Source organism: Filicampus tigris, chromosome 5 (assembly GCF_054856515.1).
Source record: "Filicampus tigris isolate MCC_2025a chromosome 5, RoL_Ftig_1.0, whole genome shotgun sequence".
Classification (NCBI taxonomy): Eukaryota; Metazoa; Chordata; class Actinopteri; order Syngnathiformes; family Syngnathidae; genus Filicampus; species Filicampus tigris.
In genome coordinates, this window is record NC_141221.1 from 8,579,458 (window position 1) to 8,867,815 (window position 288,358).

At 41.1% G+C, this 288,358-nt stretch overlaps 12 protein-coding genes and 4 long non-coding RNA genes across 29 annotated transcripts in view; 10 read left to right on the plus strand and 6 right to left on the minus strand.

Annotated features, from left to right (window-relative positions):
- The first annotated feature begins 3,379 nt into the window (after window positions 1-3,379).
- LOC147147144 (betaine--homocysteine S-methyltransferase 1-like) lies at window positions 3,380-8,260 on the plus strand. Its single transcript, XM_086030214.1, has 8 exons — window positions 3,380-3,644; window positions 4,479-4,611; window positions 4,694-4,806; window positions 5,628-5,819; window positions 6,672-6,819; window positions 6,961-7,143; window positions 7,216-7,444; window positions 8,068-8,260. Exons 1-8 carry the CDS (start codon window positions 3,627-3,629, stop codon window positions 8,258-8,260), a joined length of 1,209 nt encoding a protein of 402 aa, XP_085886340.1. The 5' UTR covers window positions 3,380-3,626.
- A 1,160-nt stretch (window positions 8,261-9,420) lies between these two features.
- Window positions 9,421-15,339, plus strand: LOC147147145 (betaine--homocysteine S-methyltransferase 1-like). The gene is made up of 8 exons (XM_086030324.1): window positions 9,421-9,588; window positions 10,191-10,323; window positions 11,127-11,239; window positions 11,344-11,535; window positions 11,613-11,760; window positions 13,124-13,306; window positions 14,223-14,451; window positions 14,873-15,339. Exons 1-8 carry the CDS (start codon window positions 9,574-9,576, stop codon window positions 15,048-15,050), a joined length of 1,191 nt encoding a protein of 396 aa, XP_085886450.1. The 5' UTR covers window positions 9,421-9,573; the 3' UTR covers window positions 15,051-15,339.
- A 2,315-nt stretch (window positions 15,340-17,654) lies between these two features.
- kgd4 (alpha-ketoglutarate dehydrogenase subunit 4) lies at window positions 17,655-19,889 on the plus strand. Of its 3 annotated transcripts, none has more exons than XM_086030228.1 (5): window positions 17,655-17,929; window positions 18,041-18,207; window positions 18,808-18,871; window positions 19,198-19,403; window positions 19,477-19,889. In XM_086030228.1, exons 2-5 carry the CDS (start codon window positions 18,154-18,156, stop codon window positions 19,492-19,494), a joined length of 342 nt encoding a protein of 113 aa, XP_085886354.1. In that variant the 5' UTR covers window positions 17,655-17,929; window positions 18,041-18,153; the 3' UTR covers window positions 19,495-19,889. The 3 variants fall into 3 exon arrangements, with proteins under 3 accessions (XP_085886354.1, XP_085886355.1, XP_085886356.1); XM_086030229.1 differs by having other exon boundaries at window positions 18,052-18,207; XM_086030230.1 differs by having other exon boundaries at window positions 17,773-17,789.
- Window positions 19,890-19,935: 46 nt separating this feature from the next.
- On the minus strand, window positions 19,936-23,007 carry pdxp (pyridoxal (pyridoxine, vitamin B6) phosphatase). Its single transcript, XM_086030227.1, has 2 exons — window positions 22,203-23,007; window positions 19,936-21,026 (listed from the first exon to the last, which is right to left on the minus strand). Exons 1-2 carry the CDS (start codon window positions 22,798-22,800, stop codon window positions 20,686-20,688), a joined length of 939 nt encoding a protein of 312 aa, XP_085886353.1. The 5' UTR covers window positions 22,801-23,007; the 3' UTR covers window positions 19,936-20,685.
- On the plus strand, window positions 21,993-32,612 carry LOC147147148 (uncharacterized). 4 transcript variants are annotated; one of them, XR_015086757.1, is made up of 9 exons: window positions 21,993-23,009; window positions 26,981-27,064; window positions 27,991-28,088; window positions 28,419-28,529; window positions 28,614-28,694; window positions 28,815-28,961; window positions 29,678-29,825; window positions 30,762-30,929; window positions 32,395-32,612. It is a non-coding gene; the product is annotated as an uncharacterized LOC147147148 (long non-coding RNA). The 4 variants fall into 4 exon arrangements; XR_015086756.1 differs by lacking the exon at window positions 21,993-23,009 and adding an exon at window positions 24,024-24,423; XR_015086758.1 differs by lacking the exon at window positions 21,993-23,009 and adding an exon at window positions 24,024-24,423 and having other exon boundaries at window positions 27,994-28,088.
- On the minus strand, window positions 27,661-33,638 carry LOC147147149 (UDP-glycosyltransferase 3A1-like). 3 transcript variants are annotated; one of them, XM_086030226.1, is made up of 11 exons: window positions 32,859-33,638; window positions 32,451-32,552; window positions 31,463-31,564; window positions 31,262-31,382; window positions 30,998-31,161; window positions 30,756-30,920; window positions 29,669-29,877; window positions 28,809-28,954; window positions 28,637-28,722; window positions 28,291-28,510; window positions 27,661-28,203 (listed from the first exon to the last, which is right to left on the minus strand). In XM_086030226.1, the coding sequence occupies exons 2-11, from the start codon at window positions 32,530-32,532 to the stop codon at window positions 27,936-27,938; spliced, it is 1,563 nt and encodes a 520-aa protein (XP_085886352.1). In that variant the 5' UTR covers window positions 32,533-32,552; window positions 32,859-33,638; the 3' UTR covers window positions 27,661-27,935. The 3 variants fall into 3 exon arrangements, with proteins under 3 accessions (XP_085886352.1, XP_085886351.1, XP_085886349.1); XM_086030225.1 differs by having other exon boundaries at window positions 32,644-33,637; XM_086030223.1 differs by having other exon boundaries at window positions 32,451-33,635.
- On the minus strand, window positions 33,610-52,174 carry spef2 (sperm flagellar and cilia associated 2). Of its 3 annotated transcripts, XM_086030222.1 has the most exons (38): window positions 51,767-52,174; window positions 51,623-51,662; window positions 49,763-49,865; window positions 49,434-49,662; window positions 49,173-49,328; window positions 48,954-49,094; window positions 47,738-47,814; window positions 46,596-46,788; window positions 46,269-46,457; window positions 45,981-46,168; window positions 45,501-45,648; window positions 44,960-45,176; window positions 44,806-44,879; window positions 44,675-44,729; window positions 44,525-44,559; window positions 44,322-44,425; window positions 43,989-44,231; window positions 42,906-42,980; window positions 42,669-42,829; window positions 42,378-42,551; window positions 41,216-41,346; window positions 40,986-41,113; window positions 40,155-40,293; window positions 39,944-40,081; window positions 39,601-39,723; window positions 39,338-39,397; window positions 39,043-39,235; window positions 38,828-38,959; window positions 38,377-38,515; window positions 38,179-38,251; window positions 37,696-37,852; window positions 37,512-37,606; window positions 37,115-37,297; window positions 35,992-36,081; window positions 35,737-35,907; window positions 35,422-35,622; window positions 34,341-34,463; window positions 33,610-33,756 (listed from the first exon to the last, which is right to left on the minus strand). In XM_086030222.1, exons 3-38 carry the CDS (start codon window positions 49,795-49,797, stop codon window positions 33,694-33,696), a joined length of 4,833 nt encoding a protein of 1,610 aa, XP_085886348.1. In that variant the 5' UTR covers window positions 49,798-49,865; window positions 51,623-51,662; window positions 51,767-52,174; the 3' UTR covers window positions 33,610-33,693. The 3 variants fall into 3 exon arrangements, with proteins under 3 accessions (XP_085886348.1, XP_085886346.1, XP_085886347.1); XM_086030220.1 differs by lacking the exon at window positions 51,623-51,662 and having other exon boundaries at window positions 42,906-42,978; window positions 43,990-44,231; XM_086030221.1 differs by lacking the exon at window positions 51,623-51,662 and having other exon boundaries at window positions 41,216-41,340.
- Window positions 52,175-52,495: 321 nt separating this feature from the next.
- On the minus strand, window positions 52,496-70,502 carry LOC147147151 (leukemia inhibitory factor receptor-like). Its single transcript, XM_086031386.1, has 18 exons — window positions 70,363-70,502; window positions 63,667-63,808; window positions 63,391-63,527; window positions 62,012-62,165; window positions 61,630-61,908; window positions 60,567-60,693; window positions 60,278-60,414; window positions 60,017-60,159; window positions 59,769-59,922; window positions 59,533-59,597; window positions 58,734-58,971; window positions 58,199-58,384; window positions 56,752-56,844; window positions 56,510-56,659; window positions 56,261-56,398; window positions 56,084-56,177; window positions 55,885-55,951; window positions 52,496-55,496 (listed from the first exon to the last, which is right to left on the minus strand). The coding sequence occupies exons 2-18, from the start codon at window positions 63,746-63,748 to the stop codon at window positions 54,831-54,833; spliced, it is 2,910 nt and encodes a 969-aa protein (XP_085887512.1). The 5' UTR covers window positions 63,749-63,808; window positions 70,363-70,502; the 3' UTR covers window positions 52,496-54,830.
- A 1,224-nt stretch (window positions 70,503-71,726) lies between these two features.
- Window positions 71,727-85,702, plus strand: cep78 (centrosomal protein 78). The gene is made up of 16 exons (XM_086032015.1): window positions 71,727-71,965; window positions 73,007-73,270; window positions 73,349-73,524; window positions 74,123-74,195; window positions 74,321-74,424; window positions 75,113-75,287; window positions 75,390-75,503; window positions 76,004-76,068; window positions 76,146-76,236; window positions 77,466-77,583; window positions 77,793-77,856; window positions 77,935-78,090; window positions 78,154-78,231; window positions 78,699-78,874; window positions 82,866-83,007; window positions 83,549-85,702. The coding sequence occupies exons 2-16, from the start codon at window positions 73,009-73,011 to the stop codon at window positions 84,083-84,085; spliced, it is 2,331 nt and encodes a 776-aa protein (XP_085888141.1). The 5' UTR covers window positions 71,727-71,965; window positions 73,007-73,008; the 3' UTR covers window positions 84,086-85,702.
- A 2,842-nt stretch (window positions 85,703-88,544) lies between these two features.
- cdo1 (cysteine dioxygenase, type I) lies at window positions 88,545-93,659 on the minus strand. The gene is made up of 5 exons (XM_086031478.1): window positions 93,420-93,659; window positions 92,219-92,296; window positions 91,341-91,492; window positions 89,933-90,102; window positions 88,545-89,167 (listed from the first exon to the last, which is right to left on the minus strand). Exons 1-5 carry the CDS (start codon window positions 93,566-93,568, stop codon window positions 89,138-89,140), a joined length of 579 nt encoding a protein of 192 aa, XP_085887604.1. The 5' UTR covers window positions 93,569-93,659; the 3' UTR covers window positions 88,545-89,137.
- Window positions 93,660-99,010: 5,351 nt separating this feature from the next.
- On the plus strand, window positions 99,011-110,183 carry ap3s1 (adaptor related protein complex 3 subunit sigma 1). 2 transcript variants are annotated; one of them, XM_086031430.1, is made up of 7 exons: window positions 99,011-99,353; window positions 101,921-102,012; window positions 102,094-102,205; window positions 102,295-102,366; window positions 104,589-104,696; window positions 106,423-106,464; window positions 109,410-109,552. In XM_086031430.1, exons 1-6 carry the CDS (start codon window positions 99,285-99,287, stop codon window positions 106,456-106,458), a joined length of 489 nt encoding a protein of 162 aa, XP_085887556.1. In that variant the 5' UTR covers window positions 99,011-99,284; the 3' UTR covers window positions 106,459-106,464; window positions 109,410-109,552. The 2 variants fall into 2 exon arrangements, with proteins under 2 accessions (XP_085887556.1, XP_085887555.1); XM_086031429.1 differs by lacking the exon at window positions 106,423-106,464 and having other exon boundaries at window positions 99,019-99,353; window positions 109,410-110,183.
- Window positions 110,184-111,137: 954 nt separating this feature from the next.
- commd10 (COMM domain containing 10) lies at window positions 111,138-157,686 on the plus strand. The gene is made up of 7 exons (XM_086031016.1): window positions 111,138-111,281; window positions 111,864-111,954; window positions 112,369-112,479; window positions 112,774-112,929; window positions 117,827-117,937; window positions 157,261-157,320; window positions 157,407-157,686. The coding sequence occupies exons 1-7, from the start codon at window positions 111,253-111,255 to the stop codon at window positions 157,443-157,445; spliced, it is 597 nt and encodes a 198-aa protein (XP_085887142.1). The 5' UTR covers window positions 111,138-111,252; the 3' UTR covers window positions 157,446-157,686.
- A 2,042-nt stretch (window positions 157,687-159,728) lies between these two features.
- Window positions 159,729-177,396, plus strand: LOC147147156 (uncharacterized). Its single transcript, XR_015086938.1, has 3 exons — window positions 159,729-159,906; window positions 176,224-176,353; window positions 177,007-177,396. It is a non-coding gene; the product is annotated as an uncharacterized LOC147147156 (long non-coding RNA).
- Window positions 177,397-193,287: 15,891 nt separating this feature from the next.
- sema6a (sema domain, transmembrane domain (TM), and cytoplasmic domain, (semaphorin) 6A) overlaps window positions 193,288-288,358 on the minus strand; it is a 138,671-nt gene continuing 43,600 nt past the window's right edge. For 2 of the 4 annotated variants that reach the window (XM_086030173.1, XM_086030172.1), the window contains 19 exons: window positions 271,391-271,552; window positions 270,154-270,271; window positions 256,496-256,556; window positions 253,399-253,461; window positions 252,906-253,007; window positions 243,730-243,820; window positions 241,947-242,066; window positions 240,730-240,818; window positions 238,743-238,960; window positions 235,168-235,299; window positions 231,605-231,760; window positions 227,696-227,869; window positions 225,135-225,275; window positions 224,951-225,025; window positions 218,738-218,796; window positions 216,960-216,980; window positions 216,733-216,753; window positions 212,397-212,594; window positions 193,288-195,403 (listed from right to left, as the gene is read on the minus strand). In XM_086030173.1, coding sequence (XP_085886299.1) covers window positions 194,259-195,403; window positions 212,397-212,594; window positions 216,733-216,753; window positions 216,960-216,980; window positions 218,738-218,796; window positions 224,951-225,025; window positions 225,135-225,275; window positions 227,696-227,869; window positions 231,605-231,760; window positions 235,168-235,299; window positions 238,743-238,960; window positions 240,730-240,818; window positions 241,947-242,066; window positions 243,730-243,820; window positions 252,906-253,007; window positions 253,399-253,461; window positions 256,496-256,556; window positions 270,154-270,271; window positions 271,391-271,490 — 3,084 coding nt within the window. In that variant the 5' untranslated portion in view covers window positions 271,491-271,552 and the 3' untranslated portion in view covers window positions 193,288-194,258. The remainder of the gene's footprint in view (window positions 195,404-212,396; window positions 212,595-216,732; window positions 216,754-216,959; window positions 216,981-218,737; window positions 218,797-224,950; window positions 225,026-225,134; window positions 225,276-227,695; window positions 227,870-231,604; window positions 231,761-235,167; window positions 235,300-238,742; window positions 238,961-240,729; window positions 240,819-241,946; window positions 242,067-243,729; window positions 243,821-252,905; window positions 253,008-253,398; window positions 253,462-256,495; window positions 256,557-270,153; window positions 270,272-271,390; window positions 271,553-288,358) is intronic. The other 2 variants (XM_086030174.1, XM_086030176.1) reach the window with 2 other exon arrangements.
- Window positions 279,129-281,046, plus strand: LOC147147158 (uncharacterized). The gene is made up of 3 exons (XR_015086904.1): window positions 279,129-279,359; window positions 279,478-279,794; window positions 280,588-281,046. It is a non-coding gene; the product is annotated as an uncharacterized LOC147147158 (long non-coding RNA).
- LOC147147159 (uncharacterized) lies at window positions 281,296-284,404 on the plus strand. Its single transcript, XR_015086905.1, has 3 exons — window positions 281,296-281,594; window positions 283,853-283,973; window positions 284,342-284,404. It is a non-coding gene; the product is annotated as an uncharacterized LOC147147159 (long non-coding RNA).

Genomic DNA, 288,358 nt, shown 5'->3' on the forward strand with positions numbered 1-288,358 from the left:
ATATGTCTTTTCACAGACCAGCCATTCAATCCCAGGAATTTATTTATATTTCTTTCAATTTTTTTCAAACGTTAGGTTAAAAGAGGGTCTAAAAATATCAATTATTGAATGAGTTAAGTGACGCATCAATAGATTTTTATATTCATGTGTTTGAGTTATTTTAAGTGGACAGTAAATGTATATTGTTACACTTGCTGTACATTGACAGCTGCAACATTGTAGCAAAACGTCAGTTCTTCAGTGGTGTCCTGTGAAAGAAGTGAGAGGAGTGTACTCACTTTTGTGAGATGCAGCCAGACCCATCCATCCATTATCTACACCGCTTATCCTCACAAGGTTCGCGGGAGTGCTGGAGCTTAGCCCAGCTGTCAACGGGCAGTAGGCGGGGCACACCCTGAACCGGTCGCCAGCCAATCGCAGGGGACACAGGCACAAACAAACATGCACACTTGCTGCCAGACCCATTTTTTTGTATTTGGTCTTTGGCTTTAAGCAAGGAGCGCCACTGGATACTGAATCGTGCATGAATGGCAATAGATGAACACACAGGATAATTGTTCCCTCTGCCATCTAGTGGAAGAGCATTTAATTGTTTTGCCTGTCGCTATATGCCGCTGGTATGGACAGAAGAATAAGGATCCTTATTTGTAGTAAACGAATAATTTTTGGACTAATTAATGCAAAGTGTACAATTTCCAATGCCGCGGCACACCTTGTGATCTCTCACAGCACGGTGGTTTAGAATCACTGTATTACACATTGTGCCTAATCTGTTTTTACAACAGCCGCGGTCTATTTGTTACAAGTATCACTTTTATGGTTTTACAGAAGACAATAGCGATAAGAAAGTTGCAAAATAATACGTTCATTTGTCCACAGAGAGCGGGGGGCTCTCTCTCTCTCTCTCTCTCTCTCTCTCTCTCTCTCTCTCTCTCAGTCTCTCTCTCTCTCTCTCTCTCTCTCTCTCTCTCTCACCCGCCCACAAACTCAATCCCTCTTTCCCAGTTTGACCTTCTGTGGTCAACAAATCCACAATGTATGCGCAGTTCCTTGTGCAACTTGAGTTGTGATTGGACCAGATGAGGGCGTGGCGGTTAAGTAGTGGCACACTGAGTGAAGCAAGACTTCCAAATCCAATAGAACACCACAAAGAATAATCAAGACCCGCTGTGAAATACACAGGAGAATTATGCGGACGCAGAGAGAGATGTGACATTTTTTATTTTTTTTTGCAGGACTAGTGCATGTATTTTGCTAGCAAGAGAGCATGTGACAAGCCAGAAGGCTGAAACTTATCGCTAGGAAGTAAAAAGTTAACCGCAACTTTATCAGCTTGTCAAATGTGTTTCCACGCAGTCTTTAACTCTTGTTTGCACACATCCACATTACCTGGCTGCCTTAAACTCTGTATTTTCTGTTTTGTTTGGTCGTTTTTTTTTTGTCCTCAACTTCAACCCTAACTCCTCCCCCTCCTCTGTAGTGGTCACCTGGTTCAGCAAACAAACCACCCTTCCGAAACCTTGTTTCAACTTTAATCTTTTGCTCCTTTCTAACTGCTCCGTTCCAGTCACAGCCAGTAAAATCTAGTTGTGGTTACTAATGAAAGAAAATGTCATTCAAAATAGGTCATGCATGAAGAGCCAAGCAAAGATTAAAAAAAAAATCTTCAAAAATAAAAGACAACGAATAATTAAAATACAGTTGTATAGTATTTAGAATATTCCCTCATTTACGAGCATACATTTGGAATGGTCCAAAGGGGGAATAAGTCATTTAAAAAAAGGCATTATTTTTCGACTGTAGCCAGCTAGCTATAGCTAGCTCGTAAAGCTGTCATACAGCACGGCCAACAGAGGTGAGGGTAGATGTATGTTTCATGATAATGTTAATAAAAGTGTCACACACTCATAATGGTAGGCCATCGTAATCACTTTGTATCAAGTTTTATGAGGCCAAAGAGAATAAAAATGAAGAAGATTTGGACAAAAAGCCTCAGGCGGAGCCATAAACGGAGACCGGAGTATTGACGATCCTCTGGGTCAGTCCATGTGATGTAATATAGGCCACAGTAGAACTTTGGAGCCTCATGGGAAGCTTCTCTCCAAACAGAGTGGCTATTGACCCCCTTCAGGGTGAGATCAATGCCGCTGTGACATATACATGCACGGAAATATGGTGGCACGCCGCTCTATGTGCCCAAGAGGGATTCACATCCCAAATATCAAAAAAAGCACGAAAGATGAATGGCTCTAATTTTATTCTCAGCGTAGTCTAACTGTGTGCATGGGTGAAGTTTTCTCTCTTTTGTTATTCTGCTAGACTTTGCACAGGTCGTTTGGGTAACGGGGCGTTTGCGCCGTTGTGGGATGGAAGTAGTCTTTTCAGGCGAATCCTAGCGGCATAGTATTAAAAATCAGGGCACTCAGAGCGTAGTAGGTCTGAGTACTCCGTGCTTGACATTGCGGAAAAAGAAAGAGACTAGCTGGGGTACGTGCATGACATTGGCTGGTAAACTGCAAGATCTCCCCTTGCGGATGATGGAGTCGGCTATGAATGTGACGTGTGCAATTGGTCCCTGTGTGGCCCCCGCCCCAATAGTGACGTACGTGGGTGCTATTAAAATATTTTTAAGATGAGAATGATTAGAATTTGTGAATTTGTTCTACAATGATTTAGAGGGCTTGTCCCAAACTGGTGTCACATAGATAGTATATACACACACACACACACACACACACACACACACACACACACACACACACATTCTGTTGATTTATAATAAATCAATATTGATTTCTGTGGCTTGTTTGTATTTCTCAACAGAAAAACATCAATAAATTCAATTTCAAGGTGGTTTAGAGATACATTGTAGTCCAATCAGGTCATTTGTGTGATGTATTTAAACCTCACTGATGAAATCCACCAGTAAACTGTAGATTGGTGGTGTTTTTCTCTGCACTTCGACCTTGTTGATAAACTCGGTGGAGAAGGTGCACTGCTAATCTTCCTAAAACTGGACTGACCCAGAACCGACAGCTCTCTGCTGAAGGCCAATAAACCATAGCTGGTGTTTGTGTGTGTGTGTGTGGGGGGGGAAGGTGTTATGAGTTAACCACAAAATAATGATCTACAGCAGTAGTGTTAAAGTGTCGCCGAGCCTGACCTCAGTTAACTTTTGAAACCTTTTAAGTCCATTTTTGAGCAGGTTGGTTATCATCGTGCTACAGTATTATGGGAATTGTCAGAAGGCAGAAGGGCCCTTGCTGCGACTTCACTTGGCTAAGCACTTATGGTCCGACTGTAAAATACTGGCGGCTCCTTTACCATTTCTAACTATTGCAGGAAAACACATTGAAGCATTGAAAAAGTAGTTGCAGTTAATGTTTAAAAGAAGAATTATTGATGTGATAATGAGTGAACTGAAAGATCTCTGTTAACGTCCTTGTGGGTGTCAGCATTTTTACATTGATATATTAAATGCCGTGCCAGACTGCAATAACACGCTGGCATGGATACAAAATCCTCCCATTATCCGTCGCAGGTATAAGAAGTGGGAAACAATTGCGCTGCAGTGGGATTTGGGAGAAACGATTCAAGGTTTGTTATCGCTGCAACTGGATGACGACATGGCACCTGTCAAGAAGGTCAGCATAGATTTTGTTAAGTGAATGTTCTTTCTTTACACTCGCGCTACCTATTTCGAAAAAGCCAATCCAAGAGCTGAGTCAAAAAATTGAGTCGAGAAGCGCAATGTAACACACTGAGCGGTGTGCCTGATATTTCGATCACCGGTAGCGAAATAAGGTAGACGTCTACGCCACGCTAAAAGTCAACGGCTTGTTAACCGCTATAGTGAAGCATAAATATTGAATCCAGCTCTTGTATCTTGATCAATTTCATAAGTGCACCTGTCCTAACAAGGGAGTTCAATTTTGTTGACCGATCTTCCAGTCTAACTGAGTAGCGCGCTGACTGCACTGTTGCAACAGCTCTCGATGTAAGAGTGCCTTTTTTATCATCGCACCTTTGGACCCGGTGCCTCAGCCGTTTTCTGTCATAAAAGCACTCATAAACACGGAATCTTCATCGCATGGATAGAATTGTTCAGTCTTGTTTACAAAAGCGCATGACACGTGCGTAATTTCCCTGCTAAAACCTCCACAATCGGGCACTAAGCCATTACAAGCCATGCTTCCATCCATGTTCTATATTCTATTTGTCCTCATTGGGGTCTGGGTTGGGGGAGGGGCGGGATTTGTGTCGGGGGCTGCCCCAGCAGGCTTTGGGCTAGAGGCGAGGTACACGCTAGCTAGACTGGTTGCTAGCGAATCGTGGGGAGCTTATAGGCAAACAACGCTCGCGTTCACACCTACTGACAATTTTCATTGTTCAATGAACCCAACATGCGTGAAGACCCCGCAAACCCCCTTATACCGCGTGTTGCTCATTGATATTCGAGGACTTTTGTGTTCACACAGGGTATCATTGAGCGTCTGAACGCAGGCGAGGTGGTGATCGGCGATGGGGGCTTTGTGGTGGCCCTGGAGAAGCGGGGCTACGTCAAGGCCGGGCCGTGGACCCCCGAAGCCACCGTTACCCATCCGGAGGCCGGTAAGGCTCGGCCGAGGCGCACTTCCAAAGTTACGCAGAGGCATAAAAGCGACAAATTGACAAAGGCGAATGATGCTCTCAGTCAGGCAGCTCCACAAGGAGTTCCTGAGAGCCGGATCCAACGTCATGCAGACCTTCTCCTTCTACTCCAGTGACGACAAACTGGAGAACAGGGGCCAGAAACTACAACTGACAGTCGGCATCCAAACGAGAACAATTCTAAACTTAAAATTCTTAAAATTGCTGGGTCGAAATGAACCTCAATTGGGAGGAATTGTAAACCTATAGCGCTGGCTCCAAAAGGGACCGAACCCGTACTGGGTTAAAGTAAAACTATAAATGGATTATCAGTATGGCTGTGATTAAAAATGGCCGTTCAGAAGCTACCAACATTAGAATGTTACATTTGATTGACATCGGATCTGTCCAAAGTGATGACCAGCTTTAGCTTTTCAAACCGCCCAAATCCACTCTTCAACCCAATCTGCTGGGTCAAAAAGTGGATAGTCAACCCCCCCCAAAATCTTTGCAATAATATGTTCAATGCGCATTCACTAGTCTAAAAATGGCGTTCTGATCAATTAAAGTTGCGTTTGTGGAATTAAGTTTGTGGTTAAGCAGCAAAATCCACCTGTTTTTAGCCATCTCAGGGGGCGGCCATTTTGTCACTTTTTTTTGTCACACGACCAATCACGGCTGACCGGTTTTCTGAAGCTTAGCCATGATTGGTTATTACTTGAGCCCTGCGCAACTCTGATATCATATTCAGTCGACAGAAAGGGGCAAAATGGCTAAAAAGCAAGTGGCTTTTGCTGTTTAACTCGTGTTCCACAAATGCAACATTACTCAGAATGTTTTGACTAGTGGAGGGTCATAGGAAATATTTTTAAAGATTTTTCATGGGTTGACTTCCGCTTTAAGTAAAAGCTATCCAATCTTTTCAAAATCCACAGTGACACAGGGATTGGGTTAAGAAGACCATTTTTCAGTGATGGTCTGGTTCTCGAAATTTTCAGTCCGTCCAAATCAATGAGGCCGCGTGCGACCTGGCCCGCGAGGTGGCCGGTGACGGTGACGCCTTGGTGGCGGGAGGCGTGTCTCAGACGCCCTCCTACATGAGCTGCAAGCGTGAGGCTGACGTGAAGGCCATCTTCAAGAAGCAACTGGAAGTGTTCATCAAGAAGAACGTGGACTTCCTGATCGTTGAGGTAGACATCTACGGAGCCACTGAGAACTAGATTGGGATCACTCCATTTGAATGGAGAAAAGGCATGGCTTGGAGAAAAATACCGTTCGAAATCAAGGTTTAGCTCCAATTTTGACAGATAGTGTGGGCGGTCGTTAAAGCGCATACATCAAATCCAAGCAAGCTTTCCCACAAAAAAATCCCAGAAAGTAAGATTCAGTGAATAATCGAAGAATCACAAAGTAAGCCGTGCTTGGCGCGTCTGCATATTTGTGTACATGCATGTTATTTGTCATCTTTCAGAAAATGTTGCTACATTTAACAGATGTTTGCTCTTAAACCACGATTGCGTTCAACTTGTCCTTTAATCTCAGTTTGTTTCATCTCTTCGGGTAACCTAGGTGATACCCGATCAAGATCCAACCTATGAAACTGAAGATGCTGACAGTACCTCAGCTGGAGATAAAAGTGCAAGCAAAATGACCCAATATTCCATTTTGATCCGAGCTCAAAATCATATTCAGCAAAAAAACTAAGATATAAAATCCCCCACGTTTCACTGTCCTGATAAAAAACGTAAATCAATCCCCTGCAAAATGACAAAATTGGAATTAGCCCACTCTAGTCCTCAGTGGCTCAATTGACACATTTTACGGCAGTATGTCACATTCAAAACAGAATGGGAGTCAGGAAGGGAAATTTTCAATTAAGAACAGACGGAAATGTTCTTTTCTTTTGACCAAGTCTTATTTGTAAGCCTGAAACATGGTGTGCTACTGTTTTTTCAACCCATGTGGGTCACATATGAATCGGCCTCATTTTTTGTTGTTTATACCAAGCTGAGGCCGAGTGATGACTCCTGTGTCACGCGCAGTACTTCGAGCACGTCGAGGAGGCCGTGTGGGCCGTGGAGGTGCTGAAGACCAGCGGGAAGCCGGTGGCGGCCACGCTGTGCATGGGACCCGAGGGCGACATGCACGGAGTTTCGCCCGGCGAGTGCGCCGTCGCGCTGGTGAAGGCCGGTACGCTCGAATAAACTCATGGAATGTACACCATGGAGACACTCATAATTGAAGACCCCCCCAAAAAAATTACGCTGACACACGCCAATATACTATTCTATAGTGTCAAGTATATGACTAGACATTGGTGTTATTCCATAGGTGCCCAAATTGTGGGTGTCAACTGCCATTTCGACCCACTGACCTGTGTGAAGACTGTCAAGATGATGAAGGAGGGTGTGGAGAAGGCTGGATTGAAGGCTCACTACATGGTGCAGCCTTTGGCGTACCACACCCCCGATTGCAACTGCAAGGGATTCGTGGACCTTCCAGAATTCCCCTTCGGTATGATCGAATAATGTACGTTCCAAGGCACTCACTTGCGTTGCAACTTCAGTGATTCTCGGCTGCTTTAAGCTATGGAGCCCAGGGTCCTGACCCGCTGGGATATGCACAAGTACGCCAGGGAGGCCTACGACGCCGGCATCCGTTTTATCGGCGGCTGCTGCGGATTTGAGCCGTACCACATCAGGGCCGTGGCGGAGGAACTGGCGGTCGAGCGGGGGATATTGCCACCGGCGTCGGACAAACACGGCATGTGGGGCGCCGGTCTGGAAATGCACACAAAACCCTGGGTTAGAGCCAGGTAAAGCATCCTTATAGACCGTTTTGGTCACACTTTTAAATGTATACCAATGGGATACGTGGGATGTATAGTCCAAAAAAAAAATGATGGTTGAATTGACTCAATTATTATTTCGTCAGGTGTTTGCACAAAATAAAATCATCTGGATCCAGATACATTTTTTGAGTAGATGTAGAGTCTATTTACCAGTATGGCTGTGAAGTAAGTAGATGTAGAGTCTATTTTAAAAATGTATCTGGATTCAGATGATTATATTTCATATAACCACTTGAAGAAATAAAATTGAGTTAATGATGCACAACATTTTTTTTCAGTGTACACAGGTACCCTAAATGCCTTTCTTCTTTCATGAAAATGATTAATCAAAGGATTTTTGTTGTTGTTGTTGTTGTCATAATTCGGCTACATCTTGATCATCATCAGGTTAAAGTGTGCTTTCTTTTGGCTATTTTAGGATGTGTGAGGGGATAGGGGTGCGGTATATACCACGATGTTGAACATTTGAGAACATTTGCTCACGCAACTACAGCCTCAATGTGCTTTCCACCAGTTCAGAAAAAAACAGAAGATGACTGATTTCCATCTAATAAGTCCGGTTAATGTGTTATAAATATTTCTTTCAGGGCTCATCGTGACTACTGGGAAAATCTCTTACCTGCGTCTGGCCGCCCCAAATGTCCTTCCATGTCCACTCCAGACTGCTGGGCTATGTCGAGGGGCCATGCTGAACTCATGCAGCACAAAGAGGCCACCAGCGACCAGGAAATGAAGCGTGTGATGGAACTGCGAGACAAAGTGGGGAAATCAAAGCAATGAGATGAAACAAACAACGACGGGAGGCATAGCTTGAAGATAAATACGCTGTAAACATCAGAGCAATAAACTCAAACCTGAAAGTTTACATGTGTCAAATTACTATATATATATATATATATATATATATATATATATATATATATATATATATATATATATATATATATATTGTATGTATACATATTAAAATGATGAATGATGAACTTTTGAAGGACCAAATTCATCTTCATCATCATCATCATCATCCTCATCAACATCCTCATCATCATTCTTGGTACGGGGACACAATTGGTCTAAAGTGGTAACTGGACTTGAAATGAAACGTGCGGCTTTAATATGTCAAACGGATTTAAAAAGGCAGATCTGTCAAAACTAAAGCAGGAGTTGTAACTAAAAGATGTAAATGTGATTTGGATGCAATTTGGAGGGAGTAAAGTTTTCATATCTAGTAGGGTAAAAAAAAGAAAGGTCATGGTCCTTCGCAATGGCAATCACTAATTGGTTGGACTAGTTTTAATCGACAACCAAAAATAAATGCTCTGTTTGAAAAACGGACTTTTGATCAGCTGCAAGAGTGAAAGACCAAAATCCAGATCATTATGATAAAACCGACATTCAGGCTGAACCGACATTCAGTTACTCAATATGGTCATGAAAAGATTTCAATTACGTCTTGTGTAGATTGGTGTAACATTTGGAGAGACAAAATATTTTTTCGATGAGTACCCACAACACAACAGTACACAAATAGCTTTTTGCGAAACCTTAGATAATGTTTTTCACTGAAAAAAACGAACTTTTGATCATGATCAAGATCAGCTCGTGCAGCAGTGCAACGTTACATAACACATAAAAGTCAATGCAAACACTCCGGGTTTAATGATTCCGCCCCCCCCGAGTTTAAAGTTCTACACTTACAGTTCTGTATCACCTTACTTTTGCTCCTTGTACAGCACTTTTTGTACACCGGTGGTTGTCTTAAAGTGCTTTATAAATTACAGTCGAGTTGAGCATGTGCATCTTATCAATGTGTCCACTCAGCAACACTCACACTTCAATCGAGACACACAAACAAACCAGCAAGTGCAATTCATCCGGACTCAACTAGTAAATGTGCACTGACAACACACTCATTCACTCGAAAGGTGAGGGGGGCAGGTGTTGTGTAACTTGTGCTTTGCCAATCACAGCGTCTCGGCCTTAGACCCCTCCCCTGGTTGCAATAGATTTAAAGAAGTGCTCTGTCCCATTTTAATGTCTGTTTCAACCTGTCAAAGTCTGAGCAGTCAGGTGGTCCGCACAGCTCTGGGAATATGGCACCAGCAAAGGTAAGCAAGAGGAACTATGGCACTGGAATTAAATGGGGACTAACTGTTCCTTAAAGCGCCTAAATACAGAAAACATGCACAAAAAGTATAAATCCTTTAATTGACTGCGTTTTGAGTTTTAGATTACAAATGAAAACGTTGAGCCAAACTTTGATGGTATTGCATTTTGTGTATCAAGGAAACAGCTTCCCGTGTGATAAAAAAAAAAAAAAAACATTTAAATTAAGGCAAATAAATGAATAAATAAATGAATATGACAAAGCGATAACAATTAGTTGCAGTATTTCGCAGGTTGGTTTTGCAGTGCAGTTAAGGTCAAACGTTACTTTTGATGATTCAGGCCTCCACAGAGAAGTGTGTGGCTTCTCAATAATATTCTACCATTTTGATTTTGGCTCTAGTGCACAGGAATCTATCAGTAATCATTCCAAGTATCACTTTTGTGGTCAAATACTGCTGGAAGGAAAAACTTTCACTTTAGTGGCTCAACCCCCGACTCCACTAACCCGGTGGGAGTATTTTGAAGTGTAAAAAATGGGTCTTGTGTGTGTGTGTGTTTATTATCATTCCTAAATTGACATCCATCTGTTTCGGTCTCTCAGGGAATCTTGGAGCGTCTCAACGCTGGAGAGGTGGTGATTGGCGATGGCGGATTCGTGTTTGCCCTGGAAAAGAGAGGCTACGTGAAGGCCGGACCCTGGACCCCCGAGGCCGCCGCCGAGCACCCCGAAGCAGGTGAGGACCAGTCATCATCTTCCTTTTTTTTAGTTTAAAAAAAAAAAAAATTGACTTTTTTTAGTTTTTAAATACAGCTCTTGTTTTGGATCTCGTTAGATCGGGGATTTGGAAACCTCTGCATTGGATGTCTCTTTCTCTGGTTCTCTATAGATAAAATGGTCTTTATTAGTGTTTGTCTTCCAATCAGCTAGTTTTGGATTGATTTTATTTCGGTTTGCCTTTTGTCTTTTAAATACGGTTAGTTTTAATTAGTTTTTAGAGCAGATTCGAAATTGTATTAGTTTTATATTCTCTCTCTCTCTCTCTCTCTCTCTCGCTCTCTCTCTCTCTCTCTATATATATATATATATATATATTTATATATATATATATATATATATATATTATGATTTCTAATATAACATTTTTTTTTATTAATTAATATAGGCGAAAGCAACTTTTAAATAGCTGTCCACTGTAGTGACCACTGTGCTTGAAGGGGTTAATATATATATATATATATATATATATATATATATATATATGTGGAGTATTTATTGTGTTTAAGATTTTTAAAAAAAGTTCACTAAGTATTGTATAATAGTAACGCCAAAGCAAATAGAATAAAATAAACCCTTAAAACTCATGTATGAAATGAATTGAGATGAAAATGAAGGACATTTTCACTAGAGTAACAATTAGTTTTATTTAGTTTTATAGATGCAACTTTTCAGTTAGTTTTTAGTTTACTTTATTTCATTCGTTTTAGTTCCAGTTATTTCGTTAGTTTTCATGAACTATGATAACCTTGCTTGTTCCAGTGCGCCAGTTGCACAGGGAGTTCTTGAGGGCAGGGGCCAATGTCATGCAGACCTTCACCTTCTACGCCAGTGACGACAAGCTGGAGAACAGGGGCAATAAGCAGGCCTACACCGTACGTTCAATAAAACCAGTGTAGTATTTTTACTCTCTAGCTGCACAAGGAGCAGCCAGATTTGAGCATGGCATTATTAAAAGCTAGTCGGTTTCTTTGCATAGGGCGCCCAAATCAATGAGGCCGCCTGCAATCTGGCCCGCGAGGTGGCCAACGAGGGCGACGCCTTGGTGGCGGGAGGCGTGTCTCAGACGCCATCTTACCTGAGCTGCAAGAGTGAAGTCGAAGTGAAGTCCATCTTCAAGAGGCAACTGGACGTTTTCATCAAGAAGAACGTGGACTTCCTGATTGCTGAGGTAGATGTGAATCCTCAGTTCCGCACCCGCATTGGCGATTTCCCGTTGTCACGCATTGAGTTTTGCCCCTCCCGCAGTACTTCGAACACGTTGAGGAGGCCGTGTGGGCGGTGGAGGTGCTGAAGGGGACAGGAAAGCCCGTGGCCGCCTCTCTGTGCATCGGACCAGAAGGCGACATGCACGGCGTCTCACCTGGAGAGTGTGCCGTCAGGCTGGTCAAAGCTGGTTGGTGAACGGTTAATTTGCACACAAACACAACCTAGTCCATATTAACTACAGTGGTGCCTTGACTTGCAGGGTAATTTTTTTTTCCATATCGTTCCCCATTTAAAGAGAAAATGCTATCAATCGCTTCCAGACCTTGTGCTCCTTTTATTTTGCATGCCTTGGCCACCAGGGGGCAGTAGAATACAGACATAGAAACAAATAAGAAAATGAGTTTCACAACAGCGTAAATAATATTAGCCAATTTCACAGCGGGTAAAGAATATACGTCTGTGAGAGTTATATTGTCTGTCCACGCATGTTGCGTTACTGTTTGCTTTAAAATATCTGTTGCTGAACACCACGACATTCACTGCTGTTTCTTAGCCTGTCTTTGGTCTTTTGCGCTTTGTGTTAGCATTAAGCTAGTGGGCGATTCCTAAGCAAAAGTGGTGTGGTTGTTTTAAATAAACAACATTGAATTGTCTTTGTTTTATTTGTAGTTTGATAGTTAACTTGAGAGTGGAATTAAACAGCTTAAAGCCTCATTTTAGTAGAATTGTTGCTAAACTGCTGCTTGTCGTGAAGTGAGCTGAGTAGAGTTCACTGTCACTATGCAGCACTTTTTTGCTTGCAAGTATCATCCAAAAGCTTGTATCCCCCAAAACTCTTAAGTTGGATCACTTGTATCTCAAGGTACAACTGTATATCAAACGTATGCCTTTTTCTTATTTATAATGCTGTTTCCTTGTTGAAGGTGACACAATCTGAAGATCTTTTTAAGTCTAAAAAAGGGGGTTTGGTCCCACTGTGACTCAAATGCTAAAAAGAAAAATCTCTGAAAACAAAAGTCAAGAAAAAAAAAAAATCATCGGGCCCCATATTTGTGTTTTCCGGTAGCATTCCTAATTAGCAGGCTACATCCTGCTGGTTCAAGGCTACAAGATCGAACCATTTTTGATGTGAGCAAAGGGGCGGATAAATCCATTGTGACTCAGATAGCCAAAACAGAGAATTCTTCGCAAAATAGCGATAAAAAAAAATCACAAGGCTCCATATTTTTGTTTGGACATACATTTCTTAATTTACATTCTGGCAGCTGACAAAATACATTAGGAATAGATAGATGGGAATAAACCATTTGTATATTGAGGCATACGGACGACAGTGACTCCAATGACAACACAATCAATTCTACATTTTTATCCAGATATGCATCTTCCTAGCCTTTATGCTTAAATACAAACAGTTCCATCTTCACCTATAAATCGCAATAGTAGCTTTATTTGTGGTGGGTTCATGAACATGAACTACAAGTCGCAGCTACAAGTTGCTTTCTTGTGGATTTTGTGAGCTCACACCAGTGTGCCATCTTCTTGTGTAGGTGCCCAGATTGTGGGTGTCAACTGCCACTTTGACCCACTGACCTGTGTGGAAGCTGTCAAGATGATGAAGGCGGCTGTGGAGAAGGCCGGCTTGAAGGCTCACTACATGGTGCAGCCTCTTGCCTACCACACTCCCGACTGCAACTGCCAGGGATTCATCGACCTGCCAGAATTCCCCTTCGGTAATCACACACACACACAACACACACATTTGTCAGGGGTTGGTCCACACAAGCATAGAAAGACAAGCACACACAAACACAAATACACACACAAAAAAAGGTATACTTTTAACCCTTAATTAAGTGTTAATTTTCCATGACAAGGTACAGCAATTGCTCTTATCAAATGATGAATTATTAATGATTTTTTAAAATTTTCTCAGCCTAAAGTGAATCCTAAATCAATGTTTCAGAGAAAAGGGAAAGTGTTTAACACTACTCGTTTTGGATAAAAGCATCAATAATGTAATGTCCAATTTTATGTATGGTCGTTTTTCTACTGTTTTACTGTATCATTGTTACATGATTCCCAGGTGACCCTTCGTACTCAACTCAACTCAATTTTATTTATTTACCGGGCAGAAGAGTAGGGATGGAGCAGCAAGAAATGAACTTTTATACACATAAAAATGTATTGCATTGTCCCATTTATGTGTTACGGTTATGCAGTGGGTGGCAGCATTTATGAACACAGTAGACCTTCGTAGAATTTATACATCAACAGGTGCATGTTACTAAGGGAATCTGTGCAAATGCGGTGGAAATTCAGACAGTTCTCTGGACTGTTTCGATCTTATTCTTGGACACTGTTACCAGTGGAATTTCACAGCTTCAAGATTTTTACCACTACGAACATTTTCCTTAACATCGGTCAAATTTGAACCACAACAGCCTCAGCGTACGCAAATTTTGTAGCATTTCCACAACAAGATGACAGGTTAAAATATTTTAATGTTTTTGTATTTTTGTTCACTTTAGGAAAAGTTATAAAATTCCAGGGTGAAAGAATGACATTTAGGGCATTTTTATAGCTGTTAAATTAAAAAAAAATCACTACAAATATAGACACTTTGCAATTTATGAAATCCTTGTGTAGGTCTGGAGCCCAGGATTCTGACCCGCTGGGACATGCACAAGTACGCCAGGGAGGCCTACAACGCCGGCATCCGCTTCATCGGCGGCTGCTGCGGATTTGAGCCTTACCACATCAGGGCAGTGGCAGAGGAGCTGGCGGCCGAGAGGGGAATCGTGCCCCCTGGGTCAGAGAAACACGGCGTGTGGGGTGCCGGTCTGGAGATGCACACCAAACCCTGGGTCAGAGCCAGGTAATCCATAATAAAACACTTTTACGCCTCTGCAAGGGACACATTTGCATGATTGGAGTGCACATAGGATTTGGTGTTCTTCTAGTGGTAAGGTGTGTTGTCAAAAAAAATACTTTTTGGAATTTCAGCAGCTCTGTAGACATTAAAGGCAGGATCACAGATGACTGAGAGATTTAATTATATCTTTCGATTCTCTTCATCAAAAATGAGGCGGACTTCCTGAAACTGATTCTCTTCTTCAGTCAAATTTGCATAGTGTTAAACAGTTATGTGCCACCACCTAGTGGCCAAAAGTGGAATTGAATCCCAAAATAATAGACGAAACTGAGTCATGACAGGGCCCCAAAAATCTGTGAAATACCGTGAGTGTACATATATCTGCAAATGGATCTCTTATATGTGATTTCTGTTTGTGACTTAGAGCTCGTCGTGATTACTGGGAGAACCTGAAGCCAGCCTCCGGCCGTCCACTGTGCTCTTCCATGTCCAAGCCGGACAGCTGGGGTGTGACCAAAGGCCACGCCGAGCTCATGCAGCAGAAAGAAGCCACCACGAAGCAACAACTCAAGGAGCTGTTTGACCGCTCAAAGAGCCACTGATAGTGCTGCCCGCCTCAGACCTGACAGCAGAGATTCACAAAAACAGGCCTGGACAAACACACACATATGCAAATGTCAACATTTTCACCATGTTTACCACTCAGGGAGCCAGACCTTCACTTCAAACTGCCACTGTTGTGTGCATCTGCTGATTGTAAAGTGCCGTAGGGTTCATGTGAAGCCACAGTGGCAGCTCAAATTTGGAGCTCCCCCTTTAAGATTGGGACCTTTTATTTTCCATGACACAGGACCACTTTGTAAAATAAAAAGAGACCTAATACAACATGAATCTTGTCTTGACTGTTGCTATGTACATGTATAATAGCTCGTCTAATACTGAGCTAGTGAAGTGTTGCTGCTTTGGCTTGGTCTGACGCGATGGTGGCTTGTTTGCTTGATATCTGATTGTGTCCGTCAATAGAGAGTCCATAAGCCATTTGCTAAAATACGTAGTTTATTTGTCACTTTCCAAAAATTAAAATCTCCATAAAACACATAGCGTCTATAAACATAAATTCTGCCGCATGAAGCAGTCAAAATTGGTCACTCAAGAAAGGTCTGCTGCCAAGTCCCCCTCCGGTTGACTGCTGGTTGTGATCAGCATGATTCATCTCTATGGTCTAGCGCACAAGGCCAACAGGTGAGTTTGAGCGGCTGGCCCCTCCCCACAATTGGTCTTTTTTTTAAGCTTAGCAAGAACCAAGAGGCAAAACAGTGCAGTAGCCTCCATTCTTGGACCACATTTTTTTTGGCCAGATGTATTGTGGAAGTGTGATTTCGAACATTTTCTGGGGCCTCCGTTCCACCTCCACGGCACCAACTTAATCATAGGCGCCGACGCAGCTCGCTCACCGCCTTACAAATGCTCTTCTGCTAAGAATATTTTGTTGCGTATTCTCTTGATTGTATTGTGATATTGTCAATTGTGTTTGTTAAAAAGGACCTTGGTCTTCATGGGCTTTTCTGATTAAAGGTTGAAAGAAATGGCAAGTGAACATGTGAATTTGCAGCGTTAAGTTGTCATTGAAAGTGACTTAATGACGTTCAATTCCAGATAGCAGCCTCACAAATCTTGCATGCATTCAATGTGACACTTTGTGCAGTGTTTCTTGAATTTCTTTGCACAATGTCAGAATAGCCTTGAATGACAAGCCGTTGAATTTGCAGTTTTTTCTATACAGTATTTTCCTCTTGTTCACAAATTTTTCAATTACACAAGGTTGTAAGGCGGTGTACCCAATTTGAGGTTTTGGATTGTAATTGGCTCTATGAATTATGAAATAAAGTATTTGACCCAATGGTCTGTGTGCATTAACAACCGTCATTTAATTCCTAAGGGTGGGATGTAGAATTTGACCAATCTGCAATTCATGGGAATAACGTGACCTCGCTTTTGTAGCTCTGGAGAGTTCAAATTGTTTGAAATGAGCCCAAACTTTTTACACTTTAAGTAGCAGCTCAAAACATTTGGCTCTCCCAACTACCACAACAATGTAAAGAACATGACGATGAAAATAACATGTTCCAAAAAGGTATTTGAATTTTTTTTAAAACAATGTAATGCGCTTAAATGTAAGAAAAACTGATTCGATTCAAATGTTTTTCACATAAAAGAAAACAATACAAATAAACTATAAACGCAACTCGAAAACTCTAAGCCACAGCAATACTATGCACAGTTTGAACATTCCAATGAGCCTGCATACCACTTGTAGCACTCGTTCCATGAGAATCACTGTCATCGGCAAATTAAATGATTGGTCAAATATAAACATTCAAACGTATATTGTATTACCAATATGATATCACAAAGCACTAGCAACGCATGTGGCAGCGCACTTGGATTTGTTTTGTATGTTTCAATGTGCTTAACCGTTGATTTCCCAGAAATTGACATATTCAATTCGGTTAAGTTGGTAATATCCACTATCTTATACCTCGGATGGAGAATGCCGGACTTTTGAGAGAGATAATTATAATTAAACCGACATGCAGCGTGGCCATTATCTTGAACCGGGAGTCACACATCCGTTCCGCCGCTCGACATCATTGATTTCTGAGAGTTTACGGCATGAGCACACTTGAAAAAAATGTTTCTTTGGGTGAACACGACAGATGTGACTACAATACAAAAACATCTGCATCCGTTGAAAATACTCAAATTGTATTTCAGATTGAAAAACAGACACTAATGCATGAGACGTACATGTATACACACTCAAACACACACGCACGATTCATGTTTTTCTGAATATTTTTTTACGGATGTTTTTTTTTGTTTTCCTGTTTTTTAACATCTTTTTCTGCTTGATTAAAAAAACATAAAACACGACACTTCCGTAAGTGCCTCGTTGACTGCATTTACAAAGACTACAGTTACTAAACACGGTCGTGTTTGGAGAAAACAGTACTACTACTTTAAAATGGTAAAACTAACGTGCGATTACAAGGCAGTTTCGTTGACAAATGAACATTAACTGCGCTGGTAACTTGGTAAGCGTTTTTGAACCATCGATATTTTGAAATTACGCTTATCTCCCTCTGTAGACAAGCTCTGCTATTTACCTCGTTGAGTATTGGACGATGTGTATCACGTGACGGGCGTATTATTTCCTAGGGAATGAAAAAATAAGATAGGTCTTTGATTTGTGTCATTCAGACAGCTAAACCAGGCACTGATATCTGACACTAGCATTTCCTACAAATTCCGAACATGTTTGCCATTTAACATATTTACGTGTATCCTCTTGGAGTACAAGGTGACTGGCGGATTTAGGTCTTTAATTTGGCTGTTCGTGAGCCTAGGTGGGAAGCTAACTCACAAGCCTGCTTTATAGTCTACATTTTTACTGACGCGGAGAAGGGTGCTTGCCTGATAGGTAATGTAATTGGGGGCAGGGGTAGATAATTGTGTCGGGTTGTTTCAAACAGCCAAGTGACGCTAATGTAATTTACGCTGTGCTGTGTGGGATCCTCAACTCACTTTCCAGGACCTTTGCAGACATCACCTGTGTGTTGTGGGCGGCGCCATCTTGTGGCGGGTAAAGGGAAGCGCCATTGTTGTTGTTTTTTCCAACCCGGAAGTAAAAGTGTGGAGGTCGTCATGGGGAGCAAAGTCAGCTCCAAAATGGCTGCTCCCGCCGCTAGAGTTATTCAGGTATCGTTTCTCTTTGACAACTTCACGTTCGGTATACTTTACATGTTATGCTCGTGAAAGGTTATAAGCGATAATGTGACTTTTTGGTTGACGGGAATGCTTGATGAATTAACACAGGGAGGAAGGCCTACTTGGATGACAAAAGATGGTCGTACCCTTGTTGTTGTCCTTGTTTTTTTAGACTTCAAACATGTCGTTTCCCCACGTTGAAACAGCAACAAGTAAGCCATTTGGCCATTTCACGTAAAATTCAAGTTCCTTGTCATGCAGGTGACTTTTCGGCATGCCCAAGAGGCTGCTTGCAGGCTCAACGTTTGAATTTGGGCAGAGCTTACTGCCAACTAACGCCGTATGTCCTCAAATGTTGGGTTGGGGCGTTTATTTATTCGACTGCAAAAAGTACATTTCGTTTAACGGCGGAATGTAGTAGTAAATCTTTTGTATTTATTTTGGACCAATGACCAACGGAACACTTTTGAAATCGGAAAAAGTCAGTAAATGCCCTTAAATTTCATAAATAGTACGACTCTATGCTTTAAACGTTAGTATCATTTGAACAACGTAGTTTGTCATGACATCTGATGTTTTTGCTTTCTTAAGGCTGTGCGGCCTCATGCGCCCATGATTAAGTTTCCCAGCAGACAAGGCATCCCTAAGCCCAATGGTGAGTGGCGTTGTGTCTTTTACCAAAATATGACATTAAATGAAAATCCAAAACATGACTTATTTGTAAAAATGTAGCTTTTTGTATGCAGGTCTTGAATTAGATCAGTGAGTCTCAGTGTGGTTACTAGTACAGATTTTGGTTTCCTGGCTCCCTCTAGTGGTATGACGAGAATTACTGTCCATGTATACTGTAGTTCAATTTGTACAAAGCGTGTAACTACACACAGTTAATTGGAGTAAAGTTTGAGAGACACTATATTAGACTTAAAGGCGAGAAACAGACTTCATTGATTTCCTGTATATTTTGTTTTGTTTCTCCTCCAGCCCAAGAAGCACTGAAAACTTTATTAGTCGATGTCCCACAACCCAACAGCCCCAATTCGGTGTCGGCTTCAGCTCCGCCACAAATATCAAGTCGCGTAACTTTGCCACCCATTCCGGGCACGCCCGACACCTTGGCGTCCATTCAGCTGCTCCCTGCAAGATACCGCCGAAGACCGCTGGTGGTAGAAGAGATGGATTACATTCAGGTAAACTAGCCAATTGCTAATATGAGCACTTATGACTACACAGTGTACTTTTAGTGTTTTCTTGTTGTTCCAGCGTGGTGGACCAGAGTGATGGGACACATTACAATGACTACAACCGAAGTCCTTATCTTTGGAGGTCATCATCCTGATGTCTTTTCTGTTCTTGGCACAACAAAAAAAAAAACAAAGCCACAATGTAGAATAAAATATTACATAAATCCTCTCATAATGTACATATTTGTATTATTGAAGGTGTTTGTGTTTTGATGACCTTTTGAAGGACATTTCTAATGAACACTGGATGTTCTCTTGCATTGGCATCTTGCACCAGACTGCTGGGTTTTTTTTTTTTCTTGCTTCTGTTGACAAACTTGTATGGCATGAGGCCATGGTCTGACTACCATAACCTGTATTTTCCATAACACTGACTTGGTTGGTGTTTGTTCCAATGCTGCATTCAAGTCATTAAAGCAATATTCTATTGTGTTGTGGTCTTCTGGTGTGTATGTTGACGCAAAACAGGCAAACGATATATTAGCATAAATGCAGTTTATTGTTGCCAACATGCTCTCTATGCTAACACTGAATAATCACTAGAGTGATACGATCATTGACATCCATGTGACAAGCTTTAAAACAGGTAAAAAATAATTCCTGAATTAGTGGCCTCACTGCAGCCATTAAATGAGATAATTATATTGGCACATGACTATCAGATTGTCAAATGGAGAAAAGCTGTTGCTATACAATTTGCTGTTGTGATGTTAGTCCTTACAGACCAAAATGAAATGTTCACAAAAAAAAAATACTCATCCAGTATCAAACACGCAAGCTCGTAGAAGGTGCAAGAAACGACGAAAGACGGTTGATCACAAATGGCCACGACACTTAACATTGAGGTATGCTTGAAATACAGTAGTTCTTCAAAAAAATCACAAATGAATTCTTTTCAATCGATCATGTGTCATTTGCTGAAGCTCAGTATTTGTGCTATTTCTGATACATCCTTGGATGCATGGTACTAAAACCCTCTCGATATAGGGAAGTAAAATTATATGACAGTAATTGGTCCAAGCAAGTATGTTATCGTGAAACATCTTGACTGAGAGACAAACTTTGTGTCGGGAGGAGCTCAATATTTTTGATTATTTTATTATTTACACTGATTATTTTAGATCAAACAATTTGAAAGCGATTTATTTTTAAAGATGTGTGAGGGGTGTCAATTACTCGCGGCTTTTCACTATTCACAGCAAGGCTCTGTCCGCATACCCCGCACTGATCAGTTGCTCTGCTCTTCCACCTCCTCAAACGCAGGCAAGAAATCAGCGATGGTGTCCACCACATAGTCCGGCACCAGGCTCTGGTACACCTCGCTATTCCCATACTGGTCGGCCTCCTCCATCTGAGACACCCCGGTGAGGGTTAGCATGGTGTCCAGGCCGCAGTTGGAGCCGAACAACATGTCGGTCTCCAGGCGGTCGCCCACCATTAGGCACTGGGCCGGGTCCATGCCCGGAAACTGGCTGGAGATGCACTCAAACATGTAGCGGCTTGGCTTGCCGATCACTGTGGCCTTCCGGCCCGAGGCCACCTCCAGGGCTGCCATGAGAGACCCGGAACCTACCAGAGAGAACAAAAAAACAAGAGGGGTTCAAATGAAACTTACCAACGTTGGCTTCCCTCGTCAGCTGAGATACAAGAATCTCACGTCCTTATGACACACATGCGCAACTAAACAATTAGGTTCCAATATAAAGTACAAATTGAACTGTTTGCTGTTTTTCTAATCTGCTCATTAAACATAATAAAATTAAACTTAATTGTATGCTGTTTTAATATTGTGTCTTTATAGAGTAGTGGTGACTTAGAATTGTGATGTGATAGTGCTACAGTCAGAGAGGGGCATTCCGTCCCAGGGATGGTTGAACGGTCCCGGACGGACTCCCATTTTCTTGACGGACTGAAGACGATAAGTCTTTTTAAAAAGGATGGACTAAGCAAGGACGGAAGTGGCTAAGTGGATATGCATAGGAAATTAGCCAGCTCGTGATCTTTTAATAATGTTTATGAGTGCACGGATGCTTAAGCACATTTTAAATGCCTTGCAGCAAATCACACCCATCAACACTAGGGTGTACTGAATCTTACAAAAGTTGTAATTTCCACGTACATATCTGTATATAATCTTACACATTACACATTTTCGAAAGGCTGCTGTCACGTGATCGGAAATCAGCTCTACCAGATGGAATCAAGGGAAAGAGAAAGAATGAGAATCTTGCGAGAGTGAGCAGATGACACTTTAAAAATGGCGGTAGCAATGAAACAAGTCCATTAAAAAGAAAATATGGTGGTATTAAAAAAGTGAACATGATAAAATCGACATTGGTCATAAAGATTTGTAATGTACGGCGTATATGTTTGAAAAGGTGTTTCCACCTGTACAAATTATGCCAAGAGCGTACAACTTGACAGGTATGAGCAATTGTGTGGAACCTATAGAAATTACAAACCCCTTTGGTGGTGTTGTGCGTCATTTATTCAGAGCTTTTCACTATTTGTAGCAGGACTCACCAGACCCTAGCCAACGTGAATTGCAGGAGTTCACTAGACCCCAATGGAGACGCAGGTGACAACTGCATTGCACCAGTGGCACTAATTGTGTATCAGTGACTCGTGATGCTGCCAACCTCATGTAACCTCATCTAGTTATCCTAATCAGTTGTGGTCAAGACAGTACAGTAAAAGGCTAGCAATGACACTCGGCAGAGTGACCGGAGCACCACACTTTCATACCTGGCAATATCCTTCCACTTGACAGCGGGTGCCAGGGGTCGTTGTCGGTGGCCAGAAACAAGCAGTTGGGGTCCTTCAAGTAGCACGACGCCTTGGCCAGCTTGAGGAAAGTCAATTTGTCGTCGTGGCCCACCAGCACCGCCTTGACGTCCGCGGCCAGGGCGCAGTCGTAAATGGTAGCGTCCGGCTCGTCCGCCTCCTCCACGCAGGGGATTCCCGCCTCCCGGAGCTCGTCCCGCAGCCCGTCGCAGCCGACGACGAACACCTGACCGCGGAGCTTGGCCACGTCCCGCAGGTAGAGAGCCGAGCAGTAGGAGGAGCTGAAGATGTGCTCCAACGCGACAGCGGTGAAGCCCAGCCGGTAGAACTTGTGCACGTACTTCTCGCGCGGCCTGGTCGAGTTGTTGGTGACGAACACGACGTTTTTGCCCTGCCTCATAAGCGAGTTGACCACCTGGGCCGCGCCCGCCACGGCCTTCTCCCCGTGCCACAGGACCCCGTCGCAGTCGAACAAAAAGAACTCCTTCGCCTCCAGGAGACCTCGTATCTGCGCACCGCCAATTTTCCGGCAGGCTTTGAAGCCAAAGGTGGCCGCCATGGCAGAGATGTCCTCGGCCTCTTCCGTGTTTCACCTCCAAGCGCGTCGCCGTGTTCGGAACTCGACCATAATAATGCGCTTGACGGGGGGTGGAAATACGGCAGCGTGGCCGTCCGATGTTAACTCACATTGCGGAGAGGACCTTGGCGATGTTACGCACCAGTTTACAGTGACAGGAAAGAATCTCAACGTATCGCCACGCCCACCTGGTAAAATTCTGACCAATCGAATTGCAGTGGCGCTTTGACCAATCAGGAACGTACTACGACAACAAGCTGATGATAAGTGATCCATTTGTAAAACTGAATTTGAAATATATTCTAAGTTGTAACTTGTTTAGTTGAAGTCTATCGACATTTTGTTCATGGTGGAATTAAACTGGGATGTCTGATTGATTGTATATATTTTTGGAGCTTGGAGTACCTGGAGAAAACCCACACAACCAGGATTCAAAACCCAACTGTGAGGTTGGCAGATGTGCAAAACAGTAGTTAACCATGCTGCACTATTTTCCATAATTTTATTAAAAACAAATAAAGAATACCCAATTTTTATACACAATTTTGTAAGTAGGACAAGTTAATGCAAATTAACAAATATCCTGCACTTGTTGTAGTTACTTACCAGTGCACACATTATGAACCACTAGATGACGCTATATCCCCATCAGTAGGAATTGGAACTTTGAAGTAAAATTCTGAGTTCGAATCCCGGCCCAAGCAGTCCTGTGTGGAGTTTTCATCTTCTCATATACACTAAATTAACATGTTACCATCATAAGAATTATATCAACTGTACCGACATTGTTTCAAGTTACATTTTAACACACTTATTTGCAGGGGCGGAGCCAGAACGTGGCTAATGGGTAGGCCTGGAAAAATCAGGGTGGGCCTGAATATTTCTCTCACTGAGCACAATCCTGTCCCGACAAAAAAAAAAAAGGGGGAATCAAACATCCCAAGTTGTTTTTACATTGGCTATGCAGTTCCATTTATCAGAAGCAAATGCTGCTTGTTAAAGCTAATCTGTGCATCTACCTTAACTCAATGCAGCTCTACATACCTTTTGATTCAGTACATTTCAGACCAAACAAGTGAAACTGGATCATTTTTTCCTGTAGCACACCTCATGACAGGCTAACACCCCACGGCATAGTTGTTGTGAAAAATTTCTGCTGAGGTCTAAATTATACCACTTTGGGTACGTTCCAGTATAGAAATGTTTCTATTGCATGTATTGGAGTTAGAAACTTGGTGATTTTCAAAAGTAGACATGTTTATTGTGTGACCTTGAAATCTATTTTGGCCGTGGCTAAAACGGGGCTCAGTGACACACTTGAGTGTTAGGCATGAGTCACCTGTCTTCAGCTATATAAGAACTTGAGCTTCTTCGTACGCATCAGTGGTTAGCTCTACAGTGCAAATGAGAATGCACAGTTAGCTACGGTACCTAGCTTGCTGTGCCCACAGTCCGAATAAGGCACAATTTACAGAACAGCTCGGAGTTGTTATTTAAATTCCCAAGCGAGGAGGTAATGCCGTGAACAAGCCCCGCCTGTTAGCTCGCAAGCTCGTTGGTAGCTAGCACTTCTCGTCTCGGCGTGGAAAGCCCCTAACTAGCCCGGTAGGGTATATCCCAGCCACCAGAGGCTTTTAAGTGGATATGTTTTTTTGTGATTCAAACATGTGTATACTGTATGTGTAAGCATCAAGGTTAAAGGTTTAGCATTTTTCATTATAGTTCATTTTATTTCGTTTTGACTTTTGTCTTTTAAATTCAGAAAGTTTTAGAACGGGTAATTAGTCTCAGTATTAGTTTTATGTTATTTTTATTTTTTATGTACCTTATAGCCTATGGTTTGTCTGTTGAGTGCAAGATAATAATTTAAAAAAAATCACAATAAGTAATGTGTAATAAGGTAAAGTAAACTACAATTCCCAAACGATCTTCCTTATTCTGTACGGTTGACAGTAACACCGAAATAAATGCATTTAAATAAAGCCTGAAAGTTCAACTGAAATCAGATGACAAAGACTAAAACGAAGGACATTGAAGCTATACTGGAAAAAAAAGTACTTGCTTTTCGGTTGCATATGATTACAGATGGGCGAATCGATTTCAAAATATTGATATTGCGATCCAGAGTGCTCAATTTTAAGTATCGATCCTCAAGCTAAAGTATCAATATTCCAATTAATTCATATATATAATATATTGTACTTATACTTGTTAATCTAGAATTTACAATGTCGTATTGTCATCCAATCAGAATTTTCGCTATGATTTGCCAAGGCCTTGGCAGAAACAGACTGCTGGCTCTGGTCCCGCCCACCAGAATTTTGTAAACACATTTGACTGGATGATGAATGATCAGGTTGAAGGCCCACGACTCGTAGGCACTGCATGGAGTCCACGCCACTGTTGACAAGATGACATGGAAGTGGTAACCAAATTGATTGGTTCTACTGACGATGTATGCGCTCCCATTGGTGTGAGCGCAGCGGCAGCGGAAATTGATTTTGTTCGCAGCTTTGTGTAAAAAAAAAAAAAAGTCGCTTCTGGTATATCGGATTGGTATCGCGATATTTGGTCCACTATTACTAGGTATCGGATCAAATGCAAAATCCCTTGTATCGCCCCGCCCTAATGTACATGTTCAAAATAAGTAAATCCAAAGGATCTTTTTTTTTTCAGTGTATGACTATAATTTGTTTTAGTTAGTTCCGTAAAACGTAGTTCCAATTAGTTTGTTGTATGTATATACAGTAGTCAGTTGTAATTCATGGACTAAAGAAGTGGCAATTCAACCATTGCATTATAGCTGTGGAGCAATGCAAGCAACGAATCACTGCACATTATCACACTGACTTCAACACATGTGTGAAGCAGCAGATTATAGACGTGTGAACGTGTTGTTTTATTCCGTGAATTGTATTGTTTTTCTTCTTTAACAGTTCGTGCCAACAGCTTGTCAGATTCTTTCCCTCCTCTCGTCTAATTTGTTTGCTTTCATTCCTCTTCTGCTTCATTGCAGTTTCATCTTTTGTTTTTTTTTTTCTCTTTTGCCATTATTATCTGTCCCCCCGCTTGCTGTTATATTATGCTTGGGCCCGTTTTGCCCGGCCCACTTGGGATTGCGTGCGAGGCAGAGGAAGACATACTGGCACCTGCAACTGCCAGACAAATGAAAGGAAGAGATGGCATGAAGGATTGGACAGCTGAATGGGGGGAGAGAGAACATGCCGTTCTAATTGGTCATTCTTTCCTTGCTAATTTATCTTCCCCCCCCCCCCAACACAGATGTAAGGGGTGGGAAGAAGGGCAGAGAAAGGGGAGGGGAGAAGTCCTCCAAGACCTTTTCTGCTCTCCACTGCGGAGTGAGCGCTGACCGTGAACATTGCCGGGCCTTGTGTAGGAGTGGGAAGCAGACTGTGCCAACAAGCAGGGGAGGCCACAGGGGTCGGAGTTGAGGCCTGCAGGTGTGGGTGCCAAAAGAAGAGCCTGGAGGCCACACGGAGACCCTGCCCAGCCACCCCCAAACTCTCATGCACACGCACACAAACAATGGTGCACACTGGTAATGGCGCAAAAAAGCGTGTTTGCATGTGCCCCCCTGCTTGTAGCACAGTCAGGTCAAAGCAGCATGGAGGTGTGGGACAATACAGAAGGCCTATGTCCAGTGGAGGGTAACAAAGTACAAATATTTCACTACCGTATTTAAGTAGATTACTCAGCTTTATGGACTTGGAATATTTTTTTCCAATGACTTTTTACTTTTATTCCCTACGTTTGTGGTGCCTTGAGATGCACGTGTTTTGACTTTTGTGAGATTTTCAGTCCAGAGATACAAGTATGCTTCAGACCACTAGATGGCGCTAGCAAACATCCAGCCACCCTCAATTCGCATTGGTTTTCCTCGCAGTAGAAGGAGAATATAGTTGGAGGCAGTAATGTGTTTACGCTGGTTTGCCAGCTGCCAATAGAGGCTGTAGGAGAGCAAGGAAGAACAATTCATTGTGCACATTAGGTCGTGATGTCATGTCATGCATTTTCTGTTTGCCGGCTATGCGGAGTGCAAATTTTATTATTGTGAGTTTTTATACAGTATAATACTGTTTAGTGCAAAGTTTTCTTTGTTGTTGCTGTTTCAACATTTTGTGCGACTCTCTTTTACTTTTAGAATGCCAGCCTCTCCTTTGGAGCATCTCTCTAAGGCGGCGATCGCTGTCCTCTGCTGGGCGGAGGTAGACATTGTACCCTACTCGTAAGATGTTATTTTTCCCCCGTTGTCTTTTTTCTTCATTTGTTGTAATGTTGAGTAAAATTCTTTTAACGTTTTTCTAGGTTCCTATTTTTTTGCAGTACTATACTTTATATTGGTATAAAATGTTGAAGTACTCTCGACTTTCTTTAGTTTTCAGTACAAATGCTTTTAAAGTGGCAGTTTAAAAACAACATTGTGATGATAATCGAGACTGGACAATATGAAAAAATATATTGTGATATATATATATTTTTTTCATCATATCGCCCAGCCGTAGCTTGAAGTGTTTTTTGTTTGGACTTCAGCCAGCCTGACTGATAATGCCATTGGTGGAGAATGTCGCTGTGGAGGTGGTTATTCTGATAATTAGCTCCAATGTTTTGAAAGAGTGTCAAAGAAGTGCATAATGGTTCGCTCGCAGACACATTTTCAGAACTAGGCCGAGACTAAAGATTCACTTGATTGTCTGATGTGATGGGTGGGCCGCCACTTCACAGAGAGCCAACTAATTGTATGCAAGCCATTTAAGAGTCAATTTTAAAATCACTTAAAATATTCCCAGCAACAGATGATTTCCAAATCCAAACATATCAGACTTGTGTTCAACGTTTGAGGTTCCACTGAGACTTTAAATCATTTTATTAAAAAATGTGGTTTCAAGACTTTTGGTCATGCAAACATCTTTTACATCAACATTACCGGCCTTCTTTGAACACAAATTCTATGCAATGGTTGCAATAACCGTGAAGAAGTGGGCAAGAATGCAACCTGTGATCAAAAGGTCCCAGGTTTGATTCCCTTGAGCAAGGCACCTGACTCAGTTATGAGCGTTATCGATAAAAAGCTTCACCAGGACACCAAACGAGTGCTACTATTGTGTTTTCTTACTGTCAACTTTGCTTATCTTGCTCTTGCAAAAAATCCAGCAGAGAAGGACCGACCCGGCAAGACCCATCAGGACGAGGAAAAGCAGGTCCAGCAGACATCTCTGGTACCACGACTGTTGCAGCGAGGCAGGCCTCAGGTGAGCTCCTCCTCCGCTGTACAGGATGTGCTCCACCCACTGCACAAGTCGAAGTGCGGGGGGCACCGGGTGCGATCTGTGGATGCGGCTGAGGGACAAAGCTGCCGACTTGAAACTAGAGAGAGGGCGAGGAATCATGCAAAGAATACACGGTAGCAAGATATCGCTTGTTTGAATGATTTGGCTGTGCATTTGCACGCACCTGACATTCCGAATGACAGTTTGGATGGTGGAGCTAAGCAGCTTGCCGGTGATCCGCGTGGGGCTGATGGCGAGGCCCAGACCCTTTGCTTCTGCCCTCACCACGTTGTCAAACTGATCTCCAAACAGGGGGATGCCCAGCACGGGAACGGCGTGATATACCGCCTGCAGAAGACTGTTCTGACCTCCGTGGGTGATGAAGAGGCGCACCTTGTCATGTCCTTGGAAGAAATGAGACAGGTTTAATTTGGAAAAACATGACAAATAAAATCAATCTTCAAATAATATTGACGCATATCAAAATCTAATATAATTCCGATGCAGTGAATAATAAAGTGGATAAACACCAAGCAAGTCATTGAGAGGCAGCCAGTCCACGAGTAGAAGATTGGAAGGTTTGCTGAGGTGAGGCGGCCAAAGCTCACGGTCGTACCTGGAAGCAAAAAAAAAAAACGAGCATCGAGATCAAAAATACAGTTTTTATACTGTATGAGTGCACACACCGTGACAAGCTTGTACCTCCAGATCACACCCTGGGGGATCATGGAGAAGCCGTCCACCAGCTCCACCAGAAGCCGCTCCACAGACACAGAAGAGACCATAGATCCCAAGGTGACGATGATGAAACCTGACTCTCTGAAACTGGAGATCCACAAGTCAAGATCCTGCAAGGTACACCAGGTAGACCTCGTTTGACCTTGTTAATAGAGACACATTATGCATTTTTTTTCATTACTGAAAACTGTTCCCAGGCGTCTCATCACCAATGATGGGACATTATGATTTCCTAGGAATGTTGTAGAAGTGATCATATGACGATGTCAACGCTCGCAGAGATTTATAGAAATAAAGTTTTGCATTCATGTAAATCCGTTTTCCTTTATTGTTCATTGGGAGAAATCATTTAAATGATCAGTCTTCACTTAGATGAATAGCATTAATTATTAATCATAATCAAAGGTCCGTGCAGATGCGTACTTTCAGAAGCGCGTATCAAACTCTTAGGCGGTAGCCCTTCACATTAATCATTACCCAAGAAGTAGCGCTCACTTTCAAAAAGGTTGGTGACCCCTGCTATAATGTGTGTAACGTGGCGCATGGACACATCGCCAAACACAACCCCCTCCACATCGCATGAGTCACTTCTCAGTAGCTATCGCTATTAGCTAATGCTATTTTGTGCATATAACAGAACTGAATGGAGCACAACTAGCTGATTTAATTATATTCAATCGATTTTTTTTTGTTGTTTTTTTTTTATTTCACACTTGATGGGCGGGCAGGCACTCCAAAGACCCAACTATTTGTACAAAAATAATAAAGCCACCATTTCCGTGATAAGCTACACATCAGAATGTATTGTTATGAAGAGCACTGACCTGTTCCAGAGGCTCAGCAGGTTTATTGAGGAGCCCCCCCATCAACACGGTGGCAGGCAGAAGAGGCTGCGGGAACTCCAGGGAAAAGTCGGTGTTGAAGGCCCAGAGTTCCGCCTTCTGGTGGAACTCGTCCAGGCCACCAGCGGGGGAGCCCGAGGTGAGGTGGCGCTCGGCTACGTCCTTGAAAATGGACCAGACAATTTTCTGACCTTTCCACGAGAAGCGGGAAATTTTAAGGTGCTGTTAGAACAGTTTGCAGTGTTTTTATGAGAATCTCAAAAAGATGTACAGTGAAACCTCAAAATTACAAAGCCTCGAAAATGTGTATAGTACAGTCGTTATCCACGCACATGAGTGAAGTCCGTGCCACTGCTCATTGCGCCGCCTAAACTGTAGGAACAATGACATAAATTGAAAATACAATTTTCTTAGAATCATTGTCACTTTTCTCCTCCATACCCCGAATATGTAGATTTATGTATCAGCTCAGCTTCAGAAAACACGTCAGCCGTGATTGGTCATTACCTAAGCCCTAAGTGATGTCATTTTCAGTCGACAGAAGTGACAAAATGGCCGCCCCCAATGATGGCTAAAAACGGGTGGATTACCTCTTATTCCACAAACACAATATTTATCAGAAAACCTTGTTTCAACTAGCGGGCCTGCATAGAACATATTCTAGAAATAGAATGGAATGGAATGACTTTATTATCATTGTACAAGTACAACGAAATCGAGGTATGCAGTCGACCGCAAGGTGCCAGCAATGAAAAAATATTATAAAAATTAAAAAAATATATTCGGGTAGACTTCCCCCTTTAATTTAATACTCGTTGAGAGGAAAATCACTCCAGAGACCTAAATATTTGTATACAACCAATCAAAAAGTAAATTGCACTAAACATACCCTCTTTAAATATTATGATAAAGGGTTTATGAGATCAATAGTTTTAGACTGTCATGTATTAATTACATTTTTATTCTTGATGACCGATATTCCGCTATCTATCTGTTTGAATCTTGAGGGTCCACTGTAATATAATGAAGCATTACAGCTTACAGTTTGATATATTTCATGTATGCTTACCTACAGCACCCAGGAGAGAGTAGATAAAGTTCTTCGCACGACCCCAGAGGTCCATGCGGTCCGACAACTGGGAGCTGAAAGCTGGCACTGAGGAGATGGAGGCGGGGATGGCCATGGACAGAGGGCCGTTCAAAGAGCCTGGATAGAAGGCGATGTAGGGGACACCTGGGCGAGGTAAAATGGAAGTGGAATGACATTTTCGGAGTTTTTACAGTAATATTTAATAGATGATCACTGAGTACCAAGTTTGTGTGCTATGATGAAGGAGCAGGGGTTAAACGCATCCAGGATAGCGACGTCGTATTGCTCCTTCTGGAGGAATGTTATTTGATCGCTGTCCCCTAAGAACTTGTCGCACTGATAGGAAAGGTGGCCCATAAAGTTCAAAAAGCCATTAAAGCTGTCCCTGTTGGAAGAAAATTAGTTTAACTCCAAATCAGTAATGTATATGTGGGTCATATCTACCACGCATAAAATAATGTATAAAGGCTCTTAAAGTGTGGTACCGGCCCAGTAAAAACTGTGCTTGTTGTTCCAAGAACCAGCCGTTGTACTGTTTGATGTAATCCTCGCCCAGGGACCAGGTGCTGGTCTGGTAGCTGCCATTGCGACCGGCATATGACAAACCTGACAGATGTGACTTTAGATTAAAAAGGAGAATACAAATGAATGTTGCAGAAAGCGAAATCAACAATGGGAAACAATACCTGTAATGACGGGGTTGCCCAGCTGCAGGAGCATGCGAACCTCGTGGCCGTGCAGGTGGAAGTTATGGGAGATCTCGTCAAATAACAAGTAGTGACTTCCTCCTGCAAGAAAGACGGCATTGACGACTAATAATAATATGTTCTATGTGCCCGCACAGCATACTGATTAATATTGCTTTTGTAGAATGTGAATTAATCAGCAGAATCCATCTCTTTTTATCCATCTCAGGGGGCGGCCATTTTTTCCACTTGCATGTCACAGTTGCTCAGGGCTCCGGTAACGACCATCGCGGCTCACCTGTTTTCTGGATTTATTCAAGTGACATTTGCAAGCTGAGCGCTGCTTAGGCAGCGTGATGTCATTTTCAGTCGACAGCGAGTGTCGAAATGGCCGCCCCCTGAGTTGGATAAAAACAGGTGGATTTTTCTGCTTAACTAATATTGCACAAACACAATTGTAATCACAATGTAATGTTTACACTAGTGGGTGTGCATAGAAATATTGTAAAGAAAATCTTTGACTTGATGTCTTCTTTAAATGAATCTATGCATGTTTTCGGGATGTGGGAGGAAGGCAGTGGTGGAATGTGTGCGTGACTTGTGGCTTGTGCCACAAGAGATGACTGCATAGTGTATAATATTTGGAAAATGAAAAAAAAGTTGTTCTACTTCCGAGTCAATATATTTAACATACTGTGTCACTTGAAAATGAGAATAAAACGAGCCAATTATGAGAAGCCTTGTTCAAATGTTATTTTTTCCCCATTCAATTTTTTTTCTTCAGAATTTTAAACTGTAAAACGTGTCAATCTGACCCGCAACATCACACAAGGGTTCGGTGCCCGGATTATTCATTAAAAATACACCCATTTTAAAAAATATATATTATATAATTTCCTGTGTCGGTTTTCTTCTGTTCTTTTGATGGCTAGTTAAGAAGAAAATGGGAGAAGACAAAAAGCATGACAACGACTGCTCCCCTACTCACCAATTAGGCAGACCGTCAGGATCTTGGCAGACTGGAGCAGTGGGAGAGCCAGCAGCCAGCACATCCAAACCACAAGCCCCATGTCGTTGGCGCCACCCTGATCTGCGGCCAAAGTCCCGTAAATAGTCTTCCAGTTCAAAAATAAACTGTAATGAAAGCGTTCTTGTGCGAGTGTCTGCCTTGTAAAACTCACAGTAAAATTATGATTGTTGACTGTAGCCGGCAGAATGATACTGGCAAAACAATTCCACGCGCGAGAAAGCAAAAGATTCCCAAAAATAAATTGAGTAGAAAAAAAAACGGAGAACATTACATTCAGAGTCAAGCTGGTGATAGGGAGAAAGCACCTACAATGTCTGAGTGTCACTTTGCTTGGCTGTCAGTGTAAATGAATGGAAAAGGTCCGACCTTAAGGCGCTGATCCTTGTCATTCAGGAGTCGGCACGCCAGTCTGTGTGCGTGGTTCTGTCCACATAACACATTAGCCTCTCCGCTTTTCTTCTAAAAGTCAGACACTCACATGTCTACCAGCATTGGACCTGCAGTGTTAATGAAAGGGAGGGACCAGGAGAAGGGGCGGCGGCAAAAGGGGGGCTCAGGGTCCCCCAAAGCACGTCTTTAATCAAATTGGATTAATAGGAATGTTAACTAAGGGCAACACAATTATCATTCGGCATTAACTATCTTCGCCCGCATTTACATTGCCGTTTTTGTCAAAAGGTCATTTGTTGGGTAATATTAGCTTTAAAATAATGCATTAATGAAATGTTTGTTTTGGTGATTACGGGATTGATTGGAAGGGGCGCAGCAGTAGGTAGGACAGCGCATCCCGGCTAAATGAGCTACAATAGGGTTGCGGGTGCTCCGGAAGGTCGCTGCTGGCAAGTGAGGCTTGACATGTAGGTTATCCTGGACAATGCACTCATTGTGGACGCAAACCGATGCTCCTCTGTGTCAGAGAGGTCATTAGAAAAACAAGTGAATCAGAAAAACTACTGGAGTGTTTCAGGAAAAAGAATGCAGAGTCGGAGAGGTCAGTCCCATCATGGCTGATGTTTTCGGTCAGCCTTGCCTTGTCACATAACTCTTAACTCTTAAGTCTACGCGTTGAAACTATAGAATGTTCAACTCATTCCGCGCCGAAGTCACGGAGCAAGAATTTAGATTTGAAAATAGATATTTATTATCTCCTAACAGTTTATTTCGACATAGAAAACAGAAAGTAGATGTTTGTGTTATTCCTTCAATTCGGAGACTGTGGAGCGTCTCCCTGTGGCTGAGGGGCCTGCAGCACATTATGAATGTTCTGAAAGAGAATAAAAGTTTTTTTTTTGAGAAAACAATATTAAGGTTGAAAACTATAATAGCAAAGTGTACTGGCACTGAAGAATTTGGATCAGAGTCCACCTTCAGTGAGATGTGCCTACCTTATGTCTGAAACGTTCGTGCCTCATTAGCATGGGTGGAAATGTGGAAAAATGCTTTTAAAGTAAACAAAGGTGATAAATTCCAGCACCGGCCCCATGGCCTTCGATTGCCCCGTGTGACGCAGTACAATAAAAACAACTCATTGTAACCTCATTAGCCAAGTTAAGAATAAGGCCTTGTACAAATATAAAGACCAATCGGGCTGTTTTTATCCCGATTTTGCTCGTTCTCGACCGAGGATTGTTAACGGCAGATTTATTTGATGCTTTATAAGAAAATCTTGTGGTCTAATCTGTGTTAAGAGTTTAAATATTACGTAATCGCATCCGTAGTGTGTGGTGAAAGCTGACGACTCCCGAGTCATGATTTTGTCTATTGTGATGTGAAACAGAATGTGCGTTTCAGAGTGTTTGTGTGTAGTAAAGTATCTCCAGACCAAAAAAGAGATGAGTCTTGACTTACCACAAAGAGGTGGTTGTCAGTGATCTCAATCAGGTTATGAAAGGAAGGATGCTCAGAGAGGACCGAGAAGGGAACGACATCTTCTGGAGTGTAGCCCAGCTCTGCGAATATCTGCATCAGATGCTACATGGTAGCGAAAGTAGTGATACTGTTAGTTCTATTTAATGTTACATATATAACATTTAGAAAGGGCAGATATTATTCACGGCTTGAACATTCAACTTCATTACATATCACTAATAAAACTAATAAGAAGTCATTGTCAATAAGACTAAAAAGCCAAGGGGCACCAGGGGCTAAAATATTTGTCAAAAGCAAATTAAATAAGATGTCATCATCATTCTCAGGGGAAAAGCTTAGGGCACCAAGTACCATACTTTGGAGGACACCCACATGACCAATGCTTATTAAAATGGGATTTATAAATCCATTGGATGGTAGAAATTTAATATCAAAGGCCCGCAGCAATGTTTCAAAACTTATATTTAAAACGTTGTATTGCTGTTTGCACACATGCAGCAAGTTCATTGCGCCAATTTTAAAGGTTTGAGGCCGTTTTAAAGAAAGACCCTGACCACCTCTACGTGGGTTGACGTTTCAAGATTTTCCTTTACACATAATGACAAAATGCAATATGATTCCACAAAAAAAAAAAGTTTAGATGAGATAGGCCTCAGAGCTTGATAAAAAAAAAAAAAAATAAGAGTCTTCTTTATTACACGATTCGACATTACAGATGCAAATTTGGTTTGTTTTTATTAGAATGGCTCAGAATTTGATGATTCTTTAGTGAAGTTTCCAAATTGTAACGATAAATCCAGTTACAGCCATAAAATAAATAAATAAATAAATAAAAATAAATCTCGGAAATTACACACTGTCCAACAAAGAGGACAAATCCAGAGATGAGAAGATACCCTCTTTGGTGGAGGTAATAATCAGAACCCAACGATCTTTTTTTTCCTTACTGATGTGGCTTTTCCAAACCTTAGTCTCTTTACATATAAAACAGGCCTTGGTCTAACTTTTGCTTTGAACTGGTGCAATGTAAAGCAAACGTATTCCTCTGGTCCCATCATACCTCGACGTTCTCCTCCTGGCTCAAGCAGCCTGAAGGAGGGTTGACGCCGCCTTTCATCTTTCCCACTTCGGGGCCCACAACAGAAAGGAGAGCTGGGATGGACACTGTCTGTCTGCTACTCGCTGCGCACTCTTCCTCCTTGCGATTTTCTTCAAGCTCCAAGGGGGTGAGCACTGTGGTCTCCCATAAACTGGTCTCCGTCTGCGCATGCGACAAGTCTGTGTTACTGAATGGACTGCCGAGAGGTTGGGAATGTTTTGCGGCATGCCGTTTGATGATGATTGACCCGTTTTCCTTGCACACCAATCGACTCACTGTGTCAGCAGGGCTCGAGGTGGGATACTGGAGATGATGTCCCGTCATTACACTTAGTGCTTTAATGAAGCCCTGCTTGGGATCGGGATCTGAGGCGAAGCAGAGTAGCATGGTCATGTAGTCCAGTTGAGGCGGGGTGGTAGAGTGATCGGAAAAGAGCTGGAAAAAGAACTGCGGAGGCAAAACATGGAAATCATTTTGATATTGTCATAATCGTGATAGTTGTCAGGCATTGCGCCCTTGCTGGGGCTTTACCTTGCGCAGGTTAGCTCGACGATTATTCAGAGGCTCGTAGGAGTCCTCGGAGAGGGACTGCTCTCTCTCACTGGAAAACCACAACTCAGTCTGGCGTTAGGGAAGGAAAAGACCAATGACTCCCAACTACATAAGTGTGCCAAATCATTTTAAGATCCTTTTACTTCAATTCATTTTCACACAAATTATTTAGTTTCTACATTCACTACAAATTATGAATGCTTGTTCATCTATCTGTGTTAGCGATGCAGAGTGACAGACAGAACCATTAAATGCTCTTCTACTATTGCCATTTATACTGTAGCTGTGTGTATAAATAACGGGTCCAGATTTCACACTGAGTCGGTACATTTGTGAGTCGTTATTTCAATATACAGTGGTGCATTGCGATACGAGTTTAATTCAATCTGCGACCGAAATTGAAATGACTCAAAATGTATCCTTCAACAACCCAACACAATTTTGCAATGTGTATTTTTTAAATAGTAATGTAACACTCAATAATATTGTCCTTTATAAAAGCATACGGTAATTACAATTAAACACAATGTAAAGGATTAACAGTTTGTGCATCATGATCTGGATCATCTGATGTGCACAACTTGGCCACCAGTAGGTAGTGCCATACAGGCATGCAGACACAAACAAAAGAAGAGTTTTACAACTACTCCAAGTGACTCAGTCAGTTGTAGTAATAGGAGTCATTTTCACAGAGTACAAATCTGTCTACATGTGTTGCTGCACTATTTGTGTTCAAACATACAATTGCTAGAAGTGTGATTGCCACCATGTGGATTAGCCCATCTATGTTAGCATTAAGGTGGTGGACTTAAAGGCAAACGTAATGAGCGTGTTTTAGAGACACAACATGCACTTCTCTTTGATTTCTGTTTGAGAGTAAACTTCAACCGAAAGTGGCAATAAATAGCTTGAATAATTGTTTTACCGTCTACCAAACTGCTTCTTATTGTTTTAAAAAAAAAAGTGCTTTCGTAAAATAAGGGTTGTGAAATACTAGAATAGACAAAAACTCAAGTTGATTGAGGCAGATCCAACAAGGCCACAGAATGGAGACACCACTTCAAGAAGTTAGGGGGGCTCCATTCCCGTTGCTGAGACTAACCTGCAGATACTGCTCTTCACTTATGTAACCTGTGTCATCGGTGTCAGCTGCCTTGAAATGCTTGCGCACGAGCAGCAGCTGTGTTAAGGAGGGAAACGGCCAAGGGATGGCAGCACTGAGAAGGAATCGACGCCAGTCTATCTGTTTGTATCCATCGGTGAGCAGAGAAATGATCTCGTTCAACTACAAACAAGAGAGCAACTGTAATGTTAACGTAATGACACGCATGACCGGTCTCAACCAAATCAAGAGTTGACTCGCCAAATGGTAGAAACTCATCGGCCACAAGATAGGTACATAATCTAATGAGATTCACTTCGAGAGCTTTATGAAACCTTTTGATTGACACTGTCGGAGAGGCATTAATTGTAGTTTGCACACTGGATCAAACTGTTACCTGTGTTTCAGTCATGTTCTCCCAAGGTTCGGGCAGAGTGTTGAAAGGGAGGATGTCCCGGATTAGATGGAAGAACTCAGAACTGGACATGACACCTGAAATTTGAGAGAGGAATGATTAAAAAGGAATATTGGGAGAAAGAAAAGGCAGCTGGACAGACACCAACAATGCTGAGTTGGTTCACCTGTTGGAGCCTCATTGCAAAGACAGTGGTACAGCGAGTCCAGTTGAAGGACATTCAGCATTGAGGTTGTTATTCTCTCCGACGCAGGTGGACTCGGTTGGGTCGGCGGACTTGGAATCAATTGGGAGTCTCCATTCAAATAGAAATCAATACTTTCCTAAAAGCAAGGAAATAGGGAACATATTAAAAAAGCCACGTTTGTTATTCACCACAAAGTACCGGTACCATTAAAGTGTCCTCCTCTTGGACAAGGGTACAAAAATACAAATCCAAAATACAAAAAAAAAAGGGCCGCAAATTCAATTTTCAATCTAAAGATCCATTTATCAGAGTCAGACAGGCCACATGCGATAATACTGATAAATTTATTTTTTTTAAAAAGTAGATTTTCCATTTTCAGTGCCACAACACTGTGTATACATTTTATATATTATGCAAGGATGCCCTTAAAAAGAAATGAAACAAGACAAGGCATTACTTTACCAGCACCAGCTCGTTCTGAAGCTTAGCAGCAGTCTCTATGAAGTGGCGCACCACCTCTGCAAGTTGGTCGATACTAAAAAAAAAAAAAAAAAAAAAAAAAAAAAAAAAAAATGTTAATGGCTCATTCTCAACATGCTCATTTTTATGAACATCACACGTTACATCACCCGTGTAATGGCAGAAAAAGCAGACACTGACCTCTTCATTTGTGCAACATAATGTGCTTCTAAGCTGTCTCGCATGTCGCTAAAGATCTGTTCTGCTCTGCTTTGCAGAGAGTTCGCCAGTACCAGCCCGTGGCCTTTCACCAGCTTAATTCGGACCTTGGATCCACTCTCTGGAAACCACACAAACAAAAACAACCAACAGCAACATGTATGCCGAATGATAGTTTTACAAGACCCCAAAAATTGCTTAGACATTCATTGTGTAGACATGAAATTAACTTTTGTTGAGCATGTTCAGACTGAGTACGTGCTTGACAAGGTACAATTAATGTTTGTAAAAATTTGCATGGCTGGATAAATAGCTTTTTTTTCCCCCCAAAATAATCGCAATGGGTTTCTTGCATTTTGGACAGAATCCTTCACAGATGTTTAAAGAACAACATAAATAAACGCGTGTTCGTTTGAATGTGAGCATGCAGTACCTTCATGCTTCAAGGCGGCTGTGTATTCTCGGATTATCAGTTTCTGTTTGACATTTTTAACGCCTCCAGGGGTCTTCTCCACAGTCTCCACAGCTGGTGGCGGGCTGGGTGCAGGAGGGGGAGACGGAGAACCTGAGCACAAGATGTTGAAAATGTGTATTATAAAATAATGTCAAAAACCTGCTATGAGCGATCATGCTGAAATAATTCACTGCCTTTCTGCTTTTTATCTTTGTCTTTATTCTTTTTGTTTGCATTATCCTTCTCTTTCTCCTTTTCCTTCTCTTTCTCCTTTTCCTTCTCTTTTTCCTTTTCCTTTTCTTTCTCCTTTTCCTTCTCTTTTTCCTTCTCTTGGATTCTCTCTATGTCTTGTGTTTTCAGCTCCACCTGCTGAGGTTCTGTTGACACCTACACATGGACACAAGTCGCCGCTTAAAATACGCCTTCCATATATGCTCCATATATATAATATTCATGTTCCTAAATTCTGTGTTGCACAAGCAGCATTACCAGTTTACTTATGACTGTGAGGGCATCGTCGTGTTTGGCGATCAAGATCTCGCGAAGTACCTGGTCACAAACAACAAGAGAACTGTTATCTTAATAATGAAAATGTGCATTATTATCACAAATGTCCATTTGTATGTTTTGGATTAAATTGCATAGCATTTTGAAAATAAGAATTATTTTTTCCCCCATTTCTGTGCAGAATTCATACAAAGGGAGCAGGTAATGTATATAAAAAAACAACAACAATCGGGAAATAAGATTACCTTTGCGGGACCTATATCTGCAATGTCAAGGAGGGGGATGGAGTCCAGGTGTTCCTGTTGACCCGCATTCAGATAGTAGTCCCGCAAAATATTGCGTGTGTTCTGAAAACGGCTCATTTCCACCTATGTAAGACAAAGATTTTTTTTAAACATTAAAAAAAACAGTTAAGGGTGAGGTAGTGGACTGAATGAGGTCATAACTCGGGATAGGAATTGATAAGATTTAAACGATTGACCCCTGGAATCAAAATACTGGGAACCAGTTCTCAAAATCCATTAAATCTGTAGTCATTACTCACATGGAATAGAAAATATTTGGCCACTTCATAAAAAAAAGCGTTACCTGTATGAGTCTTAAATGATGGTTGACTAGGATCGTGGTGTGGTCCTCCAACCATTTCTCACGTATAAGCCCAGCACGTTGTGTCTCATCGTCCTCCTTGTGTGTGTCGACAATGTCCCACAAATGCTCCCGCAAGTCCTACGCACCAATCGCAACACCTCGGTTTTACACTCTTAAGCCACTTCTACGTTGAGCCTTTTTTTAAACTTACATCCAGGCGATGATTTAACTCTGCTTTGGTCTCCTCGTTTTTCCTCAGGTCATCGGGTATGCTGTTGTAGTCTTTCTGCCACTGAGATACTAACTCCTGCTTCAGGTCCGGTCGCTCCAGGTATTGCTTGAATTCCTCTCTGGAGATGTGCCACGTGGTTCGGAATGAATGGAAAAAAAATCGTCATTCATTTTCTTCAATCTCTTGTCTAGATTTTATTGAAAATTTCTTTTCCCTTACTGAGTGGCTTTACAGCAAAATACTATATTTGTTATAAATATCACTCTTTTTACACCAAGTACCACATGAAAATACTTAGCTCTCCAAGTACCACCATAATGACCAACATTAAAATACAGTTACGTGGTAGGTCTTAGTGATCATAAAAAAATAAAAAAAATCACATAAAAAAGCATATTATTGTGAGCTGCTGTCACATTATGCAGTTTGATTATCAATACTGCAGTTATCGAAAAAGAAATAACATTTACTTAACTTAAATACTGATTCGGTGAAAATGGCTTGCACATGAAAGTGTAACAATCATTTCTTAAAGATTAAATGCAAATGTATTGCACTGCACTTAAGTGAAATACAACTGACCTGTACTTAAAAATATACTGAAATTGAAAAGTAAAACATATACTGTAGCGAATACAAATAACAACAAGTTTGATCTTATTTCAAGTTTTAATTGTTGTAAATTTTCCTGGTACTGGTATTTAATTCAATGGTTCTTTTGTGTACCACTAGAAAGAGCCTGACTGCCAATAGCGGTAAGTCTACCACACTTTGATAATATATGAAAACACACTTTCAAATGTAACTTACCTGATGTCATACAAGTGTTGGTCAATAGCAGTGCGTTCTAAGCGGAGCTCCTGCATCACAGCTTTTACACTGCTCACATAAGAATCACATATTGACTCCCACTGTTGGCACAGATACTCCGCTTTATCCTAAATGTAGACGTGCAGAGAACAAAAGGACAAGTTTAGGCGGCAGGAAGGGAATTCTTCTATGCTACAGTCTTCTGATCACAACATAAGTTTTTTCCCTACGGAGGACAGTGGCTCATCTACGTAGACCCAGCCAGAAGAACCCGGGCAAGGTGAGGTAGAAGTGGGCGGAGCTTCTTGCAAGTCCTCATCGGCCATTGAGTCAGCTGACATCTTGCTTGCTGGATCTGCAGCTTGGGCAGAAAGGTCCATTAAATCCCGCTGACTTGTAAGATAGTCGCCACTCAACTCTACTCTCATTTAACACATAACAGCCTTTACAGCCCCTTTCCAGTCCAATGCAGCTGAGTCCGCTTCATTTTCCATTCTCATCTTCCACATCGGCCTGGACTGGTTAATTTCATACCTCCAATACCGCACTTAGTTAGTTTAGATCAAGAGCCTTACATCCGACCAATACTCCAGGTGTGCCCCAGGGCTCTGTCAGGGGCATTTCATCATCTACTTCCTCCCCCTCTGCACCATTTTCTGTAAATTCAATACACTCTTTCTTTCATTGCTTCAAGGATGACACCGAGCTCTACCTGTCCAGCAAAGCCAACATTTCGCTTCCTCCTTCCTCCCTCACCTATTGCTTATCAGAAATCAATGCCTGTTTCAAATTTAACACGGAAATTAAATACTGACACTATAGAAGTTCTCCTTGTTGGCATCAAATGAACTCAATGGCTTTTTGTTTTTTAAAGATTATTCATGAATTGAATTCAGGTAGTGCTTCTCCTGATCGTTTTGGAGGTAAGCTTTTTGAAAATAGACCTACATGTTTTGCCATATTATATTGTCATTTTGTCAAACTGGTTTCATTCATATTTTCATTACAGGTAGCAGTGTTTCTTACCAAGCGAGCAACTCTGATTTTGTTATCACTGGAGGGGTGCACCCCAGGGTTCTTCTTTTCTAGCTTTATTTCAATGATTTGTCTAAAATTTGTCTGGACTATCACACTCAATTCTATGCAGATGATACATTTCTATACTGTTTCAAACGAAAAAATTTCACAAAAGCGGCGCGCATTGCAGGAAGACTTAAACTCGGTACAAAAATAGTTTAATGGTGATAAAAAAAAAAAGAGAGATGGTTCTTCATAAGAAGAAATCCTGCAACATGATCTGTTTAAGAGCAAGTTTTTTTCTGTGTCCGATTATATTCCTTGATGGTTCCCCCTTGACAAATGTGAGGAATATAAATGATATGACCGTTGTACCTGTTGGGGTGGCTGAGTTGGATTTGTCCTCAGGAAGGCTCAACTGGGATTCTTCATGTTTGACGTCTTCATTTGTGACGGCCGGCGTTTGGGCGGAGCTCACAGCAGTAGGTGGAGACACTGCAGGCATTGGGCTGTCCAACACAACTTCCTCACGATGTAGAAACCTAGGAGCTGGTGCAGCAGATTGAAAAAAATCATTATAGTCAAATTGTTTTTTCTTAAGAAGGTATGTTCCCCGGCACAGAGGTAAACAAAATGTTTATTCCCAATGCATTCGCAGCCTGTTACCTTCCTGTTTTTGAACTATAGCCTTCTGCAGAGTATTTTTCATGGTCATGTAAAGCTCCTCCTTTGGCACGTCTCCATTCACACGCATCAAAATACTTTTCCTCCCGGCGTTTCCAAACCATTCCTCAAGTTTAATCCAGTTATCCTGAAAAGACGTGATCCTAAAAGAGGAGTATGCTTGTTAGACTGGAGATGCGAGGCGACATCCAATCACGGCAGGTCATCCAATTTTACTACCTGTGTGGAATCTGCGCCACAAATAATCGGTTGTTGACACGTGGGGACGGTGTGGCAGCAGGGGAGTTTTTGGCTCCATCATTGCATGAAAGACATTTTCACACAATTGTAATAAATGAAATGAAATCCAGTTGAATGTTTGTTTAAAAAAAAACATCTGCCCATACAGCATTGTGCACAGGCACCATGTGAATTGTTATTTGCTAACCATGTACAATTCTAGAATCCAACTGGAATTCATCGAGCACTTTCAGCAGAGCCAGACTTGTTTAACTGTGAACACGTGAAAAACATTTGTTTAGTGTCACGTTTCTTTGTTACAGCAGACTACTTCCTGATTCATGGAGCACGTTGACGGACAAAGTGTTGCAGCGTTATGATTACGGGTGAGCGTAAAATTGCATTAATGCCTATCTGCACCTTTATCCAGATCTTCTGTAGTAGGTTCCTCCTTGGCCAATCCACCACCTTTGCAAAATTTGGGGAAATTCTTTTTTGTTTTGTGTTTTCTGTCCTCTTGCTTAATGTTTTACTATATCAAAACGATACAATGAAAAAGGTTATTCAAACAACAAAGCTAGAGCTGGTCTAAAACCTGTGCACAGTACTGTCTAACTATTTTGCTGCATGACAAGGCCAAACTATTAAAGTGGAAGTCAACCCGAACATTTTTTTTCCAGAATATGTTCGAAGCAGGCCCGCAAGATGAAACAAGTCATTCTGATTAATATTGTGGAATAAGAATGAATCCTCCTATTTGTAGCCATCTCCATTTTGTCAATTCTGTCGACTGAAAATGACATCGAAGTTGCTCAGGGCTCAGGTAACGACCAATCACGGCTGACCTGTTTTCTGAAGCTGAGCCATGATTGGTCGTTATCTGACCCCCGAGCAACTGTGATGTCATTTTCAGTCGACAGAAGTTACAAAATAGCCTCCCCCAGAGATGACTAAAAACGGGTGGAATTCTCATATTCCACAAACACAATATTAATCAGACTATCTTGTTTCAATTAGTGGGCCTGCATAGAACATATTCTTGAAGAAAATATGCTTGGGTTGACTTCCCCTTGAAAAACCTTACCAGCGTAATTGACCGCCCGCTTGGCAACACACTGATCAGGAATATCCAGCAGTACCGCCAAATCCAGTGCAGGCGGCGGGGGCGGGGGCAGCGGAGGATTCGGATCGATGGCGAGGTCTATCTTTCTGCCCACTACTTCGTACCCGGTGTCGAGAGAGGCGATAGCTGTCTCTAGTAGATAGGCCTGATCTATGTTGACCGGAAAGCCATCCAGGATCCAGCCCGACTCGAATGGAATCTGGCTGCTCACAAGATTGCAATTATTTCTATAGTGTGTGCGCCTACACATTTTTCACGTGAATATTCTATCACCGAGTGCAATGCAGTGACACCTGATAGCCTCCACCACAATGTCCACCAATAGCTCATCGGGGATGACGTTGCCTTTGCTCAGCTCCTCTGCAGCAGCACTACCCAGCATTGCACGGATCGACAACTGGGATCAACAGAAAGGGAGCGTTTGGGATGGCTGTGTATTAAGGGACACACTTGAATCTTGAATCCTGGGAGATTGTTCCGCAATCGCTTGTCTTACATTGATGCGTGATCTTTCCTCTTTACCGTGCAAATCTGAAAAATAAAAGATGTCAATAACAGTGACAAATTGCCGAAGCAGATTCGTGGATTAGGGGTGTAGCTGTATTAGCTGTATTAACTGTATCATCTGTTTGAACAAGTAACCCACCCGTATTCAGAATTGTGGCTAGTTCATTCTCAGTTTCTTCATTTTCTTCTTTGACCTGCACAAGTGTTTTAAATTTGTCACCGGTGAGCTCCTATCCTCTAGTTTGGTCTGACGTGCGATTCTTGACTCACCCTCTCTCTACTTTGGTGAGCGTTAAGCGCCTCCTCTACTACGCTGTCCACCGATAGGACACATATTTTGAGATCTACAAGGAGAAGACAACATGCTTGCTTAGAAAGAAAGAACGCGAGAACCGGCACCGTTTGCCTAACTGACGGGATGTACCTTGGGCAATCTTCTTCAGGCAGGTGGTCTTGCCGGAGCAAAACTTGCCCAGGACGCACGCCTTGAGCCTGTAGCCAGGAATTGCTGATGGGCTCAGAGTCGGGATCAAGCTCCTCATTCTCAAGAACACATGTCGGAGAATCATATTGTGGCTCGGCACAACTGGTGAACTGGCCTCACCGGACTCCTCTGTCCATGTCCATTCTCCCACCATGTTCTGACACACACCACATGGTACCAACACCACAAAGTCAAAACAAAACTAAGGGATCACTTGCCCTACGTACGGCCGCATTTCCACATGCATCTAAGTAGAGATACACTGATCACAAATATTGATGCGACACTTTTGTTTCTGTTCACAATTTACTCGAGCTGAAGAGAAGTGCTCACTCATCCAGATGGTATATGAACCATACTTGAGAGCAATTCGTTTTTTTTTTGGTGTTGATTGAAAGTCTTCGATCTTTGAGTTTGACTCGTGACAAACGGGAGCAAAAATGGAAGTGGGACGTTTATATTTTTGTCCGACGTAACTCACAACATATTCCTCGTAATCCTGACTGTTGAGTAGCTCCTGTTTATGGAGCTCGACTGGGTCGGGCGACGTGGGCCGCTGCTGCTCGTAAAGAGGGAGACCGTTTAGCAGCAATTCCTTCCACTCACGCATCAGCTTTGCTGGAATCAGACTGCAAGTTGGCACAGCCTTAACTTGAATACAATCCAAAATAATAGAAACAAAGTATATCATGCCATTTGCTTGGTTTTCTACTGTGAGGAATGCAATTATGATTGTCATACAACCAACTTGGCATTATTATTTTCATCATTTTACTCCACGCTGTGCTGAAAGCCCAACAAAGGAGAAGTGGTGAAACTTGTGGGTGACAAATTGTCAATTTCGGTCCTTTCATTACTATATGAATTTAATCTTGAGAAGTGCTGTATAAATTGCAGTTATTAATATTGCAATGACTGTTAAAGCCTGATGCAACATGTGTGGTGCGAAAAGATGACTTACTTTGTGGTTAGTAGACGATATTCTCCAACCTTGGTGGCCAAGTCCACAATTTGCTCCAAAATCTCCTTACAGTTCTCGAAATGTTTCTTGGATCTGTTCCGAGCGCACTCAGCAGCCATTTTCTTACAAAATTCCAGCTCCAGTTGGATCTCCTCTGCCCGGTCCAACTGAGCTTGACGGGTCAAGGCCTGAATCGGAAAGATGCCGCATGAGTGCATGTGGCAGGTCAGAAAATGTCAGCTATGACATCTACAAAAGAACAGGACTGTAAAAGTAGTCAACGCTCACCGCTTCCCTTTCTAGAGCTTCTCGGAATTCCTTTTCTCTTTGTTGCTGGAACTGCTGTTCTATCAGCAGGCGGTTCTGCCGGAAGGCATCCTTCTGCTTGCGCATCTGGAGTAGCTGCACCGCCAAACGCTTCTCTTGCTGAGTCTGGCCTGTCAGGGACCTTACCAGCTGCTCTTCTCGCCATCTTTCCTACAAGGGGGGAAGGTCACATTGCCTTAAAGTGTGGTGACTTTAAGACCAACCTAAATTACAGACGATAAATGATGTTTCACCACTGCCCCGTGTCTGTCTCAATAGAATCGTTCAAGCTTAGTGTATGCGACCCACCTCTTGAGCCACATGGGCTTTGAGCTGCTCGACCAGGCATCTGATTCGTCTCTTTTCTCTCTGCTCAGAAGCGGCAACATTTTCCTGCAATCTCTGGCGGATCTCCTGAATATACGCACTGCTGGACTGGAGCATGAGCTCATTTTCACCTCCGCTGCCCTGAGTGCTACCTCCAAGTGGAACATCGAGACCACTAGTGAGAGCGAAGAGGTTCAAAAAACATCCAAGAATAACAAGGAGAGTAATTTTCCCCACATAATCGAGGTTGACTATTCAAAACTGTATTTAACTGATTTGCCTTTTTTTTTCTGTGGAACCTGTCCACAGCTATTTTGTGGAAAACCCACCTAATAGTGTTTTTTGTGGTCTTTCTGAAAAGCCGTAAAAGGCCACAATATGGTGTCAAAAAGTCTTGCCTAACAGGAAATGACTACGTTGGTGTATTGGTGTCAACAAATTATGTGGAGGTTAAACATCTCGACTGTGAGGCAAGAGTGGGAGGAGCAAAGTTTATCTTGGGTTGTTCGTGGAAGAAATTAAAAGCAGCCTTTACCTCATGTGCAACCTTTGGAAATGAAATCATCTATTATGCATTCATTTCCTTTTCTTTCAATGTTTATTATTGTATTTCATTATTACTAATAAAATAAGTACCATTATTATTTTTTCCCTACTATTACCATGATCATCATTTTTTTCTGATGTCATCTTCCTCCAGCGCATCATCTACAACTCATTGATGACTATGTAAATGCACCCCTCCGCCCCCCCCCCAAAAAACACAGTTGTATTCACAAATTTATGCTCGTTTTTTTTGTTTTTTTTTGTCACTGTCATGTTATTTATTCACAATGAACAAATAGAATAATGTGTAAACCATTTTTTTTTTAAGGGTAATGTAAGATTTGGAAATGACACGAAACTGTTTGGGGATATTGTTAGATTTATGGTTTCAACTTTTAATGTAGGCAATGCTCAAAATGTTTAGGTTGCGCGGCAATTGGTCACGTACGACTTGTTCTCTATACACACCGCATAAAACGGATTGCTTATATTTTTGCTACTCGATGAGAACAAATCACAATCTACAATGAGAAATGTAAACATATCACATGAATGCATCATAAAAATGTTTGTCTCACCCTGAAGAGGAAGCCAAGCCTGAAGTGGTCAGCTTCTTCCTGTTTATCTCAAACTCTGCAATTTCAGCCTGGACTATCTGCATGGATAGAAGTATAGAGTAACTGCATATTACTCTTATATCAGTCACAGACTTGTAACTTTGAGCTCAAGGCCATGTCTTTGCAGGGCAATTTAAGGCTAAAGTCTTTGAGCAAGATACCAGGTTATATATATTTGAGCTTGTGAAATAAAAGCTAGAGCATCTAAAATGCGTCAAGCTTGATCAAATCACGTCTTTGTGGGGCAAGCTTATCTCCTTTCTGGGCATTTTAGCTGGAGAGCAAGTGCAGTCTCATCTCAAATCTTCAAACATGAGACCATTGCCAGTCTCGAGTCGTCGCTAGCAGGCACGGGAACAGATTTTATTGAGCCCACCATGGTGCTCCAGCACCAGCCCTTTTTCCCTAGATGAGAAAACTGCCCTTTGATCTAAAGATCTTTTTTTTTTCTTCATTCATCAATATTTAAAAAAAAATACAAATAATACCCCCTTCTGGTATCATTTCCCACTTAAAGTCTTTAAATATCAGAGGGGTATTTATTTGAGTTCTTGAGTGAGAATTGTGTTCTCTCTGTGCAGTCCGTACAAGCCTTTGCCATTCCAACAGGGGCATGTAGACTTTTTATTTCCACTGTAGCTTCCGCTCACTCCTATGTAAATAGATTTATTGAATGTGCTGATTGTGTTAGCAGAAACGAATAAATAAGTTACATTTATCAACTACTGTTTTCTTGATAATGTGAACATTTTTGGCAATGGGTGCCCTTTTTTGGCTTGAGCACCTGCCCCCAAAAATGTCTGGTCTCTAGTATTTACAAGGCCAGTATAAGCCGGGGTTTTTTTTTTTACTGAAATCTACTTATTAGCTTTTTACCTGGACCCCAGGTCTAAAGTCTTATGCCGGGTCCAAGTTTAGTTTTCTCGAGCTTGAGACCAAATCTAGTCTCAAGTTTTTAAGCCAGAGGCAATATCAACTTGAAAGTCTTTATTTACAGTAGGACAAGACAGTACTGTACTTCTGAATCTCACAACTTGCTGCTGGAGTCAAGTTTTATATGAATTTTTTTAACTAAGACCAAGTCTAGCAAGTATTTCTAGGCTCAAATTTGGATGGATGAAATTCAAGTGTGGTGCTAAACTTTTTGAGTTCTGACAAGCTTTCGATTGAGTGTGACCTCTGCTTGCTGATCTTTGCGTTGTTGATGCTTCTGCCGCCTCATGTTGACCAGTGAAGAGTAGGGAGGAGGTTTAGGCACTTGGACATCAGTGGACTGGGTTTGACTCGACATGACATCACTGTATTTTGGACGAGAAAACTGCAAAACATTCAGAATAATGTGTGATTTTTATGATTTATTGTAAAGCCATTAAAGCCGGAGACAATGATACAACACCTTCCTCATGTGTGTGGCTCTCTTCTCATCCTGGTCTTTGAGTTGGCTCTTCTTCTGGGCTGACTTGTCAAACTGAGGGTGTCTCTTCTCTAATTCTTGATTAACTTTCTGCAACTTCAGCTCCGCATCGCGTTTCTTTACCGCAAGATGTAGACGCTACAGGAAACAAATACATTGATAGGATGCATATTCAGATTGCTTATACTTGGTAGAGGTCTCCGCTTAACAGGGTGCTGCACAAATGAAGGTCATCACACTTACATCGGAGAACATTTCGTGACCTTTTTTATGCAGGGCATCAGGTTGCATGATTTCGGTTTTCCTCTTTTTCTGTTTTTCTAGTGAGACGTAGAGCTGATAAAGAAGATGCGTGGCGGCGCCGGGCTTCTCCTGCATCAGTCCTTGAGCCGTGGTCAGGTCGAAGGAGATGCCCAGCCGATGGAGAGTTGGCTCAAGGCGCGTGAAATTGTTCAGTTTGGACGTGGAGGTGCTGTGGGCACATTTTTTTCCAGATTAAAATTTAGAAGGATTCAAGCAAAAGCAAGCATCTTTGAGAGTTTAGTTTAAAGGGAGAAAATAAATGAACTCACTCTGTTTTCATAAAGATATTGACATCATTAATCATTTGATATTTATGTAAAACTTCTCCAATCAGGTAACCATTGGAGAAATCCTTCGCGAAGTTCTTTGGTTCTGAAAGGACAAACATACGTAAAACATTCACGGTAAGTCAAAATGACAAAATATGACATGAGTTGGAAAACTTGAACACAAAACAATAGATTTAGCAAATTTGACGACAAACGACAAAAGACTGAGAAAAGAATACTGTTGCTAAGGCAAAATGTAAATAAAATGAAGTCACTTAGATTACTGTATTAAACATCCATCGTCCCCTTTTCTATCCTTTTTTGTTTGCTAATCCTCACTAGGATCGCAGGTGATCTGGAGCCTATCCCAACTGTTTAGGCAAGAGGCATTCTTGACTGATCGCTAGTCAATCGCAGGGCAAACATAGAAAAATGTCCAATCACACTCACATTTACACCAAATGACATTTTTAGAGTCTTCCATTAACCCCAAGGGGATCTAAAAAGTCTACACACACCTGTTCAAATGGCAGGTATTTGTAACACAAAAAATTAGACCAAGGTAAATCAGACCAGTAAAAATAAACAACTGAAATAATAGGATTGCAAAAGTGTGCACAGCCTCTTATAAATGGGATGTGGTGTGTTAATAATTAACTAATCATAATAAAGCACATTTTAAATGGGAAAAAGCACACACCTGGAACCATTTAAAGTGCCTTTCACTATTTAAACCTCTTTTAATTAACGCTAAATAAAGTTCAGTTGTTCCAGTATATTTTTCATAACTTTTTTTTTTTTTTTTGCTTTCCAACAGAAGCCTGAAGGTTTTGTGCTAGCATTGACTGGTATTTGGAATTGTTCATAATTCCTTCCACTTTGGCTAAGGCACCACTTTCATCTGAAGAAAAACAGTCCGAAAGCACGTTGCCACCACCATTTTAACATGCATATTTTTGGATTGTGGGAGAACATGTAACATAAGTTGCTAATGATCTCACAACATTGATTAATTTATATAAAAATACCAACAATAATACTAGCTTATTGCATCCTCTATGACAGTGATTTTGGTTCTACTTAATGTGTGAAATATTTATGGTTTTATTACTGTGCACAAGACTATTGCTATTTATAAGTAACATTTAAAAACTTAACTACAGCCAACAAAACACTGTTACCACAATATATGTTAATGTATAAAGGTGTATCTAAACAAGTTTGAATATCATGGAAAACAAACTATTCAAATAGTGCAATTCAAGAAGTGAAACTCATACATAGATCATAGTGAAGTATTTCACGATTTTGTGCCATGAAATACCATCAGGTTAGCCGTGAGAAATTTTCCACTTTCACTTAAATGGTCAAAAATTATTTACAGTACTGAATTTGTCTTCGTTTATCCGTCTATGCCAACAACTCATAGGGACCGGCAGACAGTGCTGGCCCATTCAGAATTTGATTTGGGATCACATCCCACCATGTTTAGATGTGCAATATATAAATAAATGCATAAATAAATTAATACTCTCGCTTTTTGGGAGCCCTCTAGTGGCCAGGGGACCTCAAGCTATTAGTTAGCTTGTGCATCAGGCCGGTTGAACAATGAAATGCTCTTCCACTAGATGGCAATTATCCTGTGTACAGTATTCAGTTTTGCTGACAGTTATGTTTGGCGGTGTACGATGAAATTTTACCTTGGCTCAATAAAAGTTGGAAAACATTGAATGAATGAAAGTGATTTGAACTATTGAAATCTAAACTTTCTCCTATGTTTTAGTTTATTGAGTTGCAAGGCCGGCGTCTTAAATGTATAGTTATAGTCAGTCAGACAAATTAGCTTGAACACTCTTTCACCTGTCAGGATGATTCATTCTGGCTCAAGTTGAGCTCAACACTGCAGGTTTAAAGAGAAATTAATTAGCTTCAAGAGAATCACCAACAGTCAGTATTAGCATGAATGAGAAAGCGCACAAGTAACTGTCAATCAGTCATACATACCGACAACCTTTGACAGGCGAAGCTCCTCGTTGAGCCACTTGCACAATATGTCCGACATATCCTTCTATTGTACATGTGTCTCTTTAATTTAGAAAGGTAAACTCCCTACGTTTTTTCTAACGCCCTACTGGGGGTCGTTTCGAACTCTTTCCCCCGAGGAGATTGGACACATTTTCAAGGGCCTTTGCGTCGTCGAATGTCGGTGGACGGCAAGCAAACAAACGCGTCGAAGCGGTGTTGCTACGGTAACCGGAAAAGTTCACTTCGGGGCCCTAAGGGGTCCGCCACTTTCTTTCTTGACAGATTCGTCACGTCGTGGTGCGGTTCGTGTAACTGCACTTTTAAATGTAAAACCTATAATAACGCCTTGAAAAAACGCTTGCGTGGAAATAAATTAAAAAGCGACTGAACACATGACAATTTGAACGCAAACTGAAGGAATCCCAGGTGTCGTCACCATGGTTACGCGACAACAGGTTTGAGTAATGTGCAGATTGAGGGTTCTCGTGGGAAGAGGCGGAACAACTGACCTGTCCCTGGATCTGTTATACACGTCTGCGCTTTAAAACAGAGCTGAGAATGACGTGCCCTACTCACTGATCTAGCATCTGTTCGTATTCGCAAACCAATAGGGTCAACAGGGACATGCCATTTTTAGTTTTTGCAGTCATTTTTAGAGGCTGAAATCAACAAAAATTAATAAAAACGTACGAGAATAACAGACAAGTAGCCAGACAAATTAGATTTTTATTGTTTTTACATGAGTAACATTTCAGCTTGGTGTTAACATTAAGCATTGGTTCAGCAGAAGAGAAAAAAAAAACCCACACATATTCTATGCTCTTATTTTCCCTCCTAATCATCTTCATGAATTACAAACACGATAATAATATTCTCTGCAAGATCATAGAATTGAAAGCATTTCAATAATTTGAGCATTTAGAGATGCACATTTACTGTAGTTATAAAGTCATGCATAGAATGAATCAATATTAGTTTTTCAAGCCCTAGGCGCTCAAACAGAGTAAGGAATCGTGATTGTGTAGTCAGTGTTCGCTTATACAGCATGCATTTACAAATCAGGAAGAGCGGCGGCAGCAAGCTACCCTGATGTCATCTACACAAGCAGTTTTCTGCTGAACTACTCAGCGTCTGGAAATGTGACAATGCTGTGAAAGCACACTAAGCTATCATTGGAAGACAATCACAATATACTATTAATGACAAATATTCAGATTTGTTGGTTAAATCGTATATTTCCTACCTAAGACAGCAAAAGGATATATGTTACTTATATTTCCTACCTAAGAGAGCAAAATGATACATGTTACACCACATGTTTAGTATAAAATGTTATCTGTTGACACAAATAAGATCTAGGAACATACACTGCCTCGGAAATGTAGGCTTGAAAAGAGGGGAAACAATGTGCAGCTATGTTTAAATCCCCCAAACTATATGCTCTGTTTCATATGATCTCATTTTCGGCTTGGACAGTCATTTGACCATCCGTTGTAGCTTTTGGATTGAATCCAGTCAATGGGTATTTTCTTTTATATATAAAAAAAAACAGCATTGCTAAATGAAAACATTTTCCTCAGTAGTCAAACAAGGACCGCCTGAGAAGTAGACCACCAAAGTCATCCAGTTGCACCCACATTATTTTTGCCATCATTCCTGTCACAGTAGTTTTACGTAAAGCTTGTCGACTGTAGGCACTGAAAAACTTGACTTGGAAATTAGCATAAATTTCCTACCATATATATCTACGCAAATGAATATCAACAGGTAATTGAAGCATGACATCATTTGTGGAAAGGTATCATAACATGAGGGGAATATGGAGACGGCAAAGCTCTCCAAAGTGAAATAAAAGCAAATGCTTTATAAAAACAACAATATGCTGTTACTAGGGGTCATTGGTGTCTCAACCATTGTTGATCTGTTCGGAGCTCCTGTCATTTTCCATCATGCATAACATTTGATTGAGTAGCAAGGCAGTCTGTGAAAGGTGGCATGGTAGAAATGACTGGAAGCATTACAATTATACATTAAACTCGAACACTACAACGGACTACCAAAGTTCATTGTCAATATTTGCATGGAAAGTCGCTGACTAGCAGGTAACATACTACATGTGACATAAAAAAAAAACTGGCCTGTAAAATATCTACAAAAAATAGAGATTAAACAAAAGACAAATGTAAACAATTAAAAGTAACATGATAGCATTTGTTCAGTACATGACATCGCATACATATCCTAGCTTATCTTATCAGTGTCATCATCCAGACAATTCCAGAGCGTAAAATTAATCACCTTCTGATTGTGTGTAAAATAATGACTCATTAAAAGTGCATCAAAAGACAATTAACTGACATCTTCCACTCATACTAAAACAAAAAAACTGTTCCTTTTGTAGTGTTTCAACAAATACTAATGGAAATGGTGGGTTTGAAAATTACTTTCATTTTCAAGTGTTTTTAAACTCTCATCCCAATGAGTATAACATAAAAAGTAAAAAAAAAACAAAAACTGAAAGCTGCAACACTGAAACGCATCAGCACCGAATGCCCACAGTCATGAAGGACGCCAATAGATTTACTATATCTCCTCAAATAGTGGCCTCTGCTCCAAAAGATGCCATGCCCCATGTAATCCTCTTAAACATAGCGACTACTCCTTTTTTTTTTTTTTCTATACCGTTAGGGATTTTCCTTTTTTATTTTTTTTTATTTTTATTTTTTACCTTTTCTATGATTGATAAGATTATGCGTCATGGTAGAGGGACATCAACACATCACGCGAGCACCACTGTAAAATAGAACATGCCCCCGGCCACTGTATGAGGAAATCGGGTGGATCACACTTCAACCTCATGTTTTCATTTTGCTTTTCAAACATCATATTTACCTGCTGTCAAACTGCTACATCAAATAGAGATATTGCGTTTTGGCCTGATGGGTGAACGCTTTTTGAAGTTTGATCAATGTCACTGGTAATGCTCATGAATGTAAAAGGGTTAGACCAACCTATTGGCCAAGCAGCTTCTAATGAGAGGATATCATGGTTTTGCAGAGGACAGCAGGTTGGTGAACCAGCCTGCCGCCGAAGTAGAGAGCGGGCGTTTCTGTTCGCCGTGCTCCTCTGACTCGCCGTCAGGGAGGAGGAACTGAGTGGAAGCCACGGAGGTGGGCGAGCCCAAGCATGGTGCCAGGCAGTCCCGCCCCTCGGCCTCCCCGGGCGAGTCCAAATTCCACGAGCTTTGGGGTTTGTAGCCTGCTGAGCAGGAAGCTTGGGGATCTTGTGAAGACCACGGCGGATCTGGGCGGGAGTTGTCACTTGCAGGTTGCCTCTGAGGGCGGTAACCATCTCCGCTAGCAGCCATTTCAACCTCAGAGGAACCCTGTTGATCTGTGTGGAAGACCAGAGATGACGCTGAAGTTTGGATTCCTGTGTAAGTCACATCGGTTTGCCCGGAGTCCATTGAAGACGAAGACGAGTCCAAAGAGTCTGGGTAGCGTGGCCGGATGGGGCGCTCGTCCACCATTTGGTTGTAGTAGCGTAACGACGCTGGCTCATCGGTGTCGACTGGCTCGTCTCCAATCTGATCCTCTTCCTCCTCATCCTCTTCGGGAATGACGACAAGCACTTCTTTAAGGGAGTCCAATTCGGGCTTTTCTACAACATGGACCAGATTGTGGGGCGATGCTCTCACATCCAGTGGACCCTGTCGGGTTCAATCAATGATAAAAGATGCAAATGAGTTACAGTATAGTTACTAAAAGGAAGAAAAAAAAAAGAAGGAAAAAACACATCAAGAAACAGGAAAATATCAAATTTTACCCAATCTGTAAATTATGATTTAATTTATCTATCTATGCTAGCAACTTATAGTGACAATCACAACAATTAAATGCTCTTCCACGAGATGCAAAAGGTCCAATTATCGCATGTATCCACTTGTTGCCATTCAAACTATAAAATAAGACCTATTCTGGTGGTGGTGGCGTGTTGTGAGGTTACTCTAATGTAAAATCAAAAAAACATTGGGAATCTTTGATTTACAATGTATTGGTGTACTCACTATTGCGGTCAGGCATTATACACACACGTACCTGCGTCCTGGCCCAGTCATCGTTCAATTTGGGCTGCGGAATGTCTGGATAGAAAGCCGTCTTTACCCTGACGAGAACAAAATGGAAAGTGTTACTGCGCGGCATAAACTGTCAAAAGAATTTGAATATGTCACTTTACAGGTATTAGCATTATTCAGGTTATATGCTTGAAGCAAGAAAATAAGCTGCACTGACTCACCATTTCCGTTTCTTATAGCAAAGGAAGGTGACAATGGACAGCAATAATGATAAAACTCCCAGAGATGCCAGTATTTCCAGGATGAGCCAATCGGCTTGAAGGAAGAGAACACAGGAGAAATTATTGCACAAGGACATTTACAGGGAGTAATAAACAATATTTAAGGGATGCACATACCTAACTGCTCCACTGTGATAGAGGTGGTGGCGCCAGTGTCTTCGCCTGCTGAAGTGTAGGCTTTGACCGTGAATTTATAGGAGCCCTCGGAGAGATCTTTAACTGTGTAGCTCCTGCTTGCTTCTCCCAATAGATTGGCTGCAAAGGTGAGCAGGGTGGGGAACAAGGTGGAAAGAAAGAGCATAAGTGGTAGCAGTAATGTTGCTGCTCTCAAACACCGCTGGACTGTTAGAAGAGGCCAATATGTACCGAGTAGCACAAGATGGGAGTCATTGCTAAGGTAAATGTTGTAGCCCAAGATGTATCCTCTCCTGCTGGCCTCCGGCATGGCTTCCCACTTCAAGAGAACGTCCGAGTTCTGCTGACTGATGACCAGGTGGGGGAGGGCTCTGGAGGGAGCTTGGGAGGGGAAGGGATTGAAGTGGTTTGAAATTCAAGTACATTTTGAAAAGAAATGCTGCTTCTGTCGCAAAAAGGTTGGTCCTCCTTACCCAGTTCCTGCATGTAGCCCTGCCAGTATTGCAGCAGCTCTGAGGAGCAGCTGAAAAGGGAGATGGTGTACTTCACACCTGGCTGGAAGTTGGCTGACGAAGGGATGAGAGATTCTTGTTAGTTTAAAGTAAACATCCCAAAATGTAACAATGAAAGTAATCCTCAAAAATTGTTAATGAAATGCAAAGGTGTCAACATTTATAATCACATTATTGTCACCTCTAATCTGTATAACTCCATATACACTGTGGGTGTAAAAACGGCGCACACCCTCTTCCTCTTACTCGGATGTGGATGACCACAGTTTAATAATTGTCAGGAAAAGTCTACTAGAACAGCGGAAATGTAATTGCGGTTAATCACGGGCACTTTAAATGGTGGCAGATGTGTGTTGACTCCCACTATTCTACAAAAGAGTGGAATCAGGACAATAAACTTTGCAGAATTTCATGCACCCACCTATAATCTATTCGTACAGTCACATATACTTAAATACTATGATCTGGTGGACTTTAAAATTGCTCGGTTTATGTTTAAAGTAAATAATAATACACTCCCTTATTGTGTTCAAAAGCTCTTTCAACATAGTTAGCTACTATGAACTAAGAGGAACAACAAAATTTAGAAAAGCGAAAACCAGGACTACTGTAATGTTAAACAGAGATTTTTCCTCAGTAAAAGGAGGCAACCTGTGGAATAACTTTGTGAATTGAAAAGGTGTAAATCCATTATGATCTTGAAATATATCTAGAAAAACATGTTAATAAATTGCTATATAAAAGTTGTATAGTTGCATATGCTTAGCAAAATTATGGACAAAAATGATTGGCCTATAAAAGCAAATTTGTGGGTGTATGTAACTGTAAAATATATAGAGAGAAAGAATTATAGCAATCATATATGTTGACATTTGTAAATATTAATCTGTAAAAAAATAGTATGCGAAAAGGGTAGACACTATACGCTTTGGCTTCAGTCTACATCTTTTCCTTGTTTGGTTTATGTGAACATTTTCTATTTTGGATTGCTCATTTGATTTGACCAAATTAACAAACAAACAAAACTTAATGTGAGTTTGAATGTGATGGCTTAATTGTGAACAAAGCCACATCCCAGCTATAAGAGAGGGGTGCACACTTGTGTCCCAGTTGTTTATTTTTTACTTCCCCTCTGTAAATTTTTTTTTTTTATTTTTATTTATTTTTTAGTTAATATAATTTGAGTAACAATGGTCACACTCACACCTCTGGACAATCAGAGTCTGGAGTAGAAGCTGGAGTAGTCCATTGTTGTTTTTTTTAAATACTAAAAGCTGTAACAAGTAATTATGAAGCGTATAGTGATATTGCAATGTGCGCAGTAGAAGTAAATAAATTCACTTGCACAAAATCGGTTTTACGGATTCACACTTGCAGGGTGAGTCCAGGTTCGTTTGGCATCAAGTACCTGACTCAATGGAAGTATTAGTGATTCCCGTTGCCACTTTGACCCACTCCACGTGGCAGTCCTGCTGGCAGAGGGCGTCATGCCACTCTATGACATAACCGCAGCTTGAGTTGGTGTCATCCTGCCAGACCAGGGGGAAACCTCTGTCCATATAGACCACTCTGGATTCAGCAATTGAATTCTTATCTGGGAAGAATAAGGAAAAGTTTTTTTGTTTTTTTTTAAATTGAGTAAGGATATGAGAATATGTTGTTGGAATTTTGAGAACTCTCGTTTCAACGTGGGGCCTTTTGAATTTCATTTGCTTTTGACATGTAGTTACTCAGATATTCAGAATCCAAATTGGGTCAAATGTTTTGGACACTGAATGTCAATTAACACCTGTTAGACAGTGTCACTCTTGCGGGACAGAATCTCTTGTAATTGACTGCGTTAGATTGCTTAAGTGTACCTAATGTTATGGCTATTTATGCATACGAGTTAAGTCTGTACACATACTGTATGAGGACACAGCACCCTCCTAATTCCGACATACCTGCGGCATGTAGAGGTATTATTACACTTGCGGGCAGCGAATCCCCAGCACCGTTCTTGGAAATGATAGCTGCCATGACTTGGTTGTCATTGGTGAAGGCGGAGATTCGGGTGAGGTTGATTGGCAGCATAAAAGTGTCAGGAGGAAGCAATTCAGTGTGCTGCAGGTTCTCTTTGGGGCTCCACAGCGTCACTTCGTAAGACGTGATCTGACCGTAGCTTTCTCGGGCTGTCTGAGGCTAAAGGGGGCATAGTCGGCCAAGAGCAAGAAAGATTTATGTTAATTTCCCATTTCAGGTAATTATGGGATAGAAACGCGGTTACCTGCAGCAAGACTAATTAATACCTGTACACATGTTTGTTACATTAATAAAGAGGTTAGGGACAAGTGAACACATAGCCGAGGAAAAATAAAGACTTCACAATATATCATTTCTAAACCTTTTTTTTTTATAATGATACTGTAAAAGTAAGATCATGTACAATTCAACTACAAAAAAAACAAAAAAAACAGCTGGCTACATACGTGTACAACAAACCATAAAACTAAAACTTCACTCATTATTTTTTGCTATAATTACAGCAATCGTTATATGAGTGAATTGTCCAATTCATATGTTTATTTTTTGGGGGAAGTAGTCCAATTATCAAATCATTCATACATTGCAAAAACTAGAAGCTATTGCACAACACAACTTCATGAGCAAATATGTCTTACTTTGAAGATACAATGAACTCATTCGGTTAAATGATACATAGATTATATATATTTAAAATAAAAATTTTAAAAAAAAAATCACCTTCCAAATGATCTGACCAGAGTTGTCATTGTAGACATGCATCCACACATCAGGCGGATCTGGAACTGTGATGAAAATTTAAATGACAGCAAGTTCACACCTTGGATAGTCAATATTGTTTTAATATAATCAAATAAGCAATACAAAAAAATGTAAATACAATTAAATTACCATTTATTTTAGAAACATGGATCCACAGTAAATAAAAGGTATTCAAACCATAAAGCCATCCTTACCATTCATTTTTGTCTTGATAGAAAAGGGTTGGCTCCAATTTCCCCACTTCCAGAAATTCTGCTGGGCACCGCAGCAGACTTTAATGCTGTACTCCTCATTTGGATAAAGATCCAAAAGCTGCACCGCTGTCAGACCGACGCCTCTGAAAGTGCGCTGGACACGTACAACATTTTTGACAAATGTGAGAACACATTGCTGAACATGAAAAGGAGCGATAGCGCTGTAGCGTGCAAAGGCAGTAACTAACCTTTGTTATGTTGTCATGAGACCTGAGCTCTACCTGGCAGACAAGCGGCAGGGAATCATAGCTGTCGTATCCCCACTTCCACAGCAGGGTAGCATTCCGAGCATTGATGACAGCGCTCAGGTTCGCAGGGGTCACTGGGTGCACTGGGAAGAAAAATGGGAGGAATCCAAAATTTTGATACATTTACATTTTATCTTTGGAATTTTAACAGTTAAAAATTCATTTATGTGTTCCGCAATAAGGTGGGACTGAGTCACTCACCTCTGTGTCGGATTTCAGCTGAATCCATCACGCTGTCCCGGCCGAGAGGATTCATAGCTTCCAGCGTCCAGTTACCCTCCCAATTTGTCGTACTACATGTCCTAAGATTTTCAACCAAGGTGGCCTCCTTACATTTCCTACAAAAAAAAAAAAAAAAATCATATTAGACTGAACTGGCATTTGTTTGAGACAAAATAAATTCCATTTTGGAGGTCAAACTCCAGTGTTCTCTTTCCTAGCTGGATGAACGTTGCTTAGAATTTGACATGTGCAATAGCGCACAAAGTACCTGTTGTTCAGCGAGTAGACTGTTCTCCATTTGCCGTACAGTCGTGTGTCTCGCACTTCTTTCCAATGGCACACAGCCGACATCAAATCTTGAGTCTCGCACTGAAAATCACTGAGCAGAGGAGGATCTGAGGAAATAATAAAGTATGAAGTAGCACTGTGACAAGATTGTCCAAAATGACAGTATGTCAAAATGCTGAGTCTGGTTGGGATTGTCACTTCTACCTGAGTATGATGCACAAAGAGTTTAGAAAATCGGGCGATGGGTTGAATTTGAGTTTTTGTGTTGGAAAAAAATGTCCCTTTTTGGGGAATGTTTTTGTGCGATATTGCCTTTAGAAAATCTGTCCAAAAAACACATTTAATTAGAGTAAAACTGTATAACTTCATTATTTCTCAATGTTTTCCTCGACCCCTTTGTTGCGTCTTCCACTTGGCCAACACGTTACATTTAAAATATCCACCAATTGCTTGTATAGGCCAAAATTGTTTCAAGACTACAATTACAGTTAGACTTCACTTTGATGGTTAATGCAGTTATTGCAATTTTGTTGTTTGATCACAATAGATTGGTTTATTTACATCAAAAGTTTGGTTTATTTACATTTCAAAAACCAGAAGCGATTCATTTACGAATGTGATTGCACTTTAGTTTACATATTTTAAGATTTGAATGAGGCAAAATAACATGCTTTTTCTCTCAAATATATTGTTATTATCATTTGTTTCAGATGTACTGTAATTATTTTCTGTATGAAAATTACTTTGGTGTTCAAAAAAAACTTTTTTCAAACTTGAGTCTTGAAAAAGAGGGGGTCGTCTTATAATCAGGGCCGTCTTATATTCGGGCCAATTCGGTAATTTAGCTAATTTGAGTTTACTCCTTGTCTGCTGGTATATTTGATCTGAAAGGAATAGATTTTAAAGGGCCAGAAAAGTAGTTTGCATTAAATGTGAATCACTATTTTATTACGCTCTTACTGATTAAAATGGTACGAATATGCTGCCATTATTTTTAAAGTTGTGTTCAGTAACCCAAATTTAAGCATTAACTCTCAACTTACATCCAACAAAGATCACGGCTCCCATCAGTTTGGTCTTTTCGAATCTGTCCTTGCAGATGACATTGGTCCCCGTCCTGATTGACGGAGCCTGGTGAGTTACCGTGATGATGTAACTCCGCCGACTCAGCCGCGTGGCGTTCATGGCCGTGTTGCCGTACTGCATTGAACCGAAGTGCCCCCGTTCCGCAACAATGCAGCAGAACGTGGTGCTGTCCCCCGTATGCACAATTCTATCCTGGGGGTACATCTGGAACTTCGCATTGGTGGGCAGATCGTTTCCTGAAGAAGGAGAAATACCGTAATCAGAGGAAGAGGATCATTCACGGGCAGAAAGATATAAATAGACATGTTTGGTGTATTCGGAATATTAAAGCAGTTTCACCTTGGAGGATCTGGGTGCCGCTCCATTCACTCGTCACTGTCCCCTCTCTGGAGCGGATTTGGACAGACAATGAGGTACATTCGAGAGGTTCGTCCGAGGTCCAATTCCACTCGTGCCGACCAGTCGTCTGGTTTAGAGTCGCATGTAGCGAGTCCTAAAACATTATGGGAACAACGGCACATTACTGATGTTAATCAATCACATTGAAAGAGGAAGTCAACCCAAAATTGTTATTTAAAATAATATGTTCTATGCAGCCCAACTAGTCTAAACACAGCATTCCGGTTTATATTGTGATTGTGGAATATGAGTTAAGGAGCAAAATCCACCCATTTTTGTCCATCTCATGGGGTGGCCATTTTGTCACTTGCTGCCAACTGAAAATGACATCACAGTTACTTATGGCTAAGGAAACAACCAATCACGGCTCACCTTTTTTCTGAAGCTGAGCCATGATTGGTTGTTAGCTGAGCCTTGAGCAACTGTGATGTCATTTTCAGTCTAAAGCAAGTAACAAAATGGTCGCCGCCTGAGATGGTTAAAAACGGGTGGATTTTGCTGCTTAAAGCGGAAATCAACCCAAACATATTTTTTTCAAGAATATGTTCCCAGCAGGCCCACTAGTTGAAACACGGCATTCAGATTAATATAGCGTTTGTGGAATATGAGTTAAGCAACAAAATCCACCCCTTTTTTGCCATCTCAGGGTCACTTCTGTTGACTGAAAATGACATCACAACTGCTCAGGGCTCAGGTCACGACCAATCATGGCTCAGCTTCAGAAAACAGGTCAGCCGTGATTGGTCATTACCTGAGACCTGAGCAGTTGCGATGTCATTTTCAGTCGACAGAAGTGACAAAATGGCCGCCCCCAGGGATGGCTAAAAACGGGTGGATTAACTCTTATTCCACAAACGCAATATTTATCAGAATGCCTTGTTTCGACTAGTGGGCATGCATAGAACATATTCTTGAAAAAAAAAAACATGTTTGGGTTGACTTCACTTTAACTCATATTCCACAAATGCAATAATAATCAGAATGCAATATTTAGACTAGTGGAGGAGCATAGAACATATTGTAAAGAAAACATTTTGGGTTGACTTCCTCTCTAACACTATTAGGGTATCATTTTCAATACAGTATGCGCAGTAAGTGTTATTACAGTTTCCTTGCAACTTAAAAGCTGTCGCAAACAAAATACGAGAGGCAGGGTACATCTTGAATTCGCAACTATTAACACTCACAGTCAAAATTTTGATACTTCAACTTTTACAAACGCCACTTTGGAATGACACTCTGGCAACATAATTCAAAATAAGAAGCAAAAAAAAAAAAAAAAAAAAAAAAAAAAAAAAAAAAAAGAGAATGTCCCTCACATAGAAGACCGTTTCATTGAATTCCGTCCTGAGGATAATGACGTCAAACATTGTGGCGCTGCCTCCCAACCAGGAAATGGAGATTTGCTGCGTGCGCATGTTGGGTGTCAGTTTTACCTGCTGGGGTATAGTCAGGTCTGAGGGGAAACATAAGCAAACACACACAAAAAATGAATCTTTTGCTTCTATAGCACCAGTTCAGCCCAATGCCGGTGTTGTGTACAGACAGAGGTGATATTTAACAGGAATGTTGAAATAAGGATGGAAGATTCCCACCATTTTGAGCATGAGCGTGTACCACTGAGAGCAGACAACTGATGAGCCAGACAAGCCAGCAGCTGGCTTGAAACAGAGGCATGGTGAGTGACTGTTTGTGATCCGTTCCACTATGGCAGCACCATGCTGTTGGCAGAGTACCCTGGGAGAGCATAAAAAACACAAATACAGACATTTAATCCAGTGAAGTCACTTATAGTATATACTGTATACACTAAATAGTTTGTTTTGAATAAACTGCAAGTTTGAGAAACGACCACCTGTTCTTCCCGCACGTCAACTCTTAATCTTGTCCTAACTGGAAGAGCCATTCCTCAACAGCACATGTACCGACCTGAAGGAACAACCAAGCCAAAGCACAAACATACACTGGCCACAACATTTGCACACCTGTGCAATAAGCTCTCTATCTAAAATTATTCAGCACAGACCTCCACCAAGGCCAAACAATCCTTAGCATGTCTATGTCCTTTTACTAATAAGAAAAGAAAAAAAAAACAAAAAAAAAACTATGTGCCAAGTGATACTGTTGCGCTCCAGTGTAGAAGGTGGCAGCATTTTACAGTACGTTCTTTTCATCGTAGTTCCATCTACTGGATATGGTGCTGCCCCACGTGGCCCCAATGCAAGCAACAGAACGCCAAAGAGTGAAAATATGTTCTTGGGTATGCACCTTTAACTCATCTGTCCCAAAATTGAACGGGTATAAGGCCAGTTGCACCATCCCTGTACAAAGTTTAGTGGAAACCGCAATATTGTTTTGCGAAAGGCTGCAAAACTATTATAGAACTGCCATAAAGCCGTGTTCTCAGACCAAGTGACACTATCAGAGAGGTATTACGTTAACAATATGTAGCGGTACTGTGAGGAGTTACTTAAATAACTTAAATTAGGCTATCAGTTCCATCCCCTCCAAAAACACATTTAAAATAAACAAGTACTGTAAAAAAAAAAAAAAAAAACTTTTTTTTTTTTTTTTTAAATAAAACAATGGAACAGAATATAAAGAAAGCAAATTGTTTTATACAATGTAATTATCATACATAGACTTACCATAGTATTTGTGTGTTGGATGTGCATTTTTAAGGGGCGTGGCCTTGTAAAGTGAAGTCACGAGCAAAATTCGGAATCCCTCCTTGTGAGTGTTCTCATTTTTTACTTGTGTTTGACTGTATGTTCATTGAATGGCTGAAAGTGCATTGGCAACTGTGGCTCTCCTTACACCATAGCAGCGTATTAGTGTATAAAGCTCACAAGTAGCTCAAATTTTGGTTCGCAACTAGGGATGGGAATTTCGTCTAATTTGCCCGCCGTCTAGTCTCAAATTTTATTTGCGACTAGTCGACTAGTCTATAAGCAAGAAAACTTGAAAATGAATACATTTTGAATTCAAAGTTTAAAATGCTCTCTCCAGCAATTCTCTCTCTTGGTGCTCAGCTTGTTGACAGAGGCAGAGGCGTGAGGAACAAGATGCGTGATTCTTAATGCAGCGTTTAACCGACTGGTAAAATACTAAACGTTTAATAAATCGTAGACGGTTAAACAACAACGTTTTGGGTTAAGGCACTTGTAAGTCAAGGCAAAACTGTATTGTACCATAATATTTTGCTTCCAGAGAGCAGCATCATTTTGAAAACACATTACTTTTCTGACAGTGGGACTCAAAACTGAGTACCGTATGTTAAGGCAGAATGTTCAACATTTGTCTTAAAATAAAGAAACCTTTTCTTGCTTGGGAAAATGTCATGCATGATGGGCTTATGGAAAGTCACAGAGTAGTCGTCTTTCCAAAATTCCATTGGCATTTTCAGCAAACGTATAACATGGTCCAAAGAAGACAAAATGTTTTGCAGCGTTAAAGCATGAAATAATACTCCAAAGCGCATAAAAAGGGCACAACGCATTTTTCCGAAGACTCCATAATACTGGAAATCAAGTTGATCAACACCGCATGCCAGTTTGTCTTAAGACATGTCAACAATTGCTTAAAAATGCACTAAAACAACAAACACAGTCTTGCTGGAAAAGGGAGTATAACCAAGTCGGGGCTAAAGTCAACATTACGGATAGCAAGAAGCACTTGCGAGGATGACACATTTAAAGCCATGAACTCGACGAACCTGCGTGTTTGTGTAACCTATTCTCGGATTTGCTGTGTTCAACTGTCAGACAGGTGCTGTATTCCCCTAATTGGACAAGCTTGGACATGCACCACAAAAAAGAAAAAAAAAAAACAAGGCATGGGTAGTACTCAACCCATTATTGCAACCCACACCATGCCTGTACCTGGATTTAAAATTATAGGCTTGTGATTTATTCCATTTGAAATGGTTCCAGTATGTTTCCAGCACCTTCAGATAGAATTCAAAGTCATAGCTCGGCATACTGTCTGGACTAAATTGTTTCCCACACACGTGTCAGCACCAGGATGGTTTCTGAACTGGTTTCAAGCTTGGTGGGCCCCCCCCCCCCCCCCCCCCACATAAAAAGATCCTGAAGCAGAATACGCCCTACAGTCCCCGCCATATCCAAAGTCCAGTGATTGGAAGCTGGACAATGAGCAGATTCCGGGAAACGAACCAAAGAAACTGATAGCTCCAAAAGCTTGCCACACACGTACAAATCAATACTTGTTTGCAGGGCTGCAGCGATAAATGCGACCACAGATGAGGCAAACAACAAGAACGTGGTCAGCACTTAAAAACTCAGACAGGAGATCATTCTGTATGCCAGCAGTGTGCCCGTTTTAGACAAGACTTTTCCCTCGACTCACCACCTCGGACTTTGTTTACTTTTTTTGTCCTACACCATTTAGAGCTACGGGAAAATATGTCGAAATGCTGTGTAAAGTGCAGCTGCAAACATTTCTCAGAATCCAAATGTGTTTAAAAGACATTTTGTCCTGTCTTTTTCTAAGAAAAACAGGACAACAGTAAGTCCACCTAAAAGAGTTGCCGGCATTTTCATTCCAGTCCAGTAGAACTTCAACTCATTTAGTCATATTTATTTATTTATATTAAAAATTACTCAACATATGACAGTGAAATGATAGAAAGTTGACTTTTTAAAGTGGAAGTCAACCCAATTTTTTTTTTTGCAATAATATACTAGTGTAAACATGGCATTCTGATTAATATTGTGTTTGCGGAATACAAATTAAGCAGCAAAATGTACCCGTTTTTATCCGTCTCAGGGGGCGGCCCTTTTATCACTTCTGTCGACTGAAAATGCAATCACAGTTGCTCAGGGCTCAAGTAATGACCAATCACGGCTCATCTGTTTTCTGAAACTGAGCCATGATTGGTCGTTATCTGAGCCCTGAGCTACTATGATGTCATTGTCAGTGACAGGAAGTGGAAAAATTGCCGCCACCTGAGATGGACAAAAACGGGTGGAATTTCCTTACCAATCATCCTTACCATTCAAACTTAAAAACAAGTTGCTGTAGTTTCCAATTTCCCATTCGGACAAACCAACAAAACACGCCAAAAAATCTTGTGTCACAACGCTTGTTGAGCTGGAGTTAACAACTAGGTGTTGTATCCGCATAAACATGCCGTGTGAAATGATCACAAACTTTGGACAAACTCTCTGTCTTTTAGATGATTTCTTGACCTTTGCCATCACGCTAACCTTCTTCCACCAAGCAGAAAAGGAGTAAAATCTTTGAGTCCGTTTGAGATTGAGATTAGCCCCCCCACCCCCTTGTAATCATGTTTTGAGCAGCTTTAGAGGCAAAATTATGAATTTGAAAAGGGGTCGTTTAACTTCAGCAGTTGGAACGTTTTGTGAATCTTACATGTAACAGCACATGTAAATGAAACTGGAATACATGGGAGTGAAAAAGAAATCACTTGTTTGAGCTATGTGTTGATATTCTGAAACATGAGTCACAATCCTGATCCTGACCTTTGAATGGGAACCAGAGGACAACCGGATGCTTTAGGAACAAAATAAGTTAACAGATGTGTGTCTGCGTGCGTGCGTGTGTGCGCATGTGTGCGTGGGTGTGTGTGTGTGTGTGTGAAAATGCCAGTGCTCTGACATCACTAGTGAAAGGACATTCAGTCCAGTGTGTGAAGCTGTTCGACTCAATCTGTCCTTCCTTCCTTCCTTCCTGTTCTCCGTAGATTCTTTATGCTTTTAACCCTACAAGATGTACGCAGGCAAAAGGAAGCCGGTAAAAGAGTCATTTGCTAATTATTTTAAGGAATACACGACTTGTTCATTGGACAAAAATATTAGATATTGAAGGATTCCCTTTGCGCTGGCACTTATGACTATTGTTGTAAGAGTAGCAGAAGGTGGCTTGAAAATTGACTATGTTTACATTGCAGTCAATATACAGATTAAGGTCAACTTTCCAATTTCGGAGTCATTTGGAATAACCCGTTTACATGCCTTGAGCGGAGAGAGTTACCCCCCACATTTAAATAACCCGACTGAAACTGCGACGCACGGACAGCATGACGCAAGTTACGACCAATCACGGCTGAGCTGTTTTCTGAAGCTGACCCATGATTGGTCGTTATCTGAGCCCTGAGCAACTGTGATGTTTTTTTTAGTCGATAGTAAATGGCAAAATGGACGCCCCCTGAGACGGACAAAAATGGGTGGATTTTACTGCTTCACTCATATTCCACAAACGCAATATTAATCAGAATGCCATGTTTACACTAGTGGTCCTGCTTAGAACATATTCTTGTAAAGAACATTGACTTCCCCTTTAAAACTTTTTTTTGAGGGAATCAGATGCCATTGATATTTGCACTTTTATTCTTTACACATACTGACTAATCAAATGCTGGCAAATTAATTTTGGCCGTTATTTTCCTTTAATTCGACAGACTTGCGGTGGTCAGCGCAAGCTACGAAATAAGTCTATAAAATTAGTGACGGTATCACTGTACACCCCGGTACAATCAGCAGACGGTAAAACAGTGTTAAAATGTAAATACCGCCCAACCCTAATATACACAGTGCTTAATCTAATGAGTGGTGTGTTCCTTTAAGATTTAACAAGCACCCTCCTCATCAACCTACCATGTCATCCGATATGAACATTGTGAGTGAGTGGGGAGAAAGAAACCACGAGCTGATGTAACAGGAGCTCCCGTCTGTAATGGTCATTACCTTCTCCAAGTTTCCATTACAGAGACACACCAGAGTGCAGTATACGAAAACCTTACTGACTGATTCAGTGCAAAAGGTGTGTACTGTGCATATTATAACGGCAAAGGTACTATAGTTACAATGCTATGATGATTAAAGAGGCGATTTTTGTACCTGAAGAAGGGATCAGGAACCATTTTGCTACAAGAGGCCACGTTAGTCCTCCGAGAACCATATTGACACACGTTGTGTGGAGGAGAATTAATAAGATTCCTAACTGCGCAACATCAGCTAGTGGAAAACAAAAACTTGATGCACTCACATTTAAATCAGCACAATGATGAAATTAGATGATCAAGCCTGAATGTGCCAGCATCATCACTGTTGCTGTCATCGTGTTTTCAATGTATTTATCATAGTCATCATAGTCCCTTAAGGGAAAATTCAGCTCACACTCTGATGTACACTTGTATACTACAGACCACACGTAGAATTAGATCACACACATACAAAATGAGATTCAGAGTGAATGAGGTGCACAAAGACTGCTGCACCACTTGAGCTGGGGTGGTGGCTACGATGCTTGCTCAAGGGCACCTCGAAAGTAGCCAGCAAGCAGTCTAGCATCTCTCCAACAACAACTTTTTTTTTCACACCTCTGTCCTCCAATTCCAAAGCTGCTACCGCTGCCCCATGGTGCTATTACGGTTGTTAATAAGGCTGTTATTGTGCCCATTGTTCTCTTATCCCTCCCATGGTCACTCAATGCCACTATCCTGTTTTTCCTATCTACCCTCTGTCATTCCATCTCAACCCAACTGGCCCAGGCAGAGTTTTGCCTCACAGAGTCTGGAATGGGGAGGAAGGAATTGAGGGTTTTTTTGGTATATGAATTGTATGAGTAGTGTGGTTCTTGACCTGCTCAGTGTGAAAACTTCTGTTGTGAATTGATGCTAAATATATATATATTTTTTAATTACTTGATTTGAGTGGTTTGAATCTTAAGAAAAACAAGTTTTCAACATTTGGAGTTTGATGTGCACAAATTTACAAATACATAAGTATATGTACTGAGGCTGTGTGTGTGTAGAATTTATGATTTTATATATACATACATACATTCATTCATACACATATATATATATATATATATATATATATACATATATACATACATATATATGTGTGTGTCTTTGCGTATGTGTGCAAACATAAATTCTTATTTTTGATCCTTCAGAACAGGTCACAGAAAAGCCAGACCGTCCGCATTGCATCGTTTCATAAGGTTAGCGTTAGCAATAGCAAATGGTCAGCAGCAGAGGCAGAGATGTTGTGACGTCCTCCATGACATTTGAGTGCCATCAATTTTCTGGATTGATATTATCGTGAAATATTATCAAAACGTATCAGAGTTGTTCAAGCGATTTAAATATTGGCCTTCTCCTTATGCTGCACACATGTACAGGTATAGGGAAGCCACTGATGTTTGGTGGGAAAAAAACGCAGCAGGCCAACAACAAGCGTACACCCGATTCGGTTATCGTTTAACGGTTACTATGAGCTCACCAGTGACACGAAAATTACCTTCTACGTGGCCACAAATCCTTTATGATGTCTTGAATCACGTAATCCAGTGAGTAAACGATTGGCGTGGTGATTTCTATGGATTTTATATGTTACGGTCGTGGGCCCCGTGCTGTCTGTCATACCCAATCCCAATGGATAGAGACAGTGTGGGTTGGGATTACTGGAAACGAGTGTATTTGATTGGCGCTTGAACGGACCAATGGGATTCGACAAAGACGACCGGGACCGCGAGAAAGGGCGTTGTCGCGGTGCATTCAAATACAACTGGAAAACGAAGACGTTCCTTGGAAACAATTAATTGTGAGTGTGTCAATTAGACAGCAGGTGCTCCCACACTTTTGGAGTCCAGGCCGGGGAGATTTTTTTTTCTAAGGAGTCGTATTTATAATCCCAACCACAAATTAATTATCACGTGTACCCCAAAATGCCACAGTAACAAATTACAGCAATTTTTTCGCATATTTTCGAGTCCACCTCCATACCTGTCAAGTTGTGCACTTTCGGCGTAATTTGTACAGGTGGAAACACCTTTACAAACATGTACGGCGCACATCGCGGATTTCTGTTCACGTGACCGCAGCCATTCTAAAATAATGTGTAAAGTGTAAGATTATATACAGATATGTAAAGGCAAATTACAAATTTCAGTACACCCCGGGGTTGACAGGTATGCTTCTCTGGTTTTCGAGAGAAACCTTAATAGAGCCCAAAATAACAAAACAGACATCCTGGTCATTTATGACAGGCTTGATTTTATTTCATGTGTTAAATGCTGTGCATGCAACGTGTGGCACTCGTACCACACTTGGTGAATTACTCCTCTCTAAATGCTATGATAATAAACTTTTTTTTTTTTTTTTTTTTTTAGAAAAAAGACCTTAAAGTTATGAAAATTAAGTAGTGTTAAAGTTTTCTCAATTTAAAAAGTGATATTCTTAAAAAAAAGTGTTTTGATGGTATAAAAAATTTTAATCTTGTGATAATAAAGTTTTATTTGTCCAAGGTAAAGTCATAATATTATGGTGATAAATTTAAAATTTTACAGCGAAAACAATTTGAAATATTCAATTAAATATAATAAATACAACCTTATTCTTGGAAAATCCACATTTTCATTTGGAAAAAGACACCTTTATTATGCTGCCCTTGGAAGAAGAAATTTGGGCACCCGTGTACTAAACAGACATTTTCCCAAGAGGAGGCACACACTTCCTTATTCTCTGCAAAGGGGGGGAAAATGTGATTAAGAAAAATAAACTTGCTGGGCGGGGAGCAACACGTGTTGTGTGTTTACGTCATTGTCATTTCCTTTATCTATAAGAGAAGGGGGAAAATTCAAATCCGAATTCGTCATTCATGTGACACAATGTCTGCCAGTTGTGAGCTACGGTTGTATATCCACTAAAGACTGTGTATTACGTATAGGGGGCGGTAAAGTGTTTAGCTCCAAGGGGATGCCGTAACATCTTACAACGAAGAAATTGTCGTCACTTTTTTGAAAGATTACTCCTGTCGTTTGTGCACAACAATAAATCTTTGAAGTTGCCAAGCACTTCAGCAACGAGACTTAAACAGCCGAAGTTATTTCCTGAACGTTCAGGTATGTCACGGTTAAAAATGCTGTCAAACATTTGATTGTTTACCTGAAACATTACCGTTTCCCATTAGCAGAGCGTTGCTAACAACAATGCTTTTTATCACGACAGTTGCCAAGAGGCTAGCGTTCAAGCTAAACCATTACTTAATAGTTACTAAGTCTTCCCAAACTTTATGGATCAACAGACATTTTTTCAAGAACCCCTCTCATACCGACCCCGTTAATGCAATCAAAAGAAATTTCTTGAATGTTTCGTTGAACCAAGTTCATTAGAATAAATTCATTATTTGTGAATCGTCACACGCTGACGCGTATTGCTTGCACTAATAAAAGGGCTGTAAACAGAGAGGACTTGGTTTGTAAAAGCATAGCGGGTCCAGTGTTGCCATTTTAGCAACTTATCCAACCTCCCTCCCAAGGGACTTAAAAAAAAGCAACTTGTCGGTTTAATTCATGCTAATAAACAGACCACATGAGTGTAGCCATTTGTCTTCAATGAAGGAGCGCGGTGGAAAGCAATCGCAGAGTCTGCTACACTGATTGAAATCAGTGTGATTTACTGAATATTGTCGAAATGTTGCAAACTTTTGAGCCGAGGTATGTGCTTCTGAGTCGCAAGTATATTGTAGAGATCCCCTTGCTTCACTTATTTAACTACATGCAGAAAAGTGGGATTTATATGATGTGTCACAATCACATAAAGAGCTTTGAATGTAAGGAGTGAGTACTTGGCTTAGTATGTAAGGTAAGCCGTATAAAATTAAAAATAAAAAAACTTTATGTAGTTAGGAGCATAAGTTTTGAATCCAACTCGAACTCCTTTCACTGCCGTCAACCTGATTAGGCAACAGAGATTTTGAATGTTAGTCTGAGCTCGATTGTTCTTGGTCTTGGTTTTTATCAAATAAATTTCCCCTCAAGAAGTGACATATTCAGGAGCAATTTATACATGTTTTCTTTACTTCTTCATAATACATTTATGACTGGTGCAACCTACAGTCCATAAAATACAGTATTATGTTCTGATTCTTCTTCTACCCTAAGCAATGGTTCAGGCGAGTGTTCAGATCAAGAGGCGGGGTGCCCATGACTTCATGGACTACTACACCTATGCCTGCACCCGACAGCAAACCATCCCCCTCACTGCTGTGAAAATGCATCTCGGCAAAGGCATTCTGGACTTCAATGGAGACAGGGTCAAGTTAGCCGATTGGCCTCCCATCCTGGACTCTATCTCGATCAATAAGCACCTTCACCACATTGCAATTACTAGCACGTACCAGATAAGCCACGGGTGTGGAGATGCAGGTAAGGCTTAAAAATGCCTTAACGTTGAGCTCCATTGAGTCTAGCTTTGCATCTGAACCACTGTCTTTAATGTCACAGATAGAAGGTACTACAAGCCAGTGTTCAGGAAGAAAATCCCATCTATCCGCTCTAAGGACATGACATTCAAGTTGTGTAAAGCTCTGAAGGAGTGTCTTTCACTTTCTCCCAACCTGAAGACTTTAAAGCTTAACGGGCTTCCTCTGAGGGAAAGAGACCTTGTCAACTTGACAAAGGTAAGAATGGACCATAAAATTGCAGCTTACGTTCTACAGTACAGCGGAATGACCCTGACCACTGATGTGAATGTAATTAGGATTTCATTTGGATAACGCTTATTCAACACTTATTTAGGTCAGATTTATTTATCCAAGTCAGATTTGCTTAATGCTAACAAACAAAATGCACAACACGGCTAATGAATAGCATCGGTGTTGCAGTATTACAACCCTTTTGGCAACGGATGTTTGAACACAAACAGCCAAGCAACTCATGCAGTTAGATAATATTGCAATACTCTCAAACATATTCTTTATCCTCTGCAAAGAATGACTAATATTACAGGAGCTAACAGAGGAGTTGTGACTGTCTCCATGTATATTCATATGGATGTATTATACTGGCCCCAGGTGGCCACGGTGCGCAAACCCAAGGTAGCAACACAATGTTCCTTGAATTGAAGGGAAATGTTTAATTCTCTACATTCTATTTGATAATGTAATTACTGTGTGTTTTCATAAAGTGCAATATTATAGAGTGCGATTAAGAACACGTTACAAAAAGTTTGTTTTTTTGAGGGATGTTGGAATGCATAAAAATGGTGTTCCATTTCAGGGTATAGCAAAAAGTGTTTCTTTGGAAGCGCTCTCCTTGGCAAACTGTCCTTTCGCAGATGACGGTTTGGAGGGTAAGTGGTTACTTATTTGTGATGTACATAATCCATAGTTATTTTTCAGTAATGTTACACAATCTTATATTGGGTTACATTTTTGACATTTGAGCAAGCATGTTTTTCCCCAATATATCTTTCAGTCATTTGCCAAAGTGTGAAGTACTCTACCAGAATCAGAGAAATAGATTTCACAGGATGCAATATCACATGGAGAGGAGCTGAGCATCTCGCCAACATCATCCAGGTGAAATTTGATGTTTACTGTAATGCTGTGTTTGCCCAAAAAATTTAAAGCCATACTCCAAAAAGTCAAAACACACAAGTGTTAGCCAGAACCTATGGATAGTTGCAAGGAATTACCACAAGTCTGGCTTGTATAGCTACTTTGAGTGTATTTTGAGCAGACATTTTTTGCTACTGTTTTTTCTTTTTTTCAAAAGAAAGTTTCATTACAACCCTTTCTTATTTAGTGAAAAAAAATGAATATACATATAAATATAAATTTGTAGTTATTATCATGCCACTATTAGAGAATCCTTCCACTACTGGCACGATGTTGTGAGTAATACTTTGTCTCCATCTAGTGTCTTACAAAAATTACAGAAATTAGCTAAATTACAAGGAAAGTGGTGTTTTCATGGGTGCATGTCAACATTTCAACACAAGCATGAGCGGTAGTTACGTAAAATTTTCATCAAATTTCATTCTTATTAACATCTTGACCGTTTGCTTGGTAATATTATAGCCCATGTTGTTCACATTCTACAATTTCATTCAGGCTTCTGTCCTTATACGTATTACAGTAGTCCCCTCCCCTGATGGGGGAATTTCCAAATAGTTTGACCTCTAATGTAAACACATTTAAACACAATAGAAAAGATATTGTTAAATTCATGTCTACGATGGCACAATCAACCTGTATTGTGTTTCAGCATCAGGGAATGCAGCGGCATGGCTCCGCCTGGGCACAATCTTTGAGGTATCAACAGCCAAAACTCGAGGGCATGGGAGGTCTCCGCCGCCTCACCCTGAACTGTAACACGTTGATTGGGGACCTGGGTGCTGCTCGTCTTGCACGTGAGCTGGCAGAAGACCTCTGGCTTAAAGGTTAGGAAGGTGGCGCTATAATGACGGCAAAGAAGAGTCCACATATTTATATCATGGTGTTTGTCAATATCTTTCTTTGTATGTTTGGGGTGTTTTGAGCAGCTGTGGACCTGCAGAAATGCGGCCTCTCCAATCGAGGAGCTTGTCATCTGCTGGAGGTCTTGAAGACTAATTCTACTCTCTGCATACTGGATATCCGTAATAACCCTTTAGTTGGTAGGAAGCTGTCACAAGTTAACTACTTTAATCTTTTTTTTTTTTCTTTCTTTTTTTTACATTGCATTACATTCACTGTACTGTTTTAGTTAATATACTTGAAATCTCAGGATGAGGTAAAATGTTACCCCCTCCCACAATTTTAATGAAGTTATCAACAACTCCGTCTAACACACTCCTAATTATTTTTTTTAATCCACTTTCATTATGCAATACCATGCATGAGAAAATCTCCCCGATATCAGGTGAGATACTTTGGTTATCTCTGACCATGCATTTCTAGTTGCATACTTGCATTCTTTTGTTCACGTAAAAAAAAAAAAGAAGAAAGCACTGCACTGTGTACCAGTAGACAAATCACCACGTTTTTAACCGATGATGCAGCAGAAACATTTAAAATAAATATAACAAAACTTATGAAACAAAAATATGAATTTTCATGACAATCGTTACATTTTTACATTGCAGTGCTAATACCTTTATCCCTCTCTCTGTTTTAGACAATGCCCTAATTAAGACTTTAATAGAGAAAGTACTAATGAAAGTTGAAGCACCGGCACATGAGGTGAGTGATTTTGGCTAGTGTCCTACATTAGTCAGGTAAGAAAAAAATGTCTGACGTTATATTTGTGTTCACTTCAGTACTATTGGATCACACCTGCCACCAAAGAGCAACAGAAAGCATCCGCATCAAAGCGGCGAGTGCTGTCCAGGGCATCCACAGAGAAAATAGGTACAATAGGACACTTTCTCGACTCAGTCAACACACACAAATGCTGATCACGCCTTTCATAAGTAACATGATAAAATGCTTTGCTCATACTTGTGAAAAGTTTAAGCAACAAATGTGTAAGTCGTCTAACAGGTCAATTTGCTTTGCTTACGAGTCAAATTGTTTCAAGATGGTGGTGGTTGTTTTTATATCCTTGCAAACCTCTGGCTGGCAAAGCGGTGGCCATTTTCTGTCAAATTTTTGACCTTTTCCGTGTTTTGTCACTTTTCTGGCTTTTCAATCATGCCAATACACTTGTTAAGCTCTGATGGGCTACACAAAATGATGTGAGGGGCTGGATTCGGGCATTGAGTTTGACATTTGAACTGGGGCAGTGATTGTCTCAAAGTGTGATACATTGGTACTTGGGGTCCCTCTAGTGGTATGCGAAAAAAAATCACTGAATTCAATTTCAAACAGTTAGGTTATATTTAATTTTTAAGTACAATACCTTTACATGTAACCTTTAAATATTTATTTAGGTACAATTTCTACGTAACTTTTCTGTGCAATACACTTTATATTTAAATACAGTTGTTTTCTTGTATTTCGGCATATTGTTAATGTTCAACCTGTGTAATTCTGCAGAGGCTTACAATAATATCATATTTTTTTCAAGAATATGTGCTATGCAGGCCCACTAGTTGAAGCAAGGCATTCTAATTAATATTGCTTTGTGGAATATGACAAATCCACCCGTTTTTAGCCATCTCTGGGGGAGGCCATTTTGTCACTTGTCGACTGAAAATGACATCACAGTTGCTCAGGGCTCAGATAACGACCAATCATGGCTCAGCTTCAGAAAACAGGTGAGCTGTGATCGGTCGTTACCTGAGCCCTGAGCAACTTGTAATGTCATTTTCAGTCGACAGAAGTGACACAATGGCCGCCCCCTGGCATGGCTAAAAGCGGGCGCATTTTGCTTCTTAACTCATATTCCACAAACGCAATATTAATCAGAATGCCTTGTCTCAACTAATGGGCCTGCATAGAACATATTCCGGAAAAAAATATGTTTGGGTTGACTTCCTCTAAGGAATAAAATCGGCTTTGTTTTTGATGAACACTTCCTGCTATTCTGGAGTCTTGAACGTGTCAGATTACTGACCCAAGTGTAATCAAAACATGTTGTGCGACTCTACATTGGTGACGACCACATCATTCACCGATGTCGCTCTCTTGTGCCGCAGCTCCTCAAAAAATGACCTCTCCTGGAGATGAAGGCTCAGTTGCTGCTCCGCGTCAACAGCCGGCTTCCCACTGCAGACACATGCCTCATCATTCCGCTGCACGTGCTGGACGCCAGCGGTGAGGAGACTGTTGAGCGAGTTGCTTGCAAATTAAAAAACAAAACGCACACAGTAGTTGAAGATGACAAGGCAGCAGGTTCCACAATCCGAGTGAGAATTTACAACAATTAACAGGGGATAGCGGAAAATAACGATCCTTTGTCATTCCAAATGTGACAATTAGTACCTGCGGCCTCAAAGCTCAAGAGTTGCATTCTTATTTTACAGCGGTTTTCCTCCTGCAGATGCCAAGGACCACCGTTTCCAGTCAACGCAGCATCTTCGAGGTCAAGTACGGATTTATATGAATAGCTTCATGACTTCTTTTACATTTGCTACATTTTAATTCACTCTTCTGACTCCATCAAAGGCTGCGTCCGCTGTGAGGGTTACATTTGCGTCCGAATCGGAGGAAGAGGAGGATGGCGATGAGGAAGAGGGTGAGGCAATGGTGGCGGGGGATCAGAGATCATCTAATGGAAGCCAGCAGGACAGCGTCGTTGCACGGCGGTTGGATCGTATGCAGGTTAGCCACATCTAGCCCTGGCGTTATTGCTAGAACTTTGTTTGACTTATGTTTGTCCTGCAGATGGCGCTACAGGAATGTCGTTTGAGATTGGGAGAGGAGCGCAGAGCCAGACTCAAAGCGGAATCTTTACTCAGAGAGGTACTGTACTGTAATACCAGCATGGTTTATCTTGACTATTTGTATGAAATATTGTGTTGAGAGGAGCTCAACATGGCAGCAGAATGGGCGCGTGCTTCGCATGTCTGCCTTCCAATTCTGAGGTTTGGAGTTCGAATTTTGGCTCGGGCCTTGCTGTTTTGATTTTACATGCCTGCGTGGGTTTTCCACAGGTTCCTCTCACATTCCCAAAACATTCATCGAAGACTCCAAATCGTCCATTGGTGTAAACGTGATTATGAATGGTTGTTTGACTTTATTTGCTCTACGACTAGGCGGTGAACTGCATTATTTACACAAAGAAAAGTACCACAAAGTTTTATTTGCCTTCCAGATAATATTTTGCCATTGTGGAAAAAAAGGTTGATAATAGCACAGTTACTCTTGTTAGCTAAACAACAACACTCTCTAATAACGTTCTATTCTGCCGTTGTCTTGTTTTGCTCCAGTTAGAGCTGGAGAACGCTCGTCTTCGTGATCATAACATCTCCCTGTCCAAGGCGCTCAGGGCCGTGGGCTCCGCGCCGCCAGACCGCAGCGCTTTCGAAGACGAAGACGTCCTGGAGAGTATCGAACGCTCGTTCGCCAAGTTCCACGCTTTCCTGGATCTTGTCAACGATGCTGGGTGGGTAACACAAATACCCGCCATTTCTGTTCCCACAGTGCTCTGGCGCTCCAATATAACACTTACCAGCCACATTGTGATTAATTCTTCCAGCAAGTTGTTTAAAGAATGGCAAAAATACATTTAAGAATACACATAAAAGGTCAATTATGACCACTTGCACAGTCAAATAAAACAAAAAAAAATCTGCTTTTACTAAGAAGTTGCGCAATTTCGATGACCTCGGTTAGTTGGATACATAAGGTGACATATTAGAAGCAGCTAACAGCAGTGCAGTCCTCGTGGCCACGTGGTTTAAAATAACTCCACTTGATTCTCAGCTGCCATCGATGGACTCAAAATGAAACTCGAGGCACCTAATCTGGGCGGGGATGCTGATCGTTCACTTCCTTCCTCGTGTGATTGTTAGTGTGAGACCACAGCATACGGTATTTCTTTTCATCCTGCGTTACTTTTCCACATTCATTCTGAAAGTGAAACATGAAGCTAAAAGTTTCTTTTTCATTCTGATGCCTCTTGAATATGGTGCTAATATTATGATTATTATTATAAATACTAAATATTTTTACTATTATTATTATTATTATTATAAATATATTTTACTAGCAAGCACGTTTCAAAACAGCCAAGGGCACCTTACAGCAAGACCCGATTCCGATTAGATGCAGTAGATGTGGGCAAACATTTGATTTTTACAGTAAATCAGACAGATTTTTATTAATGAAACAAAAAGAGTTGTTTTTTTTTTATTTCAAAAAAGTGTTTGTAAAATGTTTAATACAAAAATGTAATGATCAATAATAGTCACATTTTTAAATTGTACCATTCATAATTAGTTTACTTAACCACTGTTTTAATACAACTACGGTAATGAAAATGTGTTAAATGTACACAACAAGGCAAAAGTTTTCAAACACCCCAATTTTTCCATTTACGTTCATTGAAAGTTAAGCAGCTCAAGTCCTTCAAATAGTCCTGGCCACTCCCAGCCCATTTTCGATGCTTAAGTTTTGTTTTGACACAACTAACTACTACTTCTGTTAACCCTGTTACCTTCATTGAGCGCCTTTTAATCTGTAGGTGATCAGAAAGTCATTCAAATGCAGTAAATCCCCGCCAGTGTTTTTGTTGATCATTTTGTCAGGTTCACACCAAGTGAGACATTCATAAACAATGCACACAATGAGGAGAGAAGACATTCTACAACAATATTGTCTTTTTACTTGCAAGGAGAGCGCAGGGAAGTGTACGATTACTTTTCCTAAAACGCTCTGCCCGGCTCCTGCGCCCCCTTTCTTTTTATTATTCTTCGGTGTCCCTGATAACAAAGGTGTTCCAGCTCTAAGGGAAAGGGGAGCGAAAGCAGCTGGAACACTATGAACTTGTATTGTCTATGTCTATGTGTGTGTGTGTGCGTGTGTGTGTGTGTGTGTGTGTGTGTGTGTAATTAACATACATATGTGAAAGCAAAGCACACTAAGCAAGTTGGCCTAATGATAAAAATCAAACACATGAATACTAAAATGCATTATTATTCTTACATTATTCTTACACATTTATTCGTTGATGACATGATAACGCCATCTTGATTTAACAGAACCGTGAACCTCGGTTTATCGCGAGGGTTACATTCCAGAACCATCCGCGATCTAGAGATGGCAATTGAGAAGAACACAACACACATTTAAACATATTAAAACCTACTTTTCTTGTTAAAAAAAAAAAAAAAAATATATATATATATATATATATATATATATATATATATGTGTGTGTGTATATATATATATATTGTATGTATACATATTAAAATGATCTCTGCAAACACCACATATTGGATGTTTGTATCATTTAGTTTCTGTGACCTAAATGATTGACTTTTGAGTTGTATCTGGATCATCTTTGGAACATGTATGTTCGATGTTGAATATACTAGATACATTCGGTGTGAAACTTTTGAAGGACCAAATTCATCACCACCATCATCATCATCATCATTTTTGGTACAGGGACACAATTGGTCTAAAGTGGTAACTGGACTTGAAATGAAACGTGCGGCTTTAATATGTCAAACGGATTTAAAAAGGCAGATCTGTCAAAACTAAAGCAGGAGTTGTAACTAAAAGATGTAAATGTGATTGGGATGCAATTTGGAGGGAGTAAAGTTTTCATATCTAGTAGAGTAAAAAAATAAAGGTCATGGTCCTTCGTAATGGCAATCACTAATTGATTGGAGTAGTTTTAATCAACAACCAAAAATAAATGAGCTGTATATGTGATTTAGACTGATTAACTTTGGATTATGATCAGGAATCTGCAATTAAAGCGTGGAAGTTCGGGAAAAAAAAAAAAAAAAAAAAAAAAAAGCCTACGTTCTGTAGTAGTTTTTTGTAACTGTTTTCTGGCACGAAATGAAAAGCTTAAAAATCCATCATCAAGTAAGTCTACTATCAAAATGCTTAGATGATTAGAATGCTTAAAATTGCACTTTATCACGGAAGCGCAAGCATTGAATGTGATCTAGTGGGGCAAGAGATGCTCTTTTACCACAATTTGCCATTGGTTGTTGACTGCTTGCTTCCTGTGCTGTAACACTGCACTTAATTTAGTTTCATTTTTAGCAAGTCGGTTTATTTGACAGTGTAGTTCATTCCTTATCTGGGTTTGTGCTGTTTTTTTCTGCTCCACTGCATCATGACAGTGCGATGACTTATAAGGAAAGAGAATGACTTTCATTCTTTTCTTATTTTTGTACTCCTTTATCTTGCGTCACAGTGTCATATCCTGAAGTTGTTGGGTTTTTTTGTTTTTGTTTTTTTACTTGAATGAGAGACAGTTTGCCCCTCAAGTAATACAATTCGAAGGTCGACAAAAAATTCTGGAAAAACATGCCTCAAAGGTGCAAAAAAACCCGTATATTTCAAACTATTGTCTTACAAGAGTTGTGTGAGACTTCACCAAGTATTAGCTCCACAAATGCGTTTTACCTTTTATTTTGGCTGTATTATGTTTTTATTTGACATCACCACAGAAGGCAAGGCTGAAAATATTTTACTAGTGATATATTTTGAGGAGCAATCTTAGGTTAATACCAGGGACCTGTAGCAAGGGTTTTATTAAACAATAAAAGCATGACAATATAACAATATTTCAGTATTTGAATATCATACTGAAAGTTGTATCGAATAATTGTGTTTTTGGATAAGCTTGATACATTTTCACTTAATATTGGACGGCCAATTGGTTTCCCTTTCATATAATAATAAAGTGTAAATAAAGTGTGTATTTTATAATAGTTTGTATTTATAATTGTGTAATAAAGTTTTTATTTTTTAAATTCATTCATACATTGGCCATAGCAGTGAACTGTATTTTCTTGTCGAGAAACAATTGAGGTAATTTCAAACGCAAATATGCAAATTGTCAGTTTAAAATTAGCATTGCTTGTTTCAAAAACATAAGGCAATTTCATTTGGGCAGCTTGCATTTTAGGTCACCAACACATTGACCATCGTCATTGCATACGTACATGATGGTAATATAAAATGGAAGTATTTTACGATGCAGAGAGAAAACGAAAGCCCTCTGTAGCAGTGACCACTCTGATTATTATATTTTTTTTAAATATCCGGAACAATCAGTTTTACTGGCTTATTAACAAGTTAGCATTTGCTGATTTCCGTAACATATGCTGGCTCTGCCTGGTGTTACTTTTTTTTTTTTTCTCCTTTTTACAAATACCGGTAATCAACAGACAGTTATTTAAAAAAAAAAAAAAAAAAAAAATCACCTGTGCAGTTATTACGTGTTTTATGATGTTGAAAGTTTGAGCCTGGAACAAAAATAATTGGCAAATACTGTTTTTAATATACAGTAGAAGAACTTGGGAGTCAACAGCCACGTGTTTGACGTTACATTTTTGTGTCACACATTTGCTCGCGTGTAAGGTATTGGCACTTTACTTTCATTTCACTAACGTGTTCTCGCTCAGTCTAGGTCAGCTAGCATCGATGGCTGGCATTGACACGTCGGATTTCTCACCTATGGGAAGACCACAGCTCTCTTCCACACTGGGACATGTGACCCAAGTGGATGGAGCAGCATCCTGTGGACATCATTCTCATGAGATTCAGGTGCACAATTTGAAAAGGGATTTGTCATGCTTGTCTTTTGAAACTTACCTTGACCTCTGAAAACAGAGCCAATTACACATTAAGGTATGTGTAAAAGCAAAGCATGGAATGGAATCCTGATGCAAATAGTGAAAACTTAAGTAATTGAGAACACCATAAATTTTGTATAGCCATTAGTCATCATTTAAACTGTAAATATACCACCAAACACTTCTTGTGACAATAATCTTATAACATTGCACTTAAAAATAAACAGCTTACATATTATTCGATTTAGAAAAAAATGCACCCCAACTTTGTGGTGAAGACTTTAAAACTTCTAGGCTAAACTGAAAGGGGGTGGGCGGGGTTGATCTTAACTGTTTATCGTAATTGGGACCTTTGGCCTGCAATGTCCAGTAAATCTAGCCTAAGTGTATTTGACACATTTTTGCTCCAACCTCGTGAGGATAATCAATTTGGATGGATGGATGGAGGTATGCTGCCAGGCTGGCATTACAAATTAGAATTCATATAAATAAATCCTTCACTTTCTTTTTAGGCTGCCAGTGCTCATCCCGCTGACGTAGCAGACATCAGCACTCCTAAATCTCCGCCCACCTACAGAAAGCCTCTGCATCGAGAGGGGTCGATCGACGTGACCGTCCAACAGGCTGCTGGAGCACAGCTGGACTTAAGTGTCATCAGAGAACAGGAGCCAGATCAGTTTTCTAAACCCGAAACCCAGTACGACTCGGGTTCGGAGCGCAGTTTTGCTAGCCAGAGATCCCACCGTGAAAGTTGTCAGACTCCGAGAAGTCGCCCGAGCGGCGGCCTCGGCGCTTCCCATCATAGTAACGGCTTGAATTCCAGTCACAGCAATTCATCCCATAACTGCGGCTCCGATGGCAGATGGAGTGCAGGGGACATCATGAGGGACATTGTAAGTAACAAGGCGCAGTCAGCAGGATCTCAGAGGGCGGCGGTCATACAAATGTCGGGGTCAGAAGGGTCAGAGCCGAAAACAAGTCCTAACATTCTGGAGGAGATCAAATCTTTGGTGGGTCCGGAAGGATACTCGGATGGTGAATGTTTATAACACGAGAGACTCTTCAGCAGTACTTTTTCATCTCTTTCATTTGAAGGGATTACAATTGACATTTTAATTGGGCAATCATTGGCAGTTGTGGAAGGTTCTCAGGTCTCTAAGATAACCTTTTCATCAACTGTTGATCACAAATGCACACAAATAAGAGTCAGACCACAGTTCATTCCATTAAAAATGGCAGCAAAAGCAAGTGTTGCAGTTTTATTTTTGTTCAGTTGAAGCAGTTGAGAAGAATATTTGAGATCAAATTGAAATGAAAAAAGTTGTGTGGGTGGGGGCGCTTATCAATCAATCTATCACATTTTATTTACATAGCACTTTTCATACATAAAAATGCAACTCAAAGTGCTGTAAAACATCCAAAGGAAAACAAAACAAAAACACAAAAATCCGTTCACGCCCTCCCTCCCAACTAATCTAGTCACAGCGTCATGTGATAGTCCAGCATATTTAACTTCTCCATGAATGAATGGTTTTCGTTATCAATGTACACCGGCCAATTTCATAAAGATATTGCACTTGTTTGGGTGCAAGAAGAGTCATCAAACTCACTGTTATCACGCGGAAGCACAGTGCCACACTCTACTTTGCACTTTCAGTCTCCGTAAGAAAACTACTCCTGCTTTATGATCTCTTCTTGACCTCAGCTGATATGTTGTTGCATTATGGAGTGTGAACAGTCTGTAAACAGTGATACCAAACAAAACAAAAAAAGACAGTGAGAGGACCTGTGCCTGACCTGGCACATTTAGACAAATTTATATCTGGGACAAAAATATGGCAGTCAATAGCTACATAAATGACAACAGTGTTTTTTCAAAATGGTCTGAATAAGTTGCGAGCAGCAAACAATACAAAGCAAATGAATAGTTTATTTTCAGAATTTGAAAGCACGTAAGCTTCGAGTGGGTGAGTTGACATGCTTCCTCTCTCTGTTTGCTCTTCAAAGATATGGGTGACTAATTAGTAAACATAATTGTGATATTTATAATGTTGCTCCAAACACTGAAATCACAACAAATTGAAATGAGTCCAAGTGCAGCGTAGTGTACCGTTAGGACATTTGTGTCACAAATCTAAAGTTTTGGGCTCTAATCACAAAATGACAGTTGTGCAATCGTGCTACGAGAAAGTAGAATTTGTTGCATTTTCCAGCTATTTTTAATTGAAATCAGTGGGACATTTGTCTTGTTGAAATAATATACCTGGTGGCTCCAGGACAGATCTTTGAGGAGCACCCTGGTTAAATGGGAAGTAGAACAGGCCAAGTGTTTGGGAGAAATTACATGAACGAGTAAATGAGTGTTTAAAAAAAATGTCAAATCGTTTTGTACCGCAGTTTCAGAATGATGTGTGACATGAGAAAACCGTAGCTTCATTTCTGGTTTTGTGAAGGATCACCACCCTATTTCTTTTGGGAGTTTTGTTTGTCATGTACTACGGGATAAAACATCATCGGTGTTTATTGTTAAATTATATTGCATCCTGTCTGTATCTTAACCTAAATTGTTACATTTATTGTCTGTGTTTATAGGTTGGCAGCAACAACATAGAGATATCAACTAGTGAAATAAGTCCCTGCTCCATGGCCCGCACTAACTACATTGTTATGCAATTAAAAAAAAAAAAAAAAAAAAATATGGCAAGCCGTCCTTCAGTAAGTTCTTATCGCTGTCTGGTGATAAGACATTCTGTTTCATAAGCCTCTGTCCAGTGTGTCGCAAAGTATACAAAAAAAAATGGCATGGTAAAAATACATGTTGTCACTTTGACCTTTTATAATACTGTACAGTCTGTCAGCCATCCCATGCTTCCCCTGAGATTCATTGAACAAATACCCCAATGACATGCTGTGTACGTTTAGCAAACAGTGATGAAATGAGATGACCATAAGGTTCCTTTTTCAGGGCCCAACATTGACCTGTGAGCTTGTACAGACTGTTGGCGTTCAATACACGGTCTGCCTGTAAAGGGATAGCTGTCTTTGAATTCCTTCTCCGTAGACTGCGCAGTTGTTTAGTTTCTTTAAAATTAATTAATTAACAATGTCTGCTGATCCAATAATTATCAATATTAGCCAATTTTAGGATTATTAGAGCACTGAAATAAAACAAAAGTAAAATTACAGCAAACGGAATCTCAAAGTAATGAGGATAAGGCTTTAGATTATAATGTATGAGAAAAAGTTACAAGAATAAAGTTGTAGTGTTATGAGAAAAGGTTGCAACATTGTGGGGAAAAAAAGTACTGTTACAAGAACAAAGTAGTAATAATACATGTCAATGTAATGTTATAAGAATCATCATAATATTACAATTTAAAAATATATAATAATTTTAAGGAGTGGATGTCAAAATTCCAGTCCGGCTGTGAAAGATTACAGTTGTCAGCACACATTTTGGTGCCAACGTGGTTTCAACGCATTTAGGATATTTTGACGGCACTGATTCCGAAAATAATTTTGTTTTTTTGCAAATTACCATATTTTGGTCTTAAAATAATAATAATAATAATAATACCCAAGTTACGACATTGATATTCTCTTTATTCTACAACTTTGATGAGGCTGTATCTGTCTTTTCAAGCATGTCCATACAGTGTTCTTTCATTGTTGATGCAATATCATGAAAAACGACAACCGTTACCGCCGAGAGCCTTCTATTGGCACGTTTCATGTGAAAATCAAGCAAGAAATCTGACAATTAGCCATTATTAACAGTAAAAACAAATGCAAAAGCAGGTGACTTAAGCACAAACCTTACTTTTAGTCACGATCACATTTCGTAAACTGTCAAAGTACATGAATTAACAATCAATTGTCAAAAACGTCGGTGTCTCAAATACGAGAGCCAATTCAAAGAAACTGATTTAGTCTTCTGACTCAGCAGCCCAAATGACCGACAAATCATTTCAATATCTTTAGCACTCCAAAAAAATGTTTTGTTTGCTTTGTTGGCGTGACACCGAACAGAAAAATAAATTGTGAACATTTTGATAATTTGCGATTGGCTGGCAACCAGTCCATGGTGAACACCGCCTCTCGCCCTTGTCCTGCTCCGATAGGCTCTAGCTGACCCACAACCCTAATAAGGATAAGAGGTACAGAAAGTGGATGGATGGAAATTTACAAAATGCCAACTAGATGCTCCATGAAAAAAAGGGCATACTATATAGCAAGAAAAAACATGTCAAGCTTTCTGCTCCTTGAAGTCTCCTCCCATACGAACTACGCAAATGACAGCATGACACACTGCCATCTTTTAATCAGTCAAAAATAGTCAATTCATAATTCGCCACATTGTGGACATTTGCCAGACAGAAACAGCTTATCTTTTAACTCTCCAGCTACTGTTCATTTTACGACTATCAATTGAGTATTAACAGACTCATTCACTCACACTCACATCTATGGACAACTTCGTCTTGAATGAACGTAACACATGTTTGTGGAATGTCGGAGCAAGACAGGGTGACCCCTCCTTAAAGCCCCTATCCCACTGAGGGGCGAACATTTGCGACATTGAACGAAACCCTGACGTGAATGTGCTTTTTTTTTTTTTTTTTTTTTTTTAACCTTCGTCAACAGTGGGAAATGTTCCCCAAATGACAAGAAAAATCACTAAAACTGTAGGTGAACTGTTGCCGAACGTTTTGTGACATTGAATGAACCCTGACGAACTGTGATGTGAACACAACATTCGCTGCCTTCAAAAACACTCCCAAGCGTTTGCCGCTCAGTGGGATAGGGGCTAAAAGAGGAAGTAATCCCAAACTTGTTTTTTATAAAGAATATGTTCTATGCAAGCCCACTAGTTGAAACAAGGCATTCTGATAAATATTGCGTTTGTGGAATAAGAGTTAATCCACCCATTTTCAAGACATCTCTGGGGGTGGCCATTTTGTCACCTCTGTCAACTGAAAATGACATCACAACTGCTCAGGGCTCAGTTAACGTCCGATCTGACCTGTTTTCTGAAGCTGAGCCGTGATTGGTCGTTACCTGAGCCCTGAGCTCGGCGTTGTCAACATATCATAACTAATGGTCCCAGGAGAGATCCTTGTGGAACACCATAATTAAGTAGGAAATACTAGTACCTGCTTTTGCAGATTTCTTTCTGGAAAACCATTGTCGAGGCAGCACAGTTGCCTGGCGATTTTTCCCGACACATTTGCCTCCCAGTTCTGATGTTCTGAGTTTGAATCCTTTCCCGGGCCCTGCTGTGTGGACTTAGTCTGTACTTCCCGTGCTTGTGCGGGTTTTCTGTAGGTGCTCGGTTTCTTCCCACATTCCAAAAAATGCATGTTAGAGTCACTGAAGAATATGAGCGCCAATGGGTGTGTGTGTGAGTCCTGCGATTGGCTGGCCACCAGTCCAGGGTGTACCCTCCCTCACTAGTAAGTTATGTTTTTCTTTTGTAAAAATGCTCCAAACAAAAAAAAAAGAAGAAAATTTTTTTGTTGTTCCAGTTGATCTTTTATTGTATCACAGAAATCAAAACAATCAAAAAAACAACAAAAAAACAACAACAAAAAAACTACACAATATGACTTCACTAGCTACAAATATAAAATGTCAAATAGTGACAATATGAACTAAATTAAGGTACACACTTTACTGTCCGCTAATTATAATCACTGGAATTGTTTGTGTTAACAATTGGTTTTGCCTCTATAGACAAACATTTCATTTTACCCACCCACAAATAAAATCTAACAGAACCTTTGCTTTGATCAGGCCATACATACAAGGCTAAAACCTATTCAATTTTCAGCAGACATTAAGCCAACATTATATTACAGACAGAAAAATGCTCAACTGCGAGAGAAATTTGTTACCCCTCCATCCATTTTGTGATTCATCATTTCACAAAAAAGTTTTTTCTGTAAAGTGCGTTCCCAAAAGTCTATTCATGTCATTTGGTGCTCATCTGTATTTGCCAAGCAGTGAGTGATAAAGCTACAATAATGCCTTTTAAACAAGCTTGCAGCTGTATTTCAGCAGAAAAAAAGGGCCATTTTAAAGCCAACATGATCCGGAGTCTCCTAGTTGTTCTCCTTTGATGCTGCGGCCACCTACAATACAAAAAGGGAAACAAACAACAGTTAGGCTTCTCCATAACCTATGACTATAATCAAATAATAATCATATTTTTTTAAGTATGTTAATTTTTATCATACTTTATAATTCCATATAGTCTTCTTTTCTGAATTGACTTTAATATATTTTTTACAATACTTGATCCTACGAAAAACACTTTTGAACGCAAAGGGTGTGGCCTAGTTTATTGTGCACTAACTCCCATGGATTGCCGCTATCTTCTCATCTTGTCTATTTAGTGTCTCAAACTAAAGTACTAAAACTCCACAGTGTTGTGGTCTTGGTATACTTTAACAGCTTGTGGGCCATTCCACCGAATCGGTACCATTTGCATCCCCAGGAAATAAAATGCACGATAAAATTAACTGTAAAATACAGTTGTTGTTTTTGTTTTCTTTTGTGACGCAAAGTGACCTGCACATTGATGTGATTGCATATTTAATAAATACAATTCAAACCATTAACCTTGGAAATTTGCAATAGGCAAAAGTCGAATAAGCAGGAGTTCAATGTGTAACATTTAAGTTTTACTTATATTTAATTACTTGTTTGATCATTATCAATATTTTTATTTGCTCATAAAATATTTTTAAATAGCAATTGGGAGAAATTACGTTATTTCTTACTCTGGCAGTGTAGGGTCACCGACTGTGAGTGACCAAAGCTGGTTTCTTGCCTGGTAGGACTGCTATTTTTTAAACAGTAGATTAGCAAATGCATAATGAAACAAAGTTGCTTACTGATGGAGTCTTCTCTCCATATTTGCTCCAGAAGGTCATCGGAGCGACGCTCTTGTGGCCGGTGCGCTCGTCAAATACTTGGCACGTCTGGAAGGGTGGGCTGTACAGGTGCAAACTGACGGAACGCTCTGCGTGACTCACATTTTCCACACGGTGAAGGCCTATGGCGTCTGAAAGACACGCGCACACAAACACAGAGGAAATGTTCAGTCAGGGGATGCCACTGGAATGTTGTGATATGTGGTTCATGGCAGACACTCTCTCCCGGTGTTGGAAGCAACAAGTAGATCAGCGGTGACAAAACGTTTTTCCTATCATGGCAGGTTAAACAAAGTTCTCCGTGGGGCATGGGCCAAAGTAAAGAAAAATATTATTCAGCGACGAGTCTTTCCTATTACATAATATGGCCATCCATCTATTTGGTGGCGTGACCTCATTAGGGTTGCGGGTGAACTGCTGCCTATCCCGGCTGACTTTGAGTAAGAGGTGACACCTAGCACAGTTTGTCTGCTGATCTCAGAGCGCATTGAAATTGTACTATACAAACAAACATTTTTTTAGTAACTAAAACCAGTGGGTTAATAAAATCTGCATTGTCAACATGCAATAACAAATGGCTCTAGGACAGATCCTTGTGGAACACTACACACACCTTCTCAACAGAGGTAGCAGCGTCCATTCATTCATTTTCCACAATATACCACTTATTCTCATAAGTGTTGCATGTGAGCTGGAGCCTATCCCAGCTGAATTTGGGCGAGTGGCGGAGTATTTCCCTGGACTGGTCGCCATGCATTCGCAGGGAACATACAGACAAACAACCATTCACACTGTTTTCACAGCTACGGCCAATTCAGAGTCTTAGAAACATTTTTGAAATGTGGGAGGTTGCCGCAGTGCCTGGAGAAATCCCACTCAAGCAGAACATACCAACTGGAGATTTGAACCCCGAACCTCTTAATCGTGAGACACATGCTAACCCCTACTACACCGTGTGGTCGTAACATAAACCTTTGTGGGTCAAACACTTTTGGGCTATTTATACCTTTTCCTCTACGGTTTTATGTTTACTTTTAAAGAGGAACGTGGCATTCACTAATCTACTGCCTGTTTCACGCATTACATCACAGGGGTTAAAATAGCAGTGTGCCTCCGTCATTAATGACGTGCTTTGTCTTTTCACTCGTAACTGAATTTAAAACAGTTTATGTTTGATTAAGAAAGAAATGACACTTGATATGAGTCATGTGGGCACACTGAGCTTATGGGATGTATCACATAGCTACATAAGAGAGTTATTATCTCAGGGGGAGAGCATGCAAAAGACGTTTGGGTTTTTTCCACACACGCCATGATAACACCCTGTTTAAGAATGCAGACGCCTGCCAAAAAATGTTTTTCTTCTTACCTTTTATGTAGGCCACGGAGTTGGTCTCCAGGATCTTGTGTGACCTCTCGGTCATCTTGTCTTCACCCTTGGGCCAGTCGTAGAGTGTCTCCTTAAGCTGTCCCTTAAGCATCTTCATGAAGCAGTGTGAGTTGGAGTGGTCGTGTATGCTACTGCAAGGTGGTCACAAGCACAAATGCGTGCGCAGCAGTGTTGGTAGGTAGCAATATCATCACAAAGGTACAAGCTCAACATATTATGTGTTGCCACCTTTGGTCCGACATAAGTACTCCAAAAAAATAATTTTTTTTGGTATCATATTTATATTATATTATTATATAATTACCTTGAAATAAATAAATACATATACACACACACATACACATATATATATATATATATATATATATATATATATATATATATATATATATATATATATATATATATATACATATATGCAGCATGACAGCATGTGAGTTAAATGTAAAGATCGCTGCAAAGGGACTGAATATGACCATATGATGTTTGTTTCTTTTTTCATAACTTTGCAAAAATTTCCACATTTTTTTCTGTCAAGATGGGGTGCTGAGTGTACATTTAGAAATAAAACTAGAATATATATATATATATATATATATATATATATATATATATATATATATATATATATATATATATATATATATATATATATATATATATATATATATATATATATATATTCCGGACCAATTAAGTGAATTGAGATAATTTCCCACGGCAAACTTGATGATCTGTTAGAGTTAGAGTCATATTACTGTTAGTTAATATGTCACAGCTCAGTGGTTGGATATCACTGCTATTAAAGGCTACTAAAGGTTTACAAAACGTGCTGTGTCCATATCAACGTTTCTTACCTTCCATGGCCTTCTCCCCAACACAAGATGATCAGGTTGAACTTTCCGTTGCCTTCATCCACCAAGTTCCTTGTGTATCTGCAAATAAAAAGGCCATCAATGTTGTGTATGGCAAAATGCCAAAGCTGAAATGGCGTATTGGAGAGTGTGGTTTGGAAGTGATGTGAATGCCAAATTTCTGTGATAGAAGACCAAGATTAATCATTTCAAAAAACGTTTTCCCTACACCACTGATGACCGATAACCAGTGCACCGTATTTAAAACAAATGAAACATTTTCGACAGGGGAAGTAAAAATATGCAGCTGTAAGGAAGTCTCCCAAACATGTTGGAAAATGTGTAATGGTCGCAAACACAACACCTCTCATCACCAAAAGAACACCATACAGTACCTATATATTGCAGTCATTTCATTTCCACTCTACATAGCTGTAGAGGAAAGTTATAGTGATGCCATCCCTTAAATAATTTTACAGACTCAGTGAAAGGGAGGGGTTAGGATAGCCCTCCTGCCCGCTCCCCTCATATTCCGTCAGTCGCCAAATATTTTGGAGCCAGCTGTGGTGGCTCCCTGGATATCTTCACGCCACCGGAGCCCAAACCTCTGCACACACACACACCAGAGGGTGTGTGTTCTTTGCTTACTGTTGACTGGTTAACCGCACAGCCTTCACTGCCTCCTCCCCCTTTCATTGGCTATCACAACACTGGCAGTAGAACACTATTGCAATATGCTGTAGGTCACTGTTGTCAATAGAGTATAGGACAGGTAAACACGTGACGTCACCATCTCGTATATAATCGAGGTGCGACAAAAGGTAATGGTTGACATGGGGATACTTAAAAAAAATAATTCACATATATTAATAAACAAAGCAAAATTGATTGTTCTTAAAAACAATCGGTCAACCCAACGTGATTACTTTTTTGTGCTTAACCAATGAAATTTCTCCTGTGATAATAGGCTAATGTGGTTTTAATAATATTTTTTAACTTAAATTCTATCACAACTGTTTGTATACCTATCAAAACTAACACAAAAAAAAAGCTGAATTTAAAAAAGCACCTTCTACGAAATCTATTCAAATTTGAACCAAATGCAAAGGCATTGACGTCACAACAAGCGTGCAGAGTGCATCAGTGCCCTTTAAATGATTCATCATAAACCATTTCTAATAGTAGATAAAAGGAAGCGTTTTACCTGGCTTGGTCAAAAATGGCGTATTTCTTCCAGTCCTCCTCGTTGCTACTGTATGACTCCAGGAGTTCTTGCACCTCCTCCACATTGACACGGTCCTCCTTAAAGATTTCATGCAGCTTCTGGATCAGCTCCTGCAAATTTTTTGGCATGTTTTCCTGTTTGTGTCTGTGCGTCAGCAACACAATTTGTTTGGCTGTGCCGTCTACAACTTCTTGTCGAGAAGAAGCGCAACTACTAACTTGGCGCCTCAGTAGACCGTATTTATACTTTGGACGTACCATCTTCGACAGAAGGGGGGACGCACCCAGAAGTGATGGCCGTATGAATTACACAGAGGGGAGGGGGTGGTCTGCGCCATGACTAAGATCGAAAATGGATGCCCGTTTCACTTTTGATATGACTGACCCACCTGTATTGGACACTTGGATTATTTGAAATTAGTCACGTTTCAACGAAACCCTAAATCCATCTCACGCATCAAAAACAAAATTGGACTGGTCCTCTTCGAGTGCTTTTCTACCACGTTGTCACAATCGCGACCTCCCCCTGTCTCCCCGGTCTCGCTCATTGAACTCTTCTTTGGACAATAGCCGTGCAGCCTGTTGGTGGCCCCCACCCTGCAGCCACAACACCCCCATTCAGTGCACTGTCCAAAACAAAATCAAAAACAAGCGCATTTTGTGAAGAATAATCAAGAGAAAAGACCAATCATGTATCATGTATCAAATAAAACCGTGCATCATCAGATCATCTTATGTGGAATGACGATTAATTAGACTGTAAAACTGCTGAAAAAGAAAGTGATAATTTGTTGAAACATTTGAACATGTTTTGAATAAGTATGACTTCTAATTATTTCTTTATCCTGTTACATTACATTATATAAATTCTGTTCACTACTTTTATTATGATTATTATTATTATTTATGCAAATAAATTATCATTTTTATTATTGAACATACATGTTCATGTTTATGCAGTGGACCGCCACTATTCATGGAGGTGGGAACCGTGAATAAAATAAAATTAGAAAAAATATAAATCAAAAAATATTTTTAAACGTGGATTTTCTTTTTTTTAATCGGTGAATATGCGAGGGGCGGCACGGTGGTCGACTGGTTAGCACGTCCGCCTCACAGTTCAGAGGTCGTGGGTTCGATCCCGGCTCCGGCCTCCCTGTGTGGAGTTTGCATGTTCTCCCCGTGCCTGCGTGGGTTTCCTCCGGGTACTCCGGTTTCCTCCCACATTCCAAAAACATGCATGGTAAGTTGATTGGATACTCTAAATTGCCCCTAGGTGTGATTGTGAGTGCGGATGTTTGTCTCTGTGTGCCCTGCGATTGGCTGGCAACCAGTTCAGGGTGTCCCCCGCCTACTGCCCAAAGACAGCTGGGATAGGCTCCAGCACGCCCCGCGACCCTTGTGAGGAGAAGCGGTACAGATAATGGATGGATGGATGGATGAATATGCGAGTTCTTGGGTACCGAACTGAGAATATGCTGTATATACGTGGTACGGAAAGTATTCAGATCCCATGAAATTGTCTTCCAGTAGAAACCTCCCAAATACGTCTGTTTATTTTACTCATTTGCTAGTTTAATCGTGCATTTAATATTACCGTTACGCGACGGAGACAACTTGACATGCGTTAAGAATCAGTCGTAGATGGATGTAACAGAGAGAATCCGGTCACTTTTCAAAATAAAATATTTTTCAGCCTCGGATGACAAATAAACTGGAAGTACTGTACTGTATTTTTTTCTTTCTTGCAATCCGCCGCGGACCGGTACCGGGCCGCGGCATGGTGGTTGGGGACAACTGATATAGACTTTTCCTAATCAAGTCCAATCAGTTAAATTAAACACACTCCAATAAAGGAGCAGAACCATCCCAAGGAGGATCAGAAGAAATGGACAGCATGTGAGTTAAATGTAAAGATCGCTGCAAAGGGACTGAATATGACCATATGATGTTTAATTGTTTCTTTTTTCATAACTTTGCAAAAATTTCCACATTTCATTTTTTTCTGTCAAGATGGGGTGCTGAGTGTACATTTAGAAATAAAACTAGAATACATTTTATATATATATATATATGTATATATATATATATATATATATATATATATATATATATATATATATATATATATATATATATATATATATATATATATATATATGTGTGTATATGTATATGTGTGTATATGTGTGAGGCAAGCCAAGCCCTCCTTTCTCCCTTGCATACAGTAGTGAAAGCAAAACTACTTTCCGTTTCGTTCTGACAGGCAATTCTGATGGGGTGTGTGATGGAGTTGGGGGAAAAATCAAACAAACTTAGATGAATGTTTTATCGTGGACAATTAGTTGAAAAAGAGACTCAGCATATCATGCAAATCAACTCTCTTGCTGTGCTGCATTTTATCATGATGTCCTGAGGAGTTGACTGATGCCACACACAAACCAGCTGTTCCACACAAATCATGCATCACATGTTAAAATGCCAAAAAGACATTTTTCTTTTTAAGAAACAGGCCATTCTTCCGTGTTGCTATTCCCCCCATAGGCCTACATAATCTGAATTTTGTTGTTTGGTAGTCAAATGGTGTGGTGTTGATTGTAAAACATAACACATCAATCAATGCAACAATGTCCGGTTGTAGCTTTAAATCAAGTGTTGGCCAATACTAACCATTGAAAAAAAATGTAAACGTGCAGAAATGTGCTCTTTGTGTTTTTTCCCTTCCAGTTTTACACAGAGGTGCCACATCATCAGACATCAACCGTTATACTCCACCTTGTGGCCGACTACATCACTCGGTTTACACCAGAACATCTCGCCTCGATTGATTATTTAACTGGAATTTAGTTTCCCTCAAAATAACTGGAAAAATAAATTTTGTGTCATTTACTGAATAAAATTGTGCGTATAGTGGTTAATCATGGGACTGAAATTGGTTGTAATAATATTTAGGATATCAAGCTAGCAAAGAAAATGAAAACAAAAAAAAGTGACGGAAAAGTCATCAGTAAAAATGCCCGTGCAGATAATGCATACAGTGTATATATTTTAGATATGACTGACTGAATATTAATATATTTTTATATTGATTATTATATTACTTTGTTTTTATTTGTTTAAAATGTTTTGCTTCTAACTCCTATAACACTTACATACACCAGTTTCTAGGTACATTTGTTTGTTGACTATTAAAAAAAAAGAGGTGGCATTATAACTTACTGCATATGTTTTATTGCACTTGTTTTTATTGGTTTGGTATACATCTTTTTGGGGGCATGTACTGAGCCCAGATTTCCACATCCTCCAAAAGTGAAAGCAAAACAGGTTTCAGTTTCTTTCTGACCCAGTATGTAAGTAAGTAACAGCTCTTATAGGAAATTATATAAACACTCCAAAAGCAATAGTACAATATGCTCGATTCCTTTGACCTTAAATATAAGACAAGAAATCAACATTTTAGCTTAAAATTGCTTGTACTTACATCTGGATGGGATACATGACTTACAATATAGCATCATTTATAATGAGACACCACCTTTTTAGGTTCATACAACAGATCAAGTAATGGCTTCCCTGCAAGTATGTCTTATTTGTGTTGAATTAAAGAGGCCCAGATTTCACACTGAGTCCATTTGGGAGTAACCGGTTATGAGATCCTCATTAGTTCAGTATTCATACGTTTTGTGACATCTTTATGTGATGGTTTGCCGTGTGATTTTTCTAATGAAAACAGGTGCCTTGGCTCAATAAGGGTTGGTAAACATTCTTCTAAATTGTGTACCCAATCCATGAATAAAACAATCCTTGGATGTCAATATCATCTCATATTCATCATTTGAGGCCAAACCCAAACCTTTTGACTTTTGACTCATGTGCTGTCAAACTAAGACCACAGCAGGAAACTCCAATGTTAATGCACTATTTGTATTTTGTTTCCTTTTCACATCTGATGTGACACATCATCAAACATCAGTTGTACTTGACCTCCACCTAGCGGCCGACTCCGTCATTTAGCTTTACATAACAGGGGTGCACATAATTTTTTTTCATGGGTTAGTCCCATGGGTACCAGGGGATTGTTCTATGTTACTCACTAGTGGTTCAACGGATCACGTAAGTCACGGTTCGGGTAGGTCACGGATTTTGAGTCACGGATCGGATGGTTTTTAGGATCAGCAGAAAGAAATATATAAATGAACTTTGCCTTCATTTACTTATGAAACGCTTTTACCCATTAAAAAAACAACTTCCAATGTCTAATATGGCCGTTTGGGATTTAAGAACGCAATTTAACGCAATATAAGGCAGCATACATTCTTATTTTATATGAGGTACTGTGTATAAAAGAACAAGGTATCCTGCCAGACATTTTGATCTTAATGTTTTCTTACATTTATTTAATGAGCAAAATTGTTTTTATAAAATAAATGAAGACAGCGTTTTATTTTTTCTTTGGGTTTTTTTTTCATAATGAAAAAGACATTGAAGTGCAATTTAGACAGTGCATTACAATGTAGGTCCACAATATTGGAAAAAGAAGTATTAAAAAAAAATAATAATGATCACAGCTGCTAGCCACTAACGCCAGATACTTGTGCTGTATCATACAATGACAGCGTGATTAACGAGGGCTTTGTTCGCGCCCTAAATTAGCTACTGAATATGATTTCAGGATGGCGTCGTGTTGATGTATCGTAGGTGGAAGCCGTAACGTTGAAAACGGAAGTCAAGTTAGCCCTTAGGCCATCACGTGGGTCAACTTCAAAATAAATGTATTCTAAGGCTATTGCATTGGCAACAATGACTCAATGTATTATTTGCTAAGCTTTGTTTTTAAGTTAGCCTTGGCGGAGGTGTTGTGCTCGTTGAGTATGTTTGCAAAACGCAACCATACATGCGACTTACGTGATCCATGGGGGTGTTCAACTTTCTATACTGCTATTACAGTGAATGGTCTTTTTATTGTACTGTATGTAAAGTGCTTTGTTACAGCTCTAGCTGTTATGAAATGCGCTGTATAAATAAAATTGTATTGTATTGTATTGTATTGTATTGTATAAAGTCTGGACTTCTTCCCATTGAACATGGAGAGGACGAGTAATGCGTTTCAGACTCGATGTCGATTGATGATACTTATTTTTTTTAATGTGTTCATATTCAAAATAAATAATTGAAATTGTGTTCCTATTCAAAATAAATATTGAAATGTATCCAAATCTCAATAAAAAAATTAAATAGAGTATGCCACTTAATGTGGATGCGGATGAGGCATCACCGAGCGCTCGAGTTTGCCACATACATGATGGCGTCTATGTAAACGTACGTGTTGGAGCACAAGACGTTATCTATTTAAATGGTTGATTTGATGCTTATGATTTTGTTACCTCACGCGAATCATTCATGCCCAAACCAATACAGCCTCTTTTTGTAATTGTCATTTCACGTTTGTATGTTAACCCTTTACAAATATAGTTTGAAAACAAAAGCTATTTCTACCAAATAAAACGATTGTTAAGCCTGGTCAATTCCATTGTATCTGGACATTTTGCTGTCGTGTTTTGACACTTATTGGTTGCCGTACTGAGCAGGTAGTGGGGCGCGAAGGAGGGGGGGAGAGCGGTTTCCTTGACGTGGACGGTCATTTCCGTAAAGAGACGATGGAGCAGTAGTAGCGTGTCGAGCCCAAACGATCCCCGCATTAACCTTAAATCGAGACGGGATTTGACCGTCAATCCCTCGGTCGCATTTGGGTTTACGGTAGTCACACACTGACTGATCCCTCTTTCTGCTCCCGCCCCGCCCGGCCCGCCGCCTCTTCCTCCTCCCCCCCAGCTCACCAACAATCATGATAAAAGCGATTTTAATATTCAATAACCACGGCAAGCCAAGGCTGTCCAAATTCTACGAACATTACGTGAGTAAGCGTTTGCATTTTTAATAGAATGACTTTACATATATTTATTTACACTTGTCGATGGGATGCCTGACGATTTGCATTTCTCGCTGTACGGCAGCCGAGCCAAGCGGGAAAATAGTTTGGTACCAACTGGTTCGACGAAACGTGAATTACTGAACGCGTGCAACCTCAACGGATGTGTGTAAATTTATTTAAGTTTGTGTGGGTGTGTTTGCGCGGCGCGCTGACTGTTTGTGTCACATGACCTGAATGACGCCCTTGTGAGGCACTCGTGCCTTCAGTATGCAAACCTCCATTTTTCTTCTCTTTTCCTTTTTTTATTTTAAGTGACATTGACGAGACAGGAAAGGGACAGAGATAATAGTAATGTTAGTAAACAAATAGATATGTTTTGTTATACTGTGTGAAACTCACTCCCGTCTGTCTGCATGCATGCATGTATGTGTGTATGTATTATCGTGGTTAAAAAGCACAGCTTGGAGAGTCTGTCAACAAAACCAAAACTTATGTTTGTAACTATGTGGGTGAAAAAGTGACGCATAGAGATGCTCTGTTGCCTAAATGCACGAGGGCAGTCAGTGAATGGAGGCCAAAACATTTCAGATACTGTATTTGCACTTTCTCCTTTTTATTTCTCTGATTTTCTCTCCATCTGTTTTTCGGCCAACTGCCTCACATGAGTTCTATTTGTGTGTTCTTTTATTCTTGGTTCCTATCAATAATGCAGTGCAACTGGATCCGGAGCGTTGCTTAGAAACGTCGCACAATATGTCGAAGAAGAGCACAAGTAGTCTGGCCAAGTTACGGCTATTGACCATGCTGATGTGTATTTTGTTTATCGTGTCTTTTATTACAATTTTTTTGGTTTCTTTTCAATCCCATTCCCATGGCTCATTTTTTTTAAAGATGATGACACATCCAGCCAATTAATTCACTCAGGTGCTATATTTTTGGGGAAAACGAAAATGGGCATGGTGGTGCGGTCCCCGTGTCCTCTTGACTCAGCGCATACAGTGATACTAGAGCTGAATAATTAATCAAATTCAAATCAACATTGCACCCTTGTGAGGATGAGCGGTATGGATAATGAATGAATGAAATCAACATTGCAATGTAATAAAATGCATTTTTCAAGTTTCAAACAGTGTATATTAGGGCTGTTCGATTTTGCATAATAAGAAAATCCTGATTATTTTCTCTCAAACCCAATTTTCCGATTACGATTTCTTTGTAAAATAATGAAAAATGAAGTATTTTGAATATCTTTTATTTATACTTAATTTTTCTTTCTTTGAACTCAAAATGCCAGTCAATTTATCTTAATAAACACAGAACAATCCATTGGGATTAACAGCATTTTACTTACACAATAGATTTGAGATCTGTTCTCAATTAAACCAATAATGAAAGAAAAACGTGCATATACCATCTGAAACGAACTCATCAACATGAGAGAAGGTAGGCAGTCAAGTCTGTAAACCAAACAGTCTGTCAGCAAGTCATTTTGCCAACCAGCTAGTGACTAGCCTTTCACCTTTCTCCCTGGTCTTACTTAAACATAAATCAATGATTAGTGCAAAACTGTCACTCAATAATACAATGCACTGTCAAGCTTAAGTACGAATGCATAGTCCAGCTGGACCAGAGGTCCGTTGTAGAGGAGAAAAAAAAGGGACGACTTTCAGACGTTGAGCTACTTGCTCACGGGTTGTATTGTACATGCGGGGCACACACACTACACTGCGGATCTATATTTGCCCGATTTATTAACTAAACGCTCATTTGCCTGAGCAAATAGCAGAATCGCCGGTAGCCGTAGATAGTTGTCGTTGTTTCGGACTGCGCGCTCGTGGGAGGAAGCGGAAATGCAGGGGAAACTAACGGTGGCTTAGATACACCAAAAATAACAAAATCGTTTTTAACGTCGTTTCATCCAGAAAATTCGGTTACGGTTCAAAATCGCTTAATCGAGCGGCCCTAGTGTATAGCATATTAACACTTCTTCTGTTGATATTGTTTATTGTAATACAGATGAATTTATTGCCTGTGTTTATTAAAGAAGTACATGGGAAGAGGACCTTGAAAAAATAAACACATTAAATCGCAATTGGAATATTGAGGAAAAGAAAAATCGCAATTACCGGTAGGTTATTTTTCGAAATCATTCAGCTCTAGCAATAATACATTTGAGTTCAGCCTGTGGAGCCGGTCTTAGTCGCATGCTTCAAGTTTTACGATCGGTTGGAAGGCCTCTTATATTTCACTGTGAACCTGGGCCGGAACTCTCACTTCTGTTAAGGATCCTCAAGTGAAGATAACAGAGCTTTCATTTGCGGCGCAGCAAGCTGCAATCCTGGCCGTTTTGGCCTCGGGGCGGGCGTGTTTGATTTAATATGACAAAAGCAAACAGCAGCGGAGGGCTACGGCTTTGTCGCTCGGTTTGTTTTAAATGACATAAGGAAGACCAAATGAAATTGCCTGCTTGCCCTCTAGTAATAAAAAGTACCTCAGAGAGCTGGTGCGTAATGTGATATTCACTTTTTGTTCCCCCGTCGCTCGTGCAGAGTGAAGACACAGAGCAACAAATTATCAGGGAAACCTTCCACTTAGTGTCCAAACGAGATGAGAACGTCTGCAATTTTCTGGAAGGTGGAATGTAAGTGGCATGCAGATCTCACAGTGGCGACCATGTTGAAGTTTGTTTGGTATCAAATCAGCGATGTTCACCATGTGCCAGGTTGATCGGGGGATCCGACTACAAGCTGATCTACAGACACTACGCCACGTTGTACTTTGTGTTCTGCGTGGACTCCTCAGAGAGCGAACTAGGAATTTTAGACTTAATACAGGTAAAACAAACAAAAAAAACCCCACAACAACCAAATTTTATATTTACTTTTTCATGTTGCTCTGAATTGCATTTCATTTTCCCGTTCAGGTATTTGTGGAAACGTTGGACAAATGCTTTGAGAATGTCTGCGAACTTGACCTCATTTTCCACGTAGACAAGGTAGGAAATGCCACGCGTTTGTCGCGCAACAATTTCCAACATCAACTCTATCAAATTCCGTCTCGTATGCAAGGCCATTATGATCAATTCATTGATTGTTAAATTAGTAAACATGACTGCAACCAGCAGAGGTGCTGTTGATACTGTCTGGTGCAGCGGAAAATACGCTTGTGACCTTTTGCATGTAAAAGTGGTATTTACGTGTGGTGAGGCGTTTATTTACCGGGCACTTCGTTGTGACACAGTGCTCATGACAAATGAGGAAATACCATGGGTTCATTTTCTTTTCATTTACCCGCGCCTGGTGGATTGAGGAGCAGCGTATATTATAACGGAGGTCACTAAATGAGGAAATATTGTAGTTTCCTTGTATTTCAGGTTGCTGTTTACTGTGCAGGATGCACTGTTTATTTACCTGCACCTGGCGATTAATTCGGGCAAAGTGTTTGCTATAGCAGGGCTTCTAATTGAGGAAATGGAATGTTTTTTTTTGTTTTTTTGTTTTTTTTTTACAAGGGTGTTTAATTGAAGTGCGGCATTTATTTAGATGCACCTGGCACTTAATGCCAGGTGCATCAAAAAATCTTAATGAGAACTTAATGAGTTCATATGATTTTTCCAGCGGAGGCCAGTAATTTAGGGAGTTGAGTAGTTTCTTTTTATTTGAAAATCGGGTATTTACATATTGGCCCGAGTATAAGACAGTGCTTTTTGCATTGAAATAAGACTGAAAAAGTGGGGTCGCTTTATATTCGGGGTCTAGACATTATACCCATTCATGACGCTTGATGGCGCCAGATATCATTGAAGCGAATGCTGAACTTGACTCCCCAGGCCCACCCCTGTCACGTGAGGATGACGTGCGCACAGCGAGGCAGATGGTTTGTGAAGAGTAATGTTCTGTTATGACAGATCTCAGCTACTCTCAAGTTAAACCAGTTTGCATTATTTTATTGCAACGTTTGTCCTTATTCCGATTTGTTTCAAGACTACAGTTACAGTTAGACTTCACTTTGATGGTTAATGCAGTTTTGTTGTTTGATCACAGTAGATTGGTTTCATTTACATTTCAAAAACCAGAAGCCATTCATTTACGAATGTGATTGCACTTTAGTTTACATATTTAAATGTTCACATATTAAGATTTGAATGAGGCAAAATAACATGCTTTTCCCCTCAGATATATTGTTATAATCATTTGTTTCGGATGCACTGTAATTATTTTCTGTATAAAAATAAATTTGGTGTTCAAAAAACTTTTTTCAAACTTGAGTCTTGAAAAAGAGGGGGTCGTCTTTTTCAAACTTGAGTCTTGAAAAAGAGGGGGTCGTCTTATAATCAGGGCCGTCTTATATTCGGGCCAATACGGTACTTGAGGTGAGGCAATTATATACAGTACTTGCACGTGGTGATTAATTGGGGCACAGGTCATTATTTTTTTTTTTGGGGAGTCACTCATTTAGAGAATGTATTGCCTTCATTCTGTTTTAAAAGGGGATACTTCCTAAATGAATTGGGGCATGATGTCTTTTACAGTGGAGGATACTAATTGAGGAAACATGGTAGTTTGATTTTGTTTGAAAAAAGGCAGTTTACTTGAGTTGAGGTGTCGATAAACCTCTAGCTGATGATTTAATGCGGCACAACATTTATTTCAATGGGGGCCACTTATTTGGGAAAATACAGTAGTTCATCTTTTGTTTGGAAAGAGGGTGTTTACTTGTAGTAAAGTATTTGTTTTCCTGGATCTGTGAGCAGTTGTGATGTCATTTTCAGTCGACAGAAGACAAAATGGCCGCCTCCAGTCATGGCTAAAAATGAGTGCATTTTGCTGCTGAACTCATAGTCCACAAACGTAAAATTAATCGGAAAGCCGTATTTCTGACTAGTAACTAGTAACTCGTGGGCCTGCTGAGAACATATTCTTGAAAAAAATATGTTTGGGTTGACTTACGCTTTAAGTATCGGTTGCTGGTGTCACCAGCCTAGAGGAAATACACAGTAATTACCTTTTGTTTGAAAATGGTGTGTTTTCTTGTGGTGAGGCGTTTATTTACCAGCATCTGATTATTAATTGGGGCACAATGTTATTACAGTACAGGCACCATTTGAGGACCTAGTTTCAATTGGTCTAAAAAGAGGGTGCTTACTTGAGGCATGGCATCTATCGGTGCACAAATCCCTACGCGGAGAAATGCTTTATTGGACTGTCGCCCATTCAGGTTCACAACATTCTGGCAGAGATGGTGATGGGCGGGATGGTGCTGGAGACCAACATGAACGAGATCATCACCCAGGTGGACGCCCAGAACAAGATGGAGAAGTCTGAGGTAAGCCCGCCCCAGCCCGCCCGTCCGTCTTGCTCATCTACGAGGGATGGTAGCGAGTATGCAGGCATGCGTGTATGCTGCACCCTGCATGCGACTCTCAAGTGACCTTGTGATGCTCCCGACATGATCCTGGGTGTTTGCACTCTCTCTCTCTCTCTTTCTCGTACGTTTTTCTCGCTGCCGCACTGCTTTGAACACAGATCAACACTCTGCCATTCATGCGGACTTAACTGTTCCATCTCTCCAGATGATCATTGAGTCTCTAAATCATCCACTTTTTTTTTTTTTTTCTTTCTTTTTTAAGAGGAGCACACAAATGAAATAGGGCGGTGAGCAAAAAAGTCTCTGTGTGGGTTCTGTCATCCAATATCATCCACGCTCAGGTGATAGCGCAGATAGATGGACGGACAATGAAATGTAGCGTCTGTGATGCAGCTAATATTTTTCATTTAATGTTTTTCTTTGTTATAACTGTAAACTGAGATATCCGCTGCTTCGCTTTTCATGGAACCTCTGCTAATGTCTACAAAGGAGTATTATGGTCAAAGAAAAAAAAAGAAAAGAAAGCGCCGGAACCAAGCAAGTCTTAACCTTATTAGAATTTGCACATTTTAGTCACATTTTCAAGATTTTAGTTGTAATATCACGAGCATGAAATTGTATAGTGCCCAAAAAAGTTGTACGCTATAAGTATTACAATCTTATTTTTATTTTCAAGATTAAAATTCAATGTTTTCACGAAATGTTGTATATTTTTTACATTAATATCATAATACAAGAGCCAAGCCAAAAAAATATTTGAGACATGAAACATTAAAGTTGTAACCCTAACCCAAAGACAATAATGTTAAATATTTGAGATTTTAGCCATATGTATATATGTATGTATGTATGTATGTATGTGTGTGTGTCTATATATTTATTTATTTCAAAGTATAACCCAATAATACAAGACTTTATTTATTATATATTTATTTTTTATCACAAAAATATATGTATTCTTGTGAAATGCCACAGTTTCATATTTTTTCTTCTTTTCTGTATGACCATAATAGTCCTTCGTAAACATCAATGGAGAATGAAAATTACAGTCAGACAAACAGCCAGAGACAATTTCATGAAGTCTTTTCCGAGTTTCCTCTTGCAGTAAGAAATGCTAACCGGACGTAATTATCAAGCGGCGTATTGCCGAGTAGCTCGCTTCTCTAATTGGCTGACATTTGCTGTGTGCTCCTATTTACTCGTGATAATACAATTGACATTATTTTAACCCGAGCTGCAGTTTCTGTTTTTAATCTGACGGATTTTTAAAATGTTTTTAAATGTTTTTTTTTTTGTTTTTTTCTCGATTGCTGACCTATAAGCAGAATTTCATCAGAGCTGCTCTCGTCCCTCCCCTCTGGGACCTACCCTAGACCACACTGTCTCTCTCACTCGCACGCTAATTTAAAACGACACCGTCCGTCTAGGCAGCTATCAGGCGATTCAGTAATGTACTATTTAATGTGCCTGACGACTAATGTCTTTGCACAGGTCCTCCATAAGCCGGTGTGTGTTTAGTTGGGCCATTTTTGATCAAACTCGGTGGTCTACGATAGGTCCTCTCACTTTTTTTTTTTTCCCTGTGCAGATAAACTGTAATTACTTTAACCTGCTTTAACATTCCTCATTCCTCTTTTACCCCCTGACCCTGTCTAGTTCTTTCCATTCTTCTCTCTCTTTACAGACGTTTATCTTTCAGTCTACCAGGCAGGACAGGTAGATGCAGGTACTGCTAAAATCTACAACCAAGTACTGTAACCCTAACTGAAGTTTACTCTCCCCTTCCCGCCTCCTCCTCTTTCTCCTTGAGTTTCTCCATACGGACCCACCTCATAAAAATGTCAAATAACTTCACTAACATGCACCAGAAATCTTTCAGGACAGACCCAAAAATGTCTACGTCTAGGGCCGAAAAACAAAATGAAATCTTTTCTTTGAAGTTAGGGTTAGGCTAATTATTTTTTCCACGAATGTCACTGTAGACTTAAACCACTCTGTGCAGAAATAAGTTGGCTCTCTGGTGGTGAGTCAGGAGGTAAGAGTATGTAAAAGACAAATGTCCAACATTTGGGATCATTTCACACTTGAAAAAGAATGCCAAGTATGATGCAGAACTACCGAACATACAGTAACACATGTCAACGAATTGCCAACGCAAGCTACCGATGTTAGCTTAGCCGACCACTGCTAGTTAATATGTATTGTATTGTAATGCCCTCCTCATCGGTCAAGCATAGACACAGACAACGGTGCATTAAAAATAAATAAGTAAACTCGTAATAAGTGTATTCAATACATACACGAGCAGCCACTGATGTCCAGGCACTTTAAATGCAGACTGGTTAAGGGGTTAGCTAGTTAACAGCCAGATGCTAACATGAGATCGCAATAGCCAATGCCACATTCTTATTCGCCGACGCCCGCATCCCTCAAAACATTCCAAATAATCAATATAGAGTCATTCTACAATTCCGTCCCCTGTGGTAAAGAATTTGCGCAGTTGTACCATGATACCAAACATCGTTGACTGGGCCTGTGTGTTGAGCGCATGCATGACCAAGGCTCCATGGGAAAGTCAGCCGAGTGGAGGAATGTACATTCCTAACATCCCGAGCAATGAATGTACAGCTTTGTTCACTAGTGAGCTGTCATTTTTGGGTCTGTCTTGCGTAAAAGATTCACATGGGGGGGGGGGGTGTCTCTAAACAGTGATTCTCAAATTTGGATAAAGATGAATTCATTGTTCCATAAATAAACCTTGAAATCAGTGCTTCCCAATCACTGTGCCACAGCACATTGGTGTCTTGTGGGCGACTGTAAGGTCTGTCGTGGAATTTGATTTATTAGAAATACCACCATTGTCTATGCCAGCGACGTATGGCAAAAGACAGGCAGGCAGAAGAATTCAATTGTTTTCAAAGTGGAAGTTTTGTCAAAACATTTCTTTGCAATATATTCTATGTGCTCCCACTAGTCTAAACATGGTGTTTTGATTAATCTTGCATTATGTGGAATAAGAATTAAACAAATTCATCCATTATGCGGACGTCATTTTGGACGAAATCGCCCCCTGCTGTTGACTTAAATTGATGTCAAAGTGCCCACAGGCTCTCCTTGCCAACGTCACATGACCAAACCCAGAAAACAGCTGTGCTGTGATACTTTGATGTCAGTAGCGACATGAGAATTGTAACATTTAGAATTTTTTTTTTAACATTTTCAAAACATTTAAATTTTGAGTTAAATTTGTTTTCAAACTATATATATTTTTTGTAATTTAACTGTTAGTATGCAATGTATTCATTAAATTAAACAAATTAGATACAAATTATTTTGGTATAGTTTCATTTTCCTATTTTTAAGCACTGTGTTAATGTTTCAAAGGCTTACAGTAATCTTAACCAGAGTCCATGACGACACCAGTTTTGCTGACGAATGATGGAAATGAGTATTCACCCATCAATGTAATCGTGACGGACTGAAAGACCAACACAGGCTGTCTACGTTTTTTTTGGACGACCGACTGACGGACCAACGGTCTTCTGACAGACTAACTGATGGACTGACTGACTGACTGACTGACTGACGATTACAATTCAGTTTCGTCACGAAAAATGACGAAATGATGAATGACGGACACTAGTTACCCTGACGTACCGGCAAAATTGAGTAAAATTTGCCCACCTCTGATATTAACTATACTTTTTAGGAATAAAACCATTTTGAGGTGGTACTTAATTTTGTATTTATTTATTTATTTTTTTCATTTTAAGAACCATTGTAATACACGGAAAAAGGTCCAGTTAAGCTATGTAGCTGCCTGTTGCTTTTCATAAAGCATATTAGCTTTGTGTTCAACTAAACAGCCCCAGTTTTCACTTTGAGAAAGTCAATTTGTAAGTACATTGAGACAAGATCACCACTTTTTTTGGCATGGTGGTGTGCCGTGAGATTTTTCCTTATGTGAAATATGAATCTTGGCGCAATGCTTGGGAAACACTGCTCTAAATTGTCCCCGTTGAGACTTGCTGTGTTAGAGTGATTTGCCTCCTCTGTCCACAGAGCAGATATTCCAGTTTAGTTGAGTGCTAGCTTTACAAATCCCCCCCATGTCATCAGTACCTACCTGTTATATACTGCAGTCTTTTTGTTCCTGCATCCGCAAAAAAATGCAGGTAGCCGGCAAATAAGCGCTGTATAACATCCAATGTAGTACTGTCTTGTGTTTTTACCCCCCTCCATTTCATTCAAAACACTGTACCTTTTCAGTCTTCATTTCCAAATCCGTAACCCAATTCTCTCTTTGGGCCCCTCAAGAGTCCGGTGGTTTCACTCTGAGCAATGCTTGACCAACGCCCCACTCCAGTTCATCCAAAATAGTGAATGACCTCACAGTGGATTCAGAATTGGCTCTGGTTGTGTCGTACCAATGTAGCACCGCAAACTGCATGTGCATCTGACGCTATGACGGCATCTGAATGTACATAACACACACGTGTGTCATGGTAGTCGTCGGTGCTTTGGCATCGTGTCAACAGTCTTGTCGAGTAACGTGTAGTGGTTATGTTTGTCCCTCGTGTCCACCGTTGAATGTGACTGTTTGGTGATGCGCTGCGTAACCTTAATATTGTGTGTTTGTGGATGTGTGTGTGTGTGTGTATGTATGTGCAGGCTGGTATTGCAGGGGCGCCCGCTCGTGCCGTATCAGCGGTAAAGAACATGAACCTCCCTGAAATCCCCAGAAACATCAACATTGGCGACATCAGCATCAAAGTGCCAAATTTGCCGTCCTTCAAATAGCGGCACGCAGACAACCCGCTGCTTGGAGATGTCGCCCAATGTTTAAACGTGATGCAATCTGTTTACCAAAATCTCTTACTAACTCGTTTTATCCAATCATGGATGTACTGTGTGATTTAAAACCAATCTTGGTCTGCTTTGTTTTTCTTCGAAAAAAAAAAGTTTTATGCATTTTGTGTTCTGTTGCGCAAAAAAAAGTTTTATGCATTTTCTGTTCGGTTGCAAAATCACAAAGTATTTATTTGTCCACGGTACATTCCTACTCCCCTCGTGACGTTCAGCTGCTAAAGCCATCTCAGTCCAACGGAAGTCATTTCATCAACTCAAGTGTTTACTTACTTTCCGAGAAGATATGAAGATTGATTGAAGTGTTGTAAGTTGCACATTCCAGAAAAACGTAAACGAATGGGAGCAGTCGGGGATCAATACAGTGTTGGAAAATTCATACTTTGCAGTGTGTGTGAAACCAAATGAAAATTTGAAGGATATAATGAAATTGCTGATATGCCGTCTTGCATAATTATGATCATATATCCTGAATTTATATTTTGTATTTGTTGAAATGATTAGTTTTCTGTTAATTTTATTCTGCGCATGAATTGTGCCCGCCTCTCCTTTTACTACACAATAAACAGTTGAAACTGACAGTCTATTTTCTTTCTTTAAATTGCCCTTATGCTGATAATGCACCAGAGAAGCTTAAACAGTGTACCTGTACATATGGTGCTGATGACAGACATGCTAAAAGGATTTGATTAGATATTAACAGACATCAGAACAGCACACGCCTCCATGAGCCCTAAGCAAAATTTCATTTTCTTTCTTCTGAAAAAATGCCAATATTTTTTTATTGATCATCCGTACACTTACTACAAATGTAAGCATTACTACACGACAAAGAAAGGAGTGGGTGATAAGCACCAAGTAGGGAAGTGAATAGTAGGCCCACTAAAAGGAATAAAAAAATACTGTAAACAATGCATTTAGTACTTCAAATGTGTCATATGGTAAACTGTTTGGTTTAAAAAAAAGCTGCAACAACAATGTGAAAAATATATTTGTTGTGCAAGAACAACAACGTGCTACAAAACAAGTAAAATCAAATACATCAACATAACTTAAAATGAAGATCAATTCATTTATTGATGCGACTGATAAGAAGTACCAAAACAATGAGTTGAAGTTTTTTTTGTTTGTTTTTTTAAAATAAGGCGTTAAGTACAGTGTTTGTAAGAATACACTGATAATGGCAATGTATCACCATAGAAAGTCGTGGAAAAGTCCTTAAAAGCCGAAAAACGGTCACAGGAACGCTAGCGAAATAAATTATGGGCCAAACAGATTTATCAGTCTGTTTAGGTGTTACGCTCTGTTTGTCCTTTCGCACTTTCCGTAGGATACCTTTTCAGAGAGTCATATTGCGCGATTTTACGCAATAAACTATTTTAAATAAATTGATATGTTACTATACCCCTGTATATTCAGTGTATTTTTATTTCGTAAAATGATTACTAACACAATTTTTAATATGAATTATTGCTTCTGTCGTATTTTTTCAGCGTAGTACACTTCCATGTCCCGAAGCACCCTTGCGCAGCGTTGACAGTAGCGCGAGGCGTCTTGTGACACCAGGAAGCTAGAAGTGACTACAAATTCAGGATGCTGTGACTGCTTTGACACTTTGGTTCTCATCCCTTCATTTACCGGAAGTACAATGGCTTCAATTATAAAAGAAACACAGAGGTTTGTAGTCTCTCCCCCACCCCCAAGTACAGAATCGGAATTGTTAAGTAACGCCACTCGTAGTTAGCCGTCAAGCTATCAAACATCCGTGGCTTTACCATTTCAACAGGTCATGAAACATGATATGTAAACATGTGGACTGCACTTACCACTGACCTTAAGGACAAAGAGATAAATCAATAAAAGCCTGCACGGTATAGTGCGGCAGTCCTGAGTCTCCGTGCCTGTTCTCCTCATTTGCGGAAAATGTGTTGTATTATATCGTAAGATGATCTCAAATGCAATGAACCGTTCAGTCCCATTGGTGAAGCTGCATCTTTATTCTGGTTTCCAAAAGGGGGTTACTGAAATCCCTCGTATACTTATTAATGTTCATAAATGCAAACATTCATGTTTTTTCCCCGTTGAACCTATTCCAAGCTATTAGTTGAAAATCTGCACCTATCTGCAGGTTTGTTTTTGTTTTATATTTTACTATTTTTAAAATGCTCTAAAAAGACACAGAAGGCTACAGAAGATCCCAGCACTGTGCATACCACTCCCGATTAACATCCATGCTGGTTTGTTCCTTTTTCTTGACAGCATCAAGGAAGCAGTGACTCTCATCAATGGTATAGATGTGAACAAGTGCTCCAGATTGATCTCTCGCATCATCCAAAAGCTTCATTTGAAGGTACGGTCAATATGGAATTCATGTCAAAAGTCAAGCGACTTTTGGCACTACCTTTAATAGTAATGCAGGCAATGATTGAAGCAGTGGCCTAAACACTATCAGAGGGACTGGCCTACATTTACAACTTAAATTCTAATATTTGTTCCATACAATTGTGTTTTTTATTCCCGGCAATGTATCCTCATCATTTTGTAGTGTTTTTCTTAGCTGCACTCCTTCCGCTACGTGTATGTGGGTGTTAGCACATTTTTGATCATGATCCAAGAATTATGAACTTTAATGCGTTCAAGATTTAAGGTACCAAAATAGATGTAGTCAAACCCACATTTTGTCATTCTTTGAAATATTTCACTGTTAAAATGACTTTTTTTGATTTGCTGGACATTAATCGTCCATTTTGGCTTTTCTTTGCAGGGAGAACGAACCTTTAGCGACGAGGAGGAGCAAAAACTTGAAACGGCTCTTTCGCTGGACAAGCAGGCTCTCAACTTAGTCCTGGAAACGTCCGCTTTCATTCTCGAGCAGGTGAGGGGTGCTCATGTGACATCTGTTTCACCACAATGGTGATGATAATTGTTGTAATAATGTTATGAATCGTCCTCGGGTTTGAATGTGCGTGTCAATTCTTATTATAATTATTTTTAAGTGAAAAATTAAGCTTGAAGAAAAAATTCAAATGAAGCTCAGTTACTGACAAATGCTGGAGAGTTTCAATTAGTTTTGGCCACACATGTAATGTTCACATTTGCCCAGCTGGGTTCACTGTTGCACTGTCGGTGTGACTTGAGTCTTTCTCACCCATCTTTGTTTCCCATTTAGGCAGTGTACCATAATGTGAAGCCATCCTCCCTGCAGCAGCAGCTTCAGGGGATCAGCATGAACCCCGACAAGGCCGAAGCGTTCTCACAAGCGTGGTCCACCTCTGGCCCAGAACTGGTGGACCGACTAAAGCGTAATATCTTTGCCCCCAAGAAGGTAAGATCCATAACAACTTGAGTTTTCGACCCGAGAAAAGAACAGCTGTGTTAGGAACTGTATCAGAGATTTTAGACACATTTTTGGGGGGAAACCAGAGACAATCTAAATCTAAATACCTGAAGCGTTTATCGATTCAACTGTGAAGAGCACCAGAGCATTCATGGCATTCTTTGCATTTCTTCCGAAATCTTCCTCTCAATAAATAATACTAATGAATTAAAAATGATAAGGCTGACTCTCAGTTTTGATTACTTTTTACCAAGAGATGACATATATTTGTCCATTTACATCATCACAAGTACACAACATATGCGTACTCATTGCATTATATGTTATAGTAAAAAATATTAATTGGTGCACATCTATCATCTACACTATTTGAGGTATAGGCTTGCCTTTCCACTAACATATTGAGAATATTAAGTCGTATCCAAAAGTTGTCACTTTGATTAGCACGTTTTCCTATTAATGTTACCTAATATAATTTCTCTTTTGGTTATTGGTCACCTCATTTCTTTTCAATATGTCTTTGATTTTATTTTAAGGCTGCAACTAACCATTATTCTAATAATCGGTGAAGCTGTCGATTATTTTGGCAATTAATCAACAAATCCGATTTTTTAAAAAAGTTTAAAATCCATCCCCTTTATTCAGAAACTTAGACATTATTTCATTGACACTAGGGTAGAAATTGCTCAAACAACGATTAATTATGATTAATTACTGGTTTGACCTGTAACATGTCAGAAAGTAGACAAAAATGTTGGTCATTGTTTTCCAATGTAAGAGCAAATGTTTTGTTTAGATTCAACACAAAGATGGTCAGTTTGCTTTCATGTAAAACTACAGAAATCAGAGAATATTTACTGTTGAGAAGCTGAAATTTCAAGCAATTGGACAGTTTTAAATTAAAAAAGGTATCCAAGCGATTAATCAATTACCAAAATAATTGTCCTTGCATTTAGCTCTCGATTAATTGTTGCACCTCTATTTTATTTACGTATTTGTTTCGTTAGTTTTTTTTTTTTCCAGATTAAAAAAAAAAAAAGTAAAACGTGAAAAGTTCCTTGAAGGGACACTATACCATCTATCAATAGTCCAGTGATATTTATTTACATTATTTTAGCTGTGCACCTTATCGACACTGTGCTGTTTATAATAACAGTGAGTATTCTCAGCATATGAAAGCTGTCACATACATTTTTTTAAAAGCCACTCATGCGCTACCCTGCCACTTCCAACAAGTGCCGGTGAGTCAAGATCTAAGTGGAACTAAAGTGGCAGAGTGTAGGCAGCAGACAGCGTTGTTGCCATTCAGACGTCTCACCTGCTTATGTTTTTGCACGTCATCTACTTCCTGATGGATTTGATTCATCAGCCAGTCGAGGCGCTTCTGTGCCGTTGCTGACACGACGACCAGTCGAGTCACACCGGAGGTGACAGATTTTGTTGAAATAAATTTCCACTTTAACTATAAATTTTAAATTTTCATTTTGTCAGTTTTGTTAGAATTTTACAACAAAGATGTATGTTGGCAAACAATAATAATGAAAAAAAAAAAAAACCATTATGCAAATCTGAAAAACTGTTCAATAAACATAGGCCTAAAGACGTTTCAACTAAGTTGAGAGTTGAAATTTTTTTTTTTAGATTTTGACGGCAGTATTTTCCTTTTTGCTAAAATTGAATAACGGCTCCAAATATCGGTCATCGGCCTCCTTGACCACTAATAATCGGGAAAAAAACATATCGGTCTATCTCTAGTACCACGACATTTGCACAGGTTCCCGCCAAAACTCTTACCTGCTGGTTTTTGAAGAGTTATGGGGGAATTTTGAAGTGGAAAAGAGTAAAACGGCATAAAACATAAAAAACAGAAGTCATAGTCAGAGGGCGCATCGACACAGATGGGAGATCAACACCGGCAAAACAAGTACGTACCTGGAGTGCAGCAAAGTAAAATACAATTTGCCTTTTCTCAGAATCATTCATTCTGGATTAATCAGATAGTTGTTTTTGTCACAGCTTCTTTTCTAATGACTTGTAGCAGTTTATTAAGCTTTAAGGGAAGCATATTATGGAAAATGGATTTTTTACTTACTTACTAATTGCTTGTGTACTACAAAGTAATAGTTTGGTCTTTGGAGCACCTGCCCACCCATCAAGTGTGAAATTCCAAAGAGTAAATGTTTTTTGTTAGCTGCCTATTTGAGAAAATGTGTGTATATGCAAGCCATTAAATTACCCAGTGGTGTCTTTAGTTTGCAATTAGTGATTCATTTGCAGTGTGGATGCAGAGGGGATCATCTCCAATTCTGGAGGCAGTCTCAGAATCTCCAGAACTTTATAAAGTCGCTTGACTTGTAGCAATTCATTTTTTGTTGTTGTTGGTAACGCAGGATAGCCACTTGCTTCGTCACATTGACGCTGGCCCGATTACGAGTTTTTACGAGGCGCGAGCCGTCGCTCGGATGATTTGTACGTTTTGACAATTTTTTTTTTTTTTTAATTATTGCCACGCCCAGTTTATGTTTGCTGTTAAAATCAACATGAAACAAAGAAACTACACGTCGTGTATTTAAAATGATCGCAGAACTGTGTTATGTGAAAGTTTGCTAGCATAATGCTAACACCCAATGCAAAGCGACATAGACAGGCTTACAAAGCTAGCATATTTAAATAGTTCTAACCCATTCACTTTTTTTTTTAACACAAATGGTACAGCAACATATATAGACAGACAATATAGCAATACTCGCAGGCAATGTCTTGTTTACCTTTTGCGAAAAAAGACTAACATGACTGCAACTGACTGAGCCAATTGTGAAACTGCTTCGTGGATGTCTATTATTCTGCCACTCGGTGGTCAAGACAAGCACACCGACAATTATCATGCTGTGGGGCTGGAATTCAAAGGGGAAAGATGATTTGAGATATGAGTGTTTTGAGTTACGAATTTGGTTACGTGCCAGCTATGTTCTAAACCACTGCCAAGTACAACAACAATAATAAATGAATAGTGATATTGTAGTGCTGCTCGATTCAGGAAAAAAAAAATATTAATCACGATTATTGTGGTAATAATTGAAATCACGATTACTCAAACGATCTTTTATTTTTTGGTACGAAACAAGAAAATGTTTAAGCGTTAAAAATATAAAGACAAATAGCTAATAATAAATAAATGTAAGTAAGTTCCTTTTGGACCAAACAAAATGTCGAAAATTTGTTATTACAAAATAAAAAAAATAAAAAAAGGTGCAGATAGATAAATTCAAATATGATTTCCTTGTGTAAACAAACGCGTTGGATATAAATGCATATTAATAATCGTTTTTCACGATTATGCCAATTTTGTAATCGTGGAGTGTAATAATCGTAACTGTAATTGAATTTCAATTAACTGCACAGCCCTACGATATTGCAAATAATTGCCTCTCTGACAGTTACTAATTATAAAATGCTGAATCTTTCCACACAGCTTTTGTTTTGGCGAGATGGCATGTGCAAATACTGTATATGATATGACCTTGCACTCCATGCACTTGCCTGTCTGTTGTTTATTCATGTCCCGTCGTTTGGAATTCAAATCCTTCTCCCGTTTCAATTAATTACATTTATTTTGAAATGGACCTAAGGATCTACATAGTTAAAAGTCCTCAAAGTTCCGACGATCTCTCACGCTGATGCGGCTCTCGTTCCCGGCGTGAATAATGTGCCGACCGACCGCAGCTCTTTCCCACCCGCGATGCTGCACAAGCACCCAGAACCAATAAGTCACGCTCAGTTTATCATGAGGACCTCTCACTGCATCATAAACTGCTTAAGTGTGACGCCTTGACTCAATCCTGCGGATCCATCGTGGCGCTGCGCGAGGAGTCAGGAGAAGGGAGCGATTGGGAACATTGAATTTTAGCCCACGAGGCCCAACTCGAATTCTAATTCATAGTCGGAGCAGAAGCAACATTTTACGCTCGTATATTCACGAGTGGCCGGTTGGTCGAAGAAGTGCGAGGAATCGAAAAGTAGTCAGCCTTGAAATGATTGTTCTACAATGGCGTTATTTAAGGCAGCACGGCGAACTAGCGGTTTGTACGTCAGCGTCGCAGGTTGCGCAAATGTTGGCAGTTTGAGTGCTCCCCCCCCCTGCTTTTGTCCATTTCTTCAGCTCTTTTGGCTTCTTCCCACATTGCGAAACATACACGGACAAGGAAGTCTGTCATTCCAGTCGCCACGAACACAATTTGATGCATTTCGAAACAGTTTGGACCTCTTTACACAAAAAAATACTGTATGCTGTAAATTCTTCTACTATTACCGCTTCACGTCCCCAAAATGCCCCTTGTCTTTTTTTTTATCGGTTTCGTGGCAGCCCGGGGGAATTCCAAAAATCACTTCCTTAGTCGCTTATTCCGTCAGTGTTTTTAAATTACCGTTAGTCGTCTGTCTGCCAACGCAAACGAAATTAGATTACCGTATTTTCCGGACTATAAACGGCGACGTAGATAGGTGCGGCTTATATAAAGGTGCGGCTTATTTAAGTTTTTTTCAAAACGTTCTAAAAAAAAAAAATAGAGTGGGCGCGGCTTATATAGCGGTGCGGCTTATAGCCCGGAAAATACGGTATTTTTCATAATGATTCAGCCCTACTCTAAATTGTCCGTCGGTGAACGGTTGTTTGTCGATATGTGCCCCGCGATTGGTGGTAGTTTACGGTCTAAAGCACAGCACGATGCCCTTTCAATACAACATTTGCACGGAAGCAAATCAGTTCAGAACATTTGTCGAGAGAGAGGGAAAGAGTCATAATGTTCTTCCGGCTGACATTTTTGAAAAGCGTGTGTTTTATTTTTCAATCTGAAAACAAGTGCACCCTTTGTTTTTGTGTTTCCAGCTGGATTTTGTCAGCTGGCAGTTGAACCTGCAGATGGCCAAGTCCAGCCAGGCCAGACTCAAGTCCCCCAGTGCCGTGCTCCAACTGGGCCTCCACAATGAAGACTCTCAGGTGGGAAAGCAGGCCAAGTGCCGCGCAATTAGACTACATCATCCATCACTTTCCATTATCCCTCCGCTTTTCCCATCCGACCCGCCTACTTGGCTAATAGATGTTAATCCCACTGGTGTTTGTTTTGACCCAGAGGTAGATAGACATCTGGTTCCAGAGTAACCGTGTGTCGAGTTCAGAGGTCGGGGAGCTTGTTATCTGAAACCGCCACGGTCATGTGTGTCAAATATTACTGAAAATAGAGGCTTGTAATTTACCTTTTAGAGCTGTCAATGGTTTTTCTGGTTTTTTTTGTTTGTTTTTGCTATAGTGTGTAATTGCTAATGCATTTTTATTTATATATCTGATATGCTACTACACAGTATATTAGAAAAGCTCCTTTTTAAATAATAGGCTCATATCTCAGACTTCAATCCATTCAGAACTGTGAGTCCGCTGAGCAAAGCACTTGTCCACCGCGCTGCTCAAACTTAAACTCGATCAAAATGTTTTTCTACTCTATAGCAGGACTTCATTTTGACTGTTTATTTTTTTCGCAACGTGCCACGAGTCTTTATTTACTCCATTTTTTTTGTTTTATTTTATTATAATATTATGTATTATTATTATTATTATTTATTATTTATTAAAATATTCCCCCCACCCCACAAAAACAATGATGACCCAATTAGGCTTACCACATTCAACACAGTGCAAACAATAATCTTATATTCCATAACGCCTCCAAAGTTTAGTTTAGAGGGAAAGTAGTGTCATTGTAACCGTTTTTAGTGACATAAATATATATGACCTTTTTATATCTATATATATATATATCATTATTTTTATTTTTTTTTATTATGTTGATATTTGAAATTTTATCAGTCCCTTTAAGGCATTTAGTGTCTTTTTCTAAAGCCATTTAGTTTCCCTGGGCTATCTTGTTTCAGTTTACTAGTCAAGTGTTTCTTCCTCCCTTATCTTCCCATAGAGAATGCCGGCTCGGATTAACCATGGAATTAAGTAGGCTATCTTCAAATATGGGCCTATAGGCGCACGATACGGGGGGGCGGGGGGGGGGGGGAATGTAGGTTTTTCAGTGTCTTTGTGGATGCCAGAGAAGCAAGATTTTACATTTAGTAGGCCTCCTTTTTTTTTTTTCTTTCCAATGTTTACTCGAAGATAGTAAGGGAAGCAATAATTTATTTAAATCCACTTACACAACTCCCCTTGTGGGAGGAGATAGCTGGGGGCTCAAAACTGCTCGCTTAAAGTGAAGAGGGATCGACAAAAGAAAAACAAAAAACACCGGGGAGATTTTCCTTCTTACTTCTGCAGAGGGCGCTGTTGTCTCACAGTTGCTAAAGCATGCTGAGATTAAGAACTATTAGATTGCCTGTGTTTTTTTTTGTGTGTTTTTTTTTTTTTTATAAGTCTTTCTTCAGGAGCCATTTAAAATTCACTGTGTTTTGTGTAGTATACACTAATTGAACTCTCTGCTATCTGCAATAAAGCGAAGACTGCAAAACAAGAGGAAGTGGATATAAAATGGAACTTTAATGAGAGCTTTAACCCTGGCAGAGGTTGGAGAACATTGAGGAACAGCGCAGGGAAGACAAATAGGACAAGAGGGAGTAAAATAATGTCGGCCTGTGTGGTATCGATTGCTTGGTGCGGAGAAAGTTTGGAGGCTCTGCCATCTGACCAGTCTCTTGCTTCATTAGCGCTCTCCCTGAGGAGAACGAGGAGGCGGAGGGAGGAAGACAAATGCCAGGTGCTTTACTTCTCCTTCGGCAAACAGTACGAGACATCCAGTACAGCTGCAGATGTCGCGCAGAGTATTTGGAGGGAGGATTCAATGGACTCCTTTTCCTTACATGGGGGAAACCATTTTCATCCCGTAAGAAATAATGCTAATTAAGTCATCATGAAAACAATATTCTTGTAGTAACATGTGAATATTCCTAACTTCCATTCAACTATAAAAGTTAGTCTCAAAAGGGGATAAGACAACCACTGTCAGTATTAATAATAAACAGGAGCCTGTAAAAAGACTAAACGTGCAATAGAAAAATAAAAAATACTTGCGCTCAATACTTGAGCGCAGCATCCCTGTCAGTACATGGCACCTGTTGCATTGAAGCTTGAATTGTGATTTTGACGTAGTAGAAGCAGCTTTTTCATAAAGAAAAAAAAAAAAAAAGCCAGTCAAGTTGCCTGGAGTTGGTGAAGAATAAGAAAACCACACGGAGACGCCGGGAAAGATCACCGTGCGGTGGAAAAAACTTGACAAGAGGATGGAAAGGAAAGTGAAATATGGTGGAGGTTTTGTGTGGGCTTCTTTTGCATTTCCCTGTGGACGTGGTGTAGTGAGTCGAGGCGGCAGTGAATTTTAATATGAACCCTTGCTAACAATGGCTGTGGGGGACTTTTTCCATTTGTCAAAACAAATCCATCAACCGTCTGTCTCTGTATGTGCCTTGCAACACAAATCTGCAATCGAGATGTGCTGCGTGCAGTGCTTTAGAAGAAGTGAGAAGAACCGAACACACACATTAAGTACCCGCTAGTGTGTGTCGCATTTGACAAACATGCGTACTTTTCCCCTTTATTTCACTTCAATGCGTTTGAATGCTGCTTGCATTCTCTGGCTAAGAAGAAGAAAAAAAAAAACACACAAAAGCAATGTGATGCAAGGATTAAGACAGAGAAACACGTCAACAAAATGATTGTTTTTCTATGTGTAGGTGTTTGCTTTGTGTTTTACTGTGATATCCTAAATTACATTTTTGGCACAATTGTTATGCAAAAAAAAAAAAAAAAAAAAAAGCACAGATTTTTGATGCAGAGTCCTCGAAAAGCTCAACGGACTTTGACGCCATTCTCCCGCCACATTAAATGCCATAGGTCAAAATGCGTGACAATTTAGCCCCGCCCATCTACGGAGGATAGCCGCTTGCAATTCCCCCCCCACCCCCCCCCCCCCCGTCGGAGTTCGTCAGCCTTGGAATCCGTCCAAACTAGCTACTTCAAATTCAGTCGTAGCTCCCTGACACTTTTTAGTGGGTTCTGTTATGATGGGCGTCCACCCAATTCCGGGTAAATTGGTGCAGCTGGTGTCAGGGTCTACTTTTTTCCAACTTTCCAGTTGGCGCTATTGAGTGAGTTTCGGGGTGTCATGTTCGCGATCCCCGGAAGGGACACACACGTTGGCAAAAACTGCGGCGTTTTTGGGCAGCCCGAAAGGCAATTAATTTGTCAGACCAATAATGACAAATTCCCCAAGTCCTCTTTGCGACGTGAGCAATATACTCAGTCTGTTGAGTTGGCGTCTCTAATGAGTACTTGACTTTCATGTTTGTATTTCGGCGCATGCAGTCGTAGCCGTGCAGGGACCCGAACAGTAGTTCATGACACACAATGAAACTTTCGGCGTGTGCAAAAAGTCAAGACAAGTGTCTCATTACTTCATTTTTCAAATGGTCCATTTAAAACGATGCCATGCCACCTGGCCTTCGGAGGTAACGGGAAATGTGTTAGTTCAATTCGTGCTCAACACACACATATTAATTTAATGCCTCAAGTGCCCCTGCGGCTTCGCTTAATGGCTCTCTCCCTTTTCACCCTCCCCTTATCACGTTAGCGCGAGTCAGCGCTTCATCGAATGACTAATCGAAGCTACCGCGCTAACGTAGCGGTCTCGTGCTACCTTAGACTTCAAATCATGTCTTTGGTTTTGGTGGGAGATCAAATAACGAATTAAGAAACGTATTTGCCTTCATATTTGTAACGTTTCAACATTTCCTCGTTTTGTACCCCAAAAAATAAATGATCTGTTTGAGTCATCGAGATTTCAATCATTACCAAAATTATCGTGATCAACACTTTTTTTTCATAATCGAGCAGCCCTACAGTGGATCAGAAAGAAAATAAATAAAAGACAAAGAATGCCGGGTGTGGTGAATAGATATAAGTAGGACCATGTAACCTCTGTGTGTTAACTACAAAAGAAAAGAAAATTTAGAAAAATACAAGACTGCTTCCCTAGACCACAAGTTATAAAAATAAAACAGTGACGGGACAACAGAAGTGATACTTCATCACACAATCGTTTGCTTGGCTTCACTTGACGCGCCACGCCGAGTGGGTGACTGCCTGAACGGAGCTCATCTGTTTTGCACAGCGTAATTTGCGGTCGGCTAGCAAAGTGTTGTCGTCGGTGTTATCGCTGTCTTAGTATCAGAGCCTTTTTGGGCGTCTGCAGTACGAGTACAGACGTACGTTACATTATTCCTTCTCGGTGGCGTTCATGACCATTTATTGTCCGATACCGCCAAGACGTTGTCGAGGCCATTACGACAAACGCACCTGGCACGCGCAGCAAATTTGCCAACTTTAAAGCCGTACTTTACAGCGGCGTTTAAAGGGAGTAAAAGCGCAGCCGTGCTTAACATTAGAACACACTCCATGCAAATCAGGCCGTTATAGAACTGAAGGCAATTGCAATAATATTATTTCAAATGTGTTTCTTACACAGTATTTGTAGGTGTCAAATGTCGCTTGTTCATGAAAAGACTGGATGTGTACTTTTTAATGGTTGTGCTCCAGCTGAATTCTTGAAATGAGTGCAAGTGTGCAGTTATAATTGTGCTCATTCATGCACTCGGCGCTTTTGAATGGATTCTCTTTCTTGCAGATCGGAATTGAGTGGCCTCTGTTGACTTGTTCACGTTCGCATTATTCTAACCTTCCACTTCTTTTTATTTAAAAAAAAAATTTTTTTTTTATTCAAGACTCAAAATAAATCATAGAACAAGCCTTCTTCCGTTCCTGTGTTTCTGGTTTAGTCATGAGTGAACGTTCCCTTTAATCCTTCTTTTTTGGTATTTCTCATTTCACAGTTGTGTGTCAAGTTGTCTCCAGTTGATGTCTGAAGTATAAGCCCACCAATTTGAGTTGGAAGAACACTTCTGTTTTTTTTTTGTTTTGGTTGTTTTTTTTTTGCTCTCAAAGCATCAGGCATGAAAGACTCTCTTTTCTCTTTGTGGTTCAAATGATTATTTTTTTTCCGTTCTGTCTTACTGCAATCAGGAATGGATGCTTTTTGTTTGAGATTCCACAAAAAAAAAAAAAAAAAAAAAAAAAAACGTGCGTCATGCACTCGTAGTGAGTTTGAGGCTTATTAGCACTTTTGTCACGAGGGCTGCAATTAAACATCTCGTTTTGACTTGAGCGAGAGGGGTGATGTCATCGCAGCCCCCCCCCCCCCCCCGCCCTCCCCCCAAAGCGCTGCCTCGCGTCTCTCTCACGAGGGTGGCGCTTTGAACGCAACTGGAAGCTTACGTAAAGACCAGCTTCTGCCTCCCACACGCACTTGCCACGTAGTCCCGCTAAACAAGGCTTCCCGAGGAGATCCAGGCTTTACGCTCTTATTCGCGGGATTACGCGGCCCCGATCAATATATCGGAGCGCTGCGATGCAATGCTACCGCTTTCAAAATCCACGCCGCCCACCAGCCAGGAGGGACAAAGGCTGCTTTGTTTTAACTTCTACTTGCCTTGCTCTACATGTCCCAAAATGCTTTGTGCGCTCATTTTTTTTTTTTCTCCCCCCCCCCCTTGAAGGTCTCTCCCCTCTCTGTCTGTTTCTCCATCGGGTTCCCACTGGTGATTTGTTTTCCCTCCTGTGGGATTTGGGATCCCATTCACCGGCAGCTCATTGTTGGCCTCTTATCCTCTCCAACCGACGGGCCCCGAGAGCAGAATGGGAGACTGCGGACTCCCTCTCGCCGCGCTCCTTGTCACCCAAGTCCTCGCTCTTTGCCATGCGATGATGTCATGGCTTTCTCTTTACATGGGCGGGGGCACCCATTGACTCTCTCTAACTAATACATACCCTGTACATCTCTCCCCTTGCATTCAGGCCCCTCTAACCTCCTCTCCTGTTTTCTCCAGCCAGTTCCCTTTTCAGATTCCTTGGCCTCTCGAAAGGCGCCTCGGGGATTTGGGGGTGTTTGGATGTCGTTGAGTCCGTCCACCGCACAACGCTTGACACCCACGTAGGAACGCCGTCAACCTGCAAAGGCAGCTCCATTTAAATCCCATTGATTTAACGTCTCTCTTAAATTTTCACTGCAGAGGTTTTATATCCAGCCTGTTTTGTCTACACCCACTTTGTCAAGTAATCATTAATCCCCCGAAAACGGGGGGGGGGGGGTGGGTCGTTTTTGGCGTAGCCGGTAGCGATGATAAGAGAGTGCTTAAGACTCCATTTTTCTAACGCGAACGTGTCCTCCTCCCCGTCTCTTCAACGGCGTTTTATTTTAGAGCTCTCGGCTGAAACTATGCGGGGTTGAGAAATCGGGTGCAGCTGAAACAAGGCGCAGTGATTGCCGAAGCGCGGAGCCAAATCACAAATCAAATCCATTCATCCCACTGAAAGGCTGATCGGCATATGCTGCCGCAGGAAATAAAGGCTGCCCTCTTTTACCCTCTAATGGCACACGTCATAATAATATTGAAAATAAGGAAAGCCAGATACATCTTAAGCTTAAGTTGACTTTATTGATATAGTTCACTTGAGTCTTTTTATTGACCAGATTGGGGAGTATTCCTTCTTGTGAAAGACTCTGCACGACATATTGATCCAATCAGTTTGTCGTGGTAAACTTTGTGTTGGGACTAGATCAAGAAATTGAAATCACGGTCATTGAAGGGTGAAGCCGTCAAATATGCAGTTTTGGATGACAAGAGTCTCTCTCTGTGAATCAACGCAATTTGCCAGAAGTGCCTTCTCGAACTTGTTTACAACCCTTTGATACTTGTTTGGATTTTACATCAAAATGTGTCAGACTCGACAACTTGTTTTGGCTCGCTTCACAACTTGGTGGCCCTGATGGCCCATGCCGCTTATTTTTATCCGGGTCATAGGTGAGCTGGAGCTTTCTTTGTACGAGAGGAGGGGAACATTCACCTTCATATTCACACCTACATTATGGTAAATACACTTAACCAAAGAAGCATGTTTTGGGGGATGTGGGAGGGGTACTGTACCTGGAGAAAATCATCAAGATGAGATTTGATTTGCCTGCACTTTGTTTGTAGATTATTCCCTACACATGACATGGCAGGTTTATTTTAGTTTCATCCAAAAAAAACAAAAAAAAACTGTATAAAAGACAAAGACACCATGTACTTTTATTAACACTGGAAATGTCAGCAAAATTAAAAAATTCATGACCTCTTTACGAATGTTGCCTGATTTAAAAAAAAAAAAAAAAAGAAGAAAAATCTGTCTTTTTTTTTGTCAAGGAACGGTGATAAAATATGACGACAGTTCTAAAGACGAAAATGGTGAAGAAATTAGAATGTGATGAAATGTCGCCATGTCCCCGGAGAGTGCCCCTCCTCCTCTTCCTCCTCCTCCTGCATGTACCCTCAAATTCTTCCCACTCCTTCCTTATGTATGGGAGCGCCAGTGTCTACATACCTTGGGGGCATAGGCCGGCTGCCTTGGCGATGTTCTAGCTTTGCCTCGTACTGGGAAAGAAAACCGCTCTTAGTTTTGAATAGCAGCCGTTACTGGTGTCGGCCAGCGACAATGTCTTTGCATGCACTCACATCGCAGTTGCCCGTGACACCCTCCGGCCCGGCCCACTCCATCCGTGTGCCAAGCCAATATATCTCAAATGCTTACTGTTTCAAGATGCGAGCCTCGACTGGCGGTCTGGAGTGCCACTTACGTGAGAATCTGGCACGCCGATTTGCTTGTTTGGGCTGGCGCTGCAAGTTGTTGGCCTTCTTGAAGACACTTGACTTACATTAATAAAATGAATGTTTGACACAACTTTTTCAGACTTCTTCAAAGTCACATTGTACAAAAGAGATGTGGTGTTTTTAGGGACTTAGGAAGTTTTGGCAGATCTTGTCTGTTTCATCCGGCGCTGTGTCGGAGAAAGAGAATTTGGATAGCGCAATAATTGTGGCCCGACAGGATCCATTGGAGTTAGTTGTAAATTTATAACTTATTTCGATCATGTGGTCCAGTTTACTTTTATTTTTGTCCTTGTATTTTGTCCTTTCCATTGTGAAGGGTACCAAAATATCCAAAATCCTTTCTTTGGGGTGCCTGTTGTAATGGTATGCTTCGGTCCGTTCTTGAAGGTTGGAGCAAAAGTTGCTGCTCTCTGTTGACTGGCCAACAGAGAATGACCAGTTGAGTGTTACGATGGCGTCTGATGAATGGAGTGGGCAAGGAATGCTGTACACGTTTACATTGTATTGACATATTTGTTTACACTTCTCTGCTGCCTTGTCCTGATAAAAGAAAACAAAGATCACTTTCCCCCGTGTTGCTTCTCTCTTCTTCGTTTAATTTGGTGACAATGACTCTCTTCCGATACGCTCCGTGTAGTGGAAACAACACCGATTGGCATTTTCTGATTTGTACAGAGATGAGTCGAACCGTTGGTGGAAAACACAGCATTGCGGAATTGTGGTGCCTCGACTCACGAGTGACCAAACTTACAATTGTTTTTAGATTTTTGTTTGTTCCTCGCTATCGTCCTGCTTTTGTTTCGCTGCAAAATAATGAGCCGTTCTTCTTCAAATGTAATTTTACTCGCCAATTCCAGTTTTGTGTTACGTGGCCAATTGGTTGCCTGTATTTGCAATACAGCCCCCGATTGGCTGCTGACAATCGTGGTCATTTGTCACGTCTGAAGAAATGCACTGATGTTTGTCTGACTAGCGCACGTGGCATTTTTCCCGCGGAGCTATGGAAACAAAAGCCTGCAGCGTACGCTCGGAGACACAGTACATTATCTTCCGAAAACAAGATTAGTGGATCGGTCCAATTTTGCCCCCAAATTGTGTTATTTTTAACCCAACTGTTTTTGGGATGTGTGAGCTTTCACACAATATTGCAATAAATCTCATACTGTCACATCAATACCGTGATATAACCAAACCATCAGCTCTTGATATAGTTACAGCAAGTTTGTCTGATGAGAATGTAATTTCGGCCCGCGTTAGGATTGTGAGGAAAAATGTCAGTTTTACACAAAGTGAGAAACACGGCGTGTGCGTAGGGCTCGTTTGATGGTGGTGATGGAACGGGTTACATTCGACAATCAAGGTATCAAGTGTGTGTGTCTGTTGTGGCTCTCATGCCTTTGAGTGGTTGGCCACCCCTGGTTTATTGTGTTATTATTTTCTGCTCTTTGTCAGCACTGACACTTTTGAAACATCACATTACCACTTTTGTGAGAGATTTCTGAGTGTGATAGTTTACAATCTTGCCTCAGCCTCCATTTACGGCACCGAAGTCTGCGGGGCATCGGACTTGCCGTTGGTGTTGCTGCGGTGACGCTTGAAAGCTGAATTGTCCATTCGTGATGCCTCCCTTGGCCTTTTGAGCACTTGATTTCGATGATTACAGTACTACTTTAGCGGGAAAGGTAGCGGAAAAGGATGAATGAGAAATACAAGTACATGCTCACGTCATATGAATACTGTATTTTGTACGCTCATCATGTGAATAGTGAAACTGAAAGGATTCGCCAACCTTTCATTAACTTGCAATCTCCCCAAAAGCAATTATTGGGATGGGATTTTTTTTTTTAAATAATACATTACATCATAATAATGTCAAAATGGATTCTGATCACCTGAATGGAGAGGTACCTCTGCCAACCTCTGATTTTGTTCATATTTGACAGCAAATTTTCCCATGAAAAAGAATGGAAGCTTAATGAATCAGAGTCAAAGTGCCATCTCATTTAATTTAAACTATACTGAAAACGTTTTAACATTTTAGAATTATTTATTGTAACACGTGTGAAAATAAATTTCGCACTGTAAGACCCATCAATCCATTTTTTATACCACTTGTCATCACAGAGAAAACCCATGCATGCGTTGGAGGGCCTCAAATGAGATTTCAGCCTCTCAGTGTTAGGAAGGCGTGCCAACCAATGAACCACTGTGCTGCCTCACTGTCGAAAAGTATTCAACAATAACCTTTCACTTAAAATTCTCTCAAGAATTGGCGCAGCCAGAAATTCTGACTTTGAATTCTTGAGTGAGGTGGCCTTTGTGAGCACGAGTGTACCTTTAGCCTTCCAACTCAGAGGTTGTCAGGTCAAAAGGCTTTATCTAGTAAATGAAGCTCATCTAAACCTTGATTTTTACTTCGATTTTTTTTTTTTTTACCCTGCTTGTATTATGAGTGTGTTATGCAAGGTGGGTATATGTGTGCTTTTCGTTTCATGAAAACCTGACTGTGGATGGTATGATAAACAATGACTTCTCAGCCATGGTGACTGTGTGCTAAGATGTGAAAGGTCAACCATAGTTAAGAAAACGACATTTTGTCATTGTTATGAAAGGTTATGTATAGATAAAGTGTCTGCAGTTCACAGAGACTTTTCTTTTCATTTGACGACATACCGTTGGTCCAACTGAAAAAAACGTTTGAATCAAGTCTCAAGTGATGCCATTAACCACGCAACGTGGGCGAATGTTAGCAGTCAACCTCGCTTGAAAAAACATTTCTCAAGTGAGCAACTAGTTGGAAAAGTCACATAGGCAACATGTAGTATTGTTTATTAATGTATGCAATTGACATTTTAATGATCTAAAACTGGGTAAACAAAAGCAGTAGATGCTAGAACCTCATTTTCAGCGTGACAATTGCCGCCGGCGTCGCGCTGAGGCATAAAGCCCATGACAATCGTTGTTTATGTCACATTGCCATTTTCCATTAACTATGAATGGTTTTTTAATCAGGACACACTCATTAATAGGAATAATATTGAAACGGAGGCCCCAACGAGCCTTTTGACAGCACATCGAGCCCTGTGAGACAATCATAACGTCTCAATGTGCATGTCTCCCACTGCAATCCAATACCCCTAAATGCACATTTTACGCATCACATTTTCATTGCAGGTGCACAATGCACGAGGAGTCATTTAGTTTCCCTTTGTGGATGTCGCAGGATGACGAAACGCAACAGGTCTACGTGTAGAGTTCTTTTCAAGCCTGTTTACATGTCAGCCCTTCTGTTTCCTGATAATGTGGGTCAGAGGAAACCCATCAAGACGGAGAAGGGAATCTTGCTTGTTCTTCATGTAGTTGTCAGCCCGCCTGTCAGTCCGTTTTCTCGTTTGTAGCATCAAAGTCTCTCATAACTCTCAGTAGCTCGCGCTACGGCTATATTTTGTCTGAAGCTTTGGGACCTCTATCAGTTCCTTTGTGTTAGGTAGGAACCGAACACGCCAATGTTCTTTGTCTATGGTCTGCGCAAACAATTACGGATACAGGAAGCTTCTCCAATATGACACTTCCTAGCCGGGCATCCACACAGAAAGATGTACTGTATGAAAAGACAACGCACACTTAAAGGGACTTTATCTTGACTGTAATATGTTATATGCAGCCCCACTTGTCCAAACACGGCATTCTGATTGATATTGTGCTTGTGGAATGTGGAGTTAAGTAGTCAAATCCACCCGTTGTGTCCATCTCAGGGGGCAGCCGTTTTGTCACTTGCTGTCGACTGAAAAATGACATCACAACTGCTCACAACGACCAATCGCGGTTGACCTGTTTTCTGAATCCGAGCCATGAGAGAAGACAAAATGGCCGCCCCCAGAGATGGCTAAAAACGAGTGGTTTAACACTTATTCCACAAACGGAATATTTATCAGAATGCCCTGTTACAACTAGTGGGCTTGCATAGAACATATTCTTGAAAACAAAATGTTTGCATTAACTTCCACTTTAAGCAACTCAGGACAGAGCACCTTTTGTTTAAACCCACCCACTTTCAAGTGAGAAAAAACATTGGAATGTGACTGATGGGTTTTAGATAGATTGATTGATTTATTGATTACATATTTTATCGTGCTTGTTTTAGGCTTTGGGTTTCACCTGTGAAAACTGCTTTTACTGTTAAACAAACATGAAGACCAGAGAGCTTTCAATGGGGGGGGGGGGGGAGCAAACTACTTTGAAGTTGAGAGAAGAGGGAAAATCTATCAGTGCTATTGCACAATCATTGGGCATAGCCAATATAACAATTTGGAATGTCCTCAAAAAGACAGAAATCACTTTTTAAAAATTATTATCATGGTGTCATCGTCTGTGCAGGTTGAAAAAAGTAACCATCCTGTTTTGACAAATAGAGGAGTAGAAAGTACAGCTACCTGTTTTGTAATGTAGGGAGTACAAGTAAAAATACCTCAGTAAAAATCAAGTACAATAACAAAATATTGGTACTGTTCTTCATTACTTTCCAGCACTGCACAATTCTTTGCCCGGCCTTGTAACGTGTCAACAGTACTACTGCAGTTAAACACAGCATCATATAAATGACATCTTAAAGAGGCCTGTAGGTTGCACCTCCATCCCATAATGTCCCCCAGGTGTTAAATCTGGAGCCTGTTCAAAGATAATGGTTCAGAGGTGATGAGGATAAGGCAAGCAGCAAAATCGCCCCGCTGCCTTTTCTGATAGTGCACGCCATCCGTTTTTGCTTTCCATCTGCCCAAACCGCGATAGAAGCGACTCCAGAATAGCATCTGCTAATCGATAACAGAAGATTCACTCTCGGGCCACCTCTCGTATTGGAGATGGGTTGAGCAGTGACATCGTAGGTTCTTTCTTAAATGTAATGATGCTCCTTTTAATGTCTGTACAAATTGAGTAACGCTGGGTGCTGCACACCACGGCACAAGTAATATTCCGAGCCCATTAGCCGGAGCCCCCGACCGGCTCCTGCACGCCGACTGATTCCTTAATGATAAAGGAACGGCGGAATAAGCACTTTTGTGATTATCTCCATTGTCACATCCCCGCGACCACGGCCTTCTATTGCAGCGCTAATAATAGACATGGTCCTTATCGCTTCCATCACCGTCAGGGTAGTATAGTGACAGAAAGGAAATCAGGTAGCTGTGCAGTGCTGGCAAAACTCTTAATATAAATGTTTGAAGTAACAGATGATGAGCAAAAATATGTTAACGTAGGAAGATTGATAGACCTTTCTGGTATGTTAATGCATGTCATAACAAAAGAGTGGTGATCCCTTTAAAGGGGAAGTCAACCCAAACATATTTTTCCCAGAATATGTTCTATGCAGGCCCAATAGTTGAAACGAGGCATTCTGGTTAATATTGCGTTTGTGGAATATGAGGAAATCCACCTGTTTTTAGCTAGCACAGGGGCCGGCCATTTTGTCACTTCTGGCGACTGAAGATGACTTCAAAGTTGCTCAGGGCTCAGAAAACGACCAATCATGGCACAGCTTCAGAAAACAGGTGAGCCTCGATTGGTCGTTATCTGAGCCCTGAGGATTTGTGATGTCCTTTTCAGTCGAGAGAAGTGACAAAATGGCCGCCCCCTGAGATGGCTAAAAGTGGGTGCATTTTGCTGCTTAACTTATATTACACAAATGCAATATTAATTAGAATGCTGTATTTCAACTAGTGGGCCTGCATAGAACATATTCTGGAAAAAAAAATGTTTGGGTTGACTTCCCCCTTTAAATTTGAATGCATCTCAGGTTATACAAAATTCATGCGTAATTTGACTAACATTTTCGGTCTGTAAAGGCTCACAAAACGCCTCAAAACATCCAAGAATTAAATCAGTATGTTTTGCATTTTCTTTGGCTTTCTTCTGGCACTTCATCCCAAAAATGAACCGCTGTCTTGCCAGTCAAGGATTAAGTCCCGCTTGTCTGTTGCTCTGCCTTTTACTTTTTGCTGCTGTTTTGTGATCCTAAATCAGCCTCAACAACAAGTGGCGAGAAGAGGATTGTGAGAACAGTAGCAGAAGAGTGTGTATTTGGTTCATTTAAAGCAGTACCGCTCTGGTGTCGATATGCAGGCTCTCTCTTCGTCCTGAAAGACAAGGTGCAGAGTTGTAATTTTTGACCATATTAAACACTAAACTCTCATTAGGTGCGTAGCCAAATATGACAACTAAAAGTAGACACGAGCTTCATGTGAAGGTGGTTTGTTTGTGGTGAATAATTAAGATTTTGATTATAGTCATTTATGGAACATGAGCCCATGGTGTTAACATCCTAGATGCATGGTGTTGATGCTTTGTTGATTATTCTTTGTGTGCCGTGACAGACCACTATAAAAAAAAAGTGTCTGTTGTTCTTTTAAGATCGTCTCAGTTTTAAGTGTTTTGCTGAAAATGTTGAAAATGGAAATTTTCTTACATGGTAATCATAAATCTCTTGTCAAATATTTGAGTATTTGTACTATTCGTAGCAGGGCTCGGTCACTCTCCAACGCGAATAGAGGTAGTTCACCTTAATTTTATTTTCTTTATTGCCTTTTTGGAACCAAAGGTAGAGCGGTAAGATGGAACATTATATACTGTAAAACAAGTAGAATACATTTTACAAACAAAGAGTAAAAAAGCCCCAAAGTCATGTCTTGTAAATATTTGATGGGCACCACACAGGGAACAGAAAGTATGCGCGTCAATGCTAGGTCTCTGCGCGGGTGCAGTTTGGTTTCTTAACCCGAGTTTCTGCTAGGGGTTCCTGGTAAAGACGGAGCTCTGACAAACGAGAAGAAAGTAGACATTGGAGGAGCACAGAGTGTTTCCACATCAAAGCTCCCAGTTTCAAAGCCAGAATCAATGTTTCCTCCTAGCAGGTGCGGCAGCCTTGATGGCGAGGGAGGCCAGTTGGAGATTATCTGAGCCGTTGATGTGTTTGGCCAAAACAGCACGCAGGGGATGAGAGATGGCTTCACACGCATGCACGGGAGGGAGGAAAGGAGCCGTCTTACTTGTACTTTATTCATAGTTTGACAAGGAACATGACATCTTTGGCAACGTAAGGAATTCCTCAAATGAATTGCAGTTGTCGTTTTGGCCTTGCATGTAAATGCTTTTGAATAGTTGGTCCTCATATGTGATTTCATTGACTAAAAATATTTCATTGGGTTACTCCACCACTTTAAGCTGTCTGTATTTCCACACTGTCAAAATAGCTCTGCCAAATGTGACGACTTTGAACATGCACACGCACGCGTCTTCCTGACTTTTTGAAAGATGGAAGCTCGCGAGCTCACACCGGCCTCCCTCTTTCCATCACATCCACAAGTACACACAGATCTTTGGTCATGTATTCTCTTTGCAGGCTGACTTGCTGCTATTTGGATGATGGACTCTGTGTGCTTTTCTGTACATTCATGCGTCTATATACAGCTTGTAAGGAAAAACTGCACGTATGATCAAGTCCTTTACTTGGATAGTGTGTGGCAAAAACATTTAGTGTCATTAATCAGTGATTAATAATCACTTAATTTTTAGTCCTTAATGGAAAATGTCTACCCCCAAAGATTCTTTGCAATAATATGTTCTATGTACCTTCACTAGTCTAAACACGGCATTCTGATTAATATGTTTGTGGAATATGAGTCAAGCAGCATAATTCACCCATTTTTCTGTCGACTGAAAATGACATCACAGTTGTTCGGGAGCCGGCTAACGACCAATCACGGCTCGACAGTTTACTGAAGCCGAGCCATGATTAGTTGTTAACCTGGGCCCTGAAGAACTGTGATGTCATTTTCAGTCGACAGCAAGTGGCAAAATAGCCGCCCCCTGAAATGGACAAAAATGCGTGTATTTTTCTGCTTAACTCATATTCCACAAACGTGATATTAATCATAATGCCATGTTTCAGCTGGTGGGCCTGCATAGAACATATTCTTGTTAAGAAAATTTGGGGGCTGACTTCCCCTTTAGTTAATATACATATTTTATCACATCAAATTTGGGTATTGTACATTTTTTGTTAATATGCCAATATATTTATAGGATACATGTGATTATTATTTATATGTATATATTCTTACTCTACAAAATGTTTCTGTTGGAGTAAATATAACCCTAACCATGAAAAATTAAAACAGAATGAACTTTAAAAAGATATAAAAACTTCACATTTGTGTTAGGTATTATTTTGACTTTGTAGTCCTAACAAGTCGTCCTTTTTGTAGTCCTAAAAAAACCATTCATTTGTTAAGGGCCTAACCCTCCGATATTGGCTTTGTAGCATCCCTCGGAATTTGAAATTCTACCTCAGTCCGAACCCAGTTCCACTTAGCATGATAAAATTATGTAACAGCCATTTTAGTTGAGTTAGCCATTTCCTGGGATCCTCTAAAAGTTTGTCTATTTGCTTCTGTTGGAAAAATTTGTTTGTTTGCACTTAAAATATTGTGTAAATACTAAAATATTTTCTACATTAAATATAACTTGCATGAGGCAAATGATAACTGAATACACTCATATTCACACCAATGGACAATTTAGTCTTTAGTTTACATACCATGCTGCAATTCTGACCCAGGATCTCTGAAATGTCAAACAGACATGCTAACCGCTACCCCCCCCGGTTCTGGCTCATAGGGGCCTACTGGCAGAAAGGTATTCATGACACGGAGTAACTCTGTACCACGCTGCTCAACTTGAAAGGAGTAGGATGAAGGGCCCCTTCAACTCTTTTATCAGCTGTAATTATTGATATTGTAACAACACAGAAAACTGCACAAGTGTGCTTCATTGCCTTCCTAAAAATATCATGGCAGTTGTTTCCTATGTCACATATTCATATGAATTCCCTGAACATATTCATTTTCCATCATCATAAATCCCACCGTCACACTGTCAGGAAAATAGATTTTTTTTTTTTGGTCTGTAATCTTTTGAAAAAGTTTTCTTGTCTGCTATGAATAATAGAGTGAGAGTGCTAAACCACAAGGTGAGAGCTCGTCAAAGTGACAGTCAATCTTTTGATGATTTGGCCTTTTAAACTACGAAACACTGAATAGGTGGGTCATGGGTCCTGGGAGCTTGACAGAGGGGGAACCAGTGCCACTATTCTGTCATAACCAGCTTCAATCAACGCTCAGGGATGGCTGACGTACACGTGAGCTGCTTGTGTGCATATGCGCATATTGCAAGGGCTTTATTTCTTTCTGAATGATGCCCATTTAGCTGTCCATTCAATGTTTGGAAGGACATTTTTGGTCAAACAATCAGCTCCCTAATGTCCCAATGGATCTTTGCACTTAGTGATTAGATCATTCACTGCCATTGACGAATTTACTTGTCTTTTCACAGTCTAGCCATTCAATCCCAGGAACTTATTTATATTTTTTGTCAATTTTTTTTTTCAAACGTTAGGGTAAAAGAGGATCTGGTGATGTCTGGCAGTGAATGAGTTAAAAAAAAAAATCGGTTCAGACCTTATTCTGGCATACAAAATGAGCAGAATAGTCTCTTGCTTGTGGAATTAGTGTGGTCATACTTTTCAGAGTTATGCTACACCTTCAAAAATCAAAATCAAAAAGTCTCCCTTTACAAAAATAGTACAGGTAATGCCGAGTGGTGGTTGAACCTACCTCACAGATGTTTTCATTTAAAAATATTTGTATTATTGTGTTGGTCATTTGTAGTTGTGTCGTGCTGTGAGTTAATATTATCCCTAACCCTTTAGTGCCAACCACTGCCATGTTCTTGTCATGTTCTTGATATCAACATTCAGTTTCAAAATCATCTTTTAACCCCCCCTCACACACACACTTTGCCAACATTTTTGGGTGGCGGCGTTGGTGCGTAATCATGCACTCTCCCCAAAGCATCCACTGTGCTTTGCATGCCACTGGAGATTCTGAATCAGCTGTGCTCTGAGTTGCTGAGATAGCATTGCCTTTAAACCCCCTCAACTCTTTCCTGGGGCTGTGTCATTTCAGCCATTTAGACAGCCGATTGTGCCATCCTCATCAAGGTGCTCAGGCTTTGCCCTTTTCAATAATTCATCACCAAATTTGCAGGGTGGAGTAAAGGTTTGGCCGTAGCAGCTTCCTCTACAAAGGCGCGTTTCTTCTAATTGGAGTGACACTCAGGTCTCTCTTGGTGATGCCGAAATGTCATTAGCGGAGGGGCCAAATGCCACGTGCTGTTTGAGGTTCTGCCATTGATTGGCAACAGCAGTGCGACACGTGACTCGTGTGACACGGAGGAAGAGTTGCAACGGCTGTTTGGTGTCAGGCACGCAAACATGAGCCTCAGTATATGCACGCACAAGTGCATTCTTGATCTCTTCTGTTCTTTCTTTTGTACTGTAGATAGTATTCACGTGATGTCACAGAACCTCGCCAATTGATCGCAGCGGCCATACCTTGGGGCTAACTTCGGGGCTAGTGGGCAAACACGAACGCCGAGGAGATTGCGCGTTTGTAGAAAGTTACTTTCATTCGATCGTTCATTTCCCGAACCGCTTCACAATGGTAAACGCATGCACCATTCACGGGTGAACAAGGATGTGAAAAGAAGTTTCTCCGGAGCACATGTTGTCGGACACCACAGGTGTGAACGAGCAAAGAGATGATGAAGATGCGTATTGGTACAGTGATATAATATGTTGATTTATATCTTACGAGTCTGTTCAACGTTATGACGAAATCCGCTTCACACGCTCACTTTTCTACGACATGAACGTCATTTGTATTTTCACTAAGCTTTTAAAGCGTTTCTTCGGCCGGTTGTGTATTATGACGTATAATGATTTACCATCAATGATCAATTTATAAGGAAGGATTATATTGCGCACTCACTAGATTTAAAAAGTATAAGCGTTAATAAATGACTTACAATCCACACCAAGTCAAGCAATAAATGGCATGATTTGATGAAGTCATGCACATCACACATAGCCGTATGTCAACCTAGTTAGTATTAGTTTTGATATATCATGTTCCAGACTCACCTTCGCAATGACGAGAATTCGATCACCGACGGAGAGATGACGATGATCATGATTTTTCACTCACCCACACATGAAATAGTTGGAGGACTCATGTGAGTTGTACGTTTTCATGTCTCGTAATGTGTACGCACTTACAGCGTTCGCAAAATAATTCACGGTGTCGAGATACGCGCTAGTCAGCAATTTTTCATAGCCGGTCGAGAAGTCCTCGAGAAACCAAGCTTCAAGTTGTGCCACTCCCACAACTGTTGACGTTCTTCATACGTCTTCTCTACAGAAGTAACGTTAGAGGAAGGTGAGTCTATCATTATCAATAACAAAATAAAATGCGATGTGAACAGAAGATAAGAGGCATGACTGAGACACATGGACGCCGGACCCACAGAATGGCACGGTCATGTTAACCGTGACATCAGCGACTACAATCTTTTCTGCGCTTCCTCTTCCCCGGCATTTGTTTTGGTTGCTGCCTTCGCAGTCCACACGTCACCATCCAAAGTAACCCCGGCGTGTTTGAGCCCCTTGCTGCCTTACGCCGTCCCCGGCTCTGCATAATGTAACACTGCAATAGCCGCAGCTCTACTTTTGGTGCTAATTAGAGATTATACAAATGCTCATGCTTGTAGACACACAAGCGCGTGACGCACACAGGTACAAACACGCAAATACACCCACAGCTCCACGGAGCGATTTAATTACAAAGTCTAATTCCTGTGTAGTTGTAAATTATTTATGAAGGTGTGTTGATAAAGTCACATTGACCTTCCTCTAATGATGCTCCTCGCATACACACATGCACTGTTGTCAAAAGTGCATCTCGCCGCCCTCTAAATTGCCCCCCAGCTGTGGCTTAGCACCGTCTTGACTCCTTGAAGGTTGTATTCATTTTCATTTTAAATGGTGTGTTGTTGATAACCAAATAAATGTGATGCCTCTGCATACAAGCAGGCTATTGCTTTAGCATTTTTTTTGGGGGGGAGGGGGGGGTGTTTTCTGACATGAAAAGACTGTTGACGATGCTTGCCCGAGTCTCTCAGATCATTCGCGCATCCAATTCAAATGGTTTTGTTCAAATGATGGCCACTGGCAGCGATTAAGCTCGCATGGATCTTTGCAGTTCCACACAAACCAATGCGTGTTTTCCCGTTTGGGAGCAGTACACACGGTACAATGGCATCAAATGACAGCTTGTCAGATTGGACAGAATGCGCCAGTGGTGGTGGGTGTGGAGAAATTATCCTTATTGTTCTGTGGTAGAAGCGTCAGATCCCACTTGTTCAAGTAGGCGTCGATTTCCTTCATGTTTCTGAGGCTTTAGTGTCTTGTAAGATAGTGTAATTGTCTGAAGCGCCTAAGCCAGTATGTATGAACATGGATCCTTGCAGGTCATTTCAAACCTCTCCTTTCATTAGCGCTCTGCAAAGAAATTGGAGAACTTAACGGTCTTTGCATTTCATGTGGCGTATTGCCAAGTTTTTGTCAGAAGAACTAGTAAAGACTAGAGAGACTCTTGGCGATGGAGGAAAAGAAATATAATGTTTTCTGAATCTGAATATGAATAAAAACATTAAGAACAGCGGAAGCAGCCGCAACGAGAATGTGAAAAGAATAATATGCTTTTAATTCCGTGAAGTTCAAAGAGGCCAGGAGCGAGTCAAAGCAGAAAGACTCAAGCTTCATCATGCGTGTTGATATTCGCATTTTATGATAGCAAAAGACGGGCTGATCTCTCTCCATTCTGCACTCTACTACTCCATTCTGCACTCTACTATTCCTACAAAATGTGTAAAAAAAAAAAAAATAAAAATCTCCCATATCATTTGTTTGTGTATAGTTGCCCGGGTGACCGAGGTAAAACGATACTGGTGCTGCAGATAGCCAATCTGACCATCACACATACAGAGCCTCAAGTTGTCAACAGCCCGCAAGTCTTTGGATGTTTTGTCTCCCTCGCTTCGTCCCTCCCTCTGTCTGTGTCTGGCCCGTATTTTTTTCCTCCTGATGTGACTCATTGCACAATGTAGATTATAAACTGCCCTAAAGTGATAAGCACAATCGCAATTTTTTCAGGGAACCTTTGTCTGAGGTGATTAATGCCACAGCAAAAGAAAAACAACAACTGGAAACATGCGTCATGCTTCATTTATTCCTTAAAGTGGAAATCAAGCCAAAGATGTTTTTTTCAAGAATATTTTCTATGCAAGCCCACTAGTTACAACAAGGCATTCTGATAAATATTGCGTTTCTGGAATAAGAGTTAATCCACCCGTTTTTAGCCATCTCAGGGGGCGGCCATTTTGTCACTTTGTCATTTTGTCGACTGAAAATGACATCACAACCTGACCTGTTTTCTGAAGCTGAGCTATGATAAGTTATTATGAGCCCTGACCTGTTTTCTGAAGCTGAGCTATAAGTTATTATGAGCCCTGAGTAGTTGTGATGTCATTTTCAGTCGACAGAAGTGACAAAATGGCCGCCCCCGGGGGTTGGCTAAAAACTGGTGGATTTTGCTTCTTAACTCATATTCCACAAACGCAATATTAATCAGAATGCCGTGTTTCAACTCGTGGGCCTGCTGGGAAAAATATTCTTGAAAAGAATATGTTTGGGTTGATTTCCACTTTAAAATCACTTTGTCAGAAGGACTTTCAGCATAAGCTAACAACATGGATTTAAATTAAATGTGTGCAACCCTTATTTGAAAAACTGTCACTTTGTAAATTGGAACCAATCTCAATGTATTAACCTGATTCTTTGTGACAATTTTGCAGAAGTATTTCACCGTTATGTTTGTTCAGCAGTTTATATACCAGCAGAAGCTTTGTAGGAAAACGACTCCACTCTAAAGCAGACTTTTGCGCCAGGCTTATAAACTTGAGCGTGTTTGATTCTGTAGGCTTGAATATGCGTGTCGGCCTCATTGTGACTGCCACAGGGCTGATAGCAGGGATCGGGGTTTACGGTGTACCGTTTCCACAGCCTTGCCGTAGAACTGGGAAGCCTCGATAAGACACCCAGGCTCTGAAGCCGCTAAAAAGACACATGGAGAGGGGAACAAAGAGAGGGGTTGGGGGGCGGGAAGACTGGAGGAAGGTAGAGTTGGGCTGATGAGAAGGTTAAAAATAAAACTCATCCGCCAGTTGGGCGTTGCTCCAAACTAGACACTTTCTTTTTCTGCCATTACATTAAAAATCATCACAATCCTTTTAGTCACAGCTGGGATGGGGGAAGCCCTCAAAGGGAAGACAATTAAGCACATACACAAGCTGGTTTTAAGGGTTAATCTTTGTCGGTGGGATTGAAATTCAGTTAAACCTGTCCAAAGGCTCATTTCAGTCTTGCCAATGGCTGTTTTGCTCACTAAAAACTCTGGAATATCTCGAATTAGATGGCTCCAACATGAAGTGGTATTTTGTCCCATAAACCTGTCACATTGGATATCATTTATGCCTTTGCCTTGCAACACTGTATGCCTTAAAGCAATGGCGCCTCACTTAATTCCTCAAGTTGATGTCAAAGTTCAACATGGAATTGCATCTCCACTGAGGCACTTAAGTCGACAGAAGTCATCAATTTTTGAGAGACACGGCACACAACCTTGACTCAAAACACGGGAAAGCCTTTCACAGACATTTCCCTATTCTGAGCCTCAATAAGCTTCCTTGTGCCTTAGATGGCGAGTAGGGGTTAATCTTGGTAGCCATTATGGTGTTGGAAGAAACGCAAAGGGTTCAAGGAGATACGAACGCGTAGTTGCATATTCACAAAGATACCGAGAACTTTGTGATTTAATCTGATCTTGCCCAACCTTGTTTATATGCTGGAAAATTCTTTTTGAGTTGGAACTGCCATTTCTAGAAAGCAGCAAATTAGTCATCCAATCAGATATGCTCCAAACCTGTCCCAAATTTCCGGAAACCTTTGTAAGCATTACCCTGGATCAGGTTCTCTTTGGTTCGCTTCTGTTCTCAAGACAAACATGAAATGGTCTTCTGAACATTTGTAGTGTTTGGGGAAAGTTCAAAGTGCACCTTGTTTGTCAGAGATAATACTATTTCGAACAAAATAATTCCGGTTTAGTGTTGCCACTGTGTAATGAGTGTTTAAATGTGGATACCGGGTATGACAGATGGGTACTGGTATGTTTATGTGTTGAGAAGGGTGTGCATGTTCTAAAAACAAGGGTTGATGGATGACTGAAAGCCCTGGGTGAGAAACATTTCAGAGGCCGGCAGTGAAGACGTGACACTCTGGGTTTGTTTTTGTTTCGGTCATGAAAGATTACAGGATAGCAGTGGAACATGGATGACACCTGAAGCTTCTTCTATACTGCACCCACCCACCCCCTCTCACTTTGTTTACTTTTTCACACATCAAGGATGAAGTACAATCAAAGCTCTCACATCTGTTTTTTTTCCCCTCAGTAAGATGTTGAAAGAGGGAAACGGAATCTAGGCTACTGCACTGGGCTGGATTTTGTCTATGATGTTACGTAGCACGGCCGGGTGTTATTTCAGGAATGTATTGCTTTTTAGCATGCAGCTAGCATGTCTATTGCTCTAGCGTAAAGCTAACACCGATTTCTAATGTGACTTTGTTTTGATGGATCTAAATGAATGTTTAGTCATACGTTGTTGCGAAATAAAAGTGCCGGCTATCGCATTTCATAATGACCAATCATCTTGGTCTGCTGTAGTTGAATTTGAGAATGGTGGAAAAAAACCTTTTTGTTTTTTTTCTTGCTCTGCTTTTGTCTGGACACCTCCACCTCCAGTCTGCATCACCTACTCCGTCATTCTTTTATCAATGCACATAAACATTTGTCAAAGTTTTAATGGGCTGAAACAAAGCGAAAATATGATATAATTACACTTTATTACTATGAAAAGTGTGGTTCTTCATTGTTTTCATCTGAATTTTCAGCTCCAGGGCTGACACCTAAGACATTCGGCAGGCTAAGCGGAGGTGATGCTTTCACATGTAATGAAACTTCACAGCACAGTTGGAGCTCATTATTCCGCGACTCGGTGTTCAGTGTTCTGTTCTCCCTGCAAGCAATGGACCTTCCTGTATGGGTCATTTGTTATTGAAGCCCATCTGTAGCTTTACTTCAGTACAGCGCTGCTGCTTAGCAAGCGTTCCTCTTGTCTCTGTCGCGTGTGTTCATTTGCAAATCTGGGGTGCGATGAGGTGAATCCTTGTTAGTAAAATTAGGGCAAACAGCCCCTCAATGAGGTTGGGCCTATTACTCACTATTTGTATCCATCGCCCAATTCCAAGTTGGACCTGGCCTCTTCCTTCAGATCAAAGGCTTGAGTACTCCGAGGTGCGCAAACTGGAGTTTAAAAAGACTCCCAACTTCATGTGGCATCATTAAGCTTCACTTCACACGGATATTCGGTTCTATGAAGTTTGAGTATTTGTCATTGCTTTGTAGAGCCAGAGAGACGCACCGTGGAGTTAATGACCCAGCCAACCTTTATGTAACCATCCCTCATCTAGATGGCGTAGTGTGAATCCTCCTTGTTACTGTTAGACGGTGGCATAAAGAATGATTTAATGTGATCGGTTTTGTAACTATAGGAGATAATAGCGGGAGTAGAACAAAGTGAAGAGATTCCGTTTATAACGAGGCATCCTATAGAATTTTGATTGTCTCATTTTAATGGGTTGTCATTTCATGAAGCGGGCGAGATTCGTTTTTATTTCATTTATAGTCAAGTATAGACCCCCTTCCTGCCATGGCCTTAATGAAATACCGTTGTTTACATTTCAATTAAGACAGCATTGTGTGGAAGCCTTTGAGAAAAATCTGAGGTGAGAGGAAGGTAGATTTCCCAATTAGGCACTTGATAAGATGATGTCAAGAGTTTATTTATTAGGCCTCATGACTCCAAATTATTGAAAGTAAATTTATTTCAAATCCGGAAATATGACGGTACTGTTGAAGCTTGACACTTCCGACCACAGTTTTCCTTATTATGCTATGTCCTACAAGTTTGATTTAAAATGCAGTGTTCCAGAGACAAGTGTATTTAATTTTTCCTCCCAACTTTTGATTGAATTCTGACATGTGGATTGGATCAGCAGCATATCCTAGCATAAGTCTTTCCATTCAAAATCTAACTGTGGTTTTCCTCTACCCTGCTGGGCCTCTTTGTCCTGGTGAACTGGGAGTTGGGCAGTCTCATTTTGCCTTTGCAAAAGAGAAACTATCGCAGGCCAGTCTATAGTTAATATTGCAACACGTCATGGTGTAGCTCATGGAACCAATGAAAATGTAGAGCTGGACACAGGAGCGAGCACACAAAATGAGGACAGACAGAGGTGGAAATATGTCCAGCATATTTATGATGTGAACCAATCACAATGAATTACTTGCCAATTTTACACTGCACATTGTTTTTTTTTAATCTTCTCTGAGAATGGGTCCATCACTCCCCCACCACTTATCTGTAACTCTTGTCTGTGCCAGCTTTTTAGACTGTGAAATGGAGAGCGGTTATTTTCCCCTCTTCCCCCTGTATGTTAATGACACGCTAATCTGTTCCTGAGCGAGTGCCTTAATGAGGGCGGCGCGCCCCTCTCTCCGCTGGCTAGCGTCTGTTAAGCTACCATTATGGAAATAGCTCGGTATCATGGGGCGTTCTGGGACCCGCCTGAAATGTATGCCTTATTTCCACTTTTAAAGTTTTCCTCTGCCTTTTTAACAAGGCCGTGTAAGTTCCTTTGAGGGATGAAGCGCCGATAAACAAACATGGTAATGACGAGTATGGGGAGAGGCTTTGCACATTTGGAGGTCTGGTCGTTTTAAGATTCTGAATGGTGCTTGTGCTAATAAATAGGCACATTTTGGGCCATAGAGAGGGCACGCGACTTAAGCCAAGCATCTCATATATACTACGAAGCAGAGCTGGGCATTTTACTCAAAATTGAGCGTCTGTTATTCATCATCCGCCAGCGTGGGTACCCTGTCCTCGTCCGTCATTCGCCGCTAGCTCTTAGTTAGGTCCCTGTCAGCAATACTGTGGGAATTCCCCCTCCAAAAAGCAAATAAACCAAACCAAACTAAGGACAAAATTTTCCTGTGGTAGTTTTGCCCAATGAGAACAAAATAATGCAATAACTATTAATGGGAACACAACCTATTAGGAGTGTGTTCAGATTCATACTTTCAAAAGGAAGTCTGAGATCACGTGCTGGTACGTCTGTGAATTTCCTCATGACAATTCCTCCACTCTAAAACCAGTTGGGTTAAAAATAACACCATTTTCAGTCAAAAATGGGACCGATCCATTACTTGGGTCAATTTGTTTTTGTAGAAAACAGCACAAAATATTTGTCGTTTTGTACAAAACAACCCATAAAAGTGGGCTGTTTTGTACAAAACAATGCAAAAGGTGGGTCCAATCGACCCAATTAGTGGATCGGTCCATTTTCGACACCAAATTTGTGTTATTTCTAACCCAACTGTTTTTAGAGTGTAATTTGGCTCAGTAGTGTGTGAATAGCCTCCACGTGCTTGCATGCACTCCCGACATCATCTTTCACTCATGTTTAACCTTAAAGTGAGAAATGGATGACGCAAGACTGACAACACCCTCCCAAGATTTATATGGAAAGACAATCATTTTATTGATTTGTGTGCGTCGAGGTCAGCCCGGCCTCAATATGAAGCGGTGGTGCTGGGTAGCGGTTGACTGGGTTCACTCTTGAAATTTAATTACTTATGGTTTGGCTTTTCCATGTCCCCCATCACTTGATTTGCACTCATCGTCATCTGCAAGCGAATGTACCGTACGTGTAAAGGATCCCTCCTTGGGGGACAGGGTTTGTACACAAACATCAGGCGGTTGAGGAGGGAGGGCAGATTGCAACCCGGTGAAGCCGATGCTGAAGAGTCAACTAATTGAAAATCAGGATTTGCACGTAGTCGTCAATACACTTGAGTGAGGGACCAAAATGCGCTTCTCGAAGTTTAAAAGGGTACGTTTTTGGATTAAACAAGTGTGACTGCAGTTTAAAGGCGTGTAATACGAGTGGGAGTCGTGTAGCCTGATGGGGGAGAGCGAGAGCGAGAGGGAGGTAGCTCAAAGTTTTTCTTGCAATTTGCAGCTCACATTAAATGTACTGGCGGGGCTGAAACCTCATGATTCCTCTTAAGATGATGAAAACATGCCTGAGTCTTGTCTGACACCGTCTTAAAGGTTCTGCTTGGATTTAAAGACTTAGGGGAGGCTTTTGTTACACATTTTCTAGCCCGTCCGTCAGTACAACAGTCGTTGAACAAAGCAATTTGCCAGATATTGTATAATATCTTATATAATAATATTGTCAAGCTTAGGTGGATGTGGGTGCTTGTTCAGTCCCGGCAACGCTTAATGGGTCTTACCTTCTTCTGTCTGTAATCTGTGTGGGTATGCAGGGACACCAGCCGAGATCCTGCATTTATTCTTTTCAATATTTTGATTACGTCTGATTATAAATCCTGTGGTTGGCTGTCAATCAATCCTGTGTGTACCCTGACTCTTGTTCAAAGTCAGCTGAGAAAGGCTCCAGCTCACCTGTGACGCGATTAAGCACAACCGCTGTCGGCAAATGCATGGATGGATGATTATAAATCAAGCATCGTGATCAAGACGTAAACATTCAGATTTCTACTCAAGCATCTGTTGGCTGTGTCAGGCACAAAATCGTAACTGCGTCAGAAAGTGCTGAATATATACTACACCGTAGTTCGCTGTCTCCAAGGGTCCTATAAAAGATTAAGAAATTGCCAAGCATTACATTATTAAACTACTTGAATGAGAACGTTCATATTTCCAGAGTTTCTAGAGGCAAATTATGTCATAAGAAGATCCTCGATGGTTTTACAAGTTAGCAGCGGAGACTTGTTGCCTGTTAAGCCACTTGCAAACGTTCACCCACAGCGTTCGTCAAATGACGCATTGCGGACATGCTGGCTGGATGCGTGATAAGCCTGGGATGCTGTTTCTATTCAACTTTGACCACAGGAAGGAGGAAAGAACTTGGAGGAGCTGTTATATATCCCTCGAGAAGGAGGGAAATTTCCCATTTGGGAGATTGTAGGTTCAAGTGGAAGTCAACCAAAAAATATTTTTTTCCAGAATATGTTCTATGCAGGCCCACTAGTTGAAATACGGCCTTCTGATTAATATTGTGTTTGTGCAATATGAGAAATCCACCCGTTTTTAGCTATCTCAGGGGGCGGCCATTTTGTCACTTCTGTCGACTGAAAATGACATCACAGTTGCTCAGGGCTCAGGTAACGTCCAATCATGGCTCGGCTTCAGGAAACAGGTGAGATGGGCCCCTGAGATGGCTTAAAACGGGTGGATTTTGCTTCTTAACTCATATTCCACGAACGCAATATTAATCAGAATGCCTTGTTTCAACTAGTGGGCCTCCATAGAACATATTCTGGAAAAAAAAGGTTGGGTTGACTTTCCCTTTAAACAGAGTGAGGATTAAAAAAGTTATAGATAGGGATACACTCCAGTTCCATCCCCGTTATAAATCCACGATAGAAATACCTTATATAAATACTGCCTAGGCATGTTTTTATAGTATTGACCACACTTTTTTTATGACTTTAAACACACTTCTAAAATAGCACACACACATGCAAAGAAATATTTAGTGAGCGCAAGAACACTGGATTACACAAAAATATTTAACAGTGTACCCATCCCTCTGCGTGCTCACAATTGAATAAACAAATGTGGTTTTTCCAAACTAACAAAATTCACTCATCCTCTCACAATATACATCAATAATCATGCCCATAAGTGAAGCTAAAGTCATCGCTTTCTGTAGGCGTAAAAAGCAGGATTGAAGGAGATTGATATTACTTAGATAGTACTTATTTTTACACCTCTTTAGCTGTTTATAAACTTTAAACGGGTCTGTTTGACCCCTGAACAAATAATTTCTATTTCCTTTTGGGGGGGGGGACAAATCCAAACAATTTGGACGTTGATTACAATCCTTGACAAATGTTTAACCTCCACTTCTCGCTAATAGATTCATCTTCACATGCCCACTGGTGCGGGATTTCCATATAATGCAGCATCACATAATGCATTACATTATACCAGATATAATGGACTAATGGTGATTTATTCGCCGTCTGTAATTCTTTATGCATACTCACATTATCAGCTGTCAAAAGAACAAATTTATAAGAACCGACTGCATAAATTTCATGAAATTATTCCAACTGTGATAATCCCATTCTTTTCATAATAGAACATTTGGTGGCTTTCACGAGCCTGATTAGTGTCCTCGGTGGCTGTTAATGAATAACTCCTCCAAATGTCACAAAAATACCTTCAAAACACCTCAGAAGTCATCTCGTTTGTAAGTTAAGTTGTTAGTTGGCTAAGTAGTGACTTTGTGTTTGTTCTAGTCGTGGGTCCCAAGAGGACAAAGCGTTAGCCATGTGGCCACTGCTCTCCATCAGGAAAAGAAAAAAAAAAATCTCTGAATGTTGTTCAGGCATGCCTGGAGGCAGCCTGTGCATGTATCTGCATCCTTGGCTTTTTATGTCTTTTTGCCATTCTTGTTCCGAGTGGCCCACGGAGTGCAGACAATTCCTGTCTTTGTGTGCGTGCATGTGTGTGTGTGTGTGTCTTGCTGTCATGCTGTGTACTGTACTAAATGCATTCAGGGGAACGAGGCGTGTGAAAATCCCACCCTTGCCTACCTATTGACAGTCAGCTCTGTGTGTAAGATGGAGAGTGAAGACTCCGTACTGAAAGAACCACTCTTTGTTGGGCAATAGGATTCCTTATTGTTCTTTTATTTTATTAACTGGGAAACCTAATGATCTGACAAACGGTTCCAGGCGAGATCACTGATACGCAGCATTACTACTGCCATCTGACAAGTACATACTGATGTGGTTACTTCTTTAAATGTGATTGCGATGCAAGAGGCACATTTTGGGTCGAGACACGCGAGCATCATTATACGGTATGCACAAATATAATGAGCTCCATAAGAGATGTTAAATCGACTCACTCTCACTAGCAGTATCGCAACTTTCTTTCAAATTAGCTTTGTAGTCCTTCCTCATACACAATATGGACACATTGCCTAATAGCGTAATTGTCTGAGTCATTTTTAACTTACTGACAGAATATCAATAAAAAAAAAAACAATTTGCTTTTTCTTTGTCAGTGCAGATTCAGGTTACAGACTCTTCTTGTTTGTTGAATTTGTTTTTTTTATTTATTTCACCATAACTTTAAACAGGAAATCAACCCAAACATATTTTTTTCAAAAATATGTTCTATGCAGGCCCATTAGTTTAAACAAGGCATTGCGATTAATATTGCTTTTGTGGAATATGAGTTAAGCAGCAAAATCCACCCCTTTTATAGCTATTTCAGGGGGCGACTCAACTTCAGAAAACAGGTGAGCCGTGAGCAAATGCGATGTCATTTTCAGTCGAGAGAAGTGACAAAATGGCCGCCCCCAGAGATGGCTAAAAACGGGTGTATTTTGCTGGTTAACTCAGATTCCACAAACGCAATATTCATCACAATGCCTTGTTTCAACTAGTGGGCCTGCATAGAACATATTCTTGAAAAAAAAATATGCTTGGGTTGACTTTAAAAAATGACTTGGGCAATTATGCTATTAGGCTAACGTTATGGGACCCTGCACAACCTTCCATTCTAAATTTGCTTAATCTCCCTGGAGGGATTCATAAAGTATCCATCCACACTTTTTCAGCATGTTTCCTTATTTGGGTTGTGGGTGAGCTTCAGCCCATCCCATCTGACTTTGGACATGAGGTGAGGTACACAGAGGAAGGAACTGAGCCATGACCTCAGAACTATGAGGCAGACATGTTTCTAATCTATCTACCGGTAATCTAAAGCAGCCCAGTCATCCCCAAACTATTGTCCAAAAATGACTCTGTAACATTCAGGTACAACCAACCGCTCTAGTCACCGACCTGATTGAGCCACTAAGACGTGCGTCCCCAATGCATTGTATCTGTGGTTAGCGTGTAAACCGATCCTTTTGATGTCAGTCATGTGAGATGCCGGATGGATGTGGCAGCAGTTAACATCACGGGAAAGACGAGTCATCGCGCCTTTGTTCCTAACCTCCGCACAGGATGTGGTGGATTTTAATTTGGGAGGTGATTCGATAGGGCGCGCGCGCAAGCAAATGACCGCTGACCATGGACACGCTCCGACTGGGCAGACGGCGCACAGGTGACCTCATCCCCGCGTGACAAAACCAATAGACAAATAAGAGGATGTGATTTGTTTAGGTCTTGGTTGCTACCTCCTGAGCCTCAGAAATCATCCCTGTGGAGAAAAGCTTGCTGATTGATCTGCTGATGTGTTTAATGACTGTTCAGTAAAGATGTCATTTGTTTTTTTAAAATCAGTTCCTTTAAAAAAAAAAAACCAAAAAAAAAAAACGGAATATTGTGCTCTTACTCTACATCATCCAGTAAGTGCTTATCTTCTATCCACCTGCTGTCTCGGTTTTGGGTTTGTTGTTGTGTTCTGTGCTCTTGCCTCCCCCTGCATGTAGACATATGCCCTGTTTTTCCACTAATTGGTTCGCTGTATTCATGCGGGAATACGCAGCGAGGCAAGGGGCTGCTTGCAGCCAAAGCTGATGCCTAACTAAGTGCCGTGCGCAGCTGGGTTATGGTTGGACAACTCAATGATGCCCCGTTAAAGCAACCTGTCACTTAACGCATGAGCCGAAGCAACGCTTTAGCGATGAAGGAACACAATGAAAGCGAGGGTGCGTTCACTGTGATTGTGGCGAGAAGGTACAGCGAGCCAGTGCCACCTTGAAGTAAAGGAAGACCTCCCATCACGTTTAGTGCAGCCCGCAGGCGGTTATTGTGAAGAAGCGTGGAGTGCGTGGCAGGGAGGAGGTCACGGGCAGTCAGTCGTTGCAGTTGCGAGTGGGTGTGCCTGATCGTGAGCTTAATTGCGGGTATGGAGGTGTAATGGCAGCGCACGGTTGCTTTTGAATCTTAACAACCAAAATCCAAGCATGAGTTATGACACAATAAGTTATAGGTTGGGAATCCAAGTCAAGGGGTGGTTATGTTGATTTGCTCACGTTTTGTCAATGGGCTTTCAACAACCTGCCACGGAAAGCAAATGGTAGCCCTGCGGGAATCTTAATGAGACAAATTCAAGTATAAGATGTTGTTGGATTTCCGTGATGGTGCACAATTTTGTGCTGGTCTTTTTCCCACAATGGATGCAAAATAGGTTGTTTGGCCTTGGTGGTTAAACTAATGATCTGCCACCAGTGGATACAGTGAGTACATAACATGACATTTGTTCATGGTCATCCGTGATTTTTTTTTTGTTGCTTTTTTTTTGCTTGTTAGTAGAACACAAGTCACAGTCTTATTTAGATTTTAGATATTAGATTTTGATTATTTAGTAGCACATCTTTCCAAGCTGCCCGTAAATGCTTCAAGAATAGTTGCAACATACTATGTATTTGGGAAGTGTGAATCCTATTATGTTGATTAAAGTTGTGATTTAAAATTTTTGGTGAGCCTCAGAGGATTTTCAGAGATCAAACTGGGCTGCAGAGCTCTTTACATTTGGAAAATGACTTGGTTAGTGTTTCATTCGTAACTTGTCAAAATGTAGGCAACAATTTGGATTAGTTTTCCAAGTCCAAGTTGATGTCCACGAATGTTTTGCTTGAAGCACAAAGATAACTTGTCTGCTTTCAAATTACCGGTATTCACATCTGAGATCCTGAAATCAAAGCCTTTGGACTTAAACAAAAAAACAAAAAAAAAAACAAACAAAAAAAAAAAGTTTAAAAACAACAACTAATAAATAGTTCAAAACTGTTTGCTCGCAAGGATGATGGTTTACAGTTTTTTTTGGGGGGGGTGTTCTGTGTTGCCATTGAGCATTTATTTATCTGACTTTACTGTCATTATGTTATAAGTCAACAAAAGTTTGGCAGTTTAATTCTTTGGACAGTCTACGGAGAGGATCAGTTGAATGCAAGAGATTGAGATCTGGGCTGCAACAAACAGTTATTTTTATAATCCATTAACCGGTTGATTATATTGTCGATTAATTGATGGATCGGATAAATAAAAAATGTTTTCATTACAATCCCTTAATTAAAAAAAACAGGCCATCGGTTCAAATTTACAGTGCAGAAAATGCACAAACATAAATGAATTGTAATTCAGTCAGTGGTTTTGTCTGTAACATGTTGGAAAATTGGCACAAATGGTTATTATTGTTTTCCAAAGTAAAAGCAAGTGTTTGATTTTGATTCGACACAGATGACCAGTCTGCTTTCATGGATCACTACAGAAATGGTAGAATATTTACTGTTGAAAAGATAAAATTCCAAAGATTTGGACAATTTTAAATTTAAAAAATGTATCTAAATGATGAATCTTGTCAAAAAGAATTATTGATTAATTTGACAATCAATTGTTTTTCGATTAATTAATTCATCGTTTGGACCTATCGTTGGCTTACTCCTGAAGAATTTGTCCCTCCCCCACTTTTAAAATGATTTCTACATCCCAGTTTCCAGTTTCCTTTCTAATTTGCATATGAGGTTATGCGGCTGCCTATATTCTTGTGTTGAAACGTAGGAGGTTATAGTACCCAGGCAGCCTTTTTTTGTTTTAAAGTGTGAAACACAGTTATGGATGTGTCGTCTGTTCTCAGGAATGTATTCATGTCAGGCGGAGAAGCTGTCTGCCTTGACCCAGCTTGTCCCATCTCTCATGCAACAAATCCAAGCAAACCTTTGAGTAATGTTTTGTCCTCCTTGTTTTCTCATTCTGTTGTTGCCAAAATTCTCCGTCTCTCCCCTTATGCACAGCGGCTTAGACTCCTCTCTTCTAAGCTCCTCAACTTTAGTTTGCCTCCTGTTGTGTTTGAGTTTAGACAGGCATCAAAGGGGCTGTCAAAAAAGAAAATGAAAAATCTTAAGCGGGATGAAGAATTTTCAGAGATGGAATGTTCAAAACCAATTTATTCCCAGATGTTTTTCTCAAATGAGGATATTTGAGAGATGTGCTGGCCTTTGCGCCTGGTTTCATCAAGTAATGTCACACGTCTTTACAGTAAGGCGAAGTTTGGCAAAATCGTCGCTCTGTATTGGTTTTCAAACTCGAATCCGGTTCATGTAAGTTTTGCATCCGTGCTGGCTGGTTCTGGTTTTAAATACGGAGGCTGATTGACACTTGGCTGTGTTAGGCTTTGACAGCCCTCATTTGTTCCCGTCGACAGGCTTTCAGAGAACGGCTGACGTTTTGAGGTTCGGTGTCTGTCACTTTGTGATGGCTCCAACACAACGCTGAGGATGAGGACGGCATTGTTTTGTGGCGGGGTCCTTTCAGCATGAACCCCTCCAGGCGTTTTTTTTCAGGCTAGCTCAGACTCAGAAGGTCATGGGAAGACTAAGCATACCGCCAAACAATCACAAAATATAGCTGCAGCTTGCAGCTTGCTGCTATCTCATATTGCGGGCCGCTATCGTTATAGGGAAAGTCAAGTAAAAAATGTTCTTTACAATGATATGTTCTAAGCGCCCGCACTAGTCTAAACAAAGTATTTTGATTAATTTTATATTTGTGGATTATGAATTAAGGGGCAAAATCCAGCCGTTTTTATCCATCTCAGGGGGGGCGGCCATTTTGCCACTTGCTGTCGACTGAAAATGACATCACAGTTGCCAAAAGGGCTTAGCTTGCCAACGTCACATATGCGAACCCAGAAAACAGGGAAGCCGTGATTGGTCGTTATCTGAGACCTTTTGCCAATATAGCGGATTGTCATTTATGGACTAGGATGGACAAAGCCAGAAGAACCAGGAACCTAGTTGCTCATGGCACAGAGGAGATTTTATTTATAGCTGCATTACGGTATCTCAAAAATGTTTTTTTCTCCTTTTTTTTTTTTTTTTTTTATGGTGGTTTTGTATAGTTTGGGTTACACGTGGATGAAGAAAAGTGGAATTATTTACTTATGTTATTGTCGTTGCAAAGTGTAGAACGGCGAGGGGAGGTGGCGTTCATTTTGCATGCCTTGCTGCGACTTTTTAAAACCTTGAAACCATCAGTTGGTTCATACCTAAATAGATCTTATTAAAAATATACAGGTGGTCTCAACTAAAGTGTCCTGTGAGTGTGTCATGGTCATAGACGGATGAACGTGTCCTGGTTCAAAGCTGTCAGGAAAGAGAAACGGCTGACTTCGGGTGTTAATGTGTTGTCAGTAGAAAGTATGAAAGATTGCTCACCTTCCTGTCCTTTCATCTCTTTCACTGTTAAAATGCCTCTTCCAGGCAAACGTCAACACCGTCCAATATTTTGTCCACGACATATGACGTAAGATGTTCGACGCAGCCAACCACTTCAAAAACGTGCATTTTAAAACTGTGTTCCAAAAACCAAACCGAGACGTTGTCAGCAGCTCCTGCTAAGCCAAATGAATGCGCAGTGTGTCCAATGTGCCTGTTTTTACATTTAACGTAGTGACCTGACAGCCCTTCCTTTACTCCCTACTGAGTTAATGCACGGCTACCAACACGCGCCGACTCATCCAGGGAATAGCTCCGGAAACTTTGCTATAAAACATTGATTCTGTTTGTGCTGTGAACGACAACAGACTATGTTGTCACGTGTTGCGACGGAATGATGAAATTGTCGAAACGCCTTCTTTCTGTTTTGAAAGTTTGTTTTTCCTTCAGTTAGTTTATGCTCTCTAATGTGTTGGGATTCCCTCAGCATGTAACCTACATACAAATGATATTCCCTGACTTTGCGGCGGGTTCGGAACACCGGATCAGAGTGAATGAATGATGATCGTGCTGGCATCTTTCAGCTTTTTGTTTCTTCATCCTTCCGATTGTCAGGGATCAGTTGGTGCCCACAATTTAACTTTAGCAAAGGATGGTATTAATTTTGATGCACTACAAATTGGTGATCATTTGTTTTGACATTGAATTTGCGTAATGCCGCATTTATACGGAAAGATTGCAGCGATTTGCTACTCATTGTTGAGTATTTATCAAACGTTGATAAGTGTTAAAGCGGAAGTCAACCCAAACATATATTTTTTTCAAGAATATGTTCTATGCAAGCCCACTAGTTGAAACAAAACATTCTGATAAATATTGCCTTTGTGGAATAAGAGATAATCCACCCATTTTTAGCCATCACTGGGGGCGGCCATTTTGTCACTTCTGTCGACTGAAAATGACATCACAGTGGCTCAGGGCTCAGGTAACGACCAATCACGGCTCGCCTGTTTTCTGAAACTGAGCCGTGATTGGTCGTTATCTGAGCCCTGAGGAGTTGTGATGTCATTTTTCAGTCGACAGAAGTGACAAAATGGCCGTCCCCTGAGATGGCCAAAAAGGCTGGATTTTGCTGCTTAGCTCATATTCCACAAACGCGTGGGTAAGGGTAATTACAGTGAAACCTCCATGATCGATCACAATCGGTTTTGGGACGCTGGTCTACCTTTTTCCCATAAGAAACAATTGGAATGTAAGAGTAGAACGTAAAAAGTTAGACACTGTTAATAGTAAAACATAAAACCAATAAATTGCATATTCAGACTGAGTTTCCTGCATGTCTTTGCGTGGGAGGTGAGTCTCTTCACATTACGACCAAATTGAGCTCACTTTCCTGAGCTAATGGTTGAACCAATTGCTCAATTAGTCGACGCATGGACCTTATCACGCCTGAGTGACAATTTTGGCATTAGCAGCACGAACGCCTAAAAATGAAACCAGTCACTTGCAAAATATGCTAGTCTATCCTCAAGTAAAACAAAAGCACATGTGCTAATCAAAAATCACACCCAGACAGTGTGATTAGTGATCTTCACTGCCTCACAAACAGGCAGAATTTATAGAACACTAGCAAGAATCCTAGTAACAAGGTTGGAAGCAGGATCGCTACAATACGTTATTGCAAAGCAATTTCTCCGGTCATTTTTTTTTTTTTTTTTTTTTAATAATAGTTTTGTCCTGAGTGGCAACCATGTAGTTGTGTGCTCTGAATTAGAGCTGCACAATTTCCGACCGTCTGCGAGGCGGTGAAGATGTTCATGTGATTTAATGAGTGAGTTGGGGGTGCGGCGACTGCAAACAGGTGCGTGAATAGCGAGTTGACATTTTTAAAAAAATATACAAACGAACAACATCGATTGGTCGGCCCGACTATCTTCACCTTGGTATCAACTACAAGAATGTTGAAGTTGTTCAAACACGAGCTCCGATCCACTCTGCTGCCCTCATTACATCCTAAAACGGGAAGTCAACCCAAACATATTTTTTGAAGAGTATGTTCGATGCAGGCCCGCTAGTTGAAACAAGGCATTCTGGTAAATATTGCGAAATACAGCTCACCTGTTTTCTGAAGCTGAGCCCTGATTGGTCGTTATCAGAGCCCTGAGCAACTTCGATGTCATCTTCAGCCGACAGAAGCTGTTTTCTGAAGCTGAGCCCTGATTGGTCGTTATCAGAGCCCTGAGCAGCTTCGATGTCATCTTCAGCCGACAGAAGCGACAAAATGGCTGCCCGCTTCGCTCGCTAAGAACCGGTGGATTTCTCATATTCCACAAAGGCGATCAGAATGCCGTTTTTAGACTAGAGGGCCTGCTTAGAACATATTCTGGACTTTGGGTTGACTTCCCGCTTCAAATATTTAAAATTGGAACGCGGTGAGCGAACGAACGAGACGTTCCACTCTATAATCGTATAGCAAGGGTCTCCAAAAATGGATGCGAGCCAGTGTGGTGCTGTGCGACGTGTGCGTGTGTGTAACTGCTAGTCAAGGGCTGCAGTGATGAGCGTGATGCGTCCCATCCCCATTAGTGTTAGCCTCGATCTGTCAGCGCCTTGTTGCGCTCCTCCCTGGCAAAATCCCAGCCCTTGAGGAACAACGGGACGAGCCAAACACACACTCGTGTGTGTGTGTGTGTGTGTGCTCTATCTGCCAAAGACAACCCCCGTTTGTACGCACAACCCGCCAGCGCCTGGGTTGTCTAGCCAGACTCTTCTCCTCAAACTCCTCACATTTAAGTGCGTTGGATGTTTTTTTTTTTTTTTTAAAGATCCTATTTGTGTCATGATATGCAGACTACGTTTGTGATGAGCCACGCGTCACCTTTTTCACACCATGAACCCAAATAGGTGGCTGTCTCTTCATCGCGTCAAAAAAAAAGTCAATAGCAGCGGTCGCGCAGCCTCACCGATGTCATTCTGCCGAGATGAGTCACACACAACGGCACAACAAATGAATAAGTAGCGTTACGGAGGCCGTCCTTGCGGCGCTCCCTTAATTCAACCATGTCCTACATTCTCCCTCTGCTGTGCAGCCAAGAGTGGGTTGGGAGGGGGGGGCTTTTGATAAAGAGATAGCATTTTCTCCCCCACGCACACTCATTTTTGAACTTTTGACATTGCCTCTAATTAATATCGCTGCCATTTATTTGCTGTGACACGCCATCTCCCAGCACCCAACCACCCACCTAACCAGTCAGTTAGTTTCAAGCCTGGAAGTCACGTTTGGTCTCCAAGCTTGCAAACTACAACTACTGACAACTGACGTGTGCGCTCCCTTTGTGACTTTAAGCAATTTTTCCTTTCTTTTTTTCCCCCCAGTCTTGGTGTCTTGCCACCATTTTGTTGCTTTTATCGAAAGTACTTAGGGTGACACAGGGTGCACTTTGGCTTCAAGACAGCCACTCACAATCTGTACTATACTATTCACATTTTTCAAACTCCTTTGACAAGAATGATAAAGAGCGTGTCACATTTATGATGTTCCCGGTGGTGGATTTTTTTTTTTTTTTTTTGTTCAGCCTTCAATTCTGATGGTGTGATGATTACACTTCACCGATGGTCGCCCCTTTTTTTGTGTGTGTGACTGTCTGCAGTATAATAATAACAACTCATTTCTGAGAAAAATCACTTTTGAACATAGCCGTGTCCTTAGTCATAACTGGGTACGCACACGCATTATGCAATCACATTATCTCAGTTGTTTATTTTAACGTAACCTCTCTAAAATAGTTCATCCTTCAATTGGATTGAGCAGGTTGTGGGTCACCTTAATGCTGGCACATGTTTTTGAAATGATTCATCCCTCAATTTTGATGTAACACCTTGTGTTCGAACAGGGGTGTGTACACTTTTTATATCCATGTTAAGGGTTAAAAAAAAAACAACAACATACTTTTTCCCATGCGCTACTCTAAGTGCCTCTGATATTTTTAAACCGCCAGCAGAAACGATGCGCAAACGCAACGGCTTTGGCTCTGCCGTCCGTGTATTTTTAATCACACTGATAGATGACGGGTTGGAGGCAAGCACATGTTGACCAGAGTGCAGTAATAATAAATGAGGGGTTTTATGGAAAGCGCCAGAAGACCGCCGAAGATCGTCCAAACGTATGACTTATTACTTATAATATCTTTTAGTTGAGTGTCCGCTCTGTGTCCTTCCTCTCTCCCAAGGCTGGGGAAAACGTCTTTGTTGAGTTTAACCACCAGGAGTTGCTTGAGTTCTACAACAAGGTCAGTGTATATACTGTTTATGTGTGTGTGCGCGTGTGTGAGACGCATGTGAGCGCCCCGCTTACTCAACCTCGCCTTTCTTCCAGCTTGAAATTGTGCAAGGCCAACTGGATTCACTGACCTGATCATTGTAAACCTCAGCCGCAAACACACACACACACACACACACACACACACACACACACACACTTTAGTTAGTGTCTTGCTGACAGCTTAAAAGAGATTTGTATGGAAAACAAGAAAGGCCTTGAATGCAACACACCTTTTCTTCTTCGTTGAAGATATGATAAATGTGATTGTGTGCCATATTTTCATAGCTGAAATGTAAATTCAGATGTTTTGTCAATAAAACAATTCTTCAACGTGTTCCCTTGTGCTCGTCATTTGTGTGTTTCACTGTATTTGCGCCGTCACTAGTCATCTGGGAAAAAGGATATTCAAATATTAAAAGGAAATCAATGTCATAGTATAATTTGAAAGGCAAATAAAGTCATTTTGCAACAAAGAGAGTAAAATCAGATGTGGAGGTGATGCTGTTGTTTTATGAAGGTTGGTTATTTCCCATTAACCAACTGGAAGTTCTGGAAGGTTGCGCGCATGTGTTCGCGAATGAGTACATTTAAATTTTTACAAACAATTTAACATCCAACCAGGGTTAATATAGCTTTGGAATTTTAATTATAGTTTGTTTTTATTTTGTTTTGAGTTTAAAAAAAAAAAAATTATTTAGTTAGTTTTAATTAGTTTTTCAATGCGGCTTTGTTAGTTTTTAGTAGTTTTAGTTTTTTCAAAAAGTTTTAGTTTGGTTTTAGTATTAGTTTTTTTTTTAATTGCTTTACTTGTGCGCAGGGTTTAAAAAACACCATGGTAAGTATATTGTGTAGAATAAATTTAACAAAAGTATTATTTTTAAAACATTTTGATAATACAGGGTACAGTTTAACAGTCCACAGACTTTGAATTACAATAAGTGCAATGAAAAACAGCTTCTAAAATTAGATGCGTGCATGCACCCTAATTAAATAAATCTAGGATGCCTTGTTTGCTAAGTTGCCAACTTCTAAAGTGGATTTGTGGCTTCAATTCCTGTTGAGAAGTATAAAACCTTGGTGTGGGTGTACAGTGTACAATTTTTTTTTTCATATACTGTATATATTTTTTTCATGTATGAAGCAAAACAAAAAACAAAAAAAAAACGAAAGCACTTTTACTTGGTGTTGTGTTTCGGTCTGAGTTAAAAGGTAGGGAGCCATTCGAGCAAAAACCACACGCAATCTCATCTCATCTTGAGAAAATGGCTTCTGTGCGACACATATCAAGAGGACTACAACTCTCAGACGAATGTTCCACCTTTTCTTCTTCCAGCTAACGGCCATCCATTAATATTGAAATTAGTAACATCAACCCCAAAGGCTTGTGTATAAAATTAATTGCCAAAGACGAAAACAAAGTACATTTTCGCTATAATTATAGTTTTAATTAGTTTTATAAACGTAAAATGTCGTTTCAGTTTTTTTTTTTTTTTAAAAAGCATTTTCGTTTTTATTTTATTTTGTTAACGAAAATGTTTTTTCAATTTTCGTTTTGAATATTTTTTTCATGAACTAAAATAACCTTGCTTCCCACACCATCATGCCAATTTCCAGTTCCCTACTCACTCACGAACTCATTAATTCCACTTTCCTGACCTTCAGCTCCTGCAGACAGGTGAGTGTCTCAACTCACATTAGGATCAATAAGACATTCCAAATACAGTGGTGCCTGACTTATGAGGTTTTGAAAAAAAAAATGTTGTTGGGCCATTTTTTTTTTTTTTTTTTTTGCTTCTGTGGTGAGCAAAAATTTCAGATACGAGCACAACTAAACAATTCTTTCAAAAAGAGGCTTTAAGCTGTTTAATGCCACAACTATTTGAGGTTTACTAAACATAAAACATGGAGAATTACACATTGTGATTTCATAACAACCACATTTTTGTCTTGGTAAAGTCTGAAAATATTAAAGTTTTGAAAATGTGGTTTAGAACCAAAAGTGTTGCAATGACTGTTTGAACACAAATGGTGGAGGTATGGTATACATGATATGAACAGATGATATAACAATACTCACAGGCATATATTCTTTATCCCCTACAAATAATGACCAATATTACTGTTTCTGTACATTCTATTTAATTATATCATCACTGTATGTAGTTTATTTCTTTTCACACAAAGTACAATATTATATAGTGCTATTAGTTTTATTTAAAAATACTGCAAACTTTTTGGTTGTTTTTTGGGGGGTGTGGCTGGAACATATTAATGGCATTTCTATTCATTTCATGTAGAAAGATGATTTGAGATGTGCATTTTAAGTAATTATGAAACAAACTAAACTTGTATCTCGAGGCACCACTGTAGTCAGTATCTGCATGTCCTCATTCACTTGTACCCTGAATGTGCCCACCAAGCGCAAATTGCCACTTTCTGTCTCCGAACACCTGCAGTAGTCAGTTGGAGCATCGCAGCTCGGCAGCGTGGCGAACAGATGGACGGGCAGAGACAACAGCGAGCCTCGCTCACATAATCACATGGAGATGAAACGGTGAGACAATGTCGGGTGAGTTCTGCTTGTCAGAGCTGTGATGATGAGGAGGCAAACTAAAGTACTTGCATTCTGTTACTGACGGAGCAGCTAATTGGGAATATTGTGTCTCTTTAGTGTTTGATATAGAATAAAAAGTACTAAAGGGGCTTCAGGCAGACGAAAGTCTGATCGGTTAGTTGATGATTATGCTCGTCTTTAGGTTGGATGAGTCTTGGTGTAATGGCCATCTTTTCCGATATTTTTGTCCCATGTAGTGCTGGAACGTTTGTAATCCACCATGCGAGAAGCGTCTTTTTTTGTGTTCCTGGCTAAAAGGATACAAATGAGAAAGCAATACTAGCGCGGCCTCCATTTTGACAGCGCAGAGTGTGAGAAAATAGGACGCCTCCTCCAATTTGAAGTCCTCCTCCGTTCCTTCAGAGTGCCGTGCTTGTTGAGTGCTGCTTGAACGCGGTCATGGGCGCCGCATTTGCATTTCAAAGTAAGCCCAAGTCCACAAGGTGAAAACGCTGCACAATTTGAGTGTCTGTATGGAAGCTGAGTGTCGTGGTGTGGGGTTGGGGGGGGGGGGGGGGCTGGGGGTAGATTCGGTGAAATGGTTCAATTTTGTGGTCGAAATTGCGCTGTAAAAACTGCTGCTATGTTAGTGTACATGACCTATGGGCGCCATGTACTTGTTGGGAAGCACTTTGCCATTAAGACTTGGGATGTTCAATTGTTAGGGAATCTGCAATGTTGTACTTGTCCACAGATTGAAGCCATGATGCCTCTTTTGGTAGAGGCCGCCACGTTAGCTGTACTTGCACCAATTAATGAGATACACAGGAGCTTTATCCAAAATTCTGTCATTGATAATAATGCTCTGTTTGATTTGATTGTGGTTGCAATTTGCAGTGGTCAAGACCTGCAATTTGAGTGTGTGTGTGTTTTGCCCTTTAGTGTGAAAGCGGATAACCAAAACATGACTTGTGGGGACCAAAAAAAAAAAAAAAAATCACAATAATAAATATATCATTACATGGATACCACTCTGAGTGTCAGTCAAAACTGAGCATTATTATTTATCGTTATAAGGTCAGTATTTATTTATGCAACATTATTGCCTGTTATTAAGGCCTCTACACATCAATCCGCCGTCGGCCGTCGTGGCCAACTGTCGCGTCGGCCTAGGAGTCGGCACGTCGGAACGCATTGCAAAAGCTGACGGAGACTCCAACCACTCCGGACCGTTTGCGCATGCGTGAGAAGTAGTCCACCCCTCCCCCCTTCATGCTATCGGAGTTAGTATTATTACCAAACCATTACAAATGGTTTCTGTATGAAAATAAGTATGAAAATAAACCCCAACTGGTATAACCAGCGATGTCTCAATAGGTTTCCATAGCTTGCCTCAATGTCGGCGGTCTTTTTATTATTTTTTTTCAGCTCTTCTGTCCAAAGAGGAGATGTGAAAAATGAGCAAAGTTGATCTAGTTCTTGACCTTACGACGTTGCGGGACACACCAAACAGACGCTTGTACCAATGGCCGACGCCGCATTTGTTTTTTTATACTTACCTTCTCCTCCGAAAAAGTTGAACCAGTTATAGGTCACATTAATCGTGCAAATCTTGGTCTCGCATTATAAAACAAAAACTGGACATTTGAACAGCTGTTTGTAGTTTATTTTATATCCACTGTGGATATACAGGCGGCAAAGCTCGATTCCTATCACCAGCAAATAACCATATACTCAGTATATGGTTATTTGCTGGTATATTATATAGTATATTATACTGCGTACTACAAACTTCAATTCCAAAACAGTTTAATACCATTTCAAACTATTCTTACAAATAAATGCCACTGTGCATGTACATTCATGTGGTGACGACTCTCTGTAACTTCCGCTAACAACACGGGCTAAAATTAGCTCCTCCCCAACATGCAAAGCATCATTTCAACATACTTCCCTGACATGTTTGTATTTAGACAGAAAAAAGCACAGAGGTGAATTTGTGATTTATAAACCACAAGTATGCAGGGGATTCCTCTATGTAATTTAGAAGGCTTCATCCTATTTAAACGGACTATAACTTATCTCGTTGGAAAATGTAAACCACACACATTGCGTGACTGCATTTTAATGGCATCGCGTTTATTACTGATTTGATTGCTTATATTGCTCACATGCTCACATATCATTCTTAAACCAACATTTGTTTCCAGCAGCCACTTCAAATATCCCTTTTTTGTCTTCTAACAAAAATGACAAGTCAGCTTTTATTCTTTGTGGTTTTCCATCTTAAACGGAGCCCTTTGACACATGACTTTCAATCATGGTGTTTGCGGTGACGGCTTTTGCTGCAAAACACAGAGCGAAAAAAAAAAAAAGAAAAAAGTTTAAATTAGAGTCTTCCCTGTGTGTTTCTGACATTTACTCGCGTCAATGGAGTCGCACGCAACTGAAACGAAGTGAGCCACCTGGTTCGCCGCTGAAACTTTCCCCCTCTTTTATCCCTTTCCCAAACGTCCCTATCTGCTCGTCCCAGCCATGAGCGCCGCTTGACCCCGCCGCTAACAGATGAGGACGCTTTCCCTCAGCCCCCATAAAGCTGCTTGCCGGCCTTCTCCAGCTCCAGGATCACAGCCTCCCTCCGGGTGGGAGTTATTATAACTCCTCTTTGCGCTCTCCAGTGAGTTTACTTTTCTGTCTGCCCTGAAATGTAAACGGTCTCCTCGCTCCCTTCGTTTGCTGGACCCACCAGATACAGTGCTTAACATACATGAGCACACCCCAACAGATTTGTTAGCGAGCCTTGCCTTCCGTTTTTTGGAATCAATATTTCATGTCAAAATGATGTTAATTATTCAAACTCGAGTGAGTCCGATAATCATCGAAAATTCTCAGGGAAATGGATTCAACGCATACTTTTCACTGTACTCGTTGATGTTGAACATTGTATGTGACTAAATGAGTGGGTACATGCACGCAGACGTGCACAAACGCACAGCGCAGTGAAGCAAGGGTTGATTCTAATCCGTCCTGGCATTACGCTTCCTATTGCGGATCAGCCGCAGTAATAAAATAAGCAGCATAAGCAGACTAGCCTTTAAAAATCACAAGAGCACAGGCCAATAAAGTGCGTTAGCCACATAAACAGCCTTTGATTCTGGCGTAAGAGTACAGTGGTGCCTTGGGATTCAACTTGAGAATTTGTTCCTTATTGCCAATCATCTTTCCGCATTGAAATGAATGGAAATGCCCATTTTTCTGTTCTAGTCACCCCCCCCCCCCAAAAACAACAACAACAAAATGAGATAGCCTTGGCCACCTCAAGATACTGATTCCACAAAGGTCTCATTAGCGGGGCAATTGTTTGGGGAAAGTGAGCATGTTGTCATTTTTTTAATTGGATTTAAGATTTAAATACCATGTAGATGAGCAGGTTTCAAATCCAGTAAATCTAAAAAAAAAATCAGGAAAAGGTGGTAAAATTAGCATTGTGGTCAATGGAGCTGTTTTGTGACTTTGGCTCACTTCAAGTCAAATGAAATGTACAAATAACATTTTTGCAACCCGGAAAGAAAGAAGACACTTGTGACTACAAAATGTCCAAATATGATGCGAATTGAGGAAACATTGCGGCCATGGTGACAAATTAATCTGAGATTTTTTTAGAAAGAATTTTCTGACATGCAGCTAGCGCTTTACAAGCGTCACCTTGTTTACCTGATTTTCTGGTAATTCTGAAATTTAAAAATTCCGAGTTGGGTCGAGACGCAGCTTTTGATACCTCGTGCGTGGATACGTTAAACGGTGTATACCAAAATTCTTGCTGGAAAAAACGTCAGAACAGTAATACTCAACTCAACTCATTATAATTCAAATTTAAAGGAATATAAAGATTACATCAGACCGGGAGCTGTAATGTATTTGTTGTAATGTTTGGTACAGTTTATGCCAGGAGTTTTGGGTCCGCACAGACCCTCACGCACAGGTGACAATATTTACCTCAAATGGACCATATTGCGCATATTGACACATTAATTGGCTAAAGCGGGCACAAAATGTCTAGCGTTGAACTTTGTCCTTGTTTAAGATGTAGAATACACAAACACACACACACACACGCGCGCACTTCTCTCGCATTGTCTTGCCGTTCCACTTGATTTATGGTGACCCGTTTCAACAGTGACTGTTCCACTCTTCTTTTATACTTCTGGTCTGTGCTCCTCCTCAACTTTCCAACCATCTCAAGCGTCATTTTTGTCGTCCTGCCCTCCCATGTTGCGCATCCGCGCCCTGCCTAGTTGGCACAAACAAGTCAAAATAGAGAGTGACTGTCAACGAGTGGCTCCCCATTGCACGGGTGGCAGAGCTGGGCACCCAGCCTGTTTTGCTCTGGTTTTCCACTGCGGTGCCGGTTGGAAGCTGCCAGACCCGATGCATGATTTGCATAGTTCGCTTCATTCCCATCCCCGACATTTTCTCTGTGTGTCATCTTTTCATCTCTTTGCCAGCCGTCTTGTTTGGCCAATTTGGCTGATTGCGGGATAAACAAGTAGTGCCGCGGTTTTGATCTCGCGTCACAATTGAGGCGACCTTGGTTCAGCTAAAGCCTGAAGTGCCCTATTAAAATAGATTGGATTTTTTTTTTTTTTTTTTTTTTTGGGTGCAAGTCACTCGCGATGTAGTGGTTCACTCGCTTGACTTTCCTGCAGGCAGTATGAGTTCAGTTCTCACTCGGTGATGGTGTGGATGGGAGCGTGAATGGCTATGCGATTGATTGGCGGGAGATGGGAATTGATCAAAATGAGTTGACTTCTCAGACTAAAAATGTGTGATGCAGTTTTTGCGAAACTTACAAGATATCAGAGTGCCTCAGGAAATTGTTCTGCTCCGTTGGTATTGGTCCAGGCCAAATAAAATATTTGGGTTCAAAAGCTCAACTTGATGCAACAACTTCCAACACTGAGACCGAGAACAGTCGAATAAGAGCTTCTAACTTTCGTTATTCGTGTCAGGATATCTGCTGACTTTTAATCCACCAGGTATCGATTTTAGTTTCCTAATAAATGACACTTTGGCAACTAACATTTTGGGAATATTTACGGTTCTGTATTGGTCTGTAAAAAAGAACATATTTGTCCTGATTTTGCAAAATACCTTCCACTCGGTAGTCGAAGCTCTCTTTTTAAGGGAGCCTCTGGTAACGGCCATTTTGCAACAGTTAGATTTTTCTTTTTCCTCCTCGATCTTCCATCATTCTCACCGTGACCCGAGCCCAATCACGGCCAAGAAGGAGGCGCTTTAAACGGTTGAGAAATGGCCTCACCAGCGGCCAAGGCCCAGTCAAAGCACTGATTGGTTTGTTGTTTTGATTTCTTTGGGGGGGAATACCTGGAATCATTAGGCAATCAAACAAATGATTCCTAGGAATCAAATTACTGGGAGTCATTTCTCAAAGAGAATTCCCTGTATGTACTAATTTTAATGGTTATTTTCCCCAATCCTTTATTGAGCCAAGGGACATTCAGTATTTCACATCAGAACAATTTCAAGACACATCACCAGATTTTTGCAAAAAGTATACAGTGTGTGCGATAATAGCTCATCTAATTTTATTCATAAATTTGAACACAAAGTTATATTTTGTTGTATGAATGGCAACAGTTTCATTGGCCCTTTTACTGTCTAATGGAAGAACATTTCATTTTTCTGTCTGACCGTATACGTCACTGGCATGAATATATTAACAAAGATACTTGAAATCATGTGAAAAAAATGCAGTAATTTGGGAAAAATAAAATGAAAGAAAGTAGTTATAATTATATATTTAATTATATAATTCACATGATGGATTTTCATTGCCGTCAGACAACCATCATAGTTTGAGTTCAATTCATTTTTCATCTCAAAAACTGTCTTTCTTGCAACTTTGGTGGTAGAAATATTTTGACGCGGCCACCAGCGCGCCTCTCTGCGGACGCTCTCTCTTTTCTGTGCTGCTTGTGAGGAGAGTCTGTGTCTGCGGAAGACGTCTCCGGAGTGGAGCTGGCACTGCCAAGACACGACAGCCCTGTCAGCCCGCACTAATATCTGTCTCTGTGGCCACTCTCCCTCTGGCTCTGCCTCGCTCGCTCATCGTCCTCCCTCCTCGTTCACGAGCCTCGCTATGTGTGACAGCACTTCACTTTCTTCTGTCGTGTCTCTCCTTTTCTTTTGTCTCAGCTGCCGGGTGTACTTTTGTGCTCGGTTGTTTACTTTTTAATTGAGATGAATTCAGATTGGTGGTGGTTAGGATCCGTATGGGATCCCGAGGACGAAACATATAGATGTGCAGTTTTTCACGAATAGATATTGTTTTCAGGTGTCCTGATGGGGAAGTCAACCCAAACATATTTTTTTCATGAATATGTTCTATGCAAGCCCAATAGTTGAAACGAGGCATTCTGATAAGTTTTGCGTTTGAGTTAATTTTTTAGCCATCTCCGGGGGCGGCCATTTTGTCAATTGTGTCGCCTGAAAATGACATCACAACTGCTCAGGGCTCAGGTAACGACCAATCACAGCTGACCTGTTTTCTGAAGCTGAACCGTGATCGGTCAATCCCTGAGCAATTGGAAGGTCATTTTCAGTCGACAGAAATGACAAAATGGCCGCCCCTAGGATAGCTAAAAAGGGGTGGATTTTGCTGCTTAATTCATATCATCACATATATTAATCAGAATGCCATGTTTCAACTAGTGGGCCTGCTGGGAACATATTGTTGAAAAAAATATGTTTGGGTTGATTTTCCCTTTAAGTAACATGACTGTGACATCTATTGTATGTATCAATCGGACATTAATTAAAAGGCACGATATAACTTTTTTTTAGGAGAAGAATTGCTAATCATTGACTTTTTTGAGGAGCAGTTAAGTAATTTTGAGGAGCATTTTTCTTGCAGGTAAATCCCAGGGACAGGGTTGTATTAAACCAGGGGTGTCACACTTTTTTTTTTTTTTTTTTCGCAAGCCACTATGTAGTTACGGCTTCTCTCATTGGGCCAATGGCTAGCTAGTGTTGAAATCAGAAGCCCACGATAATAGTTTGTTGAATTCTTGTTTAAGTTACTGTACTGTAACAAAACAAAACAAATATCTTGCAAAATCTCAACGTTACACATCACGATGTAAAATTTTGGAGCAGATTTCGGCAAGGGTTTTGTGTTTACTTTGGGCCCCAAATGACTAGCTACAGCCCTGCGCTTAGCCGATGTCGTCACAAGCCGGCCGACACACCCTCAGTGCGATTAGCGGCTCGCGCCATGTTGCAGATGGCAGCTAGTAGCCATGATGTCTAATGTGAGTCGACCATCAACACTTAATGCATACGTCGCAAAGTCTGCTGGCTCCAGCTCACCAGTGACTCTGAATAGGATAGGAGCTATGAGAAAATGGCTGTAGCAATGGGCATCCATCTGTGTTTTTCCACCATCTCTCCTTGCAGATGTTATGTCTTGGGCCTCCTCCGCAAGGTGTTGTTGTTTTGAGCAGCGGCTTGTTGCGTAAACAGTCTCAACACAGCTGGCACGGCTACCACAAATCACCTTCCTCCTCCGTCCCGTCATCCTTTCATGCTTTGCTCCCTCCTCTGTGCTACTTTCCACCCTCTGTCCTTGATGGCTTGTCTATATGCTCATGCATTTTCCCGACTTCATCCCCGTCTGTTACTCGAGGTTCGGTGTGTTCAGATGTTGGAGATTGGGAGAGGATTCCAAAATGAAGCGTGTTGTCATTGTTTTGGGTTTTGACAAATCCAAATCTTTTTTTACCCAAGGCTAGGAGCATGTCCAAAACTAAAGGAGGAAATCACACTGCAGGTCCAAGTGCCCAATTCTAATTAGACAATACCTGAGGTTTTAATCTTTACTACAAATGAATGATCCATAACAGTTAAGACCCTGCCACGCCGCCCAGCTTCAGAAATATAGGCCTACAACTGGCCATTTACTGCTTAGCATACCACATTGAGGCTAATTGCTTAGACACAAATTATCAACAGAACAAATAAGTGACGCAGAACAGCTGGTAGAGGTGCGTCGAGTAGCCAAAAATTGTACTCCAGTAAAATTACTGTTACTTCACAATAATATGACTCAAGTAGAAGTAAAAAGTAGTCATCCAAATAATTACTTGAGTAAAAGTAAAAACGTACTTGGTGAAAAAACTACCCAAGTACCGAGTAACTGTAGCAACGTCTCATTTATTTTTTCGACTAAAAACAACCATTCAATCAGACGAAAATACAAAATAATCTTCAGGCAAATTAAAGTCCATCCAATCAATAAAATGAATTACATTTAACGAAAGAATAGAAATATGCTTTCGATGTGAGGCCAGGGGTGTCCCTCCTCTTCTGCGTCTGCATAGTCGGCTTTGCTGCGTGACATTTTCGATCCCTTTCATCCGAAAACAACTCTTTCCCGCAGCTGAAGTTGAATATGATCACGTGACGAGACTGCCATTCGGCTACGTTTGATTGGCGAAACACAGTCACATGGTACAGCCTGGCGCAGGTCTCTGACAAAATAAATGCGCCTTTTCACTGAGAGAGAGAGAGAGAGAGAGAGAGAGAGAGAGAGACAGAGAGAGAGAGAGAGAGAGAGAGAGAGAGAGAGAGAGAGAGAGAGAGAGAGAGAGAGAGAGAGAGAGAGAGAGAGAGAGAGAGAGAGAGAGAGAGAGAGAGAGAGAGAGAGACGCGTACGTACGCGGAGGGGATTTAAGTAACGGGTTCAATGTAGCCTAATGTAGCGAAGTAAGAGTACAGTTTCGTATAGTGATTCAAAACTACTCCTAGAAGTACAAAATTTCCCAAAACGTACTCGAGTAAATGTAACGGAGTAAATGTAACTCTTTACTACCCATCTCTGACAGCTGATCATTATACTTCTGTATTTTTACCTCTTTATTTCACAGATTTTTCCTCCTCTTCTTTTTTCCTTCCCTGTGCTTTGGACAATTTAGGTCATTTTGACACATTTACAAAGTTGTCTGGTGTCATATGAGCAGAGAGTGAGAGGGCAGCCGGAGGAGGGAGAGGGAGTGGGGGGGACTTATTTGGTATTATCATTTGAATTGATATGAATGGTGAACTGATTTACATTTGAATCTACATTATATTTTCCATTTTAAGAATGACTAATTTTAATCTAAAAAAAAAAAGAACTTATCATAACATCTTGTCGCTTCGCAGCTGATTGGCCGTAAGCGGTCACATGATTCCCCGGGCGCCATCTTGCAGCTCTTCGCTCATTGTTGCTGGTGTAGAATTCAATGTCTTTTCATGAATCTTTCAACATTTTTTTTGAACAAATACTGTGAAAAATAGGCACATGCGGGACGTCGCATGTGAAGTGGCAAAGGTGTGAAGCTCCGCAGATTTCCCTGGACGCTTTGCGATGGAAAGTATGGGTAGGAAGCATGGTTGGAAAGCGAATGACAACTCCCATCTTTGTGATGTAAATTTATTTTCCCTTATTCTGAATAAATGAATAAACATCAATCGATAAGGCATAGGAGCCACAACAAATTCGATTGTCCCTCGGGCACCACATAACCCCCTCGTGTAATGCTTTCCAGCAGTCTTTTTTCAAGTTTGTCCACCTATCAAGGAAAACGACTATTATTTCAGCCATTTCATAAAGAGTGTGTTGTGGTTCTTCCAGGCTCAACGTTCAGTTTTAGTAGACAAAGCTGTCGAAGGACTGGAGCGTCCGGCACTACAGCCTTTTTTTCTTCAAAGTCATTTTGAGATCAGCGCTTGAAAAGCCTAATTTAATTTGGATTATTTTTTAAATGTTTGCACCGGTAATTTACTAATTTTGAGGTCACTCATCCTCTCAAGACCCACTATTTGTTCTCGGTCTTCCCGAACGAAAAAAACACCTGTGTGGGCGTCGATCTTCTGCTTGTATGACGCAGTCCATGGCGCTGTATGACTCCCATCCCCTTTTGTTCTAATCGGAAAAATAAGTAAAGACTGGATAAGGTGTGTGTGTGTGTGTACTGTCATACGGACTGGGCTGCAAAATGGCGCCTGTCGAGCAAGTCTGTTTATACACGGCGCAGGGTTTCCCGAGTTTGTGGCGCCCCCTGGAGGCTCTTAACATTTTGCCTTTATTGCCTAGAGCAGGTGTGTCAAACTCATTTTTGGCGCGGGCCGCATCGTAGTTCTGATGTCAGTCGGAGGGCCGTTACGACTGTTAACCCGTGTAAATGTATGAATGTATGATCGCCTTATGCACAATTAATTGACGGATCACTATTTTTGAAATCAGACGCCAGTAAATAGTTTGTTCAACTATTTTTCGATGTATTTTAAAGGAAGGATTGGTTAGAAATACTTGAAATATTGAATATGTTGTGTTCACAGTGAAGATCATTTAAAAAAACTCGTCAAGTCAACACACCTAATTTATCTTGGCGGGCCACATAAAATGATGTCGCGGGCCGGATCTGGCCCCCGGGCCTTGAGTTTGACACCTGTGGCCTAGAGGGCCAATCATGATCTGATTTGCTCTAGTGAAAGTATAATGAACAATATTTTAACTAATCCTGTTTTAATTCGGACTAGTGGAAGTATTATGAACAATAGTTTAACCAACATGCCAGTCTGTTTGTATGTCCAAATATTTCTAATCCCACCTAATTAACGTTGGATAGTAGGGTAGCGCCTCTAATTGCGGTAAATTACCGTCACTCTTATACTTCTCATTTTTCTGGAAATCTTACAGACTCGAAACAGTAGATTAAAAATAATTCCCTCCGCAAATGATGAACACATGCCACCCGTTGTCAGAGATGACCCAGAGTAGCAAGACCTTCATCCGCGTGTCATTTCAGGTTTATTTCACGGGCAATAATACTGAAGTTCGAGCGCGTCCCGGAGGAGCGTGCGGCAGGTGTCGGCTGAGAGCGACTCATTTCGGGCTGATTAAGAAAACAGACGAGGCCCATTAGAAGCGCCGGCCACTTTCGCGCCGATACGGACGCGATGCACGCACATCAGTAGGCCCTCGTTACGTTTCTGATTTAGCTTGTCTCTCCTTATTTCGCCACCTCGCCGATATCCTGCAGCGGGATTGCCCACAAGCTCGTTAACATTACTACCATCGTTATGGGCTCAGCGCCGTACGTTCGTTGCTCTCTTGAAAGATAAACACTCCAGTCTTCTTGTGGCACCAAAAGTAGTGACCGAAAGTAGGCCATTTTACTCCGGTCTGCAATACACACATACGTGTTTTGAGTTACCCGTTTTCTTTGGTGCAAAACACTCAAAGTAGTCAACCAGGCAAGATGTTCTGTGCTGTGCTTGCAAAAATGTGGTGGAAAGGAGCAAGCTAAAATATAGTAGTCACCCGTTTAATAGCTTTCAGGCCAAACGTTCACTCTCCGTTGATTGTTATAACATGGGGGAGGTAAAGTGAAAAGCTGAGATCTTTTGCGGCTCTCCTTTCCCACTTGCAAGGGCATGATAGTAAGTATACTTGAAAAACTACCGGTAATTGAAAAATATCACGATAAACCGGCAGTTTCTCGCCCCCCCCAAAAAATTTGGATCAAAATGGCAGAAAACAAAAAATCTCAAATTCTGCCTGATTATCGGCATGTGTGTACTCTGCTTGATTTTAAGAAGCTTTACTGTAAGAAAAAAAAAAGAAAACAAAAAAAGAAGAAAACATGGCCCTAATTCTATTTCTGGGATCGTAAATATTGAACACTTTTTAACATTTGCGACTGTGGGCCCTGATCGATTTTCGAGCAGAGTGGAGAGAAAAAAAAAAATCACTCGTAACACACCCCAAACCTCAGGATAATATTTTACAGACATCTAATAGTCAGGCCTCTGCTGACTTTAGTCAGAAAAGAGGACACATTCTCAAATCAGGCCAGATTATCAGTATATATGTAACAGACAAGGTCTAGTCCACAAATTACAAAGATTTATTTGTCAAATCAAGATTCAAGTGATACATCTTGTGTCTTCATTATTTATTTGAACACCACAGGCAGTTCCCGTACGGGCAGAATTTGGGTCGAAGTGACTGATTGAAAGACACTGACTATATTATTATCCCAGTTTTCAATGGCTTTCTGCAACACACAACTCCATTCACACACTCCAGTCGTGAATGTATCATTAATAAAAGAGTGTACTTATTCTCTGAATTGATATTCCAAGTGTCCAGTGTTCTTTGAGTGCACCTACTGTTAAAGTGCTTCTTATCAGCAAAGAACACAATTTTCCCTAATGTCTGTAATTGGCTTTAAGTGCACTTACTCTCAAAGAAAAACAGTGTTCGTTTCTGTTATAATTCAGCATATCTTTTTTTTTTTTTTTTTTTTTTTTTTTACATTCATTTCTAGTACGTGGCAACCGGCTGCGGGGTTTTATGCCTGGCAGCCTTGGAAAATGATTTTTTTCTTCCTTTTGAAAACACGAGCACACAGCTTTTCCTAACCTGGCAAAAGTTAGATGATAAAACCATTTGGATAGATGAGACGCTCACTTTTTAATGGGTCAAGAGGGATAAAAGTATTACTTTATGCTTTTGAGCAGCACACTGGCTCGACTTAGAAGTTACTATTGAATTGAAGGCGGAGAAGGTTTTTTTTTTTTTAATCGTTTTCATTTTTTCATTGCTCGTCGGGTCGCCATGCTTTGCTGAGCAATAATTTACTTTATGTTATTAGGAACTCGGTTTTATACAGGAGGTTATGTTTTTATTGGCTGTATTTATTAATTTATTTGAACCTGCTTGCATAGTTCAGTTATGTCCATCCATCCATTGTCTTCCGGTTATCCAGAGTCTCTAGCGTGTTTAAAGAAGAAACTATGCCCTCAGAACAACTATTTTAACAGAGGAAAAATGTTCGATATCTGTCAAATTTACAATCGGAATTTAACGTGTGGATTCTCGCTAAAGCTTAATGGGAACATCCTGGGATGAATATCCAATTTGAGGTCAATAAACAAAAAAACAAACAAAAGAATCAGCGCCATGGTGGAAATAATGTATCATTTTGCCACTGAATGTTTGTGTGCTTAAAATGAAAACAAGAATGCATGTAGGCGATCATACAGTATATGTTTTAAAATATTTACCATTAATCAGTGTCTCCTTTGCACAAACTACATAATACAACCCTTTTTATTTTTTTTTCCCCCCAAATCGACTTTTTGACTAGAGACGGTGCATAAAAAAATACTGCTCCAGCAGTTTTTTCTTTCGTCTCATCCTGCTAACGGATGGATGGATCACGGATAAATTGATCATCAAGAAACCATCCATCCATTATCTATACCGCTTCTCCTTAAAAGGGTCGAGGGCGTGCTGGAGCCTATACCAGCTGTCTTCGAGCGGTAGGCGGGGGACACCCTGATTTGGTTGCCAGCCAATCGCAGGGCACACAAAGACAAACATCGGCACTCACAATCACACCTAGGGGCAATTTAGAGAGTCCAATCAACCTACCATGCATGTTTTTGGAATGTGGGAGGAAACCGGGGAAAACCCACGCAGGCACGCGGAGAACATTCAAAACTCCACACAGGGAGGCCAGATTGAACCCATGACCTCTGAACTGTGAGTCGGACGCGCTCACCAGTCGACCACCGTGCCGCTCAAAGAAACCAAATGCTAGGAAAACAAAAGCCTCATCCTAAGAAAAAAAATTTGGAAAAAGGTTACTCATTAAAATTGTATTCCTGTCCTCATTCCTAAAATTAGAACATTTGTCTTAGGCAAGCCATTCCCTGCTGTATTTACCCCCCCCCCCATACCCCCCCAAAACACACACACAGGCACACCACCCATCACACCTACGTCATTATACCGCAGCTAATCCGTTCGCCTCAAATACGAACTCCTTCAGCAAAATCCTATTAGTGCTGCACATTTCTCGAAAATAGTACAGCGTACCACTCATCTACTTGACAACAATTTTAAGTTTTTGGTGACCCCCCCCTTCCCCCCAACCCCTACCACCAATATGTCTGTAATCCATCCCGAGTAAACTGTTTCCACAACTGTTTGTGGTGGCGTGGTAAAAAGCACTACCAGTGGAGGGGCCCGCAACCTCGCCTCCTCTCCTGATTGTTTATTTAACGCTCTTTTTGTTTATTGATGGATTTTCAGTTAAGGATTCATGAGGATGAGGTCTTTGCTGCTACGCTTGAGCGTTTGTCACAAGATAGTCAGCTCAAATTGTACATTTACTTCAGCGTTAGCTGTCTGACTTTTTGGTTCTCTCTTATAGAGCTCCGTACCAAATGGCTTGTGGCCCGGTACCGGTCCTTGACCCGGCGGTTGGCGACTCTTATATGCCAACTGGATCAACTGGATAAGATGCCCCAAATTTTCTAGAATTGGCAAAAAGCCATCATGCAAACCTTTGGGAGGTTTGGAATAAAGTCCTTCCAGCGCTTCATCCCAAATGGCGTCACGCAGTCACGCATGTAGCGAAGAATTTTTCATCCCGGTGAAGTATCACTTGCACGACAGGCATCTGCTCAGCCCGAGGGAACAAAGAAGTTGCCGCCCGCGTCATTGGATGTGACGCAGCAGCGCGCAGATGCGCGAACTTCACAGTGACTCTCACTTGTGTTTACTAACCGGTGACAAGCTCATTTACAACTCCCGCACGGCAGCTTTCGCCTCCCTCGCGAATGTCCAAATATTGTGACAAGTATGCGCGCGTGTACGGTAGGAGTGCGCATCCGAGAATCCATCTTACGTATATTTGATTGAGAAAAAGAGGGAACTTTTCCAACTGGCACGTGTGGCCAAGTCACACAGAGACGAAGTGCAAATTTGATGAAAGTGGTCGCCTTGAGCTAATCAAAGACTTTAGCTGGGTTGGATGTACTTCAAAGGGCCATTCATCTTCCTCAATTTAAGAGCGTTCATCATTGAGGAGTTAAACACCTCATATCCCAGCTGGCCAGCACTCAGTTAATTAACCGATTAATTGAGCATGCCGAGGTCAGTGATGCGTGGCGGCTTTGCTAAAGTTACAATGCACAACTTATGTTCGCACTAAACTACAGGCCACTCGAATGATGTCTGATGGGTATTCAGTCACAGCGGATCCCAATGTAGCCGTTCAATTTCATATGTTTGTGTATCAACTCACTCTGCGTACTCATACTTCTACCACCATTAACTCAACATGATTTGTTTTTTTTCTTTGGCATTTCATGGCCCTTAGAACCAGAGATAGTCAGACAAAAACGTGAGAATGTTTTTAATGAAAAAAAAAAAAAGAAAAAGCAAAACACTATTTGGAAAACAAAATGAACAAAAAGTCATGGCTCCAAATTTTATCAAGACAAACAAACTCGGTCAAGGTTAGCGCTGAACTTTATCTCATCTCTCTTGTTTGGGCACGCGGCATCTTTGCATACAATTCTCTCCTAACCTGACATCTCCCCAAAAATGTCACGTTCCCTCTTGTCTCCTAAAAACCACAGCTTCAGTTTCAATTTTACTTTCATGTTACAGTTTCACGAGGCCACGGTGTTCAAGTTAGGGCTTTAGTGCAATTTGTCTCTTCAACGGATCGAAATAGCTAAGAAAACCATACCTGGAAAAAAAAAAAAAAAAAAAGAGGAAATAAAGAACATATGAACTTTATTTGGGGACAATCAGAGCCAGTCGAAATACTGACTGGTGTGTGCTTACTCCCATTGAGATGGATGAGTGCGATTGGTTAATTCTGAACACAGTCACATCCCACTTACAAGAGATCAAAAGGTAAAAAATTCATGAATGAGATGAAGTCATTTATCTTGGCCTCATTTTTTTGGTATATGTATAAAATCACAAAAACCTGGCATTCAAACGGTTGCATAGACATTTCTCCATCGAAGGTATTCACGGATAAAAAGGACTTTTGCAACGTTGGAGAACTATTATTAGAATAGAACGTCATCCTGCTGTTGCGCTGGCGCAACATCAACATCTCTCATGTGTGGCTGCGGGTTTCGCCGCGGTGTCAAAGCAGCCGTCTCGAAATAGACTTTCTTCTTGTCTTGCCACATAAGATCACAGCAACGCATCCACTGAACGTAAACCTGATAGTGTGTCGGCTCTGATTGTTGCGTCGAAAAACAACATCGTGTTGCTTTTATCGATAGATAGAGGAAAAAAAAAAAAAAACCAACAAAAAAAAAAACACAATGAGACCATCACGGAGGAGTCAAATAGGAGTCACAGCTCCATGTTTTATTCATGGCTGCGCTGCTTTTGCTGCTATGTTTTTACTTAGGGTATGCTTGTTTTCACAGAGACACCCCCATGACGCTCAGTCCGAAGTCTTTCACCATCTGTTGGCTGGGATCACGGCACCCTCAAGGACCAAGGGACCAACCCCCCCCCCCCGCCCACAAACCCCTGCCCACCCGGGCCTGCTGCGAGGTATCCCTCAGCACACACACTCCTAAACCAGCAAACACCTCAGACCGCGGCATTCGTAAGGATAAACACGTGCAAATGAATCGGTAGACATTCTCAACATGCAGCCAATCTCAAATGTATTTTTTATCAATCTAAATTAAGTCATCATGGAACAATTTGTGCTCCCCTAATTTCCTCCAAACTGTGCTCAGTTGCTGATGGGCAAGGGCCTGTACCCATGGCAACATACATAATATTGTTTTTACAAAGGCAAGCGTGGCAACAATAGATTCGTCAGGGAAGGGCGCTGGAAATTAAGTTTGGGGTATTTATAGATACAGTGGTGCCGTGACGTACGCGTTTGATTTGTTCTGTGACCACGCTTATGACGCAACTCGCCAGTATCTGGAATAATCTTTCCCCATTAAAATAAACGGACATGTCCAAATCTTACTTGATTATAATCACACTAAAAATGATTGTAAATGTACTATTACATGTTGTCACGTGCTCCTAACAACATTCGCAAATTGTTTTGAAAATGTGATATATTGCCCACCTGTAGTTATTTCACAGTGCAGGCTGATGATGTGATACTACATTTTATCAAGGCACACAGTTGGGGAAAAAAAATCTAAGAGTGCTAAAGGTTTTTCGCTTTCTTGTCTGTGAAGCTATCAACATCCCACTGTCTGCTCGTGACCACCCAGCTACGAGAAGGTCCCCGAGAGAGAAAGTCATCAATGGAGGAGCCATTCTGGCTTATCATCAGCTTCAAAAAATATTTAGCTGCAGTCTACCAGAATGAAGAAGCGCCCAGGAGCCAAATTGAGAAAAAAGACTGTTGCCGTCGTATTTGATTCAACTTCGGATGCTAAGCGATGTGTGCTAAATATCTATCCATCCATTATCCAATTTGTTTATCCTCACAAGGGTCGCGGGGCGCGCTGGAGCCCATCCCAGCTGTCTTCAGGCATTAGGCGGGGGACACCCTGAATTGGTTGGTAGCCAATCGCAGGTGCTAAATATTCTTTTTCAATAAAGAATACACACACGTGTAAGTATCTGTTGCTTTTTGAAACGTCTTTTGTAAAAATCCGCTTAACATTTCGTCGCTGTGAAAAACATTTTTCTCCAATTTTGGAAACTTTTTTTTTTTTTAATTTTCACATTAACGCGGAAACACCATTCATGTGAAAATAAGAAAATGAAAAAAAAAATGGAGATAAGTGTTTTTCACATGACAGTGACGATTTGGAAGTTTGCTTGATTGTAAACAAATAAGATTTTGAGCAAAAAAAAAAAAAAATGGCAAGTTTTATCGCATCTTTTATTGCACCTTTAGGAAAATTGCCCACAAAATCAGGCATTTTAGACTGCAACAATCATGAAAAAATGCGCGCGATGGCAGGCAGTTAATAAAGGCAATTGTGGTATCGCAGAAGAGAACAGTGGTCCTGCCTTTTAAAATAACCCAACACAACACGTCAGTCGGTACTTGACCTGGTTAAGGGACAATTACAAGGAAAACCCACTTCTGTCCTTGCTTAGTCCGTCCTGCTTAAAAAACGTCTCATCCTCACTCCCAAAATGGGCATCCTGGCGTCTGGGATGGACTGACGGACGGTTCCGTCCCTGGGACGGAATGCCCATCTCTGGTCCACGCTTCCCATCTCCTTGATGGGATTGTCGGCCCTGACAACGCGGCCGCCACACGGGCACAACTAGCTTGTTCTAGTCGGCACAACCTGGAAGTACTGTTGATTGTGCCACACCAAATTGTGGCCAACTCTGGAAGCAGCAGACTTCGACAGCAACTGTACAAAGGGGCATTTTGAGTGGACTGGACACTATTTCCTCTCCGTTGGTTCCGGGACCTTTAAATTGAGCTTCCACTGTAAATACTTAAAGAAGTGCTGAAGCCTTAATGTAACACACACGCTTTTTTTTCAGCCTCAGATGGGCTCTCGATGGCGAGATTTATTCATTATGAATGAATCATGAATAGTAAAGCCCATAAAATATGCGTATTAAGAATATTTCAGAAAGAGGTTGGGTGTGATGAATGGAGTTGCGCCGGTAAGTGCATTATGTCAACTGAAATGCATTACCTGCACTCTATGGTGCAATATAATAATAAAAGCACAAGGTGAGCACCGAGGTCTGATGTGAATATTAGAGTGTTCTCTCAGTAGGCTGGCTTTTCTTCTAAATCGAGTGCGTGTGCCCCGGCTATCTCCTCCAGGCATAAAAGACACTTCGCATCTGGAAAGGGACGCTGCTGGTACAGCGGGCTAAAACCCTTCTAGCCACCGCTCGCCCCTAACTACAAGCGCCGTATGTCCTCAATGTGAGGAAGGGGGATTTTATATACAGATGATACAGACAGAGACACATAAGGCGGACAAACAGACAGAAGGGTCACCGGGTCTGCGGTTTGCATTGCTGGAATCAAACTTGTGACATCCGTCCAGAGTGGAGCAGGGACCTTAAAATGGAGAGGTACCGTGGCGCATGTAAATGAGTGGTTGAAATGAAAGGCGGGGAGGAGAGGAAAGGAAAAAAGGTGAGCAGGAGATGGCCGAGAACAGCTGGGGAAAATAGGAGGGTCCCCCCAGGGAGCCTTATCTACTGCATCAATTATGGAGAAGGGGCTGTGTGTGTGTGTGTGTGTGTGTGTGCGAAAGGTAGAGGAAGAGAGGATGAGTGAGAAACAAGAGAGGGTCGACACAGTTGCTAAGCACTTCAATATTTTCAGGCCGTCTTTGTCGCAAATATTGCAGATTCAACCCCCCTATATGGTGAAACTACAATGGAGTTTCTCAAGTTAAACGCAATGTTCATAAAAGGCATGGCATCTTATTTATATGGCACATTTTATTCACAAGGTAGCTCAATGTGCTTGGCATAGTTAAAAATGCAACATTCAGAGGTATTTAGACAAGGGAAAGGAAAGGGAAACACATACAAAAAAAAAAACCTTAAGAATTTTAAGACATTTAAAAAAGTAAAGTGAATTAGTAAACATTTATTTATTTATTTATTTGTTTACTAAAATTACCAAAAGAACGTACAGCACAAGAACAAGATTTTGCAAAAAAAAAAAAAATGACTAAAGAAATGTTTCAAATGACCTTAATCCTATAAGGAAATCCCCCTTTTAAGCGCATCTAAAAGCATTTACGCTTAGGACTGACTTGGCATCTTATTCCATTTGCTTGCAGCACAACAGCTAAATGCAGCTTCACCATGTTTGCTTTGAACTCTGGGATCCACCGCTTGACCTGAGTCTGCTGACCTGAGAACCCTGCTGGGTTTATATTCAATTCACATTCCTTTAATGTATTCAGGGCCTAAGCCATTCAGTGATTTAGAGACCAGTCGCATCATTTTAAAGTCTATTCTACAGCTGGCTGGCAGCCAGAGGAAAGCCTTTAACGCTGGAGTAATATGTTCTGACCTCTTTGTTCGGGTCGGAACCCGCTCTAGCGTTCTGAATGAGCAGCAGCTGTTTGATGCTCTCTTGACGCAGTCTGGTCAGAAAACCATTACAATAATCAAGGCTACCTCGGATAAGAGCATGGATAAGCTTCTCATTGGGCATGTGCAATGAACAAGCCTTAATGCCCCCCCCCCCCAATCTACAGTCATTTACAAGGCAACAGCGAAACGCCTTTGTGTGGTGTGTGCGTGTCTGAATGTGTCATATATGCTGTATCCATCGCTGTTGTATTACCTTAGGGCGGTGGTTATTTTGGAGCCTATCCCAGCTGGCTTTGGGTGAGAGGGTGCCAGTCAATCGCAGGCCGCATATAGACAAACAACTATTCACACTCTGATTCACTCCTATGGTCAATTTAGAGACTTAAAGTGGAAGTCAACCCTAACATTTTTATTTCAAGATTATGTTCCATGCAAGCCCACTAGTTGAATCAAGGCATTTCTGATAAATATTGCGTTTGTGGAATAAGGGTAAATCCACCCGTTTTGAGCCAACTCCGGGGGTGGCCATTTTGTCACTTCTGTTGACTGACCTGTTTTCTGAAGCTCAGCCGTGATTGGTCGTTATGGGAGCCCTGAGCAGTTGCGATGTCATTTTCAGTCGATGGAAGTGACAAAATGGCCGCCCCCAGGAGATGGCTAAAAACGGGAGAATTTACTCTTATTCCATAAACGCAATATTCATCAGAATGCCGTGTTCCAACTAGTGGGCCTGCTGGGAACATATTCTTGAAAGAAATGTGTTTGGGTTGATTTCCCCGTTAAGTGAACCTTACATTATGATTTTGGAATGTGTAACTGTGTACATTTACTGTCCTCTAAAAAATAACTCCACACATAACACATAATATCCAAAATGGCAACAAAAGTGAGTAGACCCCAAAGTGAAACTGTCCAAGTGTCAAATCGACATCACTGAGACGCTAGATATTTCGGACCTTGTGTTCCTCCATCTTCGGTTTGAGGATGCCTCAAAGATGCTCAATAGGGTTTAGGTCTGGAGACATGGTTGGCCAGTCCATCACCTTGTTGGATCAAAATCTTGACCTCATGTGCTGGGTATAAATAATCCAACATTGGCTCAGTCCCTTTTGGATCTAATGCTGGGTTAGACGAAGTGTCAGCTTGTCCTCCGCTCTCCCGCACTTTCACAACGCACACGGAGGTCAGAGTTCGACACTCCACGTCAAGTGTGACGGATGCTCCCCTATCACAAGTCGTGCGACCCCGCGCCCCCGCGCCCCCGCCACGTGCAACAAGGCCAGGTCAAGCACAGGGAACCAAATAGCATCCAAATAGTCATTTCTGAGGGGGAGGAAATGCTGGTCATTGTGGAACAATCGGCTTGCGCTGGTCCAATAATGGCGCGGATTGGAGCAATTCATCACGGCTCTCATGCATATTGAGGCCCTATCAGACGCAGGCTGGTGCATCGTTCATATTCATGTGGGCAATCTTGGAATTTTAACGCAGGCACAGAAAATAAAAAACACAGCATTTTTTTTTCCTCCCCCTTTTTTCGTCTGTATGTTTATATATGGTTCATTTTGGCTTTTTTTTTTTTTAGCTGGAGCCTTTCCCCCATTGACCTCACTGACTTTCCAGTCTGCAATCCCACAGAAAGAATTAAGAACCATCAGAACCACCACTAAATGAGGGCTCATTGAGGACGTGTTTCTCCAATTTGGCAAATGAATTGATCACCACAGCGACCGGTCCAAGGGTGACGCCCGCCTTTCGCCCAAACTTAGTTGGGATTGGCTCCCGTTCACCCTTGACCCTAATGACGAGCGTGATAGAAAATGGATGGATGGATTTATCACCCATGCCCCCACCCATTTTCCACTTGAAATTCTCACTTTCTGGACTTGTTGACATTTGGGAAATACACACGCACACAAACGAATACACACTGTGTCACGACTGTCGAGGCTTTCAGTCTTTCAGAGAGGAGACCAGCAGCTGAGACCCCTCTGATTATACGTCGTGCAGAGAGCAGCAAGGCTCCATGTGTGTGTGCGTACATACGCCCGTGTGCGTGCGTGCGGGTGTGTGTCATAGCTGGGGGGTGTAAGTGACGGGTTGGTAGCTGAGCCGATGGGCTTGGAGGAGGATAAAAGATGGACGGATTAGAGTTGGGCGGTATTGGTGGGGTCTAAAAGATGGAAGAGATGCAGTGGTGGTGTGACGAAGGTCAGGAGGGAGGAAGAGGAGATAATGGATGCACATCCTCTTCCAGTGTGAAGGACAGGAGAGGAAATTTGACAGATGCTCACATGTCGAGAATGTTGCCATCTTTTTACAGGAGCAATATAAACTTGCTGGACACTTCATTAGGCACAGCTGCATCATATCATGAGAGTCATAAATGCTGCCTTCACAGAGATTAGTATTGATTACGGCGATTGTAGTATGCAGCGCTGGAGAGATGTGCTACATTGTTCTGAGCTGCTAACAATTATCATTTTATGGGACAGAGGGTCCAAAATATATCAAAAAGCTCTCAGTATGATGGCCACAATAATGAACACATTGTAATATTAAATTAAGTGGTATAAATTAAATCAAATCAATCTAATGCCATTTGTATCTTATCTATCTATCTATCTATCTATCTATCTATCTATCTATCTATCTATCTATCTATCTATCTATCTATCTATCTATCTATCTATCTATCTATCTATCTATCTATCTATCTATCTATCTATCTAGCCAGCTATATAGCTAGCTAGCTAGCTGGCTAGCTATATAGCTAGCTAGCTTTCTGTGTTTCTGTCTGTTTGTCTCTCTACCTGGCTATCTATTCATCCCTCCATCCATACATCCAATATTGAAATGTGACAAAAACAGACCCACCTAACATAAAATGATCAAATGAAGAGCTCTTTTTCAAAATGTTATTAATCCTGACAATAATTGACAGCACATACTAATTGCCAGAGCCGGGCATTTTACTAAAATTGAGCGTCCGTTATTCATCATCTGTCTGCAGTGTGGGTACCCTTCCGTCGTCGTCATTCGCCTATTTTTACGGGGGTAAAACCTGTCTATAGGCCGGTCCGCCTCTAATTTTAAATGGCTGTTTGTCATCGAGTCCAACTAAACTTTCACTCACAACTTCAGGTATAATTAGTTTATTGTGTTTAGAACATCAAACATTATAGCCTACTCATTGGGCCTTTTCTTCTTCAGAAATCCATTTCAAATTTCTAAATCCAAATCTTCTTTCAGGGGTCTGTTTTTTTCGGTTTCACTCTGTATTAGTGTTGACTACAAAACTGTGTAATCCCAAATTCACAGATGGTATCGTTCATGTGCTGCTGAGCCCTTTTGAACTCGGTTGCTAAACAAAACAGCAACACTGAAGCATGTAATGTTTGGACATTACAACATTTTGTAGGAGTTCCCTGTGAGATGATTGAGTGATTTTCTGTTTTGTGCAGACAATCACAATTAGCATTTCAGTCGATTCTGACTTGACTGCGCCACATGTTTGTGTGTGCCCCTGTTTATGTGTCAGGGAGCGACCCCACTTATTTGTTCCAGCCAATCTTAATCCTTCTTGCTATTTCCCTACATTTCTCATACTCCTATGTGGTTTTAAACCCCAGTTTCCATTTACATCGGTTGTTATGTACAGTACTAGCAACACTATCTATCCATGCTTCCCCTCTAATGAATCGCCCGCCACCACTATTTGCGGTAATATGAATTGTCAGTATTTCAAGTGTGAATTCAATATAGAGGCAAAGCGTCATGGCAACACCAGATACGCATGAGTTGTCCTACTAAAGACCCAAACGGACATGCACACAGGCGTACACGTGATGCACAATACTGTAGTTTTATTTTTGGAACTTTCCACATTGTGACCCAAACTATTCAAATGTGGTTCAGTCTGTTTGAGCAGCCCACCAAAAATAATAAGTCTTTCAATCCGACCATTTTGTCCTGGAGGACGTTTCAGCCAAAGTCTCCACAAAGACTTGGCTAATGACGCCATACTTAATGGACACATCAGAGGAATCACTTTGGCTCATTTCTTCATGTTTTTTTTTTCTCCATGTCACTATTGCTATGTCAACTTCAGTTACTTTCATGAATTTGGTGAACACGCAACACATTTAAGCAGGAGAACAGATGGATCCTAGCAGCTCAAGAGCTTCCAACTTACAGTATAAAGTGTCATTAGATTCCAAAGCATTATTGTTTACATTAATAGAAGTGAAGTAACATAAACATGCTATGTGCAAAGATGGTGTTCTGTTTTGTGTAACCCATCTGTGTACTTGAAACATCAGTGAAAATGACACATTTCAGAAATGTTTAACTTCCCTCTCCATCATTTTTAACTGGAACTTTTTAAATTATTGTCATTTTTTTCCCATTGTTTTTTTTAAATTTCGTTTGAGACATACCGTAGTGCTTTAAGATATGAATTAGTTCTGTTTGGTGACCATGCTTGTAACTCAAAGCACTCATGTCAAATAATCTTTCCCCACTGAAATGATGGTAAATGCCATTGATCTGTTCCAGCATACCCACAATTTTTTTTTTAGAGGAAGAAAATAGTACTCTAAAATACTTTACAAAATCAACAAGTAATAACAGAAATAAATAGAATGCAAAGAATTAAACAGTTTGTGTGGCATTATTTAATTCTGCAATTGATTCCATTGTACTTCTCCTTCTAGTGTATCGGCCTTGGCCTCCGGGAGGGAGTATAATACAATCATGCAGACACAAATGAAGAACTACTACAAGTGAATCAGTAAGATGCTGTAATATTAGTTATTTTGGTGGAGGATAAAGAATATATGCCTGTGAGTATTTTTATACTATCGAACTGTATGTATTGCACCACTGTTTGTGTTTAAATATCCGTTGCTCTTAAATGCGCAACTATCTATGCTAACCGTTAGCGCGCCAAACAACTATGTGTCGCTTATGAGAAGCTAATGCTAATCTGCTTTTCCCCAAAACTGCATTGCAACTCTGCTTGCCTTTTGGTTTTGAAACGATAGCGGGGTCCTTGCATCTGTTGGGGGGGTCGGTTTGTCCAGCCTATGTAAGGCTGCAAAAGTGAAACTATGACTGTACGTGCTTAACCTTTACCATGAAAACTGTCCTGGCTGATCCACAGTCATATTGTCACAGCCAACAAACATGAACAATCTCTACTCTTTCCATTCAAATGAGTACCTATTGTTGCTTTAATCATCTCATCAAGTGCCTTACGAGACTCTCACTGTGAAGTTGTTATTCAAAATGAGGCGATCTTCTACAAAGTGTAGTATTAGGCCCCTAATAATGTGGTCGGCATGGCAACGACAGCGACATTCTTTGTATGACAAGCCGGTGCATCAAAATGAGTTGGAAGTTATTTCAAGCGAATGTCTGATTTTGCTTTACCTGGCTGCGATCAAGCTGAAGGCAGAAAAGTTGTTGTTATGAGGACTCAAGGCCGTGTGCGTGTGTGTGTGTGTGTGTGACCCTGACCAACAGGCAGGCAGTGAATCACAGTGTTGATGAATTTTACTCACCCTCTCAAGGACAGGTATACACACATGCACAACACACAATGCATTCAACAGCGTCCTGACTAGGCATATACATATTAAAATGTAATACTCTCGGCACACTGCATAATTTTCACATTAAGTGAGCAGTAAACCGCCAGAATGGAGCTGTACCGTAAATAAAAATCCTTGGCTGCAAATTTAGTGAGAGGAAATATATAATTGACCACCGTTTTACATGCACACACAGTCAGGCCGGTTGCAAGGCACATATACAGACAAACAAGCATTCATGTTTGCCTTCCCACCTACGGACAATTTAAAGTCTTCATTGCATGTTTTTGGAATGGGTACGTGGGGAAAAAGTGACATAAACTAAATAAATTGATTTATCAGAATGTATGGAATGAGTTCTTCATTCCACTCACCCAGCATCCATCGTCCCGTATTTTTGTGTAGTATTGTCCTTCTGCAAAATCCTTTTTTTTTTTTTTTTTTCCAATTTCCACACCACTGAGTTGCCATTTAGTCTTTGTTTGTAGCAACACTTTGTGGGGGGGAAAAAAACCTTTATTTTTTATTCATGTCATGTTGAAAAGCTTGGTAATTTATTCACAAATGAGGCAGTGCGACGGTCTGGATGTTGAGCACGCATCTTGTGACATTTCTTATCGCCTCTATTTTTCTGTCTGAAACGTTAATTTCAAAGAAATGACTGTTTTGTGAAGCTGGTGGACCGGTTTTAAGTGGCCACACCACATCGTTAGGTACACCTGGACAATCTGACGAGAGCCAACGCAAAACATGTAAAGCCTTCAGTTTTGAGTGACACTGTCAGGAGAGTGTTCATTTAAAAAAAAAAAAAAGAAGATGAATGAAAAGATGATTATTGTGGTTGTAGTTTGCAGTGCATTTTACTACCAGTTCTTCCTAATGTTTTGTCGCCTTGAGTCAGGGGTGTCAAACTTTTTTTTTTTTTTTCCATCAGACTGTCAAGATCATATTCAGCAAATACACAATTGCATTTCATTGTTATTATTCATATCTTAACGATAAATCTAATTTGAAACACAAAGCCATACACTCTTAAACTTGCTGGGTCAAAAGTAACCCAAATCGGGTGAAGTAGCTAACCCAGCGCTGGGTCCAAAAGGGACAAAGCCAATGTTGGGTTTTTTAAATGCCCGGCACATTGCGTTGAGGATTTGACCCCGAAAGTTGGGTCAAGAGTTTGATACACAACCCATACTGATGAGTTAAAGATCCCAAGAAATGGGTTTCCAGTTGCCGTTTCTCCTCGTCTGTTTTCAGTCTTCTGCCCTCCGACCAGATGGTCCTTAAGAACATCAGAGGAACCGAGAGCATGCGGCTCCCGTGCTCACAGCCCTCCCCCTCATAGAACTTTGTGTGATTGTGTGCGCATTTACTGTGGCGCGGCTCTCTGCTAACATGTGCGCCGCCCGCGAAATGTGTTCTTTTGCTCTTGGCTCAGTCCATCGGATTTACTGTTCTAGTTTACCAGAGTAGCTGTGGTTAAAAAGAATACTAATTTCATAGAAAAAAAAAAAAAAGAAAAAAAAAGCCTCCTGTCAGTGGTTGCCAGAGCAAGTTTGACTCAGAGGCCCTTCCTGACGCATATGGGTGGATTGTCCACCCTGACAAGGATTTGAACCACAATCCCTCTGTCCAACATCAGCGGGGTTACCCAGGGAGCCATCCCGCTGCCGCCAACATTTTCTAATACTATTACATCCAGTTGATTTCAATTTCGGCATACAAATCCAATCTTCAACCCAATCCACTGGGTCAAAGTAATGAGCCCAATCTGCTCCAAATCACCGCTACGCAGCGAGTGGGTTAGGGAAAGGACGCAGCAGTTTTTTTTGGGTTTCTAAAAAAGTGACAACAAAATATAAATGCTGTAAATACTGCAGTTACATTTTTGTTCAGAAGGGATTTGATGAAAGAAAAAATGCTCTGTACAAAGTGAAGAGAAGGTCCAATTTGGTACAGATGTTTCTGCCTAAAGAAGAACAAATCTATTTAGTAAAAAAGATGTTACTTCCGGTCCGAATCTGGCGTTGTGATCTGAAGTTGTGTTGACCTATCAGCTGTCAGGATCCAAACAAGGTAAGATGTTGTTGATGTTTAAAGCGTGAGACAAAATCCAGGTGTGATCGCACTCATATGAGACATGTTGCTGCTTCATCGGCCCTGAACGAGCCCATGCGCGATGTCTGTGACAACCTTTATCAGACGGTGTGTCTTTCCTCATTAAATGTGCTACAACAGGCAGCATGTCACATGGTGGCGGGAAACTTGTTTTGAAAAATAGAGACGTATGTGGTTCTTGGACAAATCTGTGGACATTCTTTCAAAATAAGCAGTAGAACGAACCTCTCCCGTCGTCTGCTGTCTCCGTCGCCATAAATTTCTCGTGCCGTGTGCAAAATGACCGGCATGATGGTGCGTGTCTTAAGGCCAGATAGACCAATCCGACATCGGACGTCGATAAGCGTCGGGGCGTCGTATTGCGCCGCCCGATTGATGTAGCGAAAACCGTCGTAACGCCGCATCCCGTCGGGAAGCGTCTGGTGGCCGTTGTTGGCGACAGGTGTAAAAGTCTTTATTTGTATCTAACATGCACTTTATGTCTATGATAATTTTCTACATTCCAATCGAAGTCCAAATCCAAAAAGGTTTCTTTAAATGACACTAATCAGCAATTGAAGTCATGTCACTGATTAGTTTGATGAATTTTGATTCAATGCCGGTAAGTGAGGCCAGCAAAAGGGCAACTTTAAATAAAAATAAATATGCAACGGAAGATCATGTTTAAATAATCGTTCCCAAAAGGTGGCGTGACTAAAATAGCAATGTTTGAAGCATCAGGACGTTGTCAACGGATTAGCGAGAAAGCGACGCCTTTCGCGGGACATAAGTGTCCCCTAGGGTGGCACCGCTTTGAACGTATTACTTAGGGTAGCCTCCTCTCACACTCTGTGCGACTCCACTACTTAATACTTCTCTTATTACAACAATGTCTACTTGGGAGAGCTATTAAGTGCATGTGATGTGTATGCAGTTAAATACAAAAATCTGTTGATGTACCACGTGCAGCCCTTGTATGAAATCAACCGACGAAACAAAAAATAACAATTTCGCCACTACTGCAGTTCAAGGGGGAAGTCAACCCAAATTTTTTCTAGAATATTTTTTAAGCAGGCCAACTATTTGAAATACGGCATTCTGATTTATATTGCTTTTGTGTAATATAAGTTAAGCAGCAACTCAGGGGGTGGCCATTTTGTCACTTTTGTTGACTGAAGTTAACTCAGAGCTCAGATAACGACCAATCATGGCTCACCTGTTTTCTGAAGCTGAGCCAGCTCTGTTGACTAGTCAGTTCAAACCATCCCAAAAATTGTCTGTGTCTTTGGACACCTCCTTCGATAAATCAATCTGAAATTCATGTTTTTGGAACGTGGGAGGAAGCCAAAGTACAGAAACGTAAACGTAAAGACCTAAACTGAGATTCAAACTCCGAACCCCACAACTCGCATTTGACCAAAAATGCTCTACTGTAGATGAAAATAATTGGACGTGTTGTTATTTTTCAGCAAAGCCCGCATGGAGAAAGCAGGTCACACATCATTATGGCATGAACTTGACTGACATTTTGGTGTTCTCACACACACACACACACACACACACACACACACACACACACACGGGTGCAAACGCACAATTTGACAGGATTATCAGCTTCACTCATGACCTCTTACAGCCTTACGCACTTTTTGGGGGGCATGTAGGAAATGATTGCATGTGAGCTTAAAAGTAATCCCCCCTGGGTTGGGGCACGCCCCGCAGGTATTATATGCCCGTGCACATGTTCCGTAATGCACTAAATGCTTGCGCAGGTCCACTTTTGCATGCAAACGCGTGATGAAGAGCAGGCCTCCATCTCATGTGTCTGAGCTGCCCTCAAACATCACCCATGGCTCTTGTTTTGATCCCTTTTGCCAAGGCCTTGCTGTTTCTTAAGCCCCATGCATACTTTAGCCCGTGTCTAACTGTTTGTGTGTGCGTGCGGTGTTGTGTGGATTGCAACCACACAACAAGGCTTGGCTGTAGTCATTCTTCTTCCCCACTCCGCCGTCACAAGTCTCTGAGGTACACTTCTCTTCTTGCCACTTTTTCCACAGCTGAAAGTTTTTTTTTCATTCCGTTTTTTTTCCCCCCAACAGTCTCAGAATCTTGCTGACTATAAGTTGTGCTGAACAGTGCAGCTGAATGATGCATATCTGCGAATATAATATAATATAATATAATATAATATAATATAATATAATGGATAATTAAATGCTATTTTTCTTCCTTAAAAAAACAAAAACTTTTTGGGGGGGAGGCTAGAACGGATTATTGGCATTTACATTCATTTCAATGGGGAATGACGATTTGAGCTACAAAGAAGGACAAATTAAACTTGTATCCCAAGGTATTTCTGCACTGCCATTTAACACATTTATTTTGCGGAAAATGAAACATGGTAAACATTTTACAAAAAAAAATAAACTCCAGTGCTATTTGTTCACATGGATTTTTCAAAAGCAGTATATGAACATGATTGTAAAACAGATGTACAATCCAGTCACGCTGACTTGCACACATTAATGACAAAATAGCCAAAATGGCCTATAAGAGGCCCATTGACCTCCATTAATGACTCAAAGAGAGCCATGGTAATGTGTGTGTGTGTGTGTGTGTGTGTGTGCATTTTGAGTAGACACTACCCTATGTCTGGCATATCAGATAATGATATAATACTATTATTTATCTGTCTTTTCATGACTTTTCATTTATTTCTGCCTTTGTTCATCGCATCAGCCATATTCAGATTTTTTTTTTTTTTTTTTAAATGAATTTGAGCTTTGTGCCATTTGAGCGCTGGTGGCTCCAGACAGTATCAGTGCTGGGATAATAACACACGTCCGGGAAAAGCGAGGATTAGCACACGGCTAAACTCGTTGTTAGCACAGATTGCGGTGCCAGGCCAAGCAGTGAACGAGGCCCGGCCGCGTGGATTCCGGTTCGTCGGCTGAGTGGACGTGCCGGCGGACCGCGGGGGATTGTCGGCCATCTGGCAGACAGCCCCGTGTGATGCACACGGGTTCGGATTGACGGGTTGTAATGTCGGGTCGTATTATCTTTGTGGGTTTACACGAGAAAGACCAAAACCGGTGCTAATCAATGACAATTTTTTTTTTTTTTTTTTTTTTTTTGCTAGGATATGCAGCACGTTGCTCCCTCTGTTGATAAAATGTACGCGTTTCTACTCTGGGTGAGTGATAATACCCAAAGATGCTTTCAGAGTTGGGGTTCATTTTTTTTTCTCAAACTTGGAAACTTCTTGTCAAGTTGTGATTAAAATCTTGATCTCAAGATCCATTTCCGTCCCTGTGGAGACCGCACCGAGCAACAAAACAAGGATAGTGACAGGCAGGCCTCATTAGCTGCGCCATCTGATCGGTGTGTGTTGTGTGTTACCGCTGTGACTCACCTCCACGGTGTCAAACTACCTGACAAAACACAACACCGCGCACTTCTTGTCAAAGCGACAGAACAGGAGCGTGCCTCTGTTTTTAACCGGAGCTGCTATTCTCACGTTTGCTCGCGCAAAGCAACGTCATTATTGGATAGCGACTACATTATACATATAACGTACTGTATGTGCAACATGTAAATGTTTCACATTTAAATGCAAATCTGCTTTGCGTGAAGTTGTTTAGTCTCTTTTATAAATATTCCTCTCCAATTTGCACACTCCATTTAGCCTTCTAATATGTAGCTCTGTGCCCTGACTAATTACACTGTTATGTAGAGGGATTGTAGATCGTGAGTGTTCGTCATGGAAACACAACCCCGCTAACAAGGTTAACTCAATACATTTGTGTCTTTGACTTGTTGGCTATGAGACAATTTATAGATATATATATATATACATATATATTCTAAATTCTAATTCAGTTCAGATTGCCAACGTCAACATTAAAAAGCATATAACTTGACAAACTGTAAAATTATGAAAGTAACTAAAATGATTCAATAAAAAAATAAGATAAAAGATTACAAAACAATAAAGAAATAAATCTATTAAACTATGTACTGAAGTAAAATAACTTGAATGATAAAAATCAAATTTAGTATTATTTTACAATTTGGATGAGATACATACTGAATTCGTACGTTAATTATGTTTCCAATTTACAACTCTAATGTGATGACTCTTCTTTCAGAACAAGATTTCAATCCTTAGCTTGTCAAGCAAAAGGCTGCCCAATTGTCCCAATTATTCCCATTGCATAAATCCCCTTCCAAAAAAATTCTATCCTTAAGTGGTATTTCTTTTCATGGATTCCTCTGATCTGAAAAGAAAGCAAGTGTACAGTAAGTTAAAGGGCAAGTCTTTTTCTGGGTTCAAACTTGCAATACTCACTTTGAGATCATCACTAGCTCTCAATCAATAGAAAGCCAGCTATCTTCAACAAAATAAATGTGAACATATGAGCACAAAAAAAAAGCATCTTGTTCAGGGATAGAGAAAAAGACACAACAACTTCATGACAAGAATTTTATTTTGTTTTGTTTTTTTTCTCTTTTTAAATTACATTTCGCATTAAATTAAAGTGTTTTTTTTTTTTTTTTTTAATTCCTTTACAACATACATTAAGCTGTGAATCAGAGGTTAAGGAGGTGGCGAGAACAGGGCAAAAAACGTGTGACGTCACAATATTTTACAAGCTTACAAAGGTCACGTCAGCGTCTGGTCGCTTCACGCGTCGAGTGTTATCGAGGGGTTGGGTGAGAGACGACAAGGCACACACGCACACACCAGAGAACCTCAGTGGCCACTGCAGCTTTACACATTTGCACCAATTGGATCTCAAACGAGATTCAACCATTTACACGGAATGTGCACATTAGAACATATCGTCTTGTTGTCACATTCTGCATGTGACCACTATACATTTTGGACTTGGTTTGTGTCAGGGGGGGCTGCACAGAAACCTGGAAAGATGTTGCATGCTGCATTCAGGAAAACAGGGATGTTGGCCATTTCAGATCAGACCCCAAACTGTCCTGATTAGGGGCAGTAGGTGAGCTGGAACTTAGCTTATCCCAGCAGCCAATCGCAACTCAGTTCGTTGGTCGAATGCATTTTTAAATGATCCAAAAACAAACAAACCATTGATTAGCTAAGCCCAGACGTGGGCCATGCTTCAATCCAAATTCCTGACTGCCTTGAATGCATCATTACTAGTCCCAAGTCCTGTCTTTGTCAAGTGTGCTGTGGTTTGAGACAAAGTTGGCTTGCCTCCACTGAGAAATGAAAAAACAAATGTTCCATAAAACGTTCGCCTATCTACACATATAACACTAAAGGAGTGCTTTGTTGATTAAAATGCGGGGGGATGTGTCCTCAGAAACGAAAGTTAACATTCGTTAACGCGAGACTACAAACTCGCCTTACAAAATGGGGCGCTTTATTATTATTAGTTGATGTTTATTCATCCATGTCTTCACAGGAGCCAGCCTGTTTAATGTGACGCAAGAAGCACCTTTCGGTGTCACTTCCAGGTTAGCTCGTGTCGCTAACGCTATGCTAACCGCTAGCGGCGCACTCGCCTAGCAAAAGTTTCAGTCAATCGGTCGTGCCACCGCCTTCCTTTGTGGTATGGCGTACCGCAAGAAAAAGTACAATTGTAGAACACACGAAGATGGGGGGAAAACACTCGACAACAATGAAAACCGTCTCAGTGGACACACGACAGATAAGATCAGTCATGGCACAGTCGACAACATAAACGTGTGGTTGCGTGTGTGCGTGTACATGTGGAGGGGAGCAGAATTACAACGATTACACCTACATTCTTTAATTGCATTTTTATCAAATCAGGGCAACATGATGTAAGAAAACACAAGAAGTAAAAACACAACAAGTTAACAGCTATCGAAGAAAACATTGTCACTACTTTAGGGTGTAAGGCACAAATTTACATGTGGGGAGGGGTTTAAAAAAAGATTTGTTTGTTTTTTTTCTCACGCCAATCAGGAGCGACGTTACTGACTCACACACACACAAAAAACAAACAAAAAAACACAGTGCTGATTGGAGGAGTGAAAAGGGGAAAGATTCCTTTTGAATTAGAATGCTATGTGACAGTTAAAGTCCGTTGTGGCACACTGTAAATAAATATCTTCTCATCCTCTCCTAAGTCATTATAAAAAAAAAAATCTACTGGCTCCAGTTTAATGACTTTAAATATGTGTTGTTGTTGTTTTTTTTTAAAATCACACTTGATTAATTCATATTAAAAAGATCCTCTGCCCTCTCTCTTTGTTGCGCCTAAAAAGTCTTTTTGTTTCTCTTCAAAAGCACTTCATAAAAAATAAATACAACAAGCTATTAGTATTAACAGTCAAATGTTGTTCAGTGAAACGGGAGGATTCTTCCGGTCCAGGCGGCGACTTGATTGCGGTAACACTTGAAGGCTTTTCACAGTATTCCGACAGGCAGCTGACTCGTCTTTTCAGTTTCCGGGTCAGCCGGACCTCAACGTACTGTACACCCAAACCAACCCCCGGCCCCTCCTTGCCCACCTGAATCCATTTTTGTCCTTGTAGAGATCAAGAAAGCCCCCACTTCTCCATGCTACACAGATCAAATCATCGGGGTCTTCTTTTGTCCCAGTAGCAAGGCAAGCGTCCCCCCCGCTTGGATGTTATTTACACGTTTGTATAAAAGAAAGTGTCTTCTTAAAAAAAACGGTGTTGCATTACCAACTGTACTGTACACCCAACAAAGAACTGATCGCGTAGTCCAAATGGCCTCCATCAGACTATGTGCAGCCGTCGCTGGACTTCACCTTTGTGGAGAGCGACACAATGGACGGTTTTGGGGGGACGTCGGGCTTGAGGTGCTTGACGCCCCCACGGGGCAGCGAACCGTAGGAGCTCACGGCTGACTGCCGCGACAGAGATACGCCCTGTGCTGTCATTTGTATGGAGTCCACCCGCTGAGGCGCGGGGGGCGGCGTCTCCACGCGGCTGAAGCTCTGGTGCCTCGCCAAGTGGGAGGAGTTGGACGAGTTGGTGTTGTGCTTCTTGAGGCCGGACGAGCCCGAGGCGGAGGACGACGAGCCTTTCCGGAGGCCGTAGACGGACGAGTGCACCTCCAGCCGTTTGCCCATCTGCGGGACCGCCGGGGGGACGGTGAGCGAAGCCTCTCGTTGGGGCACGCGAGGCGGCAGCGCCCCGTCCGGATCCACCATGGTGAGATTGTGGTGCGGGTTCTTGACCGTCTTGTACTCCAGAGTGGCGCCCTGGTCGTCCATGAGGCCCATGCCGAGGTCGCTGGGGTGCGGCTGCTCGACGTACTCGTGCTGGTAGGACTGCTGCAGGTGAGGAGGGAGCTGATGCTGGTGCTGCGGCAGAGGCAACACCACCACGCTGGGGATGTGTCCCGGGGACGCCCTCAGCGGCAGGTCCGAGATGACGGGGGAGCCTATGGGCGGCATGTCCTTGGTGCAAGCGTTGATGAGGTTCTGGTTGCGCTCCCACTCGCGGCTCCCCCGGCTGGGCTTGCGGCGCGGCTGCATGGGGGTGGACTCAGGCGTGGGCAGAGCCGTAAGGTCTAGGTGGTGCTGGTCGGCTTTGATCAGCATCTTGCCGTTGGACGTCAGTCGCCCGTTGTGCATCAACGGCGTGAGTATGGCCTCGGGTCGGCCATCTTTGGCCTGTGTCTCGAACAGACCCGTCAGTTTGGTCACGCTGTTCATGGAGCCCCGGCGCGAGTGGAGGTGGTGGTTGTCCTTGTCCTTGCGGCCGGGAAGGTCCAAGTCTCGCCGCCGGTGGTCGCAAACGCAGTAAACGATAATGCCGGAAAAGATGGCACCCATGGCGAACGCCAGGATGACGGCGATAGCCAACAGGGTGATGGGAACCAGCTGGTCACGACCCTTTTGGTAGCTCTCGCGGATCACGCCTGCAGACAGAGGATATTCATACTTTGAAATATAATTGGAATACAAGAAACAAAAACTACAGTAGTCCCTGATACATCACCGGCCTCCCTTTGTCAGTACAGTTGCTTGAAATTCACAAACGAGCCAGGCCACCCCTCCCTGATGAAAAATGTAATTGACGTGTCTCAATGTCAATGGCAGTGAAGGTTTGGATTCCAGTTTGGAGTTAGGGTTAGGCTAGTTTAGTCGCACAGGAAAGGGTCAGCGGCGCTTCATCTTGCTTCAGAAAGAAGCTCTTTTATTTGAGCAAGTCATAGCTATCGATAAATGACTACTACAGGGATAGGAGGAGACTAAACAACTAGTAATGCTAACGTTGAACATACGTTTTGTTTTGAACTATTATATAACTATTACAAAAAAATTCCCATCCCATTAAAAACAGCTGGGTCAAAAGTAACCCAAATTGGGTAAAAAGGGACCCAAATTGATAACCTACAAAGCAACTCCAAATTAGGATGTTTTGTACAATTAAAAGAAAAAAGTCTTTTTGTGGATTATTAATTTGACCCAACTAGTTGGTTTGAATAAAAAAGTTGTGTCAGTCTCCTTTGGACGCATTTTTGGTTACTTATGCCTATAAGATAAAATAAAATAAAATATGGAAGCAGCAACCCGTGCGACCTAAAAATATAACAGTGATTTATTCCTTGTGCATTCATTTTCCTCATTGTCAATCAAAGAAATTGAAAGAAATGGCAACTGCAGCTTTCCAAGGAAAAAAAAGGGACGCGGGTCATTATGTGTATGATTGGACCAACCCCAGGAAAGCACAGAAAATGATACTGAATTAAAAAACTAAAAAGATTATCCGGTCTCATAACGAACATGCAAAATGAAAAATGCTTTATCCTATCATGAGTAAACACCTTCTCAAATTGCTTTCAGCAGCCACATTCAATATTCCCCCTCAAATCCAATCTCACTGCGTTTTGTTGTGCCCGATTCACATTTAGAATCCCTGATAAAAAAATAAATAAAAAAAAAACAAAAAAAAAAAAAACATCTGCCGAAATGAAAAAGGGAATAAAGAAGGCTGAAGCCTTTTTTCTTCTTGGATGCCAATTGCTGACATTTCATAAAACTGCCATCCAATCTGATCAATCTGAGAGAATTCATTAAGAAAAAAAGCTGATTGCACGCCAAAGCCAACGAGCTGCGTCATCACGCACAAAAGGGCCCAGTGGAAAGACGAGAGGAACTCGTCCAAAAGGTTGTGTCAACACAGGCACACATGGACGGACGCACGCACACACAGCGGTGGGAAGTAATGAAGTACAAATACTTCGTTACTGTAGTTGTTTGTGCTTGAGTATTTTTCTGACAAATGTTTACTTTTACTTCCTACTAATCTGTACTTTCTATGTCTTCCTTTGCCTCTGTCTCCGTGGATGCTGACACAATGTATATAGAGAGTGGTAAAGTCAATCGTGGTGAAGATTTTGAATTGAATTGAATTCAATTGAAATTTTGTGGCCTTTTTTTTTTTTAAAAGGCAGATAAAAAAACTGTTGACAGCATTATGTGCTGTGCCAGTCTAGCCAAGCTTCTGGACTTCAAAAATTCCTGTCCAGTTTGAAAAAAAACACAATACTAGCTAGCTCTTGGTTGAACCAAACAAAAAATGTTTCTTCCATTTCTATTTAGTTTTTATTTTTTTAAATAAAAGTACATGACAGAGTCTGTACTTTTGCTTTATACTTATATTTACTTATGCGTTATATGATGAGTTCAAACACCAATGTGGTCAAGCACCACTGAGACAAAGTTCACCACTCAGACTGCCTAGCATGGCAGCGTTCGTTGTTGCATTTCTGAAGAGGAATTTTTTTTTTGAGTTGTCTGCTTTTGCACTGAAATGACATCAAAGACATCTTTCAAATACGTTTTCAATAAAAGTTAGATTGCCCCCAAATTTGCCTCTTTATTGCTTAATTTATATTAACATTGAATAGTCTAAATAAAAATTAGCAGTGTTAATGTAGAAACCAGAAATAAAAAAAAAAAACATTTTGCTAAATTCACAAAAAAATGTCGATACAGGTGCAACTCACTAATTTATGTATATGATAGAAAAGTTTCTCTTCTGCTTTCCAATAAACCAACTCTAATTTTTTAGAATATAAGTTAAGCAGCAAAACGCACTCCTTTTTAGTCATCTCTGGGGGCGGCCATTTTGTCTTCTGTCGACTGAAAATGACATCACAACTGCTCACAACGACAAATCACGTCTGACCTGTTTTCTGAATCTGAGCCGTGATTGGTCACTGGTAGCAGGTGTGATGTCATTTTCAGTTGACAGAAGACAAAATGGCCACCAACCAGAGATGGCCAAAAACGAGTGCATTTTGCTGCTTAACTTATATTCCACAAACGCAAAATCAAACAGAATGCCGTGTTTCAACTAGTGGGCCTGCTGGGAACATATTCTTGAAAAAAAATATGTTTGGGTTGACTTCCGCTTTAAGCAATTATTCTAATTTTGTCTTTTTGTTACCCGTAAGCTATAATCATCGGAATCATTAAAAAAAAAAAAAAGTGAATCTGCAATGTACTGTATATGAGTTTAGCTTTATGAATGAAACTACAGCAGTAGGTCATCTCCCGCTGCATTCAGCCGGTCCGCTTAAACACACCAGGCCTCAACGCTCACATTTATGGTGCATTCACACATGACCTGTGCTGCACACGTGTCATTTAGCACCGACACAACATCAAGCAGGTGGGTTTTATCACACACACACACACACACTCCCGATGTGCACTGCTTGCCTCAATGTTTCAGCATAGCGTGACTCTGTTATGTGAGTGTCCCTTTCCATCGTAAAATGGCTTTTACAAGATAAAAAAGGTACTTGAAAGTGACATGTAGAAATATAAAGAGAGGCTGATCTTGTGACGCTGAACTTAATTAGAAAGAAATGAATTTAAAGGTCAGACAACAAATATGGACAAAATAATGTGCAAAACACGCGCTCCTAATATCATTTGTTTTTCATAATACATTTTTCAAGGCATGTATAAAAGCTCCACTATCCTAATCAAATAACAAAGGGTTTGAAGCAAATAACAATTTAACCTCAATTTTTAATCCAGTCCAGTCATTTTCACTCTTGCATAAAAATGACCCTTCAAGGACAGCACAAAACTGCTGAACAAGAAACCAACATTCAGTGCAAGAGTTCATCTTGTACTTTTTTTTGTTCCGACACAAAAATCAACTCACTTAAAATTTTATTATTATTATATTATTTTATTATTAATTTTGTCCTGCATACCATATCAATATAGCCCTACCCAAATTGTAGTATAGGTAAGTGCAACTAAGCCATGTCTGCCATATTATAATGCCATATATTGTAATATATTATATTACAACTTAAAACTACAGTTGATGCATATTTGCAGTTATGCACCCACAAATTTGCATATTTGTGTTTTTTTTTCCCCCTCTTTCAATACTAATTCACATTTAGTTTTTTCCCTGTTTGTTTTCCAGTGTTTAGAGTGGAAATGTATATTGAGTGTTTTGGGTTTGTAAAAAAAAAAAAAAAAAAAGAAAAAAGAAAAAAAAGAAACTGACTTCCCCCCCAAAATTTGGGGGCACTCAGACTGTTGTCGCAGGCCGTATGCCTGATCTACATTACTATGCTTCATTTCACTGTAGAAGAACTTTCGGAAACCGAACCCAGCAGGGCCCCCGACAAATGGCGTAGCTGGGATTTGTCATCAAACACATTTGAAGAATATCTCCAGTGTCTTGAGCAAAACACCACACAAACATCCAGACGGCAAGATAATCTCTTCTCGTGGAACTGAAATCCAGGCTCTGCTTGACCAACATGCGTAATCCTCCCCTCGCTGCCCCCAGTCCAGAAACGGGACCCCAAGCCTGCTTTGTGAAGTGAAATAAAGTGTTGGCCAGCATTACACTGGAAGATCTATGAGGATGCGAGGGTAAACACATTCTTGACTTGTCTTTTTAACGGGGTGCCGGTGACGTGCAGCTCGGTCATACTTCACCGGGAGCTTAACTAAACATCTCTGCCAGACAAAACGTGGACCCGCCCGGCTGAGGAGATAGCGTGCGCGGCGTTATCTAAGGTGCAGAACAAAGCCGAGCGTTGTCCCCGACGACCAACATCTGCTTCCCATCTCGGCGCCTGACGGCCGAAGATACTTTGCGTACCGAGCTTTCGTTTTGTCGACTTGGATCTTTTTCCAGGTTCTCGTAATTGCGTACTTTGCGAGCCGTCATCTTTTGCGGAGAATGCGCAGAAGTCGTGCGTCTAACTTCAAACCGATGTGGTTTCAGTCAGCATTCTGTGTGGAGTTTGGCAGCTGCGAGGGGCTTTGTTTATGTGGTGGGCAGCCGGGCGTTGCCAGAGCAGTTGTGTTATCAGAACCTGGCTTCGTGAAAAGAAGACTTTTCTAGATGGATTTTATTTTGTTTGATTTTTAAAAAACTTTTAAAACCATTTGACACTCGTATTTGTCCATTGAATTGTCTCAATGACAAAACAATTGACCAATCATTTTCAGTTTTGTAGCTCATTCAAATTCAGGGCAATGATGACAAATTGAAATGTGTTTTTTGGTAGCTTTCTCAATGTTTTGAATTGTTGTTGTGAAAGCGCTTTGAGTTGAGTTTCGTTAGATTTTTAAATATATTTTATTTGTTTTTATTTCACTATTGATGATTTTTTATTTATTTTGGTTCAGGTTTTAATATTTTTTTTGTCATTATAGCATTTTTTATTTTACTTTTAAAATACGTGTACATTTATTTTAAACAGTACCTATTTGTTTCGTGTCATTTTAAATGCTTTTTTGTTTTTTTTCTTTTACTTGTAATACTTAATAATTTTATTGGTATTTAATGACATATTTTTTCATTTACCGTAATTTGTAATGTTTTTCATTTTTTAATACTTTTATCTCAATACATTTCAGTAGTTTTTTCAAAATTCGATTTTAAATACTTTTTCAAATACTCTTTGCATTCATATCATTTTCATACTCGTTTTTCATTTTATTTGCAATACATTTTTATGATTTTTTTGTCATCTAAATAATTGTCATTTTATGTTTTAATACTTAATCCGTTATTTCATTTTATACCATTTTAACCATTTTATTACAATTTTTAAACACTTGTTTAAATGCTTAAAACTCTTTTCATTTGTTTTCATGTCATTTTGAATATGTAGTTGTTTTTATTTTGTTTGTCATATTTTACATTTTATGTGTAATACTTTTCCTCTCATGTTTCTAAAATGTTTGCTAAATGTAAATGCGTTCATTTCCCGTTCCCATTTTTCCCGACATGGGGACCAACGTTCAATCTCGGCATTTCGGAGGTCAAAGGGCAATGAGTCAATCTGGTCAAACGTTTAATTGAAGAAGTCCGACTGTGGCGCTTTGTTGTGGTCTTGGGAAGGTTAATGCCCTGTCTAACCTCCACCGCATGCACCTTCCTGTCTGACTCTTTTTTTTTTGGGGGGGGGGGGAATCTAAAACGAAATCCTTTCATTCTCTCTTGTGCACTTTCATGGATCGCACGACACTCGCTCGCACACTTCCTGGGAAGGAAAATGTTTGAAGACCTCCAGCTTTCATTTGACAAATTGTTTCCCGTCATCAAAGAGAAACAACAGAGGACACTGGAGCTGTTTTAAATGCGGCTCGTGTTCCTGGCCTCTTTACTGACGACTTTTCAAAACTCAAGTGGGGTAAAGAAACTCACACAGATTTTTGGTAACAGAATTTCAAAACGTGAAACACATGGAAAAAAAGCCACATGTGTTCATTATGGTTTTATGGTGTGTGATGTACCTGAGCTGTACAGTACAACAGAGTACATATAACATAATATCTCCACTGACAATCACGAGTCTCCTCACTCTAAAGCAGAAGTCTGGCGTAGTCATAAAACTGACCTTTGAGAGACAGTGCTACCGTACAACCACAGGGCAGCTAATATGCCAGAAATTGCAGAAGAAGAAGAAAGAGTCCACAGAAAAAAAATTGTGTGGTTTTACTTTGTGCAGCCACTTGATGAAATAAAATGGAGTAAATTCAACACCATTTTTTCCAATGTAGTAATAACCTTTGCTTTGCCTTCATTTGACAGAAAAGGAGGGAAAATGCTTTGTCCTGCCTGTCGGTATGTGTCTACCCTACTTAGCATAACATTGAAAATATCTATCTAAAATTAATAGATGCCCTTCTTCAGTCATGATCTATACCGTATTTTCCGGATTATAAGCCTCTACTTTTTCCCTAGGTTTTGAACCATCCGGCTTATATAAAGGTGCGGCTATTCTGTGGATTTTTCTTCCACCGCTATGGCCGCTCTAACCGGAATTAGAATCGAAAGTAAGAAAAAAATTAATGCAAAAAAGAATACGCTACTTTTTCTTTAGCAGAAACACGGACGACGAATTACAAACGGTAATCAAGTAACAAATCCTCGTCCCTTCATCATGGTACCCACACGGAGATGTTCGTATGATGCAAGTTTTAAGCTGAAGGCCATCGATCCTGCTATCCAGGAAGGAAACCGTGCTGCTGCATGCAAAATTAGCATCACTGAATCTATGGTGAGACGTTGGAGGCGGCAGCGGGAATTGAAATGAAGATAAGTACTGGTTATTGTACTAGTTGCTGCCGTGTTAAAAGGCACTGTTAGGAAAAAATCTGTTCGGATACATACATGTACATTTACGATTTAAAATCATCTGTAAATGCAGTAAATATTAACATTTTCAACATTGATCCGTGCGGCTTATAACCCGGTGCGGCTTATATATTGTTTTCCCAGTATCCATCCAATTTTTTTAAAAAATGGAGTTGATGCGGCTTGTATAAAGGTATCGTCCAGAAAATACGGTAATCTAGTTTGTTGGTGAATGCAACAGCAGGCCTTTTCTGATCGATTTAGATTTCATGCGCCCTCCCGATTCATCATCACCACATTCCACACATATCTCCAGATCCTCAGATATTCCTTGCAGTCAAAACAGCCGTGGCTACTTGTAAAACCGTGTTAGCGGGTGTCAAACACACATTCATGCTGCTATTTTTACCCCGTCAGGCGCAGCTTCGGCTGACTTAAAGCCACAGAGCTGGTCTTTGTGTCGACGATGGGAAAATGCTCAAAGGTGGAGAAGCATCACAGCGGGTTGACAATAAACCTCTGACTTAACACCACAAACTCAGACATTGTCCGGGGAAGAAAAATGAATACAGATCTTTATCAAGCCTTACAACAGTTGACAAGAGTGGAGCTTGACAATCTAAATAAAGAACAGTTTACATAAAAAAATTAATAAATAATGCCCATTATAACTGAAATACTGACAGATGTTGCTATTTAAAGCAACAGTGTCAAAAAAGTATTTGTTTTTTTTTTTTGCTTAAGGGCTTCCCTTACATTTGAACTGGCATGTGTGAGTCGTTGTGAAGGATAAAAATGGACAGTGCATTTGTTAGGTAAAAAAAAAAAAAGGCTATTAAAAAAAGTTAAAAGTTATGACTTTAACGTGACAGTCTTTTATATGGTATAGTCTGTTCAGTCTTCCATCAATTCATAGATTATCCATTTTTAATCCGTTTTTTTAATGCTATTGCTATAAATACAAATGGACAATGGTTAACATGCAACAAGTAAAAAAAGGCTGTATAAATGTACATAAGCGGCATCTGTATTCTGCACTTCTACTTTGCATGTATAATTTTTAAATTGACTTCATTTATATATATTTTAATATACATTTGTACTTCACTTTATTTTTCTGAATATTCAATTATTATTAGCCTAATTCTCATTCTCTAATTCTCTAATTCTGTTTTTGCGGTCTTGTTTTCTTAATGTAAAAGAATGCAGTAGAATACACGGCAATCAAATTTGGATTGACATCGAAAGTGACGTCTTGAATTTTAATGACCCTTCATGCTAACGTAACTTGCTTGTGTAGTTTTTTTTCTTCTTTTTTTTTTGTAGGGCCGAACAACTTGGTTAGCTTGTTATGTAGCCACCTAACCAAGCAATTGCACTATTTTTGGCCCCCCTCTATGTTTTTTAAAAAATAATTACCAAAAGATGAAAACAGCGAGTCAGTTAGCATACTTAGAGATCCACTCGGTAGCTAGACGTAGCAAGTTAGCTTCGTGGCAGAACTAGCGAGCGTTATAGCAGCTAAAAAATACTGTACGCCGTTTGATCATTTTGTGCGCGGCACAACTTGTAACCATAAAAGGTGCATTATTGATTGTTGTCCTGTGTAGTGGACCAGTATTTTAGGCCTACGTAGCGTAGCCATGGCAACTTAGACACTATTCTTCTTCATCAAGCCAGTGTGCCATTCAAACGCTTTTCGCGTTGGTATCTTACTTTGAAATGACAACATATTGTTTCTTAATGACCCAATTAGAGCTTCTGCGCGCATTGAAGGGGCATTTACAGTCGTGTTATTACTCAAAATCAAAGACGGCGCACTGGTGAGACGCTTAGAATGAAAGGCCCGATCTTTTCATTGTGCGGCTCTGCTAGTAACATCAATTCACGAACCCATGCATGTCCGTACATGCATCACGTTGCTCACACTGACGGCCTGCGCTAATTACCACACTTTATATTAGTGTTTTCTTTGTCGATGTCAGATGGTGCTGCACACGTACGTCCATTTATCCAGTCACAACTAACTTCTTAGAAATGTTAAGAGTGAATCGATTTTCCCTCTTTTTACGTGTAGCCAAGTATGTAGCTACTATTTGTCTGCATCATGCTCAACAGATACTGCCTGATGGTGCACATGGCAGCAAGAGTATACAATGGTGACATGAAGGAGTAAAAGAGAGCAAAAAGGCTGTGTTTGAGGCAGAAGGCGAAAGCACAACATACGAACGGTAATGCACGCTGCGAAAATTAGCCAGCGCGAAGAGAACAATGAGCTAATCGGGGGGAGGAAATTGCTGCTTGCGTCAGTGGAGGAAGTGCGCAACGTGAGGAAACATCAAAGCTTGTGTTTTTGCCATGAGTCACAATAAGCCGCCGATTATTCACCTGCTGCTCCACAAACACACACACACACACACACACACACACACACGCACACGCCACTTTCTGAGCTTTTGATCATTACGGAGCACTTCAAATCTACTGGCCAAGATTGGTGTGTAATCATGAATCGATTGGGACTATCTACAGCGGCGGTTCTTTTTCTTATTGTGGCGAACGTCGCGATGACCCATATTCAAAAAACAAGAAAGACGATTGTTTGAAAATAGCATTTGAAAACATACGTACAGTGACTTTTACTGCACAGAATATGTTCCAGACACTCGCATTAGGTTAAAAGCCGCATTATAGAGAGAACGCAGTTGACCCTATTTTTCATTACCCCTCCCACATGCTTTAAACATATTTGAAAAAAAAAAGACAAAAAGACATTTAAAAAAATACTTTTTACATATCAAAGCATAAAATGTAGAGAAAATATTGTAAATATTGTGGTGTCCGTGTACAGAGGTGGGACCTGGTGGCGCGTGAGTGTCAGAGCGTGAGCTGTGGCCAACAGCAGCTCCTCTGTGAGAGTGCTCACTTTTTTTTTCAATTTGAGAATCACTGACACATAAATCGAGGTTGATGTTAAAGTTAGTTCATTTAATAATCTTTTTTAACTTGACTTTTTCTTTTTCTACCAGGTGAAGATGACACGTGCAAGGACTGAAAAGGCATTTTGTGTGTTTGAATATGCTAAAAACCTAGTCAAACAAGAGTGCGGTGTGCATTTTTGAGGACATTTAATTGAAAAGAAAAAAAAAAAGAGACCAACTGGAAAGCCGATTTGGACATGGCACAAAACAATTTTAAGAGGAAGGCAGAAAAGAAATTGTGTCTTGAGCATTTGTGAAGCTTAGTGAACTTGTTTGAATATAAAGTATCTCTGGAATTTTGATGGCTTTTTCTTTCCTTTTTAATATTGTTGCCAGGATATTCATATTTCAAATGATTATTCTTTGATTTAGTGTATTTATTCCTAAAATCCACTTGCAAGAAGAACCACTATTTTTTTAACCACTGCAAATGCGCTCTACTTCGTCTATTGTTGAAATAGACTTGAACGACATTTCGATTTGTTTAAAATGGATTCTTTCTTAGAATCTATTGATCCATTATGAAAGAATCTGTGGTTTGCTGATGGTTAAAGCAAGCAGTCTGGAGTAAGAGTGCATCATAAGAAGGTCTGCCAGCATTCGGGGTCATAGCTGGCTTCTAACCTTCAAGATTGACATCCGCAGCAGCGATGTCGAAATGTTCTCTTGCTCGGCTTTGGCATAAGTGAAAAAATAAATAAGCCATCACATCTCAATGCGAGCAAGGTCGTACTCCGACCAACAGCTGCCAGCAGGCTGCATCTAATGTCAAGTCGTGATGTTTTAATGAATGACTCTATTAGGGCTGTTTGATTTTGCCTAACAAGAAAATCCAGATTATTTTCTCTCAAACACGATTTTTACGATTACGATTTCTTTGTAAAATAAAAAAAAGAATGAAAAATGAAGTATTTTGAATGTCTTTTATTTCATCTTAATTGTTCTTTCTTTGAACTCAAAATGCCAGTTGATTTAATTTAATACGCACAGAACAATCCATTGGGATTAACAGCACTTTACTTACACAATAGATTTCAGATCTGTTCTTAATTAAACCAATAATGAAAGAAGAAAGTGCATATATCATCAAAAACGAACTCATCAACATGAGAGAAGGTAGACAGTCAAGTCTGTAAACTAAACAGTGCATCAGCAAGTACGGATGCATAGTCCGGCTGGACCAGAGGTCCGTTGGAGAGGAGAAAAGAAAGGGACGACTTTCAGATGTTGAGTTACTTGCTCACGGGTTGTATAGTACATGCGGGCCACACACTACACTACAGATCTATATTTGCCTGATTTATTAACTAAATGCTCACTTGCCTGAGCAAATCGCCGGTAGCCGTGGATGTTGTTGTTGTAGTTTGTCCGGACTGCGCGTTCGTGGGAGGAAGCGGAAATGCAGAGGAAACTACGGTGGCTTAGATGCACCAAAAATAACAAAATCGAACTTGCCGATTTGAACGTTTTTAACATCGTTTCATCCAGAAAATTCGGTTACGGTTCAAAATCGCTTAATCGAGCAGCCCTAGACTCGATCGTTGGTCTAATGGCTGAGCAGTATTAGAAAAATGCCGTGTTGTGGTTATGTACAGTGTGTGACATGAAAACAAGGCTGTAGATGAATTTTAAATACTGTCCGTATGAGTCATTTTGATGATGGTGTTGTTGTAGGCAGTGCAGCAACAGATGACAACAGAAAATATAACATTACTCACAGGCATATATTCTTTATCCTCTGCAAAAAAAATTGGCAAATTACTGAGCCACTTACAGTAGTTGAGTGGAAGTTCTTCAGTTGTCAGCACGACTGTTTTACTGTATCCTGTTGCCCGGTGACCAAGTCGCACACACCAGGAGGAGCCGCGAAGAATTCATCATGATATGACATTCTGTTCAATGATGCCATTAATGTATTCTTTTATAAAGTATTATAGAGTGCTATTTTCCTCATCAAAAACACATTTTTGGGGGGTTGGCAGTTGGAATGGATTAATGGCATTTTCATTCATTTCAATAGGGAGAACTTATTTAAAATGTGAGGAAATGTTTTGAGACACAAATTGTCACGGAACAAATTCACCACTGTGTCTGTAAACGCAATGGGTTTCTATTGGCTAGTTATGATGATTATTATTGTTACTGTTGTTATTATTATTGCTTTCACCATCATTCTCATTTTCGCTATCGTCAAACTTTTCTCAGACAGTTGCAGACAAATCTCGTGGCCTCGACTCACTCTTACAAAGAAAGCGTGGACAACTCTTTCCTTTCCGAGTGCTGCGCTACCTTTGCGGACCTCAATTTCCTCTGGTTGCTTCTCATTTGTTGATTTTCCTCTGTTTGCATTACCTCTCGCCTCTGCATGATTGTCCTTCTTGTTGAATAAATCCTTATCATGCATGTTGCTTTTCCTGCACTCTCTTATTTCCCATGTCTCCTGCCCCTGTCGTCTAGCCGCCTCCCTCTTTCACCCTCGTCCGTCTCCCGTGGATAGCTGCTGTAATGAAGCCATAAATTGGAGCAACACAGCGGCGGCTACAGGTCGGGCCGGGGAAGGCGGACGGGGAGGGGGGAGGGAGGCTGACAGGAAGAGAGACGACAGAAAAGGGGGAAGAGAGCCAAAAAGGGGGGGGATTCATTTAGACAAGAGAAGAGATATGAGTCTTGTTGGAGAGGAGACAGTCTACCGGGGGGGGGGGGGGGGAGCAGGAATGAATGAGGACGGGGGCGGGGTGGGGGTTATCCATAAATTGGTTGAGGAATCATTTATAAAAAAAGGTACAGCCTTGGAACATGCCATCCCTGTTGGATGTTGGGAGGGGTCACAGTGGCAGGAGATGGTGAGGTGTTCAGAGCGGGTGGGCGTGGTTTGAGGCACGAGGGTCATCGGGACTTGATGTGACAGACAGACAGACAGACAGAAAGACAAAGTGCAAATGTACTGTGAAAAAAAAAAAAAAGCCACCTAGAGACAGCAAGGCCCCCTCGACTGAAGCGGCAGATAAAGACGCCGCCGGCTCGTTAATACTCCTCACTTTGCGGCGCTTGTTTAATTACTGTGGAGGCTTTGGCCTAATAATAATATTCATTAGGAGATAAGATCCTGCAACGTCTCTGCTGCAAATGGAAAAAGGAGTTGGGGGATTAATTTCTTTTAAAGCTCCAAATTATCTTGAGAACGGCTCCTGATAGGAACTGATACATTTGACTGGAAAACTTTTTACATTTAGAGTATTATGCACTCATATGCCGCAACATTAGGGAGACATTTGCATCCATCCATCCTTTTTCCACAGCGCTTGCTCTCATTTGGGTGGCGGCGATCTGGAGCCGATCACAGCTGACTTTGGGGGGGCGGAAGGGGGGGGATACTACACCCTGGACTGCTTGCCAGCCAACCACGGGGCACATATAGACAAACAGCCAGTCGCATTCAGAACTGTAATCAATTTAGAGTCTTCAATGAAGCTAAAATGCGTGTTTTTGGAACGTGGGAAGAAGCCACAGTACGGAAGGACGGGGCGAGCGTGAAAGGCCTCACAGATTCGAACCCAAAGCCTGACAACGGTGAGGCAGACACAAACGATATTTGTTGTAGCTGTAAATCCTAAAGTGCGGTCTATTCCACATTGATATTTAAGGTCGAGTGATCTTAACAGAGCCGATATTCAAACGCCGAATATGCTGCTCTTGCACAATGTAATGAGATTCATTACAATTCACACACATACACCTCAGCAAATTACCACCACAATAATAAACATGGCAAATTGCTAGAAAGTTTATTGATCCAGAAGGAAAATGTGGTGCATCTATTTGCATCTTTTAAAATGATTGTAGCACATTGCAGTACTTTACTTTAGAACATGCCATTTGTATCATATATATGTATATATATATATATATATATATATATATATATATATATATATATATATATATTAGTGCTGTCAAAAGATTAATCACGATTAATCGCATTTTTCTACTACATTATTTACAAAGCTTTGAACCGTTATTTACTTGAATAAAATCGAGGAATTAATGTGGAAAAAAGTATATTTCAATTCAAAGACTGTTCTAATAGCTGTCTTTGATCCTTGAATACGATTCTTTTGCTGTAAAATACAAGAGTTGAACGATACACCAAAGATGTACAACAAATATGGTATTTGAATTTGGCTGTGCAAGATATGCAAATTATTTTGGATTTCTCCAATGAGCCGTCAAGTAGCTTTTTAAGTAAAACGATGTAAAAGTCTGTATTTGCCATTAATTGCGATTAATCTTTTGACATACCCTAATATACATATATATATGTGGACTAGATGACTAGATGGCCTCGTGAGTGAGTAGCACATCCCACTCATGGTTCTGAGGTTGGGGTTCGAATCCGGGCTGGAGCCTTCCTAAGTGCCCTGCGATAGGCTGGCGAACCAATGCTGGGTGTACCCCGCTCCATCTTATTTGTGACCCAAATGAGGCCAAGCGCTATTATTCATACTTGGCTCATTATTTTACTGATTGGCTGTCACTGACGAATGACGAACGACGGGACACCTTTTATAATGACAGGCCGATGAATGACGGAAGTGGTTTTTCATCCGTCAGTGTAATCGTCACTAACCGCGTCCGTCGGTGACGGTACTTATATGACGGACTGACTGACGATTATAATTCACTTTGTCACGAAAAACGCCGGACTGACGAATGACGGACGGGTACCCTGGCTGCTGACGGATGATGAATGCCGGACCGGCCAGATTTCGTAAAACGCCCACATCTGGAAATTACATGATTCTACTGCCATATATTGAGTCACCTACATGGGTACAAAAGTGTCTGAGCATTATAATTCATCTTTTGCGTTAAATCTCAGATCTCTCAAGTTGTGCAGGTGTACCTAATACAGTGGCCAGGGAGTGGTAATTTTCTTTCCTTTTTCCTCCCGCAGCAGCCTGGTTGATATCTCTTTTTTCAAGCACTTTGAAAAGTTTGATTTCTCGTCTCGAAAGGAGTTTTTGGAGATTGTTGGCTGAAGTTTTTCACAGTACAGCTGTTTGCTGAAGGGCAACAGGAAAGGAGAGAAGACAGGATGGGCAGGGCGGGAAATGAACGCTGTTGACTGCGGCGCTCCATTTGCCATGCTGAGACGCGTTAAGCTGCACTGAGGCAAAACTGTGCGTAATACCATCAAAGCTGGAAAAAAGTCAAATACGTATAAATAGCGGGAAAACTAACAGCAACAAAAGATGTGACTTTGAAGCCATGCAAACATATCCAGCATTGCTCGCAGAGAAGCAACTCAAACAAAGATCACTGCAGCTGAGCCTAACGGAGGAAGAAAATATTCAAGAGCTGGGATAAAACGGAGCAAAAAAAGAGTGCCATATCAAATAAGAATTAAAAAATAAATCATACAAAACGTAACAGCAGGAAGCTTGTTGGAAAGGTGAAAACTGGGTGTTGTTACCTGAGAAGGCTTGACTGGAGCATCCCTATATAATAATAATAATTTTTTTAAAAAGCCATACGTTTTTTTTCCCCAACCGTTTACCTCATTTTGCGCGTGCCTCTTAAAAGCACAGCTCCATCGATACACCTGCTCAGGTAACAACAATGCGATGCTGGCTGAACGCATGCTGTCCGGGGTCCGCTCGCCGCTTCCAGCTGACATCCTGCGACCGCTCTGCTCCACCAATACATATTTGTAGGTGAACCCGTATCTATTTTTCGATTGGGTGAAGAACCGGATGACGCTTGGAAGGACAAATATTATTCATCGTGTGTTCCTACAAGTGCCTTATGAGGGTCCATATTTACCCTTTTAGGTTCAGATTGAGGATTATTATCCATCCATGCGTTTTCTCTGCCATTTTTCCTCACTATGGTCATGGGTGAGCTGCAGCCTATCCCAGCTGACTTTGGGAAGGAGGAACGTTTCTCCTTGGACTAGTCGCCCGCCAACATAAGTCGTATTTGAAATGATTTGGCCAATCACACTCACTTTCACACCAATTTTCAAGGCCAATTTAAGAGTCTTCAATTAACCTACCGTGCATGGTTTTGTAATGTGAGAGGATATAATGTCATTTAATTGAATGAAACCATGCTATTTAAATCCTTGTTCTTGTTTTTATATTGTTTTCAATTTATTGTATTTTTCCTCATTTTTCAGGCATCTGCAGAACACTTTCTGGAGTGTGGAGGACCAGTGTTATAATCATTTTGGATTTTTCATTAGAGGTTTTTTTTTTTTTTTTTTCGGACTTTTTCCTTTAAACTCGGTTAGTTTTAATTCATTTTTCGAGCAGGTTTGTTTCTTTTTACTAGTTTTTAATATTTTAAAAATACTTCCTTTGGGTTTAGATTTTATTAGTTTTAGTATTAGTTTTATTAATTATTTTTTTAAATATACGGATATATTTGTCAAGTGCAAAATAATGGTTAGTAAATATTGTGTTGAATAGTAAAATAAACTACAAATCCCAAAACCTTCCTTCTTCTGTACGGCTGAACAGTGACACCAAAATATAACAAAAATAAATATAAAATAAACCCCGAAAGCTCATAGATGAAATCAATTGACAAATATGAAAACAAAGGACATTTTAATGATAATATAGATAGTTTGATAAGCGTCAAGTATAATTTCAGTTTTAGTAGTTCTTTTTAAAGCACCTCATTTGTGTTTTGTCAACGAAAATATTTTTTCAATGTTGTTATTTGATTCGTTTTTGTTAACTGTAACAACCTTACTAAAGTCAAACACAGATCAACCTCACTGAGGCTTTTCCTCATCCTCTCACTGACTGTCTGCCAACCATCGAGCGAGCCGCCCTTGAGGCGACGCAGCGTCAGATGGCTTGTTAAGGCGGGTGGATAAGGCGTCCAATGTCATGTCACTGTAGGACACAGACGACGCTCCGGCCATCTTGGGCAGGAAATAAATACATCGGCAGCGTAATGGCCTGGATATTACGTCTCTTGTGGGGCACTAAGGGATGATAAATCTGATCCCACGGGGCGTATGCGTGACTGTCTGTGTGTGTGCATCCAAATGAGCGCCGAATGTGTGTTTGTCTTGCTTTTTTTTTTTTTTTTTAAGGGAGAAGTAATTTGTCAGCTAGAGAGAAAGCGATCTGTACACCTCGTCAGCTGGAAGCAGCCACGCAGCCGTAAATCTCAATTACACGAGCCCCCCGCCCGCTCCCCCCCACCCCAGTCCCCCCCCCCGCCCCCTGCCACAGGTGACAAGCGGCCCAAGAGCATCTGTTGCGTTCCAAGGCTTACCATCGGCTTCGGGCTGAGTCTGAGATGGTACGGCCATGTAGGGCTCCTCCCCTGTGTCTGAGCTCATAGGGGGATCCTTGCGCTCCACCATGCGGCCCCGCCCCAGGGGGCCCTCGGCGGCCTCGGGTAGGGCCGGCGTGGGGAGTGAGAGGGTGTGGTGGTGATGGTGGTGATGGTGGTGATGGTGGTGACGGCGGCCTGCCAGATACAACACAGGTTAACAGGGCGCTCGCTTTGTCGAGGGAAGGCCTCGGTACACTACTCGCAAAAAACTGGGGATAGTCGGCTCTCGGGTGAAATTTCGGGGTGAAACTAAAAGGCACGAGAGCACGGGTCACCAACGCGGTGGCCCCAAGGACCACATGACTACGCCGTTCTAAAAATTGTTCACCAGTGATGGGACAATTGTGATTTCCTAGGAAAATTGTAGTATTTTGAAAAATTTGGCCCGCACCTTCACATAAATGAAAATCATTCATTGTTCATAATAACAAAAAGAATTATAAAAACTACGGCCAGACTGATATGGATAATTTTTAGCCTGATAACCGATGAATTGACCAAATAATTAAAAAAAAAAATACAATGAATAAATGAACTTATTTTTGTCTCCCTTGATGATTATAACAATAAAGATGTGAATTACAGACATTTGGCAGTTTTATATATCATATTTTACAAGAGAGAGGAAAACATTTCACACATTTTTTGGGGGGGTGTGAACGTCATCTTATTTGTCTTATTTTGTAACGTGTTAATGTTGGTTTAATGGTTTTAATGAGTAAAAAGTGGCAAAGCAATCATTTTATTGCTTTGGACTGTGCACAAAAACCGTGAAAAGGTGACTTAAGCGGAGGATAGGTTCAGAAAACCCCCCATAAATGTGTACCCGTGAATACGCGAATTTGTGCGACCCATCAATTGACCAACACATTTCCAAGGACGTCCACTTCTGTGTCTTTCTATGCCACTTCCGGTTTCCCTGTATCTCTCTCTTGCAACCGGCTGATGACACTCAAGCTAAGCTCAGTGGCCACTTCCCTCTGAGGACATCCTGCAAAACGTTTAGAGAAGGTCAAGTTCACCTCGGAAAGGAAGTAAAATTTCACCCAAAAGCTGAATATCCGGAACTTTTCGTGAGTACTGCACACACACACGCGCGCGTCGTTCCCATCCTAAAAGCGCACAAGGACAGCTGCTTGCCTACAAGAGGCAACAAAGTCATTCCCCCCCGGAGACCCGGTGAGCAACTCATTAGTAAATGTGTCTCTCCACATTGTCATGTCCTTCTCTTCTCTTCCTCCCTACCAGCCTGACATGACAAAACTCCACTGGGCCTGTCAGAGTATAATCACATTTCTCCAGCATCACCAGAGGGTTCACACCTTTCATAGGAAGGACGGCGGCATGCTGACTTTCCTTCTTTGCGACGCTCCTTGTCGAGCAACTTTTTTACGAAACGCGGAGAAGCGCTTCTAACGCCGTCGGTGCACACTAGGAATCTTTTTTTTTTTTTTTTTTTTCTATCTTAAGTCTAACTTTTGAGTTCATTTTGGAGATGTTGGGGAATGTTCGGTTGAATTCCCTTCCGTCTCACCGCTTCGCTCGAATGCGTTTGTTGATTTTACCATTCCTGCATTTGCCTGTATTCAGCGGTGAATAACGCCTGAATATTCATGTTGAATTCAGCTTTGTTATGCTGAACTAAATTTGGATTGTTTGGCCTTGACTATGGTATGCGCTCCACTTAATGCCATTCTAGTTTGTTTGTTTGTTAGCGAAATAATGCAGAAACTACTAATTACTATACGAGACTTTGTGCTGTTGTGGAGATCTTGGGACAAGGCACTTTTTTTAAAAATTAAATCACACACACATTAAAAAGATAATGCTAGGAGGTTGGGAGCAATGAAAGTGAGTGTACACTTTGGTGCTGATCTAACACAAAATCAAATACGCTTGAATTTATTTGTTTGTTAGTTTGTGAAGAACAATAAAATTAAGGTCAAGACGAACCGACTTTTTGTTCCGTTTGACATTTCATCAGATGGCTGACAAATATATTGAGTAAAAGGCTATTTTTTTTTTGAGGGACGATTTGGTCTTGGTGGAGATCTGTCATCCAGAAAAAAAAAAAATCACTTGAAATGATTTGTGAGCACGCAAGTCTTTTTTGTTAATATTTCAAGATGTCATGTTCTTTTTTTTTTTTTTACATTTATCTCTCTCAGGTTAGACAGGAAGTAGGTATCCGATGATTTATTCCATTCACAAGCATGAATATGTATCAAATGTGAGCTTTCTACTGTTTACTTTCAAAGCAACCCAATCACATTAGCATGTGACGCGCCCCTCTTAAGCCGTCCTCCTCAATTTGCCACCGGCCTCGCACATTCCCCTTAATAGAATGAAGCCTTTGTGGGGCTCATCTCTTTGAGTTTCACCACGAGGGCGACAGCAGTGTGTGCAGGCACCAGCCGATGTGCTCCACTATGTGTTTACGCTTGTGTTTAAAGAAAGGGGGCGAGGGGTGGGCGCGACGACGCTGAAGCTGCTGGTAAACTAGCACACACCCTCTCCACACCGACCAGAGCCTCCTCTCCTCCTTCCTCCGTGTGGCGTGGCAATCATTAAAATGATTTATTTAACTATTGGCCCAAGGCTGAGAGATTAGTGTGACAGGCCTATTTTATAATTCATTCCCTCACCGCCAGGGGAAGTGCAATTCAGGCAGATGACACACATAGAGAGAGAGAAAAAGAGAGCCTGAGAGCTTTCGGTGGACCGGGGGTTGGGGGGGGGGGGGGTGGGGGTGGGGGGGAGCCGTAAACTGCCGAAAGGATGCGCACCCTCTCTCTTTTTCACTCGCTACAGATTAAAAGCGAGGCGACCATGTCTAGTCTGGGGTAAACTCATAGAGAGTGGAGAGGAGGCATTTATTTATCATCAATGCCATATTAAGCTCCCGCGCAGTCACAGAGAGACGGGCTTGTGTGTTTGCGCGCTCTTAAGAGTGTGTTTATGCGCGGGGGCACGTGTTTATGGGCATCGATTTATGTTCCGTGACCCTGGATCTCCAGCAACAGGGAACATCACAGTCGGGGGGGGCTACAGTGACACAATAGGGTGCTAGTTGACCGAAGGCTGCAAGGACTTCAACGTATGCATTCTTGTCATTGGTTTGGATGGATCTGACTGTTTTAATGTGCCAAGAGGGAAAGACACAGACCAGATGCAAATATTTTGAGCATTTATACTAATCGTGCGGTCGAATTAAATACTTTACTCATCGTAAAGTTAGTAACTTAGCAATACAACAAAATGTCTCAAATTGGACCGATGCAAAAATATGGCCTTTAAATGACATAAAATCTCTGCGTATGAAGCATATATCACATAAGAACAAATCCTTGTTTTTGTTTACTGTTGTCGATTTTATTGTTTTAACTTGATATGCAAATAGAGTTTGACTTGTTATTACACTTCTACAGTTAAGAATGTTGAGTGAAAAGGGAGTATAATGAAGATTTCTTGCATTCATCGTTTACTGTTAACTGTGGTTGACTTGTCTTCACAAAGTTAAGAACGTTCAAATGTGACTTAAAAGATTGCCTGTGCCGTTTAAAACGGTTTGTAATGGCAACAGTTGACGCTGGAACAGATGATTTGTATTTCTATTATTTACCAAAATTCTATACGCCAGCGACTTACAGTGACTGGCAGACCAATTAAATGCTCTTTAACCTACAATTAAGCTGTGAGCCCAGCTGTTGTAAAGCAAAAAAGAAAAAAAAGAAAAATAGCATTGTGCTCCACAAAAATTGTATAAATTTGTGAGATAATCTGGACATGATCATCATTATTTCAGTACATGTAACATTTATGTATGGCGGTGCGCCATGATATTTGACGGCGGTACATGGAATATGTTTTTTCCAGTTTGATTCGTTGACTTTTGAATCTAATCAGAGCTAATCCATGCCGTCTTTCCTCCTCTCTTTTGACGCCTGTCGTGTTCCTCAAGCGCGGGGCATTTGTTAACCATCAGAGCCTTTAACCACCAACAACCAGATCCGTCCAATTAGTGCAGCAAAGGTCAGGGCTAATCGATGCAATTGCAGAGGGGATAGAGGGGAGGGATGGGGGTGTTAACATAGAGGATGACAGGGTCCAATAGAGCTAATAACATCAGAATCATGATGAAACAAGTTTCCTATTTCTAATTCCTTTAACGGGGCCACAGGAGGAGGGCTGTCACGGGTTGGGGGGGGGAGGTTGGGGGTGGGGAGGGGGGTTTTGGCTGAAATGGACCGGCAATGATTGAGTGTTTCATTACCTTTATAACTGGAAGGAACGTCTATCAAAAAGAAGGAATGACATAAATTCAGTTAAACACGCGGTCGTTAATAACCCGTCTATACAGGTGGGAGGAGTTTTCATTTCCTTGAGAGGGAACAATTCATCGAGGAGATGAAGAGGCGTGGCCGGACTTAAACAGTGCACGAGATAAAATGTTGCTCTCGTTCATTTGATTGCCTTTTTACGGTAAATGTGGGAACTTACCATTCAGTGCCACAAAGGTATCTGAAAGTAGAAGCAAAGAAAAAAGAAAAGTGTGTTATTGCGGGTCAGAAAGACACTTTCACATTCACTGCACAGATAACGCTTTTAAACATGCAGTCCTGATGGAATTGATGGACAAAATCTGTTATTTCATTTTCACCTGACTTGGAATTGTATTATTGTTAATTGTGTGAAATGGACCAGGCTATATATGCAGAGTGAAGCCTGACTGATTCATATCAGTCCACATTTTGACATTACGTACATTTTTATAGGATTTTATGGGTAAATCGTAGAAAAAAGGCCAGTGCAGTAACTCAATTACTTGGAATCTTGGAATTTCAACCATAGACATAATATTTTTTTTGTGAGATTTTCCGCTTTTCTTCTTTCTACCGTGGTGCCTTGAGATATGATTTTAATTTGGAAATAAAAACATAGAGCAATGACATCATTAAATGGAACATTCAACAGTTTTTGGCTCTTTTATTTATTTTTTGCTTCAATTCTACGGTGTTTCACAACTGACACATTAAATAGCGGTAATCTTGTGTTTTTTGCAGAGGACAAAATACGGTATTGTAATATTGTCTGTCTACATGTGTTGCTACACTGTTGGTGCCCAAATATCCGTTGCTTAAAGCGTAATAAGACTGCAACACCGATGCTATTTGTTAGCCCATGAGCGCTTTGCACAGTTTGTTAGCATTAAGCTAAATTGACTTTCAGAAGGTAAAGCTAGGTGGTTGTTTGAAATACAAAGCGTGTAATTCTGTTTCATGTTTGGTTTGTCAGTTAACGTCTGCTGGAAACCGCTTCCTGCTTTTTTAAAGAATTGTTCGCTATTTGCCTAACTGTTTTTTATAGCGATGTGAGTTGAGTTGAAAAACTTGTATCTTGAAAAAATGGTTTGTCGGGTCACTCGTATCTCAAGACACCAATGAAAAATCAGCGAATACACAATTAGGTAACCAAATACGGGTCCTCGCTCACAGAGGCACTACTGACTGTTAAAAAAACAAGCCCTAAGCTTAACCGCTTTAAAATTATAGCTAAATTCATAGTTTGTTTTTTTTGCCATCGTGTCCACCATGTTTGTGGAGTGTTTTGTGGCAAGACATTATTTTAGGAGTGTGCGCTGTGGCAACACACTTGCTCAAGTCCAGCGAGGCTCATGTTATTGGAAAAATATCCAGCTATGAAGCTAATATAGTGCTTCACTTTGTGGGCGAATTCCTACTGAAGTCTAACGAACACATTGAAGTAGCAAGTGCATAGCGGCTGTCAAGTCAAGCTAATCTGGAAAGGAAAGTCTTGAGTATACAATGTATGATTCTCCCCCTCTTGTATAACGATATTTGGGGCTGGCTAATTGGGTTGAGAGTTCCGTGCCCCGTTTTTGTGTGCATACACAAGCGAAATCCTTTTTCCGACTGTGGCACTGAATGTTTGTGTGACAGCGTGCAAGAAGGAAGACAGTCTTTGCGCCACAGGGCACAGAACTCCACTGACCGAGGGGAGGAAAGATTTGGGGCGGGGGTGGGGGGGGGGGGGGTAGTGGAGTGGAGTGTGGGACGAGAACGAATGGGGCAGATGGATGGAAGATGCTGAAAGAGAGAATTGTGAGGGCGGAACAGATGGGCGGAGGGAAAAAGGTGACGGCAGCGAAGATGGAAACGGAGAATAGAGGGTGAGTTAGCATACAGTGTGCGTATTATGGGACGGCTATGGTAGTGAAAAAGGAAAGATACGAGAGAGCGAAAAAAGGGCCTGCTTACTTTGGCAGTCTCCCAGGCCATCTGTGTTACCATGCTCCACGTCCTGCTCAAAGGCGGATCTGCAGGGAACAGAGACATCATGGTCAGCAGTGGGAAGCGGGCCAAGAGCCGGTGCGATCCGAGTCACATCGCTTCGGGAAAACAACAACAAAAGCATCCCTCCAACGCGGCGGATTTCTAAGAATGCTTCGGCGAAGCCTGCAGGAGGCCTTTAACTGGAACGCCATCAAAGAACACAAAGCAGGCACCCTGAAGGTGTCAAGACAAGGGTTATGACGAAGGAAACATGTAGGCTAAAAAAAAAACAATCATAATTGGCACAGAGCCCCTCTTTCGCATATATAATCATCTTTGTTACTGTACTGGAGAACTTTCACATATCTGTACTGTACTCATTTATACTTCTAGCGACTTTCACTTTTAGCCAACTAAATAAAAGGTATGCAAAAAAAAAAAAAAAATCACAAAGAAAAGCTGCATTGATGAACTACCTCGAAGCACTAAGGGGAAGAATAATCCTACCTGTCTCGAGCAAGGCATTCAAATTACCAGTGCAGAGTATGGGCAAAATGATGCACCTGCTACTCTACTGCTCACACATCTCCATCAGCAGATGGCAACCAAAATGACGAAAACGGTGCACTCTGTGGTGGTGTGATTGGAGATAACGTTATGGACTTTATGGGTGCATTTACAGAAATGATTTTTGTACATTGGATGAAGTGCCTCTAATGCCTACAGTACATTAAGTGACAGAAATATTGGCATTCAAAAACTCTACATAAACCCTGAAGAGGCACATTGAGGGAGCTTAAATGAATGTAGATGTAGTCAAAATTTCAGTGTTCTTGTAGTTATCATGAGACTGGTCAGGAATATGCTAAACGTGATGGCCTGGCTAACGTGTGCAGTTGACTTTGCTTATTAGCCAACACACAGATTTGAAGTCCCAGCAAAATCTAAATTTGACACACTGGTCACAGAGAAGAGTGCTGCCTGACAAATTATATGGTTAAAAAAGACATGGGTATCAAGTGAGGCTTCAAAATTAGGAAAAAATATCTAGTCGCTGTTTCCGCTGAATGCATAAAACTACACCCAGCTGAAAAAGGGAGGCTACTTTGTCCAACAACTTTCCTACACATCCCACAATGTTAGAGCTGCAAAAAGATCTCAGTTTAAAGCCACTGGTAGCTGGAATATATTCCACCAGGTTGTCGCAGGGCTTTCCACGCTCCGACGAGAGGCACTAGCCGCCAGCTAGCTTGTAAGCTAATAGGCCTCCAGGGCTTCTCTTGACCAGCGTAAGGGCGGCGGGCTAGTCCGCAGCATCGCCTGCTCCCTTGGGAGTTTAAATCACAACATACACAATGACAGTTGTGTAAATTGTAGCATCCTGGGAAGATACATATTTGGGGTGTAATAATGGCTAGCTAGCTAACTGCACACTGTAGTAGAAGGAATGGGCTTGGTAATACATTCTAAGTAACTCATAGGAATGGGCTTGGTAATAAATTCTAAGTAACTCATAAATGCACCATAAAACTGATGTGAATGAAGACACTTAAATTGTTTTATAGTAGAGGAGAGGCGACTTAAGCCGGATACCCAAGTGCGTCAACGCTACAGCGCTACAGCACCACAATTAAATAGGCCTACATCGTTTTGTCATGTTTTCAGCAATTGTTTTCACACATGATGTACTTAAAAACAAATCTCTGACTGCACTTTACGGCTCTTTAACTACTGTAAACCACTGTTAACTAAATAAAAAAAATAATTAAAAAGAAGCAAATCAAACTTTTAACTTTTACTCCACAAGGTGACATTTACTTCTACCCAAGTTATTTTCTGCTAAAATACATCTACTTTTACCCAAGTGAAGCTTTGAGCTACTTTAATTTCTCTTCTACGTCTACTATGTGTCCAGATATGAGTCCTAATCACATGGGCCAAGGGCAGTGCGCTGAGGTGTAGCCGAGCCCTGAGAGCCATCACATGACACAGAAGGGGTGAAGTAAAGTTTTTTTTAGAGATGTCATTTTCTGCTACAATCTGCACAGAGACCTGTTTTCAGCCTGAAAGACCACCAAGCAGGCAGGAGATCTGTGAAACAGAGCGGACCAACTGTCAAGCAGGATCACAGTCACGCATGACAGCTTCTCACAATCGCCCTCCCGCCTCTCATCTTCCTCACCCGCCCCTGCTTACAATTACTGCATGAAGATCTGCCTGCTGCCCCCCAATCCCACAACCAATCCAGTCCCGTCTCAGAAAAAGTGAAAAGCTTACAAGGAAAAGTACAAAGAGGTTCATGGGGGATAACAAACAGATTCTCACCATAACTGTCAATTCTTGGAAATTCCTATTCACCCTATCAAACCACAACAATAATTCAGTCAACGGCAGCATTTATCAGCTTGAGAGCCTTGCCAGCACTTTTAAGCACCAGATTTCCTCACAGTTGCCGTAAACACTGACCCCGTCTAAGCATATGTGCCAAATGGTGTTTTCATAAGGGTTTTTTTTATTGGACGGGAGTGCTGGTTTTACATAGGAAGACAAAAAAAAAACATTTTTGAGGCCACTTGTTGCTAGGCAGAATTTATTGGACACATTCATTTAATCGCTGTCCAAAGAAGACAAAAACGGGAATGTCTCAGGTTTTTCTTGAAGCTGAAAACCAAAGAAATTCCATTTTCTTGTGTTTTTGCATAAAAGAAAATTGACACAACTGAAAGATAGTTGTATATTAATGATATTAGCCATCAAGTCTGTGAACAGCTTTTCAAAACGGTCACAGATACTGAAAGGATGTTTGACCCAAAGGCCGATACAAAAACAACCATAACAACTGTCACATATTCCATCAATCTGACATACTTGGACAGGACGACTCCAGTGACATTTTAAGAAAGAAAAAAAAACAACAACAGTTGTACAGCCGCTTGTTGCTATGCAGAATTTAATGTAACACTCACTTTGCTGTTTCCTCACCCACTTGGGACGGAGGAGTTTGCTGCCCCACGCAGCCGTGAAATGAGGCACTGGTGGGAACACAGTCAACTCCAACTTACACTAAATAACTCCCAAAACAGGTATATAAGGATTAGGACATTAATTTTAAACTGGAATCACAACTCAGTCAGAAATTCGATTTTTATTCCTTTCTTTACACCATCCATTCATGTACTACACCACTACCTCAATTGTCCCTAAACCAAAACACTGGAATCTGGAACCCCACTGGAATTCCAATTCAAATCAACATTAGAGACAACATGGTTAATATTACACAACTTTTCCCTAGGAATTAACACTGAGCCTCACTACACTACAGCCTCAGCGTCTATCAGTGACACTTCGCTCGTGAACTATCCATTTGTCCCGTAGAAGCTGCGTCATGGCAACGGCAGGAGCGCTTGAGTTTGACACCAAAGAGAGTTCAGCTGAGGGTTAAGATCATGCATATTTAAATCAAACTTGCACTGTACATTAGAGGAGCCAGCAACTGGGGTTCTTGACTCAGATGAGATTATCATGTGAGATACAGTATGTCATACATGTAGTAGCGGTAGGAAGGAATCTGGTTGTGAAGGGCAGGCATTATATCAGGCATTAGAAATGTTAATTAGTCATACCCGAAGTCGGTTGACATGTTGAGACTTCATTGAAAAAAAATGTGCAAAATAAGCATACAGTTTGGAGTAGCTCATTCATGGCTAAACATTCAGTCACGACTTTGATTTGGCAGTCAATTTACACGCAAAATCTAATGTGCAGATTTGTAGAGGACGAGCAGATCTGAGATCACAAGAATGGACACAGGGGGTGGGGGTGGCTTGGGGCCATATAGCAACGGCGTAGGAGTGTTCAAGCTGCTTCTATTCGAGACATAACTCTGAATGGCAACGTGGTCACACTAACACAAAGACCAGATGAAGGTAGAGAGGAAAGGAAAATGTGAGGATACTGTAAACAGGCAAGTAGGATTTTGCACTAAAGACAATGCATTGTAATTAGCAAGAAAACGGCTGTATTTTGAGGATTACTGCTTTTTAAAAAATGTCATAATTCAATCAAAAGAAATAACCTGTAAGAGTGGAACAAGAGAGTCGAAATCTTATCGGTGTGTGTGCTCTTTCAAGAGTGAAAGCTGGCCAGTGGCGTCATGCGGCAGAAACCTCTCAAGGGTCAAAGACAGAATGTGATGACACCTGTATACAGCAAAGACTGCTTGTTGGTGTTTGTGGGCTCTGTTGTGAGCATCGAACAAACATCGCATTCACAACGGACGCTGGAGCCTTGCGCCCGGCTGACATTTTACAGCGGGGGAGCCGAGAAGTTGGAGCCCTTAAGAAAAGCCGGGACATTGCAACTCTATTTCACATGCTCCGTTTTTTTCCCCCGCAATTGTCCCCATAACGTTTTGAAGACACCAAAAACTGCTGGAGGCAGAACTGCGGCTTTCTTGTGTGAAGCAAAGGGCCCGTCGTCCAGGCATTGGTATATGATGAAGTAGGAAGTATTGCAGCAGCTTTTCTTTGACATTTCATCACCTGCCTGTTTCTATTTCTCCGGCCTTGCCAATAAACAGCAACATTGTCTTTTTACAGCTGACTGGAAACGAGAGACATATTGTGGAGATTCGCCATACCGTATGCGCTATTACTGGACCGATGTCGGCTCCTTCAATCCGAGTTCTCCGCCGGCTTGGCAAAATAATAACAGGATGGGTGTGACTATTTGTGTGTTCGTGCATGCCTTTGGCACAGCAGGCTAATCATTTTGCAGCACAGGGATCACATTCGTTCAACGTCAAATAGCCAACGGAGTGCCGATCCTTTTGTTATGACTTCATGTGTAAAAAGTTTTTCCCACCACAAAGCTTCAGTATGCTGTTTGTTCAGAGAATATAATCGGGCTGTGTCCCAGCTAGCACCACAAAATTACAGTGAGCGTGACCATCTAGCGTTGCTCGGGCCAAGCAGCCAACCCCTGGCCGGGCGGCGTGCGGCGCTTTGCTTCCATTCGGCCCTCCAATAGCCTTTGCAGCTCAGGGAAATTGCACTTACACACCATAAAATTAGAAAGCTCACAGACATGTCAAATCCAGAGATGAAGGCTACCAGGCATTCAAAGAAGGTTGGATTGGAAAACTTGTAAGACACTTGTATGGCCTTTCAATACCGTATAGCAAAGGACCGCATTCAAATTCACTGGAGCAAAATACTTGTTAAATCTAAATTGGAAGAAAAAGGAATGGACGGACGGCCCAAGTATTCATCCCAACTATAACTTTCTATCTCATATTAATTTTAAATGATTTCCATCCATCTATTACATGCACCACTTGCGAGGAGCTGGAGCAAATCCCAGCTGCCACTGGGCAAGAGATGGAGTTAACCCGGGGCAGATCAATTTCCCAAAATCTTCAACCTACTTTCTTTGCAAGTCTACTGAATAATTTATGAATCCAAAACATTTATGATACAACCGTCAATTTTAATAAGGTCAGATTTGTTTCAAGAATTTGAGAATTTACTCATGAGAGTTGAAGTGGACTGCTGATTTAATTCTGCAAAAGTAGCCGTTTCTTTTCCAAACCGTGCCAAAGGCTGCATCAAATTCAAAATGCGGTGTCGATCAAGCAACCTTAACAAGCCACCCATCCATCCATTGTCTATAGCACTTGTCCTCATTAGGGTCGCTGACTTTCAGCGAGTAAGCCGTTTCACACTCACACTCACACTCACAGCTATGGACCATTTACAGTCTTCAATTAACCTAACATGGGCAATTTGGAACGAATCACCTACTTGGTGAAACCCCACGTAAGCATGTGGAGAACATGCACGTCCCACAGAAGTAGCCCAAAGCCGAGATTCTAACTTTCAGATGCTCTGTGCTTATCTTCAGTCAAGGCTTTGAGTGTTTTCACAATGTCACCTTCCCTCACATAATCATTAATGGCAATTTAGAGTCTTCAGTTGACCTAAAGTGCAGTAGATACAATATTATATTACCCACACAAGGACAGCGAGAACTACTGACCCCAGTTGGGGATTCTTGGTTGTACCACCTCTGGAGTGATCAGTCGGAACGAGCCACACAACAACAGCAGCGCCATACGGCATGCAGGCCACGATAAGGAGACGGATGTTATTCGTTTCAAAAATGACATTATTAAATACTGTGATTTCAGTGACTTACTTGGTATCAATCACTTGTCTGCATGCTCCTTCCGACACCCAACCACAGTAAGGGTCCCTGGAGGCGATGCAGGACCTGGGTGACACACAAAAGACATTCATCTCTAGAAATACGAGGACAGCCTTTTTGGGGGGGGATTTCAAATGTAGGTGATTCGTTGGTCTATCGTGGCTATTGAACGCACTTCTTGCATCTTCCGTGCCGTTCGCAGCGAGACAGAGGCACCTTAACCACACAGGAAGTGAACGCCACCCACAGGGCGTGACCCTTTGCGTCAATCTGTATGCTGACGATGCGCTTGTCCTCCACGCCGTCTATACTGCACCTAAAGAAAGGACGACAAACAGCAGATGTACGGATGAGGAAAGCATTTTTGATTTACGGTAAAGGGGCACTCGAAAGCGGCCACGCCGACAGATAATCCGAAGGAAAAAGGCATTTTATGGTGTTGGCATAGCTAGCTAGCTAACTAAACATCGCAATTGCATAACCACTGAGGTGAACAAGAGCGCTCAAGGTCTTCCGTAGCGAGGGAAGGGCGACTTTTCCCTGGGCCCAAAAAATCTCCACAAGGGGGTACCAACAAAGTTCTTTGTCTTAACACATGTTTTCAATAATCTTCAAAATGTGTAATCAACTTCTAAAAAAAAACTCCTCAGAATTCACTTTACAGCGTCTTTAAAGACTAGCGGCCAGTTTGTTGTTAAGAGACAAAACAAGATTTGACTGCTCAATTATGAGAAAAAAAAGTGGGTGCGATTAAGACGAGGCAGAGGTTGATGAGATAACGTTGGAATGAAGACCATGAGGTCAGGGGCAGAATGGGAGATAGATGGAGATCAAGAACAGAGGGATATAGATACGCCAGATGGCTATGGTGAGCAGTCAGCAGTAACACTGCACTTAACGTAAACCCCACTAACAAAATCCACTTCCCCCACTATCCACTTCCTCTGTCCCTGGGCAGTCTTTGTTCGCCCGGCCCCATAGGAGCAACTGTAATCCCTTTGGGTGTGCCCGGCATCTTTCTTTCTATCCCTTCTCTCCATCCTTTCCTCTCCCCATCCTGGGATTAATCCTCCCCCTTTGCAGTGCTTCGGTGCCGCATTAACATTCTCAATTAGAGCTTAGAGTCCATCTACACTGGGTAATGCTCGGCAATCGGGCGCGTGCTGATCCAGCTAACGCCAGCCAGAGGGTAGAATGCGGGCAAAGTCACTTACTGTACTCGAGTGATGCCAGATGGCCGACGGCCGACCGCTGCTCAGCTAGCCGGGGAGCGGCGATGGCGAGAGAACGAGGGCGATACAGGAAGGAGACGCAAGGAGGCAGGGCTATGCCCTTCATCCCCTCCATAAGGCACGTCACATGGCCGCAGTATGTTGGGAAACAAACAGCGGCGACCTTGAAAGCTGCCCCTGTCAAGTCCATGCACCCCCCCCCCCCAGTCTCAGCTGTCTAATACCATGTCTGCACGAACGTGGCTATTTTGAAAAGCATATATTTTTCGATGCAATGTGGCCTTTTGTCTTCATGCAGACTCAGCTTGAGTTCACTGAGAAGTGTCTCGAGAGAGAAAGGGAGAGAGAGCACTTGATCTGCCTTTCACCATACGTCACTGCCATAGAAAGATGAACTATTTTTTTTTGCAGCATAAATCTTCCAGTCGAGCAGTAATAATCGTCCAATTTTACCTGGTGGCACTTGGACCGAGAAAGAACAAGCCAAAATAAAATGATGTTGCAGAGCTGGAAAAATGTTTCGAGTAAGGATTTTTTTTTTTGCCTTTACAGTCTGCTTCATTAGGACCAAGTGGTCCAGTGACCTACCGGATACAGCACAAGGCTGTTTTTCTAATATTGGTCGCTACTACGTAATGCCCATCTACAGGTTCGCTAGCAAGTCATGATTTTCAATCAAAGGAGGCAGATTGATATGTTAGGATGGTTTAGCCTTGGTGGAGGTCTCCGCTCTCCTGTAGTTGTTGTTGTTGCCTTTTCCGGCAATTGCTTTCTTCAGGATGTTGATTGGCTAAAATCTTTTTCACTTGACAACCTACAAATATGTGGACTGTTGAGATTTCTTAAAGTGGTGAAAAATATAAAAACAGCAATGAGCTTTAAAATGCAGCCCAGGACAAAAACATAGGCTATTCTTTCCATGACTTCTCTGATCTTCAAGTCTGTTATTTTTCCCCCACTCTGTCCATACTGCTGCTCATTCACCCTCGTCCATTACCCCACCACTAAACGTTTGCCTTGGCAGGTTTCGAAATGTGGCTGGAATTGATTTTTATACGCCAAATTCACAATGACTCTTCGCTCAACAGCCGTACACAACACGCTGGCAAGCCTTGTCATGTATTAGACGAGCTCACCGGGCTGCCTCTGAAGACAAACACAGACCTCAACGTGAGCATGTGCATATGTGTTTCCTTTAATCAGCCATGAGTTTCGGAGGAGCTCGGCTCTGCTGTGGTCGCCGACCGCAGAACTACGTTATCCAGAACCTCAGGCTTGCTCTCTTTAATTTAGGATCTGCGGTTGGGCAAAGTGTAACCTGATAAAACTCTTTTTCAAATGATAGAGTATAGCCATCTGCTTGGCTGGCCCTACTGCAGAAGTTGGGTCGGGGGCGTCGGATATCACAATAGATACAACAACATCCACGTGTTTGTCTGGTTCCATATTATAAGCATAGTGTTTTAGTATCTCTGCGGTAGAAATACATATGCTGGAAACATACTTGTCAGGATTGTAGACATTGAGTTCCTCCAGGAACAGGCTGTCGTTTAGGAAGCCGTTGTTCATCTTAGCGAGGAACTTGAGGATGATGCCTTTCTCAGATCCCAGGAAGACCACAGTGTGGTTCTTATGGGGGCCCGCTTCGCTGTCCACCACAATGCGGGTCAGGCGATAGCTGAAACGCAAAATACCAACACTTTGTTCACTTTCTCTGGTCCCAATGAGTAAATCCCATCCACTTTCATCTTGATTTGGTTTCAATTTACATGGTGGAAAATCCAAGCAAACCACATCAAATCACTCTCTTGTCCTGTTGGTCACAATCATGTAAGTAGGGAGAAGGTTTAGTGCATGGACTAGCGAGTGAAACTAACTGAATTGTGATTTGTTGATAACTTTAATAAAATTGTACTATTCCATGAATGCCAGAAAGATCGAGACACGGCCATGGAGCCGTATTCTGTCCGATGCGGAAGAAGGTCTAATCTGTCTATTCCTATTCTTTATAGTCCTTAAGAAGCTCCCACACAGGAAGGCGGCTCTGCCTAACCCATGTGTCAATGTGTGACTCCACGGTCTTAACTGGTTTCAACTAAATATGTGGGTCAAGAGTGTCATAGAAATAGGAAAATGCAGAGCCAGGAGAAAGGGTCACAGCGACACAACAGCCGAGATCAAGACCCCTATCTAATTATATGTGCCAAAGAGGCCTAATCTCATAGCTTCTTCACGCCTCTCGCTATTTTTTGTCATTGAATAAAAAAACGATATAATACAGTAGAGAAAATTGTATGTGGAGCCTCAAGACCCAATACAGGGTCGCAGTTTTTCCATTGCTTAAATCAAGGTCATTTTTTGCACCAGCAAAGCTTTATGTTTATTCTGTACAAGTAACAGATGGCAATGAAGAGCGCCAGCAGGTCATAAAAATTGCGAGTTTCCACCTTTCACTTCTTCTGGTCCACTTTCACCGAGATGTGTGCGGTTAATTTATCACTATCAGAATGAAAGCATACAACAGTGCACAAAGATCACAGGATCAATCAGTGTGGCTTTCATCAGGCAGCTCAGAAGTTGAAAGTAGGGTTGGCCACAGCAGGGCCCGAATAATCTGGTCGATTGATTTCACTTAAAAAAAAAAAAAAGCATGTCCACTGACTCTTGCAAGGTGGGAGTTGCACGATAAGCCTCATCCATCCTTCTTTACCGATAACTTATGGCTATACGCAAGGTAATCATAGTAGTACTAATCTAGTAATGTACTCAGTGCTGGGCATTCTGCTTATGTGACCGACTGGTCCGTCTATCCGTCTATGACACCCATGTTGTTGTTTGGGGAGTAGATTTGAGTGAGGGAACGGGAGAGGGGAAGTGACGTTTTCCCTATCTTAAGAGACTGAGACGGCCGGACTAAATGCGTCTCCTTTAAATGTGGCGAGGCACAAGGTTCTCAAAGGTACATAAAGCTACAAAAAGGTGCTAAAAGGAAACGCATTGAGTTCTGCTGCGGTGAGACTTCCATGCCGCAGTGAGTCAGTCTTTCGTTTCAAGTATCACCCGTGGGGGAGCAAGTGGTCGTTTGTCGAAGTTGGTAGTCGGAAACGCTAACGGAAGCCCGTTTAAAATAACAGGTGGACCGGCCTATAGACGATTACTATTTTTTCCATCTGAACAAAGAGGCGAATAGACGGACAGCGGAAGGGTAGCCCGGCTGTAGGCGGTAGGCGATAAACGCACCGCAAATTTTGAGTAAAATGCCCAGCTCTAAATATACTGTATATATTTTTTATCTAATGATGTATGCAAGTGTAGATGTAGTTTGCTGTGGTACACAGCTGCTTTACATGGGAACTGCATTTTGCCCCTTTCCTGTAACTATAAAAGTAACAGCAATATTCTAAGATTTGTAAAATGGCACAACTTTGAAGTGGCTAGTTAGTGTGCTCTCCCATAAGTGTGCACTCAATATACGTTCTGCTATTAATGGGATAATAAGATGGAAAATTCATTTGAGGCAAAATGAATGCTAATCTCACTTAACAATATAGTCTCATAAAAGAAGGTCACATCATCTTAACCTTGTCATCCACGCATTTGATCTAAATGTCTCTTAAACTGCTTGGCGCTCGTAATCAAATCAACAATAACAGCAGTCTGAAGCGTAATTGTGGTTCAGATGTATTCGACAATCTGCGGGGAGCCAAGGCCGGCGTTAGTGGGATTTGATTTGAGAGAAAGAAGACAGTCTCAAGGGCAGATGAAGGATGTTGTGTTGTTTCTATCTCGACAAGACTCCTTGTAGTATCTTCTAATTCTTTGATTCATTGTGCTTAGACAGCTGAGGTTGCAGGACCCAAAAAGTGGATGCCAGGGTGTCTCACATGTTTTCAGGAGACTTCTTGGTCATAAAACCAGTATTCTAAAGAGACACTGACAACTATCATAAAAGACCTCGCTGTGTTCCTCCACATGCCTCAATGATGCTTGTTTTTTCATCTTACATAAGGCTTTTAACCGCTGACTCTAACTCGCATGCGAAGCACTGTTCAGTGTAGTGTTATTTCTAATGAAATAAAACAGTTATTATGTGCAACCAAAGACTTATGTGACTTTTCATCATGGCGTGTTGATGAACAGAGACTGACAGTTCTAACCTTGATGATAAGTGTTCGTGTTCTAAACTGAGCCGTGGCAGTATGTAGGTCAGACCGCTGCGAGATGTGCGATGAGGATGATGATAACTTGCAAAAAGCCAGGAAGAATTCTTTATGCGGCTCATCTGCTCCGTGCTACTACCATCGGTGAGGCTTGTCAAAGGTCTGCCAAGCACTTCAGCAATTCAATTAGAATAACAAAATAAAAAATGTCGGACTGACGGTGTGCTCGGCATAAGTAGTGCTGTTAAAAATAGAGTGTGTTTAAAAAAAAATAATCATCAATCATGCACTGGCTTTGACGAGATTCGAACATACCACAAATTATAGACCATTAGTCTTTGCACTTACTTGGGCAGCAATAACTTAACCTTTGTTCACATGTTTTACGAATATTTCCATTTATAATCCTGTTCAACTGTTACATAGGGTATAGAGGGTAGCAGGAGTATGGAGTCCTGTCCAAAAAATTCAGCATGTTGAAAGGTAAACATTTTCTCCAGAGATTTATCATGGTCACCAAATCTACAACTTTGCTTGTTTTAAGTAATACTGACCTGGGAAATTCTCTTGACAAACACCGTTAAACACATAAACGGAGGGAGTTTTTTGACAAGGACAAACTGCCTAAAAACTTAGGATGTTGAATTGGCTGAATATCACTGGAGATCTCAGCAAATATTGCACATTTAGTGTCTCGTATCTCGAAGGATTTTGAAGCATTTGTTCAAAATCTATTGACTTCAGCTCAGTGAACATCTTAAATACTAATTACGCAAGTATGTTTTGTTTTTTGGGGGCTTTTGAGTATCTATCTATCTATCTATCTATCTATCTATCTATCTATCTATCTATCTATCTATCTATCTATCTATCTATCTATCTATCTATCTATCTATCTATCTATCTATAAGATAGTTAGCTAGCTAGCTAACGACAGTATCTTGCTATCTATCTATTTAGGAGTTACCTGACTCAAAATAATTGTACATTTGAACCTCAATTGATTTATCACAAAGGAAACACAGACCATTGATTTTGTCTTTATTACACTACTCTGAGATCTTGTGGGGGGAACAAGCGAACGGTGCAGCTCATAAGAGTGAAAACAGGTCACCAGCTGGCCTGTGGTGTTAGCGCCGCTGAGTTTTAATGAGCCTGATCTCAGTGTAGCACTTCACCTAATTATTACGCCTCTCCGAAAAGGCTCCGAAGAGGATCAGATGAAAACAGGCTTTGGAGCGTGTAATACTTACCGGACCATGGTTTTGAGGAACCAGGGCCGGTTGGCGATGGAGGGCACCGCCTCATCCATCAGGGGATGCATCTTGATGAAGTTAAGCGTGTCGTCGGGGAACTCATTGGAGACCTTGTACCTCTCCATAGATGGACTGCCGGCACAGCTGCCAGGCCTGAAGATGGGGAGAAAAAAAAGAAATTAAAAAGATTCTTCGATAAAGCTCTAAATTTGTTCCGATATAATCAGATGGCGTGACCATTCATTGTCTAAAAAAAGCAGTTCATTTGATTTTTTTTCAAAGATAATGATCAGTAATTCCCTCTGCCAAGTGCATTTCTTTTTGGTTTGTTTGTAATTTCACAGGATTATCCAAACATTATTTGGTCAATTTCATGAAAGAACCCATTACATTTGGGTGAAAATCCAGATTAAAATTCAGATACAGGCATTAATTCAGATACAGGCATTAAATCTTTCTTTTTAACAATTTGAAACGATACACTCAGCTCCAGAATGTAAATGGTAATCTTCTCCATCTAATTCTAATATCAATCACAAAAAAAAAATTTTTCTCCACTTTTATTAACACCAATTTTTTCCCTCCTTTTGCCATTTGAGTCACGGTTGAACCATTCACCCCAATCCCAGAATCAAAAATCGTACGGTCCAATTCGCTTGTCTCAGACAAATGAGCACAAACACAACACAACGGCGGTCCATAACTTTTAATAATAGTTCAGGCGGTGATCAGAATTCTTGAGCTTGTTTTGTGGTTAGAGTTAGGCACGGTGTAGAACTTCCATCCTTCATCGAGAGAGAGAGAGAATTGTTTGAAACATTTTGCTCAACCGATTTCACTCACCACCAAAACATTAGACACGTGTCGGTATGGTGCCGTGCAGTTCTAAACAATTAAATGAAAGGCAGAATGTCTAATACAGTTCTTGTAATGTATCGAATGTGACTGTGACTGTGTGTGTAGCTAATGTCTAAGAGGCTTTGAGGACAGGTGGTGTCCAATTCTCTTTGGTTACAGGATCAAGTGACATGCTATCTATCTAATATCTTTACAGTGAGAAGTTGAGATGGCTGTAAAAGAGAAGCCGCTCTTGATTGCACTTCCCCTTTGCAGGCATCTCACCTTCGAGAGCGTGTAAAACATTTTTACAGCCCAAGTCTTTGATACGATGCCACGCCATAAAATCCACACCCGCTCTCTGAAGTATCAGCCAGCTGGCTACTGGACGTACGAGGTGGCAAACACGCAAGGACCAGGCACCCACTTTCAGACTTAAACACGTGAAATCAAAGTTGAGATGGTGGTGGCATAGGTCAGATGGTTAAGTTTGCATGTCATGGCCAGTCTAGACAGTCATGTCAAGTTATACTGCTAACTGGAAAACATTTGGAACTCTATTAAAAAAAAAAATGTATTTGAAAGAGGACTTTCATTTCATCACAAAACCAGACAACTCCAAGAAAATCATCAGGCACAGCTCCGGAATTGTTTTCTATCCCGGGACTAAATGAGGGGCTTGACTGATACATAATGGGGCTGGGAAAATAATTTATGAATATATTTTATATTAGTCCACTACATGAACTATAAAAATACCCATTTGAAAGAACGATTACTTAACCACAGCGCTTCATTTGGCGAGCCACTTGTCCTTGTTGGATTGTTGTTACAAAGAGGGCAGCATTTGCATAAGGACGGTGAGTGAAGAAAGTGGCAACAAATGCTCGGGAGCGTCTCTGTGCAGTATAGCTTCGTTTACGTATGCAGACATATGGGGAGCAGATCGGAAACAGACACTTCTTACGTACGAGAAGTGTGTAAATGGTTCGGGAGGGACGCTAACACATGGAGGAGCAGCCTGCTGCAGGGGCAGACCTGTGGGTGCCGATGAACCTGCCGTCTGTTTGCCGCCGCATAAAAGAGGATGAAAATGAAATAAATCACAGCAAAAACAACCGCCTGGCTGTCTGATTTTTATCTGACCAGAGGGGAAGAGAGGGTTAGCTCACACCTACGCTCAATTGCACAATAAGATGCTCGCCGCTGAGGAAGTGCCTTTTCAGTCGTACGGAAGCGCATGCAAACACACACACACACACACACACTGCGTAGAAGCAATTACTTTAGCATTGGTCTTTGTAGTAAATCTGTTCATTTTTGTGAAGAACAGTGGTGTAGTTCTTTGCCGGTTAATTAGCCAGCACTAGATTGATCAGGCTTGAGCGTTTGTGGAATTAGGCAGCCATCTGTAAAACGATCTCATGCTTCATTTGTCGATGCGAGTTCCTTTGATGGGGGTCGCCCGTGTGTGCTATCGTGTAACATAACACTCCGCACGCAAAGACCCACTTAAAATGAGTTAATTGTGCAATCTTAACATAGAACGTTAGTTTATGTGGACACAAATCGATTTGTGCATCAGTATGTTAGCAGGACACTTCCTGGTTTGTGGAGAATGACGTAAGAGAGGACTGTACCCAAAAATATTTGCTAAATATTGTCAAGATGCTGATTTGTTTGTTCCACAATTTGTTAGTTAGCAGACTACTTTGTGGCCCATCAAAAAAATGACGTTATTAGGAAAGGTCGCAAGGTCACAACAATTTGTATTCTCTGCGTCATGGGGAAATGGTTCCATCATGGCTTGATCAGCAAAACAGAAAATATATTTCTTTGGTAGAAATCGGGGAAAATAAGCATTGACAAGAAGACATTTGTAACAGATGGATGGGAGTCAACCATTTGTCCTGTGGTGGGTGGGTGGTTCTATTATGATGTATAAAAGATGACACCATTAGTTTCACCCTTAAAATAGTTTTACTTTTATATTTTTTCCTCAAAAAGTTTAAAAGTGAACAAGCATATTAGCCTGAAATGGAAGGGACTGTACCATATGCATAAAGCAGAAGTCAACCCAAAAAGATTTTTTTCAAGAATATGTTCTATGCAAGCCCACTAGTTGAAACGAGGCATTCTGATAAATATTGCGTTTGTGGAATAAGAGTTAATCCACCCGTTTTCAGCCATCTCCGGAGGCGGCCATTTTGTCACTTCTGTCGACTGAAAATGACATCACAGATGCTCAGGGCTCAGGTAACGACCAATCACAGCTCACATGTTTTCTGTACTGAGTCGTGATTGGTCATTACCTGAACCCTGAGTAGTTGTGATGTCATTTTCAATCGACAGAAGTGACAAAATGGCCGTCCCCTGAGGTGGCTAAAAAGGTGTGGATTTTGCTGCTTAACTCTTATTCCACAAACGCAATATCAATAAAAATGCCGTGTTTCAACTAGTGTTTCTTGACAAAAAATTTGTTTGGGTTGATTTCCTCCTCAAGGGAAACCATAACTCAAATGGATATACACAATGTACTAAAAAATGTAAAACCTTCTTCTTAAACAGACGTTGAGCAATTGATTAACCAACCAACAAATAAACAAACAGACAATACCACTCTCCTTTATGATTGGTAGACGTAATATTGATAGAATCAGTAGTGTGCGGGTGCATGTGTTTCTGTGTGTGTCTGCGCACTGATTAATTAGCTTCAGTGGTACCTTGGCTTGGGAACCCTCTCTTCAGGAAAAGGCGTCCAGGTGGAGTCTGGGGATTTTTGCTCTTTGAAGCGCCCCGTGAAAGCATTGGCCACCTCCGCCATGTCATAGGCGCACACGGCCGAGCCTGGAATGCTGCCATCGCACAAACACAACACAAAAGCGCTGATGAATGAGCACATCCAAGAGCCAGCTTACCAAGGCTGCACTAGCACAGGGAGGCGGAAAAAGACATTCGAAATCCGCGAGAGGGCTGGCTTTAACTGCACGATTTGAATTTCAGTGTAGACAAGTCAATGCAGAAATGCCGTACAGTATGCAATCTTTATAAATATTAAACATGTAGCATGTCAGGCTGAACTAACCATTCATTCAAAAGGTATCTTAGACCACATAATTGTACGGCTTATAAATAAAGAACCATAATGGCACATATTTATGTGGTGTTTTCTCACTGTTTGTCGGTAGCTTATCATTAAGAGCTTGATCCTACTACTTATTGGTTTTGAAGTCCATCAAACCTCATCAGTGAGTCATCGTAGGCCCCACGGAGCGACTGAACCGCATTGGATCGAGACCAAATACCATCTACTTTCTGACTCGAGAGTCACTGGAGGTCTGTTTATTTTTCGTGCTTGCACAGATTACTGCCAAGGCAAGAAATGTATTTAGTGGGATATTCAACACAATATAAACCCTAAACCCAAAGACCGACTTTTGTCTGAACAAAAGAAACCTAAACACTTAGTTTATAAGGCAAAGAAAATAATGCAGTGAATCTAATATGACTGCCAAGCAAACGTTGAGGACAGTGTGCAAAAATTCTGAACGAGAAAATGATATCGTTGCTCCCTCCCCCTCCCCTAAATGTTTGAGTCCCTGTCTGTCATTTTCCCCCCCTGAGAACAACATGCATTATGTGTCTAAGTCATAAATGCACAATGACCCAAACAAATGTGATCCCCCGAGAATAAAATAAGAATTTCAGCCTATTCCGATGTGTCAGTGACTTCACTCTAGTCCCGAATGACAACAAATGCGAAATGTCTTTACATAATGAGGTGGTGTAGCACTAAAGGTCCATGGGGGCCCAAATATTTGACTCGCTTTGGGCACTGGCAAAGCACACTATGCTGTTACCCCAATTAAGTTAAGCGCAGTCTTTCACACGGATCATTGGTGGAAGCTTATGTTTCCGATTACTGTTTTGACTAAAGTCTCTTTGATTTACGTGCGCTATATTTAGCAGTGTTCTATTAAATATGGGAGCTTAGTGACGTCCAAGGCCTGCCAAGTCTTATGAGGACACCATGACTGGATCTCTCCGAAAGCCTCCGGGGCATCAGCGTTCATCACGAGCCCACTGTGATGGACAACAGATTATTTTATTATTGCTATTCATTTAATAGGGCGGGGAGGGGAACGATCTTATGATGGCAGCTGTCTGCCTGGAATCAATGCATAGCACATTGCTGAGTCACTTTTGCTATTTTACAACGTATCAGAAAGTGCAAATTTAACAGACTTTCTTTCTTGATGGAGTGTGCTTTGGAATTATTGGGATGGATTTTCGGGTCGTTGCCTCATGGATAAAGTTCGTCGTGACCACAAAATTCCAGACAAGGGAAGTATTATGGAGAGCTAGCTGGTAATGCTTGGATTAGCTAGTAAATCACAACCATTGTTGTCTATGTTGGATATGTTGGACTGTCGAGTGTCTGGTTTTAAGCAGTAGGCGAGGCTAGCCAACTAAAAAGAAAGGAAAACTCTTTCTGTATTACTTTTTAAGATATAGTAAAAACATTTAAACGGAACGGCCAGCCAGTCACACAAGTTGGAATTCAACTGATAATATTGATGACGTACTGTAAAGCAAGACCTCAGGGATAGCTTTGCAAAATGTTGTCATCTACTCCGCTAAACTACAAGCACTATGTCCTGTGCTCTTTGATTAACCCCCCGGTTAATTAGTAGATGGAAATCGGGGCTGTATTTCCTTTACTAAAAGGAACGCAGAGGCTCAAACGCTGTACAGCAAAATATTTGGTTTGAAAATGCGCATTGAAACACTTGAATCCAATGTTCTATTTTCAGTGTGCAGGTGCACCTGCACACCACTTATGCGCACCCCCAGAATTATCGTGTTTAATGTTGAATATGCGAGTGTGAGAGAACACGCATGTAAACAGTAAGATCTTTTGCATGTTTTGGTACAATAAATATTTGAGAATGAATCAACCATTGAATAAATTGTTGACAGACAACAAATATTATCCGGCATTTATCAAACGGCAGTGTGTGCCGCCACGCTGATGCCGACTCTGGAGTCAGGCCTCACAGGGTAGCTTCATTCATCACTACTAGGGTAACAAATACGCTAGAAAGGTGCTCAGGCATCCAAGTTTTATCTGGACAAAGCCTTGACAGAATGTGAGAAACAAGGAATCGATGGAGTAATCAATAGGACAGCCCTAAATGTGTGTGTGTGTGTGAATGAATGTTTTTTCCTTTATGTGTCCCACGATTGGCTGGACACCAGCCCAAAAGCTAGGATCAGTATAAGAGGGCAAGTGCTATAGAAAATGGATGGGTAGATTTCCTATGGGAATATTTTTGAAACCCATTCTGTGGCTGATTAGCTTTAAAATGTTAAAATGTTGAACGAGCCTTCCCTTAAAGTCTTCCCCCAAAATTTATGAGAGGCTTGTTGCCTTGCTTTTCTGTAAATGCAAAAACAATTTGCTGCTTATAGTCTAAATATGCTCCTTGTAATCCCCCCCCCCCCCCATTATAGAGAAATGGAAACGTCCGAATCAAACGCTACACTTATAGAAATATTCAGAGGTGCCGCTTCATTGAGTTTAAACGTCCATTGAGCATGCTCAATTGCAGTGTCACAAGCAATTGTCTTATCTGCTAAAAAAGAAGCCATAAAATGGAGAATAATATGCGTGAGGCCTATGGCTTGGTGGTAATTTTCAATTTGGATGCTGCCTTTGAATATGAAGGCCACGCTGAATACAAATTGTGCAAAAGAAAAAGGAGGTTAAGCACCTGAGCGTCAAAAGGGCAGCGGGACTGTTTTGATTGGAGGTGTAAATGTTGACCCAGTGGACTTGCACATCGCCACAAAGCGACGCACACACACACACACACACACACACACGCACACACTTTTAGGATCCGCAAAGGTCGGCCTGTCACCACGTGGATGAGCTGTTGTTTTGATAATTGGGTTAATGAATACCAAGTCAATGTTGATGCACACATACAAAAATGTGCTTCTGATCTTTAGAGGAATTATCGCAACCTGTCAGAGAGTCTCAGGAGGTTAGGAGAACAGAGGTTCTCAAACTGGGCTCCCAGAATCTGCAATAAATTCATGATCTAAATTATGCTAAAATTGTGACTTTCTCATAATGTTATGACTTTTTTTCTCTAATAAATACCAATGTGTTATTGTAACATCATGACTTCTCTTAAAACTTTTTTCATTCCTATTGCATTCAGGGGTACATGTTGGAGTAAAAAAAAAAAAAAAAAGGCTCGAGAAACCCTGGCGTGGATCTTCATTTTACCTGTTGTACGGTGTGGAGAAGGTGGCCATCACAACATCCTTCCCATTGATATGAATGACGTCAGTCACCGCCTGCAGGATGTTGAAGTAGAAATGGGAGTCGCCCGGAATGGAGCAGTTCAGGCGGGATTTGAGGAACGATGTCCATTGCTTCTCCAGGACGCGGGGTGAGCCTCCTCTGTCATTCTTGCAAACCCTTGCCACCCGAGGAAACACCACCTGGCCCCAACATCAAAGTGGAAGATAACGTTAGCCACCCGTACAGTATTTCCTAATAAACACACTGTAAACAACAATGTACTATATATCTAATCATACATATATATATATACAGTATATGGTGTTAGCTTGCTGCCATATGCGAGATATTAAATGCATTTAGTTTGCTTGTACTAATTTAAATTTGAGATGGCAACGGATAGCTTGCTTCAGCATACCCTTGATTTAGTCAAAGTAATGCAAGCACTACTTTCAATACTTGAATATAAATATATATATATATATATATATATATATATATATATATATATATATATATATATATATATATATATATATATATATATATATATATATATATAATGCTTTTACTATTAAAAAAAATAATAATATGTGACCAAAATCAACTAAACCCTGGGTTAGGAGTTAGCCCTCTATAGGTAGTTAAATGAAAATGGTTTGAGAATAGTGCTAGCTGCTAGCAAGCATTAGCATCAAAATTGAGTCTATGTAGTTCAGTAGGACTATGTAACAACAGACAATATGTGGATCAAGTGTCTGCTTAATATTGAAACACCATTAAATAAAAAAAAAAAGGGGCAGTCTAACCACATGTAGCAGCAGTCTATAGAAAATGCCCGGCTTTTGTTGAAGACGGATCTTTAATTACGGCGTTGCCACCAGAGGCCTAATTAAACTATATCCACCGCACACCTAACCGCAATAAATCTAATCATGACCTGAAAGCACTACTTACACTTAACAGCGCGAACGAGCGTAAACACGCAAATAAACACACACAAACTTTGCCACACGCTGAGAATAACCTCCGCCTTTAACACACGCTCACATATGTTCGCTGTAAGATTACTGAAACATTGTGACAAATAACAGGTGACACTGTGTCAAAGTGAATGTGTGACAAGGTGTCAGCTTTACTCATTAAACTTAATTCGGTCACACGTCAGCTTACTGACAAAAGTCACGCTCCGGCTTATCTGTAAATTACAAAATACACACATTTATACACACTGGAGGCTGATCATATTTTTTGTCTTAGGTGGCTTTCAAATCAATTTTTTTTTTTATGTTAAACCATTGCAAAGACTTCCATCAATTTGTCATTAAGCTGAGGTGAAGTGTTTTTAAACAGAGATGAAGGACAAGTCGGGTGTTACGTGCAAATGTTAAATTGCATAATTCATTTTCCACATGCATAATTATACCGCTTTTAAAACAACCCGCAAAACTGAACACTCCTGTCAGTCACTACTGGCGAGAACTCCATTATTCCAGAGATTTTCTCGTTAGTGCATCTCATTGCTTCTTTTTCTCACTCCCACGTTCAGTTTGTTCTGAAAATGCATATGGGTAGACCCTTCATCCATTTTCTTCTACCTGCTTTCCAATTAACTTTCACCCGGCGGAATCCAACACTGAATTGAACGGATTAAACAGAAGGCGCCTTTGTTACGGTCCCGCTGGTGCAAAAACTCGATCTCATTACTCATAGAGGAATTCTACTCGGGAATCGCTGGGAAGATGGGAGCCGTATCAGACGGATGCAGATGTGCAATTCAAGGAGTATATTTAGACTTTGCGAATGGGATCCCCGGACCTATTTTAGGTCCTTCATCCTGTCCAGTGTTGATCTGGTATTGAAAAAATATTTGGCCCCCTTCCAGATAAGCCACACACCCATATCCTGTTAGTTTATAACACTTCTGATTGGAGCTAAACAATAGCAGAGGAATGAAGCTATTGCTTACCTTTCCCATTGTGTTATACTCCATGGCAATTTCCCTGAAGAAGAAATAGATGAAGTCTCCATAATTGACTGCCTGCACAAAGTAGGGCTCTGAGAGGACAAAGAAGCATGAGAAAAAAAAAAAAAAAAAAAAGACTGAAATTGCTGCAGCAACAGATGTGACATGTGGTTTCATAATAAACAACAACCATCTCATGTCATGCTATTCGAGGGGGGGGGGGGAAAGCCTTGAGTGCCTCATCCATCATATCAGCTGGAAAATTTGCATACAAGGTAAAGGCAGTTCTGCATTGAGATTTGACAGGCTCGACTGGTGCGCTTGCTTTGCCCTGCGGCGCATCACTTCTTGCTCTACACGCAACCTGCTAAAACAGGTCGGCAAAAATGAACAAGTAAAATTAGCATACTAGACAACACGCGAGCCTATAGAAGCACCGGATCCAAATGTATGGTCAGAAATCGTGTTTTTCTATATTTTCTGTCAACTTTCAAACCCCGGGTAATTTATGGCTACATACAATACGTAAAGTTGGATGTAAATTGGGTGTGCACAATTTATCTCAGTTGTTTGTTTTTTACCCTCTCTAAAAGATTTTTACAAATTTAAAAATTCTAATGGGTTGTACAGGTTATAAGTCACATTAATGGTGGAAAATGATTTATCTTGGTAAAAAAAATTTCGGATCGCAAAAACCTGGCATTTGACCGGGGTGGGGTGTGAAAACTTTTTATATTCGCGATATAACAAAAGTACAAAAAATTACAAAAAAAAATCATATTTAATTTAGATAGCATCAAAGGATTCACTCAGCGCTTTGGATTTGTGTGGATTTGTACGTTATTGCGTTTAACGATTCAATTTTGGTACTTAGATCATGAAGACTTTTAACTTATGACTGTTTAAATTCAAAAAACTCAGCCAAAATTAACTTGGAAACAGAGCTACGGTGCCAAGGTACTAAAACTATCAAATACATTTTCTATTCTTCCCGCTGTTATACAAACGTGACATTTGTCTCCCAAAAGATTCATCATTTAGCTACTGCATCGGTGCAGTTCACACAACAGATTCATATTTGGTACTTTACTTATTTTTGACAAGGAAACTGGAAAGACTGAAGCAAAGTGGTAACTGTTTGGTAACTGTGAAGTGAACTGGACTGCCTGATGGAAAAAGCGTCACGTGCGTGCGTGCCTATCATCGTATCACGGCCTCACCTTTTAGCCACTTGGAGTCATGTTTAACCGTACGCAGAGTGGGGCTGTCTCCAAGGCTGCGATAGATGACCGCATCAATGGCCAGAAAGTCGGTGACCGTAGCCGAATACAGCTTGCCGTCTGGAGGGGGACGTGGAGAGAGCAAAGGAGATTGAGAAGTGAATTGGACGGGAGGCGGAGCGGAGGGAAAAAGCCACGATGGAGACTGTGAAGTCAAATTGAGGGAGAACATACACAAGGAATATCAACACTGTATTCCTGCCAGCTGTCAACAGGCTGTACACTCGCGTCCACCTGCTGGACGTGCAATTATTTACCGGCTACTTTGTGCGCACACACACACACGCACGTACACACAGAAAACAGCACCAACGTGACCTCGGTCCACCTCAGATGGAACCACATTGGAAACTTATACTACATAATTGAAAGGGTGGCTGGGAGAGGAGCCCTCTCCATTACTCAGTGCTTCCAGCTCGCCGTCACACATTAGCCGGTCAAGCTGCGCCTACTCGGCTGTAAGCTCGCCGGGACAGCTCATCAATAGCACCATTAATCAGTTGGCAGCAAACATGGAATGGGGACCCGATGTCTTTTGCAGCCCACGGCGAGGTTGCACGGGAGGATTCTCACCCCGCGGGCCCAAAGCCGACTCATCAGGGGATGAATCTATTTGTGACTTATTTTCAGTCAACCAAGTTTATCCATTCTTCCCTTTTCTTTTGAATTGGTCCCATTTGGATCACAGGAGGGATGGAGCCTATTGCAGCTGACTCAATCAAACTCGCATTCACACCTATGGACAATTTAGAGTGTTCAACGAAGCTAGTGTGTATGTTTTTGGAATGTTGGAGGAGGCAGGAGTAGGTACAAACTCCAAATAGGAAGGCCTGAGCCAAGAGTCGAACCTAGAACATCTCAATGGTAAGGCAGATGTGCTAACCAAATGTTTATTCTATTAAAAAAAGAAAATGACTAAGACAGATGACAACAATACTTTAAAGACAAAGGGTTCGCCGAAGCAGTTCTGAAATGGCCTTAATGGACTATTTCTGATCAGAATGGAACCTCCAAAGTCAAACACTCCAAAAGTGGAAACAAAGTGGAATCCAACCTAATTTGGGGGTTAATTTCCTCAAAATTCAAACAAAAGTTGGTGTTCAAATTGTTAAGGGGAAAATCAACCCAAGCATACTTTTTCAAGAATATGTTCTATGCAAGCCCACTAGTTGAAACAAGGAATTCTGATAAATATTGCGTTTGTGGAATAAGAGTTAATCCATCCGTTTTTAGCCATCTCAGGGGGCGGTCATTTTGACGCTTCTGTCGACTGAAAATGACATCACAACTGCTCAGGGCTCAGATAACGGCCAATCACGGCTGACCTGTTTTCTGATGCTGAGCCGTGATTGGTCGTTACCTGAGCCCTGAGAAGTTATGATGTCATTTTCAGTCAATAGAAGTGACAAAATGGCCACTCCCAAAGATGGCTAAAAAATTAACTCTTATTCCACAAACACAATATTTATCAGAATTCCTTGTTTTAACTAGTGGGCTTGCATAGAACATATTCTTGAAAAAAATATGTTTGGGTTGACTTCCGCTTTAAGTTGTTAACTTGCTACATGAAAGGTCAAACAGTTAACAATGGTGATAGTCTGACTCTGAAAGATTTTTTTTCAAAATAAATTAGAACAACTTGGAAATCAACCAGTGTCACAAAATGGATTGTGTTTGACTTTGGAGGTTCTACTGTTTAATATTAGCATGCTTTGAATCTTACCAGCAAAGAGGGCCACGTTGGCATGCTTGGCATCATAAGGGCAGCGAGCCATCCCGCTGATTTCCTCCCCGAGAGCTTCCAGAGTGTCCATCTACGGTCACAAATGGGGTAATTGAGACGATGGAGATGTGAAACACAACAGTGGACTTCAAACGCAACCAAGGCAGGAAATATTGCCTTCCGATGATGAAGAAGCATTTAGAGGGAAATCTTGATTGATAATAGGGTGGCTTGAACTGTAAATTAACCTGAATAGAAAGTAAAGAATGAAACTGTTTTTGCCACGTTTTTTGCTTCAATTGAATAGACATTGTGCTGCTCCTTCTGGTGTACGTGCAACGGCCACCTGGTGACAGTATAATGTAGACATACGGATATACATGAAAACGTCACATCTTCTCAGTAAACCACAGTAATATTAGTCGTTCTTCGCAGAGGATAGAGAATATATGCCTGTGACTTTTCTAAAACAATCTGTGTACATGTGTTGTGCCACCATTTGAGTTCAAATATCCATTCCTTAAAGAGTTAATACACCGCATGACAGATGCTAATTGTTAGCATTATTTGTTAGCATTAGGCTAAGGAGACTTTATTAGGCAAAACTATGATCGTGTTTTATGTAAACCAGGTGCAATTTTCTTTTTTTAACATTTTTTTTAAGTTTGAAAGTAAACTTCCAAACAACGGCTAGTATCTTAACGGGGCACCACTATACCAAAAATACTGTCACAAAAACTTTTCAACATTAGAAAACATTGGACAAACATTGGACTAGAAGCAATTGAATCCCAAACATTAAATGCTACCTTTTTACTTTAACAATTGGAATGTATTGAAGAACCCAACATCCATCTGTCTATACATTTTGGTACATCCTGCTTAATGAATTCTGACCTTGACCCATTTCCAACTGCTCCACAAAGGGTAGTGTAAATCGATTAAGCTGTTGTTGATACTAACTAACACGAAACAACAAATGGGATAAGCCCACAACCTCCTTGGGGGAGAAATGTGGCTTAAATGTGTGTCCACAAGTGGAGAACATGTGGCCAAGTAGAATTTTAGGTCAGTAGTCCGGATAAAATATTTGTGGTATCAACCCGCGAGTGAGTCCATGTGACCGTCTGTGACTGTCAAAGCAGAGCATGTGGAAAGCCCATTTTCCACAGCATTTAACACATTTACTTTTCCCCTTACTTTGTGCGTTATCTTAGCGCGTTTAAAAAGAGCTTAAACACAGCTTTAATCCATTTGTTGCTACGCCGTGATGTGAAGAGGAATCGCAGGTGCACTCGAAGGGAATTTGACAATGTTTTGATGAAGCTCGCTACTTTCTGAATATTTGATCAGAAAGCACTTCTAAGTGAATGCTTTGCACAACCGAAGCTTAAATCCCTGCACTAATGCTGCTATTTCCCGAAGACTCTCGCTAGGCTCTGTTTAATCATTATTTCAGGACAATTCCAGCCAAGTAGAATGTTCTGAGTGTTTGTGATTGGCAGAGGACCACCAGTGGACGAAAGGTCAATGCCATTCCTCCAAGGGTCAACTTATGTTCCTAAGCATGCGTCAGGCCGAAGGCAGAAATACACGCGAGGTCAGGAAGACGACCGCAAACACTGCTTGCCTCTTCTTTTATTTATTTTTTCCTCTCTTCTATTTGGCTTCCTCGTTCACTTAACAAATAGAGAAGCTGCGAAGTTCTTAACGCCGCCCTTTATGGTCTCTAAACGGGTCATTTTGTTTTCTATTCCTGTCTGGGTGGGAAAAAAACAGTTATCATCTGCCCACTGTAAAAGGTCACACACACTCACACAAGCTAACACGCGCAATGCTTGCCAGGGAAATTGTTGGCAGAAAAAATAAATACAACAGGACCAGCAGTAGTAGCAAAATTCCGAGTCTTTCCTTCTTACTGTTTTTTTTTCTCATCTTATAGCGGACATATAATGTACAGTGGTGCCTTGAGATATAAGTTTCATTCCTTCTGTGGCCATGCTTGTAACTCAAAATACTCTAAATATCATCTTTCCCTACTGAAATGACTGAATAAGCCTTAAATCTGTTCCAGCCTACCCCCCAAAACAATAAAAACGTGTGTAACGCGTCTTTTATAAGAAAAATATAAAATTGTACTGTGCTGTTCCTTCAGGTGTGTGCGCCACGGCCACACGGGGGCAGTATAATACACACATGTATATACGTCAAAACACCTCAGTAAGCCACAATAATAATGGATGTTCTTTGTGGGAGATAAATATAGTCCTTTATTGTTATATTATATGTCTATATGTGTTGCTTTGCCTCTTGTGTTCAGACATCTGTTGTTGTAACATTGCTACACCAGCGCTATTCGTTAGCGTGTCTAGCGTGTTTTGAGTTGTTTTCAAACAATAAATTAAACAGAGTTATGTGGTTATTTTACATACAAAATGAGTAATTCTCTTTGCTTTAGGTTTAGTTTGACAGTAAACTTCAACTAGGGGGTGGCAATCAACAGCTTTTTTGAAGGATTGTTGTGAAGTGATTTGAGTTCACTGTCACCATTACAGATAGCTAGCTAGCTAGCTAGCTAGATAGCTAGCTGGATAGATAGATAGCTAGCTAGATAGCTAGATAGATAGCTAGATAGATAGCTAGCTAGATAGCTAGATAGCTAGATAGATAGATAGATAGATAGATAGATAGATAGATAGATAGATAGATAGATAGATAGATAGAGAGAAGTCAGGTCACTGGTAACTCAAAGCACCACTGTGTATGTCTTATTATCCAGGTCAGACAGTTTGGAACGTCGCCTCACCCTCTCCTACATCCCACATAAAAACACACACCCCAGCGGGCATTTATCCCCTCAGTTGATGTCACGGCGGCGTTGACCTCTGTCCAAGGGTCTCAGCCGGCTGTCACTGATCTATTCCTGCCCTTTGAACATGAGGAAACCCCTCCCAAAACCAGTCGCTGATATACGCGCAGCTCCTGACAAGCTGGCAGGCATGTGTGGAGAAACACCAGAACTGTCCAGGGCAATAACCCGATAATCTTAGCCAGGCAACACAGCTCCACAAAAACTGCCAGCGTGAGCTAAAACAGTTGTAAACATAAAGCATTTGGACGGTGAAACAGCTTGAGTCTTGTTATGCCGTCAACTCCGCTAGCCTGTAAACAAAAGAAGTGCCACACAATGTAGTGTAGATCCAAAACATGGACACTATTTGAGGGAGACATATTATGTAGTTTTCCCCTCAATTTTAAACAGTTCCAAGATATTTTTTTATTGAAATGTCTGACACGATTTAAATGTTTCATTTTAGTGTACTTTTTTTCAATATTTTTTAGTCTTAGGTTGTTGTTTTTTTTAATATGGAGGCTTTGTGGAGTGCAAGATGGAAAAAAAGGTCAGTAAGTATTGCGTAATAAAGTAAAGTAAACTACAATTCCCAAACAATTGTTCAGCCGTACAGTAATACAGAAATAAATGCATTTTAAATGAACCCCGAAAAGTTATATATAAAATGAAATGCCAAAGACAAAAAAGAAGGACATTTTCGCTATTGGGGTTAGTTTTATAAACCTAAAATGTTTCTTCAATTAGGAATGTTTTTTAAAGCACTTTCATTTTTAATTTATTTTGTGACTGAAAATGTTTTTCCGATTATAGTTTTTGTTTCGTTAACTATAATACCCTTGCCCTTTTTTTACATACATGCAATTAAAATCTCATTCAAACATAGTTTGTCCCCTTTAAACATCAAGTCAAGTACCAAAATTGAGGGATGTGGTCCATTTTTTTAAAAACTGACATCTCTTTTTGATCATTACAGTCTACCGTAAATGTTCGGAATTGTTGATTTTACCGAAGAATTATGGGAATGTCTAGTGCCATTACCAACTCATTTCATTCCAAGATACAGTAGAGGTATCCATGTGCTGAAACAATAACAATGTCCGAGGCAGGTCAGGAATATCAGGCGCTAACACATTGACACATGAATTAATAGGATCACAATACAACATTGCACAAATGAGACAACCTGCATAATTATTCATACCCAAGTTCACACATGGGCCAGAACCAAGCAAGGACGCAGCACCTCAGTGGGACATTAATCGTCACGGCCCATTTCTCTGCAACCTGTTTGCCTCGCATGTCCTGTTTCTGACACTTTTACACGTTGGAAGGAAACCAAGTCTTTGCAGCTGTTCATAAAAATCGCACATCTTAACCTGTGCGGGGTAAAACGGTTTCATCTGTAGCTGCATGTCATAATTTTCGAATAGAAGGTATACTTGCACAATCTAATAAGATATGTATGTATACAAATTCTGACCTCATACAGATAACATTCAGTTTTTGTTAAGAGTGTTAAAGTTTTTGATTTAACACTTTGTTTGCTATTGCAGATGTTGTTTATTGTGACGTTGAACTGCCCCACGTCGTAGTAGTTAGTTAGTTGGTTAGTTTCATAACTACAAATGTCAATGTCAACAAGGAATAACCCGTTAAATTTAGCTACTGATTGGGACTGAGCAATTAATTTTAATTTTTTGCCTTTGCAATCCACTTATATTGGGGGCCAAGTGGGGTTGTGACCCACAAGATTCTGTAGTTTACACCCACTTTTAATGCACATTACTGCCACCTTCTGGACTGGAGTGGACCTGTATCGCCCTTGGAGTCAAATCGACATGTTCTGTTATTGTGCTTCTGATGTCTCTCCCTGTCCTTTCTCTATGTACAAAGTATGTCAGTGAAGGCTGAAAAGGAAACAGCATGATTTCCCCCCCCCCATCAAATGAGTCAGATGGGCAGAACGTTCATCAGAGAATTATATCTGTGCCATCTAAGTTTAAATTTAAATTTCTGACATTAAAACTTTTTAAAGACTATCTATCTTTCAAGTGTCAGCATCACATAATCAGTGGAGCATAACTTGATGGGTTTGATTGCTTCTCCCTGGCTTTTCCTTGGTTACCCGGATTTTGACCTCTTTTGGTATTTTTGTACCATCTGAGTTTGAATTTGGACTGGCAGAGACATATTTCCATAGTTCGGCCTGGGCGGAGTCCTCTACGAAGAGGAATGTTTGTAAATGTGAGAACTGGACTCTGAGACCACGGAACCAAGCTGGGGATCACCTGGCGACCTAACAGCCTGCAAAGAACCCGCTGATCGCCAACACTTTGCCCGGCAACGACGGATGAAACCCGCGGTCGGTTCGTACGTGTGAACCAGCTGGACGGACTGTTTATTATTACGGCGCAGTCAGGGAGTGACAGGCGGAGAAAGCAACAGAGGAGAGGACGTCGACGGAGGGGAATTAAGACTGGCAGGAGAGAAGGAACAAGGGAAGGGGGGTCTGAGGGCTGCTTGGATTTTGATTGTGTGTGTACTGACATTAACACAGAACAAGGACGGAGGGATAAGTAACAGTAGCTAATGAAGAGGCAAAATTGGAAGAGCAGTGCGGTTTATTGGTCTGGGTGGGAGCCAGCGCCTGTCCCCAGCGGACTCCCTCCACCTCTGCCCCCCCCCCCCCCCTGACCTCACCAAACACAACCGACCCCCTTTCCCCTTGCTCTCTCTTCGTTGATTAATGTGGGATGAGGCTGGCCCCTAGAAACAGAAGCTCTTTTCACTGTTGTCACACGGGGGGGACAGAGAGGAAAACTGTAGCCAAGGTGGCGCATACACACGCACACATTCACACGCACGCAAAAAAAAAAAAAAAAGAAAAAAAAAACACACCCGCTGTTTGACCAAAGCGGAATTGAAGACCCCAGCATGCCTTCAGAGAACTGACAGCATGTCAGCATTCCCTTTGGCATCTGGCTATTTTAAATGGTGGAATGATGGATAGATAGATGGAGGGATTGACTGATTGATGACCGATTGATGGATTGATTGTTGGCTTGATAGACAGATAGATTGCCTGAGTTCATACTTTCCTTGCATTTATTATAACCGCCAGCTAAGTCGTGCGGTGCTTTTTTTCTTGGAAAATTGCAAGCACATACACTTACAATTTCATTATTTATTAGTCTCACAGTGGGGGGACTGACTCACTAATCAAGGAATTTGCACTAGCAAATTTTAAACACGGAAAAGTCGTTATTTTACCCTGACATCAATCACATTTTATAGTGTTTCCCCTGCAGAAGAAATCTCCTTACAACACGTACCTCGTGTAATATATATATATATGCAGCGCTCATTTAGACATTTGCAGTGGCAAGCGTCCTTGCATGTGCACGGAGCTTCCTCTCCCTCTGAACTTTACCAGGCTAGCAGCAATGCCGGTGCAGTAATAGCTAAACCTTGAAACCATAACCGCGGGGCCTATAAAAGCTAACCACGCCTGATAAATGCAGAGACATAAATTCCACATCCCTGCAGCAGGACTCCCAACATTGCTGCATCCATTCTGTGTACTTAACATGCTGAGCCATGAAGCCAATGGAGCAGGGTTGTCTTGTTTTTCTGGTAAACACATCTAGTCAAGCAAAGCGGCAGTGTGTACGCGTGTGTGGGTTGTGTTCTTTCCCCAAAAGCCAGTCAGATAACATCAGTTGTGCGCTGCGTCCATTTCATTCCAACAAAGCGAAACCAGCAAAAGGTGGCGAGTGATCGGCTACATTTACTCTATTACATATACTGTACTATAGTAACTTTTTGGATAAACACTTGTCAGAGTAGTTTTAACCCTTTCATGCAAAGTGGTCACTACAGTGGACAGCTATTTAAAAGCTGCTTTTGCCTATATTAATTAAACCCCAAAAAATATATCTATATTTTAAATAATAACATTCAATCATAATTAATGCATGAAAGGGTTGAAAATATTTGAAAAAATTTAGATCAATTAATATAGGCGAAAGCAAATTTTAAATAGCTGTCCACTGTAGTGACCACTATGCATGAAAGGGTTAATGGCACAGTTTTTTTCACCAATCCAATGTAACTACTCGTGACATTTGAGGACATTTGGCCAATCAAACGGAGCCAGGCAGTCACATGACCTCACACTCTCCATGGCCTCATTACATAAAGTTTTATTGTGACTAATTTACGTGATCGATATTTACCGTATGGAAAGGCTCCACCTCGTCGGCGACCCCGGTGAGGATAAGCAGAACGTAAAATGAATGGATAGACAAATATAGATAATATGGTCTGCCTAAAAATGTCAACATTTCAGCCTACACAATAAATTTCGTAGAGTACATTTTACTCTTAAAGGACTGTATTTGGTCCCAGTCTAAACAGAGTAAAATTCACACTTGGAAGAGAATAATATTCAGGGTAAATTTTACACAGAAATGTAAATTTGGGGAGATATTTACACTCAGATATTTGAAGTAAATTTTATAAGGAGAGTTTTTGAGTCAATTTTACATGCATTGTAATAGTTTATTAAAAAAAAGTCTCCTTTTGGAGACACCAGTAATTTACTAACTCACAGTAGGTGTGACGTGGCTCATGTGGTGGAGTGGTCATTTCCTAACCTGAAGGTTGTTGCTACGTTCCTCAACCCTTGTGTGACTTTTTTTTTTTGCGCCGAGTAGATTGAGATGAACTATGGCCCCCTCGCCACCACGTCACACACATGAGGCACGATTAGTGGGCCGGACTAAAATTCACCCCCACCCTCGCTTAGTCCGTCCCTTTTTTAAAACTTGTTGTCCCCCGTCCTCCGTCCCAAAAATGGGTGGGACGGAGGGACGGACCGTTCCGCCCTCGGGACGGAATGCCTAGCTTTGTTTGTGACTTGCTGTCAACTAAAAATTACATCGCAGTATCTAAGGGCTAAGGTAACGACCGTCACGGCTCACCTGTTTTCCGGATTTAGTTATGTGACATTTACAAGATGAGCCCTTAAGCTGTGATGTCATTTAAAGTGGAAAGCAAGTGGCAAAATGGCCGCCACTGAAATGGATAAAAACGGGTGGATTTTGCTGCTCAATTCATATTCCACAACCGTAATATTAAGCAGAATACCGTGTTTGCACTAGTGGTGATACATATTATTCTAAAAACAACTTTGGACTTGACTTCTTCTTTAAGGCTCCTACATTGTAATAATGTAAATGAACTCTCGCAAAATATTTCTATATTTTATTTCAAATTTCGTGAGGGCTTGTCCCTGAGCAAATCTGTTGCTCTGCATTGCTGCACCTGCTTAATTAAAAGCATCATGTTTAATCATACTATCATGATAAAAAAAAAAACAACATTTGCTACCGAGAGCTCGTCGTGCATAACTTGTTAATTTTACATCACTGAAGGAGAAAGGATGACTGGCTGTAGATGAGGAAAATGTAGAAATGCTTATTCATCCATCCATTTTCCATTATGACATACCACGAATAGGATTGAATAGAATTGAACAGAACGCCTTTTATTGTCACAACGAAATTGATCATTTATCCTCATTAGGGTCGCAGCAGGTGTGCTGGAGCCTCCCCCAGCTGCCAGAGGCGCAGTTCACCCCGGACTGGTCACCAGCCAATCACAGGGCACATATAAACAAACGCCCAGTCAAACTCACTTACAAACCTGTGGGCGATTTAGAAAGGCCACAGCCGAGATTCTAACCCGGATCGTCAGAACTGTGAGGCAGATGTGCTAACCACTAGCATACCACGCTACTAGGAAAAGCTTATAAGTAACCTTCGCGGAAGAAATAGCTTCATGACAAACCACCGTTATCTGAACACCCACTGTTTGGAAATTCCTGATGTTGAGCATTTTTTTGTGTGTGTTTTTTAAAAAATGTTCTGTATACAGCCTACTGATCGACAAAGTCACACCAAACACACTGACATCAAGTCCTGCTCAAAGTCTAAATCCAGTTTTCTTTTACCCAGAGGTCATTAATGGATTTTTAAAGGACTTTGTTTTCTCATACAACCGGGGTTCACTTGAAAAGGAAAAGCACGGTCTTATTTCAAGACTTCTTCATGCGCCTGCGAGAAGGTGGGCCGCTTTTGTGCGCCTCTAAATCGAGCGTGTCAGAGTCCACCTGCGGATAAAGGAGTTGTGCAATTCATCCATCCACGTCCGCCCCTCCGCTCCCATGTGGCTTTTGTTGGCGTGTGCTAAACAACCTCATCCCGTGGGGTGAGCGGCGGGCGAAGGAAGGGGGAGACGCTTCAAGAACGGGCGTCCTTACCTTGTACGTTCGACACGAGGGGTTGAACGCGTTCGTCCCGCAAACGAACAGGGCGTCGTCGTTTTGCTGCAGGAGGACTTTGATGAAATTGTGACACTCGTCCTGCGGCGCACCGGAGAGAGAAAGAGGGGCAATGGAGACATTTGTCATTTTTATAATTGACACGTTTAGACTGAAAGCCGCATGAAGGGGTCCAATGAAAGGTTGTGTGGTTAAAAAAAAAATGAAACACGCGGCGCTTCCTCTCGCTACGTCAATGTCACGTTTACGGATGATTTTTAATGGCAGCGCCGGGTTTACCTCAACAATAATGAAAGTAAGAGGAGATGATTGTACAGTAAATCCAGGGAAAATACAATTAGGCTGTCATTTGATGGAAAGATTATCACTAATGTGCCCTATAAATTGTGACAGATGGTTTTATGAACTGCAAGGGAGTGCGCTGTCGAGTGTGTTTGCGTGCACTCGCGTGTCTAGGCGTGTGTGCGTCTACCTTGTGCTTCCCTTTCATTCGGCACGTGTCCACGTCAGCCTGCCTGGACTTCCAGGTCATTTTCTGCAGGGAAAGATCAGATCAAGTTAAGGTCAGGGCCATTAGGAGCAGAGAACAAAACATTAAGTGCGATTTAAAAAAAAAAAAAAAAAAAAAAAAAAAAGCACACTGGTGAGGCGACACTCACTGGACATCTCATTAGGAACACCTGCGCAGAGATCCAATACAAGCGTCGCATCAAAAATGCTGTTGATTTTTTATTTACACTGTTAGATTAGGGGCGGGGGGTGGGTGGGGGGGGGGGTAACTCAAGTAATGGCAGTAGGATTCTGATTTTTTTTCTAACCAACGATGAGTAAAAATAATATACACGATGAATTTTAAAGGGCATAGGAGAATCGGAGAAAGTGTCAGGAGAACGGGTGAGAGATTTTTTGAACTGTAACCATTTTTGTAACCATTTTGAAACAATAGGTCCTCATATATATTTTATATAATTTTCATTTTATTATTACACATCAATTTGTAGGCCAATAACAATTCTCAATCAAATTTTAAATAGGTTAAAACCAAGTTTTTTTGTTTTTTTTTTAACTCTTTTTTTTAAGAAATACTAATTCTATTTTTGACCATTAAGCCCATTAATGTGGACACCCTGTTTACTATGTTTCAATCATACATGTCTGAAATTACTTTTTCAATCAATGCACTATGAAAGATTTCATTGTACAACGCGTGATTATTGTCGTTGCAGTTTGCGGTGGCGTCGAGGTGCACCGCATCATACTCAGAGCTGGTTCTAATATGTTGGTTACTTTACATAACTACATATGAGACGGTCAAACCATTAAGAACACCTCGAAGCACTGCACAGTTCCAAATTAAAACTGAATGGAAGGTTATAAACGAAAACCCCTCATTTGAATGTGCAAGCGTAGCAAACGTAACGTCCATTGAGCATGCACTGTGATCAATAACGTGAGATTCTTCCACATTCACTGTCCTGCCCCCTAGAAACGCAAACTTGCCCACTTTCCCACTGATCAGGGATCACAAATTGAACTTGTAGTTGCCAGGCATTAGAGGGGGGCAAACGATACTGACTCTGGATCAGTTTGAGAGCCGCAGAACCCCCCCCGCCCCGCAGTGTGGTGATTAGAGCTCATCGAATGATTTGGTTGGTTATTGCGTGCACACACAAACGCACACGCACACGCGCGCGCACGCAATGGCCCACTCGTGGACCCGTGGTAGCAACACAACATGTCAATCAGCTGTAAACACACGGCCGTATACATCCGCTTTCATTGTCGCACACACTTATCAATCAATGCAAAGCCTTGCATCACTGTCACACACACACACACGCGCGCGCACACACAGCGGCCCCTGAGTGCCGTCCATGATCACTCGCTGCCCGCCGCCATTGTGGAGCATGTTCGGAGCTGATTAAAGAGTCTCGGTCATCAATCAACAAGAGCCTTTCATGTGCTCGCTGCTCTCATTAGGGCCCTTTGGCTGAGCTTTGACATGGTGGAGAAACACGCCCTTATTTGAATTGCAGTAAAGTCCGCCTACTTGGAGTTGCTGTGAATTGTCCGAATCTGCAACTGATGCTCTCCCCGCAAAATTCCTAAAAATAGCCAAGGTTTAAAAATAACCTGTCATAAAGAACACTTTATTATCATTTGAAACTCATCTTACAGTATTGCTGTCAGCCACCGCCTACGGCCACTCACACACGGACGTCACCCCACCGGGCCCCGCCTCTTAAAGGCACGGCTCTAACACAGCCACAACAAAATATCCGGGATTTTCTGCGCATGTTCAAATGAATTTAAATGAGATTTTAAAAAGTGTTCTTCGTTTTCGTTTTAATTCCCAGGAAAGTGAAAATATGTCTTATAAATTTGACACACCACAGAGAAATGTGTTGTTCAAAACCCCGCCAAATTTAAATGATTAAAAAAAAAAAAATCACCGAGTCTATAAAATGAGACTTTCATGCTTGAGTCGCAAAAATGTATTTGCTTAAATCCTCCAGTGGCTGGAATATTTCCCACCGGCTCCTATCGGGTTTATGTCCGTAATTGCTTTACTGCCTTTCTCTCTATGATGTGCACACACTCACAGTTGACCACGAGGCGCTCTAAACTGACCACACAGTCCCGAAAGCCCCAGTCAGGTCCACATGCTGGCTGTCAAGTCAGACTTCTTATTTTTTCCCTTGATCTTCCACCTTCTCTCTGTTATGTGCGCTCACTCAGGGCCGACAACGAGGCGCTCTAAAGCCGACATGCTAGCCCAAAGCCCTGGCTGTTAAATCATACTTTTTTTTTCAACCCCCTCTCCTCACTGTTCCACACCATCCTTTCTGTGCGATGTGTGTGTTAAAAAGTACAAGTCGTGTTGTTTTGTAAAAAACACAACTTGTATTTTTTGGCCTAGAACAGTTGTTGGAAAACCTTGAAAATGGAAATTACTGACAAGCACGTTTTTTTTATTTATATCTTTAAGTGGTGGTTCAATAAAAGGGGCAATCATTCTGTAAACTCTTATTTCTGTGTTGTGAAATGCAGGAAAGCCAATTTCCACAAATGCAAAACTGAAAACATTTAGTTGAATTGCCGAATTTAGAAGGTTATCAAACTTTGTTGCCTTGAGATTATGAGCTCATTCAACATGTTTTTACAGTGTAGGGGGATGAACCATTTTTTTTTGTATGGTCTTTTACATATTTTTACCTGAGCAAGGTTCATTGCAGGTGTATTGGTAAATGCTTTGCGTGAATATCGCTATATTCTGAAGGAGGGCAATGAGCCCGGTTGTTGCATCTGAAGATGCAAATGCGGGACCTGAGCTCATCTCCGCCTTTACTTCCGATGTTGTCTCTCTGAGCGTGGATGACGCAGGCGCTCACGCGCTGATTGATTGGATAATCTACTTAACGGGGTCAACGTCACGCACGCGGCGAGTAAGACGCCCACGTAACGCATACACACACACACACGCGCGCGCGACGTGTGATTAGAGTTACGTAGACGTCGGCGCAGAACAAGGCGTCCTCCAAAACCGGATGCACGTCTCACTTACTCACCTTACTGAAGAAGATCTCGAAATTCGTGGCGGCGTCCGTGTCCACCGTGTATATGTGATCCCTGGAAGAGAAAAGACAGATAAAGATGGAGATGGGAGGTCAGACAGTCGAAAAATTCAACAAACAATAAATCCATTCGCTCGCCGCCCCCTCTCCCCCCCCGCGGGCAGAAAACGACCTCAAAAGATGGAGCTTTGTGTAAACTTTGTTCAAACTTAAAAAGGAACTGTGACAATAGACAAAAGGAGGCCGCAGCGAATTTGCTCCGTCAGACAGAAACAGTCAACGAAGCTTTGGAGTGCCGTGGCGCAGGGCCGCGGGACAAAAGCCTCTTTGTCCCGGAGGAAGAGCTCCAGTGGGGGTGAGGCATGCGGGTTGGGAGGGGGGGTGTGGGGGGGGTGAGGTGGCGAGACGAGAGGTGCCAAGTCACTCAGGGCTGTTCAGGTCAATTAAGCTCACTGTTTGAGCTACAGGAAATCTATACCAATGCTCATTACAGCTCAGACTTGAAGACTTATGTGTGCGCGCGTGTGTGTGCGTCAGGCCCGGAAATTAACGAGCCTCTGCTGCCTCGTTCCGATACAGGCATGGACAAAAGTGTTGGGACACCTGGCGAAAGGTGGTGAAAATGGATGAAAGTAATGAGCTGCTCGCTCTTCTAGGAAGACTTTTTAGAAGGTTTGCGAGTGTTTGCGGGGGATTTTTTTTTTTTTGTCCATTCCACCTGGAAAAACAGGAATGGGTCGTCCAACAGGAATTCTCCAAAATGTAAAGCAAAATCCAAACCCTGATTAATTAACACATTGAGTGATTAAGTGGTGTGCCCCCACTGACGTGTGGCATTTTCATAAAGGCAAAAATTAGGGTACCAACAATTTGATTAGGTTATAAAGGAGGAAAACTTAAGTACATCCAGTATATTATCTAACAGTCGGGTATATTTTTTAACATCCATTTTCCCCTCAAGCAATTCCTCTGATTAATTACAGTAAATCTCAATTACTATTATGATTATGATTATTGTCGTTATGTCACATACTGTATTGATAAGCACAACTTGTGGTCATCAGAATCACGCTAATTTAATGTTTTATTGTTTTGGGAGTCTGAATCAATGCCTTACTTTCAAACTTCACTAAAAACAAATTTCACAGAGTGTGGATCCCTCTGAAAGTGTCATTTTATCATTGTTATCCTGAAGGACAGCTCCAGGATTTTTTTTCCCCCCTCCCTCAAGGGGGGCTTGACCGATACATAGCGGGGCTAAGAAGATAGTAAATAAATATATTTTGCAATATCAAATAAAACGATGGAGGGCTTTAACTGGGGCTATACAGATGTCTGACGAAGCGATAATAACACCCCACCCGTCATCCCGGGTTATCCTTTTTCCAATTGAATCACGTCTGTAAAAAAAAAAAAAAAGGCGCAGTGTAACACAAACATCACCAGCATGTGTCCCACTCCCTCCGTCCATATAGTGTCGAAGCCATCAGGCAGGGCATATGGAAGACATAAAGGGTAAACAAAATCCCAGACAGACAGACTTAACATAAAGAATTAGGGTACAAAGAGGGCAGGGGAGGGGTTGCCGCGATGTGGGGTACATTAGATGTCAAAGCGGTGTGAACGGAAGGAGGATTTACCTCATTTATGCACAGAGGTGGCATTAGCCGAGAACTCTTAACTGCTTTAATTGGTCGGAGATTGTGTTTTTTAATCAAAGTGCGTAAAGAGCGTCGCCGTGGAAGCCACATCTTAATTACGCTCCGGCTCCCAAACCTGCGCTCAGCCCGCCTGCCCTGCCTCGCTGTCTCATTAACTAAATCGAATAAAGTCTTGGGAGCGACGTGCATTCGGAAATGAATCCACTTATATTACTTTCTTGGGAGGGGAGTAGGGGCATCTCCTCGCGGATGAAACCCGGTCCACCGTACGGCACATGATCTGCCTTGATGCTTAAATTGAATAATTCATCTTTGAGAGCAGTTTGAAATTAGCGAAGCATGGCTGCTGCACAGAGAGGACATATTCCCAGCGAGATAAAAATCTAAGTGGGTGGTTTTCATTTCGTCACAGGGGGAGTTAAAATTACACTTCTCACTAAAGAGGCACATATATCGGTTAATGGATTGTTAAAATGTAAGCAATGCCAAGCGATGACGAAAAGATCGGCATGTCTCTTATTGTGTGCGGTGTACTCCTGATGACCGACACAACACAAGCCACTCATAATTTCTCCGACGACAATCGCAAATCTCCTCTCTAAGAAGCAGCACGGTGTCACTGGGCATCAAAACTGCCGAAAGTACAAAGAAGAATATTGATTTGCAATCGTAAATAGCGCTGTGTGGTAGGCCTACTGTTTCAACATTTTGAAACATTTCAATTCAATTCAAAAATACATTTAGGGACACATAAAGCCATCTCGGATTCAGATTTGCTGTTGACCAGTGTCATCGGTACACCTAAAAAGCAATAGTTCCGTTTTATGTCAAAATGCCAGATGCTCGACTATCAAAATGACAAAACAATATATAAATAACACGTCAACCATTTTGGAGGTGAATACCACAAACTTACAAAAACTTTTTAGTAGCGCCTCGAACGCTTTGCATCAGTCTGGCGAATTTATCTGTTTAACTCATTCACTGCCACTGACGGATTTACTTGTCTTTTCACAGTCCAGTCATTCAATCCCAGGAACTCATTTATATTTTTTTCAATTTTTTTCAAACGTTAGGGTAAAAGAGGGTCTGGAAAGGTCTGGCATGAATGAGTTAATGTCCAGGCTTCCTGTGGAGTGTTTTTCCTGGGTTTTCGATTGCCTGTGTCACCTCACTAGCAGTAAATGTCATCATTAGCAATGGCAACAATAAAGGGAAACACGTACGCACAATCAAAGACGGACCGATATTGAGAAGACTAAAGTGGGAATGGAAAAGGACGATGATGGATGGCATCAATATCATCTTCATTTCTTTCTCTTATCCATCAGTAAATTGCTCCTTTAACTTACTCTGAAATATGCCCACTTTATATCAAAAAGACAAAACAAAATCAAAAGTGATTAAGTCAAAGGATTTTGCTTGGCAGATTTAGTGCACTTTCATCGTTTTTTTTTTGTTTTTTTTTACCGCATGCAATTTTAAAACAGCTCATGAGCAATATGTAATTGACTGCCCCATAAATTTGCAGCTTGGCTCGCCACGCGGGGCCTCGACTGTCCCGTCTTGCAGGGCCAAGGCCTTCCAGCTACACGGGTTTACTCTCCAGAGGAGATTAGCTGGAGCCAAGAACATGAGGCATCTCTTAAACATCCTGACTGGGGATGGAGGACAATGGACCGGCTGTGTCAACACACACTCGCACAAACATACACACGCATGCCCCCGTTCCCCTTTTCCCATCCGCACCTGAACACATAACTCGGAGGTTGAACACCATTCGGTCAGGCAAAAAATGTCGCGACCTGTCAGGCTTACAAATTCACAACTTGTGACAAACTCATTTAGTTTGACGTCACGCCTTTTTGCCATTTAAATACACAGTGTGTGCATTGTGTATTTTGGAAGATTACTTCCAGGCTTTGGTGTACCACAAAAAATGACAGGGCCTTGAGTTTGGCGTGTTGTTTTACAGTGGCGACTAACTTCAACCTTCCGTCCACACATTTTCTACAGCACTTATCCTCATTACGGTCACAAGTGAGCATCTCAGATGACATTGGGCAAGAAGGGAGGTAAACCATGAATTGGTAGCCACACTCTAAAAAACACAATTTGGATTTTTTTTTGGGGGGGCCCAAAACAATAAAAACTTTGAAATATAAATTATTGACATTCATGGCAACAGTGCTAGTTACCACAACAAAAGAAGCAAGTTGTTTGCTCCAAAATAATTTGCTTTTTGTTGAGTTTTTGTTGGACAACAGTTCTGTAAACTCTTATTTCTTTGTTGTGGAATACAGAAAAGCCATGTTCACATAAAAATTGAAAACTTCTTTTGTTTTGTTTTTTGTGTTTTTTTTAAAGTCAGCAAATTACAGAGCACATACACAGTAGACAAACAACCATTCACACTCACATTCGCACCTAAGGACAATTTAGAGCAGGGTTCACCAAAGTTGTTTAAACTTAGAGTGACTTCTTTGGTACCAATTAACGTGAAGGACTACCAGCCTGACTTCAGGCGAAAGGTAGGCTACACCCGAGACTGGTCACAAGTCAATCTCAGGAAATTCCCTTTTAATCTGTTAAAACTTGTGTTCATCTAAGTGTCAGTGTGAGTTGCAATGTGCTGCTTTTTTGGTTAGCAAAGGTGTTCATGATATGAGACGATTACAGTTGCGTTTTTTTCTGATAGGAAAAGGATTGACGTCTATTCGAGGGAGGTGTTTATTTGTTCAGGGCGACTATTAAGAGTAGTGATCACTAATTAAGGCAATACGGCATACTGGGACACTGAATCATGAAAAAATATTTTGGTGCCGCTTGAGTGCAGTGATTCCCAACCACTGTGCCATGAGAGAACATCAGCAGGGACATAGGAAATGACCAAATTTCACTTAACCTGTCCAAAAAAAATATTATTTGTTCACCACCGCTAATGTATCTTTGTTCCGCTATCAATGATGTCTAGTGACAGGCATAACAATTTGTAAATGCTTTTCAACTAGACGGCAGAAGGTACAACCTTTGTAGCCACTTGTCATTCATACAATTAAATTACTCCACAAGTATAGTGTACTGTATAATTTTGTGCCATGAAATATGCGCCCGAGCTCAGAGAAGGTCGGGAAACACTGGATTAGGAGTCGCGTGACTACGACATGTAGAATCAGTATGTTATGTATAAGCCATCCCAAAAACCACAGAGAGTCTTTAGGGTGGCTGTTGTATGGTTAAATTGACTCAGGGGGAATTAAATAAAGGCTGTTTGACATGGGCTAAGCGAGCATTATCGGCTGCCAGTTTGACTCAGTCACTGTGGGCATCCCATTTCCCGAAATTCGGCAAACAGAAATGTGCAAGTAGGACGGGAAGGCACGCGGATGTCCTTTCAGATACAAATATGAGACTATTGTGAACGAGACAGCGAGAGGACGAGCTGAGTGACGGCGGCAAGACAGCAGGCAAGTGGGCGGGGCCAGACTGTGCGACGGATGGACGTGGACGTGAAGCCATGAGAACACAGGGGGTTTGTGCGGAGGAATGTCGTTCAGAGAATTCCGTCTGAGGTCTGTCTGATGGGCCTTTGTCAAAGTCTCCTGCTTCGGACCGAGCTGGGATTAGTATAGCACAATTAGCATGCCTTCTGATACCAGAGGTGAGCTGTAAGAAAGTACAAATAGTTCATTACCTTGCTTACATAGATTTTCAAGTATCTGTGCTTGCTTAACTTTACTTTTCTGATGACTTTTTAGTTTTATTCCCTACAATTGAAAACAGATATGGGGTCTTCTGAGAAAGTTATTCGGTTTAAAATCTAGTACAAAGGTTGAAAATGACCACCGAATGGTGAACAATGGTCGTCAGGTTACACAGTCTTACATTCGAGGATCATGTGGACACGGCAAATTATTCGCTTTTTAGCTTTTCGCTTCGCAAAATACAAAATGCCTGAAGCTGAATTGTGGGCCTTTCAAATTCTGCTGACTCAAGCGCAAGAAAACACTGAAGAAATAGTGAATGCAACTGGTGTGAAAAAAATATATCAATCTATTTTATTTATACGCGTGTTACCAAGAAAAGTGGACACCGGACTCAACACATAGCTTACTCTGTCATTGTAGAACAAACAAATGAGTTTTTTTTTTTAGTTAAGTGTTAACAGGTCGTAAGCAATGAAATCTGGTGATTGATTGTAAAGTAAAAAATAATGACTCTTAAAGTGGGTTAGCATTTGAGCATCTGGCTGGACCATACTTCCTGAGAACCACTCATAGTCCAACAATGTTTGTTACTTTTTCCAACTTCCGTGGATGAAAACATGACATAAAAAAGATATAAACAGAGAACGGTAAAGTATCCCTTGGTTGAGCTCTTGATTGAATGTGATCTTGGGGACTAGCATGGAAAAACATGGACAGCATCCACATGGAGGAACGTGGATCAGGGAGCATTACCAGATTCGGATAAGCAAGATATTTCCTATCCATGGCCTTCTCTAACAGAATTGTCAGCTTCAAGAATGATCCGCGGCGAATGCATTGTTTTTCAATGCCAGCCTGAAAACCACCTGCTTTAAAACACCTATAAAAGCAAGGGGTATTTTTTCAGTTGTAATCACTAGCTAGCTTAGCTCACAACATTAGCAAAACAACGGAAACCGTTTCGAAAGCATAAAAGTCGAGCCGATGATAGCTAGCTCTAGTGAGATTTTTCTTCTTCTCCTCAGTGCGAGCACAGATACGTTTATAAAAGAGGACAACTGATTAGTATGCAGAGGTTATTTCCACTGTGCCAAGTTATCAAAACAGGAATTACAATCAACAGTAAAAGTAGCTTTTAGTATCCTTGCTTCTAGGCTGAGTACTTTTACCACCTCTGTCTGTTGATTTTTCTCTAAATAAAAAAAGCACAAAAATGCACGTCACAAACAACCCGCCCTCGCCGAGATTCATCATAACTGGATCATGGGAGGTGGCTGGCGGACTATTGTGCTCTGTTTTGGCTTTCTCTGCATCAAATCCTCAGCACAAAGTGGACTGGAGAAGAGGTCCGGGGGGGGGAGCCAGCAGGGCCCCGTGGGCTGTGCGGGAGGGGGGGGGGGGGACAAGTGGAGCATGTGAATAGGCCTGAGCATGAGGGGCCCTGGGTGATGTTGTGCCATGAAATACAACAAGCCAGAGTTCACTCGACCCCCTTCAAGCCGGGGCAGGTTGGTCCTTTAGAAGGTTCTCGGGATGGAATAGTGCTTGCGTGTGAGCGTGGGTGCATGTGCGAGTGTGTGACAGGGTTAGTGGGGTAAGGGGTATGTTTTGGAGCATGAGGCCTAGCCTTATTGATTTGTATCAAAAGTGCTTTATGCAAAGACACCCTTGGAATGCAGAACAGAGGAATGCAAAACATCAAACCCCAGTTGTATGACACATGTCTAATACCTCCCCCCTCCCCAACTGGCAACACATCAAGCCAATTGTGTTGTTGCACAAGGGTTCATCCCACTGGAGCTTCACGTGTGTTGTGGCAGCTGGGGAGCGTAGGTGGAGATGGACTTTAGCATGAAGGGAACAAACATTGGATTAAAAAAAAAAAAAAGAACTGTTTGTGAGCTGAGCAGGCAGCTTCCTATTGTTGGGGTGGATTAGTTAGTGTATCAGAAGTGTCTGTCGGACAAAAAGTGGTGTAAAGTCATTTATCATGAGCATTTTAAATTCCAGCACAGTGGTACCTCTACTTACGTCTCTTAATGCGAAATTTTCAAGTTACGAAACACCTCAACAGGAAAATATTGCCTCTAGTTACGAAAGAAATTTCAGGATACGAAAGGTAAAAGTAAACCAAGGTAAAAAGCGGACTGGCCCAGAATATACCCAAGGTCTAGAAAAAAACATTCCAGAATATATCCAAACATCATAGGAAGATTTGGACCGACTCATAATTAACCTTCGGGGTATAAAATCGCAAGAAAAGCAAAGAATACATTCAAAGGTAGAAGTGCCCAAAATATAACTTTACCTGAAGCATATAATCAAAAGCACTCCAGAATACACCATAATGGTATACTTAACTTTTGACTAGCCCAGAATTAACCACAAGGTAAAATACGGACCAGTACTGAATAATTCTTCAAGGTCTAATCAGAATATAAATTATACAGGCACAGAATATGTCCCAATTTGTAAATTGAACCATCCGAGGTTACAACCAAAGTTATGAAGTGAACTAGGCCTACACCAATCCAATCAAATTCTTATCCCATCCCAAAATGTACCACTGTGTTAAAAGACGGAATTACAGAATGAACCAACGGGTCGAAAAGACCCAGAGTTCAGGCGGGATCGCTGGGTCACAATGAGATTGGCCGGGACTGCTGGCGAGTCAAGTATTTTAGACATACTACACGTTGCGTTCCAAGCCAAACCTTTAATCCAGGTGACTATTGTAAGTGTAAGCTTTATTGTACCGAATGCGTACGTGGCTGCTTGCGGAGGGGAGAGGAGGAGGCCGGTGTGTAATCCCAGTCATTAGTGGGTTTTAACAGGATTTGGTACAGCTACAATAATGGACACTCTAGCTGCCTCCACAGTTGGAGAACGCGCCAACGGCAACCATACACGATCCCTTGCCTCAGATTGTTGCCGTTGCCATAGCGAGGGACTAACGGTGCGCCGGGAATGGCGACTATGCCCCGCGTGTGCACACAGTCGAGGTATGCCGGCCCAGCTGGGCTATACGGTAACGCATTCGCACATGCCATGCCTCGTTCTGTAAAGATGGCTTTCTTTTGCTTGCATGTCCTCTCATGTCCTGCAGCCATCCAACTAAAAAAAAAAGAACGTTTATACAAGGCTGATATTATCCTGCAAATGGTAATGTGACCATTTGTAATTAAGACCAAGCTGTGCCTTTTCATTATAAAGGTGATTTATTATTATTTTTTTTTTCAAACATGCAAGTGATTATTACATCAGCGTGTTACCAAACTCAAACTGTGGCTCATTCATTCAGGGACAAATGTGCTCTTTCAACCACTACGTAGTTGACTCATAAGGAAAAGTTTATTCTAGTCAGTCTATTAATCTGAGCAGTTCCAAGTTTTGGATTCATTCAAATATTGAAAACAAAACAGTACAGCATAAGTTAATTTAGCCTTAAATGGCATAATTAAAGGTTATTATTCCTCAACCATTTTGATAAAATGAAATTCTATATCATGCAACTATTTCCTGCAACATAACATAGTAAGAACACAATAAGACAAAACAAAAGTCAAGTCCGGAAGACTCTTCATTTAAAGATGAAATATAGTTTGCCATCTATTTAACGTCTGTTAAATGAGCACGAAATGATTATTTCAGTTTGCAACTAATATTTTGTTTTAAACATGATACAAAGTTTTTTCCTACTTTTTAATCATATATATATATATAAATATATATATATATATTTTTTTTAATATATATATATATATATATATATATATATTTTTTTTTTTTTTTTTTCACAACTAACTCAGAGATCATCCCATGCTCCATTTAATCCGGAAAAGCCCAATTTGTCAAAAAGACATTAAACAGGTACGTACACGCGAGTGAATTTGCCTCCCGGTGTTTATATTTCCTTTTAGCAAACAGGCGCGTCTCCTGGTTCAACTTTGACCTTTGTGCACACTGTTATTGTGCATGAAGGATTCTAAATATCACAAGGGGTTCACATAGAGATCCAAGAACACACACCACCATGAGCATCTGGACACACTCTGATCTGATTAAAAAAAAAAAAAAAAAAAAAAATGTATGACTGCAGCATGATAAATGGGTTACAATCAGAGTGGTTGATTTAAAAGAGGATGGCCACAACTGCATGCACCCCAAAGATGCAAAGACACACACACATACAAGTGCACATCCAGCAAAGTGAATGATAAATCTCCCACAGCCCCGTGATGAATTGCCTCTGAATGTCATGCAGCGTGTACCTTGAACATGAAATATGGAGCGCCGGGGAGAGGAATCTTGCATCAAGAGCAGTTTACTGCTGAATTATGGCGCACTGCTAAAGCACCTGTGACAGCGCGCATACACTCATCAGCCACAACATTAGGTACACCGGCACGCTCTTATCACATTCGCGGACCTCCCGCATCACCTTGGATGCAATCATGCTTCGTTTTAATTAATGCTCAGTAGATAGTGAAGGTGTAGCTAATTTGGCCAGTGAAAATAGAGTGAACACCCGTTTATCATGGGGGGATGTTCCAGACACCTGATCCTGATTTTTTTTCATTATATATATATGTATATTATATTATATATATATATATATATATATATATATATATATATATATATATATATACATATAAATATATATATATATTATATATTCATATTATATATATAGTATATATATTATATATATATTCATATTATTTATATATATATATATATATATATATATATATATATATATATATATATATACACACACATAAATAAAGGTAAGATATATTTTTTTAATGTATTTAAAAAAAAAAACTTTATAAAACCTGATACGAAAAACATGATGGAATCTATTCACAACTTTAAAAAGTATCCAATAGTATTGAATATGTTATTCTTTATGAATGTCCTTAGCTCAACACATTGCATATGTTTATGCGCATAACTCAAATACTCAATTTTACTCAAGTAAAATTCTGCATTTTTTTGTAAATGGTGATGTTTTTCTCTTCATATCATGACTTAAATCTGTAAAATTACAATTTTGTTTGTATAATATTCTGAATTTGTTTTTAGTAACCAGACTCCAATTTCACGTTCATTGCCCTATCTTAGAGGGATCGTAGACAGCAAACAAACCGTAATCAGTTTGGCTCTACAAACAAACATCTGTTTTGTGAATTGCTTGGCTTTAAAAGCAGTATCCATCCATGTTCTATACTGCTTATCCTCACTAGGCTGAAGGCAAATAAAGTCTGAAGGAAGAAGTCCAAATCCCCTCAGGCTTTCTGGAAGATTGCGCCATGAACAACCTCACTCAGCCTTGCATCTCATCAGGCTCAACTTCTTCCTCTCTGGCACTGACTATGATTCAGAACATTAAGGCTATAAATGATTCCTGACCTGAATACGTAATCGTGATTTAAAAGCTGACTGGGCTAATGACATTTTCAACATATTGGTGAAAATGATATGAGCTGCTCAACGGGAGTTTAGTAATGTCCATGCATTCAAGCGCACATGAGGCGGACCAAGTGAACGGCGTATTCGTCCTCCTCAAATCAACGCATTTCATTCAAACACACAAAACGCCATTTATTAATTTCAATCAGCTCATCTGTTGCTCAGTTTGGCTAAAGACTCTTTCCCTCCATGCATAAGCCACTTTGTCTATTTACAATTTCATCAGTAGCTAGATTCGTATTAGGGATCTTGTTAATTCATTGCCAGCATCAAAACGAAAGCCAAAGGGATTCAATAGCGTGCGCGGCCATTAAAGAAAAAAAAACAGCCTGAACCGAATGTGAGGCTTTGGATGGCATTCACAGAGGCCATCTGCAAGCTGCAGCACACCAGCGACTGACTGGAGGCACGATGGAAAAGCTGGCTCCAGAATAAACAAGTCATCTGACTGCATAAAAGTGACTATTTAATACACCGCTTTGCCGGCACAACGCTTTCAAATTGATCGTCTCCCTTATCTCCCTCATTACTCAACTTTTACCGGTATCCTGTTGCAATTTAGTCCATACTATCAACAACGCTTTAGTTTTCCGCGCAGGGAATCGATAGCAGGTCATTGGGCTCACTCTAATCTCACAAAAGACATTCCGGTTATCCCGGTGGTCGTACGTCCGCTTTGACTTAGTAGGCTAAGCACATACATAAACACATTTTTAAGCAATTTTTTTTAGCACCTAAGGTGATGCAATTTTTTATTCATTACACTTGGTTTTCTTGGTGTTCACCGCAGGGGCAGCGCGCCAGGACGACAATGACCCGGCACAAGTTTGCTAATACTTGGAACTGCTTGCGTAGCAGCCTACTCGGAAGAGGTTTTGCCCGCTGGTTGGTCTATTTCTGTTAGCGCTCTGAAATCACTTTGCCAGCCCTGTCTCTTGAATGTGCCTTCTGAAGTCTCGAATGAAACATTTTTCGACACAGCATGTGACGCGGTCTTCCATCCTTGATCCCTCCTCGTACGTACACATTGAATTGGTTTGCACAGGTTGCTAGGTACAGTGTGAAAAGGCCTTTAGAACAAACATTTTGAATAATATTTTTTTTAAAAAAACAGGACATCTCTTGAGTCGCACAAAAACAAAACACGTCTCTCACATCTGTCCTGGCTGCTTAGCACGATAAGGTGATGCCCAAAAAGTTGACAATAAACATGCGTTATACACTGGTCTTTAAAGTTGGATTGGATGGAATACTGCTATTTACGTTTACTTGTTTATTTACTTCTTTTCAGATTTGCATGACCATTAAGAATGGAACAACATCTATATGCCGATGTACTATTTTAATGTCGATATCAAACAAATCTCTCAATTGTCTATTCATGCGGCACACAGAAGACAAACCGCTTCTTGATCCGTTTGACAACTGGTCAGTGTAATATAGTGGGCAACACACACACGCACACACCCACAACCTCTAACATGCACACGCAGGCCAACAAACACACCCCTCAAATAAACCCTCTGTGTCCCAATTCCCTCCCCCTTGTACCCCTAAAACTGCTGGCTGCCACCCCATGTGGAGCAGGTGGGCGACAGTCGCACCAAAGCCTCTGGCGCCCTTCCCCACACACACACACACACACACACACACACAGTTGTCCTTAATGACCACAGATATGTTCAAAAAGCAACAGTCTCCTTCAGCCACTTAATTTGACATGCTTGGGAGCAAAACAAAGAACACCCCCTCCATTGTGTCTTTTCACCCAGTCAGGCCTGAACTCAATTACCCAAAGGGGGGCTCAGATCAAGCCGATAAGAATCGCAGAGGCCTTTTTACGTTCCGCCATGATAGCAGCGAGCATATTCGAAATTGCATATGGTAATAATGGCACACTGGCTGCTCCTCTAATTGCTCGTTGCGTCACGAGGTGGAGCGAGATTTCTTAAATGGTAACAAACAAGAGCGATGAGGAAAATCAATGAGAGCGCGCTGTGTGCGGCTCCTGCTGCGTCGCTGAGATGTGCTTGTATGGGAATAAAAGCCCTTCAGGTGAGGGCATTGACAGGAAGAGGGAAAAAAAACAAAAAAAACAAGTGTGTGACATTTGTCAGGACATTCAAGTTGCCAGGAAAGACAAACTTCGTTATCGTGTTTCTGTATTTTGTTGGGTGGGAGGTGAACATAAAAGAAGATTGCGTGGCAGCTAGCTCAAAACAGCTCATGTTTTGACCACCATCAAGACCACCCCCAAGGCCGACCCCGTTGGATCGCGGTCGTCTTGATGATGTGCGGAAGAGAAAAATGACGTGACTACACGGCATCCGTTGCAGCCTGCTCATCGTGGAATGGGGAGGGGGTGGGGTCATGCCGCTTTCTTCTTTTTGGGGGGGGGGTTCAGATCAAGGGATGTTAGAAATTTGCGTCAGCCATGGCCTTGTGAAGCCCTTTGAGACTTTTTTGTGATTAAAGGTTATACAAATAAACTTGACTTGACTTCAACGCTGTTTATGATATATGTTTTGTTGTGTATTTGGAATGTTCAAAAGTTTGGGGTGAATGCGGTTCTATTTCGGTCCTGCCGACAAAAAAAAAAAAAAAAACATACCTCCTGCCAGGCGCAAAGACAGGAGGTGCTAAAAAGTGTCGAGTCGAAGCTCTTTGCTGCGATGGATCCCTTGTGATTCATAAAGCCATTGATATCGTCCACTTCGAGATAGATAAGCCACCTGCCCGCCATCAGTGTCAAGCACACAACAATCGCGGAGAATCATTGTGGCTGAAGCAACATTTGTGAGCTTACCTGGCGGCGATGAATAACGTCTTGTTCATGATCATGATGAGCTGGATGTCCAGTTTGTGGCGCTGCGTGTTGTTCCTGCCGGGCTTGTGGCCCACAAAGGCCGGGTACTGCTTTGTGTCTGCAAGGGGGACAAACCACATCTTTAACACACTTTGACGACGTGATCGCTGGATTTTCTGTTCGGCGTACTGTCGGGATTTGGATCAAATGTCGACACATCTGCTGCCTGAGCGCCTGCTGTGGCCTTAAATTATACGGTCAAAAAATGCACAGCAGTGTCCCATGAAATTGTTCTGTTGTTAGTGGCCTGGGATGAAAGCGCTTGTTTGGCTAAACAGAAGCAGGTCAATGCCAGGCTACTCTTAGTGGGAGAGACACTTTGAATATTTCTCTGTGGACCTTCGCTTTGTTTATCCTGAGGAAAAAAAAAATGTGTTGTGGCTTCAAATCATGTATTGGAAATGTTGACATGTATTTCCTTGTATGCACCTTCACAATGTATTTTAAAGACGTCAACATGAAGTGTGGATTTTCAGTCCGAATTTAAGAACTGTGGAATATAACATTTAGGTATTAGGGGCATTTTAGTTGTGCACCTCCACTGCGCCAGAGACACGATGTGGTATGCTTTGGATCCTTCTGCATTGCTTTCGCATGCCATCATTCCCATCTTTGTCATTGTCCAGATACACCTGAACTTACCGTAGCAGTATACACTCACCTAGGGTAACATTAACTTTTAACCACAAAAGATAGCTAGCTAGATAGCTAGCAAGCTAGCTAGATAGCTAGCAAGCTAGCTAGATGGATAGATAGATAGATAGATAGATAGATAGATAGATAGATAGATAGATAGATAGATAGATAGATAGATAGATAGATAGATAGATAGATAGATAGATAGATAGATAGATAGATAGATAGATAGATAGATAGATAGAAGTCAGGTCACAGGTATCTCAAAGCACAGATCATTTAGTGAACTCAGGGCGCATGTTTTAGGAATGTGAGCAGAAGATGTAAGTACCTGCAAGAAAAGCACACAGCCACAGAAACTACATGCAAACCCCACACAGGAATGCCTGTGTAGAGATTCCATCCCAGAACCTCTTGACTGTAAGGTCAACGTGCCAACCACCCAGATAATAAATATGCAGAAATGAATGTATTGAGAAGGTCTTGTAATGAGGTGACATACAGCCAAAAGAAAAGGAGAAATGTGCAGTATCCGACTCACAGTTGCCGTGGGAGATGCTTATAGGCTCGCTGTCTTCGGGGAAGCCCGCTCCAGCTATGTGCAGTAGCGTGAAGTATAGGAGGAAGACCTCTGACCTCATGGTCGCACCACTCTGCTGCTGCTTCCGCTGCTGCTGGTCCTCTGGTGCAGATGTACCTCAGCCTGCGAGAAAAGAGCGGGATTAAGATGAGGAAAGGAATGGAGGCGGCAGCATGGCTAAAAATAAGACGTTCCCAATCGAAAATTGCAAAGTAGAAAGCACAGGTCCGGGCTTTACGTGAATAGATCCAATATGGATACATTTTCGGTGAGTCATGACGAGCCATATTGCAAATTAAAGAGCCCTACTGTAAATGGATTAGGAAGGTGATATGCGTCATAGATCGATGTCAAGCAGAGAGGAGCTTTCTCAAAACGCCACGGCAGATTAACCTGCCCTCAGGGAGGATCGAGACCCGCATATGCAAAAGTGAATCCTCTCCTACCTACTGTATGAGTCATCCAACAAACACATATCTCTCTTTCTAACAAGCTCATTACTGCTGCTCTAATTTGGCTTTCCTGCATCGTCCAGCCACACCTGGGCTTCGGACACGCCTCCACTCTAGAGTCGAGTACACTAGCCGCTAGGCCAAGAGCCTGGGCCGCCAGTCTAGTGGCCAGCACCGTCTTTTCAGGATTCCGAAGAGTGAGGCTTGATTAACCTACATTTGCACAGCATAAGCTAAAATCCGTTACACTAACACTAATTTAACCACAAAAGGTGCAAACATCAGCTACAAGGGCATGGGGAAAGCGGCTCTTTTGGAGGACCTAGTAATTAGATTATTAGGATTTGCTTGTTATCAATTCCTCTTAGCGAAAAAAAAAAAAAAAACCTGTGCACTGACTGGGCTCATGTCACAGATGAAGTGAGCACTAGCCAAGGTGTTGGGGGAGGGGTTGCTCCTCCGATTCTCTCTGGAGGTGGCCTTTTCTACTTTTCCTCTTTTTTTTTTACACAATTCTTTGTTTTTAATTCTCAATTAGTTTTGGGCTAAGTTGAATACGAACAGAGCACTGCAAGTATGGCCATATTTTAGATGCCAAAGTTTCATTAGGGAAACTTATCCAGTGCAAAAATCTACACCTGGTGGATAAAAAGAGAGCTGACACCCTGGGATGAATAATAAATGAAGCGCTCCTATGAGTGTTCTCGGTCAATGTTGAAATCTGCTGTATCAATTGGGTTTAAAAAAAACAAATATTTCATTTTCTCTGGACCAATAAGAGTATAATTCAAAAACTTCCAAAGGTATTTTGATATTTTTGCAAGTACGCAAAAACTGCATTCGACTTTTTGTATTCGGTCTAATTAAAGAGTGCAAACTGGATAAACTGTATCTTCCGTCCAAAGTTTAATATATTAAAGATTTAAAGCAAACAAACCCATTTGTATTATTTCATTCCCTCCCCCAATGAAAATTGATAAGAAATCAGATTGATAAGCATTATCCCCAATGGAAACAGGATTGTTACCTCCACCAAGCCGACAGATATAGTTTGGATCATTATTTGTTAATAAGAAAAGTTTGTTTTTTAAAAGCGGAGGTCAACCCAAACATATTTTTGTCAGGAATATGTTCTCAACAGGCCCACAAGTTGAAACACGGCATTCTGATTAATTTTTTGTTTTGGTGGAATATAAGTTAAGCAGCAAAATGCACTCGTTTTTAGCCATCTCTGGGGGCAGCCATTTTGTCTTCTGTCGACTGAAAATGACATCACAACTGCTCACAAGGACCAATCATGGCTCAGATTCAGAAACAGGTCAGCCGTGATTGGTCTTCGTGAGCAGTTGTGATGTCATTTTCAGTCGACAGAAGACAAAATGGCCGCCCCCAGAGATGGCTAAAAACTAGTGGATTAACACTTATTCCACAAACGCAATATTTATCACAGTGCCCTGTTTCAACTAGTGGGCTTGCATCAAACATATACTTGAAAAAATATGTTTGGGTTGACTTCCGCTTTAAGAACAGAAATGACTGTACGGTATGCATTATGCCTAAAACATTAGGCTGCAGTGTTGTCCCATTTCCCAAATTACCTGGGATGTTTTACTAGATTACATAAACACTGTGTCCTCAACAAGCTCATTCCCTAATGCAATTTCATATGTAACGCATATCTGTGCGCTCCCAGCCAAGACATGCCACGGCGACTCTTCCCGTCGTTTATGGCAACAGATTACAGCCATAAATCAAACGCGACAATTATTGCGTTAGTAATCTAATCAAGAAGCAAGCGTTTCATTTGCATTACGCTCTTTCTTTTTTTTTTTTTTTTCTCCTCCGGCTTGAGCCATTGCTGGGAATGCAGAGGATGCTTCTGGGATGAGGAATTGAATAAAACAGTCCGTTTAAATTTACTTCACTACGATAAAAGTTGTTTATCCCAACACGTATTATCCTTCACTAAAGACAGGAAGAAGAGGGGGAAAGAGAGAGAGGATGGGGATTACTTCTACTTTGCAATGTCTCTCTCTCTTTCTCTGCCTTCATGCTCCTGTGAATCTCATTGAGGAGAGGAATGAAAACACTATTCACACAGAGGATCACTTTCACACTGAGGAGAATAGCAAAGCTTTGGGAAGCCTGGAGACCACCTTCATCTCCTTTGCTCCTGCTCCTCTTCCTCTCACAGCAATTTATACCCCCCCCCAAAAAAAAAAAAACTTTCCACCTCAGACTTTTCATTTATAGAGTTACTTTTTATGTTGTACCAGGAAAAAAGTGTTAATATTAACAATACAATTTTATGAGAATAAAGTTGGAATATTATCAGAACAAATTAGGATGTTTGAAGAATAAATTCATTATTTGATGTCTTAAGAATAAAATCCTTTTATGAGAAAAAAAGTAAGTAGTTTAAGAATGCTAAAGTTGTAATATTATGATAATAATGCTGAAATATAACCCCAAAAATTGTTGCAAAAAGGTGACAATGAAGTGGCAATCTAATTTATTTTCTCATAATATAATTTTAAATTTTCACGTTAATGCGGTGTCTGTAACGCAGAAACACCATTCACGTAAAAATAAGAAATTGTTTTTCACAGAACTGCGATGATACAACATATTTTTTATTATTCTAACATTTTATTAATTATGTTTATTAATGTTATTCTTATTATTCTTCTTATTATTATTTATTCATCATTATTACTATTATATTTCATAATATACATTTTTTCTCATAAAATGTGGAATTTATTCTTTTGATATTTCAACTTTATTCTTGTGTATACATGAGATGATTCTAGAAGAAAATCTCCAAACTTCTGCATCCCCCCACCCCCTCACCCCCCTCAACTGAACTTTGACCTGTAAACCTTGACATGATTGACTGAATGATGAGCTGCAAGTGGCACAACTTTGACGGACAGATGGTGAATCCCCCTTAAAAACAAATGTGACATACTGTAAATAATCCTCCTGTGATATTTCCAGATGGGATCTTGATCACTGCAAAGCTAAGGTGCAACAGCAAAAAGCTGCTTCTTCCATATGTTATTGACTTTGACGTAACATTAATCAGCATTCGTCTTCCATCTACACTAATGAGATATTCTTCATTCAAATGTAAAAAAAACAAACGACTGTGATGCAGTAAATGGCTTCAAGTGAAACTCAAAGGCTGCTTTCATCACCGCATGAGTAATAGCGAGACCCACACTGGCTCTTCTGGAGGAGAAATTGCTTCCTTGTGTGCTTAAATCTTAGTCTGAAAAGCTACTGTAGCGCACACCCTCAGAACATCAGGACTCAAGGACTGCACGTGCGACAGTAAATTACCGAAACTCCACAGGTGGAAGTTGCAGATTTCGTCTCTATTCAAATGAATAAAAAAAAAGAAGCCCTTCTTTGGAACTTTTCTGCTTTAAATGCACACTAGCACAGAAAAAAAGCAGCGACTATAACTAAGTAGGTGGCATTCTGAGTGTAAATGTGTGTGAACGAGAAAACAAATGTGTGTGTAGGGAGTGTTAATCAAGCTAATTGCTGGCAGGAGGCCGCCAACAGGTAGTAAACGCACTAGAATCCATCTTGGACAAAAGTCTCTGGGGCTTTCCAAGGAATAACCACATCACATGCATGTACATCACGAAATGAGCAGCCCCACGGGGGCAACTAAAACAAACGAGCACCGGGCTTTGACAGTAAACACATTACAAAGCCTGATGATGTTTTGCTTGCTAATGCGCTAATGCGGACATGCTTGCTGATGGTGCGCAGCTGCAAACATTTGTCAAGGTTGGCCGTTGAAATCGGGAAAAGGAAAGAAATGCCATACCGTTTAGATAATAGTCGGTCTAACAAGTGGAGACAATGTGTGATACATTGCACACAAACATGAGAAGGGAAGTATTTAGAAATGTCATGTCATGTCATCTTCCAAACCGCTTATCCTATATAGGGTCGCGGGGAGTTGCTGGAGCCTATCCCAGCCGTCAATGGGCGAAGGCAGACTACACCCCGAACTGGTCGCCAGCCAGTCGCAGGGCACACATAGACACTGTCACTGAGCGGGAATCGATCCCACGCTGCCCGCACACAACTCAGGCGTGTGTACCACTACACTATCAGCGGACCTTATTTAGAAATGTAAAATAGAAAACTTGTACAACTTTACACATGGCCCAAAAATTTGCAACGTAGTAACTCCTGCTAGAGATGTGATATTAGGCTACTAGAAAAAGATTTTTTATTTAATACTTGAAAGAGTTAGTTAGGGTAACACATTCATCAATCAATGTAATGGTACTTGGATTTTTTGGGTTTTGCTTTGTTTTGTTTTTGGAGTATTTTAGTTGGTTTGGTTGTACTTTTGTTAGCTAGCTACATGATCCTGGTTAATGGAAAATAGTGTAAGATGACAAGTCCACACCTTTTCATTTTGAATGTAGCAGGGGGCAGTTCCAACATGACTAAGGCAGAAAAAAAAAATCCTCTCATAAAAGTGAATCTTTCTTTGTGCTAGTTTGTTTCAGTTAGCAATAAGAGCGGGTCAGTACCGGGGTATCTGATAACTAATTAACCGCCGAACAAACCAACAAACTTTTCGACTCTTTACAGTGCAAAGTTTTACACAATCCTATGAAGAATTCTTATGGGAGGCCTCACAACACTTCCTAAGCAAGCCAGTCAACTTTACAAAAACCTGACAAAACTACTTTATCTCTTTACTATGCATCACTTTCTGTAAATTTAAAGAGAGCAATGGTAGGATGAAGACATTTCCACTCAAATGTTTATATTGAGGAAAAGTGATTAAAGTGTTGTTGGACATGCTTTTTAATCGCTGAAGACAACGGAGGCACGTCGGTCTAAGTGTTGTTTCTTCATCGCAGGCAGGCGTATAAGAAGAGGAAGTGTTCCATATTTATAGTTAAGTGGCAGCTTCTTGTAAATGCCGTCTGACAGCTTTGATACGAGGGCGGCGTGCCTGTGTTTATATTTGGCAGGCAGGCTAACGTACGCAGATGACAGGAGCGCCACAGGGAGGGACCGTCTTAGTGGCAGTGTGGTCGCGGGACATGATTGAAATGTGGGGCCCACCTGAGGAAAAGCTACTGTTTGGACAGGTAGAACACCTCTTTTGTTTATGAAAAAGAAGACCCTTTAGATATAGGATAGAAGAATAAAAGCAGGTAAAGGTTGCTCAAGGGTTGCATATTTTCCTTTTAAGGGGAAGTCATATTTTTTTTCAAGAATATGTTCTTGAAAAATGTTGTATGTAGAAACCAGGCAATATAATTAATATGAAATATGAGTTAAGCAGATAAATCCACCCGCTTTTAGCCATCTCAGGGGGCGGCCATTTTGTCACTTCTGTCGACTGAAAATGACATCACAGACCCTCAGGGCTCAGATTACGACTAATCACGGCTCACCTGTTGGCTCTGAAGCTGAGCTATGATTGGTCGTTACCTGAGCCGTGACTAGATATGATGTCATTTTCAGTTGACAGAAATGACAAAATGGCTGCCCCCAGAGATGGCTAAAAATGGGTGGATTTTGCTGCTCAACTCATATGTCGTATTAATCATATTGCATTGTTTCAACTAGTGGGCCTGCATAGAACGTATTCTTAGAAAATATATGAAATGTTGACTTCCGCTTGAAATAACATCCTAAATTCTAACGTTTGTTCCATTAAATTCTCATTTCTCTTGGCTTCACTGCTTCCAGTGCATGTAAGTAAATGTATTTTTTTTTTTTTTGTCCAATCAGATTTCAAGATCTATATGCTGCCATGTCATACTAATCTGACCAGGGCCTAATATCAGCAGGCAATCAAATTTGCCTCACAGAGTCAAGTACCGGTAGCCTACTCAGAATAACATCAGCATTTTCCGTTCTCTGATTGGTTGGTCAGATGTTGGTTTCAGCCACTTTCGGCTAGCTCTGGAGCAATCTGCATGTCAATACATTTAACAATCAGCATCTCTGGAAAGAATTTTTATTTAAAAGTGTTGCGTTTTGGGAATGTTATTGGATATTAATATGAAATTATCTGGGTATTAGACATTAAATAAAGATTCTGAATTGCTACAGATAATGTTATGGCACTGTTTGTTTGTTTGTGCTGCTATTTTGCGTTTTTGTGTAGTATTGAGGATTTCTATAACTGTTCTGTGATTATAGTGGCATTGAGAAGTGGATTAAGTCAGGTAATTCCACACACAGAAATGCACAGCCCGCCACTGCTTTTCATGGCACATGGTTGAGAAGAAAAGTGATTTTAAATGACAGGTTGGACTAATGTTTTTTGCTGTGTGACATTTCCATGAAGCGCAAAACAGTTTTCTGTATATAAATAGCACATAGCTTAGAAAGCACCTCTTCTATCAAGTATGAAATGAGGAGGGAGATGTTTGTATCAACATAGGCCCACATTGCATGACTCAAGTTCCTTTAGAGCCCAGATCAGAAGCTGTTTTCTAAGTTTTGTCAGTTCAGACGTCATTAGTCGTCCATAGCCTCCTTCCAAACATGTCTTAAATTGACAAAAATTTAGTCCAAATCCTAAAATCCTATTATCATGTGAGTTGTTGCATATCTATATCCATCTGTAACTCTTTCTTTGAGTTATGGACATAAACAATAAGAAACGCATGTTGATTTTGTGTGGTGTAAAGCAGTAGCATTCAGTCATATTCTTCTTGATTAGTTTGAGAGTTGGCAAGCGTTTGAAGTGTGCATTATTGACTTTATTCATAGGTGGTAGCTCGCTCTGTGAGTGCTTACATTACTACATTTGACACGCAGTGAGAGTAAACAAACATCACTTGATCAATTTTCTCCCACTTTAGAGTTGACAGAGTTCCCACTTCACACTCAGGTAAGATAAGAGTTTGCTTGGGCTGCTCGGTCATCAATCAAACGCTTCTCACTGGTTAATGGCGGACTGGTCTCCGGTCATTCACAAACTGGTTGCCAGTCATTCAGAGAGTGGTCAGTTCACAGCAAACTGGTCATCAGTCAATGGCAGACGGATGGCCACACAATCACAGATAAGTCACTAGTAACTACATTTTGATGTGAAATTGCAGAACGATCTTCAGTCAATAGTTCACTTTACTAGCTACCAGTCATTCACAAACTGGTCCTTCGCAGAATGGTCTGAGAATGACTAGTAATTAATCCTAGGGTCATCTCCAAACAATCTCAGGCTGGCCGCCATCACTCAATTGCAGACCGGTTGCTAGTCATTCACAGACTGGTTGCCAGACAATTGCAGACTAATCTCCAGTCAACCATATGTCGGATGCCAATAAATCACAATCTGGTCTCCGTTAATCACAGTGTTTTTGCCATTCGGTTTCAGAAAGTCTTTGATTTTTTTTTTCTCATTGTGTCAGGACTGCAGAATACGTTTCAGTGACTGATGTATGGATGTTCATGAATTCAGGCGCAAACAAAACGCAAGTATATTAGGAGGTGCAAAATTTGGTGCTGGTCCAATTTGGGCTTGCGCAATGCCAAAACAATGTTTCATATAGAGCAATCAGACATTCACAATACATTTACTTTTTCTTGCAGTTAAACTTTACCCGAAGATGTCCACCCACTGATCCCCTCACCCGACATGCATGTTAATGTGAAGTCTGAATAGTGCCTGAGAGCAGAAAGGGAAAAGATCAGGCAGAAAAGATTGCATAGAACAGTCGAGACTTGAAGGCTCTGATCCACCAACATGGAACACATCCAAGCATCAAGGCTCCCAAATGGAGCCAAAGCTTTTTTTTTTTTACTTGTCAGCTCTGCTTGATGAATCCAAGAGAAGAGACACCGAAGGAGCTTGAACCAAGGAGCGTTGCCTCAAGAGGAAGCGGCACGAAACCAGCATCCAAACTACAGTAAGCCCGCAAACATTGACACACAACCTCCCCACAATTCTTTGCCTCCCTCTGATTTCTTGCTTTCAAGTCAATATCGGTACCAAGATAATCCATCATGGTTTGATTATTAAAAGACAATGAAGTGGGCATGAATGAGGCGCCCCGTCGCTGTCGGGCCATTTATTGAAACAGAGGCCTCTGATGCATGGACGTCTCCTTTTTAAGGCCTGATGGATTGATTGTGGAAGTGAGCCAAAAAGGGCTCCAGGGAAGCACAAGGAACAAGAGATCGGAGGCTCAGTGCCAACTTTGCCAAATAGCAGCCTTACAAAAAAGGCATTCACGGTGTAGAGATAAGCCGTTGTCTTAATAACGTCGCCTCTGGGATGTTAAAGACATTCAGTTCAGTCCGTGCATGAATCCGTGCATTTTAATCATTAAACTGATAAACCAGCGGGATGCTTTGAAGCACTTTGACAAAAGAGACTGGTGGGAGAGCGGCGTGTGAGAAAGATCTCAAATGTGCACCGACATCACACCAACAAGCAGAAAAACCTGCACTGCTTGTGATTTAAGATTAAAAGTAGGTCAAGAACCAACTCGGATGCTGAAACATGCAGAGGAGTATCTGGAATGCCTCTCGAAAACATCCCTCCATTTTCTCCCACTGTGTCATGGGGAATGGTGCAACCGGGACTGGTCACCGGTCAATTGTAGACCGGGTCCAATTGAATCCGGATTTGGCAAGATCTAGACTTCCAACATAACAACTTCCAACATCAACAACTTTTGTCCTCATCTGGTTTTGCAGGTAAACTGGAGCCGATCCCAGCCAACTTTGGACAAGAAGAGGTTCACACCCTGCATCGGTAGCCAGTCGGCCACAGGGCAAAAGAGACAAACAAACATTAACACCCACATATGCACCTATGGACAATTTAGAATCTTCAATTCATGTGCATGGTTTGTCTGAGGAAGCCAGAGCAACCAGGGTCAACTTGCAGGGAACACATACAGATCCCACACAGGAAAGCCTGCAGCAGGATTTTCTAACATCGTTCTCACTGTGTGGCAAGTATCGAAGTCAATTTCAGCAAAACCTAAACTGATGTTGTACCATAAATGACTAGGTGCTTTAGGTGAAACTCAGCAGTAACTGTTTTGAAAAGGGCACCGCTCTTTTCCCCAATCTCCTGTGATTGACATGCGATCAGTCCAGGGCATAACCCTCCTCGTCCAAGTCAGCTGGAATAGGCTCCATTTTCCCAAAGGTCCAGAACAGGAACCGATATAGATGGTGGATGAATTATTGTGCGCAATTAGAAGGCTGTCTCAGTACCATTGCATAACCTCATGATTCGGTTTACTTTGTTTCCTCCCTCACCTTAAAAAAGTTTACCCCAAAAAGTGTGAAGTGCATTTTCAAAAGCTCACCTCAATCATAAAAAAAAAAAAAAACAGGTAACACATTTGAATGTCACAGTTTGCTCAGGCAGATAGAATCCGAAAAGTGCCGGCAAATACGTCGCAGAGTAGGACACGCTCGATCGCCCGTGACCTTTTCTAACTGTCGTTTGATCCAAATTTCTGTCTCGCCCGACGCTTTGAGTTCACAGGTCACCTCGCCGTGTGCTCTCGAACCTTGGCCAAAGAGCGCCAAGTGTGATTTGGGAGATTTGTTTTCTGGCCAGGTGCGGTGGACGAGAAGAAACATCACCGGAATGTCACTGCTCTAAATGCCATTTACACTGCGCCTCGGCGCCTCCCTGTGGAGCGGCGGCGGGCGGGGGGGCTGTTGAAGCTGTCACACACTACAAGGTGAATTTCATTGGGAAACTCCCTTCAAGGCAGATTGTGGCGCTCCCGAAGGTGATGCTGCTTTGCCTTGTGGCGAGCTTCCAGCTGTGAAACCCGAGTTGAGATCATTTGGCTTTTAAGGCTCCAACCATTTACAGACGGTTGTTAGTAACACGTCACGTGCTTTTGTCAAAACACCCCAAGGATCAAGAAGTATAGGACTCTTTCCTCACCCGATTTCTTGTCTTGCTAAGATTAGCCTCTTTTGAGGGTGTGACCCTGCCTGATGCAAGTGAGTGACTGCGTAGCCCGACCAATGCCAAATACTTTTTTGTTACTATGATTGAACAGGCAAGCAAGTGGCTTCTACTTGCAAGGCTGCGTCAGCAACTTCACTGAGCAACAGGTACGTGACACAGATGCCAACGCTGTTAGCTAACGCTAATCTATGGAAGTAAAAAAAAAAGTCAGTGCAGCTACCCCTTTTGCTTTGACACGGAAGATGAGGCGTCACACCCTTCTTCTCCTGATGTCAGGGGCAGGAGAACTAGATGTGGGGGTGGTTTTGTAAACTGGCCTAACTGTTGCATAACAGAAAGGCCAAAGAACATTTTCAAAAATAGCCAGATACAAGTTTTTCTTTGGTTGTCTAATTTCCACTTCTTGGGTGGGCAGACACTCCATAGACCCAGCTATTTGTAAACAAGACATTAAAAATCCAATTTTCTGTAATATGTCCCATTCGAGGTGAGGTTAAGTCATACTTTAGGACAGCTTGTGTTATAAACAAATGGACGTATGTTGAGAAATAGCTAGCAGCAACACATGCCCTCCTTTGGCTTTTTCCCGCTATATAACGGAAAAATCCATTTCTGTCCTTGGTTAAGTTTCTACGAATCTAAAATGCATGAGCCTTAAAATGCTTTTTTTGTGTAATATCTTGCAGACAGAAAGTGGACTCATTCGTGCATTCTTTCTTTTTAAGGTGCTGCAGGAATTTGCAAGGATATTTTATCGAGAAGTAGCCAAGGGATGATAGCATGTGCTCCTTGGGTGGTTTTGACTTAAATAGAAGACGATGAGGAATCAATAAAACAATAGAAGCGCGAGATGGATATTTACAGCCTCCTGTTTTTTTTCCTTGACAGGCTGTAAATGAGAAAGGTCTCTGAGTCGATAATGGAACAGCTGCTCACTATTTGATTTTTTTTTTTTTCGGGTTTGAGAAGAGTTTGGGGTGAAAATGGAAACTTTCTCATGCTGGGTATTGACTTGGAATCCTTACAGCCTGGATTTACACATGTATATATCCCACACAAAAGTATTACAGATATGTCATGGAATCTTTCCATCCGCTCATGGTTAATTTGCATTAGAGGCTAAAGGCTCAGTGCCCAACCACCAACTATGAATTTTTCTGCTCAATACAAAGTTGCGATTCATCCATCCATCCATTTTCTATACTGTTTCTACTCACTTGAATTACGGATGAGCTGGAGCCTTTCCAGAGAGACAATTATTCGCACTCACATTCACGCCGATTGACAATTAAGAGTCTTCAGTGAAGCTAACGTGCACGTTTTTTAAAATGTGGCAGGATACGCAGTATCCAGACAATTTGGCATGAGTATGATTTCCTGCCATCTCACCCTCTCCTTTGTCTGTCGTGTGTGGCAATGAAGTGCTGAAGTCTGGCTCAAGTTGCCATGGAAATCGTGTGATCGGTTTCGGTGCCCGAGAATCATCTATAACACGTTTTAAGTAGGACTGCTGAAATTGTCTATCATATGTAGCGTTCTTTCCTTCATTTTTGCTAGCTTTTACCATATCATACCAAATGACCGAGACGAGCGGTTTCACAGGTGAACAGGAGCGCAGGACGTCTAACTTTCTAAATAAAACCATTAATACCCTAATGATCAATAAAATGCTTTTGTTTTTTTTTTGTTTTTTAGTCCGAGCAGCTCACGGAGGCCCTGTGGTTGAGGGCCGCTGCTTTAGAGCATATCATACCCCCGTTTAGTTTTTTAATAACTCAACCCCAAGCGCCAGACAGAGAGGAACAGGCAAGAAACATCAGCTCATCATCAGTTCAAAGTTCACGCGACCACAAAGAAGACACACGAGGCACGAAATAGCGCGCCATCTCATAAACCGCCACGTGATAAAGCATTCTAGTGTAAAGTCCCCTCCATGCTCCATGATTTCATTTTACCATCACTCCAAATCATTTCATCTTCGTTAATGGCCTATTTTTTTTTTTTTTTTTTAATCTGCAGAGCTTCAATTTCATGCAGGTTCCATTATGCTGAGTGAGTGAGTGTACCGGCTGATAGCTGGCTCGCCGGTGCCTTCCCCTTCCATCGACTGTGACAGAACGTGATGCTAATCTCTTTAAAGGTAATGTGCAGGCCACAGGAGAGTACAGCCTACAACTAGCACTCACTTCCTTAGCCTCTTCTCATTACTAGGCCATCTGTCCTATTGATTTATTGTACAGCGCCTTGTTCAAACACCCTTTATTTATTCCATTTTGTCTCTCTCCAACTAAACGCCTTATTCACTTATTTGGTGACAAACCATGTACAGTATTTATAATAGAGGATGGGAAAAGCTTGATTTAATTACACTCCGTGTTAGCATGTGATACTGATAACAGAGGATCATGTTTTCCGCTAATGCATCATTTCCCGAATCCGCAGATGCTCAATGGCAATGCATCGGACACAGAATGTAAATCGTGTTATCTCTGTGCAACATATTGTTAGGGGGATGCAGCCAGCATCACTGAACTAAGGACAACGAGGTAGCAGTGGCCAGGCAAGCGAATCACCAAGTGCCACAATCGCTTCCATAATGTTTAAGATGCTCTATATAAAAAAATTTTAAAAAACACAAATTCTTGTAGGTGTGCTTCTGTGGAATATGGAAATGTGAAATTAAAGTGTTGCTTAACTTTTCATAGGGCATTCATTGAAAATTCCTTCAAATTAAACATTTTAACACAAAAAAATGACAAGCAATTATGGCGTGTTAGTATACAGTATTTCATCATAATGAATCATATTTAAGCATAAGCTACTTTTTCATTTTTACATTTTTTGGCTGTTTAACCAAGGACTTTTTTCATGTCATTTTGTTTTATTCAACATCATATTGACAATATAATTATAATAAACCTTGTTAACAATGCCTTCGCTGTTCAACTGAATTTCGTTTTTTAATTATTCAGTTGTATTTCACTTTCTTAGCTGTTTAAGAGCAGCATGTCTTTCCATTTGTATTTTTTTCATCTCATCTAATGCAAATATTCATTATATTGGATATTATTATTAGTAGTATTTTAACATAATGGTTCTACAAACTTATAGTGAGGTGGGTGGTAAGCAATTATGGTTCTTTTTCAACATATATGGCTAAGCGAGTTACTCCAATGAGGCGCCTTTGTGTTGTAATTTTCAATGAAATGTTTTCTTGATATTTACTGACTTGTAACACAATGACCACTTGCAAAAGCTTCTAACAAAATCTCCCTACGCTGAACCAATTAAAATAGGCTACTTAGCCACGTAGCCTAATCACCTATTGACCATAGCTCCGTGAGCTCATGCTAACTTGATACATTTACATTTTTTTGCATGGTTGAAGATACACGTTGTCAATCGGTATATTGTATCAACACTTTGAGGCAATTTGCATGACAAACAATAAAGCGTCAGTTCATAAAAGCACAGCTGTTTTATGACGACTGAATGCTGGTGCCTCGAGAGAGTTGTGTTCTTTACAATTAACACAAGTTCATTTATGAGTCTTAGGGTCAAAGTGAATTGACATAAAAAAAAGGGTTAGGAATGGGTGAGGAAATGCATTTGAAGGCCACTGTCAATGATGCAATGATGACGTAAGTGCCCGTAGCGCTTTAAATGCTCGACTGCAGAAAAGCACATATGCTAATTGCAAATGTAACTATGTGTGACAAGTAAAAATGTGCTGCTGTCTTAAGGGTGTTCTGTTTTGATTTGACACTACAATAGTAAATGGAATTAGCAAAGACATCATAAGACTTCACAGACTCCAAATGCAACTCACATCATTGCCGTAGTGTTGTAATTGCAGCGCAGGTCTACCGTACTGGCTGTTCATCCGAGACCGGAAAATCACACACAAAGCATATCGTCCCTGTCCTGAGAAAAACACTTATGTCCATTTTTTTTTTTCAATTTTCTTATTTTCACGTGAATGATGTTTCCGTGTTACAGACATCGCATTAACGTGAAAATGTAAAAAAAAAAAAAAAAATTCCAAAATAGGACATAAATGTTTTTCACAGGACAGCGACGATATCCAAAATGCCATCTTAACTATCTCTTGACACACGGATACAAAAAATAAATAAACAAATAAATAAGCTAATTGACAACAACCTCCTCAGCATTGCCCCCTTCCTTTAGCATCCTCCCATCATAAATGTCCTAAACAAGCACAGATGACGGTTTTCCGATAAGTAATTTTCCATCTATTTGTGATCAGCAACGTATTAAATCGACTCTGTCAGTCCATTTTTCTAATGGAACTGTTGCCTTAATGAGGAGAGCCAAGGCTGTACATCACTGGTCATCAGTGTCCCCGGTGGGGTCGGAGAGCATGGTGCGCGGCAGACAAAAAGCATAATTGGAGTGCTTATCACTAAGATTGTTTTCGTCAAAACACAAAAAGCATTAAAGGTAGCAGGATGAGTAAGAATGCAAGTTTATAGCCCTACAAAACAGGAGCGAATACCTCGAGGCGTCATAAATCTGCCACATTTGTAGACCTCCTTCAACAATCGGAACCTTACACTTAGGCCAAGGAACTGACCAGTGTGAAAGGGAGTTTTGGTTACTCGTCTACTTTATGACTTCAACCCAATCACCTTCCGAGCTTTCTTGAAAGTGGTTTCCATTTTCCAAAAAAGTTTCTTTCTTGGACAGATTTGAGAAATACACCAGCTGCTGTGGCAACTTAACTACAAAAGGCAAAAGAGAGAAACTGTCACACACTATCATCTTCATCAGTACCCCTGGGGTTTCAATGCCTTGCTTACTTTAGTCGTGTGCTTCCAACATCAGTATATTCAGTCACCAAAAAGTGCATCAACAGTGAAGGAAACAAATGTCGTTGTCAGACTGTGAGGCCTATTTTGGGGCAGATTGAAGGATGCAACAGTTCAGCTAGCGTGCTTCAAGAATGAAAGCGATCATGGGAAACATCTATCCATTTTCTACCACTACCACTTGTCTTCATTAGGTTTGTGGGTAATTGGACCCTATCCTGGCGGACTTTACCTTGAACTGGTCCATCACAGGGCAAACTTAGAGAGAAACAACCATTCAGTCAAATTCACATTGTCCTTGAGTGGAATCAGAACATACGCTGCCTGCACCGACGTCAGGTGAGAGAACCACTTCGCCATTAGTGACTGAGTTCAAACATTTGGGGAAAATAAGCTTCCACAGTTGCAATCGTGGGAAACCTGGCGCTTAATAAATAATCAGACGATGAAGACCAACGATATGCACCACTAGTTAAATAATAGAATAAAACGTAGGGAAAAAATGTTCAGCACAGGCATCTCAAGCACATTTAACCCAGCAGACAGCATTTTTGTTTTGGGTTTTGGTTCCGACATTAAAGACGCCAGTGTGACCACTGGTTATGCAAAACACGTCATGTCTCATCTTCTGCTTTAGTCCGGACCAATTGGAAGTGTCGTTCCTCTTAACTGACAAAAGCTTGCTCTCATTGGACACTTTCAAACACTCCTTTGTTAATTTAAAAGGACTTTATCCATCTCTTCAAGCTACCAGACAAAGATCTCCTGCCAGAAACCTTCACCAAATCCTCTCTGGTTTTGATCTTGACCTGGTTATGACTTCTTGTCAGAGTAACGACGAGCACGGAAGAGAGAGAAAGCCAAATGAAGCTGGGACTGTGGTTCTTGGTCTCGAACAAAGCAGAAAGAGGTGGTCTTGCGGTTACACGTTTACTTCTGGCAGGTGTTGTATCTCTGGTGAGCCGGTCATATGGGTGGGCGTGTGACTTCCATCCAGAGTTAAGAAAATGCCTACTTCCTTAAATAAAACCCATCAGGAGTAAAGGGAAGCATTTAAGCATCTTTTTTAATACCTTACCACGCTTTGGGCTGATATCTGAGATGAAGTTGTAGGATAAATTGGGAATGGTTGCTGCATTGGGTTCGGAGAGGGATTAGACAGGGAAAAACAACAGTTTCGCGAGACGCATCAATCACCCCCGTTTATTCACTAGATAAAGAGGCGTCATGTGGGCCGTCTTTTCAGAGAGAGTTTGATGGACCGTGTAGTGGGAGGCCATTTTGAAAGAGACAAACGGCAGCGACGCTTTATCAAAGCTCAGTGACTGATAGCTGGAGAACTCTGATTCATGACGCCCGCGCAGTCATTTCAAGACAAATCTTGATGACAAAGATGAGAGGTTGAAAGTGGGTGATAAAACACATGTTTTGTGAAAAGTGTTTGTACGCATTTGTTGGTCAGGATACAGATTGTTTCTGATCCAAATTGTATTTGTTTGGCCTTGGTCAAGGTCTTTGTTCTACCGAGTGCAGATTTAGTTATTGCTCTTTAACTCATTCACTGCCATTGATGAATTTACTTGTCTTTTCACATTCCAGCCATTCAGTCCCAGGAATTTATTTTTACAAACATTAGGGTAAAAGAGGGTCTGAAAATGTCTGGCAGTTAACGAGTTAAAACAGTTGGGCAAGA

Excerpts from the sequence above, each read along its gene's own strand:
- LOC147147144 (XM_086030214.1), top strand. Across the intron at positions 4,612-4,693 it reads CGTTACCCATCCGGAGGCCG|TCAGGCAGCTCCACAAGGAG; the intron begins GTAAGGCTCGGC and ends TGATGCTCTCAG. Across the intron at positions 7,445-8,067 it reads AAACCCTGGGTTAGAGCCAG|GGCTCATCGTGACTACTGGG; the intron begins GTAAAGCATCCT and ends TATTTCTTTCAG.
- LOC147147145 (XM_086030324.1), top strand. Across the intron at positions 10,324-11,126 it reads CGCCGAGCACCCCGAAGCAG|TGCGCCAGTTGCACAGGGAG; the intron begins GTGAGGACCAGT and ends TGCTTGTTCCAG. Across the intron at positions 11,536-11,612 it reads TGGACTTCCTGATTGCTGAG|TACTTCGAACACGTTGAGGA; the intron begins GTAGATGTGAAT and ends CCCCTCCCGCAG.
- kgd4 (XM_086030228.1), top strand. The coding sequence starts at position 18,154 with ATGGGGAGCAAAGTCAGCTCCAAAATGGCTGCTCCCGCCGCTAGAGTT. Across the intron at positions 18,208-18,807 it reads CCGCCGCTAGAGTTATTCAG|GCTGTGCGGCCTCATGCGCC; the intron begins GTATCGTTTCTC and ends TGCTTTCTTAAG. Across the intron at positions 18,872-19,197 it reads AGGCATCCCTAAGCCCAATG|CCCAAGAAGCACTGAAAACT; the intron begins GTGAGTGGCGTT and ends TTTCTCCTCCAG.
- pdxp (XM_086030227.1), bottom strand. The coding sequence starts at position 22,800 with ATGGCGGCCACCTTTGGCTTCAAAGCCTGCCGGAAAATTGGCGGTGCG. Across the intron at positions 21,027-22,202 it reads AAGTGGAAGGATATTGCCAG|GTTCCGGGTCTCTCATGGCA; the intron begins GTATGAAAGTGT and ends TCTCTCTGGTAG.
- LOC147147149 (XM_086030223.1), bottom strand. The coding sequence starts at position 32,760 with ATGTTCTCCGTTTTTTTTTCTACTCAATTTATTTTTGGGAATCTTTTG. Across the intron at positions 31,565-32,450 it reads CCTGACGGTCTGCCTAATTG|GAGGAAGTCACTACTTGTTA; the intron begins GTGAGTAGGGGA and ends TCTTTCTTGCAG. Across the intron at positions 28,204-28,290 it reads ACTGTCATTCGGAATGTCAG|TTTCAAGTCGGCAGCTTTGT; the intron begins GTGCGTGCAAAT and ends CCCTCTCTCTAG.
- spef2 (XM_086030220.1), bottom strand. The coding sequence starts at position 51,824 with ATGTCGGACATATTGTGCAAGTGGCTCAACGAGGAGCTTCGCCTGTCA. Across the intron at positions 45,177-45,500 it reads AGGATTACGAGGAATATGTT|AACATGGTGGGAGAATGGAC; the intron begins GTGAGTTACGTC and ends GGTGTGTGTCAG. Across the intron at positions 38,252-38,376 it reads TATGTTGCACAAATGAAGAG|TATCGACCAACTTGCAGAGG; the intron begins GTCAGTGTCTGC and ends TTTTTTTTTTAG.
- LOC147147151 (XM_086031386.1), bottom strand. The coding sequence starts at position 63,748 with ATGCCTCTGTTTCAAGCCAGCTGCTGGCTTGTCTGGCTCATCAGTTGT. Across the intron at positions 62,166-63,390 it reads TCAATGAAACGGTCTTCTAT|GACTCGCTACATGCGACTCT; the intron begins GTGAGGGACATT and ends ATAATGTTTTAG. Across the intron at positions 61,909-62,011 it reads CGGCACCCAGATCCTCCAAG|GAAACGATCTGCCCACCAAT; the intron begins GTGAAACTGCTT and ends CTCCTTCTTCAG.
- cep78 (XM_086032015.1), top strand. The coding sequence starts at position 73,009 with ATGGTTCAGGCGAGTGTTCAGATCAAGAGGCGGGGTGCCCATGACTTC. Across the intron at positions 75,504-76,003 it reads CCGTAATAACCCTTTAGTTG|ACAATGCCCTAATTAAGACT; the intron begins GTAGGAAGCTGT and ends TCTCTGTTTTAG. Across the intron at positions 77,584-77,792 it reads GCACGTGCTGGACGCCAGCG|CGGTTTTCCTCCTGCAGATG; the intron begins GTGAGGAGACTG and ends CTTATTTTACAG.
- cdo1 (XM_086031478.1), bottom strand. The coding sequence starts at position 93,568 with ATGCCAAAAAATTTGCAGGAGCTGATCCAGAAGCTGCATGAAATCTTT. Across the intron at positions 92,297-93,419 it reads GCCATTTTTGACCAAGCCAG|ATACACAAGGAACTTGGTGG; the intron begins GTAAAACGCTTC and ends TTTTATTTGCAG. Across the intron at positions 90,103-91,340 it reads CTCCGTGGCCTACATAAAAG|ACGCCATAGGCCTTCACCGT; the intron begins GTAAGAAGAAAA and ends CGTGTCTTTCAG.
- ap3s1 (XM_086031429.1), top strand. The coding sequence starts at position 99,285 with ATGATAAAAGCGATTTTAATATTCAATAACCACGGCAAGCCAAGGCTG. Across the intron at positions 99,354-101,920 it reads CCAAATTCTACGAACATTAC|AGTGAAGACACAGAGCAACA; the intron begins GTGAGTAAGCGT and ends TCGCTCGTGCAG. Across the intron at positions 102,013-102,093 it reads AATTTTCTGGAAGGTGGAAT|GTTGATCGGGGGATCCGACT; the intron begins GTAAGTGGCATG and ends ACCATGTGCCAG.
- commd10 (XM_086031016.1), top strand. The coding sequence starts at position 111,253 with ATGGCTTCAATTATAAAAGAAACACAGAG. Across the intron at positions 111,282-111,863 it reads ATTATAAAAGAAACACAGAG|CATCAAGGAAGCAGTGACTC; the intron begins GTTTGTAGTCTC and ends TTTTCTTGACAG. Across the intron at positions 157,321-157,406 it reads TGCTTGAGTTCTACAACAAG|CTTGAAATTGTGCAAGGCCA; the intron begins GTCAGTGTATAT and ends CCTTTCTTCCAG.